This window comes from Corvus cornix, chromosome 1, assembly GCF_000738735.6.
Source record: "Corvus cornix cornix isolate S_Up_H32 chromosome 1, ASM73873v5, whole genome shotgun sequence".
Taxonomy (NCBI): Eukaryota; Metazoa; Chordata; class Aves; order Passeriformes; family Corvidae; genus Corvus; species Corvus cornix.
Window position 1 is genome coordinate 110,715,825 of NC_046332.1, and position 288,358 is coordinate 111,004,182.

The following is a 288,358-nucleotide window of genomic DNA, read 5'->3' on the forward strand; positions in this document are numbered from 1 at the left end:
TTTTGTCAGTACAGAAATGTACTGAAAAATGTGCTCAGGCACATTTTCAAAGTATTTCTACAGCTGGCTGGAATTTCTAAACACACAGCAGAATAGCTCTAGCCAAATAGTTGTATGGGTAGTAATCCTTGGCATGTTCTGCACATAAATACAGTCTTACCACATGTGACACACGTGCTGTCTGCCACCAAAGCAGATAAAACACTCCCCAGCATGGCTGGATTTCCTGTAAACTCATACTCACCTGAGGAATCCAGGACAGAAAAGCCCACCAGAAAACAACTGTTTTGACCATAGTCTTTGCTACAGTATTTAGATAATCTCAAGCATTTATTTTACAGAAGCTACTATGCGGTGCTGGTTTTGTGATGCACAATACAGAGTAAGGAATGAATGAGTATTAATTTGAACTGCTCATAACAGTTTTACTTACAACACACTGGAAGGTCTTAATCTCCCATGCTACACAGCAATTCCCCATAAAGCCCGGTTTTCTCTGCCTTATCAAGATCCTGGAGCCTAAAAATGTGTAAGGACCCCAAAAATACTTGCAACGTCACAGAATCACAGAATGGGTTAGGCTGGAAGAGACCACCATGGGTCATCTTGTCCCCCTTCCCTGCAGACACTGACAGACAGGGATGAGGTCTCCTCTCAGCCATGTCTCTTCTCGAGGCTGAACAGCCCCAGCTCCCTCCGCCTTTCCTCAGAGAGATGCTCCAGCCCCTTCATCATCTTTGCCACTCTCTGCTGAACCCACTCCAGGAGCTCCATGTCTCTCCTGTCCTGAGGAGCGCAGAACTGAGCACAGCACTCCCGGTGATCCTCACCGGGGCTGAGGAGCAGGATCACCTCCCTTGATTGTGACGATCATGGCATATTACAGGAATATGAAACATACACTGAACAACGTGCACCACCTGCCTGTTCCTGCCCGTTCCTATTACTGGCAGGGACAGCTGAAGTGAGATGAGCATGGCTGCGGCAGTCACTGCACGTGTTACTATGGATGTTCCCAACAAAATTTAAGGAGGAAACCACTGAAGGCAGAGGCAGGGGCATGGGCATGGTCAAGGAGGAAGACGAGGACGACGACGGGAACGAGGAGAAGCACTGCGCCAGCCCCTCACGGCCCCACACCCACAGACGCACAGAGGCCCTCGCCACACGGGTGCCGAGGGGGTGGAGCCGGCGCCTCGCACTCTGAATGGTGCATCCGGCTGTCAATCAAAGCTTCGCCCCGCCCCATCGATGCCGAACTGACTAGCATGGGCGGGGCAAAGACCGACGCTTGGCGCTCCGATTGGCTGAATCAGCTGTCAGTTGGCTCCGCCTCCTCGCCGCTCCCCTCCGGGTTTACAGAGCGGGGAGGAAAATGGTGCAGAGGCCTCCAGAGATCTGATTGGCCAAACGGGAACACCACTCAAATAAAGGCTCCGCCCCCGGCGGGACAGCTGACCGCTCAGCCCCGTGACAGGGACGGCGCTGCGCCGGCGATTGGTCAGCTCTGCCTAGTCCCGCCTACCTGCGCTGAATACCACCCGCCGATTGGCTGCGGCGGCTGTCCGTCAGCTGGTGGGCGGGGCGCTCAGGGTGTCTGTCCGGCGGCGCGGCCCGGCGGCGGCTCATGGCGGCCATGGCACGGCGCGGCGGGGCCTGCCGGGCCCTGGAGCTGGCGGCGCTGGTGGCAGCGGTCTGTGTCGCCGGTGAGTGAGCGGGGTCGGGCCGTCGCGGGGGAGCGCCGAGGGAACCGGGAAGAGCCGCCGGGCCGCTGCACGGGGAGATTGCGGGAGAGGGGCCGGGCCGCAGCGCTGGGGAGGGGGCCCGGTGAGGGGGGAAGGTGAGGGGGGCTGTCTTTGCCTCTGTGTGGCAGGTGCAGGACCGGCGGGGGGGGACCGGGGCCTGTCATTGTGCTGCAGCTCCCCGCCCCCACCTCCTCCCATCCACCTCCAGAGACGGTGCTCGAACCCTTTTATCCTGTCCCTTTCAATCCAAGGGCTGGTTTGTATTAAATTACAAATTTCTGTAATTTTATTGTTTAAATTCGTTATATAAAGTTATTTTTATAATTATATCATTAAATTATTATATAAATTTAGATAATATATTGTATACTTTCTATAATGCAGGGTAGGAATTTTTAAACTATTTCCTAGGCAATGAAGAGAATCTGTTGGTGTTCGCAACTTCAGATTCAGTTTTAATCATTGAAATCTTGAACAAGTGTAGTGAGGGAAATTTAATTGTAAGGGGTTAATTCTCTGATTTAACCCACCTGAGCAATCTTGCCCTAAGTAAGCTAGTTTGACCTAAATGACGTGTGACTGTGTTACAGCCTTGTGGAGAGCAGCATGTGAAATCCTCTGGATTTGTAGCCATTTTGTAAATTCTTAAAGAAGTTGGTCTGGAAACATGTCCGCCCTTCAAAAATGTGGGTTGATCCACCATTAAAATTGGTAGCAGGCCACCCAAGGAACGCATCAATTTAAATAAAAAAATGCTTGAATCTGCTCCATGTACCTTGGTTGGTTTGGCCTCTTTCCTTCCTTTTGTCCCCCCTCCCCAAGCTGCATCTCAGAACTTTGTCCTTTGGTGTGTTTATCATAACATAGCTCAGATTTACTGTCAACATTTGTATGCATGATCATGACCCAGGCTTTGAAACAGCATCTTCAAGGTCACATTAGTTAAAGTAATGTTAGGGAAGTTTTTAGCTGCCCAACACATCAGTTGACTGTTGCATTGTTTTTGTAAATAGCCTTTGGATTTGTAGATGCCCTGGAAAACTATTGTATATCACTGCTTGGATTGGTAACCAATTTTCAGTGATCATATGAATAATTGCTTTTATTTTCTTTAGACAGTTACTTTATTCATGTAATTTTGAAGTGTGCAGTCAGACTTGTATAATTAGAACTTGAACATAGAGGCCTGCAAATTTTTATTACTCTGATACTTGATTTTGTTGTATCAAATCAGTTTTCTAGTGGAAACCCACTCAGATTGTTCATTGGGGAGCATATGCCTGAAATTTTGCATTGTGCATGCTATTGTTTATATACACCAAAGAAGTTTTAAAATTTATTTATATAAATTTTGGTGTACACAGTTTTGCAGCTGTGCCTAAGTGACTTTTTTAAGATAGGAAGTCAGGTTGAAACAAGCCCTTCTCTCATTTCTGTGGAATCCTTTCTAACCTTATTGCACAGTAAATTACTGTCATCATAAAACAGTTCGGAAATATGCATTTAGTCAACTTTGCTACTCAAGGTAATGGGGAAAAGAGTGAAGGGGGATCCCAGATGAGTGAAAACCTGGCATGAGAAGTGTTGCAGATTGTGGCTCCACACAATCAGCTCAGGTACAGCGCTGCATCCAAGGAAGACAAACATCTCCCAGTGTCTTGAGGTGGAGGAGGCAGACCAGGGACACCAGAGCTGTTCTGCAGGAGCCAGGCTGTCCTGGCAGTGCCTGGTTTAAGCCAGCACTGACAAATTCCACTGGACTTCCTGGCTCTGGGCTCAGTGGCCCTGGCTGTTGCCTGCATGAACAGAGGTGTTGAGCCAAGCAGTCCTGGAAGCAGACAGAGCTGTGCTGGTGCATTGTGAGCTTAACAGGATTTTGGAGTCTGCCTGGCTCCACTGAGAGTTCACTTTACCTGGTTTGAGCTGTAACACTACTTGCAGCTTGTTACACTGTGTTGTGCTGTTGTTTGAATAATTGTCCTGCTTTTGTTAATAAGGATCTGTTCATTCTTAGACATTGATGTATAGAAACCTTATTTTGTATTCCAGAGCATTAAAATGATCTGTTCTCACTCCTGGCTTTGCATAAACTGATAGGCATGAGAGAGAGGAAGAAGGAATGAAGGCTCAAATATGCTCTTTTCCCATGTTATGTAAAGGAAAAGATTGCAGGAGCTCTGATAGCTTTCTATGTCTGTTTTTTAGGTGTATGTGGTGGTGAATTCAGTATCTTACGATCACCTCAGTCAGTTGTTTTCCGAGATGGAAGTTGGCCGATTCCTGGTGAGCGGATCCCGGATGTTGCTGCGTTGACCATGGGCTTTTCTGTTGAAGAAGTACGTTCCAGGTCTTGATTGTGAAACACCTCTAAAGCTACAGACTTGCTCACTCAACATGCAAATCTTCCTGTCATGTGCTGGAATATATAAAATATTGCCCTGTTTCTCTTGAGGAATGCATGACTTGTCAGAGGTGGTTTCCAAGATAGAGCCATGTGGGTCATATGAGTAGCCAGAGGCTGTGCTAGCTGGCTCATTTGAGTCACCAGCTGTAGAAGGAAGCCTGCAGAGACTTTCCAGTGCTGTTCCTCAGTTCTTCTGAGACCCAGCTGCATGCTGTATCCCCTCCATCCATGATCACAAACTGAGAATCTGTGGAACCACTGTCACTTCTTGCACACAAGCTCTCTGTAGGGCTCTGCTCCTGCGTACTCTGAAGATTGTGAGAAATAGCTTGTCAAGGCAGGCATTTTTTCAGGTCAGCAAGCCTGTCTGCTGAGCAGAGTTAGAACAAGTAGGTTGGTTACTTAGGAAGTAGTCCAAAACCGTGGAAACATGATTTGTGCTAGTGTGTCTCCGCAGTAGGTATTTGAATACAACTTTAGCAATGTTTCAAGTGGGGCACGTGAGCAGGAGCCCTTGTATTGATTCCATCTTGCCTACTGAATTTTTTTGCTGGGCTTCAGCAGGGATGAGTGGCTGTTGAAGCAGTAGATTAAAGTCTAATAGCCAGATATCTTTGGCAGTGTCTGTGTGCAGCCAGATACTGAAATCTGCAGGCTGAGGCATTCTCACAGTGCTGGTGAGGGCAGCCAGTTCTCATTTCTTCCATACATCAGCTAGGGAAGAGATCTGATAAGGCTGGTTTGAATGCAAGGCTGCTTAGCCTGTGTTTTGGAATTTGAAAATACCATGCTGTCAACTAATTCTGCTTTTTTGTAATCAAACTAGTAACAAACTTGTATGAGTAGTACGACTAAGGAGTAAATTTTGGTCATTTTAGCAAGAAAACCCAATGTATTGAATGGTATTGTGTGTGTTGCATATAAAGACACCCAGAAAAACAGTGGGGTTTGACCTGATCTGTCCATTTGGCATCCTGGTCATCCTGAGATATATCATAGTTATCATGGAAAAAAGTGTTTCAGTACTCACTCTGTGCCTTTGCCACAGCTTGGGATTCATTTGTTGTGATGAGTCTGGAGCATCCTTTAGAAATATTTCTCTATTAATATTAATTCAATCCTGGAAGCAGGCAGGGAAGGAAATGTTTGAATGATTATTCAGTTCAGCCCTGGAACTGAGAGTTACTGAAAGCTGTCCCTAAGGCAGAGATCAATGGCAGCTTCCAGCCCTGGTACGGAGAGTACTGCGGGGCCCAGGCACTCCTTCTGCAGCTCACCTCAAAGCTGTAGTCTAGGAACATAAACTAACATAAACTAACTAGTCCAGGAACATAAACAGTGCAGCAAGGCCGCTGTAGAGAATTTGGAATTCTTAATGCATTACATTGGGAATTCTCATAAAGTGTTATTCAATATTCCTCCCTTGGTAAAGGAAAACAAAACCAAACCCCATTTTTGTCCCTGATGATGCTTTAAAAGGTTTTTCCTTTGTTTCTGTGAGGTGATACAACTCATAATGTCAATGACATTTAATTCTAAAACACAATTAAATTGGCTTTCAAAAAAAAGGGGCAGTTACGTCATTTACACACATGGGGAAATCTGTTTGCCTCTATTCCAGACAGATGAATTTGTATTTTGTGCCTGAATAAACCTGTCAGGTAGCCACTGTGCTCTTACTCATTTGTAATTGTAGTAAGCTACTAAGAAATCTTTTTGTATTTCTGTGCAAATTTGTACATTTTAGTTTAGTTGCCCGTTGGTGTGATTGACACTTCCCTCTCTTCCCCTTCCTTTCCACCTCGTTTCTTTCTTGTACTGAGAATGTCAAGATGTTAGTGGGTTTTTTAAGTTCAGCTTTCACTTACTAAATACAGACTGAAGTATTTATAATTTAATTATGGGAAATAACTCTTTATGTATCCGTTATATATAATGTTTTCTTAGTAGACTTTGCTATGAAGTTACTGGCAGATTTTAAACTTAACTGTTCCTTCATGGTTGACTTGAGGTACTACTCAAGATGAAAGCAGTCTAGTATTAACTTACTTCCCCATGAAATTTCCAATAGGCTGTCCTGCACAGAGGCATTAACAGGATAAGTTGTTCTGCTGTAATAACTAATATTTATTAAAAACAAACAATAAGTTTGTTTTGCTGGGAAGAACTCTTCTCTTTGCCTGTGAAGTACAACTTATTTTGCTATTTTGTACTAGGACCTCCCCTGGCCTGGGCTGGCAGTGGGTGATCTGTTTCACCGACCACGAGCCACTGTACTGGTGACAGTGAAGGGTGTGGACAAGTTGCCTGTAAAAGGGTTTTCCTACCCCATTGAGAATGTGAGTATCCACATTTGGAACTGTCCTGCGGTTCCTGGGACTCCTGTGGTCTAATGACAAGTACATGGTTCTCTGCTGTAGCCCCTAATGTTCACTTATTTCCTATTTCACTTGAAGTTTGCATATCTCCTAAAATGATGGATCAGGTTGTGTAGATCAAATACGTAGTCAGGGTTCTGTACAAGGTAGGAGGCTTTTGAGATCACTTAGGGCTTCCTGTGTTGAGTTCAGTAACTTGTTTGACCAAAGCATGTTCTCCTTGAAAGACAGCTAATTTTAATGTTTGTACCAATCCACTTCTTCTCACGTTAACTTAATATTTCAAAATCAGAATTGTTGTGGTTTTTGCTTCAGCTGAGTATGTGATAACATTTTATATGGTGTTGATTTTTGGATGTACTGTATTGCCCTCTAAGTGGTCTTTTGAGTTTTCCTTAAGTACTTGACTGTGAAATACACCACTTAGAGACAATGTTCCATTATACTGTATCAAGAAGAAATCAACAGATGTTACATTTACCTGTCACTATCTGTCTTTGCTAAGGCTTCTCAGGCTTGTTACAGCAACACAGAATCCTTTAGGTTGTAAGGGAGCTCTGGAAATCGTCTCATCCAACACCCTGCTCAAGCAGGATTAGCCAGAGCAGGCTGACCAGCACTGTGTTCAGTCAGGATATGAGCATCTCCACAAATGGACCTCTGGGCAACCCCTCCATGACCTCTGGGCAACCCCTGCCACTGTTGGACTACCCTTGGAGCAAAAAACTTTGTTCTTGTGTTAAGTTAAAATTTCCTGGGTTTAAATTTTTGCCATTGCCTCTTCTGTCATAGGACACTTTAAGTAGAGAACGAAAATGTGCCATTCTGCTTCTTTTTCTGATAAAACCCACAAATAACTGTTTACAAACAGTTCTGTTAGCTTGCCAGTAATGGCACTATACTGTGCTAGCATTTCTTCTATTTTTAGTAGGTTTTTTTATATGTCTTTTTTTCGTTTCAGCAGTTTGTCTTTCTGCTGGTATATTTTCACCCATCAGTTTTCTGTGGTTCATAACTTTCCGTTTGCAGCGAGATTGCTTCCCCTTTTGCATTGCTTCTATATTTGTTGGTCTTGTTTTACTGATAAACAAGGCTATACTCTAAGTGTAAATAAGCCTCTTAATTCACAGTCATGGTCCCTTGGAGTTCTTAAGAATATGTTGTGTCTGCCACATACACAAATAAAATCTGTTCATAGATAACACAGGTGATGGGGGTTTTTGCACGTAGGTTCCTGTTATTTATTACCACTTTGGAAATGTGCATACCTTTTACTTTTCCAGACTTTTTTAGTTAAGATCAGTAGCCCCTGTTTAACCCAAAACTCAAACTAGACTTTGTCTTCCAGGCTGTTCCTTTCAGTCTGGACAGTGTTGCAAATGCCATCCATACTCTGTTCTCTGAGGAGACGCCGGTGGTGCTGCAGCTGGCCCCCAGTGAGGAAGTGAGTATTGCTTCACTCCCAGTTCCACATGTTCCAGATAGTGAAACCTCTTTCCACTTGTGTGGCTGGAGCAAACCCAGTTGATCCCGTGAAATTCTGGATTGGAGATTGCAAGCATGAGTGGTTATTAGTGTGTGACTGGAGAAACTGAGCAGGAGCCTCTGCTGTCAGTGACCAGTGGCTGTTCCTGCAGAGGGTGTACATGGTGGGCAAGGCCAATGCCGTGTTTGAGGATCTCTCTGTCACGCTGCGCCAGCTGCGGAACCGTCTCTTCCAGGACAACTCCATCCTCAGCTCCCTCCCTCTCAACTCCCTCAGCAGGAACAACGAGGTAAAAAATCATCCATCAGTGGGAACGTCTACAGGGTTTTTTTCTAATATTCTTAGTTAGCTTGTGCTTTTCTCATTTTCTCACTCTTTCTTCCCTTTTTCTTTGCCTAAGAGAGCCCACTCCTAATTTTTTCTAACTGAATTAATAGAGTTCAAACTGTTTTTTCTAAGTAACTTTATTGAAAGAATTCTTTTCTTCTAGCGTGTTCTGATGTTGTAGCAGACAACTGTTATAAAATACTGGCAACAAAACAAGGCTTCCCTAACTTGGGTTTCATCAAAGAAAATACCTGTCTCTTTCTGCCTCTTCCCCCAGGTTGACTTGCTTTTTCTGTCAGAACTTCAAGTCCTGCATGATATTGCAAGCCTGGTAAGGTTTTTTGAAACATTTTCCCCTGTCTTTTGTCACAAACTTCAGAGACCTTTAAAGGCAGAGAAGCCATAGCCAGGATGCTTGGCAATCAGTGATACATATTCTAGTGTGTCATCAGCTGGTTCCATCAGTTTAAATAATGCATTCTTTTTATATCAGCCCCATCACTGCAATTGTGAATGAGAACCTTAATAATTTATGGTTTTCTTTTGTATTGTGTTTGGTCAGAACGGGGAGATCTGAGCTGCTGTTTCTCCATAGCCAAAGACATGGGAAATACTCAGTGAAGAATTTGCTGGGGCTTTCTTTGTTGCCTTACTTGTGAAGTATAATGGTAGTTAAGAACATATTCTTTGCCCTGTCCACCATTTTACTTCAAAATATCGTTTTATCTGAAAAGACTGGAGTGACTTTTGTACCATGAATAGTGATGGTGATAGAAATGCTCCAGTGGTGGGGCGAGCTTTTAATTCTGAGGATCTTTTTACAAAGCTGATGTCTTTTTCCTGTGGTTTAGGGTTTGTTTTAGTGGGTTGGTGGTGCGTGGATCTTTGTTTCGTTTTGGTTTGTTTTTTTCTGTGAGTCCTTTAAGCTGCAGCCCTTAACTACTGAAGTAGGAGTCGTGGAAAAACTGAAAAATTCACATTAGGTGAAGGGCTAGTGGAGAGAAATGGGGCTCTTGAGAAAATGGGGTAGAACAACTTGGTTTTGTCTTGCAGGCTAGAAAGGCTGCAGGTTAAGTAGTTGGGAAGATGGTATTAAATTCCTTGTGTTCAGAGACTGTTGTCTTGTGCAGGCAAATATCAGTGCTGCATCTTCTCACCTGTAGAAATGCAAGAATGTCACTACTCTCCTTTGAGATATTTTGCATTGTATTGGTTGGATTTTCTGACAATTGGATGATATTCCTCAAATAAATTACTTTTGTACATGGGCAACAGCAAGGTAGAAGTTGCAACCTACTGAGCTTTGCAAGGGCCAGCTTCTGACAAGGAAATGCTGCTATCTTAAGTCTTATAGTTACGTGTTTTTGTTGTCTCTTGAGTGTTTTTTCATGGCAGTTACAGAAGAAGGATTCTGATGTCAATAAGTATGTTATTTCTTTTTAGTCCAGCTCTCTATTATGTGTATGTAACTTCATGTTAGGAACAGATGCTACGTACTGATCGTCTGCTTTCTTCTGTAGAATTAAAAAAAGAAACAGTTACAGACATCTTCTAAGTTGGCAAGAATTCCATTTCCTAATTAATATGGAACATGATGGTAGAAAGTGAGGCTGGATTAGTCCAAGTAAATTGATTTTTGTGCAATGTGTTTTTAAAGTAACCTGTATATGAATTAATTTCTTCCTGCCCTCAATGGTGTGCCAAAGCTGTCTCGACACAAGCACTTAGCCAAAGATCACTCTCCAGACCTGTATTCCCTGGAACTGTCTGGTTTGGAAGAGGTTGGAAAACGATATGGGGAAGACTCTCAGCAGTTCAAGGATGCCTCTCAAATTCTTGTAGACTCTTTGCAAAAGGTACATTTTCTACCTAATGAACAAAACTCACGGTACTACTAAGAAAATAATTTTTGTGTTAACTACAAAGGAGTGCGATATCACTTCATTAGTGATGGCTTGTCTCATGCTTGTTTTTGTTGTTGTTTGGTTTTTAAAATGCAGTTGTTTAGTTATAAAATTGAATGTTAAAATTTGCCTCTCTGGAAAGTGTTGGCATGGTTCTACAATGTGTTTAGATATTTTGCATGAAGGAGTAGAGGTGTATTGAAACCATGTATCAACATGATTTGATACATTTGTTTTTCTTAAACAAACACCTTGCCTTTGAACCCACCAGAATGTCTCACAAAAAGAGGCTCTTAGAAATACAGAAATATCTTTATCCCAGGGTGCAGTGGTTAGTTTACCTTTGCCCACAAAGCTATGTAAATTTAAATTTCTAAGACTTTAAAATAACTGCTGTTCATCCATCAGTGAGTGCAAGAAAGTAATTCTTCAGCAGGTCTTACATAATCATTATTTAAATTTTTATTAAGTTCGGTCACTTTTGAGAATTTGCAAAGCTTGATGAAAAAGTGCAAAAACATCAGTTTGTTAAGCCAAATACTTGTTTTCTCTAAGCACTGCTCTTTGGCCTCTTTGACCTTAAGTAGATATATTTAAATATTAGACATATTAGCATTTAGACCAGATTAAAACATTCAGATTCATAGATTCTTAATGGAAGTTTGAGAACCTAAATATTTTGTTGGAGCTGACAGACACGCAATTAGGAAATGATGTGGGGATGTGCCTTTTGTAAAAGGGATAAAAGAGTAAGTTTCAGCCCAGAAAGCAGGCATAAGCTACAGTCTGCTGAACAGTGATTGGGGGTTTGAAAGACCAGGTGAAAGTTGGCACTTTCTTAGTGAAATTCTAAAATAGTGTTAACTTTTGTAGCTTCTCATAATTAGTCTTGAAGCTGCCATCTTATGTTTTAGGACATCTTGTAAACAAAACTCTGCTTAATTCCTGGCTACAGTCTAGGCTTTTAATTAAACCACCTTTTCTTTTCCAGTTTGCAGATGAGATGTTTAATCTGTATGGTGGGAATGCAGTAGTAGAAGTGGTGGCTGTGAAGGAGTTTAACTCTCCCCTCTCAAGGAAGACTCGGTCCATTCTCCAGGCTTCACAGGTAGTAGAGCCACATTTTTCTACATCTCATTTATTAAACGTGATCCAAATTGTATCAGTTCACCTGAGTGTAACTTTTTTTTAAGTACTAGCATACTGATTATGACTTAGATGTGGGTGCAGCTTACTTACTTGTCTTGATCTTCACTTAATCATCCAGTAACTTCAGTTGAGGAGGGCTCTGGAGGTCATCCAGTCCAACCTACTGCTCAAAGCACGACTAATTTAGGAGCTAGATCAGGTTGCTCCAGCCAAGTTCTTGAAAAGTCCATCCCTGGAAGTCCCACAGCCTCTCTTGCTCCAAATCATTAACCACTTTCACGGTGAAAACTTTTCCCCTTATGCCTTGTTAGAATTTGCCTTTCTGTGTTACCTCCCAGAGCATGCAAGTCCTGCCTCCCAGCTGTGGGAATACATGTTTTCCTTGGCTTGCTGGCTGGACTCCAGACACAGTCCAGGGTGCAGTTGCCCTGTGTCATTCCAGAGGCACGCTGCTGGCTCCTATTCCCCTTGTCCACCAGGAGCTCCAGTCCCTCTCTGCAGCTGCCCAGCTGCTCAGTCCCCAGCCTGTGCTGTCACCAGGGTTGTTCTGCCCCAGGTTCAGCACTTTGAATTTCATTTTCCTGTCAACTTCTTCTTTTGGATTCCACTGATGCCACTCACGTAATCACTTCTTTGCAATCTGTGCCCTTGCATCAGATTTGTCTAGACAAAAATGCATCTTTCCTATTTAGGTTGCTCAGACTTTGGATGGACTCTAAATGTTTGGTGTGCAAGCTCACTTTAAAGTAATAAATATTTTCTTTATTGCAGCCTAAAAAAGAAAATCCATATAACCTTGCCTATCCATATAACTACGACTACTCTGTAATCTTCAACATTGTTCTGTGGATGATGATAGGGCTGGCTTTGGCTGTGATAGTTATCTCCTACAACCTCTGGAACATGGATCCTGGCTATGACAGCATTATTTATAGGATGACAAATCAGAAGATAAGAATGGATTGAACTGCACTGTATTTCAGCACAGGAAGATGATGAAGAGCAAGGTCTCCTTTAACCTGTGTGGAAAACAAATATTCTGACATGGTTAATTGTGGAAGTTTTTTAAAGGTGTATTTATTTCTAAGTATTTTTTCCCCCTCTCAAGACTATTTTAAATGTTAGTAGTAGCACCAGATGGGATTTAGAAGTTGAAATTTGCTTGCTTAAAAAAACCAAAGCAACACTCCCCGGAGTAATTGTTATTAAAGTGATATCATTCCATTTTTTTATCATGTAACATGAGTTTTTGAAATGCCCTGTACTGCCTGTGCCTGTGCAAACCAGATGAATTGAAATTACAATAGCAAGATGTTGTTTGAAACTTCTACACTGGAAGATTAAAAATTATAGCTAAATTGTTGTGTTGTATATTATGAACCAGCTGTATATGTTTGATGTAAATATTTATAATGGTTATATGTAACTTCAGAGAGGATAGTAAATATTCTTCAGTAAAATACTAAATATAGAAATACTTCTATCAGCCTAGGACTCTAGTAGCACAAATGGCATTTTGATCTCATGTTGATGGCTCAGAAGGATCCTTTGCCCAGAACTTTATTGATTGGGAGGTGAATAACTCTGGTGTGGCTGATCTGTGCAGCGCAGTCTGTAAATCCTGAAGTGGCCCCAGTCTGGACACGGTCTAATGTCACATACAGTTGAAAGTTCCTATTATGATGCTTCATATTCCTTCCATTTGTGTTGATGTTATTAGAAAAAAAAATCAGTTCTTTCTGATGATAAGAGTGGACCAACAATTGATTTAAGTATACCTGGATTATGGTTCTGCTTCACCCATTCAATAAAACAAAGAACAGTTGTTCTGGAATCAGTTCATTCCTTTGCAGACATAACTACTTCTGTTTAGGATTTGTTCAGCTGACCAGGGCAGGTGTGGCAGCATCTGATGTGTGACAGTGGCCCTAAGCCTGCAGCAGTTTAGTTTTCATTACCCTTCAAAAGAAAGATTGTCTTGTGTGGATTTTCCTAAACCAGATAGTGAGTGTAGTTGAAACAAGTGGTTGATCTCTGGCTCGGGTCTTTTTTAGAGCTACCTCCTTCTTAGAAACTCAATTGCTCTTGTGGTAAAAGATTTTCCAGACTACAGCAACATGAATGGAAACTACTTTTTTTATCATCGTGTCCTCTAATGTGCTTAACCTTCCCTACTGTTAGGAGATGATTGTTCCACTTCCAGAAAAGATGTTCTCCCTGAATTAGTCTAGTTTACTGGGAGTGTCTGAATTGGTGGCATTGAAGTTGTTCATGTCTTGGAGATCCTGGACAGTGATTCAGGCTGAATTGAGCAAATTGCATGTTTGCCTGAGTCCCAGAAATCCAGTTCACTATATGTTACAATGACTTGAAATTACTTCTAATGGCATTTAAAGTTAATCTGGATGATTGATCTCAGTAGATAGAAAGGAAGAGTTGCACTGGCAGTTCCTCTGACAGGAATGTAATTATTGAACATTCTGTAACACACCATGACAGAGTAGTCAAGGGAGGGCTCTCAGCTAGGTGTGAGAAGTAGGACACAGTGATTATGTCAATGATTATGATTAGATTTATTGCTAATACACTGTGTAAATATTGCCAGTGCAGTATCTAAATAAGAATTCTATCATCTGTAACAGTGGATTCAGAGGCTTGATCAGATTAGCAGTCCACTTCAGATACTGGTACAGTTTCACAGGAGCTAGTTGTTTAAAGGGACTGTGTAATTAATGGTAAGTATTTAACAGCTGTATTTTAGTCAGTCTGAAGTTGGCAGTGTAGAATTTGTTCAAATGCAGGACCTGCCATTGAGATAGTCTCTGCCTGTCAGCTCTCTCCCAGCTGCCGGTGTAGGCTCTAGTTTTACTCTTTAAAGCTGGTCTTAGAGTACTTTGAAGGGCGAATTGCAATTCCCACTCCTCCTGTTAGTACCACACTTGTTCCTTCTCATGGCTGTACTGGTACTAAAGATCTTTTGAGCACGGTCATGTGTGCTGTGTCTTAAATACCAAATGCTTTGTGCAGCACAGACTGCATTCGGAACCACTCCAGAGCCCCTGTACTTTAGTTTGAGTTAGGAAAGCCAGACACACTTTATTATACAACAATATTGGTCCATAACTGCTAATCAAACAGGCAACTACAACTCTGATCACTGAGCCAGGAATAGCCTTTTTATACTTAGAATTAAGTTAATTAGAATGAAAGCGCCATCAACACCACCAGCTCTGCTCTTGATTGTTCTCTTTAAATCACCCCAAGAATATAAATTGTAAAAAAGTTTATGTGATATGGCAGAATCACAGGTTTTGTGTACAGAGCTATGAGGAAAGCAGCAAAACTTTCAGGTGACGTTCTGTGAAGGAAGACAACAGTGAGAAGCCAAGGCAGGAAGGGGATGCACGGAAAATAACAGTTGGTATCCTGTGTGCTCAAAGTGAGAAGGGCAGGAGGGTTGTGTTGCAATATTTGGTAGCAAGCAGCTTTCACTGGGCTGGGATAGGCTCCACAGAGGGCTTAGGATGCAACTGCTGCAGGAGTAGTGATCTGATCGCCAAAGAGAGTTTTCCCTTGGGGAACTTGGCCTCTGGCACAAAGGGTGAGGTGTATTTGATTTTGTCTTCTTCAGACCTTGGTCTTATATTGCCCAGATTTGGCTTGGGGAAGACCTTAAATGTTCTCAAGAGGTGCTGATATCTCTGAAGAAGGAGGGAATTCTGAGTCAGAATTGAAGACTGAGCTTTGCTTTTGATACTTAGGTTGAAAAGAGAAAATAAGCCATAAATTAAAGGGTTCTTTTAAGAGTCAGAATACTGCTTTTCTCTAGGTAATGCTCTAAAGTCTAAAACTGGCAGAGGGAGGTATAATCAGCCTTCCTGCCTGCCTCAACTTTCCAGACTTCTCTGTGGCAGGAATGGCAACTTTCAGAGTTCTTGCAGCTGTAGCAACACACAGGCAAGGGAAGCCTAAAGCAGATCTGAAATGTGTAAATGTTACATCTAAAAAAAGGAAGTGGAAATGAAGAAACCACATTGAAATGCAAATGTTGAGCAACCTGGCAAGTGATTGCTGGGATTTATAGGTCACCCTTCACGGATCTAAGAAGCAGGATGCCAGAGTCTAGGTAAGGAGATAAGCATCTCTCTCAAAACAAAACAAAAACCCTCCAAAACAACGACATTTTGAATCCTATACTGACAATTTTTGGCTGTGGTGAAATTGGTGCTTTGAGCTAAAAGTCACAAATGTTCTCTAGAAATTTTTTCTTTTCTCTCGAGGGTTTGGGACTCTCCTGCACTTTTTATTTTCCCCTCTGCAGGCCCTGAACCATATTCTTAGGGATTTTCATCTTTGTAGAAGTGGAGAGAGCATTTCCACATAAGTATTGCAGGACAGAAAAGGAGCCAGATCAAAGAAGACAGAAGTGGAACTGTTGGATTTCAAATCTGTCAGAACAGAAGAAACTGGAAAAAATGGGGAACCCAGAATTTATTTCCTGTCCTGTTGTGCCACTAATGCAGGGCATTGCTGTGCAGGAACTGAACTGTAAAGGGCTCCTACAGCTCATGGTGTGAAATCATCACCCTGGTGCTTCTGCCCAGACTTGTGCAATGTGTCCTGCCTGCCCAGGGCTGAGGGACAGGGGACAGAAAGCCCAGGTGGCCACGTTCCTCTCAGATAAACAGAAACTGATGGATGGCACAAAGCCAAGCATCCGAACAGTCTGCTCCAGTGTGCTCTCCGACCTGAACTGCTGGAAAAGCAGCTGCTACAGATGGTGTCTGTGTGTGGCAGGCAGGAGATGGGGCTGTCTAAAACCAGGAAATGCACGGGACTTCCAGTGCTCTGGAAGTGTAGAGATTCTCCTGGATGTCGGTAACAATTATCAGGAATTATTTCCTAGAATAGATCAAAAAGGCATGTACTGCATCTGTACTCTGTAGTGGTCGAGGACAGCACCTAGAATATAACTCCCATCCTTAAACAGGGACTTGCCCTGCTAGTGTGCTTTCAGAGTTCAAGGAGATTCCTCTGTTGCTGAAGGATGGATTCACACTAAGGGACCCTGGCAATCAAATTTAGTATTGTTGATGTCACCCAACATCAACAAAAATACATAGCTCAGTTCTTGGCATGAATACACATCATAAAATGTTTAAAATATTTCATAAGGGGAACAAAATTGATGGTTGCACAAAATTACAAAGGCAGTAGAATTCCACTTAATTAGGCTCCAGTGTGTGAATTTGTGATGGCAAATTTACATGTCCTTATCTAGTGAGCATATGCTTTTCATTAGGCTGTGGGCATAGAAGCAGTGGCTGAGATAAATAAATTCACTGTATTTTAGCTGGTAGCTGATGGTCAGCACTGTAAAGTCATGGACTTCAGTGCTGTCAGTCTACTCACCTGATCAACCCCGTATTTTAAATACTTCTTTACAATGCCATGGTCCAAGTACCCATACAATTGATATAAAAAAAAGTCTGCTGCAATACCTGAGTGATCAGGTTTGGAACCCTGGAGAGCTAAATGGGAGCTCCAACCACACCCTATGGCAGGTGTTCAATCAAAATCTTGACTGTGCTACAGCATCAGCTTGGAAAGAAAAAACCAGCTCTCAACTATTTCTGTCCCTTTTAGTCTCTGCTGTAGCAAAAAAAAAAAAAAAAAAAGGAGAAAAAACCCCCGTAAAAACAGCTGTACCAATTATTTTACGTGGGCCCATCCCAGCTTTTCTGCAGGCTGGCAGAGCCAAGAGGAGGCAGCTACATTCTGCTACATGGCAGAGCTGCGAAGCCCAGAGCAGCTCTGACTCCTTTGGAGCCAGGTGAGCCTGAACCACCTCTGCCCCACTGGTGAAGGTGCAGTTCTGCCCTCTGGAAACCTCCAGAGAGCTGTGCCCTAGGTTGTGATGGATTCCTTGGGAGCAGGGAGGCTCTGCCCTATGGCTGAATGGGGTCATTTTCCCCAGGGAAGCCTGGTGGCATCCAATGGTAGCAGTTCTGGATAACCTGACAGGAAAACATGCTAGAAATAGGAAGTGCAATCAGCTGTCAATCATGCAGAGAAGCAGATGGGGTGAGGAGGCTTAACTGGAAAAAGCACAAACTAAGATAAGCTTTCTCTGTGTATGAAATAATTTTGATCTCCTTCCTGCCTGTTTGCATGCACACACACAGTGTTATGTTGGTCTTCACAAATGAAACCTTGGGAGTTGTTTTCTCCCCCAATTAAAAACAGTACTTTTAATAGAAAGTGAAATTATTTTTAAGTTCTTTCCATATTTTAAAGGGGATTTTATAAAAAATGTATGCTAAATAACTTGCAAAAATGAGGATTTGTAAACTCAGAAGATGAGTAGGAACACATCCACCTAAAAAAAGATGTCCAGGAAAAACATCTTCAGGAGAACTGTGCCCATACCACTATCATCCGACAGGCGATGCTGACCCGAAGCTGTCTTTGACGTGTGTTACTTCTGGAGAAAAAACAAAATAAGCCATCAAAAATAAGCACAAGTGAATTAGGAAAATAAGCAGGACACAAATAGCACTGTCCATAATGGCCCCAGTGCCACCCTGCACCACAGGGCTCACTTTCATTTTGCCTCTGTCCTTTAATTACCGTGTTTTATCCAAGGGAATGGAAGAGTCAGCACTAAAGGAGATACAGAGGGAGTCAGAGGGGCTGACTCCTCAAACTTTCCCAGGGCCCAAACAGCAGTGCAAAGCCTGAAACTTTAGGAAGTGGTTTCAGGGCAGTGCTCCCTCCAAGTCTGCCTCCCCAGCCATCCCAGGGCAGAGCTGGAGTCTCCTGTGCTACTGGCGAGGGGTAACTGCCAGGCAAACCATTCCATCCCGGGAACGTGCTCAGGAAAGCAGCCTCTTACATGTCACAACTGGAGTCATGATCTTGTCATGAGACCAGCTTCCTGCCCAGACTGGAGCAGCACAAACAACCAGTCTGCATTTTACTTCCTCCTCTGCTCCCTTTTTCCCTTTCTTTTTTTTTTTTTTTTAATTTTTTACTCTTTTTGTTTTGGTTTTGTTTCTTTGGTTTTTTTCCCGTTAACCCAGAGGTTCCCAGGAATTCACCAGCACAGGAATCACATTTATTTCTTCTTTCCACCCTGTGTTTGGCCACTTTTATGCCACAGACCTGGTTCTTTAAAAATTCTACAGCTGCTGAAATATTCAGATTGTTGGCAGTGGTGAAACAAGTCCTGCTTGCCACCATTTCCAGCACTGTGTAGGAATAATTGGTTACTGTAGCCTAAATTAACTATTTGGCAGAGGGGAAAAAAATCCAAAGAGCAGAAGTCTTTAAATACTGACAAATTCCTTTACGCATTTCCCTGTAACATGCAGCTTAATTTTAGCTGGAAAATAAACACATTTGAATTCTTAACTCCTTTTTTTTTTCTCCTTAAGCTCTTCCTCTCTGGTCTTAAAATTTGGCTTTGGTCATGTTTCTGTTTTCAAAGCATTGTAGCCTCTGCATTCCAGTCCTTCAAAAAGTTCTCTGTAATCTGCATCTCTTGCAAGCATTGGAGTAGCACAAATGGACAAGACTGTTCTGATGGAATTAAGTACGTAGGACATTACTCCTCAGGACATCCCTCCCTCAGGAGGACATGTGAATGAATTCTGCAGGGCTGGGCTGTTCCTGCACAGCTCAGGTGATCTTCATTTCATCAGCTTTAAGCTGCCCTCTGCCACTCCCTGAACCAGGCTGAGCCTGCATTGACAACGTGGGACACCCTGGCAAAGATTTGGGATGGGATGGAGACCGTTACATTTGTTTATTTGTTTGTTTGTTTGTTTGAATGCCTGTGCAATTCAGATGGGGAGGAAAATTTGGGAAAGCAAAGAGAATCAGAGTGAGATTTTGGTGTCTTTCCTTAAAAATGAAGGTATGGAAAGCACTGAAGGAAAACGATGATACAGGAAGGACCTTCTGGCTCCCTCTCAGTTGCAGGGAGGATGTCTCAGCACCAGGGTTGGGAGGGAGGCCATGGGGAAAGAGGGAAGAAGCAGCCAGGGACTGTCCCTCTCTCCAGCCCTCTGAAGGACACTGGGCACCTCTGGGCCAGTCCCTGCTGCCCTCCTCCCTCTGCTCCCTCCACTCTTCCTTAACTGTAAGATCAATCTTTGAAAGAGCTGTGGCTGCATGGATTCTGTTGTTGTTCTTTGTGCCAAAGAAAGAAGAAAAGTGCTTCTAAAATCACAAGAGCAGCTGCCTGACTCTGGTCCTAAGTCTGCCCAAAGGGACTGAAACAAGATGGGGAAAGGGCAGTTTTTTCCTTGGACTCTTACAAATATCACCTCATGCTCACAGATTTCCATGGCTGTCTTAATCTTTGTAGTGCACCACAAAGCCCAGAGCAGTGAGGATCTCCCAGAGCCTCCCTCCCTGGGGATACTGGGAGGACTTGGGAGTTTAGGGAAGAGCACATAATTAAGACAGAGCCTGCCAAGTTTATAAGCAGCATTTTGCAGCGGATTTGCCTGTAATGGATCTGAGTTTGGAGACACAGGAGGGCACTGCCAGTCCCACATTTCTCATGGGATGCCAAGCAGAACCCCTTGTTTTATTTTTCTTTTTATAGGTTGCATGAGCGGTGGCACCTTCTGCAATGCACACAGTGAATCTTGTGTCTCCCTCCCAAATCCCTTTGACCATGAGGAAGAAGAAACTCTCATTTCTGAGGAAGACAGCAGTTCACTGAGGTCTCCAATCCCCCAGGGAGAAGGGAAGAGCTGCAGCAGTGCCCATGCAGGGCCATGACCGTGCTGTGCTCAGCTCTGGCACTGCTGCCCACAAACACCCTGCACAGTGTGGGGCTGCACAGTGCTGGGTGATGTGAAAGCAAAGAGGACTCTCGGGAAATGCTCTGGTCAGGGTCACCTCTGTGACTTTCTGCTGATGTCAGTAGTCCTAAAAGTTAAAAGGATGGAGAGCTGCTGTGCTCCACCAAACTGGCCCAAAACCTTTCATCTGCCCACAAGCCAAGTGAATCTGCACAACAAAACCCACATGGCTGATGGGTCACCTCGGGCCTCAGCAAACGCTACCGTCACCACCATGCATGCCACTGGGGTTAGAAATAAATGGAACAACCTGGAATAATCCTCTCCCAGGATGCCCAGGATGTGCTATTTGCATGCTGCAAACAACAGTGTGTTTGAATAAAAGGTTGATTCCTTCAGCATTACCCCTGAAAATCTTCAGAAATCTTTCCCTGTTTGTGCAGCTGACTCTTGGGTAAGAGTTGCACATGGATGGTACCACGCTGTGCCAAGCTGTGCAGCGAGCAAGAGGCAGGAGGTGTGTAGGCAAACTCTGGGCTTTTTAAGGCACCCATCTGCAACTAAACAAAGCAGAAAAACAAATGCAAAAGTGTGTAGAGAAAAGCAACTTACAAACCTGATTCCAGGGCTACCAAGTGTGTTTTCAAATCTAAGATAAATTCAAGTTGACTGTGACCAGCTATGCATGGATCTGGGCACCTAGAGCATAGAAAAGAATTAAGTTATTTCTAAAGATCCCTGGTCCCTGTCTGTGAGATACCATGAAAGGAAAGGCATTATCCAGCTCAACAGTTCCTCCCAAGGTAAATTCCAGCCCACAGAAATGAAAAGGAATCTATTGTTTCCAAACATCCAGAGCTACCCTGAATGTGCATATTACACCTGTACATTCAGCATGGAGCTTTGTGAAAGGGAGGGACTGTGCCTGCACTGCAAAGTGAGAGGGACAGGACCCAGTCTGGGCCCTTGGGACACACATCCCTGACTGACTCACAGCCAAACACTTCCACACCCACCCCGAGCCGGTTCAGCTTGCAGGGATCTCACTGGAGCAGTCCCACATAACCCACACAGAGCCAGGGATCTTGCTCTCCTGCAGCTTCTGCACAGCAAGCCCGAGTCCCCCACCTGGCCCACTTTAGCAGAGGAAAACACACTCAAACAGAGCCCCCTTCAGAGACTCCTGCCAAGCAGAAAATTTAACAGTGGGACCAGTGCAGGTGCCAAGAGTCACCTGGCAAAGGCCAAGGTCTGAGTTTGGGTTCCCAGGCGACGCCTGCCTGGCTGCTGGAGCTCTGTGATGGAGAACACAAAGGGTGTTTCTCCATGGCAGCAGCTGCTGGGAGGGTGCTGCTGGGAAAGCCACTCAGCAGCTTCTGGTGTGGTGTCCTGACACCTTAACAGAGAGCTGAACTGGAAAACTTGAACTCTGAGTGCAGAGCAGGTGGAAAGGGTAGAGCTGGGTTCAAACACAGGTTAGGTCTCAGCTTGGAGCTGGCAGCTCTCCTGTGGGCACTGAGGTGAAAGCCAAGCAGGATTGAGCTGGGCTCAACCAGCTGCTTCAGTGTGGGGGGAGGATGTCTCAGTAGTATTTGAAGTTACACTTCAGTTCTCACACAGTACTGTCATCAAAATAGCTATTTTCACATAAAATCCCTAGGTAACAGTCAGCTTTGCAGGTTGTCCAAGCAGTTAAGGCATGCATCCATTTTTCCTTGTTTTTTCTTCAAGATCATTGGTGGCACATGTAAGCAAACACCTCTTTTCTTTGCCTTGTCCTTGTCCTCCTTTTGATGGGAGGACAGAGCACAGATGTAAATAAACAAGATGTATCTGTCCTGCTGGGTGATGTTTACACAGATCAGCAAGTCAAAGTGTTGGCTCTCATTTCACAGCACCAGTGTGTGATGATCCCAGTGTCAGGTTGTGGAGTAGCTTCTGTGGGGGCACATTCCCGGTGTACAACGTGGCTTTCCCAGCTGTGTGTGGAAACCATGACAAGTTCCTACAACATCTCAGGACTTCACAAGCAGAGGTCTCATAAGCATAAGGGGGAGAGGAGAGGCTGGAGGCAGCCCTGCAGAAAGGGACTGGGGGGGAGTCGTGTTGCTCCAGCAGCCGGGAGGGCAGAGCCCATCCCGGGGTGCACCAGACACGGCATGGCCAGGTGTCAGCAGGGATTATCCCACTGCACTCTCTGCTGGGCCCTTCCATTTAACACGGATGTTGAAATCCTTGAATGTGTCCAGAGGAGGGCAACAAAGTTGGTGAAAAGGCTGGAAGGAGCATCGTGCGAGGAGTGGTTGAGGACTCTGGGTTTGTCTCCTTTGGAGAAGAGGAGGCTGAGAGGCGACCTCATTGCTCCCTGCAGCTTCCTGAGGAGGGGAAGAGGAGAGGGAGGTGCTGAGCTCTTCTCCCTGGGATGCAGGGACAGGATGCATGGGAATGGTTCAAACCTGCATTGTCAGGAGACATTTTGACTGGACATTAGGAAGCATTTCTTTACTGAGAGGATGGTCAAACACTGGAATAGGCTTGCTGGAGAGGTGGTCGATGGCCCAAGCCTGTCAGTGTTTAAGAGGCATTTGGACTATGCCCTTAACAACGTGATTTAAATTTTGGTCAGCCCTGAATTGCTCAGGCAGTTGAACTAAGTGATCCTTGTAGGTCCTCTCCAACTGAAATAGTCCTATCCTATCCTCTGTAACCTCGAGCAGCAAGGTGGGAGCTCACGTGCAGAGCAGCACCAGAGGCACCACCACAGCTCCCAGCCCTGTGCCAGGCTGGCTCTGTCCCTGCTTTTTGGGATCGACATTGCAGAGATCTGTGCCAAAAGCACAGCAGGGCCCAGGCTGGCCTGCAGCCCCTCAGCCGCCCCCTCCCTCCTGCTGCAAAATCAGCTCCAAAGGACAGGAGTGCTTTTCTCTGTCTCTTTTAAATGCTGCTTTGCCAGCTTGCCAGCTGCTTTCAACACCGTACTCATCACGGAGGAAGCCTCAAAAATAAAGATGCAGAAAGGAGCGTGTGCTGCTGAGGGAGCAGCATCCAGGGCAGCAGACAGGGCCAGCAGCACCAGGAGGGCTCTGGGCAGGCTGCTGGGGGTTGGTCCTGGCCTGCGGGTCCCGGGGGGCTGCAGATGAGAGATGGGGGTTCCCTGCTCGCACACACCATGGCAATGTGGAGATTCGAGTGCTTCACGGCCGCGGGCAGATTTCCCGAGGGTAGGGTAGGACTGCTCGTTTGCTCTGGATCAGCTGCAGCGACGCTGAGAGGGATTAGACACCCATGAGGGAGGCACATCCCCAGGGGCGGCGGAGGAGAAGGAGGGGACCCCTTCTTGCCTGAATCCCCGGAGTCCTGGGAGCTGCCGGCCCTAACACAGGGCAGGGATGACAGCAAAACCCTTCCCACCCCGGAACATTCACACCCTCGTTTTTTGTAGTTTCTGACAAGCTCCCTCTTTAGCCGCTGCTCTCCAGGAGTCGCAGGTGAAACTCCCGGTGCTCCGGTAGCTGGAGCCTCCCAAAGGCACGGGGGGAGGTGGGGCATCACCGGAGCAGTAAAACCAGTCCATGACAGGGCTGAACACGATGCTTTCCCCGCTGTGGGACCCTATCCCGCATAGCAGGGACACGTTTTCCCAGCACTTGCTGATGCTGGTCGCTCCTGGCTGTGTGCAGCAGCTCTCCAGCCAAGTGCGAGGGAACAGCCCTGCCCCAGGGGCTCTGCCTCCACCGCCTCCGGAGGCCCCTCCGAACCTTTTCTAGGGCAGGAACTGAAGCTGCTCAGGCTGGAGCTGCCGGAGCCTCCCGCATCCGTGCTGCTCCGCACAGCGACCACCCAGCCTGGGCGCAGCCCTTCCCCGCTCCGCATCCCTTATCTCCCGGAGCAGCGGCCGGACGCTTCCTGCCGCTCCCTCCATGCGGGGTCATTTCCCAAAGAATTAATTACTGCTCTGGAGGAACGTGAGGAGCTGGGAGTACGCGGGGGAGCGTCATGCAGTGAGGGGTCAGCTCAGCACCTGCTTCCCGGACGTGCGATGCTCCCGGAGCCAAAGTTCAGCCTTAAAAACATTCTCCAAAATAATGATCCACCCGCTGAGCAGCGAACCCCCGGCGGCTGCTGGAGCACCTCCCGAAAAGCGTCGCATATTTGAAGTCAGCGTGATTTAACCTAAATGTGAAAGTCTCAATTACATCGCTATTATGGGGTTACACAGAGCCACAGCTCGGTAATTACAGCCTCGATGCTACATATGGTTAATACATTTCAGTTACACGTTAATTTATTGAAATACATTCTTACCTTAAAAAACCTCTGAAATTCTGTGGTAGATGGAAAATTTGGGCCAGGGAAACAACTATTACCACCTGAGCTGAAATGGCCAGTGTAGCACAACTTCTGAAGTGACACCTTTGACAGACTAATCATAAATCTGATTAACATGACCCAGATACTCTCCTAGTAGTCTGTTTCTCACACAGAAGATTTTGCTTTAGAATGCCTGCAAACCAGAGTAACTTTCTACTGACAGATGAAACTGAGCACATGCTTAAAGACAAACTGCAGCTCATAAAGAAAAACAGCTTCAGGTTTTATGGAGCTTTGTTTTGTCTCACCAGTTTATCATCAGAGCTTGTTTCCCTGCAGCCTTTGTAAACTCAGTTAAAACATCTGCAGACTCAAAGGCACCGGCAGAACACTCAAACGTGGAAAGATAACAAAGAATTAAAACTTAATTTCAAACCAAACACCCCCAGAACCTCACCTTGATTCTGCTCCTTGTCTGAATATTTGCAAGGCTCAAAAAAGCCTCTTCCCTGTTTTCTATCTTGAGGAAACCTTCAGCAGGATCAGCATTTGTTATCTGGAAAGCCACAGTCTATGGCTGCCATTGGGAACGGCTTTTTGGATACCTAAAACGTGTTCCCATCTGATGCTGGCTAACATTTCTAAGCCAGAGCTGTGCATCAGCTCAGAACAACTATTTTTCCTCTGTATAATTCAATTCCCTCATCCTTGTCCCACAGGTGGGTTGATCAGAAATTTAGAAACCTCCAGAAAACCTGCAGGATGTGGAGTCACAGAAGCATTTTCAGCAAAATAAATGGACAAAGAAATCTGCCATAAGGAAGAAATCTACAAATAGTCCCAATGCAGCAGGTGCTCACATCATCTGGCTGCCAGAAAAAGGGACTGAACACATGGAAAATGAAACTTAAAACTGAAGTTGTAAATACATATGAAAAAGAAAACTTAAAACTGTAGTTGTAAAGTCACAGTCATTGCTTTGAAAGGAACAAGTGTCTCTGGTGAGTGGGAAATGCTTCTTTTTACTAGCAGTGTTTTCCTTAAGAATTTAATTATTTAGGAGAAATGTTTAGAATGTGGTGTATGTTATGAGTGCTGTGTGTAATATAAAACAAAATTCAACCATCCCATCATCTGGGATTTGGAATGTCAGTCCATAACCATCTGTCAGTAGTTTCATGTTTTATTTTCTCTGACCTGTGGGAGGCCTCTCCCCTTCCTTTCACTTCTAAGTGCTGAAGCTCTGCCCTCACCACACTCCACATCTCCTGCCCCTTCCCACAAAGGGCAGCAGGTACTTCTCACATATCAGGAAGCTGATTTTAGGCATGGGAATGCTCCCACCTTGAAACCAGAGCAGTGACCAGTGCAACAGCCAGTCTTTTTCAGACATCCTTGTATCACCTCTCAATTTTAAAACATCGGTTTAGTTGTAAAACAGCAGAAATGTGGGCTCTTTCCAACTGAGCAGCAGCAGCAGCAGCATTTAAAAACTGCAGGTTTTCACTCCAGGGTATGGGTTTAGTTTTTCAGAAGGAGAAGCTGTATAACCATCTGTTAGATACACGTGGGTGAGAGCTGCAGTGATACAGAACCCACACTCAAACCACAGGTTCAAGGCTGAAATCTGAGGTGGGCACCAACCAAAAGGTGATCTCTAATGGCAAGAGCTTCAGAGAAAAGCACTGTGACAGTCATAAGGGCAATGGGCAGCCTTGAAGACAGGTTGGAATACATTCACTAAAAGATATTTAAAATTAGTTTCAAATGTCCTTCAGCTGAGCAGGGAGCTGCCAGAGCTCTGCAAAGAGAAGGAGGAAGCATAGCTGAAAATCACTATTGTAGGAAGTCTGGAAACCAACTTGAACTCTATAGAAATTTGAGAATACTGATCCAGGAGGACAAATGGGTAAATGACAGATAACTCCTAAGGATGAACATTTTATTCAATTACAAGAGCCTTCAGTCATTACTGACAAAGTTATCTACATACATCCAACTCAGGAAGTTAAATGTGAGGTTGTTTCTTTTTTGGACCAGCCTCTCCAATTTTGTGGTATGCAGGTCCAGCTCCTACCTTACCTGCCTCTACAACAAGACAAATCCGTAATAACAGACTCCATGACAGATGACAAAAGGTTCTTTCTTCCACTAAACTTTGCTTTTGGGACAGAAAAGATGTAGTTCCTGGTATAAGAAATGAAGAACCATTTTAAGTAAGTACTGGTTATGTTTACAACCAGGAAAATGAACAAACTCTGTTCTACTCTGGACAAATTGAATCCACAGGATAAATAAACAAAGGTTTGTTTGGGTTTTTAAGTTAGCAGCACGTGTGTGCATGTATAACCAAGATCACAAAAAGAGATAGTGCAGTAAGTGTGAACACAAGAGATCTGACCAGTGGCTACAGGGGAGAGGAATAACGTTTAAGATGATACAACATCCAGTACAAGATTTTTTAATCCAGTTTATTAAATATTGCTTTTTGGGGACATGTTTACAACAAGCCCAAATAAATTGTTTAAGGATTCAAAGCAGTCATATTAAAATACAGCTTCAATATAAAGTTTGTCACAGTTTTACAGTATTCAAAAATGACAGACCTGCCTTAAAAAAAGACTATTACACCAAAACATAAGAAAAACAGAAAAACAAACAAGTTTGGCATTTTCATAATCTTTATAGTATAAAACAGAATATTAAATCTATTACCAGCAAGCTGATACTTCAATCTATTACCTAGTCTGAAGTGTCTCCCATTAAAACACACTATACAACAGCACTATACAAAAGTTGTGGTGATACTCATGTGATGAAAGTGCATCCCTGAAAGTTTGCCAGTTTATAGTTAGCTCTTAGAAAAAAAGGTAAAATTAAAACGTCCTCTTTTAACCGAAGGCTTTATTTTAATTTTTTTTTTAAATTTTTTTTTTTTGCTGTTTTGTCTCACTTTCAGCCTTCTTTTAAAAGTGTCTAGGGACGCCCCCCAGGGGGCAGCGTAAGATTAACCATCAAATCACGAACGGCTGCAAATATTGTGCATTCACCTGGAACAGGGAAAAGAGACAGGTTAGCACCGCGCCCCGGACAGCCCTTCCTCGCTCTGGAGCAGGGAAAAGAGACAGGTTAGCCCCACACCCCACAGCCCTTCCTCACTGTGCCCCCCTGAGCCCCCCAGGGCAGAGCCGAGGGTGCAGACACGCGGCGGCCGAGACTCCCAAAACCCAGCGACCTCCAGGGACGTTGGGATTTGTGGGAGTTACCAGCTGAAGCAGCTCCAGCTTTCCCAGCAGGACTGCTCTTGTTGGTGATGGAATTGCAAGTAGCTCTTAATTTTTAATTGCTTTTGAATGTCAGATTGAATCTATGCTAGAATTGATTGCCCATGGACTGTGGTCCGAATTTTTTCAGTATGTTATTAATTAAGAGCACTACATCTTACAAAGAAAATAACCCAACTTCTTCAAGTTTTATTTCTATTGATTACAAGCAGAAACTAAAGATTTTGAAAGACTCAAAATGACTTCAAGTCTGAAACAGCTGATAGATGTTTTCTGTCCTAAGCTTAGTCTTGGAAACATTTCTAATTCCAAGACTGAGCAACAGTCAGGAATCTGTTTCTTTCAACCAAATTGCTCTGGCTCTACCCTTGACATCTAAACTGCAAAATAAAATACAGAGCAGGTGGACTTCTGTTTCCAACAGCTGAGATTCAATACTGAGAGGAAAAACCAGCCACAGCTACCTCAAGTTTTAAATACCAGCACTTGTTGACAAAACCACACATATTCTGAATAGCTTAAAGAAGTTAAAACCAGCAGAAGTGAAAGGGTTAAATAAGAACAACAAAAGATGAAGTAACAGGCAGCTGTGATTTTCATCTACTGTTTCCTGGTAAAGAGAATACAATTAATAGCCACTGTTGTAACCTGGTCATTGTGGGCTGAATTCTTCCTGCATATTTCACGGAATGTCAATTAGAAGATATTGCATTTTGCTGCTGAAGGAGCAACAGTGTGACCAAAGAGATAAGCACAGAGCCTGTTGGGATGCATTAATCTTAACTGCCAGACTAGGGATTCCCAAGATTATTTTGGGCAAGTCATTATCATATCAAAGCTACCAATCTGGGCTAAATACCATCCACTGCATCACTGAAAATCAGACACTGAAAAATGTTTAGTTGTGAAGTGCTTTAAGAATCATCATGAGTCCCTTGAGCTCCTCCCTAAGGATCACCTCCAGCATCCATAGGGACTTTAATTTCCTTACCAGATTTATGTCCACTACATACTGTAGGTTTTGGAATTACAGCTCAAGTTTAAACTTACTATTCCAGGGCATTGATTTCTTCTCAGTTCATACAAGTATTTCCCCAAAGTAAAGTATTTTCTCCCACTGAGGCATAGGTAAAGTGGTCTTAGAAAGACAATGTGTACTCACAATGAGTCAACATTTTACTGTTAAACACAGCAGAATGTGTTTGCCCACATATCTGAAAAGAAAACTCTTTCAAAAGAACTTACTTTTCAGGCACTACCATTTTATTAAGAGGAAAATTAAGCTGAATACAAAATACTTTCTCACAAAGAGAGAAAGGTAAAAAAGATACAGCCAGAACGAGGCAACACTAATTCCAGGTTACAACGACAGTGCCAGTAACATCATCTGTGCACGATGGGAGGCCCTGGTCCTTCCTGACTCAAACAGTGAAAAATTCCCTTAACCAGGCAGATTGCAGTTAGTGCAGCAGAGAGCTAACAGGCAGGAAAATCAGGAAAATCCTGGGTACAGCACAGGAGCAGCAGAAGAGAAAGGAGCATCAGACGAGAAAGGACACACATCTGGGATCTCCCATGTACTGCTGTTATAAGAGAAGTCTCCCAGCTATCTACTTTCATCTGTTGGCTCTCCTATCACCTTTCAATGGTGAAGAAAAGAAGGTATTCTTGTTCTCTTTGATCAGATATAATAATGTATGTTTTGACAATAAGAACAGAGGGAATTGCATTTCAAGTGTCTTCAGGAAGATCCTACTTTGGCTAGGTAGTGGTGGAAATAAATAAATTCATACAGACTCATTCTTTCTTTTGGAAATCAGAGGAAGGACTACTAGAAACTTCCTCTGCTCAGCCAGCTACATTCTCCTTTGCCTGGATAAGGTTCTGCTTGTGGCTCCAATGCTTTTCCTATGCTTTTTTTCTGCCTGTCTGTACTTTGCTCCCTGTATTGATTTGAAAACTGCTTCAAAACTTGCACGACAAACAAAAATTGTCCGTTCTGATCTATCTAGTGAACATCAGAAAACTTCTCACCTGGCATCACCAGAGCAGCTTTGACAGTTACTTGCTCTGCTGTGGTATTTTGTGGAGGGTTTACTTTAAAACACAACTCAGTGCAATAACAAACAGCAAAGCAAGAACCTACCCTTCCCCACACCAGAGGAACTCTGTGGGGAAGCACCTTCCAAAAGCAACACCTGAAGTTTAGTTAATGTATTTTGAAACAGAAGTGCTATACAAACAACAGCTCTCTGCCACATACAGAACTCCTACAGGGAACTCCACATGCCCTCAAGGCTATTTTCTCTCTATTTACCTACACTATTACTACATGTTAAACAAAAAATGCATATTAATTTAAATCCCATCACAAGTTTCAGAAATGTATGCATACCCACACCAATTTAAGGTAAACATTGCTCATGTTCTAGCAATTGAAATAATCCATCAAGCATAGTTAAAATTACTGCATAACAACAAGATGAATAATTATACAAAAGAGAAGTAAGAGTCAACCTCTGGATTCACAACTTCAATCTATTCACTGGGTTACTGGAAAAATTTTGTTCTTCGTCAGAACTGAAAGTTAAGCCATCTGTGTATTAGGACCCCAAACCACTGCTTATAGACAACATGCTGCCCAAAGAACCTGCTACTGTTCTTCAATGTTTTAGATACTAAAAAAATAACAAAAAAGGCATGACAAACAAGAGGGAAAGCAAAGCACAACGCTGCTCACGGTGCACTACCTACAGGCCAATGAACACTCAGAAAAACCTAGCTCAAACACTTCACAGCACGTCTGGTCGACAGAACTGTATGCACCTCTGCTAGTGGACACACTGACAAAGGAGTATACAACCACTGCAATTACTTTTTAATCATTCACAGCACGTGGACAAGTTCTGACAACTATTTTAACATCCCTTTATATTCTACTGCTAAGCTGAGTAACTTCATAATTAACCATGAAAACTGACACTTGGCCATAGTATATGTCTTGTGACTCATTCTGGGCCCATTTGTCAAAAAGTGTGACTCTTACTGAGCAGCAAGAGCTGGGCCAACAAGAGGTGGGTGCATCCTATCACTCGGGCAGAACAGCAAAACCCAGCCTGAATCATCAGTGCAACCTTCTGCTGTGTTGCCAGTACTTCCTATTAAGTTATGTATTGCCTGTCACATCAGGAGTTTGTAATCACTAAAGAAGTAAGATAGAAACCAAGAAGAATTCAGACTTAAGAGAGGTTTAGTGTTACACTGGAGATTTGTCACAGATGTCTGGGTGAAGAGAATATATCTACTGGACATGTACAGTACCTGGTCGTGGTGAATTCAGTTCAGCAAACCTCTTTAGAATATTGCTAACCATCATTGGAGCAGCAACAGAAGAGTTCTGCTGCCTGGGAATGTCAGCCTGTTGCGTTGTACCCGAAGCCATATCATAAATAATTGGGACAATAATACTAACAGCTTCCTGTGGGACTGTTGTTTTCTGTGTTAGCTGGAGCTGTGGGGGAAAAACCCAAAAACTGTGTTAAATTGAAGGATCTTGTACTTCAGTGCAACTTCTGACACAGTTAAACACTCCAGGCCTACACACAGCATGTACATCCACCCCCGTTTTCAGACATCAATTCTGTAACAGAGAAATTATCAATCAGGTGGAGACTGTTTTCTTCTCAAAAGCACCCCACAATAAGCACTGCCTCGGGCACAACACCGATGTAGATTTGTTCTGAACATCTCATCCCTGCTCTCCTCTCCCAGCACCACTAATGTGCACGTCACTCAGTCTAGGTGGTTAGTGCCTCAAACAACAAAACACCCACAAGTTGAGCACTTGAAGATGCAGCCCAGAGGGAGCTGAACTTCAGATATTGTCAACATCTCTCCAAGAACACAAAACACGAGGAGCTGCTGTGTTTTAGTAAGAAGGAGAGTAGGAATATGAACCAAACTTATTACAAGAGATCCACGCAAATCCAGGATTCCAAACAGTACAAAACTTTTAGCTATTACAGCTGTCAGGTACAGTGGCTTATGTTTTGCTACAAACCCGTGATCTCTGAGATATGCAGGGTTAGAATTTTAAAACAGATAGCTCTACTTACAAAAAACAACATTTTGGATTTCAGAACAACAGCAGGTGTTCCTGGAGGCGCAATTGGTGGAGCGCTGGGAGGGATTGTTAAACAAAACTGCACGTTCCATTTCAGCTGACTTGCCTGGTCAGGGAACTGTTCAGAGAGAGCAGCACAGAGAACAGCACAGGTCTTATGTCAGTGACATACACAGCTATGAAACAGGGAAGCATCACGAAGTAGAATGTGTCTCTTTACCTAAACCTGCAGATGTTGCCAGGTTTAGAGAAATACGAGTAACTCTGAAAGAACTGAGCACAACAATACAGTCAGAAAGACTGCAGCCAGCCTATGCATGTGCCTGTTGTGCAGTAACATGTATGCAGTTCTTTAAAATCATCAGTTTAAATGAGAAATTTTGGGAGTTTCCAGGAGAGCTGGTAGTAAACCAAAAACTTCTCCAGTAACATTAAATAACTTATGTATAGATTTAGAGTAATTTGTGTGTTTGTAGATAAAGATACAACAGCTTTTTTTCAAAAATATAATAACCAAAGTTGGGTGAACTAAATAAATAGAACAGTGGACTTACCAGCTCCAGTTTCATGATGTGCACGCAGTCCCTGAGGATGTGCGTGGGAGCCCCTAGTAACTTTGTGAAGGCTATCAGGGTGTTTGCTTTAAAAGGTGGTCCTGCAACCTAAAGAAAGACACTATTTAGTAGTGCCTATTTAGATAATAAATATATCATTTAATACGCAACCAGCATGCACAGCTGTCAATTTTATATTTTGCAGCTCTTACACAGCCAGCAGGACCACTCAAAACAACACCAGAGATTAAAAGCAATGCACAAAAATGTAAACATTCTTGATTTCAGTACATACCCTCGTTTCAAAGAACTTCTCCAAAACCTGTAACTCCTCTGATTTCCACTGTCCTGTATTTTCAGGTGTGACTTTCAGCTGCAAGGTCTGGTTGGTTTTGGGATTGAGAGCAACCCTGCATTTCAGTGCCTCTGTCTTAAACATAATGACACCTGGTTCATTCGAGTTTATTAACTGTAGCTGCATAAAAAGAAGATTCACAGTCAATTAGTCATTCATTAAATAGCATGAACACACAGACATACACACACACACACTCTCACTCCCTCCCCAAAGCATAGTGATCAACCTCTCTTTCCAGAAAGAAACACAAGATATTTTAATACAGGTGAAATTGCCTTGAGAATTAAGTTTATGCCAGATTTGGCTTCTTTCTCTGTCACTGAATCCACGCCACAGAAGTGAAGAGGCACATTTGTCTGTCCCAAGCCCTAAAGTAACATTCCTGACCTAGTAGTTACCATTAACTAGTAACTCACTTCTCTGGCAATCTTGCCAAGTAGTGGCATCCCCAGTAACCCCGTGGCTGTTCTAGTAAACTCCCAATGCACATGACAAACCCAAGGAACCCATGGCATCTTAAAGTCTGGTCCTAAACTTGCTATCTTAACAGTTACCAAATTTCACCTGACCAAACAGGTTTTCCACATCTAATTTGCATGGAAAGGAAGTGGAACTAAATGATTTCTCTAAATTTTGACACTTTAGGTGGCAAAAATCAGAAGTACAGCACAAGTCTAACAGCAAACAGTTATTTTATTTGAAGGATTTCAGTTTGTGCCTGACTTGAAAGACATGGAGCAGTCACATACCCACAGGCCCACTTAAATCATACCGTTTCCTGTTGTATGATCCTCTGAAGATGCCTCCTCATAATCACTGATCCGAGGAATCGCTCGAGAGGGGAGCACAGATAGCTGCCAGCCAGTCCTGGCACAAGCCCAGGGGTAGGAGAGGGCAAGAGCAGAATATTCAAGGCACTGTGGGTGAGGATTGTAGGAATGGATGCAGCCCAAGAGCGCTGAGGTAGTTTCCGAGGTGGAGGCATGCTTGTTGGCATGGCTTGGGAACCTGTGGGGACACAAGGACTTGCAGTAAGGGAGGATTTACACTGAAACAAGATATGTGTTCACTTTGTCACTGTTCATCAGTAAGTCCTCTGGGCCAAAGCTTAATCCTTCTTATTTAAGAATTTGCCTGCCTAGTGATAGGCATCAGACAGACAAAGAATTAGTTTTGACCCTGCACCCATGCAAAGAGTCTCAGTAACATTAAAACACCCCTCCCTTTTCCTCTTTCTGCAGCATGCCAGCAGACAGGAGGTTTGCACAACAAACTCAATGGGACGTAAAGATGGCTAAATCAGTCGTGCAAGAGCAGCATTACAAATCTATGATGTGAAAAGTTAGTATTTGGGTTGGCAAATGTGCCCATCATTGCTTTCACTCTGAAGACTTTTCTCTTAGTCACGGAGTTCAGTAGTTTCAGACTGATTTCTGCACTGCAACAAGAGTTATCATCAATCCTGCTGACATTTATGCTGTATGCTTTAGCTCATTTTTACCAATTTGTTACTGAAGATTTGAACTAGGACAGAATAAAGGCTTAATTTCCTTGGATATTTTACTGCACAAGGGCAGTAAGGACTGTTAGACCAACACAAGAACTACCAAAAGGAACACAACTGGAAATGTTAAACATGGGTGTTTCACAGTTATAACACTGATAAAGAAGCCTACTTGTTCCAGCTCGTGGGGAATGAGAGGCATCAGGGACAGGTGAATGAAGGGAAGGGTTGGCTGGTGACATTCCAGGCATCCGTGCTGCTGGTGATGGACCAGAGACCTGGGGAGATCCTGGCCAATTCCCTGCACGCTGACTGGGTGACATCATGGTATATGGTGAGCTTGGGTCTATGGTACCTACAGATGTTACAAGACCATTATTATTTCTTTAAAAAGTAAAAGGCTTTCTAATAGAGAAATCTAAAAGAGGCTTACCAAAATCTGTAAAGCATGAAAGTGCCTGCAAGCTTTTAGACTACTTTTTACAACCATATAAAACACACCAAGTGGGGGCAGAGAGGAAAAATCAAAATATGGATTTCAAGGGTTTCCAGGTTGTATTTTTAAAAAAGTAAAATTGAATGTTCAGAAAAATTGTCATATTCAACAAGTAACAGGTTCTAAACTAAAAGGAGCTCTTGCCTACAGATTTGGACTTCTACTCCTTAGCAAATGGAAGCCTCAGCCAGACAGTTCCTCATCTATTCAGTATCTTACAGTTTTCTCTGCAAAAGTATCTCTGCTGTACAGACTGATCAGAACGAGCTCCTTGAACCCTCTGTGGCACATCTCTCTCACTGCATTCATCTCAACAATCAAACTGATGTATGAAAATTACCATCTGAACTGTTCATTTGTTGTCATCTATACAACAGTTTCCAATACACTGTGATTACACAAAGGATTGTTTTGGCAGCTTTCCAAAAAAACCAACCGAATTAATAAAGGAAACAACCAAAAGGCATGTTGCTCACATACAGATATGTCAAACCAGCCAGACTTTGACAACATTTTCAAAGTGCAAGTATCTGAATTTCTAACCTGTACCTGCTATTTTTCCAGGAAATGTAAGCAGTGAAAATCCACTAACTAATCTAACAAAAGAAAATGCTCATTAAAAGCTGCAGCCACTGTTCTGCTACAAGACCACATTGAATTTCCCCACATTAGTAAGCAGAAAGGAGTGACTGAGAGTCAATTTTTAACATGTTAGGAACGCCTCAACATGCCATGCAGCTACTTTTGACTACTGTTAAGAGTTAATACTCACATATATGAAAACAGCTACTTGAGCCAATTGCAAAACATGAATTTTTCTCAGTTAACTTAGGTCTGCTCTGGAAGACTTAATTTCAAGAAGCAAATCTGACCTCCCTGTCCCTACATATACACCTGCCAGTAAAGAACTCACCATGTGGGCTGGCAAAGTTAGCTGTTTGTCCCATTGTGATTCCAAGAGAGGAAGGTGAAGGAGTTGGACCAAAGGATGCTGGTGATGGTGCTCTTAAAGCCCCGCTAGGTGAGCTTGCAGCATGCAAATTTCCTGATCAAAGACATCACATCACTTGACATACACAATTCTGTTCTAACTTTTTGTATCAACTGCTCCCTTCAGGGAAACAGCAAACAAGATTCAAGAGAATTTGTTTTTGCACTCGAAGGCTTTATTTCGTACATGCATGACTGTTATATTTTTCAGGTTGATTTGCGACACAAATGAAAAACTTCCCATGATATTTGGCTTGAAGAATGGCATTTCTCCCCTGCTCAGCCCTTCCCCAAATTTAAATATTTTCAGCTGTTGTTCTACAACAGCTAGGAGCAGAAAGCAGAGCTTTGGTGATGAAAAGCTTTTCTGAAGAACCAAGTATTGAAAATTACCAGGTTTTTGTCTTAGCAAGTTATAAACTGTAAGAATGAAAACAGTCCCAAATATTACATAGCTGAAGATGGCAGTTTTACTTAATGTTTTTTTTTTATCTTCAAAATGTACTTTCCAAAACACACATGGTAGGACTTTCTTTTTTTCTCCACAATGTAAGGTGCATTCTCTAGGCTAACCTGGGGCTAAACACACCTCAAATAATAGAAAAAACATGCATGCACAAAGACCTATTTTTCTAGGACAGGATCAGCTCCCAGCTTCCCAGCCATCCTACCTGGTGACTGCGTGTGCATCATGGACGGGGAGGGTGTCACTGTGTTGTGGTAGGAGGTGGGTGGTGAGGTGAGAGGATACGCTCCAGAGGCTCCTGCCTGTTTTGCAAACGGCTGAAATTGTCAACATAGGACAATGAAAATTTTTGATCATTTTGTACTAAAATAGAAGTTAAGTATGTGCAGAATACTAACAAGGGTTTGCTCTTACAGGTTCATCCACACAGTTGTTTGGTTTTCTATATTATTTTGTTCAGTGCTCACTGTTTTTTTCAGTTTCTTCTAAAGACATAATACCTCTGTACCTCACATCTTTTATCTGCCACCCTGTAACAGCAACACCTCCTGACTCTCCCTCCCATCTTTTATCTTTAACAGTTGTTTTCCCTCCCTCAGTCCTTTGCTTCTAGGCAGCAAGTCTCATGTGACCTTCCAAAGCTGCTGTTCATATGCTATGGGCTATTTACACTGGAATGAGAAATGGCAAAATAAATTAATACGTTTTGCCCGAAGGGGAATTCTGCAGCAGAGTGGGTTTATAGCCTCCTTTTCCATTTTGCTACTGCTAATCCCTTTAGAACATGAAGTTCTTAGAAATCCACTGTTGTGGAAGACAATAAACATTTATTTTGCCTGAAGGGTACCTGTTGTTGTGGTTGCTGCGGCGGCTGCTGGGGTTGGAGCTGTGATATCAAAGAATCCATCATGTCTCCTCCAATAGGAGAAGGTGGGTTATCATCTTCATTTACAGATCGTCTCCGTGCATCCTGATTGCTGTCAACAAACATGTTCAGGAATGTCTGTGGAAAAAGCAGTTTTGTTAGCAATTGGCCCATTTAAGTTTTACTACACAAAAGAAGGCAGTATTTGCTGAGCTGTAACACTACCTCTATCAGCTACAGCACACAGGTCTTGGGAACTAAATACTGGTGGACATTCATTAATTACAGTATAATTAGTCTGCAAAATATATCAATTCATAAACAGAGATACCTGGCTCTATAACAAGAAGTATCTCCAGTAAATTGAAATACCAACATTTTTCTTGTCTCCTTAAAGATAAGGAAAAGTCTACGTTTGGAAATACCTGTTCCAGAACAACTTATCAGTATCCAGAACCTACAGGGCTGCTGTACACCTACAACTGCCCTGTTTGGTTAAGAACATCTGGGTCACCTCCTCCACAGAACTCTCTTGTACCCAGAGGAGCCTGACAACTTTCTTGAATTAATTCCTCCTGTACCTTCCCATTTTCATTCTCTTCTACTACCTTACACTGGTATCTACAATCTCCTTCTTATTTCCATTAGTCTTTCATTTAGCATTTGTGAAAGAGGCAGATGTTCAGGATTAGTTAAATGCAATGCCAGAGAATCAATATCCAGCTGCAACTGTCAGAAAAACAAAAATTAGCAAATCAACTTGTTTCTCAAAGGATGCATTTTTCCAGTATTTCAGTGTAACTAGCACTGGTACAAGCTGCCCTCAGGTATTCTGTCAATGTGCACAGATTCACTTTTCAGGAAGAGTGAACCAGCACTGCATTTAGAACCAAAGCCATAGGCTCCTGCCACACACTGATGAGAACTATTTTAAAGGGAAGTTTCTATCTAGAATCATCTGACATGGAGCATTGTCCCACCTGCAACTTATGAGCACTGTACTGCCGCACAACACAGTTTGTGAGGAGCAGTTGCTGCTAATCCTGAAGCAGACATCTAGCCTAGTCACAAAGCTTCAGCAAGTTTCAACAAAAGGATGCCTGAATACACAGATAAGAAAAAAAACCCCCAGCACTTGATGTTACATTTTAAAAAGGAAATGTTTTAATTCAAACTAATTAACAGATCTACCGATAAATCAAAAACTTCCTTCTACGCTCAGAATTTTGGAAGGACCACAGCTCTCCACAAAGAAAGCCTTCACCAAGCTCTTCACATCAGATTCATACTCCCAAGTTAGAAGCTCATTTATTGTCAGCCTGCCAGAAAACATGGGGTGGTCACCTTTAGCCCAGGCGCGGGGTAGAAGCCCTCCACGATCTTGCTGTTGTCGAAGAGGCTGTAGGCGCCGTCGCGAATGGCCACCACGCCGCGGCTGCGGCAGTAGATGTCGATGCAGTACATGTTCCTGAAGGCCAGCCTGATGTGCGTGGGGGACTGGGGCAGGATGGAGAAGCACTGGTAGGCAGTGTTGGTGCGTTGGGTCAGTCCCAGCATGGGCACGGTTGGGAGTTTGTTGATGGCGTTTAATGGAGCCTGAGTGTCAAACAAAACCTGGGAGAGGGCGGATATTGAGAGGTCAGGTAGCTTATCCAAAAGGAAAGGTCAGGGAAAATGGGGAATAGCAGGGAAAATTAGATGCCTTCTGGCAATGAGATCCATAAACAACTGTAACACCCATGTAATTTTGAAGAGAACAGTTTAATCAGAATTCAGCTCCCAAGTGTCTTGCAATTTTCTTGAGAGAAGTTTTTTAGAACATTACCTGTAACAACTGCACCACATTTGGCGTTTTATTGAACATCTCCTGGAGCTGGTGCAGAATTGTGTTGTGACAGTTACTGCAACCTGAGTTCGGGCCAACAGTTCCCAGTGAAATGTGGAACTTCTGGAGGATGGAGTTCCACTGAATGCTGATCTGCAATGTCACAAACATAAAATGGTCTTGGAAGCTAGAACAAGTAGGTTGTAATAACAAGATTATAACAAGAGATTATAATAAGAAAGTTGGTCTGATTTAATTTTTTCCCCCATTTTTCATCAAACCTCAACAGATTCCTAATTCACCTTCCTCAAAAGCTGCTGAGGTTGTGAAGAAAAAAAAAAAGCACTGTCAGCTTTAACACCCACTTAGCTGCCTGGATTGTTGGCAACTACAGAACTGGGCAATTATATCAGCAAGTCAACGAAAAAGCAAAAGAGTCTTTTATGCCAAAGGTGAAAGGGAGAAAAGTAAACTCAAGAGATTCACACCGTGGAAAACTGATTAATGAGTTCTGGAGGTGGACTGGTTTTCTTAAGTTACATTACACAAAAATGAGAACTGGATATGTTAATATGTAAGGAAGTTAAATGCAAAATTCATACTGCTGCTGGGGCTACTTACATATATATAATATACATATGTATATATGTATACATATATATACACACACATATACTTCCCAATAAAAGGCACATAAAAATACTCTTAAAAATTCAGCTTAGAAAAATGAACACAAAAGCATTCCAGGAAGCAAATTTCAAGTGTATCAGCTACTTTGCATCAGTTGCACACAAAAACTATATTCTAAATCTGAAATAAAGATGCACTCACTTCCTCCTCTACCTTGCACTTAAGGCAAAGGTGTGAGCAAGTACTCAGTTATTTAAGTAATTAGTAAGTTGTAAATTCAAATACTACAGAGAAAGCTAGAGTTCTGAACAAGAAAACAACACTGCTACAAAATAATTAAGGATCACCCCATTCAAAAGCACAGCACTACATTTAAAACTTTGTTAAGAGTACTCTCTTTTAAGGCAGAATTAGGCACTCAGCTTAACACATATCCGTATATCCCAGTACAGCAGTGACCAGCAACAACACTTACACAAAGTTTTTCAGAAACATGCTGCTACACCAGCTTTCATCAGTTAGAAGCACACAACTGTCCTTCCCACAATATAAAACATCAAACAGAAATTGTCAAAAATTCTGAACTTCTAGGAACCCAGCAAATCAGCAATGCAGCACTCTCTGTCTTTTCTACATTCATCTATATTAATTCCACTAAAAAGAAAACTTCTGTAGTAAAATTCTGAGAAGTCTAAGTCTACCCATTCTGTTTTCAATCATACATTTAAAGTCCATTTAGGAGTTACTTACTGAGCTCCCCTTGGTAGTTCCATAACAAAGAATAAGTTTTCTGTAGTTGTAGATCCGAACTTCTGAAAAAATGTTTAAGTGGTTGGGGATGTCTGTGAAGAGGGGAGGGAAGAGAGTGAGAAAATCACAGTAATCTGTAAGCCCACCACTTTGACAAAAAGAAGGTGATTTCTGTACCTGGTAGGGATCGTGCAAACTCCAGGACACACTCGTACAGCCGAGCAATACTGTTCCAGTCATTAAGGAACATCTCGACCACCTTGCGACCTCCAACTGGTTCAGACAACTGGTTTTCATACGTCAGGTAAACGTGACGGGTTGGTCCTGCAGTGTGAGGAGATGGCAAATACTGATCAACCCAGTGGTTCCTGAGCTGTGGTTTACACACTATGAGTGAACTGTGGCAAGTGACCAGAAAGGACATTGAAGTAACAAAAATGCATCAACTCAGCAGTCAGAATTTTGATTAAAATTTGATTACTGTGGTTTATTAGCAATCTCAGGAGCAGACAGCTGTCCAGTTACACCAAGACATGAAAACTACTGCAATTGACAATGTAAACTACAAAGAAACAAAATTTACCAGTGTTCCTCAATGAAACTTGCCTTGCTCCCTGGATGAAGTGCTGTTCAGTGGGCAGTTTGCAAACACCAGCTCGGCCACCCACGTGCGATTATTTCTACCTTGTAGTCGGAAAGTGCAATCAAGAAGAGATCGGTCCAGAGCCTTCTGTGTTTCCTCGTTTACACCTTTACAGGGAGGAATTCTATACATGACAAAAAACAGAAGTGCCATTACACACAGTACAGTTCCACAAGTAACAACAGCGCCTTCTAATATTTCCTGAAGGACTCCCAAGTCTGGACATGAAAGAATGAACTAATCAACAGCAGAGGCAGCTGGACTGCACAGTGAGATAACCTATTCCTCCTCAAGGACTGTAGTAAGTGTGTCACAAAAGCACTCTGAGCTAAGATCAATTTTTATATGGATTCAACACCTGCAAATTACAGACTATTAAAGGATCTGCTGAATTGTCCTTATCTCCTGGTGAACTAAGAGCTCACCAATATAAAGCTCTTATACAGAGAAATAAGACAAAAAAGATGAGAATAAGGAAGTTCTGTGGCAATCTGAATTCATTTGCCTTCTAGAACAAGCTTGCTCTACATGCAATGAACAACCTGGCAGTTCCCTTAGTACTCACTAATTTATTCGTATCCCAATGTGTGAATCGAGCTCAAGGGACAGACTAAATAAAGTTTAAGTAAAAACATGCCAAACTCTTTTTCAAATTCCTTGAGGATCTAGCCAGAAATTTCCTGTTCCACCCTTAACTTCAGCTCACAAGTTCCCTGCTCATATGCAAAGTTAAAAAGGTAGGGCCTGATGCATTTAGAGACTGGTGCCTTTATGTCACTGTACATTTCTGCAGCATAAAAGGAGTTATGAAGGTTTTACTCTAGGACGTGTCTTTGGGGTTTGTCGTTTTTTGCTTTAAACTGATTTGTTGCAGGTCCAGTTAGTGGCTGGTTGTGGCTGGCATTTCTCAGGGTTAGCACAGAGGCCACCACTATTGGCCTCCTATTAACAATTTCAATATAACTATTTCAATAGCCTATATGTTACAAAAGAATAGAAAATTTGCAGATGATGCCAAACTGAAGGGAGCACTTAACATGCTGGAGGTCAGGGCTGCCCTTCAGAGAGATCACAGATGGCTGGAGAAATAAGTTAACAGGAACCTTATGAAGTTCCATGAAAACAATTGCAAAGTCCTGCACTTGGGCCTAAATAACCTATTAAATTACTGTATGATTCTCAGATATTTCCTCTACAATCTCTTTACCATGCAATTGTCTTTTCTGGGATTCCTGGCATTTTCCTCTGCAGTTTCACATAATTGTCAAATAGCATATGGAGTATGTAGGCCTCTGATCTGATCTAAAACTGCATGTTCATGAATCATCATCACATCTTCCTTAGCACTGCCTGGATTTAAGGATTGAGAACTGCCAAACTGCTTTCAGAGCCCCTTGGTTTAGGCTAATGAAGGAAGCAAATTGTAGTTGGCTCTTTGTCTACTCTTATTTTCCTCTTTCTCTAGCACTGCTTCACATACAAGTGCAAGATACACAATATAAACACCCCTCCAAAAAAAAGGAAAAATAACCCCAAAACAAAAATCTTACCCCGGTCCTGATATTCTTATTGTTACTCTCCAAACAAGCCTTTTTTTTCTCTCAAGTGTACGTACAATAATAAAACGAAAAATAGAGAATATCCACTTACTTTAATAAACGTATTGCATGGCTGAAACCATCTCCTTCTACTTGTACTCCCTGGTGAGGAATGTCCATATTGGATAACTAGGAATGAACAAGAAAAATGTTATTCTAAGCAAAAAAGTCAAGCAAAAAGCTTCAAACATTTTCAAGGACTTTTTTTTTCCCCTGAGGGTGACAGATGTTTCATGTCCTCAAGCACTGGAAAGCCAAAAAACGGTCTGCTCCAATCTGGTATAAAGTTGTCTCCCAACCCTTCCCACAAGTGCATCTTTCAACCTCATTTTCCCTTTTCCCTCAACTTTTCACGCTTTTTGCAGTGCTTGGTATTAAGAGAAGCAGCTCTAGCAAGACTAGAGCAACACAGTGTAGAAGATTGAGTCACCCAGGCTCAGCTGGCTGGGCAACTCCAGAGTGAGCACATGACCACAAGTTTGCCAAACACTCGCATCTAGACACCAGAATCAGAAGTAGGGGAGGGGAAGAAGGAAACAAAATATTTTTTAATACCTACCTCTACCCGAAGCCCTATAAATGGCATATTTGTATCACACATGGCTACAATATGAGCTAGCACTTTATTGAAGGCACACATTTCTCCCGACCGTTTTGGTTTCTTGGGTTCTATGGAACATGGATCTCCAGATAACTAGAATTTATAAAATAAAGACAAATGTACTTGCATATTTGGAGTAAACACTTCAAAGAGATGTCAGAGAATAATCTAATTCATCAAAGTGTTAAATGAATCACACCCTGAGCACAAACTCCTGAAAGGATCCACTTCAGGACAAAAGCAATTCAGTTGAAGACTGTCTTTAAAACAGTACTTGAATATCACTAAGGCACGTCAGCCTGGTCCCAAGAAGTAACTCTTATCAGCCCCTGCAAGTCTTTCAAAGTCTATACATGGTGCAAAGCGTATCTCACAGATACCAGCACCCTGCATATCCAATATATACACACTCCTCTGCACAGAGCTCTGCCTTGGCTCGGGAGAGCAGTGGAGAAGGCCTGGCATGCATTGAAGGACAACTGTTACAAAACAGTTTCCCAGCATCTCCCTAGGGAAGCAGTCCAGAGAACTCATACAAGTAAGATGCCAGCCATACAAACCCTGGAAACATGGCTACTAAAACTGGAATTGATGCTCAGAATCTGTGTTGAGCTTTCATGCACTGTAACCACCCCAATGGCTTTTGGAACATGTACCTTGCGCTTGACACCACTTTTCATTTGTTTGCCACTTTTTGTGTCCAATACCAACTCTTCAATGTTTGGTTTGAACTGCTGTAGTAAAAGTGCAGTGGCAGGGCTGTCATCTCCTTCAGCATAGCTCACAGACAGAAAATGGTACTTGTACTCTAGTTCTGTGGGGTTGCCAGGAACATCAAACATCTCTACAACCTATATGTAAACAAAACAACAAATTGAGAAGATTCTCAAGCTAAGATTAAGTCTAACTCATTTCCTATCCTCTCCCTTTCAAAGGACAAATATTAGTCTTTTCCAACATATTAATACTGTGGCTAGGAAAGGGATCCAAGAAGAGATGAAGACCAAACCTTTCAGGAAAACAGAGAATGGGAAGGTTGCTGAGTAATAAAGCTGTATGTACCCTCTCCTGTATGAGCCTGAGTGCTTAACAAACCCACAGGAGACGGGAGGGAGAGGAGAGAATCAAGCATTACATCAATCACCTGGTTCCTAATGTTAAGAGTTAACAGTACCACAAACTGCCTGGGATATCCATGACAGGGAGCAAAAGACAGAAGCATTTTTCAGTTACTTACAATGTAGTACTGGGGAAGGCGAGTGAGTTTGATGAACAGTTTGTGTTTGGAAAGGTTTCCCACTGGATGGCTGGCATAATTAGCTAGCTGAAGAGTTTCACTGCTCACTGTAGGCAGATGTTTTATAGACTGTTTGCAGCGCTGCTGTCCAAGCCAGAACCTTGCATGGAAATAAAGGTATTAGTACCCTGAGTCTGGTTTACAGGATTCTAATATACTGCTGTGTAGAGCATTAGTGTCAAATTAAGAGTCAGTCATATTCTAAGCCAACATCTATGACTGCAGCACAAGTTAAATAAAGAAAAATCACATAGAAAATTTCATTACTTTGTATTTCCTTATCACTATATTTACATCTTGTCTTCAGCTTAAGAGACGGGTGTTAATTCAAGAAGAAAAGCCCTGAAATTATTTGCTGAATAAATTTTTATATGCTACAATATGAAATTACAACATAAAACAAAGAAGGGAAACGTTAAAAAAACATGCAGATTGCAGTTATTTGACAATCTGGAATCTTCAATTACGTTTTGGTATAGAAAGGAAAATGTTTGTTCCCATATGCTGGTAAGCAATACAGTAAAAAGAGTCACTGAAGCTGGATGTCACTGTGGGTTATGTTATAAACAAACTCATTCACCTGAGTAAGTTTGGAGATGAAGAGCTACATGAGAGACACCAAATTTAGTTTCATGATTGGAATTAAACTTTGTCCTACTCCAATGGATTTTGGCCATAGTGGCAAGGCCAGGAAGACTAGCAAGGCTTGAAAGGGGCTCAGAAATGCATGGGTTGGGTATTTAGTCAAACTTCCACTGACAATAGAAGAGGAAAGTGTGGATGCTGAGCATCTCTCCATCACAACACACCATATTTATTCTCACAGATACATGTCAGATACAGCTGTCCTAAAAGACATTTTGTGGACTGCTGAGCTTCCTCAGAAACTGCAGCACTACCCAAGCCATTATCTCAAGTACATTATTTATAACAAAGGGAAGTTGATTAGTTTCTCCAGGGTGCCAGTGCTTCATGCATCATCAAGCTTCTTTTAGAAGCTGAACTCCTCAAACAGAGATTTCACCCTGCAATTAAGTCAGAGCACTGGGAATTTCCAAAACGACAGAGCAGGTGGAACTCAGTTCTCATGCAGATGCAAACTGTGTTTGTATTATTTGCTACAACCTCTTATGGAAGCCAAATGTATCTCATGCTTAAATCTCAGGGCTTTATGGAAGGAAGATTAGAGGCTTAAACCAGCAAGGGCTGAAGTGCTAGAAGATAAACACGTTTTAAATCATCCTAGGCCACTTCCTGGTTTTTCCCTCTGTATTGTGAGAAGGGAGGTAATTTTTGCTGAGAAACAAGCAGAGTTCAGCTGTAGAAACACTGGAATAAAGGATATAGAAGATGAACATGAACAGAAAATGAGACTCTCAGGAAGCAAGTGGTCTGCTATTGACTTCAAGTGAAAAGACTTCATGCAAAGTGTGCACATAGCAATGCATGAGGCTACATGTAAGGAGGAAAACTAAAGCAGGGCTATGGAACAAAGTCCAAATAAAACCAGACTTTCCTCGACTGCTTAGAGGAGATAACAAATACTCAAAGTTGCTTACAACAGTGAGAAAGTGTAACCCCTACTGTGGTAAAACATAAAGCCATGCAAGTGTGATCATCCACAATACAAATGTAGTAACTCATTCCATGCAAACTAAGTGAACTGTTCAAGTCACTTACTTGAGCTGCTGGAGCCAAGGAATGATTCGCTTCATATCATCATTAACAGATTTCTCTATGTCATCGAGTGTCAGTTGATCTGCAAGAACATCAGATGAGTAAATGGTCTTAGAACCAGTCCTTCAAACAAAACTTCAAACTTTCATTGAAAGTGTCTCATCTAATTAATCTCAGAATCATGGAACAGCCTGGGTTTGGGCTTCAAAGGGGACCTTCAAAGATCATCTGGTCCAGCCTTTTGTGGGAAAGGGAGCATAGATGAGACTATCTAATCCCCTGTCCAACAGCATCTTGAACATATCCAGTGGTGGAGACCCCATCAAAACTCTCAGGGGGTTGTGCTATGGATTGTTTGATTTCGAGATGAAACTTCCCCTAGTGCAACTTGTAATTGTTGCCCCTTGTTTTTTCCACATGGCTTACTGTGAAGAGAGAGATTAAGGTACCAACAGATGATACATAATGCTTGTAAGACCACAGCAGGATGTTATTAACCAAATAAACTAAAAGAACTTTCTTTCTTCTCTTAAGCCCTGTGAAACCTGAAGTTAAGACTTGAACAGTAGTAACTCCAGATGTATAAGGTCCCATAATATAATTCTCACTGAGGTCCATGTGAAATGACCTCATCCATTAACAGCACAAGCCACGAATCATGAGTCATAAAGAATATGCATTGCATTGACCCCAAAAATAATTACTCTGTTGCCCTCTTAAAATAATCTTAACTAAACTGTGGCACTTAAGCAAAAAGATCCTCTTTTCTATTCCTCAAACTCCAATAGCTAGATGAGGACCCAAGTGTGGGGATCATTTGCTCACAAAACTTTGCAGACCTGACAGAACTGCTCCCACAAAATCACCTCACAGCGCAGGATTCTTGCAAGGTATTAAATGCCTCCTGATTTTGTGCCTACTTACCAACACCATACAGCATCAGCTGGAACATTCCAGAGTGGAGATCAACAAATACATGCAGGCACTCTGATCGACCACATGGTTCCAAAATCGGAATTACAAGAGTTGGGAGAGCCGTCTCAATGAACGCTAAACAAAAAATGATGTTAATAATTTCATAAAAAGTCAAGCTTATATTAAAACTTACCCAATTATAATAAAAAACCTGTATGTTTTTAGAGAAACAAACCCTACTTGCACATTATTACAGTGTTAACATAAAGAGAAAACTGAACATAAGAATTTGTCTGTGAAAACAGTGACAAATCAATGAGAAAAGGCAGACCAAATTTGAAGATTCTTAATCCTTGAATATCTTTCAACTCACTGCTTCACAATTGTAAGATCGATCTAAATCCCAAAAGTTTCAACAGCAGTTTAAGGAAAATCTCATCCAAAACTAGTTCAAAACAGTGAAAGATTTGCTTTCAATTCTGAACAGAAACAAGTTTTACAGTAGGCAAATTTTAACCCTTCAACCCAGACTACAATGTTCTACCAGCTTCACCTCTTACGCTGCATTCAGATGTATGCGTATTTCACCATTCTCAATGCAGAATAAGTCAAAGCTAAGTTTTGTTAATTCTAAACACATTTCCCTTTTTTTTTTTTAAATTTAAATTAATGAAAACAAGAAACATTAAGAGAAAAGGAAACCCTTCCTAGACACAAAAGGAAATGAACTAGAAAAACTTCAGCAGAAAACACATACAGTTGTCATTAACATTGTAGCTCTTAAGAATGGCTTTCAGCTCCTGGAGTTTTTGATGAGATCTTGCATGGACACTGTCTATTAGGAGTTTTTCTATTGATAGGTGGTCAATCTGTGAAAAAGAAATGTACTCAAGTAAGCTCGTATTTGATGTGTAGGCTTTCTGCATTAGCACACTGAAACAAAGGTACTTAATAAAACAATCACTTCAGAAATAATTTTCTTAGAACTGTGGTGAGACACATAGACTATTAACTTGAGTATTTGGATCACTACAAAATACAACAAGCTACCATAAGATCCTGTGCAGCAGGCAGTGGGAGAGGTTTTAAGCTAAGATTAGAAGATGTAAAAGAAGTTTCACAAAGTATGCTGTTACCACCCCCTGTGCAGACCTACTTGTCCTGGATCAAGTTTGGTCCATTTTCAGCTTAGTGTTTTTTTTTTTTTTCCCCTCCATTGGTGAGTAGCTTAAGCTAAAGAAAGAAGACCCCAAAGAAAAAACACCCCAAAGCAACACTTCATTAGGATAGGGTTGCCTCTACACAAACATACATGCAGCTGTAACATGAAATCCAACAAGTTTAAGTCCTGCTAACAGGGTAACAAGGCAGTGACAGGCACTGAGTATGAGCAACCCTACTGAACCCAGAAGTATCTAGGGGCTTGCATCTACATTCTGTTGCACCGCCAGTGCTGAAGCTCATGCCACCACTTATATTCACTGTAACCTACTTGTGCAATCCAAATTAAAGCATTTGCATTTACATTCATTCACATTACACTCGCATAATTTACATACTTTGCATAAGCAAAGCTCCAGATTACTGCGAAAGCTTTTTTCTAGGTAACCACACAGTGCTTTGAATACTGTTTGAGCTGAAGTAAACTCAAATTTTATTCCAGCATAAGACATAAATGCAGAAGAGGTTCATACAGCACAGAATTATACTATATACAGTGCCTACCTCTGCATTCCAGAATGACCTTCCCCTAAAGACAAGCTTTCCAAGACAAGGCCTTAAAAACCAAGTCTTTACCCATCCACAAGAGCATTTCAACTCAGCAGCTGCAATGGGTTAAGTCTTCCTCTCTAAGAAGCGACTACATCCAATTTTCAGTAGGTTAATGCAAACAACGTTCTCAGACAAACATGTTTGTTTGTGCCACTGTTTTATACAGTACCTTAAACAAACAGAAACCCAGTGTGCCATCTACGTCATTACAGCTGAGATCATTATTCAAACACTAAAACAGCATTGTATTTACCACAGCTGATAATTTTTTTAAGCTCAGAGCAAGTCCTTATAAAGGGAGGTCAGCTTTAACTTTGATAAATCTCAAATTTACAGTGGCCTCATATCTTAACCTACAGGCTGCAGACTCGATTCAGTGATCTTAGACTGTGTCACCTCCAGTGGACCTTCAGCAGATGTTGTAGATAAAGAGCATTTGCTTGGATTTACACATAAATACAGCATCTTCACTAATTCAACTCTATATTTAGTAGCCTAAATATGCTAATTTAGGCTATTAAATAAGAAAATGTAGTATATATTTACTATCTTGATAATAGAATTTCTGCTCTAAAAGTAGAGTAGAAGGCTACCATGCTTCACTAGGTTTCCCACATCCCTCTGTAGCTGAAACATTGGTAGTTCTTATAATTCACCATGTAGACTTTTCTGTCAGCACTGGTAACATGATGGGCCAAGAGGCTGAAATACGAAGTATGTACAGGAGGTGAAGGCTACCATCAGTAGAAAGTTCTGTGATGCAGGTGAAAGACCTGAGCTGGAAAGCTTTTCCCTGTGGAAAAACTGTACTAGAAGTGTGAAGACTACACCATTCACTCCAGTTACTAACTCTCCTAAACCCAAACACTGAAAGAAATAATGACAAACAGATGTCCTGATATATTACAGCCACATTTGCTGAGGGACTTACAGAGGATTTATTACAATACCCAGAATGCAGTTTTTCTTAAATATCTTTAACCAAGATCTAGAATTATCACCAGTGAAGCATGATCCAAGTAGGAACTTGACTGTAGTTACTCATTTTGGATCATTGCAACAATCCCACCTTTAAAATACAGGAATTTGAACATTCAAATAGGCCACATGATATAATCTGGTTAGCAATAATGTAAAACTAAGCTTCACTTAACACTTGTAACAAGCAAACCACATGAGTTCTTCAGCACAAGATTTCCAAATCATAACGTCAGATTTTCTAAAGTGGATAGCACTGCTGGGTAGCCAACTCCAGTGACAAGGGGAAGCTGATTTTCGAGGAGCTCCAAGACAGGAAAGGGAAGAATGGTCTCTCTATTTCAAACCAAACCTTAATAATAACTGATATTTTGCTGTTATTTCCCCCAGCCTCAGCATTCTGTCTCACAAGTGGTATATAATGCACTGTGAAGTAGGTGCAATTTTTAAGATGAAGTCAAGGCCAATAATTTTTAAGAACAATTCGAGGTCCCCACATAAACACTACACAACCTAGAGTAACTACTCACTAGAAATCTTAGAAACAGCTCTTTAAAGAGAATCAAAGTGGAACAAACTGACAGTGTAAAGCACTTGAGTTTTCGATTTACAAAATCAGGTGCCTCCTGAAAAGCAAACCTTTACCTTCATGGCTCTTTCCATCAGTTTGGAATCACAGGATGGCAGTGGAGGCTCATGAGATATTTGTAAGGGTTTTGAGACATCAGTTTCATCAATTTTTATAGTGACCTTATGGACAGATGCAGTCCCCGTTTTCCTGCCAAGTACCTGTTGACTTAAAACAAATGGAATAATTAAATCATGCAACTGGAAGAACAGAAAATATATTTTTCAGTAGCTAAACCTTGATTCTGTGTGTTCTGGTTAAAAACACTGTGTCAGCTGAACTGAAAAAGGCATCTGTTTTAGATGACATTTTAAAGCAGAACTGTTGGTTAACTGTAACTACACGAATTTTAGATGACTGCAAATTCAACACAGTCAGAAGTGTACTTGGATTGCTTTTTAAAATGTTATCTAGTGCGAGTCAAGCAATAAATATAGTAAAAGTCTGACAGAGATCTAATTAATTTTTAGATATCTCTGTAAATGTAAACTAATTTATAACTGTATCCACTCCTCTTCTGTACATTAGAGTGCAACCCTTACTTCTTTACAAATCAAGCAACACATGTAGGTACTTAATTAAAGGAATTTAGGAGTCTCACATCAAAAAGAAAGTACAATTCTGAAAATTATGGCTCAAGCTTGGTAAATATAATCCCTCCTTTTATTTCATTTATTGTTTGTTAACAATCTTTTTGAAATGAACTTACTTCCAAACAGAGAGTGAGAGACACTTCCCTGCATGGTACCGCTCCACTTGCACAAGGTCGCCCCAGCGCTCTCGGATCAGCATTAGTGTTTGTGAATGCAAGACTTCCAGCTGAAGAGCCAGGCAGAAGGAGTCTAATGCATGGAGCTAAGAAAATGTAAGATGTCCAGACAGTCTGTACACTACATAAACCTGTTTCTGTACACTACATCAATCCATTTGTCACCTATGTCAGACAAGATGCTGTCTGAAAACACACTAATGTACTAATCCAGAGATAAACACATATAAACAGCACCAAATATTTCTCAAAGGGGTTTTTTTTGTGGTTTTCTAAACTCTAAACTAGGACAGGCTGTTAAACAAGAGTCACAACAGCCTTGTTTTACAGATTTCTAGTTGTCATCATCTTTAACTGAAAAGATGATTACTAACAAAGAAATTCCACTCTATAGTTACCACTAACCCCACCTCCCACCTTCACCCTAAAACAACATGACTCTTTTGCAGAAACAGTTTCACTGAAATCCATTTCACACTGTCGAGCAATCTGCCCTTTGCAAGTGGAAAATCACTGCACATCCTGCATCTCCTCTCATTATTCACACAGACACAATAGACTTAACACACCCTCATCAACAGCACTTTACTGCAGTTCTGGGTAGCAAGAACTGTCGGCTCCCAGAACTTCCAAGTCAGCTCTGTATTTCATCTCCAAAATTAGCTGCTGCTGCTGCACTGACTTACCACACAACCTGCTGCCTTGAATACCTCACCTTCACCTTTGCTGATTTAGTGTGTAGAATTAAATTTGACATGCAGGCACCTGAGAATTACTGCTTCCAAGGCCATCATTTACTTCAAGGCCACCATAACTTCAGGCCCAGACACTTCCCCCAAGCTTAACAGGGAATCCATCCTTCTTGACTTCCAGCTACTAAGAAGATTGAGGCTACATTAAACACCTCATTCAGAAGCCCCTTTCAGAAGGATACGCAAGCAGTTGTACATGTCCTGAAGTGGCTTTTCATCAGCAAACAGCCGGGACTGGACCAACTGATGGATGAAGTTGATCTGCATGCTGTGAACCAGGGCTCGACCATCTTTTGCAAATGAAAAGTAAGTCATATTAGACATCAGAAAACTAGGTATTTAAAATAATTCAGTAAATTAATAAATTAAAAATGAAAAAGATACAGCTGTACCGAGCAATTTCCATACCAGGTTTTATAACAAAACAACAAAATCCTTGGTTTACTCTGGAAATTTTAGTCATTCTACTAAAGTCACTGTATAGCATTGTTAAGGTATTAAAACCCTGTTAAGCAAGGTCAAAACAGGACAAGTATATATAACTTCATTCTCTTAAGTTGTTATATGCAGAAAACCCAGTATAAACAAGACTTATACAGCGTCAGAGATGAACATCATGTTAAAAACAAAGCGTAAAGGTTTAATTTTTTTCTTACCACCAGTTTCCTTGTCTTCAACCAAAATTTCCAGCTTGAGAAGGCGCCAAGGGATGTCAGGGTCATCACCCATCACTGTCAAGGTGGCCTCAAACTCACCCTCAACTCGGAACTTCACACGGCCATTGGCTAAGGAAGACAAGAATGTTTTATTTCACTCAGTCTCCTAAGATGCCTCAAAATAACAATGTGGTAGCTCCTGGCACTCAAAATGGATTGCTTCCCTACCATTTCTGCTCTGTTGCTTATGTTTCTGTGCAACTCTGAAGATTTTACAGTCTGCAACAGACCCAATGTCAATAAGCAGCACAGCCAGATGTACAAACTGTCCTGAAGTTAACTTGTTAAATCTGGTAACTTGTTAACACTTGTGCTTCTGTAATACAGAGTAACACTAAGCTGACTACCAGCCTGACAAACAAAACATCTGGCTGAAATATTCCTATTCTTTGCTACTATCAACAATGAATACTTTCAGCAATATTCAAATAACATTCAGAACATGGATCTCAGCCCAGGCTGAAATCCAGCCCTGAAAACACATCTCCCTGCAAAGGATTTATTTAATATTAGAATATTATAAATCCATTTTCATGTGAGGAAGATAATCTTCTGCAGAATTTATATATATACAACAAACAAAGCTTATGCACACTATTTATCTAATTGATATGTACATCCTCACACCTCTGTGAACACTGCTATCTGTTTCAAGAATTGGGAGCAAGGACTAAAACTATGCAAGCAAGGTCATAAAGGAATGAGAGGCAGAGCAAACAAGTAAGTACAAGTCCTTACTCTAACCTGCAGGTCAACCTTCTTCTCAATCATTTAACGAACTATGTCCTATGCCTTTACAATTAAAGACATATAGAAATATTCCTGCAAAAATTTTAACCTTTTAACTCAGGAAGTTTCATTTTCAAGAGCACCCCAGACATCCTCTTAAAACAAACCACACTCTAAAATAGAAAATAATAGTCACTGAAATGTTTAGCTAACCGAAAACTCTCAAGACTCAGACATACTATCCATATTATCCATATTACCCATATATCATTCATATGTACTTCCACTAGACAAAAATACCTCTAATACTGACACTGCAAGCACTCACACAGGGACTACAGAAAACCTGCACTGAGATTCTTTAGAAACATTTCTGATCTAGGTCTGTAGGGAATGGTTTACAAATGGCTAACCTTGTCTTGGTTAAAAGCATGGACTAGGTCCATTCCCACCCCATTCTCTGTGATTCTGCAATAACCTAGTCCAGTTTATAGCCATCTTTCCTCTTAAAAAAGGTTATTTTAATGTTTACCACTACTTGGGCTAAATGAAAACAGATCTCAAAACAGCTTAAGAGATCTGGCACTGCAGTGAGCCACTGAACAAAAGGCGTGCATAAATATGAACAAATTCTGTGCCTGAACATAAGTATCAAAACAGCTATAAAAAGCTACATTAGAGTGACTTGTTTAAACTCAAGTTCAAACAGTTTCTGCAGAAAGACCTAACAGCTTTACTAAGTTGCATTTTAAAAACAAATTAAGATGAAGTAGTCCAAAGACCATTTTGCAAAACATTTGCTAAAAGAGCAAGACACTGTCTAAAACCTTTTGGCACTACCTGCACAGGATTTCCTCTTGAAAGTCAATATTTCAGCAATATTATCAGTGCCCTCATTTTTCAAAGGGGGGAAAAAAACACATCTTTTAATGTCATACAGAGATAGGATCCTAGTCTTCATAGACGAAGCATCCTTAATGGTCTCAAGCTAACATTTAGTTTTGCTTTAGCATTAAAACAACAATTTTAAATCAGCCTGCAATAACATATCCTTCAAAAAGTAATCCCAGTTCTTACCAACTGTAAGATTTGCCAGCTGTGGAGGAAGATCCGTAGTCACGAGTCGATGCCGAAGAATCTGGTTTAGCTGATGAAGTGTGGTTTGCTTCTCACTCTTTGTTATTGGGTCAGGAGGGATTATTTTATCCTGTTACAATAAACACAAGCAAGTCTACGCATCTCAAACACTTTAAACAGGTTGACAGCAGCCATTGTGAAAACCAACCAGACCAGAAGTCTGAAAATATAAATACTACAGGTCACTGCCCAGTGAAGTTTTCTATCTCACACTGAGATTTGCTTTCCAGCTGATTACGTTTTACCCAAGACTGACCACTGAGAAAAATCACTAAATTTGACAGAACTAAATAAATGGAGGGAACGTTCTACTGGGAAAGCGTAACTTGTTCAAACAGGAAGTGTTCTGCATGAGAAACTGACACTGCAGAGACTTGGCTCTAGGCCTGTACTGAGCTACAGTTCCATCTGCACACAGACAATTAGTTTGATTACTGTGCATTTGATGCTGTACAGGGGATTCCCACACTCCCCAGACACAGCAGAGTTATTTACCCTAATGCAGGTGGGCAGCCGAGGGTAGGATCCAGTTGTCAGAACATCAATTGCATATGGGATGGCAAAGCTGGGCAGCCGAGCATGAACCAAAGCATCTCGAGCCAGCGATGCCAGACGATCAGCAGTGTCCACAAACAGGATGGCCTGCTGATCTAAGAAACTCGATATCATCTGTAAAGGACAAGGAGTAGGAAAAAAAGGCAATTTAAAAAAATGCACAAATCAATGGCCCTTTATAGTCAGTTTATCTGTCACTTCCAATTCAAGTACATTTACAAAACAAAGAAAGAATGAATATTCTGGCCACTTCTTACATTCACATGCAAGGACACCTAAAATCCACATGCCATTCCTGGTGCTGTGGGGGATCTGTGCAGCCTCACAGCTCTTTATCTGCTGATTGCTACTGGAATGCAACCATACTTGTTTGTAATCAGTAGGGGCTTGTTTTTCTGCAACATTCTGGACTTTATTCTTATTTATCCAAGATCAGGATGAAAGTGATAATAAGAACTAACACACTCAGATCACCATCTTCCCTGTCCTGTTATCTCAACCCAAAGCATTCCTGAAACTATGTGCAGACAAGCCTTTCATTTTATGTCACTGATGAGTTTTTGGGAACATGAACTGTTAAAAAACAAGATTATACAATCTCTAAACAGGAATATTTTTTTCAAATTTCTGTAGTAAAAAGAAGTCAGGGTGCAGCAATATCCCATATCCCTCAGAGACTGTTTCATGCCAGACTCTGTCTCTAACTTACCGCACACTTTTCCACCTTCCCAGCATTATTAGCCCACTTGACCAAGGCTAACAAACGAACAAACAGCTGACGAGTGCGACTTGCAAATTGCACTATCTCTATTTTCCTGCAAAAAAAAGTAAATGTACATTAAGCCAGTGCTCAGATATATAATAAAGCTGTAATTTAACTGTGTGCCAATTAAAAAAGAAAAAGAGCTGTAATGATAACTTCTAATTGTGTTAATACAGGCATAAGTAATATGTAGCTTGTTTGATTAAGAGCATGGGGGGGAAAAAAGCTCTGTTGTGAATACCTAACAATATACATGGATTCTAACAAATCATGACTGTCTGGGGAAACAAAAAGCATATTCATAGGAATTAATCACTGACTGTAAGAGAAACAATTCCATCATGAACTCAACTAAATTATCTTTACAGCTTTTACAGGATTTCCTCAAGGCTTAAGATTAAGTTTAAAGTAGGCAACACACCCAAGGATTACAGGACCTGACAGTAACATTACACTTACATTCACTATAAATAAACAGACAAACAAACAAACAAATAAGGTACTAAACAAAATACATTCTAGCTTTTTTACATCATCTTTACATAGTATGTTACAATATGGAAATAGGGGGGTGGTGGGGAAGACCACAAAAACCCCACCCTGTAACTTTCCTTTCCATTCCTGCCTTGCAAAGAAATGGAAATAAGGACTTACTGACTCCCAGTATTCCTCCCACCATTCTTTGTATTAGATAGTCAAAATGAAGGAGTATATGTCTGCATGTCTTCAGAGTTAATTTTTGTAAAAGAGAATGCAATACAGGCATAGGCAGATTTCCATGCTTTATTACAGATCTACACTGTAGATGCATCAGATGAGACACAAAGATCTACAGTGTAGATCTGTAATACCATACAATCTGAAATACCACTTCATCAACTGTTTATAGAGGTTTTCCTCCCTTTCTGTGGGTTCAATTTACTAATTTCACTACAGTTTTCTACTTAGTTTGGAAAAAACCCCAAACCTAAGCTGTTTTCCTAATAAGGTTTTCTAAAGTAACAGAAGCATTTGGACAAAAAGAACATTAATTAGTGCATAAGACACTGGCTTCTAACAAACAGAAGCTGCACCTCCTGATCCCAATCTGTAAAATACAAACTCATAACACAGAAAGAGCCTGATTCTGCTGAGAGTGTTGGTGTAATGAGGTTAACTTTTCTGGGCAAGTAAAGCATAATCTGCTTGTAGCAGATGAACATGTAAGGCCAGAAGCACAACTAATACCATCTGTTCCTGTTTCTTCCATTACATACTGTGAACCTCATCCAAGAACTTGGGCATTAGGCCAATAACTTCTCCGTGTTCTAGAGCAAATGTTTTGGAATGGCATTCAGCCTGATATTAAGATTTCAAGCGGTGGACAAGCTGCTGTACGTACACACTGCCCTAACAGTAACCACACTACAAAAACAAGATGTTGAGAATTTTGAAAGATTCAGAAAAACTTTATGAGATTTGAAAGATGGCTATAGTGAGACTTTAGAAAGCCAGCAATCTCTCAGACAAACTCCACATAGAAGTTGCTAAAATCCAGTAGTTATGTCAAACGTCTACGGTGAAAGCCGCATGATAGCAGGAAAAATTCAAATTGATGTTCTGTGACTAAAAATAAATTAAAAAACCAGCCCCCCAAAAGCACAACGATTTAATAATGAAAATGACTGACAAATCTAGACAGAGTATTCCAGTAACTATTCCATTAATACCACTTAAATGAAGTTAGAGAAGACTTGTTACTTCGATTTGACAGAACCCTGCTTCCAGAAGCACCACCATCATCCCTCAATGACAACTGCATTGGGAATCGACTTCTCTAATAAAACATAAAGGCCTTAAAATTTGCTGCATTGTCTTTCATTATAGGTACATGACCTTATTCTGGGCTACACAAAAATAAATATTCAACGAAGATGAAACTTCAGGAAAGAGTTTATTTACAAAACGAGAAACAAAAATTAAAAATCTTTCTAACAACCACGTTGCTCAGTGCATTTTTTACCCCTGGTCTTCACTGCTAAGTTTGGATCTCAGGTTTTGGGTTCTTCAGACTAATTAATGGCTGAGTCTGGGGGAGTGAAGCATTAGCTACAGTAGAATTAAATCAAGTTAAGGACCACTTCAGCAAGCTTGACATACAAAAGTGCATTGGAGTGGATGGGCTGCCTTTCAAGGATTCTGAGGGAGCTGATCCATGCCACTGTAAAGTTGCTCTCTACCATTTTCAAAACCCACAATGATGAAAGGTCTTGATGACAGCAAAAAGACAAACACCATGTCCTTCTTCAAGAAGGCAAAGGAGGAGCTAGGGACCTATAGGTCAGTTGGCCTAAGTTCAGTTAAGAAAAAAATTCACAGGACAAATCTTTCTTTAAGTTATGTCCAGATAAATACCAAGCAAGCATGAAATTAGCCTGGAAACTACCAGCAGAAATTTGCCAAGGGCAAACCACCTCTGATCAACAAATTGCCTTCCACAGGATGAACTGCTATGTGATCAAGGGGAGATCAGAAGATGGATTTACATTTGCAGGAAACATGTGACATACAAGGATGGGCTGAGGAAGCTGAGTTTGCTCCTGCTTAAGAAGAAAAGGCTGTGGCAAGATCCTACTGCTACCCTCAAATATCTAGAGGGTATTGTAGGGAAGATGGAACTGGACTCTTTTCAGAAGTGCAGAAGGCCAAGGTACAACAGCTACAAACTAAACCAGTGAAAAACTAGTTAGACATGAGGAAAACAAAGAAACACAGTGATGTGGTCAAAGACTGAAGTAGGTTACCCAGAAAAAGATAATGATACTGTGCAAAAACCAGTCTCCATTACCAAAAAGAAAGCCCCTGGATTTCCCCAGCAACTCAGCACAACTAATTTTACGCCACAGCACTAATGTTTTTTTTTAATCCAACCACTTTATTGTAAGAGTTATTTATTCCTACAATTGACAACTAATAAATGACCCTGAAAAAAAAGGCACTGTATTATACTACGATGCATAATTTCTCATCGGTTTTTCTTATCACACCATCTTTTAAATAGGCACTGTAGTACAGAACTTATATTTTATGTGAACTTTATTAGAGGATAACACCATCACATCTTCACCAAAGTATATATGCCATGTCACTAGGCTCTAGCTCCAAGAAACAGAGCTTGAAGCCCAACTACTGAAGCCACTACAGTCTCAAAGCTCAAGAAAATATGGATAATTAAGCTACATTCCTACAGATGAGCTCTTCCAAGAGCTGGAAAGCCACTTCACCAAGAGGAGTTGTAAGCCAAAGTTAACAAGGATATTGTTTTGGGGTAACTTTATGATGTTGTACCCCATATCGCTGTTCTATGCTCAGAAATTAATTTTTTGCCTTTTCTGTGCCTTTAAACTGAGCCTGAGAGGGGGGAGAGAAAAAAAAAAACCTCAGCAAAACTTTCAAAGCAGTTTACAGTTTGTTTTCAAGGACACAGAGACAGAGACGGTTCTCTGCGTCCAGCTGCGGCAGCAGAGCGAGAGCGGAGGGAAGCACCCGGCTTGCTTTCCAGCCAGCTTTCGGCCTTTTCCCCGGAGAGCTGGACTTTTGTTTTCCTGGGACTTCAACTTTTCCCTTCTTCTCTGCTGGACTGTTTCAACATCAGAATACATTGGGAGGGCTTTCCACTGAGGCCTTGGCCCTGGAGGTGGGCCCACCCTGTTCCAGCTCTGAGGAGGAGGGGAGAGGCTACCTATGGAAGGACTATGAAATTTTCCCAGGTTTTTCTCTCCACAGCGAGAGGTTCTATTATTATTTAGCATTATTACCCTTTTCCCGTGTGTTTGTTAAATAAATAGTTTTATCTCTTTCACTTTCCTTCGAGGAAAATTCATTTTTTCCCGAACCTGGTGGGGGAGGGCTGGTTGTAACCTGCCTTCTCTCAGAGGGTATTCTCCTCCAAATTTGTCCAAACCGGCACAGATGTGAACATTTAATTTCAAGACAATTTCAATCCAAGGACATTCTTTGTACATTGAAGGCTGTCTTATTTCATTTTCTCTGTAATCCATTAGGATTTAAGTTGCTGCCCCAGATCCACGTGCCTAACAAAGCCGAATCCAACTTTACCTAGAAATGCTAAGTATTGAGATGGGAAAAAAAACCCCCAATCAGTACAAGGGAGCTCTGGACCCAAGTCGGACATAATTTCCTCAGTAAATACTGTGATAATTAAAAACCCAAGCTAAACCAAATCAAAACCCACACTGTTTCTCTTAATAAAATACTATGCAGAAGGAAAAGGGGTACAGGTAATCATTCCAGGTTATGATTCCATGAAAATGGGATTAATTCCACATGTTATGAGAGTTTTGGAAGGTTTGAGATAACAATTAATGATCATCCTGGTACACAGAATTCTTTATTAAGATTCTTAGGAATATCATAGCTCCTATATCTCTCTCAAGACATTTGGGTCAATTAATACATCAACACAAAGGGAACAATATTCTGACAAGTTTCGTAACATTTATTAAGAGAAACAAAAAAGTAAATGGATTTTTTTCATCTCAGCAGGGTGCTGTTCTGGTCTCTTACATTTGCTCTCCATTAATTTCCACACTTCAAAACCAAATAGAACAGGAGCAGAAAACAGTGCCCAGGATAAGAAAGATCAGGTAAAATGGAAAAATGCAGAAAAGAAGTTTTTACCTTGCTGTCCTTGTTCTGAACAAAACATTACTTTATCACACTAACTAGAATCTCCAGTTCCCTTTCACATCAGCTTTACTGTCAATTCATTGCTTCAAGATTCATGAAGAGAAAAATCCCCTTAACAGAGTTCACCTACTGTAACAGCAACAAAAAAAAGCCCAAAACAACTGTAAACCCAGACACCAACAAAACCCAATATTGTCACTGACGCTGAGAAAAAACTTGAAAATATGTAGTGACAGCAAGACAGACAAAGCTTATTTTCTTTCATAAAATCTAAAATTACGTGAAAAAGATTTTATTTAAACAGCAGTATATTAATATTAACATCCTAAACAAGTTCCATATTTTAACATGTATTACAGATTTTCTTCTCATAACTCACCTTTCCATATCAGTCTTTCTTGGTAATCTATATGAAAGAAGAGGGGGAAAAAAAAATGTATTATATATTGTCCTATTACATTTCAGACAACTAGAAATTTAATTAGCAACCTTCAAGCACAGGAACTTCTACATAACTAGAAAGTATAGAAAAAATAGTACCATGGGTCACCTTTCACTACTCTGTACCAGGCAAACTGGAACTGGACAAATTAATTGAGAAGTTTGATGAAGGGTACTGAAATCAATTACTCTACACACGCCATAAACACAAAGGATGGACTTCTTGACTGATATTCTGGAAATTTTTTCAAAGCAAACTAAAACTTAAAATTCCTTGTCCTGTCCAGGCTTTGAATATTCTTTAACTCACGTCAGGCAAACTTCAATTTGCACCCTTACCAGACATGGTACTGTACAAGAGCTATACCTATTTCTTCCCATTTGTTCTGTACGTCGCTTCTTGAAACACACAGCTTCCCCACAAGAACCTCTACGGTTAAACAACGTTAAGAGGGAAACAGGTTTATTCAGAGTCCAAATGCTTTCTGGAAAGTTTTTCTTGGCCCAAAAACATTCCTTTGTTTTGCCACTTCAAACGCAACAACATCGGCATGGCAGATCATTAAGTAAACGTAAATAACTTATTTCCCCAAAATAATCAAACAGTATTTTTAAAACTACAGAGGCAAGTCAAGGAGTTGCAGCATCTGAAAACACCTCAGTTTCAGACATTCCAGCTTCACACATTTTGATATCAGTACCAGCACTACAGTTGGGGTTTTTTGGCAGTAACTTGGGGCCAAACTTAAGCATTTAAGCAGCCAATCGGCAGCTGCTTTCAGTTCTCACAATCATTTTCTCTGTTTATGACAGATCACTCAGCAGCTTTCGCTGTGCCCCTGGACACAGCCTGATGCAGAGACCAACCTGCCTGCACAGGCATCTCCCCGGACGGGAGAATGGGCAAGGGTACTTACAAGAGCAGGACAACGGGGAATGGGAAAGAGAGTAAGTTTAGATTAGGTATCAGGAAAAAATTCTTCCCTGTGAGGCTGGTGAGGCACTGGCACAGGTTGCCCAGAGAAGCTGTGGGTGCTGCATCCCTGGAAGCGTTCAAGCTCAGGTTGGATGGGACTCTGAGCAACCTGGTCTAGTGGAAGGTGGCCCCGTCCATGGCAGGGGGTTGGAACAAGATGATCTTTATGGTCCCCTCCAACCCAAACCATTTTATGAATGGAAAAGCGCAACCACGTCCCCCCACTCCAGCCCCGGATGAGCTCCGGGACAGATCCCTGGCGAGGCCTCCGCATCCTCCCGGGATGCTGCGAGGCGGCACCGCCAGCCGGGCACGGAGAGATCTGCGGCACTCACAGGTCGGCCAGCACGGTGAGCTCGGCGTAGGTGCGGTGCAGGAGGAACTCGATGAGGGTGCTGAGGCGGTAGCCGGGGCTGGCGGCGGCTGTCACGGCGCCGGGGGCCGGCGGGGCCGGGGCTGACGCGGGGCCGGCCGGCACCAGCTGGGCGCTCTCCAGCTGCACCGGCGCCATGGCGGCGGCGGCGCCTCGGCCCCGGGCAGGAGCCGCGCGGCAGCCCGGGAACGGCTCCCGGTGGCGCCGGCACCGTGCCCGGCTCGCCCCGCACGGAGGGAGCGGGGAAGGGGCGGCGGGAGCGGGGCGGCTCCGCAGCGCTCAGAGCCCGCCGGGCGCAGGGGCCGCCGCCATGATGGGGCACGGAACCGGAAGCGAACGGGGAACCTTTCCGGGAAGCGCGGGCGGGGCGGGGGCCGCGGGCGCACACGGGATACAGGGACACCCACGGGATACAGGGACACCCACAGGGACACCCACGGGACACAGGGGCACCCACAGGGACACCCACGGGATACAGGGACACCCACGGGATACAGGGACACCCACAGGGACACTCACAGGGACACCCACAGGGACACCCACGGGATACAGGGACACCCGCGGGACATAGGGACACCCACGGGATACAGGGACACCCACAGGGACACCCACGGGACACAGGGACACACACAGGGACACCCACAGGATACAGGGACACCCATGGGACACACACAGGGACACACACACGGGACAGGGGATGGAGCTGCCATTGTGCCACGGGACCGCTGGATCCCGCGATGGGTCAGGCTGGAAACGACCACAGCGCGCCATCTCGTCCCACCTCCCTGCTCAAGCAGGGCCATCCCAGAGCACATGGCACAGGATTGTGTCCAGACGGTTCTGGAATATCTCCAGTGAGGGGGGCTCTACAGCTTCTCTGGACAATCTGTCCCAGTGCTCGGTCTCTGCACAGGAAAGAAATTCTTCCTTGTGTCCAGGGCATCAGTTTCTGCCCCTTGCCTCCTGTCCCACTGCTGGGCACCATGGAGCAGAGCCTGGTCCATCCTGTGCCCCCTCCCTGCAGACATTGACAGACAGGGATAAGATGCCCTCTCAGCTGCCTCTTCTCGAGGTCGAACAGGCCCTTCCTCAGAGAGATGCTCCAATCCCTTCATCATCTTTGTCACCCTCCACTGAACCCACTCCAGGAGCTCCATGTCTCTCCTGTCCTGAGGAGCGCAGAACTGAGCACAGCACTCCCGGTGATCCTCACCAGGGCTGAGCAGAGGGGCAGAATCACATCCCTGCCCTTGTATCTGCCCATGTTACTGAAATCCAGGGTGAAATAGAACCAGGTTATGGACTTGGTGCCTCAAAAGAGCCTTTGATGCGGCTCTTGGGGCTGTCAAGGAACAGCGGACTCTGTTGGGCACCAGGCTGGCCAATCCCTTCCTAATGACTTGGTGGAGCATTCATGAGGGGTGTCGAGATGAGAAGCACTAGCGGAACATCCTCCTTCGAGGTCATTGCTAAAGTGAGAAAAAGGAGCCATGAGCAGCAGAGCATCCAGTGGGATCAGGTGATAAACAGAAGACATTGGGAACTTTTTCATATTTCTGTCTTACAGATCAACTGACACCCCTGAAGGGAGGGAGAGGGAAGGTCTGTAAACAGCTGAAGATTGATGTGTTGTGTACTGGTTACCAAAGGGGACTGTGTAAGGAAACTATAAATCCTGGGTGTTTTGTGTCATGATTCAGTCAAGTGTAAAATCATAAATTCTTGCTTTATGATTACAAAGAAATCCCCGCAATAAACACAATAAATACCCAAACTCCTCCAGGTTTAATAAAAAGAAGGAAAGGTCCTATTTGTTTTGTGTGAAGTGCAGTCTTTTGAAAACCTTTCCTCTTACTCATATCTTTCCAGCAAAGTTAAATATTAAAGGAAACATTTTTCAACCTGAGAAGTGTGTAATCAATTTATTAATAATAACAACAACAACCTGTCCAGGTAGGAAGGGCAGTATTGCTGCAGCTGTGAGCCAGGTTTGTGGGCTGCTTCAGTCACAGTAAGATGAGCCTTTGAGCTGGGGGTGGATTATGATTGTTGGCTGGGAAATTTTACTGCTAAAATCACTAAAATGTGTTTATACCTAACTTTTGGGGTTTTTTTAAGGTTGGTTGAGAGGGGTGTTTTTTTCCAATACAGATGAAAGAAGTATTTACTTTGTTCTGTTTATATACATTAATCTGTAAAAGATCTATAAAGGATAGAATGATAAATACTCTCTGGATCATATTGTGATATAAGTTATTGGCTTAATGTATTTGAAGTTCTTGTCTTCCCACTTTAAAGATGTTTTTTTCAAACTTACAAAAAATTTTTTTTCGCTCTGGATGCATGAATAAATGCAATGTGCTCATTTTATGGCCAGCTAGCTGCACTGTTGAAGAAAATACTGGCTTACATGCACAGGAACCTGATTAGGCTGTTTATAAGAACTATAACTTGGAAATACAGGATTTTAAATTGCTTTCCCCCCTTCTTCCCATCTCTTTTCTTCCGATTTAGTCCATAATAAAGTTCCCATTGATTACACTGGCACAAACTCAGACTTTGTTGATGAAAAAGCAGGTGGGAAATTCTGATGCAGTTTAACTTTGCCCTTTTTAGAATCCTTCCTCAGAAAAGCTCTGGCCTTGGTGAATTTTTCAGCATTGTTTGGGGGGGGTGGACATCCTCAGCTTGTCTGCCTTTCTCCGCTCCTCTTGGAGAGAAGGTAATCAGTGCTGTGGCACAGATTGTGCTGAGCTCTCCTCTCACATGGCTGCATAGGAAAGAAACTCTTGATACTGTTTTCAAAGAAAGGAGGAGCAGTTACAGAGAAATGTCAAAAGCTCAAGGCTTACGTTTGTGCGCCCACAGCAATTGTGCTGTTGGAAGACTTGGCAAGATCAGTTGTTTTAACAGAAAGCTGGAGATAAGCATTAGGAGTTCAAAAACAATTGACTGGCCTACGTGATAGTAGTGAAAAAGAAATATTTGAGTTTCCTTCTTCTTGTTGCCTTTCTGTGGTTGGCGGTGCTACCATTCTCTGACACAAGTACTTCTAGGAAGGATGAGCATTGTGCCTAAATTCAAAACCCCACCTTGAAGGAACTGGAAGTAGGTTCGAGAAATCTGTTGGGGTGGCAAAGGCAAAACTATGTGAGGGAGAAAGCTGGGTCAGTGGGGTTGCTGGAAAGAGTAACAGGACTTCTGGGGTAGAGAGGGCTCCCTGAAAAAGCTACTGTATTTTCAGTCGTGTTTATTCTCTTCATTCAGCAGGTTTCAATCTTCTGCCATTTAAACCTGGTGATAAATTTTCTTGTAGCAGTGGGAAGAGAACAGGCCTGGTAAGTGTCGTGCAAGCATTGGCTCTGACCACAGGCTTTCCTGCACACGGACAGTCCCTCACACAGACACTCAGTGTGGCACTGGGGCCCTGTCCAGCTGAGTGACCTGATGTGCAGGCATGGCTGGTCCATACTTAGCTTGGAATGGCTTGGGTTGGAAGGGACCTTAAAGATCATCCAGTTCCAAGGCCTCTGCCATGGGCAGGGACACCTTCCACTAGAGCAGGTTGCTCAGAGCTCAGTCCAGCTTGGTTTCGAATGCTTCCAGGGATGGGGCATCCACAGATTCTCTGGTCACCCTGTGCCAGTCCTCACAGCCTCACAGTAAAGTATCCATCTTTGGTCTGATGACCAGCTCTACCTGGCTCATCTTGTCATGGAGCATGGACAGGGCCTTAGAGCCATAGGAGAAGCAGGATGTGGTAGGGATACAGGGGATCGGGGCGATGGCCCAGCACTGCAGCCAGTCTCTGAATCAGCCTGGCCAGCTCCTGCTGTGAGCAGTGTGTGCCTCGCTGCATGACGTGAGCATGGTGAAGGGCCTTGAGGGGAAGCCATGTGAGGAGCAGCTGAGGGCACTTGGTCTGTTCAGCCTGGAGAAGAGGAGACTGAGGGAAGGCTTCACTGCAGTTACCACTTCCTGGTGAGGGGACGAGGAGAGGCAGGCACTGATCTCTTTTCTTTCATGACCAGTGACAGGACTTGAGGGAATGGCCTGAAGCTGTGTCAGGGGAGGTTTAGGTTGGATATCAGGAAAGCATTTTTCACCAAGAGACTGGTTGAGCACTGGAACAGGCTCCCCAGGGCAGTGGTCACAGCCCCAAGCCTGACAGAGCTCAAGAAGTGTTTGGACAATGCTCTCAGGCACAGGGTGTGACTCTTGCGGTGTCCGGTGCTGGGCTACGAGTTGGACTCAATGATCCTGATGGGTGTCTTCCAACTCAGCTTATTCTATGATTCCATGATTCCATGATTCCATGATTCTAGTCATTGCACCCCTCTGTATGTAAAAAGCCCTACTGGGGAGCCCAGAAGCCTGGCTTCAGGTAGGGATTTGTTGGTCAATCAAAACCTGTTGCTATTAACTGTGGAGCTGACAGGGTTATAGAGCTAATGGGAAGGAAGGACAGCAGGTGACTTTCTGTTTCCAGGAAAGTTAAACATTTACTGTTCCTTGGAACGCTGGGGCGAATGTTCAGTGGGAGGGAGGCAGACCATGTCATGCTCTCCAAGGCAGGCTCTGAGCTGTCCTGGGTTTGTGTCGCTCAGAGCTCGGTCATTCCATTTCTCTGTCAGGCTTTTTAATCAGAGAAATGTTTAATCACACAGGCACCTCCTGGACCTGACATTTAAGTATTTTTTTTAATAATAAAAAGTAATAGCATGCAAATATAGTGCAAAGATTTCTTGCTAATCATTTAATTCATACCGTGTTGCGATGTTTAGCAATATTATATCCAAATGCCTGTATAAATTATGAGTAATAAGGGTTTGATATCTTTCATTCTTCTCAGAACACGAGAGAATCCACTGTAGTGTGGGAGAGTCCCACATATAGTATCAGTAATTGGAGTGCTGCATATTATAAACTTATAGAGCTTACAATTCAATAAAAGCTAACATATGTATTTAAATTCTAAAGAGGTTCCATGTGTCACTATTAGATCAAACACATACCAATATCCAAAAAAGATTAGACTTTTCCACTGTAGCACTTGCATGAATATAAGACTTTTTCTATCATGTTATGCTGAAAGTCCAGTAGAAAAATATCAATGACCTTTTAATCACAAGTGATTTTATGTCCTGTATCATTATTATTTTTTTAATTAAAAGTACTTTTAAAATGAATGAATTTGTTGACAGTCCAGTACTTCAAGCTATAAACCACTGGTTTGTGAATTGTACAGGGCTTACTGCACCTAAAATAGAGCATTCTTTGCAAAATTGTGTGTGTGTGTTAGAGGAAGAGGGTTTGTAGCTGGTTACTGCACGTGCTTTGCTTTTTTTCTGTTTATTAAAAGGGTCACAAAGGGAACCAATTAAGAAAGAAAAAGTCTCCAATTTATAAGCTTTAAAATTATAATTTTAAGTCTCTTTTTTGATCTGCTTTGTCTGTGGGATTAAGTTTGACAACTATTTTTTTGAATGGTAGGAGACCTATAGTAACAGATTGAGAGTTCTCTGTCAGTCACTCTGGTTAGTGAGACAGAGAATCTCTTGTGTGGTGAATAGTAAAGTACACCCCAGTTCTAATTATGTGTTGTGAACAACTTAAGAAAAGCAACATTCTCCGAGTCATAAAATAGAATCTTTGATTTTTCTTGAATTTACAAAAGTCCCCTTTCTTATTATAAGGCAAAATGGATTATTTTTTTAATACTTAACATAGCTGTATTACTCTGAGCTTCTTTTGGGGCTTGTTTACTAACAATGTTGATATCCAGTGTAAATTTTAAATGGATTTATCTTTGTCAGACTGGAACTAAAGCCAGCTAAAGGCCTTGCTATCCTCAAAATAATAATGTATTTTCATTATTATTGCGATTAAGTTAATAACAACTCAATTTACTGTTTTAACCATAGAAGCTGCATTTTTTTCTGTGCGTAAAGAAATGCTTTGTTCACAAGTAATTCTGCAATGGGAGCAAAACAGTGACATCCTTTCTGGACCTCACATCTTTGAAAAGCTAACAAAGGAGAAAGAGCCCCTGATCTGGCAATCTGGCACATGGGGGTAAAGTGATGAATTGCACTGTTCAGTCATTGACTTGAACAACTTGACAATACCCTCCAAACCTTGTGATTTCTCCCTGTCTAACCATCCCTGGGTGTTACTCGGAATTTGAAAAAAAAATACATGTGTGCTGAAAAAATACAAAGCGAACCCTTATTTCAACATGAAAGCACTTTTGGCCAAAAGGATTTATCTGTGCAAACACCTAAAGAGATGGAGAGAATATCAGGGAAGTAGATGTGATTAGTCATACCCAGTGGGAGAAGGACTGCAGCTGTGAAGTATTCTGTCCTGACCTTAGAAGTAGACAGCTCGATTGTATTTAACGGCTGCTGGCTAATACATTCAGACAGTGCAAACTCTCACGCTCCTCTAAAGACAAAGGTGGGTACCAGAACATGCTTAATTGCAAACTCTTTGTAGATCTCAGCCGCGGTCACATTAGGTTTAAATGCTGACCCTCACTCTCAGAAGTAAGGACACACAGAATTGTGTCTGAGCTGCCATGCTCCACCCAGACTTTGGATGTGAAGGAAGTTTCTGGGCTAAGATGCTTTCCAAGAAACTTCTCTCTTGCACAGCTTCTGGATTGGTTTGTTTTTTTTTTTCCCCAGAAGGGATAAACCAACATTTTTTTGTAGCATTTAGTAACTTACCTAAACACTGCCTGTGTCACAAAGCTCCAAGATGCCAGCTCTGACAAAGGGGAATGCCAGAACAGGTTTGGCTCCAGGCTAAAGAGGTGATTGTGTGTTTAGCTGTGTGACTGCAAACTTGGTTGACTTAGTGAACTCCAGCAACTACTCACTGTCCCTTAAAATTGAAGAGTACCGTGAAAAAACAGACTCATACCTGTAGCGGTGCAGGAATACTGGTCCTCTAGTGGATTATAGGATATTTTGCTTATGGGCAAGAGGAGCAGGTTGCTCTCAGATGCTATAGGGGCTTCCATGCAGGCAGAAATTCTGGTCAATGCCAGTTTTGGAAGTTCAGAAAATGAAGGCTGAGGGTGGAATCACCTCTCTTCAAGGGTTGTAGTTCACCTGGAAGCACCAACCTCTTACACCTAACTAAATACAGCCTGTTGTGCCAGAGGGACATGAAATGCTTTGCGTGGGGCTGGGCAGCACCTGGCCAAGAGTTATTTAGAGAGTTCTGTGGGGCACAGACCACATCCTGAGGACTGCGTGTAGCCCACAATTCATGCAGCTTAAGCGTGGAAGATTCCCAGCCCTACTGATTGCAGAGGTAATTAATAGCCTGTGGCTTGTTGCAGTGCTGTGCAAAAAGCTAAAAATTGTCATCTTTCTGCACAGCTGTAGAATGCAGAAGACACAGTAGACTTTCAGTAAATCCTAGCAATATTTTATTTTCAATTGGGGTTCAGCCAGGAAAGTTGTAGCCCCTTCTGTCTTTTGTTTGGTTGGTTTATAGAAAATGATCTGATCCTGAAAGTGGGCACTTTTTGTGAAAATGTGCTTTCACCAGAAAGCACAGCACTGCCCAATGGCGCCGTAGTGCAAACAAAACAAATTGTGTGGGGAAATGACTGAGATTCACCTCAGAACGTCCCTTACTGGAACAGATTCCTTCAGGCTTGAGAGCAGGATTGGCAAAAGAGCAACAGCAAAGCGATCTCTCTCCCTCTAGTGCTTACAGACCCAGACTTCTCAGAGTATGACAGCTCAAAGGAAGACTGAGAGAGAGGAAAAAAAATTCTGTGTTTCTGCAATGCATTTAGAACAAGCAAAAGCGCATTCACAGCTAATTTTAAGCAGCCTTCAGAATGCAGTACAACACCTTATTAACTCACTTGTACCTAATCCTTGCATTCTGGTATTTTTAGAAGGCCTCATGCAATTCAGCAGTAGTTTCAGCCCATGCCTCCTTTGTAATGGATGACACCACTCTATTTCTCATTTTAATTTAGAATTGGCTTTCTGACAATAAGCCTTGCTCACATAACACATACTGATTTAACTAAATTAATTTAGAACTGGAATTAGATACACATGGACACTCTTCTTTCTCTCCCCCCTCTAAGGTGGCCTTCTTAATTTGGCTTAAGGGAGCCCTTTGTCTTAGTCTGGGTGGAACTGGTAAAGACCTCCCTCCACCACTTGCCTGTCTCATTTTCTGCAGCAGGAGGAGAGTTTGGTCTCATTTCCTATCGGAAACTGTAGGAGGCTAAAGTCACCTTTATAGACTAAGGGTGCTTTTCTTGGCCAGCTTTACAGTGCAAGAACCCCCACAAGCACTGGACTGCAGCAATTTGCATGCATGGATTTTGCGGCTTTTGAAGACAGTGCCTCTTCCTTTGGTGGCTTATTATTTTTTGATCGTGTGGGAACTCAGGGTACAGCTGTATCAAGTGTAAACAGTGCTATTTTGTCTGTGCCTGGTTTTATCCTGATCCAGTATCTCCCAGCCAGGAGGCTTAGGTTAGCTCTGGGCTGCCTCTAATGAGCTGCAAATGAAAACAAAGTCCTCTAGCCCATGGTTTCTCTCTGTTATGTATTATCTAATCAGGGCTCTCTGGAACAGGCCTTTGGAAACCTGTTCCCTGCACAAGCACATGAACTAGACTTATCAGTAGTTTGTGTTAAGGCTGCTGTGGAGCAGAGAGAAATACAGAGCGGATTTTTTTTTCCATAAATGTATAATATGTTTTCTTTAAAAGATGTACACAAAAAATCCTCCTTTTCTTTAGCATCTTGTAGAGCACTAGACAGAGGTACAGTACATAAAATACCAGTACATCAAGAGACAAGAACTGAACATTTTCTGGAATAAAACAAGGAATGGAAACTCAAACCAGTTCCTGTTCCTTTGACTTGCTAGAATGGAGATAAAACCCTTGAATTTCTGGGGATGGGTTTGCATTCATGGGAAAGCTGCTGAAAATCAGTGAAATAAATACATAAAAGCTGATTATTCTGCACCTTTCTATGCATAGATCCTTTCATACTGTACAAATAGTGTCCTTCTGCAGTGTGGCTTAATCTGTTTTGTGGAAGGCAAAAAGAGACCACGTAGTCCTGGAGTGCAAAATGTCTGCTGCCAGAATAGCTGGTCAGACCCTTTTCTCCATGCAAAGTTCTATCTTAATTGCAGTTAATCCAGTCAGAAAAGAGCAACAAATCTCTATGCACAAGAGGTATTTATCTGTCTAAAACGTGACAGGAAAACAATGAAGATTTCCCCAGAGAGTGCTGAGTCTGAACTCCTGTCTGGAACTGTTCCTTCATTTCACCCCAAAGTTTCTCTGTTGAAGAGGTTCCCAACTTAGGTTTGTATCGTATCCCTTCCTTGTTTGTAACATTACATTGCATGAGGAAATTGTGTCCAGGGCTTCACTGTGCTGGCAAATTGTATCCTCACGTCTTGGAGAGGGATGAGAAAGGACAAGTGGATGACACGGCAGGTGTTTATCAGCTCTGAGTATTTTACATGGGAGGACTCGGACTCTTCTCATGCTCTGAGCTTCTGGGTGCCCGAAGTGGCAGATGTGACTGGAGCCCCTGTGCACATCCACACACACAGCCAGTGGAGGTGTCCGTCTGTGTTCACAGCACAGAGCAGCAGGGAGGGCTCAACGTGACCAGGGCTTTAATCTCTCCTGTGATAAGAGCCATAAATCACAATATTCAGAACATGCAGGAGAAGTAGCAAAGAGCACTGAAGATGGGGGATGTCATCCTCCCTGCCCACGTGAAGTAGAAAAGCCTGTCTTGTAGCCCATAATAATTTCACTCATTAATCTGTTTAGTCCTTCCCTTCAGAGCACTGTTTCATTTTCAAACACAAAAACTTTTGAACTGTTTGTTTAAAATGTTTAATTCCCCTAAGCAGAGCAACCTGCAAATTGTATTTCTCCCGTCTTGACTCCAGTATCTCAATATGTCAGAAGACTTTCCCGACTCTTATTTTTTTTAAGGAGTCACCTGAGCCACCTTTGTCTCAGTGACTGATAATCTTCTACAGCCTAAAAATAACTGTTCTTAAAATGGGTCCATCTCTGAACAGTTGTGGTTTCCTTAGTGTAGGTGGTGTTGCAACAGGAAACCAACTTGCTACAGAACCAGAGTCACTATTTACACTAGTCCTGGACCATGGGTAGAAATTTTAACTCAAAAAAAAAAAAAAAAAAAAAAAAGAAAGAAGCTAGAGAAATGAAGAAACTGTAGGATGCCAGATTAGTTTTGAATTGAGGCAGGAGAAATGCAATCATGACTTGTCATGACTGATAGGAATGAAAGCTAACTAGGATACTGGTTAGACTACTGGGGGATTCTGATTCAAGGAGTCTTACAAAAAGACTCCTTAAAATAAGACTTACAAACAGATTATTGCCAGGGCAGGCACCTACCACTTTAATATCTATAGTTCCAACTGGATTTGTCTGCATGTGTTCTGAATGTAAAAAGTGATAATGAAGATAGGAAATGAAAATATTTCTCCTTAACCCATGAAGAGAGGCTGAGAGCCTTGTTGAAATAAAATATCTTCCACAGATTTTGCAATCAGAATAGAGATTACATTTTGAGGGCCTTGAAGGTCTCCACGTGATATGTAACCCTTTGGAGTGCACACTCTGCCTGTGCTTCCATCACAGCCTGAGCAGGAAAGTCTGGGGCAGAGCACATAACACCATGGGAGAAGCAGAAGTGACAAAAGCATTGCCAGAACATTGCTAGGAGAATGCTGAGATGCCACATGTGCATTCAAAAATTACTTTTCTGAAAACAGAGAGGACACCTTTCTGTAATTGCTGGTTTGGTGCTCATGTCCACAGATCAAAAGAAAAGGAGCTCTCCTCCTGTTAGGTAAGGACTACTAATCCAAAGTGAAGGACATAGGGAGAAGTCCTCTTTGTTTTGGAAGAACAATAGGAGTTGGTTGTGCTCATTAACTAAAAAGTCTTGCTTTGGTATATTTTTTTTCCTTTGTGTAATCAGTGCTTTACAGATTTATGGAACATGAGATTATTTTCTTTGACCTCCAATATATCACAGAACCTTCAGTTTCACTGAACTAACCGTGTTGCTGAGCATAACAGGTTATGAACCTTGTGCTTGGCACAGTGTATCGTGAAGAAAGTTCCCAGTCTTGGTCTGAAGGTATCAAAAAATGGAGCAGCCAAGGTTTCATTTCACTGTCACAGTTTGACTTTCACAGTTTGACAACTGTGCTGCTCTTAGCTCCCCTTATGTGCTTCTCCACTAGACTCCATAACAGGGCAGGTTATAGTTGATACCTAATGGTTTTCAGTGTTTCATGTATTTGTGAAACATCTGAGAGACAGAATTTCTTAGCAGTGTAGAGATGCTGTGCTTGAAGGGAGGCTCTATAACACTCTCAGGCTATGAATTGTGGTAGAACATGCCAGCTGAGCATAGAAGGGAAAGAAAATGAAATATAAATTCATTACTGCAGAGCCAGAACAGCAAGGATAAATTCTGTCTGTTTCCAGGCATCTACTTTTATATTCTCAACTAAGGATACCATTAGTGGAGACAAACTGAGCTCTTTTGATCACTTTCTGCTGTGAAAAGGGTCAATACTCCTTGCTCTTCACACTCCCTCCTACATGATCCTGATTCACCCTTGGGCTGACTTTCATATTCACTGAGCTGAGGCAGCTCATTAACCCCTCAGAAAACTGTCTTTTTTTTTTTTTTACTTCTCTGGATTTATTTTCTGTCAGTTCAATGAGCTGAATCAGCTCAGCGAAGGGTCAGGTAAGTGTCAAAAGTAAGGAAGCATGGGTGGGAAACAGGTGGAATTAGGGAAAGGAAGAGGAAAAAGACAGGAAAAAGCACGCAAGGTGAAGGGACAAGACTGCTTCTTTCAGTGACAGAAAGCCTTAAAATCAACTTATCATGTCTGCTTATATCCTTGAGAAGGTGATTTCCCCGGAGTTCCTGTGGGTTCAGTGTAGAAAAGGGAGTTTCTTTAGAGGGTGGCTAAAAAGGAAATAAAGGGAAGTAATCTAGTTTAGACACATAGGTTAGGCAATGTAAATAGGCCTGTTCTTAACTGCAAAGACCCCTGTGATTAAAGCTTCAGAACCCAGTTAATGACTAAGTGCCAGGAAAACCAAAACAATGGTCTCTAAATGCAGAAGTAGCCTTCAGAGAACTCCAAAAGCCCTCAAGTGCAATCAGAAAGACCATGCAAGCCCAGGGAGCAGGGCATGAGCACCAGGTGAATTGGCTGTGTGAAGTCAGTGTCAAGGAAAGGCTGGTGAAGCTGATGTCACTTGGAATTTGCTCGGGCTCTGCCTGAGGAGAAAATCAGGAACAGTCCTCTAGTGTACATCTTGTTTTCAGCAGAGTTCCCCCTGCCATTCCCTGCGTGCCACCAGCTCTCTCCTTAACTTTGTTTCTGTCTTGCTCTTTTTTCCCTTCCACCATTATTTGTAAAACTACAACTTAAAATGACCTACATAAATAAGTAAATTGAATGAATAAATCATGAGGGAGAGAATGAATGTGTGAGTGTGTAGGTGGATGACACAGAGAACCAGGCTGGTGGGAGCAGCAGGAGCTATCAGTTCATTTACTGTCAGCAGCGGAGCCCCAGGGAGGGTAAGGACATTAGGTGCCTGATTGTGCAAGGTGCCGAGTGCCTTCATCTTCCATCATTTTCGGAGATAATCAAAAGCGTTTCCAGACCTTGCCAGTAGAGGCTTCAAGGAAGGAAGAAGACAGAAGATTAAACCTGTGATTTTTATCCTTTGTTTTTCCAGTTTTCATATCCCTAAGGATTTTTTCCCCCATAATTAATCTTTTCATAATTACCTTTCATGGAGCCTTATAAAACAATCAATGGACCCTCAATGGCCTGTGCAACTGAGTTTCTGGCTTTCAGATAATGTGACGCAGGAGAAACTTCACTCTTGCAAGAGCAAGTCTGGAAGTGTAATTTCAGAGTTTATAGTGGTTGCATCATCTCAGGTATGACCTTTCCTCCATGGAAGACACTCGCTGAGCCACTGGCCCCTTGCCACATCACTGAACCCTGGGACTTTTCTGTGTGGGAGCATGAGGTGAACTCTACAGTTGAGGTAGGATTTTGATGCTCTTTTGAAATTTGCCACATCTCCCCCCAGAGATGAAACGTGCCCATTATGCTGACAGCTGTGCTCTTCAGGATGAGGCATATACAGCTGGAATTCAGCTGATTGCAGAAAGGCGTATGAATTATTAAATGGACAAATTTTGACCAAAAAAAAAAAAAAAAGGTGGTTTAATTATCAGTGGTGTTTACAGTAAGTCCTTAGTGCTCCTGACCTTGAAGCAATCCTCCCTTTTTGTTTTCAAAGTAGTTCAAACCTTTGTGTGATATGTCCAGAGGATAAAGTTGTGTTATTTTATGAGGTAGATTGAGCAGTTTTTCAAAGAATGCTTGGAAATGTGTGTCCATACTTGTGGGTTTTGTGTATGTACAGTTTCATCTCACCTTTTCTAAAAACGTGGCTCTTTAGCACTCATCACAGGAGTCTAGGTATCCCTATATAAATTGTAAGTAGCTGGATTAGAACTACAGAAATTGTCTTGAATTTCCGTTCAAAATGTGTGGCTTGTTCCTGTTCTCTCCTAAAAGTTTGCCCTGGCACAAACTTTGACCATTGGAGGTGTTTGGGAGATCCAAATGACACACAGTGCAGCCAGCCCTTAGGTACATTATGCACTCCCCTGAAGAGCACTGGAAAGGAAAATAGGATTTTTCAAATTTTTTTCAGTATTCAGGGCAGCAGCAGAATTGAGAATAGGATACAGAGGATGAGGTATTGTTGGTTGCTGTGCTTTTGAGAAGATGTGATGTTGTGAGTGGATTTTCTCTTTAAACTTGGCAATCGTACATGCAGGACTAGGGAATTACAATAACAAAGTTCGGAATTCATAAATACACTTATAGCTCTGGTCGAGTGCAAATCCCTCAGGTGGTGAGGAAGGGGCACAGTGTGCCTATCAGTCACAGGTAGAACAGTCTCCACAGATTGCTCTACAGAGATTGCTCATAATCAACCATTTATTCAGCTGCAAGATGCTGTTCACATATAAAGTAGGCCAGGATGTCACCTGACTGTGGTTGACAGCCAGTCCACTGACTGAGTCTAGAGCTTATTGCATATGTGTGAGTCCAAGGTTACCTAAGTTAACTCAAGCAGAAGGAGAAAATTAAAAGGAATATTTGGGCAGTTGCACCAGAAAACTCATTATCATGAATCTGGGAACATCCAGAGTGACTTGTGAACATCCCTGCCAAGTCAAATGTTATTGTCCCCCATTCCTGCAGAAAATACTGCTCTCTGTAGGACCTGGTGGGTCAACATCACCGGCAAACTGCATGAGCTTCCTTTGTGCCAGGGCTGTGCAGGAGCATGGCCAGCCCTTCCAAGTGGCTTCAAGCCTGTGACTGTGGGCCATGGCCGGGACTGATGCAGGAGCTGTGCTCCTTGTTGCCCTGGAAATGCCACCACCTTTCTGGATCCTTCCTTGCTTTGGATGTCTTCTGTCCCTCCTCACAGCATAAAGTCTTGAAGCAACAGATGAGGAAGGGAGTCACGGCCATAGGCTGGTGTGGGCAGCCAGACAAGTGCTGCCCTGTTAGAGACTCTGCGCCTTATCTTCTGTTTGATCTCTTTTTCAGGTGGCTGAAAACAATAGAAATTAAGAGGTATTTACATGATGCAGAAGCCTCCATTCCATCTTCAGAGGGAACTGAACATACAAGTACACAAGGCCTCAGTGACAGTCAGTGGGCTGGGTCCTATAGAATGGAAGGTGGAAGACAAAACACCATGCTTGGTGGGATTTCCAGGAGGATTTCGTTACTTAAGGTTCACACTGATTTAAGAGCAGGTGCCTAACTGCATAAGCACATTTATAAACCTATCAAGTGTGCATTTGTATGCATAGGTGTCTAAATATTTACTTTTGTGTGGCACTTAGTAAGTCTGAAATCAGTTTTTCTGTCCAGCTCCAGTGCAGAAGCCTGTACAGTCATGCAAACATGGCCCTGCCTCTCAGCAGGGGATACTAAGTCTGGACCAACTGGGTCTAACTCAGACATTTGTCTTCTCAACCAGAACTGCACTTGGATGCTTTTAAAATTGCTCCCTTATTCAGCTAGAGCAAAAGAAGTGGTGTTAGCTCACCACTCTGTCAGTGCCCTCCACCCCTTTGGGTAAGGATTGTCCCTGTTGAAGACAGCATCCATGGGAAACTACAGAGGTGGCTGCTCTCCACTCTTTTCCAGGTATACCATTGTCAACTTCCTTGTATATTTCTCAACATTTGAATCTAAAAAAGCTATTAAAAATCTTAAAAGGATCAGAGCTAACATTTATTTGCTATTTACACACCTATTCCAAGTCAAATAACTCACAGTGCTTCATCCACCTTGCCTGATAATCAGGACAGCATATGGAATAATGTGTGCTTCTCCCTTTCGCTTCCACTCTCTCCATCACTGCTGCAATCCAGTACCCAGAGCACTGTCCTGAATACAGATTTTCTTCTTCCTGCTCTGCTTATTTCCTTTAAGGCATTTTTTCCCCTCTTGTGGATTGACAGACTTATCAACACCAGCTATGATTCATTTAATATGTCTAACATAAGCCAAACAGGATCCTGCCCTGTTGCTCCATATTCTTTTCTCAGAAAGAAATGGTTTTAGCTGCAATTATTTGCATTGTCTGCTTCAATGTTTAGCAAATGCAATAGTTTGGTAGTCAGGTGTTGCTGTAACCTATTCTGAATGTTAAGTCTGTAAGCCAATTCTGCAGCTGTGTGCTTGGATTTTTGTTTTGTTTTTCTTCCTGGCTGTGATGAGACAATATCCCCAGGAAGGAGGGACACAGCAGCACCTCGGGCTGGATGTTGCACTCCCAGTCTCTCTGTTGGAGATGTGAAGGGGGATCCACATGCAGCCGGCCTGCAGAATTAATCCCAGATGCCAAATGTGGAGATCAGAATCACGCGGCAAGGCTTTGAATTTTTCATTTTTCATTCATTAAAAGGCAGTCAAAAAGGAAAAAAGCTTCATTCTCATCCTCCTAAGTGCAGTCACACTCACTCATATGCACACATACACGGTTGCCTTTCTAGTTAATACCAAGGGATGTAATGCCGCAGTAAACAGAGAACTGTACTAAATTACCTTGGATTATGGAGTATATTTTCATGGATCCAATTGCAAAAGCATCATGGCTATTTTTTTTTTTTTTGAGGTTTTAGTATCTTGCAAAAATATCTCTTTTTTTTTTTCTCTCTGTCCAATTTAAAATCTCCTCTGGCATTAGGCAAAATGTTTCTCTTATTAGTCCCCATTGGCATAGTCCTGGTTTGCTGCAGATTCTCAGCTGGGTGTCCTGACTTTCCCCCTGAACATCATCATGCCCTCTTATTCTGGATGTGCTTATCTACCTGTAGGAATTCTCTCCTAGGCTACCACACCCTTACTGAGGGTATGACTCGAGGAGCAGCTATCCATGGGCAGCAGCATGCACAGGCACTCAGAGTCATCCCTTTAATCTGAGGTTACAGGCCACTTTCAAGTGCTGCTGGACAGAGTGCAGGCGAGACTGTCAGAGGTGCCAGCTGAATGCAGAGCAGTCACACAGATATCACCTCTTGGTGATAACAGCAGAAGAAAAAAATGCTTTTATTCACTGTAAAGAACATGGCAAGGCATGCCCAACTCACTCACGGTCCTGGAATCAAATGGAGAAACAGAAGGACTTGCATCTCTCTCTCCTTGTTTATAAACCTGTCTGTAACACACTCCAGGGCTCCATGCTCCATTTCTGATAGATGTGCAAAAGCCTGCAGAGGGTAACTTTGTCCGGCTTCCAAGCTAACACAGAGCCATATCTGGGACATCTTGGGGGTTATGCTCTTGATAGTGGCACATCAAAATATGTGACATCAGAGGATTTCCTGCCTGCAGCTTCCCAGAATTCCTGACAGGCTTTAATGGAAGATTGTACCTTTTTACAGAGTGTGTCACTGATAGAGAGCGATGATGCTGTCACTCTTAGGGAAGTGACGGTGTTCCTGCTTCAACAACATGTTCACCTTGGTGTATGTGTTCTGATTTAAGTTTATAAAACCATCTTAAAGAAATTCTCTCAGTGTATAACTGATACTGGAACATCAAGGACACAATCATCATTCTGCTCATGTGGAAGGGAAATGTTAAAAAATAACCCTTCAGCCCATTCCTAGTATTTTCTATTTATTATTCACCAAATGTACACATTTTTAATTGTGATACTTGCCTAAGATTTTTCTGAAGTGTTGGGTTTTGGGGTTTTTCTCCATTAGCCCTCTCTCTGCCATCAGGCAAATGACTTGGGAAAGTCCCCACAAGTCCCTTGGGAGCACTCCTTGAGCGTTTGGAGTTACAGAGCAGCATTCACCTTTGGCAAGAGCTGTCTTTATCTTCAGGACAGCATGGGAAAGTGCATACAGGGCATTCTACTCCTTGCAGGCAGATATTTGTCCCTGTAAAAAAACGTCCTCATGGCACAGGAAATCTGTCCCAGGAATCTTAGAACAGGCAAGTCCTTGAGCTATAGACTTCTAGAAACAGGGAAATGAGGGAATATATACTTGCCTTCTACTTCTAAACTCTTCTAGGCATTCTGGTTTTTCCATTATGGGATAGAGAGTTGTTGAGCTAGATAGACTACTGGTCTAACTGAGTGGGATATTTGTTATTAGAAGTGGTGGTATTTGTTATTTTGGGATATTTTTATTAGAAGTGGTTAATGCTTGAAAGAGCCAGGTGGTCAGAAAACCATTTTTCATGCATTTTTTGCATCTCCATTGGCTTCAGCCACAATGATGGGTCCCAGGTCAGAATCAAGCCAGTGGCTGAGAAGCGTTTTTTCAGTACAAGCAAGAATTTTCTGTTCTGTTCAAGTTGGTTGGGTCCACTGAATAGCCTCTGTAATCTATTTCAGCACTAAGAAGCAAGTATAAGGCACATATTGGGGATGACATGTTCTGTCATGGTCACAGGGCAGCAGATGGAAATGAAAATTGGTGAAATAAACAGTTAGGAGAAGGTGCTTGTCATATAACAAACAGAAGTGACTCATGCAATGCCCCCTTCCCCCTCCAGTCATTACATGAATCACCTCACCTGTGTCCAAGGAAAGGTCAAACCAATTTCTCAGTTCTTGGAAGGGTTTTCAATTTAAAAGTACTGCAGGATCATGACATTATTTAGTATGAAGAGTTGTATGAGCTCTTACTCAGTTTTAGCATGGGGTTACAGTACAATTCTATTAGAACTGTCTCGATTACACTGTGTGATAAACACACATCTTGACTAGCTCTCACTGCCAATGCAAATTTTCCTTTTCCAAACTCCTTTGGTGCTCTCTCTTGCTCTTCCTTGTTATTTTTAATTGTTTGGCTTAGAAATAAAGAGTGAGGAGATGGAGGAAACTACACTTTTGCTGGAGGAAGAAGCATAGCCTCATTTTAAGAGGGTGAGAATTTGGGATTAACAAAGAATTACTCTTTGTGGTTTCAACTGCAAACCCATCCCAGTTAGGCTAAGGGGGACATTCACTTTCTTTTTGCTTCTCCCTCACATTTGGGCTCTACTGCCCTCTTCCCTGTATTATTCAGAACCTAAAGGGAGAATAAGTGCTGCTCTGGAAAATTTTGACTTGTCAGAAGTGACGCAGTGTTGGTAGCAGGAAGGGTTCTTTCATCCCATGGCCTGGCTTTTCCATGACTCTCCTCCTGCTCCCAGCCCCATTTGTTTCCATATTACATGCTTGTTACCAGGAAGAGTACAGGAAGAAATTAATCCTAGTATGGATTTCTTTCAAGGCACATTTCTCTCATTCCCATTGTGGCTTGATCTTCTGTTAACTGTCATAAGAAAAAATCAGGCAGCTTGACATTTTTATTGTGTTCTCCACACAACAGGGTGGGTTAAATACAGATTCCCATATGTAATTTGCCCAGCTAACTTATGTGGAAAATACCTGCTCTCTTGCCCTAGCTTGGATTTGAGTTTTACTGAGTTTCCTCAGCATAAAAACAAACCTCATTTCCAAATGAAGATGTGCTTTTTCTCCTTCTGAAGTAGTTTGTCTTCCTACATAGATGTAATATGAAGGAACATATATATCCTTCTTCTGTTTCATTTTCCTCTTTTCAATTGTATGCTCAAAAAGTAGGGGGTGAATGGAAAGGAGATGTCCTTGCAAATCTGGTCACTGCCATTACCAAACCTATCAAATGAATTATGGGGAAGCAAACCTTTTAAAATAAGATGTTTAAAGTCTGTACCTAGGATCATGTTTGACTTTTATAACAAAATCCACCTATTTCTGTCTGCATCTCATGCAAGACTGCGCCCATCCTGGAAAAATCAATTGAAGGGTTTCTGTATTATGAAACATAGGCACTTCTTTTTTAATTATTGCACTCAGCTTAAGGCTATGCTCCTCTGTGGCTGGCTAACCTGGATCTGTTATAACTCCATTACAACTCAAAATTCAACAGCATTAGCAGTTTTCATCACACTGAATTGTTACTGGAATTGCTTGTGCTGAGTCTGAATCCAAATATAATGAAAGCAACTAAAATGTAGCTCTTCCTATTGATTATTTAGCCTGAATACAAATTAATAAGGACGCAATCCTCCATGTTTATGTTTTTAAAGAATTTATTTGCTTGTTTGGTAGGAGCCAGAAAGTGAGTTGAGGTGAATGAAGTGGAAAGAGCAGTTTTGCTCAGTGAACTATAGGCTTGAGATTGAACAAAATCAGTTCAAAACAAAAGACAGTTTTACCAGAGAGGGTTTGCAGATGCCCATCAAAATGTCTGTACACAGACTGGCCCTGCAGCATGGGAGCACCAGAACGCACTGCCACAGGGGAGATCTGTGTGGGTATTTATACCATGCTCATTGCCATGGTAACAGAAAGTCTTATGAAATGCAGACATTACATACAGAGGTGTTTGTGCTTTCCTGCCTCTCTCACACTCACTCTTTCCTTTCCCCCAACCCTGGGGCTTTTATGGATGCTTTTATAGCAAGGAGGCCCAGTGTCAGCCAACAACTTGCATGGACTCCCCAAACCTTGGGATCCCTGGGCTAGACTGGTCCAGTGCCTCCTGGAGTGTGCCTTCAGCATTGGCTCCTCCAGTCCTGCACTGATCCACCAGTCACAGGTGCTCCCAAGCCCCTCAAGTGTGCCTGGCCACTTCAGGGAGTGGTGGGGGGGAAGTCCTTCAGCAATATCTGAAGGTCGTAGCTGTGGAAAAGGATTCCCAAGGCTTAACTCACAACATGCCTCCTGCCTCCCCAGGGATGCAGGGAATGGCAGCCATGGGGTGGGAGGTCCTGAGCTCAGAGTTTGGTGGTGGGCTGTCTGCCAGGAGCTGAGAGTGGTTTCCAAGCTCTGGACCAGCACCCACTGTGGATCCCCTGTTACTTACACAAAACACTTTCTCTTTAAGCAGCCACATGCCAGGATCATTCAAGATGGGAGCTCTTCCTCCTGTGGCCACATCTGGCACTGACTGTGTGAATTTTAGGTAGGTAGCAATCATGCTTTTGCACCTCCATACCTCACTGGCATGTTGTGCCACTTTTTTTCATCAATATCACTGTAATGTGCCTGGAAGCTTATCAAATGAAACGAGTAGCAATCAAAGTATCCTAGCTGACTTCAAAAATAAATTAGTCTTCTTCTGCTTCTGTCTATAAAAGAGATCTACCCTAAGAGCTGGGTAATTGGTAAGCTCTGGCCCTCTTAAGCCCACATCTATATAATTTGCAAAGCTGGGTTTAACACGATGCTTCAAGTTAATATGCTGACACAATATGATTTTCTAAAGAAAAAGGCTGACTACAGGTCTTCAGAAATTCTTAAAAATGTTCTGCTTAGTCTTATGGCAGTCTGTCATACTAGCCAAGAAAAATGCAAGACCAGGTTTTGGGTGTTTTTGAGCAGTTAAGAGTCAGGAGTACTGTGGAAGGAAAGGGAAGTTACCTCTTGCTTCCTGTGAACATCTTCTCCATGCTATAAAATATTGCTCACTCTCCTTAGCCAGATGAAGAATTTATAAATGGCAGGGAAATCAAGAATCCAGGAGACTCTGGAAGTGGGAATTTTGACATCTAAAGCAAATGAAACGGTGCATTTGAATTACAGTACATTATTGTTTTTATGAATTTGTTAGTCTTTTGATTTAGAAATGGTTGTATTGTTAACATAGTACTTCCTTTGCTGTAGCTACACACTTAAGTAGGCATGATACAACATCCAAAATTGCTACCTAGAGATACGGTATTTTGTACACAGTATGATTTCTAATTGCTTGAATAATACTACACAATGGAATAGTTTTTTACTCAGTGAGAGCTGTTTCTCACTGCTTGAGATATAATAACCTCTTGGGAAGTCATGGAGCTGCAAACTGTAATGATCTATGTAGAGCATTTTTGCTCAGTCTCTATTCTTAAAAATGCTCAGCATTCACTAAAAAATGAATCAGGAGAAACTGGTAAAATAAGTTGCAGAAACAGAATGAGATGGCTCTTCAGAATTATATATAGAAGGCTTTTTAAACGCCCACATCCCCTATATTAAAAACAGTGATTCAGAAAATCAGCCAGTGGATTCCTGAACCAAAGTATTGTGTGAGATTTTTGCAGTCCACGTTTAAAGAGATGCATTGTTTACAAGAATGAAATGGGTATTACAAGGCACTTTTGCAGTACAGCTGTCTTGTAGTGTAGTCTCTTTACTTGGATGAGATGATGCTAATTTTAATTTACCAGTTTAATTTGCTATATTCATCTATGCATTTATAAAAACAAATTTTCTTCTCAGAAATATGTATGAAACAAGTCAGCCAGAAATGTACATGGTAATATTAAATAGTCAAAACAGAGTGAGCCTGAAAAGAGTAGCAAAGTCACATATCTGATGCCTACAGCAAAGAACTGGAGTTGGGAAGATATTGTGGTTAAACCTACCTGCAAGTCAAGTATCTGCCATCCAAATCCAGAATCCCCTTTTTGAAAGGATGAAAGGGGCTGACTGCAGCCCAAACTCCCTGCATCACTCTTCCAATCCTCCTTAAAGGTGAGGGACCACTGGAAATATTTTGGTTTGTCAGTCAAACCACAGTGGGAAATGTTAGTTAAACTCCCTGTCACAAGATGTGGAATTGAGATGAAGGGGAGGTTCCCAAAATGATGCCACCTACTCCCCTGGCATGGGATGTCCCAAGGCTGGGGAGGTGCCTTGGGACCTCAGTGCCAGGGACTCAGCTGGCATCAGGACCTGGTACAGGGGCAGCAGCTGCCCTGGACCCACCTCCTAGCAAGGTTTAGGATGCAGTCCAGAATAGGAGCTGTAACGTTATTTAGAAAGCTGCACCTTTTCTTACAAAGGCATTCTCACTTCTTACCAAGCAGTGAGATAGATCAGAGTAAGAAGTCTCCTGCTGCAATACATGGAAAACCATAATGGACAGGAGCCTCATCAGGGGAGACCCACAGACCCAGGCCAGGAGCTGGGCTGCAGCTGCTGTTTGCACAAGGAGCAAGGGAATTGCGTGTTCTTTCCCTTTCCTTCCTCCTCATTCACGGCAGGCTGAGAGCTGCTGGTCCAGTACAAGCAACCTCGATGGTCGCTCTGCAGGTTCTGTAGGCACTCCCATAGACTGGAAGCTAAGGCAGTGCTGAATGCAAGCTGATACATTGTGAATGGTCATGTGCCCTGAAACAATTTTATATTGGTGTGTATTGATGAGCCTACATCTATTTTGTCATGAAGTTCTTAGTGTTACTGACCCACCTGCCTGGGAGTGTGAGCCCAGACTGCAAAACCCCGAGCAGACTGACAGCTGGGCACCAAGGGTGGGGACTCTGCTTTCCCAGATGGAGAAGCTGCTGTGCAAGCGCTGCCAGCCCTGACAGCAGCTGCCCAGGGGGAGGCGAGAATTCCCCAGATGGACGGCTCCTTGCTCAAACCCTGCTCAAAAAACACCAAAGAGAGGAACTACCTACTGCAGAAACCCTCCTCCCCCACCGGAGAAAACAGCCTATGACCTTCTTGAATGCCCTTGCCCAGCTGAGTGTTTGATTTTTGTGCTGAATTTTATTCTAAACTCAGTATGGAGCAGCACTGATGGTGGCTGTGCTTGTTATATAGGCATGTGAGTAGACTGAAAGCTGAGTAATAATTCTAAAAAAGATACACCCTAAGGACTTTTTAGGCTTTAGGGGTACCTAGTGGGACTGAAGAACTGTAGCTATATATTTCCTTCCTGCCCCCTCTGCTAGAAGAGCACTGGAGGAATTTTCTAAAATATCAGTCAGCGTTTCACCCACTGCCATCTATGATCTTTTTCTGGACAGAATAAATAGTGGGAAGGGCTTTTTCGGATGGAAATTAAGAGTAGCTCTAGTACTTCAGAGAAACAACAAGCCTTTGCTTCCTTTCCAGTGTTAGCAAGGAAGAGAGGTCTGCTGTACAGCGTATGACATAAGTAAAAGTAGCTGTCATATAGGATAAAAGTTAAGAATAAGGTACATATTCACAATACCTCTGTGTGCTTTTTCAGACAAGAAATCAGTGCTGTGCCATCTTCTGCACTGATGTGGAGATCAGGCTTTGCTGGACACTGATACAAAGGGAGAAACTGTAGCACAACGGCAATTACTGGCAGAGTTCCCATGGACGTTAAGGAAAGGCAGGACTCACACCGAAGGAATTTGAAGCAGTCAGTTTCATTTCGAGTGTGGCCTCTTGTGGGCTATTTCTCCGCTGCTTTTCAAAACTAAGCTGGTGATTGCAGAAAGGATTGTCCTGCATGCCTTCATTCCAGAGGAATTTATTCCAGAATAAAGCCACCCCACCAGGCATTAGCAAGACAAGGCTTCCTGCTCAGTCCCCTTCTAGCCTGTCGGGCCTGTGCTGGAGCAGCCTGCTTTTAAAGGAAGTGGGAGACCCAGCCAGGGATTGACTTCTGCAAGGAACTGCCAGCAAATGGAACAGCAGCTCAGCCAGCATGGCCCTGTGAAAGCAGCTCAGGTAGGATTTGAGGTGGTCATCTGTGTATGAGCAGTCCAGGGCAATTTCAGGAAGCAATGGGCTAAGTCCACACTGGTGACAAAGACAATGAGACAAAGATGGGGAGTTTTATTCTGTTGCTGTCACTTGGGGAATTAGAGCCCTCAGAGGTGGCACCAGGAAGAAATGAAGCATCAGCCCTCAAAGAAGGCTGTGTTTGAGACAAAGGAGAGTCCCCTAATAAATCTCTCACTGTCTCTCTCAGATTGCGACAGCCTGTCACAAGTCTGCAACACTTTTCTCTAGAACTCCACACAACCCAGAGCTGGAAAAACAGCACTTCCACAAAATGCACGAGTTCCTGCAAGTGACAGTTGCCTGATCCATCCTACGGGGAACACACCGGAGGGATCCCGCTGTGTGGGATTTGTGGGAAGGGTTGCCTTGAACACTGGGCTCTGGCTGTGGGAGCTGCCCGGTGTGGGCCATTGTGCGGGGTTGTATAATCCGAATGAAAGACCTTATTGTGATGGGTGCTGCTTATGGCATAGGAAATTGTTGTGAGATTTTCAGGCTGAAGTCTCCTGTTAACACTATCCCAGCACTGTGCTGTTTGGGCAGAGATTGTGCTGTGCTCCCTTAAAGAGCTTTTGGAAGACAGTCCAAGTGAAAGATGAAAAGGAAATGCTGGAAAGGAAAAAAGAAAAGATACCAGCATGTGGGTTGCAAAAGTAGAGGTATGCTGGAAACCCCACCATCTTCTACTCTAGCCTTTCTACAGAGAAGCATTACATCCATTGAGCATAGCATTTTTCTTCCTTCTTATCCAGCAATTTTGCATTTAATGGTAAGTGCCTGAAGAATATTAATGCATATTTAAACTAGGAAAAAACCACATAGTTGATAAAGCCCAGTGTGGACAGACTGGAGCATTAGAGAAGAACCCAGGAGACTAAACATAAAAGATCAAGACCTGAATAGGACTAAAAATGGTTTAAACCTATATCTGGACTACCAAAATATCAACTGTCACGTTAGATCACTTTTCAGATATTTGGAAGCAATACAAAGTTTCCTCTGTTAGTTAATTACTCCCTTAACTGTCCACTACAGAGTTTCTTTCATTTCCTCTCCCAAACATCTGGCAGTAGATACTGCAGAAGCCCACAGTCAGCAGGATACGCAAGCAGGGGCCTAACTTTAGTTCATGAGTCATCCCCGTGGCTCCAGTGGGACAGTTCAGGTGGTTAAAGTTAAGCATGTACTTAAGTACTTTGCAGAAATGAAATGGATCTGTGCCAGAGGGAGGTTGCTGCCTAGGTGGGAACGGGTCGTTTGCGTGTCCTTAACCATTTATGAAAGGGATTCGTATAAAACATAGCGAAAAGAGACCCCTCTGCTGCGAGAGCAATGATTCCTGATTTTTAAAAATGGACCCCTGACAACCTTTACAGTCTCTCTCAGCCCCCTTGTTATTTGAAGCTGGTAGTTGGAAATGCTTTGATCAGGTTCAGCAGAGCAGGAAGTGATTGCTCACCCTCACCTTACCCCGCTCAGTGAGCCTGCAGGGCATGGAAAGACAACCCCTGCTCCAGACACAGGATACCTGCTTTGTTACAAATGTTCTGCTTTTCTGGTAGCCACAGTTCAGCTGACGACCTAGAGCTGTGTTTGCAGGCAAAAATGTCACTCTGTGGAGTCACCATCCACAAGCAGAGGCACAGAACCAGAGCACTTCCTCTCCCCCATTCAAATGTTTGGTGGAGCTTAAGAAATCCTGATTTTTTAAAATTCCATTGGGAGCTCTTTTATCCAGGCCATGGTGAGCACATTCTCTGGAGCCCTGATCACCACAAGGCCTGCAATTAATTCTGCTCAGGCTGCAGTCCTGTCTCCACCACACCCCGAGTATTTGCCTTCCTCTGGCTCCAGTGCCACAAACCTGACCACAGGTGGTGGGTTGGGTGGGCTTTGGGCTTCAGGCTTCGTGGAAGTAGAGTTCATGCAGAATACAAGACTTGTATTATTGCACCTATACAGGAGCTGTATGATGCTTCCAAATAATCCCTTTAATAAAATCAGATAGTGATTTGTTTCAAAACTCTGTAAGGTTTCAAAACTCTGTAAGAGTATCTGTGTCACCAGTAATTCCTTTTTTTCTGAACATAAAACATGAAAATCAACTTTTGCCAAATAGAGAGCAATTTTTCCTAAGCCCTAATATCTGCGTAGTATTTCTCCTTGCACATTTTTCCCAACCTGTCAGAATCGTAAGACTGAAAATTATAAAGCAAACAGCTTTGCTAGAAAATGTCAGGCAGCCACATATTTTTCAGAAGAACAGAGTCTACTTTATGCTGGGTAGCATTGTTTGAAATTGAGTTTTCAAGGTGCACAATTTTTCATTTCCAAGTCAAGGCTAATGGAAAAATTTCACTTCCAAAGGTAAGATATGGAGCAACTGAAAACAGGGATTTAGAAAAGAACTGCCATCTCAGCAATCATTTTGAACGTTAGGATCATTTGACATTTTAAAACTGGTGGCGGTGATTCACTTATCAGAGGGACTTAACTAGGATTTGTGTATATGTCTTTCAAATACTAAGTGTAAATCATCAGTCTTCCGTGACTCTGTTTTCTCCTTTGCAGGGTCTCTCTAAGCTCTCAGAGTTTCTCTCATCCTTTGAATCATCATGTGAAATGGACTTTAATATTTACTCCCCATCCAGCACTGAGTAAACTTTTCCTTCCTTCAGTAGTTTTAGTCTGTGCCTACGAAGCGTGGAGGCAACTTCCTGGGATGGAGGAACCGAGCTCACCATGTGAAGGAGTCTCTACTCCTACTTGCCTCAGAGGCTGAGGTCATGCACATGAAAGGCAGACTGTTGCAAATGAGTTAAGAAAATGAGCATGAAGGTCAGTAACAGCATTAGAGAAAACTACAGAAGAAAGTTTTGGGTTGACATCTTTAAGAGAAGTCAACTCAGAGGACTTTTTTTTTTCATACAGTGCATGGGAAGGTTGCTTTGGCCAGATCCTGGGGAACAGATGCAGGGGAGCATTGTCACACACTAATGCCCTCCTGCTGCTAAGCAAATATCATGGCCTTTATTTAAATACATATGCATGATAAATCTTTGGTAAACATGAAAACTACCAACAGTTTCATTGAAATTAAGAATATCTGAGTGTTTCTCCATTGCAAGAAATTTTTAGTGCAGCAGCACTGCTCTACTTGAAGAGCCTTTTCCAGTCCTGCCACACAATGAATTCCCACCTTCCATTGAAACTCCTGCTAGAAAAGACTGAATTGCAGCCTGCTGTCCTGGGCTAGGGTGCTATCTGATTTAATTTCAAAGCAGGCAGAGGAAAAAATATGGGAGAGGAGCAGCATTGAAAGAGCACATGGAAATGACCTACCATGGCAAAGGAGAAGAGTGGAATCAAGAAACAAGGCCATTTTCTCCACAGGATCATCCTCTGCACCATTTAAATACACAGGCATTCCTTGCAGACATGCTTCCTGCTTGTTTTGACTACAGGAAATAAGGCAGCAGGGAATACAAAAGTGTCAGGCAAAAGGACCTTTGTCAAATTACAGCTTGTACAGCTGTCCCTGGAGCAAGAGTAGGCTGCCCAAAGAAGACTACAGAGGAGAAAAAGTTAGTATAGTAGAAGAAATTCTTCTTTCTGCTCCTAGCATATCGTTTCCCTTCCCATACCTTTCCCCAGACTCTTCTGTCCTGCTTTCATTCCTTAGAGTAACCTAAAAAAAGTTCTGGTAGCTTGACACTAATCTTGTCACCATTTCTTGTGCAACTGAGTAAAGAGTACAGCCTGAGCAAGAAAGCTGAGCATCGTACAGCAGAGTTTGGAATTAGCCTTGTACATCCTGGATTTCCCCTCTTGTCCCCAGCTTGTGCTCATTCAGGTGCTTCATACTGAATTTATCTATAGCTTGGTCTCACATGCTGCTGCCAATGAGCTTTTCTTTTAGCAGTCATTTATCTATGATCCAACAGGCTCACAGACTTCATAAAACTTCTTTTAAAAAGCATTTTACTTTGCATTATCCAGTGATTGTTTAATAGCAGCCAAGATGTATTCTCTTGAAATGCATACCTGAGCTTGCACATCTATTGTATCTGCCACTTACAGATTCACAACAGTCTGCTGGATTACTGGTCCCTAAAGATGGAGTTTATCACTCCAAACACTTGAAAATGCTTCTAGAGAGCAAAGGCTTTTATCCAGGCCAATTACTTACCTAATGCAAAATTTTCTGAGGATCACTTTTATTTAGAGGTCAAGAAAAGAAAACTCGCTCAAAAAATTACTCTTAAATTGCCTCGTGTGAAAGGAATGCAAGTGTTTGATGCAGTAGTCATATTAATGGGCTTGGTAACTCTGTCTGGAACAGGAAAGGAATATAAACAAATTATTTCTTACAGTGTGGTTTGCTCTGTCTGAGAGGAAGTGAAACTGCAATGACACCATTTAACCCTTGCAGGACCAGGTATTAGCAGCCTGGTTTAAATGACAGCATTGTTTTGCATGTTTTCTCATTGAGGCAAAGGGATGAGCCCTCTCCTTAAAGAGAAGGGAGCTGTCAGTGTATGCCTACCTCTTTTCAAAGATGTTACAGGAGGGCATGTTTTTTACAAAACCAAGTAAATGTTGTTATTCAATGGCCAGCTGTGACCCCTCATTTAAATAAAACAGCAAATGAAGCAAAAATTTAAGGAGGGAGAAGAACTTGTTGTTAAACATCTATTTTACACTTCCATTAACATCTCAGACATATTAAGAGTAAATGTTATTTGAATAGATGCACGCTGTTTCATAAGATAATGCAAGGGAAGTTAAGCAATCTGTGATGAAGTATGACTCGATGAGGAGTGTTTATCCCATTAATATGCTAAATAGCCCATCACCAGTAGCCCCAAAATGTGTGAGTTGAAATCAGAAGCCAGAACCTTTTGCTGAAAGAAATAAAATGTGCAGACATCAAGGTCAAGCACGACAGGTACCACTTCTGCTGCACAAAAGTCCAACCTGTGCACTCTGTGGACAAAACGTCCCTGCTGCAGGTAAATGCACAAACCTTTGTGTCTCTCTGCCGCAGCAGAGATCCAGCCCCGGGAGGGAAGGAGTGCTGCCAGTGTTGCCAGCGTGACTGCACAAGGGGTTTCTTCTGGCAGCAGAGAGGCAGCTCTGCCTCTTTATACCCCCAGGAGATGGAGGTGTGCTGGCAGTTCCTCACAGCTGGCAAAACTCTGTAACAGCAGCCTGGGCTCCCACACTGAACAGTACAGTCTATTTCTGAGCAATTATTGCCTTGAGGGTTTACACAGCCCTAAATATAGATTGATGTTCAGGAGAAAAATCGAGTTACATCTACCTTTGGCTTTAGAGGGAGCCAAATAACATTTTGCTAAACAAAAGAATACATCTGAAGATGCTAATGGCAAAAGAAAGCAAAACAACCTTCATTACAGGTGTCAAGGCTTAGCTGCAAAGGGGCAGCTGTGTTGTCAGCATCACACTGCATAGAAATATCTGCCCCAGTCCAAAACAAAGCTGAATTTGTGGCAGTTTTCTTCTTCTTTCAACAGCTTTTTGGTTTTCAGAGAATGGAATGCAGTTCCTTCTTTCATCACTACCATATTTCTGTAATTCTTATCTGACATCCCTGGCTGTGTTTGACAAGAACTCAGGTGCTGTCTGTCCAGCACACAGAGGCCTCAGCTCTTCAGGGCCACTCCTGCAGCTAATGGGACTCACCTGGTAATTGAACACTTCCTTTAAGGCTGCAGGGAATACCAGCCTTGGATGGGAAGGCCATTGCTCTAACAGTGTGACAAAATGGAGCAGTGCCAGAAGGCCATGTCGCCTGTCCCATGTGCTCACAGCGCCTGGCTCTGCGCTGGTGTAACTCCAGGTGTGGTTTGACATTACAGCAAAAAGCCTGTCTAACCACTTGCTGTAGCTGAAAACTCCCCCTCTGCTGTGCCCAGCACCTGTTTCCACCCTTCCTCCTCTTCATCCTCCTCCCTGCTGGCACTGGGAATTCTCCTGGGAGCCAGTTAAACTCACCCTTCAGAAGAAGGCATTTTCTTTCTCTCCTTTTGTCTCCCTGGTCTGGCTCACAGCAGTATCTAAGGAGCGCTGGTGGGGAGGGCAGGAAGGCACAGATGAGGCCATAAGGATGGAAAAGGACAGGGACTGTCCTGGCTGAACCTCCGGGGAGAGGTTTTCTGTCAAGGCTCAATACCTTCCGGTTGAAGCTTCCTCAGGACAAGTTACCGTACCTTGGGTGATAAGAAGTAACATGTTCAGTTACTTTATATTTACCTCGAACTTCTGCTTCTCAGCCTCCTAAAACGAGAGCATTTCATTTGAGATGCTGCTTGTTCTTGTGCTAGATGTGCTTCCATCAAGCATGGGGAGCCTTCTTCTCTAAGGCAGAGATAACAGGTAGAGTTCAAAACCCTGAGACTGTTACCTGCTCATCTACTGCCTCTTCTGCTTCAGAGCTTGCACTGGCAGGAGACAGGGCCTTCAAACCTTGCCTAGGCCGTCACCTCGAAGTCCACCTGCCTCCAAAATGGCAATACAGTAGAGTCAGCAGGTGAGCCATGAAGCAGCAGTGATCACCAGAACTTTCTTCAACCAAAATGGGTTGTGGTTTTCTGAGTGCCCTTAACACTAATTTATGAATCCATAACCTTTTCACGTAACTGTCTCTTTACTACCATTTCTTCATTCTTGGCATTATAAAAGGAGATTAGTTTGATTATTTCTTGTAATTTGAAATGGTTACCAGTCTGTGGCCTCTTTTCATCTCCTGTTTCTTGTTTCTCCAACAATGGACCAGCACAGTAGCTGGTGAGAAAACTACATTAAAGAGCCTGAGCTTAGTTAAGTCAAGCCTAAGTCATAACCCAAGGATCTCAAACAAGGCTTCAACAAAAAGGCAAGTGTGGGAACAAAGACTGTGCTGAATTAGAAAAGCTTCTTTTGTCATGGTCATTTTCATGACCACCAGGATTTCTCTGCCCTGATCCAAAAAGACCAACACAAGGCCAGGGCTGGGTCCTTTTTCTTGCTAAATGAGATGTTCCCATTTATCTCGCAGCTACAGATATGATAAAGCCAGTTTGAAAGAGTTTTAACCAAAGTCATTTGCCAGTTCTTGGTTCTCTGGCAGCCCTGAGGAAAAGAGCACCTGTCCCTGCTCTGCTTCCCTGGAGCTGCTCTCTGCAGTGGTGGGGAGGCCCTCACAAATCTCATCTCCCTCTGGAAGATGAGATGATCTAGGTCCTGCCCCTCATCCCAGGAGGCTCCTCTCAGGTCCCTTGTTGCCTGGCAGCAGCTTCTGATCACTCCTGAGCAACACATCCACATCCTTCTCAGGAGCAGTTGCCATCCTCAAATCCTCCAGGCTGTCCTGATTTTCCTATACCACTTATTAATGTTTATAATTGCAAAATAATTGGGCCTGCTGAGTTTGTAATGAAGGCACATTTTTAAATGCTGTAATCAAAGAACTTTCAATTGGATTAAGACTTTAGTGCCCTAGTGGTTTAATTACAGGCCCAGGTAAGCAAATAAGCTTTAGGTTTACTCCCATCTTTCAGATAGGCCACAGCAAAGTCTTTGTGCCCACTTGTTATCACTGAATGTCTGACAATAATTGAGGGTTGAACCCCAGTGGCCAGGACTCCTACGTGGCATCCCAGGCAGTGAGAGTCAGCCCCAGACAGGCTCAGCTCCCAGCATGAGGCACCACTAGATATACTTAGTCAACATGACAAATGCCAGTGGAGAATTCCTTAGGAGGAGGCATCATGTGAAATAAAAGGTTGATCTGAAGGGTGTACAGCTTGACAAATGCTGCAAGTCAGCACAGCCACTGAAAGGTGGTACCCTCCTCTCCCCTGGCTCCCAGCCATCATTCTCAGCCATGCTGCCTGCTCCCCTCTCTGGCAAAATAGGTTCTATATCCACATGGCAAAGTAGTGTCAGGAGGCTGATACAGTTAAAGGCAACCCTTTCTTCCTTCCTTTTTTCGCCTCAAGGAACTGCACAAATATTTACAATAGCATGGTGAAACAGGGAGCCCAGGGACAGGGACAAGATGCTGGTGGTGAGAGGAACCACTTAAGAGTGATGGGAGCATCAGAATCTGTCTGTTTAAATGTTGGTCACATTAAATCCTAAGGAGAAAGGTGAGAATGACTAAGTTTAAAGGTGGTTATTAAGCTTGAGGCCTATAAAGACAAATAATTATTTCTACGCTGGACCTCTAAAAAGGGCAATGTATTTCAACAGCATTAGAAAATGTGGTCTATCAAACAGGCTTCAAACAGTCCCTGGTGACAAACCTCCTAATCTGGGGCACGGTGAGACGTTGCGCTACAAAGAAGGTCTGAGCAATAAGCAAAACACATTGGGACTTCAGTTTCAGTTCTGCTTTGGCTCATTTGCAGCCCAGTCCTTTTCTAGTTGCAGTCTTTGAACTTCTCCCAAGCACACTCAGGGACTGGTTGGTAGGCAGGATGTGCTGCAGCTGCCAGAGAGATTAATTGGAAGAGAAGTGTAGATCAACACCATCAGCTGCACACACACACACGTATCAATTTAACTACTCCAATTTAGAAAAGATTGAGATAAATTGGTACAATCTTCTTTCTGGACAAGGTTAGAATGTAGATGCTTTCAGCTTGTCAGGTGCAAAACCAGACAAGCTGCAGCACCACCAGGAAAGGGAAAATACGTCTGTGGGTCTATACCAGTTATAAAAGTGTTATAACCAAATAGGTATAAAAATAGGTAGGGGCTGCCTGTATTTTTGCAAAAATTACATCTACGTACATCATACGAAGTTTAATTGTAGTTGATAGCATTTTTCTTGTGGCCAAGTGGTTGTTTTATTTTACTGTGAGCTGTTTTTTCCTCATCTCTCTGGGATGTGTCTGCTTTGATCCCTATTGAAACCACTAAAAACCTGTGAATTATTTTGGGATTACCAGGAGTTTACATTACATGATAAACCTCAATGCAAAAAGAATTTAACAAATGTTAATCTGTAGTCACTGAACTTTGATTGTTATGTAATTCCCAAGGTTTCTTGGACATCTATATTATATATACTTGGTTTGGAGGTAAGAGGTACAGACAGAAATTTATTATTTCAAAGAGAAAAAAACCAACAAATTTCCTTGACTAGGCTGAAGCATGCATGAAAGTATCTAAATGCAATTTATCTTCATTAGAAAGACTCAGCATTGAGACATGGGTTCTCTGCTGCTGGTCATACAGGTATTATTCCAGCTCCATTTTCAGATATTGATAATAATGATACTAAATTATATTTTATAATTATAACCATTATATTGTGCTTGTACAAATTTTATTTAACAGGTTAAAATTATAATCTAATCTTAGTAGCAAATCATCATATTTGGTCTATCTTTGAAGGGGGCAAATGGAATAAAAGCTAAAAAGTGGGAGATTCGCTTGTCCAAAGGTAAATGTGTGGCCTTTTCAGAGAGAGGCCCTTTGGCTGCCTTTAGGCAGCACAGAGGTGGGTGCTGTGGGAATGATTGCCCTTAGTCTAGAGCAGCCCAAACAAACCTATTTTGCCACTTTTTACACTCCTAAATGTACACAGGGACACCACCCGGTGTTTTATTTACCCAGTAAATTTGAGCAGACATCAGACATTTGTCTTTCCAAGAAGAGAAAAAAACCAGAGTTTTGTCAAATGTGACTAAAAAGGGGGAATTATGAGGGAAACAGCTGCTCTGCCTGACCTCTGTAAGTGCTGCACAGGATCCATGAACACATTTAGGGGGAAAGGGAAAAGCAGCATTTGCTAAATTGATTTATTTGTGTTAGCTATGCCATATAAGCATCCCAGCAGTTATTCCCAGATTATTTCTCTTAACAGAGCGATGAGAGCTGCACCTCCCCTATGGTCCTGAACCACACCCATCACCTTCATCCAGGTGCCCCTGAGGGGATGTGGGGATGTTTCAACTCCCTCTACAGCTGCTGAAGGGTAAGTTTAAATAAACTGTGTGCTTCGTCAGCACTAAATCCTCCTGCTCCGAGATGCTTGCAGACAAAATGAAGTGGGTTTTTCATGAAGTTAATGTCACTTTAAGGATTCATGTAAATCCTTCATGGGTTTTGCTTTCATTTTCAGTATGACTGAATTTTATGGTATAATCATATCAACTCTTCTACTTTAAATTCAGTCTTTCACCAGGGGATGGTTTCTACCACTTTGCCCATAGTCAGTAAAAGCAAGGTTTTGCCCTCTGAGCTGCACAAAAAATGGCTAAAACACTTTACAAACTCTGTTTTCCTTTTCACAATATTTAGTTCCTCAGACAATAAGCAAATATATCACTCTTCTAGAGAGGAGTTTCATTTCCTTCTTATGTACATTACCTCAAGAATGATTAAACTTTGGGCTTAGTTTGCAACATGCAATTTCTGCTTCATCCAGCAGCTCTTGGCAGGTTGTTTTTGGGATTATGTGGCACAGAGTCAGTGCTGGCAGCACTGTCCATCCGTGAGGATGCCCCTGCCACATCCCATGGGGTGTGAGGAAGAAATGGCCTCCTTTGCCCTTCTCAGAAGGCTGTGGCAGGAAAGAGGGAGCAGGAAAGAGCTGTGGCAGGAAAGAGCCCCCCCGCTTTGGAAGAGCAAACAAGACATCAGCTGCTCCCTGAGGTCTCCCTGGGAAACGCACAGCTCATAGGAGCTCTGGATCTTGTGGTTCCTCTCCATGAATGTTGCCTAAAAATAGAGCTGAAATGTGACTGTTCAAGATACAGCCTTGTGGTAAACAAGGAAATTGAGCACATAGCCATGAAAGTTTTGCTTATTTTTCTATCGTGGTCTGTAAACTGTTAAAACTGTAGCTTTTTATTCTAGGGTCAACTGCCAATAAGCTTAAGAAAACCTTCTGTTGTTCCACTGGTCCAGCTTGGTGCAGATCTCAGGGACTCCTTGCACGTTTCCAAGCTTTTTTCCAGTAGGCACTTTGATTCAGTAAGCTTACAATGCAAATAAATGTTATTTGTAGACATATGCCAAGTAGTATAGACATTTACATTACGACTGCCTGAAACTGTCCATTATTCAGTTGCCTATTACTTGGGTAGACATTATCCAGAGTTTACATCAGACTGAAAGTAGAAGCCATTTGCATGTGCATGCTGGACTCGTTCAGAGCCGCAGGGAGCATCACACACTGGCCTTGCCACAGTGAACTGAGCCTCTCAGGGAAGACACAGACAAAATTGATGATACCTTTCCAGGCTTGCTTTGCCAAATACAGCCATGATTCTGAAATTACCAAGCTCTGGAGCATCCTGAGGGATCCTTTAGCTGAGATGGCATAACCTGGGTTGTTTCCATGCATGCCCATGGCTTTGCTTCCACACCTCAAGCTTTCCCAAGATATTTTGGAGAAAGGCTGCTTGGGGGGCGCACTGCTGTTCAAGGCAGATTCTGGAGGGTCTGGCAGTAAGGAATCTAGAAAGCCTAATGATCAACCTCCCTCCTTTCCCAGCTTCCTCTGGAGGTGCACAGCTCTGTGTTTCTCAGGATGCAGGAGTGGGAGGAGGGGTGAGACAGGGATGTGTGAGACAGCTGAACCCAGCTATGAAAAAAGCTGCTGCCCTCCCTTGTTTGGAGATGTACACAAGCTGAACTTGCAGCCTTGCTTTAATGATGACTCCATATCCACTGTAAGCTGCCTTCCCACTTATCCACTATATACTCTGGAAGTAGAATAGGCTCAAATGCAGTTATTTCATCACTCTTTATATCTGCTGTACACTCCCCCTTAGGCTCTACTTCTTGGGAGCTGGGATGCTTTATTTCACTCTATGTGGTCCTTAACCCCACAACTCACCTGGGCTCTGCCAAGCTCATGCAGGCAGATGATTAGGAGGCCATGCAGAGGTTCTCAAGAGTGCATGGAATAAAGGCTCCAGAAACCTCATTTTTGTCGCACCACTACAGTTGTTCACCATTATTGTGCCAGAAATGGCACCTCAGACTATTGACAGGACAAACTGTCAGCACTGTTAGAGGAGTAAATATGCTGGGCAGCAATGCTGCAAGGTAGAAGCCATAAACTGGGCTGCTTTCCTGCTCTAACACCAAAGCATCACAGACAGCCCAGAAAAGACAGAAAGAGGACAAAACCAAGAGCATGGAGACTTGAGCAATGAGGATTCAGCAATGTCTAGGTTAAAGGCTTGTAAAAGGTCACATAAGCCTTTAGAGACCAACTTGCACAAGTTTTTAGGGGGTCTGCATCCCATGTCTTGCTGTCCTGCCTCCTCTCAGCATGCCTGACATGTTTCCCATCTTTGTTCCCTCACCACCCCTCCCCTTACGGATATTTATCACTAGCCTAGTTCCTTCCCTAAAGAAGGGGTTAATTTCCTAAATCCTTCCATCATGCTCTTGGCTTCATCTGGTTTCTCCCACATTCTTGCTGTATCTCCTTCCAGCTTGGGAAGATGATGCCTGCACATTTGTCATGCAGCAGGAATGTCATCCAGTCCATGAATGTAGCCAGGAGGGCAACTTTTGTGGGTTTTTTCCCCTGCAACTGACTGACCCTTCCTGTCACCAATTTCTCATGCTTTCATCTAGCTCTAAAAAATCCTGTTTGAGTGTTACAATAGGGCACCACACCAGTCTGAGATGCTTCTTCTTTTCCTTTCAGAAATTTTATGGGTATTTTTCTTTAGTGTCTCACCTGGAAAAGGATCAAGGAACATAACCTAGAAATAAAGCCAAGCTAGCTACCACCCTAAACCTATGATATGGACAGCCAGCTTTACTTTACATTTTTTAAAACCATGGTGCTGAGTGCTGTAATGTTTACAGATGTATTTTTGTTAAATTTACACCTACAGTTTTTGTGCAGTCAATCTCAGAATGACAAACACAGGCCTACTAAAAAGTCAGCTGAGAACTGCACAGAGGAACCAGGCTGGGATGGAGAGGATTTTGTTGTTGTTGCTGTTGTTAAGGATGGCATGAACGAGGGGAAGCAATGAATGCATTGTCTTTCATTGCCTTGGCAGGATAAGAGCTCTGGAGGAGCCCAGGCATGCCCAGTCCAGCAGAAGAGAAAAAAAGAGGGCTGCATATAACATTCTCTCCAGCATACAAAAGAGGAACAGAGGCTCTAAGAAGATGCCACAGGGAAGGCAGAAGTAAACACAGAGACAGCTGGAGAGTTCCTGGAACAGGGGAGGAGTGGGAAGGCGTGAGGCTGGGAATTGACTGAATCCTCTGTGCAGTCACTCTGGTCTCAGCTTCTCCTCTCTTCTCCCTGGGGTGGACAGCAGGAAACTGGGTTATGCTCCCTCAACTTCTGGCTGCATGTGCACATGCCCAAGTAGAGACTGCAGCTAGACCAGGCAGAGAACATATGGGATGATACAATGTGGATAAATGGAAATTTTGCCCATTTTAAACTGGCAGGACAGAAGACAAGGTAGGAGCATGCAATGGGGTTAGATGTACTCCTGACTCTATAAAATACATATGTCTTAAATGCCTCAGACCTAAAAACACAGCATTCTGAAAGCAAACGATCCCTTGTCCTCTTAAACAGGCACACCTTTCCAGCACTGTCCCTCCCTTGGCACAGGGGGACAGAAGGACATCAGGAACTAAAGGTCCAGGGCAGCTGGAGTGAAGAAAGGGAAACTAAAGAGAGAAAAGGCATCTCCCAGTGAGCCACACGGAACAGAGGCAGAAGGGTGCAAGGGAAGGGGCAAGGAGGAGAACGGGAGATAAAGTTATGATGAATGGTGTGGCATTGTGTTATTGAAGGTCAGAGAAGAAAAGGACAAATGCAAAGAGAAGCCAGCAGGACTGGAGGAAGGGGAGAATATGCAGGAAGAATTGGGCAATGAGATCTCCTTGGAAAGATGAGTGGTGTTGGGGTAGTGGCTTTCACAGCCCTCTGAGAGGGATTTACAGCTCCATGACTTGCACTCTCATCCAGCAGCTGATGCTGCCTTGGATGTACAAACCTTTGTGTCCTGAGTAGTGACTATTTCTTCTAGGCGTCAAAGAAGCTCAGAAGTTCTTGCTGGTCATGCTGAGGAGTTTGGCACTGGCAGGAGCTGCTGTCATGTGCATTTATAAAGGTCCCCACCCACAGCAGTACCCAAACACGCCAGGGGCTCCACTGAGCTGAGGCAGCCAGGTGCACACCTGCCTATGGTGTGTGATGTTCACTGCTAACAATTCTGTAGCTCATTTGAGACAGCCCCTGCCCATTCTGCTGTACACTGTGTACTGAGGAGAAAGCTCCCAGCACACCCATTTAATTCACATTTGTAACGGGAGATTGTAATTTTCAAATATTTATCAAGAACTATCAAGAGCCATGCCAGAAATTATTTGTACATAAGAAGCACTTATAAAGTGCAGGAGAATGCTTGGAAAAGCTGAGGTTTAGATTGCAAATACTGTGGTATCATGACAGCTTTTCACTGAGAGTTGCAGCATGTGCGTTTGCACTTCTATTATAAAACCTTATTCAGCTGCTGAAGGGGCTAAAGCCATTCTTAGGTTCTCTAAAAGATCTTTTTAATTCTCAGCTCTCCCAGTGGGAGGCTGGAGGCCAGCTATTCTTTCCACTTGAAGAGTAGGTACCTACAATTCTTGACAAGCAAAGTTCTTTGTAGGCAGACAAAAGTAGGCTAAAAGCAAAGATGCCTGTTAGGAGTATTTCACTACATACAGAAACTGAGAATTGTTGGTTCTTATCCCAACTTGTCACCCCTTTTTTACAATATTCTGAAGATGGTTATTCTTGAAGAAAAGACCTTTTTCATAAGCAAAAAAGTCATACTTATATTGCTCAGAACAGAGAATATTAAATATCACTAATAAAATTATTCAGCAAAAGCCCAATAATGTGTTTAAGTGCTCACCTATGAAAATTTAAAATATTCATTCATTTATGTGTCAGTGGATGAAAAGTAGATCCTCTAGAACAAGTTATAAAAATCTTTCCCCTGCTTTTTGTCAGTCATGTTCTCAGAAATGTCCTGGACGTGGCTGATGGATGTGATGGGCAGCGTGATCCTGATGCAGAACCCAAACCTTTGTCCTCCAGATTGTACCCAAGAATTCACATCTGACAGATCAAAGCAGATGAACTCCTGAAGAGCCAGTGACTTAGCTCAGCCATCATTGCAGTGCTGAGCTTCCTACAAAAACTTCTGAAATGTCCAGCCTCCAAACAGAAAAAAAATATTCAATAAAGCATCTGAAAACTGCCATTCTAAGTCTCTAATACAAGCACTACTCACCTCTAAATACATCTGATTTTGTTTTTGTAGGCAGTTTGTTCCTCGGTGCCTAATTTCTCTCAGGAGACTTAGTTGCCTAAATCAATATTTACTGCAATGATTCAGTAAAACTGCTAAATAAGACATGTTACAGAAACACATAATCTTAATACTTTATTTTAAAAAACATCAATTCTAAGAACTGGGATGCATGAAATGTAAGCCTGGAATTATCCACACTAATTTTTGTTCACTAGATAAAGTTTACTTCCATAAACAAATGCCTGTAAAGCAAGACACTATTTTTATCATCCCTTTAAATCATGTTAGATTAACAGATTAGGAATCATGCACCACTTGTCAGATAATAATATGGAGTTTAGGTTAGAATAAAAAGAGGAGTAATAGCACCAACCTTATCCACATGATATATTCCTTATGCCACCAGCTCTCCACTACCTAGGACAGCCTGAGCCCGACACTATAGACAGGAAAACCCAGTGGCAGAACTATTGCAGACTCAAGAGTCACTCTGGCATCCCTGTAGCACATTCCAGTTTTTGCAAATGCTCATGAGTTGAGCTGGCTCCTCACAGATAAGATATGAAAACAGTGACACAGTCTACTCATGGCTGAATAATCTTCCCACAGGCTTTGGGGACTGAACAATCTTAGCAGTCAGACTCTCAGAAATGCAATTTGCTAAGTCTTAGACAATGTTCTTGATATGGTATCCTCCTTGTTAACACAGAAGAAAGAAATGAACCCTTTCTTTTCTAGTATTTTTTCTTTATTTTGCTGCTTTTCCCAATGAAACATTTTAAACCAGCCTTTAAGGATGAGAAACAGCTTCATGTATAGAACAGCCTTCCTAGAGGCAATTAATGAATCCAGAGAGTGATTTTTTTAAAAAATTGTAACTATTATTTGAGTTTGATTTCATGATCTGTCTGTTGTACATATGTTGAAGAAAATCTGAATTTTTGTTTAAACTGGATTGCACTCCTAACACAGCATAAAATATTAAAGATTTATATTTTCATAATACTATTCCCCTTTCCAAGCCAGATCCCACCTGTCAAGACAACTTCTTAGATCTTTCAAATGTTCACCCCCTTTCAAACCACGATTCTTAGAGACTGCTAGTCCTGCTCCAGCATGCAGAGGCAATGAGCTGCTGTCTTCTTGTTGTAGCGTGCAGTTTGTGCAATAACTGGGGGAATTAAGGCAATTTGATTTCCTGTGTGTTTGTGTCCTCCTCTCTCACTGAGATAAACTCAAGCAGGTTGTCCCCTGGTTTACACATCCTCTCCTAAAGAGACTCCCCAGGGACTGCCAGCTGGGCACTGGGACTGGTGGTGCCTCAAGCCTGGTGTGGTGACAACTTGCTCCTGCCTCCCAGCAGGATGCTGAGCTGGACACTCTCTTCTACCCAGTTATTCGTACCTGCAGGAGCAAGGGATCTTCCTGATCCCAAAATACAAGACACCCCTAACTGTCTTGAAGTGCTCCTTTTCACATAATAAAGTAACACCTTAATGAAAGTCTTAATTACTCATGCTTTTCTTTCATCTTTTCCTATGTTAGTAAGAGTCAATGAAATTTTAGAACAAATTACTTCTTTTTTGTTTGTTTGTTTGTTCTTCAGTTCCTCCCTAGTACCAAACATTTTGATCTTCTATGTTTTAAGAGATGCAATTTTATCGTCTGCAAATCCATCACATTATGCTTTTTTAATGCTTTCGTTAATAAAATAAAATAAAATAAAATTAAATTAAATTAAACAAAATAAAATAAAATACATTTCCTTTTATGATCTTGGAATGAATTCTCCAGGACAAAGAAAAATGAAACAAACCTTCTTGCTGGTTGCATTAGAGAGATTTACTGTTTGCATTTGTTACTTATTTCTCCTGCATTATCTCAGTTCTTATTGGGAATATGAACTTTTTTCGTGTTACATACTGTTCTTATAAGTTTTACCGTTGACAAAAATACAGCAGGAGTGAAGCTGGTGGTTTTAAGCAAACCCCTTTGTTTTACTTTCACTCTTAAGCAGAAATAGCTCTTTAAAGCAGTAAGTTTCATTTTAAAGAGACACTCTTTATGTGAGGAGTTCCAGTTGGTGATACACTTCTGACTATTGCATACCTTGCCTAGTAATCTATGCAGAAAATCATAAAGGTGTAACATTCCACAGAGGAGGAGCTTTTACTTGGAAAGATGGACAGACCTGTCCATCCTTGCCTTCAAACCATTCTCCAGTCCCACCAAGTGTGTGAGCAGAACAAAACTCAGTCTAAAGTAAACCAATCACGTCTAGACTGAACCCAGTCAAACAATGTGAAACTCAGCAACTCTTGCCCATCACCACAGCAGAGGAAATACCAACTACAGCAGAACAATCCTGGATCCTATCCCTGAGTGTCCAAGAACGTGATATGCTTCCTCCAGTGCATGACTGCAAGAAAGTTAAGTAAATAACCATTGTGACTCAGGAAGAATTCACACAAAATGCCCATAGGGGAAGACACCTACTTGGCAGTCAGTGGCTGTTTCTCAAAAGGGTCATTTCATCCTAATCCTCAGTCTGGACCCTGAGGGGAAACCTTCTGAGGATGAGCCTAGTAACTATGGCCTCATCTATACTCTGCACAATCCCAGAAATGAGGCTTGACAGAGACATATTTTTGACATTTTATAAACTCTCTTGTCCACTGCTAATTTCTCCCTGCTGTGCAGGTTATAGAGTACAAGTCTCTCTCTTTTACTGCCCCAGGAGGAAGTAAGGCTGACATTTCTCCTCCTCTCATGTATCCTCCTCTCTCCTGCAGTGAGGAGCCCCATTCTCCACAGGGACCCATCACCTGCACTATTAAGCAGCACAACTAACCCAAATAATCAAATTGGTACATACCCAGCTAAGCTCTGAGCCATCATCCCCCATTCATCTTTATCTTACTGACTCAGAGAATCATGGAATAGTTTGTGTTGGAAGGAGTCTTTAAAGATCATCCAGTCCAACCCACAGATCTTTGAAATCTCTTGCTTTTTATTTCAGAACAATGGCTTTGTGTGTCTGAGATCATCTCTCAATTCTTCAACTATGAGAGCATGTTAGAAAATTATTCCCTCTTCCTACAAGCCTCATAGCTGCAGCAAAATAATCCACACTATCTGATGTTCCAAAATCAATATATCTATGCCTTGTTAAGGTGCTAGAAAAGCCGTACTAAATTTTATAGTTATTTCTTAGGTTTTAATTAAGCATGAACAATTTGTCCATCTCTTAACAATACATTGCATACACATGTATGACAGGGAGGGACTGAAGGCTGTGTGGTTTTTTTCACATTTATTCCTGTGTGAACAGCTGTGTAGTTGTACCACTGCATTAAATACTTCTATATATTTATTTAATACTTCTAATAAAATTGACACTGATAGCTCATATTTTGATTACCATAGGATAGGTCTTTTAACTGTAATTTGCCTGTGTTGAATACATAACCCATTTTTGCTGTACAAAACCCCCAGAATTTACAGATTATTTCATCTTGCAGTGCTAGGGATCTCTGTGAAGTTAAAGTTCTCTGCATACATGGAAGGAATGGCAAGTCAAAGCTAATTAATGCAATGAGAATCTGGGAGAAGTTGCTTCCTGTCTTTGAAATTTTCTACATCTTGGGTGAGCTGATCAGGCAGTGAGTGCTTTGTGACAAGCTGCAATGCGGATGATACACTTTCATTTGCAATGTGTTTTAAATGATATTTCCACACTAAGATGCAGTTGTTCCCTAAGTGAGTGTGTGGTGTTTACTTAGGCAAGAATAATACTCTTTTTTTTGCGTGTGTACAAGACTGTTGGCTTTAAAATTTTGCATTCACAGAAGCTGAGTAATGCACTTAATGGTAAGTAATTTCTTTCCCTTTACTGTCCAGTAGGGTTTAGTGAGAGAAACTTCCTTAAGAGATGTGTCAGAACAGAGGAAAATATGCTGGTGTATTACAGCTATGTGGGAAACAGTTATGTAGGTAATTGTAATATTTATTAAGCTTCAGATTTTATATAAGCTACAACTTTTATCTTGAATTTTTCTTTAATCAGATAAAGAAATAAGGGACTTAGCAAGAATAACAGAGCTTTCTAGCATGTTCAAAATTCAGCATGTTTTGTCCTGATGTATGAAATTGGAGATATTCCAAACAATATTCATTGAAAACCAGCAACTTTTTCTTACTTCAAATTTTTGTATCCAGCCAATATGAGTGTAAATATCATTAATCAGAAATTTAGATGGTCTTTCCTGAACACAAGAAAGGGAAATGAGGAAGGCAACAATGCATTTCTTCCTGTTTCTCTGCTTCTGTTGCCATCTCTCTGTATAACATGAAGACAACATGAAGTCTGTAAATGTGCTCCAAGTTAACTTCAGTAGTGTTAAAATACCAATCTTCAACTTCTCATCTCTCTTTTTGGTCTTTAACTATGAGATTAAATAGTGAGGAAACAATATTCCTTCCAAAAAATAAAGAACAGAGCTTGAGAAAACTCTCAAAACCCCTTTTCCAGAGGGTTTTGAATTAATCAGGTGCTTATCCCAGATAGTAAGATAGACTGACATGACTTAAAATACTTGATACTAAATTTTGCCATTGAGGGCATCTGTATAACTTTGAAAGATTATCTTTGCACACTATTAAAGATATGCAAAAACTGATCAACCACATGTAGAAATTGAAAAAAACCCCAGGTATGATCTTGATGAATTCCTCATATGTATGAGACTGAGCCAGTCTGTAATTTATTTGTTCTTGCAAGCACCATCAGCATCTAAATTCAGCACTCTTAGGGCAACTCCAAGATCTACACCTGAAAAATATGTGCAGTGTAGTAAGTCCCACATTCCCTGAGTCCACTTGAAAATTTTAAAGCAATTCTTTGAAGAATAAATTTGTGTGGCTCCAAAGAAAAATTTGGACACAAAATTTTCAATCGACACATCAAGCAATGGTTGTCTTGTAATTTCTACTCCCTGATAAAATGAATTAAGCCTTTCAAGGAGGGAAATGAGCAATAGTGAAGTCGAGCAGTGAGGATCTTCATGCGCAGGACAGACTTGGAAGATCAGCCAGAAGAACAGCTGACCAAAGCTGGAATCACAAAAATGTCCACGAACACTAAGCAAAGGGCATAAATGTGGTTCAATCAAACAGCTGCTTGCTATTAGAATGAGGCTTTTCAAGTACTATGTAGGTAATACTTGGACACTGTAGCCCATTGTTTAGGATAAGTTAAAGAAACCATTCCTGGAAAGAATTGTTTGTGGTCGGACTCCCATTATCGCATCTCCTTTCCCACCCCATTTTTCTCTCTCATTGGCTGCTGTGGCACCTCATCTATGTCTGGTAAAACAGATAAATGGTTGTCATCAAGCCACTACGTGCAGCACCCATTGTATCTGCTCCCTGAGCACTTCAGATGCTCTGGGCAGCACGTTTCTCTTCCTGTGGCCCAGGCAGTTTGTGACCCACTTGCTGTCTCTGTGCTGCTTGAGGGAAACTGTGGTGGGTTGACCCTGGCTGGGTGCCAGGTGCCCACCAAAGCCACTCTGTCACTCCCCTCCTCAGCTGGATGGGGGAGAGAAAATACACCAGAAGGTTCATGTGTGAGATGAGGACAGGGAGAGATCAGTCACCAATTACTGTCACAGACAAAACAGGCTCAACTTCAGGAAATTACTTTAATTTATCACCAATCAAATCAGGGTAGGGTAATGAGAAATAAACCCAAATAAAAAGCATTTTTCCCCACCCCTCCCTTCTTCCTGGGCTCAGCTTCACTCCTGATCTTCTCTACCTCCTCCCCTAAGCAGCGCAGAGGGACGGGAAATGGGGACTGTGGTCAGTTCACTGCAGATTGTCTCTACCACTTCTTTCTCCTCAGGGGGAGGACTTCCCAAACTCTTCCCTGCTCCAACACGGGTTCTTCCTGTGCAGTTCTTCATGAACTGCTCTGGTGTGGGACCCTCCCTCAGGGTGCAGTCCTCTGGGAACAGACTGCTCCAACTTGGGTCCCCCATGGGGTCACAAGTCCTGCCAGCAAACCTGCTCCAGCATGGACTCCCCTCTCCATGGGGCCACAGCTCCTGCCAGGAGCCTGCTCCAGTGCAGCTTCCTATGGGGTCCCAGCCTCCTCTGGGTATCCACCTGCTCCAACATGGGGTCCTCCATGAGCTGCAGGTGATCTCTGTATCCCTGTGCCCTCCATGCAGGGGAATCTCCCTGTGCCCTCTCCATGGCTGCAGGGGAATCTCGGGTCCAGCACCTGGAGCAGCTCCTGCCCTTCCATCTTCACTGACCTTGGTGTCTGCAGTGCCGTTGCTCTCACATATCCTCACTCCTCTCTTTGGCTGCTGTTGAACAACAGGTTTTTCTCCCTTTCTTAAGTTATCCCAGAGGTGCTCCCATCATCGCTGATGGGCTCAGCCCTGGCCAGCTGCTCTGTCTCGGAGCTGGCTGGTGTTGGCTCCATAGGACACAGGGGAAGCTTCCATCAGCTCCTCACAGAAGCCACCCCTGTAGCCCCTCAGTACCAAACCTGGCCACACAAACCCAACACAGGGTTCCTGCTGGCTAAGTGAGCCATTGCTCATCTTGCTTGCAGCTGCAAACTCACTTCTGGGCAGACACCCCACTTGATGAGAACCCAAATTTCATATCACCTGACACAGCCAGGCTGAGAGTTATGTAGCCGTTCACTTTTTCTCTGCAGCTACTGAAGAAAGAAAAGCATCTCTGGAGGGCAAAGGTGGAATAGGGCAAGCTGTGCTCAGGGAATGCTGCCTTTTGCCCTGGTCTGCCCAGGGATGCCAGGGAGCCACGTCTGACACGGTGCCCCATTTGTAGGTGGTTACAAACCAGCAAGATGCATCCAGCTGAAATGAGTATTATTTAACATGTTAGGAGCCTCACTCTCCTTTGAAATAGAGACAGACTTATGATGGATTTAGCTCACTAAGTAGAGGCTAGAGCTGTGCAGTTGGACACAGTCTTTCAGCCATATGGTTTTGATACTCGTAACATTCCTCAAATTAAGGTTCAAGGAAAACTTCAAAGTCTACTATTACTTGGTGAAATTAATACTATTAGTGGCATTGATCTGTGGACTTCAGTTGGATTCTCCACCTGAGAAGAATAAGGAATTAGTCTTTTGTAATGATGTATAGTCACAAATTAAAATCCTTAAGAGCTGCTGGCAATTTGGTCCATCTTATTCAGGGGGGGAAAAAAAAAAAAGAAGAGCACAAAATATGGATGACTTCAGATTTTTTCTGTCATTTCAGAAAATAAAGGAATAATTACCTTGTCTCTGGGAAGTTAAAGCACATTATTTTGTCCATTTTTGTTTTATTTTATATTTTTGTTAAAGATGTTAAGATTTTCTGTTATAGATTTAAAAAACCAGAAGTACGTCTAACCATGCCTTACTACATGTGCATGCAAAAGTACAAACACAAGGAAAAAGCAAATAATTAAAGGAACGTTATGATATGAAATTTGATTCTCATTTTAACCTAGGAAATAACCAGCAATAAGTTTAAAAGCAGAACAACTCCAGAATTATAGCAGTTTAGACTTCAAAAAGAAAATTAACTTGTAGATATCAGATTTGTCCATTTGGTCCCAATTTGTAACTGAGAGCAGTGCAAACTACAGCAGTAGTGACAAGTCAATTGGACTTCTAAAGAGTGTTTTGCTTCTTATTCAAAGACAGTCAAACCACAGAAATAAACCACTGTTTACAGCATAAACTTCAGCTTTTGTCTGTTGATGTTATTTCCACATATTTAGATTCTGAATTATATTTACCTTCTCAAAATAACGGGATAGAAAAAAATAAATGGAAAAGAACTAGTGTGCTGAGAAAAAGCAGATTGCCTCTGGATGATAAAGGATCTACTTAAATATTGTTTCAGTAGACCAACTGATATGTCTAGTAAAAACAGACAAGCTTTGATGCATACAAGCCTGTTTTCAGATCTAATAAAAGATATTGCCCCTCTTTACAAGTTCTGGCTTGCTTACTGCCTTATACCATTCCGGCTACAAAGACAGAGCTATTGCTCAAACATTATTACTACTGTGAACCTTCCAGCTGAAATAACACTACTGCAGCAAAAGTCCTACTATGAGTTACTTCACATTTATCCAATGTACTTTAATGTAATCTCCCAGAAAGGCTACAGGGCTACATAAAATACAGCATGGCATGCAGTTAATTTGCATTGTGTTCTGAAGTGACCTGTCACAAAGAGATAATGGAATAGCAGTAGCAGTTATCAAAATTCAGTCTTTACAAATCATCCATGTAAACTGACATTTGCTTACTGTACCCCTTCAACAAATGAGAAATAATGGGGTTTTTTTTGACAATGGGAATTGTTCTTGCAGGTGACTGGCAATAAAATATAGATAGTTGAGAAAAACTTCTGAACAAAGAAAAAAAGGGAAGAACGGAGTGAAAACCCATCACTAAAGGTTCCGAAATCCTACTAGTCTGCATGCTACTCTATGAAATCCCTCTTTAGACTGAAAAAAGAAAATCTTTAGTCACATGAAAGAAAAAAACCCTGGCTTTACAAAATTGCAAACTTCCTTTCTGTAAATATTTTTAGATTTAAGCCTTTCTCAGAAGCTATTTTTAAAGCTCAGATAAAACCATTGATACAAGATCTGAAATGGATCTCTGTTTTAGTTTAAATCATGTTAGCATGTTTGTTTCAAATTTGTAGTTTACTCTTAAATAATGCTTTCCTATTGTTCCTGATCACACCTTTTTTTTTCTTTTTCCATTCCAAAAGTGTAGTGATAACCCTTCTATCAGACTACCCTGTTTTGAAGTTTTGAAACTTCTCATGGTTTCTTAACGACACTGGTTTCACGTGATCCCATTGCCTGCCTGTGCCTCTGCCTATCGCTTGCCCTTGATCCTTTCAGCCAATCTCAGTAAACCCTGAATGAGGAAAAAGGGCTTTCAAAGAGATACTAACTCCTACACAATTTTAGGAAGACTGCTAGCAAGAGGAGGAAGAAATGCCAAAGAAATACCCACTGTTGGAAAGGGAAGTACAACTCAGTTATTATTCCTCCTGCTTGCTATTAGCTAATTAAGATCCTGACTAGCCCAGCATATTCAACATAAACCAGGCACTCCAGCACATGAGAGATGTAATTCAGGGTTGAAGGAAGATCAGGGTTGGAAGGGTGTAGGATGCTCAGCCTTGGGAAAACCAGCTGCTGCTGTTCTGCTGTGCCCATAGCAACGCTCGTGTTTACAAACCCTACTGAGGAGAAAATGGCCATCGTATAACGTGTGATGGATGGGGTTTGTGCACAACAGGCTCCCTCAAATCCCTACCCATACAATGACAAACACTCTGTGTGCAGAGAGGCATGCAGAAAAACTGAGGAAATTGCAGTAGTTCACAAATCTACAGAATTTCTTGCTTTTTTTTTGGACAATGTCCTCATCTAGCATATTTAGGAACAACATTGACAAGTTTTAAGAACAGTTTCCCTTCTTCCCTCACTCTACTCTTAAGGCTGGAAGGAAGTCAAACTTCTTCAAGGTTCATGTGGATGAAGAGGACCATATGGTTGTCAAATCAATTTTTTGAACTCTGTCCAAGTCCTACAAGACGGATGCTTTTCACATGGACACCACATGGTTTATCTGAGGACAGTTCAGCTAGGAATGAACTAGACAGGAAAAATATTTTGAATTTCTCCCTCTCCAAAAGATAGACGAGATACTCTTTTAGGCCTGTAAACAGACTTTTTGACAAATGGTCTCTGCAACATCTTCTGGCCATTTGGTAGGCACAGTGAGAATTTCTATTTGTGCTGTTCATTTAACCCATATGTGCACAACTAAATGAATAACATGAAAATGCCACACCATGATTCTCTTATCACAAGAATTGCTCTTAATCAGATACCATCCTTTCCTCAATGTGAGAGACCACGGGTCCACACAAAATCTTTTTCTTATAAAATTTCTGTGATTTCTACCTAAGCAACCATTCTCTTGTACCTGTAAGTATGGAGCACAAACTTACAGAGATTTAACTGCTTCTATGAGTCTTTCAAGAGTGACATTATGCCCACTCCAACATCACTGTTAATATCTCTTACAGTCAGAAAACAGAAGTTGGAAGATGGAAAGTTACCACTATGAAGAGGAGTCTTACACTGATGTGAGGAATGGTAATTAAAGCAGTCACCTCAGGAGAAACTAAAATGAAATGTTTGTACTTGACCTTTATTTGCAGCAGAAAAGAGATAGAGCATCACTCCAGAAGAGTATCTGTAACTTTTTGGTATGTCATTATCATGGGAATTTTTCCCCTAATTTTAAATGTTAATTTATATGTAGGGTAAGTACTGCCACACAACCTGTTGTTTCCTGAGCGTTGGTGGACAGTGTGTGATGCAGCATCCAAGGGGCTGAACCAGGAGAAAAAAAATGATCTTTTGTGGGGCTGTGGAAAAATTCTGCTTTCTCTCACCTGTTATTCCTCCTTTTGCTACCCCACTGCAAAGCTCCACAGCTTTACTCTGCATCAGCAGCATTATAAGTTTCATTTTTGTCTACTCATAGAGCAGTGCAGCATCAACCAGAGTTTAAGAACTGGGGATAAACACACCCATTAACAGAAATTTTCTAAATTCTGAGTAATTCCCTCACCAGAATGTTTTGTTTTTCATTTTCAGCTAGTTCACCACTGGTTTCACTTTTTGTTTAATGGGCTGGCTGCAGTGCTGGAGCAGGGAAGCCTGCAGGGAAATGTTTCCCTTCCCCACATTTTCACACTGAATTAAAGATGTCAGAAAAGCATTTCTAATCGTACCAACAATTTCTAGTCATACCAACAGATGTGTACAGCGGGGAATTAACCAGAATTCTGTCACAGTTCTCTGTGTGGATGCTTACTTTGGAGCACTTAGTGAGATTTGTGAATGCTTACTGACTTCTGTCTCCATCTCAGGGGTGTTCTTTAATCAGCAATTTATCTCACTTGTATCCTTGTTTCCACAGCTGCTGCACAAAGACAAACCAGTAACGTTTACTTGCAGTGTTGGGGTGTGTGAACCTTTTCAGGCAGAAGAGTGTAGCACAAGGTGAGCCACAGCAATGCCCCCTCAGAACAGCAGAAGCCTGAGCAAGGAGGGGCTGGCATGGATTCTTGTTTGGGGGAGCAGGAAGAATTCCCCAGCCAGAAGTCAGTGTGCAATTCGCTGGTTCAGGAACCACACAGCGCCATTGCAGACCCAGTATCTTCTTTTATTTGGTGCCATAAATAGCTGTGTGCTTCAGCCTATTGTGACCTTTGATTAGCATGGCTTCAAGCAACTGCTGGTCTGTCGAGGCACTCCAGAATACACCCTTAAACCAGGCAGGAGGTCAAATATAAACACCATTAGTTTTGAGTTTTTTTCCCATGCAAATGCAAAATTCCTCTAGTATTGCTGTGCTCCTGCAAAATGTACATAAAGTAGAATCTAAAAACCTGAAAAATACCACCAAAGGTCCCAGGGAGTTGAAGGTGAATCGGTTCTTCACCTGTTCCAAGCCAAAGGTTTCAATTAAAATAACCAAAACTTCCACTCTTTCTCTTGGCTGAAGGAATGCTTCTTCACAAGAGGGAATACTTGCCACAAGTTGTACCACCATTGTTTCCACAACTATTGTTCAGATCTTTTTCTTGTTGTTGTTGTAGACTGTTACGTGCACTGACAGTCAATTTCTTGGTGGACAGTTGCCCACATTATAAAAATCCACTGATGTGTTACTCTTGGGCTCTGCCAAAAAAAGCCACGGTAGCTAGAAGGAACACAGTATTTGGCCTGTCATTAAAACAAAGGTCTACTTAACAATAAGAAGAAATGACCATCAACAAACACAGCAGCTTATTTTTAAAGATAAGTAAGTGTCAAAATATAGACAACTACAATTGTTTGAGGGGTCCGTAGGTTATCATAAACAGTGAAGGGCTTGAGGGAGAATACTGTGGTGGGGCAAGGGAAGGTAAAAGCATTATAGGTGCAGTAATTTAAAATGCTTTCCCTGGTAAACCAACTGGATAAATGGGAAATAGGAGGAAAAGCTGAAAGTAGTTGATAAGGGACAAAAAAGGAAGCCACAATAACATGCCCAGAAGCATGAAAATCAGGGAGATGAAAGGGCTGTTTTGATATGATTACATGTATTTCTAACCCAAACACGAAAGGCTTACACTTGCAGACTTTCACCATGGTTATGGCTTGTTTTTATTGTTGACGAAAATGCACATAAAGCTATTCCTTCAGTAAACAAACTGTTGCATTTGTACAGTGATGAAGCAGCTGCATCCCTTGTTTTGTTTACTGAGTGGCTAACACAGAAAAGTACTTCAGATTTCCTTCCCAAATAATACCATCTAATGATCAGCAAAAAAAATTAGTAACTCTGCTAAATTAGGAAATATCAGAAGTTATCACCACTTGGTTTTGAGCTCTAGCTTTTTACTGAAAAACACCCACCCAGTTCCAATGTTGTTCCAACTCCTGCAATGAGCAATCGTTCTTTTAGTCTTTTGTCGCTGCATGGTCCAAAAGATAAAACATCTTGCACAAGAGTTATGGTTGCTGGCTTGAGCCTCTTGAGCAAATTTCAACCCATGGAGCCTAAATTCCTCCTGTGTTTTCAGCTCAGTACCGTATCTTTCACTTCCTTCTCCAAAATTCTTGAATGATGTTGTTAAAATAATACTTTGACCTTGGAATACGGACTAACAAAACTTTAAACACCACTTCAGGTACTCCTGAAGTCCGAGTTCCCCATATCTGCCAAACTTCTGTCCTTCCACAACTTCTGTCCCTCCACAACTTCTGTCCCTCCACAACGCATCCTTCCCCGTTTTTTCAGGTTTTAAATCCAGGTTTAAACTCCTCCGAGTCACTACACAAAGCACGTACATAGACTGGGGTTCTACTGATCTCACGCTGTGCCCAAGTAAATGCAGATGCGTCAAAAAAAGGAAAAAGAACCAAAGAACCACAGAATACTGAGAGTTGGAAGGGACCCATCGAGATCATCGCGTCCAGCTCCTGGCTCTGCGCAGGGCACGCCAGGAGTCACCGCACGTGCCTGAGCGCCTTGTCCAAACGCATCCCCAGCTCCGCCAGGCTCCGTGCTGTGACCGCTGCCCTGGGCAGCCTGTAAGAGGAACAAAAGCTCCGTTTGGCTTCTAAAAAGCGCCGGTGTCCCCGAACCGGGCGCCAGTTCTGCTGGCGGTGAGGGACGGAGCCGCCGCTGCCCGCACCCCCGGGGTCCCATCCCGCTCCCGTCCCGGTCCCATCCCGCTCCCGTCCCCAGCGCGGCGGGAGGCGGCCTCGCTGACGTCATCATCGTCACCGCCCTGACGTCATCATCCGGGCCCCCGCGCGCGCCCGGCGGCGCGGGCCACAATGGAGAGCGCGCGCGCGCCCGCCCAACCGACGCGAAACAGGCCCCGCGCGCGCCCGCGCGCCGCCGGCCGTGTGTGTGTCTGTGCGTGTGTGTCCCCCCACAGTCCTTGTCCATCCCCTCACCGCCGCCCCCGCCCCGCACACCGACACACAGGGGAGCCGGCCGTGAGCGGCAGCCCCGGGCGGGCACACGGGCAGCGCGTCACCGCCGCGCTCGGGTGGCCGAACCGCCGCCGCCGCCGCGCTGGGCCGGGCGCGGAAGGCGCTGCCGGCGCCGCCATCTTGCCCACGGGGCCCCGCCAGACGCGGCTGCGCCGCCGCCGCCGGGAGCGCGAGGAGCCGCCGCCGCAGCCTCCCTCCGCGCTGCCTTCCCCGCACCGCCGAGCCCTGAGCGCGGAGCTCCCGCCGCCCGGCCCGGCCCGGCCACCCCCGCCCGGCCGAGCCCCGGGCGCGCGTCCGCCCACCCCCCCCCCCCCGCGTGCGCCCGGTGCCCGGACGGGGCGGAGCGGAGCGCGCAGGCCCCGGCCCAGCCCCAGCCCGAGCCCAGGCAGGGCCGCCGCCGCCGCCGCCGGGCAGCAGCTGGTGACGCAGGAAAAACGCCCCAGAGAGAGAGAAGCGCTCAGGGCCGGCACCCGGAGCGCGGGCAGCGGCGCTGGATTTGCCCTCCCGCTTCCCGCCGCAGCGCAACCGAGTGGGAACCGGGGAAAGCGGAGCCGCCCCCTCAGAGCCGCGGCCTGGCATGAGACCGTGCCCCGCCGGCCGCCGGGCATGAGGCAGCGCCCAGGAGGGCTCTGGGCCGCCGCAGCAGCCGCCGCGGGACGAGGGGAAGCGGTGCGGGGGTGAGTGCGGAGCGGTGCCCGGGCGGGGCCGGGCAGCTGTTTGCGCTCCCCGGGGATGGGGCTCCGCGGGCCGGGGCGCGGCGGGGGGGAAGGACGGAGCTCCCCGGGACCCGCGGGGCGTAAGGCGGCGGCAGCGCCTCCCTCGCAGCCCCGGCGTGTCGGCCCTGCACCGCCGTGTTTTGGAGGGCGAGGGAAAATGGCTGACGGCTCCTCATCCCTGGCTGCCGGCGGGGGGGAGCGCCCGGCGCCCTCGGGGGGCTCTGGCCGCCCCGCCGGGGCCCCTCTGGCCGGCCCCCCCCGGTGAGGAGGGCCCGGTGCGTCCCCACAGCGCTGCACCGGCATCGCCTCCCCTGGTTCTCGCTTCCCTCCTGCCCGAACGCCATTACTGAGGTGGAGTGATTGGGGCCGCGTAGGCCCGGGCGACGCCTGGAAATCAGGCCCTGCCGAGGCGCTTTCCCGACGGTCTCAATGAAATCCACCAGCACCAGCTCGTTCACGCCTGCTGTAAACACTGTTAACACGTAGGCCACTCCTCTGGCCTCGGCTTCCAGCGGCCCGGCTTCCATGTACGAAAAACGTTCGTGGCTTTTTCATCTAATTCCTCTAGTTCACCGCGCTGCTTCTCCTCGGAGTTGTGTCTTAGGGCTTGTCTGTAGCGATTTATTTTAGGCAGTACAGCCCTCTCCCCTTGCCCGACGTGTGCGGCAGGGGTAGTTGCGTGTAGTTTGGCCGTAGATACTCTCTGTTATTGTCTTCGAGAAAACGGGATTTCAGCAGTTGGATGGGTTGTTGGGGTTTTTGTGTGTTAGTTACCACCGTGTTAACATGTGCCGTCCCACTTCGTGCAGCTTTGTTTGTATACAGTGGGAGTAGCTTTTGAAAATTATTTGTTTTGTTAAGTGATTTTTTTTTTTTTCTTGTAGAAGCATCCAAAAATGTTGGGGTAGTTTTTAAGATGCCATATTTCATTTTCAGGTTTCTCTTTCAGAAGTCCAGTTAAGTATTTTGAAGATTTGCAGTAGCTTGCAACTGTACAGGAAAAAAAGAACCTTTCAGAAAAGAGTTGTTCTAATTAAATGTTCAAGGGACTCCCAGACTCACTGCAGACATATTGTGTCTGTCTCAGCTGTCTTCATGTTATCAGTACAACTCGGTTTATACTCACAGTTCTGCAGTTGTGTTCATATAACTGGACGTTTGTATCAATCCAAAGACCCTCTGAAGTCGCAGGCTCAAAGCCAGCACAAGGCCTGCTTTTGCTGACCTACTTGCAGAACTGGGGCCTGTATTTTTATAAAAAGTTGTTGAATTGGGATACTATTATGCATTCTTCAGTATACTTGTGGCAACACTTGCTATGACAGGCAGACCACGTAACCTGTGTTTTTCAGCAGCTTCTCAGATGAATGATAAATGGGTGGTAAAATTGTTACGTTTAGGAAGGGCTATTGATGGGTGTTTGGGGGGTTGACCTTTATTGATTGTGAAATTGAAACAGTGTGCCTAGTAAGAAAGACTTAGCGGTGACTGAAAGCTGTAGGCAGCTAACTATTATTCATATTATACTTGGAATTTTTTTTTTCATATTTTACTTGAGAAATTGTCAGGCCTCCCCACTGAAAATGTTGCTGATCAAGTTGCATATTTATTTCAGCAAAACCCAAGTCATACATGAGGGAGTTGGGGGGTATTTTTGTTTTGTTTTCTAAAATAATGCTTTTGATTCTTGGAGTTGAAGTAATGTTTATTCTTTAAACCAGCAAACTACAGTAGCTAATACCAAGAACATGTATTGATTATTCTGTTGCAATACCCTGGGCAACAGTGATGCTTAATGATAGCTGTGTACAGAACCCAAAAACATAATCATAAAGCTGCAGTGGAAGAAACTCAAATTATCAGCATGTTTTTGGGGAGGGAATTAGCCAGAAATAAATGTAAGATTGTACCATAGTAACTTTTCCCTCTCCAGTGGGTCTTGTACTTTACTTTTGTGTAGTTTGTCTTCAGGATGTTACGTTTGGGAAGCTTTTGTCTTAATCTTGCCTGGCTGCTGCTTCATGTCTTGCAGAATTTGCCCTTGTGGCAATTCCTCTGCCCATGGAATTGACAGGAAGACTACATCTGGAGGTGGTAATCAATAAAGACAGTGGTAGCAAAACTGTTTTCTGTCTCTGTGGAACACTGTCACCCTTACATAAACGTTCATATTCCCCACATTGTGGTGCATTTGTACTCAGAAACAGACCAGTGCAACTACTCTGTGTTCTAAAGGCACATGTTTATGTTTGTGCGTTTTATTAATATTATGAAATTCATAGTTGAGACACTCAAAATAAACTAAAATAGTGATTAGTGTCTGTTTTGTAAAATTAAATAGACTTCTAAGAAATAAAGGTACCTTTAATACCTTTGTTCCAAGACATCTTATATTTGAAATTAAAATTAGTTTAGGACCTTCCAGTATGAATACAGTCTTGGGTAGGAATGGATAGGAATTAATTTATTTATTATTTTGAACAATTCATTTTTAAATGGCTTTGAAGTTCTGTTTCTGTCAGGCGTGTATTGAAAGTATATTAAATTCCATGGAAAGTATTTCTGCCCTTCCTGTTCTGTTTTAGACAAGTTCAGAACTTATTTCAGATATTTTAATGGAAAGTACTTTTGTGTTGGGCAATACTCTGAGTGTAGAGATATATCTATATATATATGTATATAAATATATATGTACATGCGTGTGTATGTATTTACTCACTTTTTTTTTTTTAAGAAATACTGTTTTATCTATTCTAAGAGATCAACAGTAAGTATATTTTGAAAACATTTGGATCAGGATAGCCTCATTTGTGAAGTAGATGAATTAAAGGCATCCCTTACTGTTTTTGACTTAAATCAGGATTTTTTTGAAGACAGTCCTAACCCTTCAAAACCCCTGAAGCTGTGGCACTTACTTTAATTCCTTCTCTTATAATCACAAGAGCCTTGCTTATCCAGCACTTGCAGAGACCACTGTGAAGTGGTTATCTGAAGATGTAAGAAGCTTCGCTGGATTTTTCGTTCCTTTGAAAAGTTGTAAATGTGAAGGCTTTTGTGTCCTGTAGACGGTTGTTTCCTGGATGGTAGCATTAATCGTAATCTGAACATGTGGACATGGTTTCTCTTGTGCAGGTATCTTAAGTTTTTCTTACATGGATGTGTCTTCCCTTCAACCTCTGTGTAGCTGCACCCAGTTTTATTATCTGGATCACCCCTGTTTAAAATCAGAATTCTAAATTTAAAGCTGTACTTCAAGGTGTGTTTTGGGAACACAGCTTGGTAATGTCTGTCTTGCATTGTAGTCCTTGTCTTTTGCAAAGGTGGCAATGTTGTGTGCTGTTCCTGTAGACTTGTCTTATATCACGCATGATATCTGTGATCTGTAAACACACAACATTATTTTTTACATTACTAAACGTTGTTCTGGTATTCCATAGCAGAGGTGAAGGAGGGAAAGGTCTTCTATAAGCATGTACTTGCATGCAGTGAGACTTGAATTTTTGTACCTGGGAAGTTTGAGCTACTTCAGATTCACGTGTTAGAAAAACACAGTGACTTTTTACCATGTATTAAATCTAGGTTTTGTTCTGTTACTAATGTAGGAATGTCTGAAAGTTCTCCCACTGTTATTATGAAACTGTAATTCATTTTAAGTTCCCTTTTTAGAACAGTTATGTTGTATTGGCTGGCTCTCGTATGCTTCAGGCTAGAACATGACTTGAGAATGGTTAACAGAGGTTTCTCCTGCCCTTGGTGATTTAGATATTTGGTTAGAGTCTTCAGTAGATAGGCAGGGCAGAAAGCTGTTCTGTCATGACTTTGCACCCTCAAAATGTCAACTGCTGCCTTTCTGATACATTACAGTGTCCACCTGAGCCCATCAGTGCATTGAGCACATTCTGTAGATCTGGGTTGGTAAAGTAATTTAAAATGAGGTGTTGGTAACCTTACAGGAGAGCTGTTAATAACTGTCTGCACTGTAGAGGATAGGAGGAAAGTAAATAAGGTCTTAGAGTAGCCAGTTGTGACTTAATATGAAATCTTCTTGCTTCTCTTTTGGTTTTTGTGTTTTTTTTCTTAAGGGAGCTTGACAGCACAACCAATTTCTTTTGCATTTTCTGTTGTGAATTTTCTAGTATTGGCTTTGTTTTATAAGAAGCCATTAGCTATTCATTTTATTTGAGAGTTGAATTCAGTCTGCTTATTATCAAGGCTTTTTGTTTGCCAGTTGTTGATGTGTTTTCAAATAAAAATTATAATGCTGGGGATGAAAACCACTGGGACACAGGTATGTTCCCAAGCTTGCTTTTTAAAAGAACATTGTTGATGTATAGTTTTCTTAAAGGATTAGTTATTATTCACTATGAGAATGATTACTTGCTTTTGGTTAACCTTGTATTAGTACACACAAGAAAAAAAAAGAGATGCATGAAATGAGATCCATGGCATGTTGGTTTAAGATCTAGGTGTATTTTGAACGCTGCTGTTATCAACTCTTTTTCATGAAGTCAAATTGAAGACTGTTTTAGAAGTAATGGATAACTATCAGAAATGTAACTGTGGGAAGCTTTTATTTGTAGCATCCTTGATCTACTTACAAAATCACTATGTAACCCTGTTTAGTAATTTGGTTTTCCTTACACATGTAGCTGCCAACAGAAAAATACGATTTTCTTGCATGTAGGTCCTTGCATGAACATCTCAGCAAATCTTACTGTTTGGTAGTTAGCATTTAGCTGTGGATTCAGTCAGAAGAGGGGAATTCCACATTGCATCATTCCTTAGATATGTGCTTTTTTTCCAAATTCCGTTTTTAAGCTGAGACTCAAGACTGTGTTGAAGGCAAGACATCCTTGTTACATGAGTTTCCTCATGTCCTCTCTGCTATAAATTGCAAAAGACTTTTTTTTTAACAGAAGTGTTCAAATGACTGCTTCAAAGTAATGAAAAGTGTGCAGAGAGAATTTCAGGGCTGTCTTTTCATTAAGCTTTCATGTAAAATACCCAAAACTCAAGTAATAGAAAATTGTCCCTAGAAGACCCTTTAAGACAAGAGCACTTTTTTGTAACAATTGAATGGCAACACGGAATGACAGAAAAACATATGTTCCAAATTCCATAGAGTTCAATCCTTAAGTCATTTAATTGCTGCTTAACCTTTTCTCGAGCTTCAGCAGGACTGGGTATGGGAGGAGGAAAAGGTTTGATTTTGTGTTAGGGTGGTCTTAGCTGTAACAACATGATATGGTGAAAGAAGGAAAAAAAGATTGTTTAGAAGTGCATTGAGTAAGAAAAATGAGCAGTGATGTGCATCAATTATGATCTCTCTGTTACCAGAGAGGCTTTTTTGGTTGGAGGGGAGTGTGCTTGGTGACACTGTGGTGTGGGATAGTGGGGACAGGCCCATGTTGGCTGTGGGTGGAACTTCAGTTTTCTTGTCCAGAAATAAATTTGACAGTGAGGGGAGGAAAAGTCTCTTTTTTAATATAAGATGAGAATGAACATTGTTGTCAAAACATACTGGCATCTTGGTAAATGAGCCTTGAGTCATCTGTGGTTTTTGTTTTTCTGTTGTTTTAGCAATAGAATACTTCAGTGTGTTTTTTAGTAAATTTCAACAGGACAAGTCCATGAATTTGAAAGTTAAATAAGAAAGATGTATCCATTTAACTTAATTTTTAGGTGAATAGGTTGGTGAAAGACTACAATTTTGATAAACTAAAACCTTAAACTATAGTTTAAACTAAATTTTAGACTTTGTAGATCTCTGATTTAGAAATAGAATGTTAATTGTTTGATGATTTCTGATGTTTCCTTTTAATGTGTTTTCCTGAATCCTTTAGCTGTGAGGATTCTTCTTTTTTTTTTTTTTTTTTAATCTTCAATTGTGACAAATTCTCTGGAGCTTGAAGATATAACTCAAGTGGCTGGTTCTACAGTTTCAGGCTCCAGTTTTGCACAGCCCTCCATATGTCTTGACCTGTCTTTCAGACAGTGTTTTATTAGCCACAGTGGGACCTTAAAATCCCATGTGCTTTTCCTTGAATGCTTATAATGGTGGGTGTGCACACACTCATGCAATGGGACTTTTTCTAGGATGATGTACTGACTTTTTTCCCTAGGTGAAGTGGTAATGTCAGATCTGTAAAGTGCCTGATAGCTCTCTTGCTGTGTTGGGATGTCTTCACGATAGTTTTGGTAATTAGGCTGTAGCACAACCTGAAAATGCTTCCAGTTTGTGTTCTTGTAGCAGTTCAGCCAGGTTGCTGTGGGTGACAGTTTGTTACATGTCTAGTGAAGGTGTAGCTGAAAATGTTAATTCCCTTTGTGCCATTTGGGAAGCCATTATTTTTTTTCTCTTTCCTTCCATGTATAGGAGTGGAAAAATGAGGGGGTTTTTTTGCTTGGTTTTTTGAATATGGGGATGGATGCAGCAAGGTGAGTTCAGTGGTACTGAAACCTTGCTATAACCTAATGTGTTTTCAGCCATGAAAAAACCCCAATCAGTCCCAGCCTCTGGTTAGCAGGTGTCTGACTGGAATTTTCTACGTACCTGCACCACTCTGAGATTTTTGACTAGATGAAGGAAGGTTTGGTAATTCATCCTGTCATGAATGTTCCTTTTATTTTCTATCACTTTCCAGATAATGATATGAATATTTAGGACCAGCAGAACTCTGGATATGCTGATCCTAAATATTGCCTGGAGGCAGCTGGAGGAGGATAGTGGTTAGTTTAGTTTCATTGCTGGCAACTAGGGGCTGATACAAGAGTTTAATTGGAGGTTCCAGTGCACTGTGTTGGTTGATCCTTACATGGTACTTCAGAAGATCATCTTTTTCTGAAGTTGAAATTGTACCTCTACTCAATGCATTGTTTGTTTATATGTGTCACACTTACTCAGGTACAAGTATCACACTGAAGGCTGAGGTGTTGTGCAGGTTATGGGCTTTATCTAGGCCAGCAGTGAATAACAGTTGAGAGCAGAGAATCAAAATCTCTCCTGCTTCATGCTTTCAAGTATGTGCGTACACCGTGCTACACCTGAAATACAGTTTGAGGATTTGGCTGTGTTGATGAGTCATTGCAGTTCTTTGTGGGTGTGAAAATACAATAAATAAGTAGTAGGTCACACTTAAAATGAAGACTAACCCTTTAGTTCTACTTTAAGTTAGCCTGACAGCAAAATTTGCTTTAAATGTGAGTTTATCATCGTGTGTCATTTAAGTTCTGAATTGCAGCTGTCCACTAGAATTCTTTATTCCATGTGTTTGACATAATCATTTTCTCTAGTGTGTTTGATCAATTTAAATTCTTGTCTTAGAACTTCGTTCCAGAAATAGAGGGGAGGGGGAGAAGCCTGAGCAACCATGTTGACATTTAAACAGTTCAGTTGTAACAATTTTCCTTTGATAGGAATTGTGAAGACATTACTTTGGGGATACATTTCTGTAGGTATAAAAAACTTTGCCTCTTACACAGGCTGTGGAAGTGTTTGTTTTCTCTTAAGATACTTTCATGATTTTTGTGGTGATTTCCTCATAATAAAAAAAATTTGTTAACATTTTTGTAGTTTGCTCCTACTTGCCTGCTTGATTACGTGTTAGTAATCTGCTTTCAAGGAGAGTTGTCTTGTCTGTACTGAATAGCTGATGTTCTGTTTCCCCAGACTTGGTGATGCTGGGTGTATACTTTGGAGACACTTTCTCAGCTAGAAACAACTTTACAAACAACAGCTTGTCACAGGGTGCATGTAATCAGTTGGGTTTTTTCTTTGCCTTGCTGCATTTGTAGATATGAGATTGATGTTTGAGGTGCCTTGTTCTGGCGCAGATTCTTGATAAATGGAAGTGAAAAGTTTGTTTTTTCCATATTATTTCATCAAGACATGGGATTTGTATTTCAGGGTGGATTTCTCAACAGAACCAAAAGCTTATTTTTAAAAGTGCTCTATTATTAGTTTTTTAGTCAAATTGTCAGATGGCTCAGTGAAGTTGCTTTAAAATTGTGTGTGGTTAAAAACAAATGATGTAAAGAGCCTTGAGAAAAGATTGAGGATCATGGTCTGTTATATTTTACCATTTAGGGTTATGGTAATGGATCCTGTGATCCAACCTGGCATCGAAAACTTCCAAGAATGCGACATCCACAACCCTGGGCAACCTGTTGGAGTGTTTCACCACCTTAACAGTAAAGATTTTTTTCCTAACAGCTCATCTAAACCTGTCCTCTTTCAGCTTAAAGCCATTCCCCCTTGTCCTGTCTCTACATGCCCTTGTCATAAGTCCCTCTCCAGCTTTTTTCTAAGTCCCCTTTATGTATGGGAAGGTGCTCTAAGGTCTGCCTAGAGCCTTCTCTCCTCTGGGCTGAACAACCCCAGTTCTCTCAGCCTGTCTTCATGGCAGAGTTCCTCTGGCCCTCTGGTCCTTTTCCTGATCTCCTCTGGACCTGCTCCAGCAGGTCCATATCTTTCTTGTGCTGAGGACCCCAGGGCTGGACACAGCACTGTGGGTAGGATGTCACCAGAGCAGAGCAGGCGAACAGAATCCCCTCCTTCACCTGCTGCCCACACAGCTTTGAATGCAGCCCACGACATGTTTGGCGCTCTGGGCTGTGAGTGCACATTGCCTGGGTCATGTTGAGCTTCTTGTCCCCCAACACACCCAACTCCTTGTCCTCAGAGCTGCTCATTTCATCCTTCACCTGGCCTGTTCTTGTGTTTGGGATTGCTCTGAACCATGTGTAGGACCTTGCGCTAGGTCTTGAACTTCAGGTTCCTCTGAGTTTACATAAACATGGAAAATGGAGAAAGTGGAGAATGAAGCTTGTCATTAAACTAGTGTTTCCCCCACACCCCCCATTTAATTAGGAACTATTACTCCCATTGGATCCTTGACTCATTCAGTCAGATAGATTGGATTGTCATTCAGTATTTTATCCTTGGAATTCTTTCTGTAAATGCATGTGTGACATCAGTCTAAATACTGAGTAGAATTATTCCTCTGTTAATACGCTTGATAGGTTCTTTAGGTTCTTTCCATTCTCATCCTGTACGTTACCCAAACATAATCAAAAAGCTTGCGTTGTCTTTTGTGTTGTTGATGAAGAACTGAGACATAGAGGCTGTAAACTTCAAACCTACCTCGTGTCATAACTTTTCAGTGGGTTTTTGTTAGATAGTCAGGTGTTACACAGTTTTGTTGGCTTAAGTTGCTGTTGTACGTCCTCACTCTTCCTCAGTTTTCTCTTTCTCTCAATACCCAGAAGAATGAGAGGAGGATGAAAAGGTTAATCTGAAGAAGACCTGTGTGTTTTCCAGCAATGTTTATGAACAAGACACAGAATTAACTTTTTGGTAGGTCTATATAGCTGCCTTGTAAGCCAGAGATTTCCCTTTTATTTCTGGAGTTATATTTCTTTCCTTATAAAACTTAATTTAACTTCTGTGACAAATAAGGAACGGACAATTTTTCTTCCTGGTGCCTCAGTTGATTACTGTTTACCCAGGGGACTCAGTTTGATGGAAATGAAATTACAGTGGAAACCAGATTACTCTGAAAATTCCAATTAGGTAGGAGAAAAATGACAAATTGAGCCCTTGACAAATACAGAGAGTGTGTTGTGTCTGTCTCTCATGCAGACTCAAAATTTTGTTAAATGAAAACTTGTGAAAAAGTCACAAGATGCTGACTGTCACAGTGCATGCAGTTATTGTATTCAGCTACTCATGCTCTGTCATCTCTACCTCCATTTTTTTTAACCTGAGTTTCCAGGTAATGTTTGAATTGTAGAGTTTTGCTTACAGTTTTATAACTCTGGCCTTTTTTTTTTTTTTTTCAGTCATCAGAAGTAAAATTTTTGCCACCTTTCTGTGTTTTGCAACTTCTGTATTAGTTGCTGTAGCTTTAAGTTGTCTGCTTGTAGTGAGATTATTCAAAGTATTACTGCCAAATAATTTTCCTGACTCATTGCGATCTGCTGAGTATTTCACTGGCTTTATCATAATTTCCAGGACAGTTTGTTGTCTTCACTTTCTGAGACTTCTTGCACTTGGCATTATTTGCTGTGGCTGCTTAATATTTCTTTCATGACTGAACTTGTGCTGTTGGTGAACTGACATTCCTGGCATTTATCATCTACTAAAAAGCTTTTTCTGTGTGCGTTTTCCTGTGATATCCATTATGCTTGGGAAAAATTTTGGTCTTTCTGACTTTGCTATGTTGTAAAGATTCATTTGTGCTATAATGTATGTGAACCTTGGTTATATATTAGTTAAATATGTGCTAATTGTAATGATCTGTATTATTTGCTTCCCTTTCCCTGCTCTTCTAGGGTGTATTTCATGCGAGATTTGCAGTGATGCTGAAAGAGTTGGTTCTATTCATGGTTATGTGTTCTTCCTGTTTCTCCTGTCATTGTTAGTGTTCATATGGCATGTGATGCAGCTGAAAACTAAAATGATTTTATTCCTCCAGTTACTTTTCAGCCAGATTGGCTTCTTGGTCTGGCTGGTGATGTGGTGATGCAAGGGCTAATTCCATAGTGGCGAAAAAGTGGTTAGGGATGGAAGCCAGCAGGATCACCATCCTTCCCTTCTTGTCCAGTGGAGAGTTCCCTGATTTTGAGCTAAGGCTTGTCCACATGCAGAAGTACAGTGAGACTTACTTTCTAAATGTATCAGGCTACAATACTTGTACTGGTGGATGAGATTGCTGTTTCACACTGAGATTCCAACAATAGAAGCAGTAGAGATACACACACACACACTGTGGTGGCAAAACCACCTTATTAGAGTTCTGTCACTCTCACGTGGTGCTGATTTAAGCACTATTCCTGAGAAGAACAGGTCCAATGTTCATCTTGTGTCTTCTGGCCTGTTAGTAGGTTCAGCTGAGAAGTGGGATCTTTGTTGTCTGTTTTGTGACTGAAGGGAGGGCTCTTTAGCAAGGGGGCTTATGGGTTTGGCAGTTTATGGGATTATTTCAGTGCAGGGAGAACAGCAGTAGTGTGTGTTGTGGATTTTTTTATTTTGTGTATGGTGGGTTGTGGTTTTTTTGAATGACTTTCTGGTTTTCAGATAGCTGCAACAGAGTTCTTAAACCCATCCTCAGTCCTTAGGATGTGGTAGTAGTCGATTGTTTCCTCCTGCGTTTCTCGGTAAAGAAGGTTATGACGTGCCTTTTGATAGGCTTTATGGATCCAGGAGTAGTGTGTTTCTGGTACAGTGGTGGCACTTCTTGGTTCTGTGGGGGGGAGTGGATATAGTGGAAATAATTCTTCTGTTTCCAGCCCTGCTTTGTTCTTAGTGTACTTTCTAGGGGCTTCTTGTTCCTTTCCAACCTCCTCTGCTATTTATCTTTTTGCTTTTATATTAAACCTCAGCCTTCATTGAGTTGGCAGAATGAACATAAAGACAAAAGACAAAACTTCTGTTCTGTTGCCACTTCTTGCTTCCCTGTAGAGAGACCAAGATTTTTAAGGGGAGTTGTTACACAAGTTCTCTGGAGCAGGTAGCTAGTTTTCAGGGATTTCTGGAGCAGTCTGCTTAGGAGGATGGGCTTGTATGAATTGGGTTGGAATGGAGCATGTTTAAGGCAGACAATATTAAAAGAAATTAGCTATCATCTTGTAGCACCTCTAGGGAGCTTGTGCAAGCTTGATTTTTCAGACAAGTATCTTCTTACTGAAATGGTTGTAAGGCAGCAGAAAATGTCAAAATGTTTACTTGCAGTTATCTGGCATGGAACAGTACAAAATCGCCAGCCTGAGTAGGCAGTTGATATGTTGAAACTAGTTGGAAGTTTGGCTGAGTTTGTTAAACAGTTGTGAAGGAGCTTATTGAAACATGAATTTTAATGCTGGTATCACTTTCTTCTGTATTAGAGACATTTAAATGACACTTGACAATGTTGATGGTAGAGTTTGGGTTCCTGTGCTTAGTTTGTGCTGATTGAACATTACATGAAAAGCAGAGCTAAAAAAAAAAGTGAAATTAAAATTAGTACAGTAATGGGAATGCTTGCATTTCAAAATATCTAGGTATTTCACAAAGTCATTTTTGTCACGATTCAAGAATGTAATCTGCTTCCAGCTTAATATCTGTTACGTGCTGTATCGTGCTTTAATTATTTACAATTAACAAGCAGGAAGTTGGGTTGGTTTTATACTTTGTGTGAAAATTTCCATAATGTGTTGATAATGCCACAGAATATTAGACATAAAGACAACTACTAATTAATAATTAATTTTCTTTAGTGCAGTGTTTAGCATAGTTTAGAGAAGCCATTAAGTTTTTGATAGGGAACATGAAGGGAGCCAGAGGGGCTGAGCCTGATTTTTGCAGGCCAGTTTTAAACTCCACTTTTCTACTGGAATCCTTACAGTCCAGTTGCAGTATTGCCTTCAGGTGCTGCACGTTACAGTGACACATCAGGGGCGTGTAGGTAACATGTAAAAATAACGTTGTAGTAACATCCGTAATTCACTGGCTGAATGACTTTAGCTAACATTTCAAATATTTATAGTCCTGAGTTTTGCAAAGCCTTAAGTGCAGTATATATACTATAAATAAGGCCATGTTTTAAAGCTGCAAGTGGGGCAAATCTGCAAGATGCCATTATCCTTCCTTTCAGGTACTTGAGAAAGAATGAAGGTAGCAAAAGCCATTCAGCACTTACCAGTGGCCTGGTAGAATGCATGAACCTCATCAGAAATCACAGAAGCCACAATGTGTTTGTGTATCTCAGGAAGAAACCAAGGCTAGGGATGCCACTGAACATCAGTGAGGATTTGGACCTCAGTATGGTTCGGCACCATCTTCCAAGGATAAAATGTTGAAGGGTTATTCCCTTCTTTCCCGTTGGTTCCTCTCCTTCCTTCCATAGGAAGAATTGAAGTTGTGAACAGTATCAAATGGCTCTAGTACCTCAGAGGGAGTGTTTTGATTTAAACTTTCCTAGTTAACTTTTTTAGATTTTTGTCTGCACTTAGTATTATCTGTAATCCTGAGGCAGTTGGACGAGATGATCATTGGAGGTCCCTTGCAGATGAACAAAATAATTCTATTCCTCAATATTCCTGTAATTGGAGGAGGAAGAAGATATCTCATAGTTTTAGCTTCATCAGTCCTGCCTATGAAATTGTGTTTAAAAAAACCCTGAGCTTTCTTCCTGAGGCCTGCAGCAAAAGAAGAAAACAACATCTAAGGAAATTTCAGAGGTTTATCTTCTGTTTATCCTCTGCTAGAGTTAGGGTACAAAAGTTCTTAACAGTTACTAAGGGTTTGAGCCCCACTCATGAAAAGAAGTGAGTTACTCTGTGGATGTTTTTTGGAATTTACAAAACCCATATTCTTTAGTTAAAAGTAGGACCTGACTTAGACATTGTAGACTCTAATGCAACCTAAAATAACAATAAAACCTTCCTGCATAAATTGCAGAACTGAAGTTTGGGATGTGTGCTATCAGTGGCTTCACCACTACTCTCACAATATTTCATACAAACCTCAACATTTTTACCAAGTTAAAGGTCCAAGGATTTGATCATGAAGAAAGGAGCCTTGAACACTGGTGCCGTTGCCCAGGGTTGGGCATTTACAACCTCCCTGGGCAACGTGTTCCAGTGTCTCACCATCCTCAAATTAAAAAATTTTCCCTAATATTTAACCTGAATTTCCCCTCTTTCAGTTCGTGCCTATTGCTCCTTTTCCTGTCACTAGCATTCCTGTTGAAGAGTTGCTCTCCAGTTTCCCTTCCCTGCAAGCCCCCTTCAGATACGGAAAGTTGCTGTGAGGTCTCCACTCAACCTTCTGTTCTCCAGGCCGAACAGCCCCAACTTTCTCAGCCTGTCTTCATTAGGGAGATGCTCCAATGCTCTTACCAGCTTTGTGGCCTCCTCTGGACTTGCTCCAACAGTTCCATACCCTTGTATCGGGGACACCAGAACTGTACACAGCACTCCCAAGTGGGGTCTCACCAGAGCAGAGTAGAGGAGGAGAATCAAAAGATGTTAGAGACTACCTGAATTTCTGTACTGCATTTTAACATGCTTGTCTGATTAAATTTACAGAAAAAAAAATAAAGGTTTAAAAAAATGAATCTTTAGTGAGCGAAACCAGAATTATTAACATGATTTTAACAAGTAGGAACATATTCCTAGCCAAACCCTTCACCTAGCAATTCACAATTTCATACTATTAATATATTACCAATTACACAGATAAACCCATAAAATTACTAATAAATCTTGCACATGGCACCCAAACTAATGGGGTGACAGTGAGAACACATCACAGAGTAACGTGGGGTATCTGGTAAGCTTGGCACAACAAAATGTGCGCTAACACAGCCAAGTGTCAGGTCATTTACCTAGAAAAAGGGGCATACTGAAAACTTTGTATATATTGGTGAACATGACAAAAAGCACAGTTACTTTACAAAAGCAACTGCCAGTGAACACCACAATTGTATGTTTGCAGCAAGAGTAACTCTCAGCACTTCTGTCTTTGTAATAGAAACATACCATTTTGGTCACAGAACTGATAAGAAACTTGTGAATTACAGACTTTTACATCTAGAAAAAAAGTAAGTAGCCAAAAAGTTAACCCTCCTCACAAATTAGCTACCCCAGTGAGATGAGAACGCAGTGGGATGAATCAAATATCTGAGCCCATTATAGAACATGAGAGACCACCCATTTCCAAGGCAGCCTCACTGTTCTGGGGTTTGCAACTATTTGTCTACTCCCTTGCAGTTAGGGAATAAAGATGTCCTTTTAAAGATTGCTGTTTCTATTCTCTTTGACTTTTGGGCTTGTCAAACAAGAAAAAGAACTGAGAAATCAGCAGACAGCAACACAATCTGTACTTTTAACTGGCACTTTTTCTTTCAAAAAAATCAGAACTGCCAGTCAGGCACACAAACAAAATCAGGAAGAGCAGGGAGAACCTACCTTTTCCTCCAGCTTTTTAGAAGAGGTACACCATTTCCTAGACATGACATAGTATCTCCTCCTTAGTTCTGAAGCCCCAAATTATAAATACAGTAAGGCATTATTTCGTGCTAGGAGCTTTTAAGCTGTAGACTTCAAGAACAGAACCAATACATCTAAAATGTGTGTTTTGCAGGTCTTTTAGCTTGTGATGCAATAAAACATTTCTCGACTGCTTGAATTAGCGCACAGAGTAAGAAAAGCAGCTGATACCACTACCACCTATATATATAGATACACTTTCAATTAAAAGTAGTGTACATACAGAGAAACCATCTTTAAACATAACTCCTAAAGCACAAATGATAAAGAGTAACATACTCAGTAAAAGTGTTCTGTGTACCAAGTGAAAAGGGAGGATGCTGAATGCATTCCCAGAACACTGGGAATGTTTTGTGCACAAGTGTATTGGATGGTGAACTTCGCACCACAGCTTGCAGAGGTGTAATTTGGATGAATTTTGAATTGGATGAATTGGATGAAGTAAGGTAGTTCTTTGATGTAAAGTGTTTCCTTTCTTATTTAAGTCTTTCGGGAAGTTATTCCATGTGGAAACATCTCTGCTGTGAGGACACACTGAGAGGGTTGGGGCTGTTCAGCCTGAAGAAGAGAAGGCTCTAGGGAGACCATAGAACCCCTTCTAGTATTGAGAGGGAGCTTGCAGGAAAGCTGGAGGGGGACTTACAGCAAGGGCATGTAGTGATAGGACAAGGAGAATGGCTTTAAACTGAGAGTAGGCTTAGATTAGATGTTAGGAAGAAATGATTTCCTGTCGTGAAGCACTGGCACAGGCTGCCCAGAGAAGTTGTGGATGCCCCATCTCTGGAAGTGTTCAAGGCCAGGTTGGATCAAAGGAGCAAGCTGGTCTAGTGGAAGGTGTCCCTTCTATGGCAGGGGGTTGGAACTGGACGATCACTGCGGTCCGTTCCAACCCAAACCATTTTGAGATGCTATAAAACAAGAAGTTAGTATGTTTTGAGATGTCAGTTTTGTTGCCTTGATGTGCAGAGCCAAATACTGTTGTAAGCCTTGGCTTGAATACAGTTTGTTCTGATCATAATTTCTTGGGCTCCCAGTTTGGAAGTTCACTTTCTATGCTCTTACTCTTGCTTAAACTCATGTGAGTGCTGCATGTAGGAGCATGTTGTACGAGGTGAAGTTGGGTACTGTTAAGTAGATGTTGAGACTAAGCTTAGTCTCAACACCAAGTTTTGAAATTAAGAAGAAAAGAATCCTCAAAGAACTGAAGTATGTTTCAGAGCAATCTCCCTTTATTTTGTTATATGAATTTGAGGGCAAATAGAATTATATGTTTACATAGATGTTCTCAGTGTTCCAGAAACTTTTGCTCCCAGTTGTCTTAATTTCAGGTATATGATGTAGAACGATGACTGAAAAAAGTTACTTGAAGTAACATATTCTTCAGAGAGAATAGTTTTAGTTTGTAACCATTACAGTTACTCAAATTCTGTCTTGTACTGTGATGTTAAGACATTTCTTGCTTTGAACTAATGTTGGAACCTGATGCAGTTGACTAAGTCTCATATACACTCATTTGTTTAGGAGGAGAAGGAATTCAAAGGGTTTTTTTTTTTTGTAATATGTGCTATTTGAGATAACATTTTCTGATTGCTGCTTATCAGGTATTTTTTAAATGTTGAAAGATACTTCTTGCTCTATTGAATAGTAGCTTAATGACAGGTTTTGCATTAATCATTGAATGCATGTCACTCTCAGTGCATGTCAGTGTTAATGAGCAAAATGCTGCGACCTCCAGTTCTCTATTCTGATTATGTTAATAATTTCCTCCTTTCTGAAAGATACAAGGCACAGGGAGGAAAGAAAATGGAAAATGTGTGGGGGTGTGTATAGATTGTAACTACTGAATTAGGTCAGTGTTACAGATTTGGGGGAGGTGTTTCTAGTTGAGAAATCCTTCTGGTTGAAATAAAGGAATGGGGTAGAAGTCTAGAATTTTTAAACTAGAATCATATCATAATCCTTGTGATGATTCAGTACTTACTGAGGTTTTAAGAATGCAGTTCCTAGAATCCTGTATGAAACAAATCAGTGATACCTTTCATCCCCAAATTTGTATTGCTGCTGTTAAGCCTTTTTGCAGTACAGCGCTTGTGATGAAGGAGCAGCACATCTGTGAGCTCCCATTTCATGGGAACATCATTCTGTAAATAAATTGCTTTATGGTTGTTACAAAGCTCTGTTGTTACATGTTAAGCAGACTCTTAACTCTGGCATTCATTGTTACGACATGGCAAAGTAGATTTTGTGACATATGTTGTCACTTGTATATAACCAGAATACTTTAGTTAAAGGAAAAATAGGTCTGTCCCCCTAGATAGGGCTTAAGTAATGCTCATGAATAATAAAGTGTATTTTGAGGTCTGCCTCGTGTCATCTGGCACCTTGCATTTGCTTTTTGCTGAGACTCTGTATTATAAGTAACTAATTTAGGGAAAAGGGCTGTATGTATTGGGGTATTTCAGTTACTTTTGAAGAGGAGACTTGGAGAAACTCAAATGAAGGCCGTTCGAGAAGTCAGCTGTATTAGAAAATTGTGTTTGTTCCTTTATCATTATATGGTAACATGCCTTTGTGTTTGCTGTGACATGTTATCCTGTAACAGACTATTGTGTACATATTTGCTTCTTACTTACCACTTATCTAGGAACCTACCTCTTGAGTTTTTTCCCCCCTGACTTTTGAAAAGGTTCTTGATTTCTCCCCAAAACAAAATTAACCTATTCTGCCACATAGGCATGAGGTTGCAGACTGTGGAAGCTGAGGTGAGGTTCAGGTGTGCAGCTGTAATGGGTGGTTGAGCCTGGAAGCAGAGACCGCTCCCTCCTGGAGGCCAGTGCCGTGCCTGGTGTCCTCCATCTGGGCAGCTGGGGCTCTGTTGGAGTGCTGCTCCCACTGGATGGTGCCTTCTAAAGGGGGCCATATGGAGTCAAAAAGTCTATAGTTGCCTTTTTCTGGTGCTGCTGAAATTCCAAGGAGTCAGGTGGAGCAAAAGCTGGCTTTCACGTACAATTTGTTGGTGGATCGGGGTGACGTAAGGAGAGGGCAAAAACATGGCAAATAGGAATTTTTTCAGTTGGCATCAAAAGCAAATATTAGTGGGATTCATTTGATTCAGTCTTCATAGCCTCATACACTGCTTGATTAGCAGTCACTTAACAGGGATCTATCTGCACCTTGACCCTGTGTCCATTCAAAGCTTTGGATAAAGGTGATAATTTTTTTTAATGTGGCTTGCTCCTGGGATGGGGCAACCCTGGATGTATGGACAGACTGGGGAATGAGGTGCTGGAAGGCAGTGCTGCAGAAAGGGACCTGGGAGTCCTGGTCAATGGTGTGATTCCTGGGGATGGTTCTGTGCAGGGCCAGGAGTGGAACTTGATGATCCTTGTGGGGCCCTTCCAGTTCAGCGTATTTTGTGATAGTGTGCTGAATCCAAAATCAGAAATAGTAGAAATGAGATGTATATAAAAACTAACATAGAGTATCCATTAGAATTCAGCTGGATACACGTAATTTGAATTGTTTATATTGGGCTGTCTGTACACTTAAAACCAATTATGTCACTGCATCAGTTTACATTTGTTTATAAATTATCAAATTAATTATAAATAGGTATAAAGGCTATTCTTGAGCTGAGCCAAACTGTGCCTTGGTGCATTGTAACTCTAAAAAATTGAAATTGAATAGTCTGAATTAAAGAAGTGATGGGAATTCAAAATTTCATGGTTAATTAGTTCTAGAGAGACTAAAGCAGTGGTGTGTTCTCCGTGGGCTTGCAGTTTGCTGTTTTCTCTGAAACATAAATGGTAAATGAATGACTGAAAACAGGACTGGTAAACCACTTCCTTCTAATACTGTTTAAATTGCATGAATTGGATAATGATTGCATTTACAAAAGTATGTTTGTATATTCTGTAATTAAAAGGAAAATACCTGAACAAGAATATCCCTGCAACTGAGAACATGCAGATACTACAAGAAGCAGTCAGATGATGTATTGGAGATGGAGTGTTTTTAGTTAGATGCAGCATAACTTGAAGTTACTATTGTCTGTCTGAGGACATCACACAGATTTGGAGGGAGAGGCGATGAACTCACTTAAGAAGTTTGCCTTGTCTAATGCACATGGCTAAGACAAGTGAAACTGTGGAAGCCCTGCCATACGCTTTCCTGGGAATGTAATTTAAGTAATATGCATAGAGAATCATGATTAGACTCTTAAGCAAACAATCCCTAAATAAGAGGAAGAAAAAACCAGGTTAGTCCTTCATGTAAATGTTTTGTATTTACTAGTATCTACAAAATTCATAATATTTTTCTTAGATTTTGTTTCATTTTGTGAATTTGCAAGATTTTGAGTAGGTTGGTTATTTCAGTATTAGCTTTCTTGTATCTCCTGGTTAAATCGTGTTACTTGCCTTGAGCAGAATGGAATTTACAAGAATGCTTTGCCCACATCCTTCAGCTAAGCACAGAAACAAAATCTGAGGGTAAATTCACACTAATGTCAGTCACTGTGATAGGAGAGCTGCAGTTTGTCCTGGCTTCCTGGCTGGCATTAGGGTGATACTCTCTGGCCTTGCAGTGCTCCTCTTCAGATAATTAAAGAAACTGAAAAATAATCAGTCTTTGTACATTTGGTGGGGTTTTGTTGTTGTTTCCTTTGGTACTCTGAACCAGCTCACTTCATGATAAGTCAGCCCAAAGCATTAGAGTACGGAAGAGATGAGATCAAGCAGCTTGTCCTTGGTGTCAGCTACTGTGGAACTGCAGCTGCTGGTGGACACTTCTGCCTGCAGTTTAAGCCAGCCTGGACCAGGATTGCTGTTGAAATGAGCTGTTTTACCCCTTTCCTGCTTCTATGCTACCTTACTCCTTGTGCCAGCACAAGTTTTTTATGTGGCTGTTTCGTGAACCAGCCCTGTTAAGGAAGAATAGTGGCGATTAGAGAAGGTTTATTGTGGTGGTGATGGTGGTTGGCTTAGGGCTGCAGAAGAGTGCCGTGTACGTTGGCAGCAGTTTGATTTCACTGGTACCTCGGAATCTCCATCAGGTAGTGCAGGGGAACTGACTGCATTGAACTGCAGTAGACTGCAGTGTGTGTATGTGTATATGTATGTGGCAGGAAACTTACTCTTGCTAGTACTTTCTACTTAGTGATCTTTATAAACATCAGTAGAAAACAAATACTCTGCAGGGCATTTTAAAAACCCACAAATTAAATACCAAATATATTAATTTTAAAAATTGCATTTCAAAAATCAATGTCTTCCTAAAGAAAGTTTTGAGTTGGTAATGCATTTTTTCTGGACTTAGGCTTACTAAGCCCTATGAATATGAATTATGAAAGCTACAGATGGATTGCAGTTGAGTGTTTTGAAACAATACAGTTTTATTCAAAAGTGAACATTATTTTAGTGACATTATTAAAGATCTCCAAGTTTGTTGGTGCTGTTAATATTGGAGACTGGGCAGAGGAGTTGGAGTGTATTCAGTCAATTTTTATTGTATATGTAATGCTGTGCAAATTCACACAATATAAGAAAAGATTTTAAAGTGTCTGGGAGAAAGATAACAGCATTGAAACTTAACTTGAGATGAGACATCATAATAAAACACTTAGGAATATGCATAGTGTTACAACAGAGATTTCACTCCAGTTGTTAACTTGAGGTTTTGGTGATTGGATCAGGAACACAGCACTGCCAAATGCATCTTGCTGGAAGCTCATACAGCTCTTTCTATCACCTTACTTGTCTTTTTAACTTTCTGAGAACTGTTTTTCTTTTATGTGGTGCTTGGAAGTCTGAGTTGCTCTGGGAAATTACGTTTCAGCTTCTGTGGTTATACAATGCTTGGTGGTATTGAGTGGAATTGCTGTTTTAACTTAATGCAACTGTTTTTGTCTGTATATGATACAGTGAAGTTGAAACACAGTGAATATTGAACTGTTGGTATACCATTACAATTTCAACAAATCTGATGTCACAATTTTCTTCATATAATCTGCTAAACCACTTATTGGGGGTGGGATCGGCTTCATAGTGGGGCCAAAAGGCCAGTGGACCCTGGCTTTCATAGGCACGTGCTGGATAAAGGGAATACAGATCAAATTCCCTGGGTGAATACTGATGTGCTAATAGTTTGGCTGCAGGGTCTCTGTTAGCCTCAGCTGAGATAGAATCAGTCTCTTAATTCTGTCTGACATCTGCAGTTAAGACAGTGTCAGGTGGAGAGTATTGGAAAAGATTACAAATTTGGCTTTTTAGGCTCTTAATCAGGTCATTACTACATAGACCTTGAGCAGCACCATGAATTCAGATGGAGAATTTACTGTGGCAATTCAGACACAAAAGAGTCAGAGTAAACCGCTGCATGCATTTATTCTGAACACAGAGTAAATAGCCACCCATTTTGGATGTGTGTCAGTTTCTCAATGGTATAAAGATGATTATAAGTGTAATTTTTATTTAGAACATTAAAATCATGGTAAATATTTCAAATGTGACATGGTCAATTGTATTCAATAAAATGAAACACTAAGTATAATATAGAAGATTCTCTGTAGCAGTGTATTTGTTTCTGTAATGTTCTTTTCCCAGTGTGGATTGTGTTTCCATGCATGTATTAATACAGGATACTGTCCTTTTATTCCCCTCCAGGTTATGCAATGGTCTCTGCAAGATGTTATGTTCTTGAGTTGGAGCTTTTTAAGGCAAGCATATGCTGGTACTTCAACTCTACTAAGTGGACTATAATTTCTTCTCTTACATCAACTACATAAGCAGACAAAATTGCAAAGATCTGCCCTGTGTCGAGTATGACAGCCACGACTCGTGGCTCTCCGGTAGGAGGGAATGATAGCCAGGGCCAGGCTCCTGATGGACAGTCCCAGCCTCCCCTCCAGCAGAATCAGGTATGGTATTAACAATCAGTTCATCTAAAAATAAAGGAATTTGTTCTGTAGAAGTAGTGTTCCTGAATTATTTGAATTTGTGTATTTGTGGAGATCTCTAGTTAAGTTAGACATTTTTGTGTGTGTGTCTGGAAGTACAACAATATTTTGAGGGTTGAAGGCAATGCTATTGGCAAAGTAAATGTGGTTGGAGAGCACTGCATAGCAAAAAATGCTCCCTTTTCAGGCAGTGGCATAATTCTTTCAAGCATACCTATTTTGGATAAGAAGCCTTCTTGGAATAATACCAGAAGCTTCCTCAAAACCACATTGTAGACTTACCTGCCACAGATCGGTAAAATTGTGCTACATCTCTGAGTTCGGTTTCTGCTCAGTTCTGCAAAAGCACTTCTTGGATAAAACAGCTTACCCAGGTATCAGCTCTTTCAGAGCAGCTGTGTCTGGGTCTCCGTTCATTGTACTAGACTTCCTGAACAGCTTCACATGTTTCTTGCTTTCAGAAGACAAGCAAAAGCTTTCATATACTACATCACGGTGTAATGATTCTTTTTTGTTGGGGGGAAAAAATACCAGAGAAAATGCTTTTAAACAATACCATTTAAAGTCAAAACCATTTAAGAGAAGAGCCACACTTGGTCATTTAATTCAGTATGAAGATGGCACTTTTTTAATACTAGAAGGTTTAGTGATTGCTGCTTCCTGTGAATGAGCTGTACTTTGAAATGTGTGGTGGGCTGACCCTGAACTGCCAAGGAAGTCTCCACTGTCGCTGACTCCCATTGCGTCAGTGGGATGGGGAAGAGAATTGGAAGAAAAAAGTGAGAAGCTGTTTGGGCTGAGATAAATGCAGTTTAATAAATGAAGGGGTAGGGGGAAACAAGTGATGCAAGTGCCATCACTCACTACCAGCTGATGGATGCCCAACTACTTCCCAAGCAACAGCTGCCTTGGGAAAAATACCCCCGTTGTTTTATTGCCAAGTGTGATGCTCTGTGGCATGGAGTATCTTTTGGGTCATTTCAGGTCAGCTCTCCCGGCTGTGTCCCCTCCCAGCCTCTTGCCCTATTAACTGCTGGGGGCAAAGTGAGAATCACAGGATGGGTAAGGTTCTAAGGGACAGCTGGTGGTCATCTAATGCAGTTTCCCTGCTCAAGCAGGGTTCCCTAGACCACCTTAATGAGGATTGTGACCAGACAATCTCCAGGGAAGGAGACTCCGCAATCTCTCAGGGCAATCAGTTCCAGTGCTTAATCAGCCTCACTGTTAAGTTCTTCCTCATGTTCAAGTGGAACTTCTGTGTTTCAGTTTTTGCTCGTTGTCTCTTGCCTGTTGCTGGGCATCACCAGGCAGAGCCTGGTCCATCCTCTGACACCTTCCTGCAGATATTGATGAGGTCCTCTCTAAGCCATCTCCAGGTTAAACAGGCCCAGCTCCCTCAGCCTTTCCTCAGTGAGATGCTCCAGTTTCTTCATCATCTTTGCCACTCTCTGCTGGACCTGCTCCAGGAGTTCCATGTCTCTCCTGTACTTATGAGCCCCAAACTGGACACAGCACTCCAGGTGATCCTCACCAGCGCTGAGCAGAGCAGCAGGATCACGTCCCTGACCTGCTGGCAGTGCTCTTCCTAATGCACCCCAGGATCCCATTGGCTGCCTTGGCCACAGGGACACGGTGCTGGCTCAGGGACAGCTCATTGTCCACCAGGACCCCCAGGTCCTTCTCCCCAGAGGTGTTTCCCAGCAGGTCAGCCCCAGCCCATCGTGGTGCCTGGGGTTGTTTTTCCCCATGCAGGACCCTGCATTTGCCTTTGCTGGATTTCAGGAGGTTCTCTGCCCATCTCTCCATCCTGTCGAGGTCCTGAAGGGCTGCACGGCTCTCTGGGGTGTTGGCCCCTCCTCCCAGCCTTGTGTTACCAGACAACTCGCTGAGGAGGCATCTGCCCCTCACCCAGGTCATTGATGAATAAGGTAAACACTGCTGGGCCCAGTGTTGAACCTTGGGGGACAGCACTGGTGACAGGCCTCCAGCTGGACCCTGTGCCACTGATTACCAACCTCTGAGATCTGCCATTCAGCCAGTTCTCAATCCACCTCGCTGTCCACTCATCCCATCCACACCTCCTGAGTTTGTGAATGAGGATGCTGTGAGAGAGTGTCAGAGCCCTGCTGAAATCAAGGCAGACAACATCCCCTGCTCTCCCCTCATCCATCCAGGTAGTTCTTTCGGACTACTGAACTTGTTTCATCGTAGAAGGTAATCAGGGTGGCCAAGCATGACTTACCTTCAGTGAATCCATGCTGACCTCTCCTGATCATCATGTTGTCTTCCATGTGAGTGGAGGTGACCTCCAGAGTGAGTTGTTCTATCACCTTTCCAGGGGTTGAAGTGAGGCTGACTGTCCAGTAGTTCTCTGGGTCCTCCTTTTGCCCTTATTGAAGACTGGGGTGACATTTGCTTTCTTCCAGCCCTCAGGCACCTCTCCTGCCTCACTATGGTTCCAGCACTTCTCTCAGCACTTGTGGGTGCATCCCGCCAGGGCCTGTGGATATGAAGTTTAATTACATGGTCTCTACCCAGTCTTCCCAACCAAAAGAAACTTCCTTCCTCTAGATCTCCTCCCCAGTCTCTTGGCTGAAGCAGCAACAGGACCACATTTTCCCATGCATTTATTTTGGTTGTGATGTATTTGAAGAAGCCCTTGTTGTTAGCCTTGACATCCTTAGCCAGGTTTAATTCCAGGTGAGCCTTGGCCTTCCTCACTGCATTTCTTCATACTCTGACAACATCCCAGGTGGCTTTTCCTTGCTTCCAGCTCATGGTATCTCCTGCCTATGTCTGAGTTTTGACAGGAGTTACCAAAGAGAAAAACAGGCCTTGAATCTGTGCCTGTTAACCAACAGACAAAACACTGCTGTGTTACCAGTGCTGTTTTGGTCACAAATCCAAAACCCAGCACCCTACAGGCTGCTGTGAAGAAAATAACACTCCTTGCCAAGCAGATTTGGTACAACAGGTGAAAAACGTTCTTGAGGTTTTGTCTTCCTAAGTCTTGCTCTTCCAATTTGAGCCATTATTATTGTCAGTTCGTACTATTTCTGTATATGAATAATAAGTGGCATCTGAAAAATGTGTTGTGTTTTGCATGGCCCATCAAAATGGATTTAAGAATCATGTTCTTCAAGGTTGATTAGTAGATGGTTATAGTAGTAGGTCACTCATTTTTAACAAACTCTTTAAGAAAATGTTTTCCATGATTGTTTTCTTCTGTGCTTTTGTTGAAAACTATGTCTCTAATAATCAACTTCTCTGGACAAGATTTGTAAAAACTGGAGCTTCAGTGTATTTTTTTCACAGTCTGGAAACATGGTCTGCCGACAGTAGAAGCTATTACCAAAAAAACCCCACTTCCCTCGCTGGGAAAGTAGCTTGATTTTTAAACTGCCAACATAGAAAGAATGTAGCACATTTTATGCTCTGGTTTTTGTTAATAAATCTGAAATCAAATTATTTTATATTGATATGTACTTGAGATGATTCTTTGGCATACATTAGGAAGGAAAAATGCCAAAACAAGTGGCACACAAGTACAGGCAGTATTTAAAGTATTTTCCATCCCAATTTTAGACTTCTTCACCTGATTCTTCCAATGAGAACTCCCCAGCTACCCCGCCTGATGAGCAGGGCCAAGCTGATGCTCCACCCCAGCTTGAAGATGAGGAGCCTGCATTTCCACACACAGACCTGGCAAAGTTGGATGACATGATCAACAGGTATTTTCACACTTTTGACAAGGTGTAGATGATTTGTGCAAACATCTTGATAGTGGAATCAGAATTTTTGTATCTTTGTTTCACTGGACTTCTTGAAATGCTTTTTTTGTTGGGTTAAAGTTGTAAGGAGAAAGAGGCTTCAAGCAGAATGAGTTTTTGTTTGGGTTGGTCAGTGTAATGCTCATCAGGGCATTTAAAAATCTGTTTCCTGAGCCTATATTAAAAGCATTACAATGGGGCAAGAGTTCTTGATTTTTCAGAAGCACAACTGAAATTGGGTTTGTTTGTTTCTGAATATAGGCCTCGATGGGTTGTTCCTGTATTGCCGAAGGGGGAATTAGAAGTTCTTCTAGAAGCTGCTATTGACCTAAGTAAAAAAGGTAAGCTGGAAGACATTTCATTATTGGATTGGTGTGTAATACTTTTTCGTCTTCTTTAGAATCCCTGGTGAAGGCTTAAAAATTGTTAATAATTTCTGTTATAGCCCTGGTTTTGAAGATTGTGTCAGAGTGCTATGCCAAATCTTCACAGATAAGAACCTTAAAAAAGCCATTAATGTAGTTAGAAATAGGTGCCTTAGCCCGAGTAGGGAAGTCGAATAAGCTCACAGACATAAAAATCCTGTCATTCCTGTCATACCTGTTTTCTGTATTCACTTTGATATCAGACCTAGTGGGTTTGGTCTTTATAGCAGATGCTAAAACTCAAAGAATTCTATTTGTTTTTAACTAAGTTTCTAGTCTAGTTTTCAAATGTCTTGCCATAAATTTTTCTTCAGATTTGCACACATATACTTCTAAGAGTATCAGAGAAAAGTTAGCATTTTAAGCAGCATGGCTTAGACTAATAGTCCTACCAGTGCTTGCTGTGTCTGACTTGGGAGTAGGAGGGTTCCCTATCAGGACTGTGTATGTGTTTGTTGATTTGTACTGGTCAGATTGACAAGTTTGTCATCTGTTCTGGAAAGTTCTGTTCTCCTGGGAGGTTCCTTGTGCTTGAGTAATAGCGGAAGTTACATCAAAATAATTTTTTTGGATATCTGCACTTACGAGCTCGTTGTGTTTCAAATACAGTGTCATACAAAGTGCCTGCTCTTTCTTCTGCATAGGTGCTGGCCCAGGACAATTTCATTTCCATGTTAATAAATGTTATTCTTAGGCAGCTTTAAGACTAAAAAGATGATTGTGGTCCTGATATTCTGGGTTATCTTGATTGTTAAGTGTTTTTTGCTTTGGAGCACTCTGTGGAGAACCAAAAGTTAGGGTGCATCCTTGTGATCTGGCATAGGATAATGATATATTGTTGCCAACACGGATTTATCAGCTGGAGTTGTGCTTGGAATTGGTGGCTTTGTGTGTAGCTTGGTCTGGCAGGAATCCTCAGGCAAGTGTAGGATGTTGAAGGGATCACATCTGTTCCGAAGCAAAAAAAAAAGCCAGCTTTTCAAAAGAAAATGTAGCCACCTTTGTGCCTGCATTGTTGGAACGGTGCAGTAAAAAGGAATTATCTGCTTGTGATTTGTGAGAGATGAGATGTATGTTCTGCCAGCTGTTAAGTCATCTTTAAAAAACCCCAAAAAACCCAAAACCTAAAAGCTGTCAATGCAGTGAAGTAATAAGAGCAGAATGAGATTTTTAGCTACTCCTGACATCAATGTACTTCCCCAAAGCATCAGGCTTAGTTGAAAGTTCCCCCCCCCAAAAGCTTATTTTTCCTCTTGAAGTTGTGAAAAACAGTGGAAATGTATTTGTATGCTTTTGCACTTTGATTTTTAAGTTGGTGGTGTGCAATTCTGAAAAGTATTTCTGCATTGCTACTTAATTATGTTTCCTCCTACCCTCTAGATGAATTCCCATGTGTGTATGCAAGGATTATTGAATAAGGAGAAAACAAGGAAAGCTCTTATAAGTAGTTGTTTAATGTGTTACCTTTACAGCTACATCCTAGTTTTCGGGGGTCTTTTTGCAACTTGAAGTTACATGATGGCTACCATGGTTCCTTTTAAATAACTTCCAGTTCCCAGGGAATATGATAGGGTGTAACTTGGTGTAACTGACACTGTTTTGGTAGATCAGAGCTTGGCAGACACTGTTTGAGAGTGGGGTATATATAGAGAAGTAATAGAAATGGTTCTGTTGTGTACATTTCTTAATAGATTAAACTGTGCTCCATTATGTCAGTAACATCCAGAATTGGACTCCTTGCTACCTGTCTATGGGAATTTTTCATATTCTGACAAGATCTGTTTCCAAAAGGAGGAACTGAAAGGATAAATTGAAAAATAACCAGCTTTTGAATTGCATAAACTCTGTATTTCTCACTGTATCTTATTTAAATTGTGAAGCAACAAAACCTAGAAAGACCCCACTACATGTTTTTGTCAAGCACCATTTTCTTGTGATGAGGGCTCTTAAATAGCTTTTATTCCTGACATGGCCAATGGCCATCAGCATTCTGGAGTGACTGCAGGGTAATGGCTTCTTTGTGACCCTCGCTATAAAATAAGAGTGGTATTTGCATCATCTTTAAATCTCTTCAGGGACTAAAATTGAAAGGGACATAACTGAACTAATTGAAGGTACATATGAGAACGAAGTGTCAGCATTACCACCTTCAAGTGAAAGGAGCAAATTTGACAGAGTAGTGTGAATCCTGTTAGACTGTGACTTGCATTATTCCTGGCAGATGCATTCATTTATGGAAAATTCTCTTTTTATGTGTAGGCATCGATCCATTATTCTTTGTTAAACAATGAGCCATGCAACTATCAACAGATAGTCTGGAGTTACTTGCTAATAGAAGAAAACCTATTTGAAAAATAGCATTTAATAGGTAGACTGATGTTTATCTTCACAATAATTCTTTAATACTTATGGAGTATTTTCAGTAATGAGATTTGCTCCAGAAATAAATGTCATAGTGAATTGGATGCTATAAATTTAAAAGATAAAAAAATGGTTTATTTTAGGGTTTTGGTTTTTTATAGGCAAGAATATTCTCCAGTCTTTATTTCAAAAGGATTTTATTGCTCCTAATATTTACACTTAGTTTTTAATATGCTGCCAGAACTTTCCAATGTGACACACACAAGCAAGATACAAGGCAACTTTGGAATTTATACCTTACTTAAACTGAAATGAGATTTCACTACACAATATAAACCTTCAGACTCGATCCCAAATCTGTGTTTTTGATGAATTGCACAGAGTGGGAAAGAGAGGTAGGCCCTAGTGACAAAAAAAATTAAATTTGTATGTGCATGGGCACATATGCATCCAAAAGTTAGGCAGCCCAGTAATGGGAGTTGTTTCCAGTACCCTCAAAGACCATTCCATTTCTCTCAAGATGATTTGTCTGCATTTCTGTGGGACCACTACTGAGTTGCTTACTGAAGCTGTATCTTCTGCATTTTTTTGAAATGGTTATTTTTACCCCCTTCACTCAGTGGTTTTGCTGTTAGCAAGTAGATAAGAGAGAACATAAAGAAGAATGGAAGATAAAGATTGTATTTATTGTTATTTTTGCTAGTGTATCTATCAAAGCCTGTTGTAAACATGGGGGGAAAAATGCAATCCAGATCACACATTTTTAAAAACAATTCAAAAATTGTATAAAGGAGTGTAATTTTTTGAGATGGCTTTACTAGAATATTAATCCATCAAGTTTTTTGTCCATTTAAGCTTATGTAAGTTTGTTTTCATCCAAGACTTGTTTAAAATCAATTCTGAAACTTTAAACAAAATACCTTTGAAGTCCAAATGTTGTGATTTAACCCCAGCCAGCAACTAAGGACCACACAGCTCAGTGCCCCTCTGCTGGGATGGGGGAGAGAATCAGAAGGGCATAAGTTAAAAAACTCGTGGGTTGGGATAAAGACAGTTGAACAGGTAAAGCAAAAGCCTTGTGTGCCAGCAGAGCAAACCAAGGAATTCATGCACCACTTCCCATGGGTAGGCAGGTGTTCAGCCATCCCCAGGACAGCAGGGCTCCATCACATGGTGGCTTGGGGAGACAAACAACTTCACTTCAAATATCTCCCTCTTCCTTCTTTCCCCAGCTCTATAGGCTGATCATGACACCATATGGTCTGGGATACCCCTGTGGTTCTTTGGGCTCAGCTATCCTGACTGTATCCCCTCCCAAATCGTTGTGCACCCCCAGCTTACTTCCTGGCAGGGTGGTGTGAGAAGCAGGAAAACCTCGGATCTGTAAGCGCTGCTCAGCAGTAAAAAAAAACCATCCCTGTGTTAACCAACACTGTTTCCAGCCCAAATCAAAACACAGCCCTGTGTGAGCTACTGAGAAGAAACCAACACCAGCACACCAAATCTGCTTTCAGCATTTAAAATGTTCATGTAACAACTAATGAAATTCCATATCTAATACTTTGTTGTTCTTTCTTATTTTAAATAGGCCTTGATGTCAAAAGTGAAGCATGCCAGCGATTTTTTCGAGATGGGTTAACAATATCCTTCACAAAAATCCTTACAGACGAGGCAGTGAGCGGCTGGAAGTTTGAGATTCATGTGAGTTTTTGAAGTTGTGTTTCTGAAGAGCATAGTTATTTAAATAAGGAAGGAGTCTGCCTTTGTGATTAGGGGGAGACTGTAAAAGCTGGATCTAATCTTTGAAACTCAGTAGTGAGCTGTGAGAAAACTCTTGTATACATGGATCTGGATGGGCAGTGGGGAAACACCTTTCTGTCATTTTTTCGCTTTATTGCCTGCAGTGTTTTAGAAGGAAATAGAACATGAGAGATGATTTGAGGAGGACTGGAACCATGTATGTTCTGAGTCTGTCCCCTGCCACGTTCTTACTTGTTTGTTTTCTTTCTTAACAGAGATGTATTATTAACAACACTCATCGACTAGTGGAACTCTGTGTGGCCAAGCTGTCCCAAGATTGGTTTCCCCTTCTTGAACTTCTTGCCATGGCCTTAAATCCTCACTGCAAATTCCATCTATACAATGGTACTCGTCCCTCAGAAACAGTTCCTGCAGGAGTCCAGCTCGCTGAAGATGAGCTTTATGCCCGTCCTCCTGACCCACGATCACCAAAGGTATGAAAACCTTTTCAGACCAGTGTATTTTATTCTGTGCAGTGTTACATAATGACACAGGAGCTGTAGAGAAGTGTTTTTAGAGCATGGAGAAAAAGCCCTCTTCATTCTCTCTATCACTAAGGTGTTCTGCTGCTTATGACTCCTGATTAGAGACTCCTGCTTAGACTCCTGATTTCCCCTGGCTTAGAAGGGGAAATGTACATTTCCCTTTCTAACTCTTCCTGTCTTTGGTCCACTATCAGACTGTGTCATGTGTTTCTGTGGTAAGCTGGCACAACTCTGTTGGAATGCCATTCCTACTGTGTTAATTGGCTTGCTTGCATTTGCCAGTTGATGGATTTACCTTCTCACTTAACATGATTTTGTAGGCAACACATTTTGAGGAGGGGATTATGTGATAAAGTAGGAATTTTCTCTTCCTTACAGTTTCCAATGGTTGAAGAGATGTTTTTAATTGGACATGAGATACTACTGTCAGTGTGGTTTTTTTGGTGGGTTTGGTTTGGTTCTGGGGGGATGTTGAAGGTTTGGTTTTTTGTTTGTTTGGGGTTTTTTGTTGTTTGTTTTTGTTGTTGTGGTTTCTTGGGCTTTTGGTTTTGTTGTTGTTTTATTTTTTTAACTGGAAGTGAAGATTAGTAATCCATTCTGGTTCTTGAGTCTGAAGTTTTCAGAATTGATCTCCAAATAGTATTGATAAGACTTCAGGAGCTAACTGAATTATATATATACATATTTTCATTTTTTTAAGTTTTCTTTTTCTTTAGTAGAACTGCTGACTATTGACTTAAAAGAACTAAAGATAAAAAAAGGACTCCCCTTGCATTGCTAGTTGTGTTTAGAAGAATGTTACTTTGCATTCTTAATGCTTTTGTATTTGGCATTATTGCATCCAGAGCAAAGAAAAAAATACCAGAATTGTCAGACTTTCTGTAATAATATAGCAGCCAAAGCTGGACCTAAATTATAGTCAATTTTATTCCTATATATTTGATAAATTTCTTTGAGTAGCTCATATACAGCACCGGCTCTTTGACATGATAACAGAAGAGATCTTGTTGCCTGTTTCTGAGTATTTCCTTAAAACTGAGTATGTAAGCTATTGTGTAAAGACTTTTTAAAAGCAAATTTTGTTATTAACAGGTACTTGAAAATATTTCTAGATGGTACATTGTAAATATCAGAAAATAACTTTGCTTTATTGCAGGGTTGGCTAGTAGACCTTATCAACAAGTTTGGCACATTAAATGGATTTCAGATCTTGCATGATCGATTCATGAGTGGATCAGCATTGAATGTTCAGATCATAGCAGCTCTCATCAAGTAAGTTTTTTTTCTAAATAATGATTTATGCATTTGGAAAAGTTGGACTCAGTATAAAATACTATGTTAGCACAAAGCTTGGACTGTCATTGAAGCACTTCCTTTCACTGAATCTCTTAGCTGGTTGTGTCTGCCTTCACCATTTCATGTGCTTCTAAGTAGATATGAGTTTCTTGAATTAATTACACCTTATTATATGCATGTCTACTGATTATGACACTTTCCCTTTTTTCTTTCTTTTTTAGGCCATTTGGACAATGTTTTGAATTTTTAACATTACATACAGTGAAGAAATACTTCCTTCCAATTATAGAAATGGTTCCACAGTTTTTAGAAAATTTAACAGATGATGAACTGAAAAAAGAAGCAAAGAATGAAGCCAAAAATGATGCTCTGTCAATGATAATCAAATCTCTAAAGAACTTAGCTTCAAGAGTTCCAGGACAAGAAGAAACTGTAAAAAATTTAGAAATATTTAGGTTAAAAATGATACTTAGGTAAGATGCTACTCCTAATATAATATGCCACTGGTGACATTTTTTTCCACACTTCTTACATTCAGTTTTTCTCACAGGTTGTTACAAATTTCCTCTTTCAATGGTAAAATGAATGCACTAAATGAAGTTAACAAAGTAATATCCAGTGTGTCATACTACACTCATCGACATGGTAATCCTGAAGAGGAAGAGTGGCTCACAGCTGAAAGAATGGCAGTAAGTGCTCCTTTTCAGTGAAGTTCATTGCATAGATTTTGTTTCTCCTTAGTACTCTAACTGGAGAAGTAGCTCTATATTGTGGATCCAGCACACACTGTTTATTTTCATATAGTGTTAGAAACATTAGGTATCATGTAGTGGTAATAAGGCATTTTAATAGTAGCCTTTCTGTGAAAAAATGCTGTATTTGTGTCAAAGCTGCTGTTGAGAATTACTTTTCAGTGCTGCTAAAAACATGACTCAAAAATGGATCCTTGAATAGTGTGGGTTTTATGTGGTGATTTAAAAAACCCAGAGAAACCTAGATAAAACAAGTCTGATTCATTTGCAACTTCAGTGCAACAGTAACTAGAAATTTAATGGTCATTTAAATAAGGATTTAGTCTGGCTTTTGCGCTTCAGCTTTTTCTTACGAGAGTTCTAAGTGTCCACTCTGCTTCTCACATTTCAGAAACTGAAAGCTTTGGTACAGAAAGTTCTAGATAGCACATTTTTGTTTTAATATTTTTGTATTTTGAATACTGTTTCTTGAATGTATGTATAGGGAACTATGAAAATGAGCAATTATAAAATTAAAATAATAACTATTTTCTCTTAATCTTTGTGAAATCTAGTTGTGTTAAGTGATTTTTACATTGTTCTGCCCTATCTTTCTGACTGGCCACCTGTTGTGAAGTTTGTAATACAAAAGGACATCTGACAAGAAAGAATAACCGCAGTTTTGACTTTTTAAAGCAATAGGAGGAAATAGGTCTCTTTTTTACATGTTCCCTACAGTTTGGCATCTCATACAAGACCTGTGTTTTTAGTTGAAAACTTCTAGATTTCATTATTTCACGAGACCAGCTTGAATATTGTAAGTCTAATCAAGGACATAGTTGGAAATTATGATGCTGTGGATGTTTGTTTTCTCTTTTAGTGCTCAGAGCACATCCTGCTTTGCTTCACTTGGAACAAAGCGGTCTGACCGTGTCTGTGACACCACTGAGAAAATTGCATCTCCTTAAATATGGCTTGAATATTTGCCTCTGATTCAGTTAGAAGCATTTCAAAACCCCTATAAGTGGCAGTACTTAAATAATCTAATCTTCTTTATATTTTAGTCCTTTCTTAGGTCCTTTTTATGGGATATGCAGTAGGTGTACCAGCAAAGTTAGAATTGTCTTAAACAACTTGGTTTTGATACTTAATGACTGTGAATTGGAAGATCAAAATTTTGTTTCTTGAATAGAAGAGTTAACTCTTCTTCACACTGACTTCTTATGTTTGAAATTGTTTGAAAATTTTTATGCTCTGAGTTCATGATTTTAATATGCCTGAAAAAAAATTCCCCCTAAGATATTACAGTGAAGAGGATTCCAGTAATAATCCAATAATATATTGGATTATTTTAAATGGTGATTTTTTTTTTTGAGAGGAAATTAAAGTTAGAGATAAAAACCTTCCTCTTGTGCTTCATCTTTTTTCATCTGTAACAGGTTAGATTTTTGTTTTGTAGTTTAAATATTAATGATGGCGCCTGAATAATTTGAGATGGCACTACTTTCTTTTTATATTCAGGAATGGATCCAGCAGAACAACATTTTATCAATTGTATTAAGAGATAGTCTTCATCAACCTCAATATGTAGAAAAACTAGAGAAAATCCTCCGGTTTGTCATCAAAGAGAAAGCTCTCACTTTGCAGGATCTTGACAACATTTGGGCTGCACAGGTAAATAATTCAGCTGCTTTTCTGCTGCTGCACAGGAGGCATCTCCTTGTATGTCATGTTTAGAAGAGAGCCTGGGCTGCTTCTGCTCTGTGTTAGACAAAGCTAAAGAAAAAATTTAGATTAAATGGTGCTCTTTTTTGGGGTCCTGGAGCTCAAAATTGTCATCTCAAATGTCTCCAGTGGAAGCTACATGTATATGTAAAGCCTAAGGGAACAGTTGAGAACACGGTGCAGAGATGATAATTTTTAAGTATTAAGGGACCTTCAACATTGAGCAAAGACATGATATGTGATAGCATAGTGTTTTAAAATGCATTAAGAAATACGTGTTGGTAGTCTCTGAGCTCCCCACAGTTGTGTAAGTTTTTCCTGGGCAGAGTGTGATTAGTAAGACTTATAATAATGGCTGTTCCAGAAGTTGTTTAACTGCAAGTTCTTTCCTTTGTGTTGCAATAATTACATTTGAAAAATTACAAATTATGCAATATTGACTTTTTTACTTACATGACTGGAGGGGCTGGGCTTCCTAGTTGGGGGCTGCATGAGTTTAACACACAGAATGGGCAGCTGGAGAGACGAAATCATTAAGAATTACTGAGTATATAGCAAATAAAAAAGAATTAGGATAGAAACGTAAGTAATGGGTAGTGCAACTCTGATTGTACAAGTCCTGAGGCCAGTCTTTCAAGTGTGGGAAGGCTAACTTCCCAAGGCAGGGAGGGAGGGCTGTACGGGTTTGGTCAGGCATAGAGTTTAATTTCTTCATAGTAGCTTCTGTAGTAACTATGTTATCTCACCCCATGGGTTTTCTCACTTTTTCCGGCCTGACTCTCTTCCCCCATCCCACTGTGGCGTGGAGAAGTGAGTGAGCAGCTCTGTGGTGCTCAGTTGCCAGCTGGGTTATAGCAGGGCAAGGGCTAATAGGGGTTTGGGTGACACAGTTTACATGTGTTCATGCTGTTCTGAGACTGTAACAGTTTTGCTTAAGTGCACTTATCTTCAGGTTACATTTAAAACACTGGGGACTGCAGGTGATGTAGGGGAGGGTTGACTTGAGATCTCTGGTGTTGTAAATAACTTTATCATGCCCAGACTTCAATTCCAGCGTGGCAGTAACTGCACAGACTGAAAATCAATACAGTTTTTTCTTATTATCCCAAAGTCCTGTTAAGAAAATTTCATCATGTAGCACAGCAATACACTTAAATACTACTTGAATTAAGGTCTGGAATCATACTGTTGGTTTTCAGCTTGTGGTCTGTAGATCTTTCCAGACTGCAAGATACCTGAGGGGGGGGGGGGGGGGGAAGATCTTGAGAGGTCAGTTTGCTGTTAGTAGGCTTATTTGACCTATTTCAGAGCCTCACTTTTAATAGGAGGATAAAAAAATCTGAAATTTGGGGGAAAAAAGTATTCCAAGCAATTACCTTGCTCCTAGTGCTTGGAAATAGGATATATGGATAAGCTAGAGTAAGTCAAACTTTCTACCCTTCCAGAAAAATGTGAATATGTGATGCAACCCTTAAAAAATGGGTCCACCCCAACAGTTGAAAAAAAAAATTAGGCATAAATAGGAGTAATTTCAGAAGAAATGTTCCATGTTCTTAAATACCCAACTTGCTCTGCTCACTTCTTAAGCTTTCAAGTAGGTGGCTACTGCACTGCTCCTGCTGTAGTTTTGTCCTGTACTTTTTTTGTGTGAAAGTAACTTACTCAGGTAGATGGTTTCACTGTGGCTTTAACCATGGGACTATAATGGACTAAAAATTGAAAAAACCAAAATCTGCTAATACAGAATGATTTTCACCTACTTCACTACTCCCTGTGTATAGTAGTTTTTAGAAGTTCTTATTAAATGACTGCTCCTAAGAGCAGCTGGGGCATGAAATTCAGTAGTGAGGAGTTGATTTACTGTGTAGTTTTATATAACAGGCTATTTTAGCTCAGCCTCAGTGCAGCAGTGGGGAGGTTTTGCTTTCAGGCTCGAGCACTTGTGTTTCTGCCTGGGTTTAGAGGGTGAGCATGCACCTAAGACTCTTAGTATTACTAAAGGTAATGTAATCATTCTGCTTTTGCCTTTAGAAGATGACCTAAGTTTTAATTTTCTGAAGTGTTTTCATGTCTTACAAAGCCAGTGCTCACAATTTAGGGGTGTATTTGATTCAAAGAATAATGTTGGAAGTCTCTAAATGCAAGCATTAAGTTGCAGCCTCTGGAGTTGCAGGGAAAGATCCAGCTGTACAAGACACAAAATGGCAGAGGTTGAGGTCTCATGACTTATGTTCTGGGGTATTTAATTGGTACTTTACAGGCATTTCCCTGTTTCCACACAGCAAGCTGGCAGGTCACACACCAGGTTCCTTACCTCCTCCCACTGTCTGGTTCTGCTTCCCCAGACTCTTCAGTGCTTAAGGGCTTCCCTATATCTGTTAAAAACCTCCCAAACCAAGGTTGTTATATACTTTATTCTTGCTCTTCTTGCTCTCCCCAGGAGCTGGCCATACTTCTCCTTTTATTTGTTATATTATAGATACTCTTTCTGCCCTGCATGCTCTCAGTTTTTCTTTCTATCCAGGAAATGGTCTGGTAAGAGGAAAAAAATTACATTATGTTTTCCAAAGTCAAGTGGAAAAGGGGTTTAGTAATTCCTCCTCTTGCAATCTGACCCATAATGTGAAAACAAACATTACTACTTAAAATGACTTTTTTTTAAACAAAAATTTATGGCACCCTATAAAGAATTTAAGGCACAGCATGTAACAAAGCTATTAGTCTGATTTTGGTTTTTAGTTTTGGTTTTAAATTACTTATGGAAGTTTTTAGTAGGAATTGAATTTCAAAAGTGCTTATACATGTATTTTTAATAGTATACAAGATTAATTACATCAGAATATGTATTCTAGGTATATGTTTTGCTTTTTTTGTTCCTCACTTAGAGAAAAGTTTTCTGCAGTAAATCAGCTATTGATTTGCATAGTCCCAATTTTTTGGTTTTGAGTGCAGATGTAAAGTACAGGATGTGTTTTCCAGCCTGGGCAGAAAATTTTCTTCAAGCTCAGAGTTAAATGGAACTAACTTTTCCTCCCTTATTGTCTTCCTCCCTAAATGTCAAAATTGGGATGTACACAAACTCTCAGTTAAAACTGTGTCTAATATAAAACTCAGCATCTTGTTCTTAGTTGTTTCATTGGTGGGTTTGTAAGTTTAAAAGCTGCTGGACTTCAAAACGTTGTCTGGTAACAAGTTGTTTGTAATAGAAGGCTTTAGTTGTCTGTGAATCCACTAACACAAAGGAAGTACTTCAGCCTGAGAAATTGTGGAAATACTAAAAATTGGTTTACACCTTAAAACACCTCAGTGAAATTCAGAAGTGGATTTTGAGTAATTTCTTATTAAAAAAACCCCAAACCATAAAAACCCACACGAAACATTAAAATACCAGTTTGTAAGTTACAATATCCTTTTAGATTTTATTGTCAGGTATCCCAGCTTGATTTTGTAGCAGGAACAAAAAAATAAATATTTTGATGCTGCAGTATTTATGTTCTAAATAAATACTTGTGTGCTGACACACACAAAGCACACTTAAATACTTACACTTAAAAAGATAATCTAAATATTTTGAATTTCCAGTGAAGTATTCAGTGTGCTGTGCTGCTCCCACAGCATCAGATTTTCAGCTGGCCACCTCTAACAGTCTTCCTGTAAAAATGATGTAGAATGTCTTGCTGCTTGACTTAATATGAATTGTTGTTGGATTCTTATTTTTTCTTCCTGACAGGCAGGAAAACATGAAGCCATTGTAAAAAATGTACATGATCTCCTCGCAAAATTAGCTTGGGATTTCTCTCCTGAACAGCTTGATCACCTGTTTGATTGTTTTAAGGTAATTATGTGTTTTGACTGTATTCAGGAAATGGGCTGTGAGGAAGTGTGTAAATCTGTGGCTTTTTCAGTCTTACTTTCTACTTCTTTTAGATTTGCTCAGTTTCTCTGTGTTAAAAGACTTCTTAATGTGTAGCAGCAGTCTGTAATACTTAGTTCTAGAAAGGCTGTTCTTTAATGAGCGCTCCTTGCGAGATTTTCTGTTTACTTTCTGTCTAAAACAAGGGCTGCTTAAGTTTGTTTAGTAGTAGACAGTTTTGTTTTCTGGTTTGAACACTTCAGGATAATGCAGGTCTGTTGAAGCCTGTAGTATTAAAGTTACATTTAGCAATGCCAGGAATATAGAATTTTCCAAATAAAATAAGTTATTTATCTTAAATACCTTTTTGTGTTTGTTCCAAATTAAGAAGTGTTGGTGATTTAGTAAATTATGTTTTTTCTCCTGGCACTAGAGTAGGTTTTGTCAGGTTTACTGGGCAGTGCTACTTTTGATGTTTTAAGTAGAGGAGATCAAGGACTTCCGTTCCCTGCTCCCCCAACTTCCTCTTTATCATGTAATAACTTCTCTCTGTTTAGCTTACATATGAAATGAAACAGTCTCAGGAAGATAAAGTTGAATGTTTATAAACACAGAGTGATTTGTTTGAAATGACAAAACAACTAGTTTCTGAAAGTTTATGTTACTCACTGGCTTTTATGTATAGCATTTAACATTTGCAGCTTCCAATAGTGGTGCTCTCCGGCTTGTTTCACTGTTTCACTTTTAGGACATGGTCTGCTCTACTAGAAAATGCAAGCCAGCTTTGTAGACTCTTGTTTTCTTTTTCTAGATAAATGCATTATAGTCATATTTTGGTTTACATGCAACTTGTGCTTTGTTTTGTGTGGTCCTGCAGTTTGGTGAACGTGGGTCTAACGTTCTGTAGTTCAGATACTGAGCGTAGTGCTCATAAATTCTGTGTTTAAACTGCTGTGTCTGACCTTGAGAGTTGAATATGAAGTGATGTTATCTTGAATATATATTTCCTATATTGCTATATAGGAAAAGGTTAATTTAATGCAGGTGACTTGTTTCAGTCAGATTCAGAGGCATGAGTGATACTAAAGTTTTATTTACGTAGTGGTTATAAGTTACTTAAGAAATAATTTTAAGTGTAAGCACCAGAGTTTTGTGAAAGCATTTGAAAGAAACAGCTGAGTCCAGTCTGATTGTTGGTGAAATTGTCAGTGGTAATAATGTTAACTCTTACAAGCCCGTCTGTGATCCTTAAAACAAAGAGCCATCTTTTTTAAGCCTCAAGTTGAATAAGCTGTAGTTGTAAATACTAGAAGAGCTCTTCAGTTGTGTCTGGCTTATGTATTGCTCTAATTTGCTCTTTATTATTAATGACAGGAATTAATGTGGAAGTTCTTTATGTAGTTGCATCACTTCATTGTTGCATTGTTTGTTAACAGTGCAGGTTATGTGTGGAATTTTTAAAAAAAGACTTCTATAATATTTTTTAAAATATTGTTGTAGGCAAGTTGGACGAATGCAAGCAAGAAACAGCGTGAGAAACTGCTTGAGTTAATTCGTCGCCTTGCAGAGGATGACAAGGATGGTGTGATGGCACACAAAGTGCTGAATCTTCTATGGAATTTGGCTCACAGTGATGATGTGCCAGTTGATATCATGGACCAGGCTCTTAGTGCCCATATTAAAATCTTAGATTACAGCTGTTCACAGGTGAGTAATCCAGTATGAAATCAGTCACTGAGTTTCCTTCCATTCCCCACGAAAACTTCAAGGTATTGGGTAATTTAACAAAAGTGTTACTTACATAAATTTGTATGGTTCTACCAACATCCTGGTACTTTTGAAATGTTACAGGACACAGTGACATACTGTAACTAGCACACCGGAAGAATTGGAAAAGAACCCTACCAAAATAAATAGGGAGAAAGGAAAAGCAGCGCCTCCCGCCCTTTGCTTTTTCCCAAACTCAATCATGTTAGTTTGTTTCAGTGGGTTTTGTTGAGTTTTTTTGTGCCAGTAAGTCCTTATCTATCTTGTACAATTTTAGAAAGGACCTAGCAAGATCCTTTTCAGATATTGGACTCTCCTTCCCCACCCAAACTTCTGTGGAAGGCTGCCAGAGTAGTAATTTGTTACGGTATGAAATGAATCCATTTTCCATCTTGTTAAGTCAAGAAACAGTTTCTCATTGTTTCTTGATATTTTATAACAGAGAATAGAAATAAATGAAAGAAGAGAGAGCAAATTATTTAAACACTTCTTAAATAAGTACTGAGTGCTTGAGTGCAGGGAGTTTTTAACACCCTGGTAGCTTCTTTCAGCATGTAGTGCTGCTGCTCAGATGCTTGTTATGCTTTTATGCTTCAGAACTCAGGTGATCCAGTATTTGTTTGACTTTGTATGTTCTGTGTTGGAAACAAAGAAAGGGAATTCTGATAGCACTGCAGTATACTTGATTTTGATTATAAACTGCTGTTCTTTAAGGATCGAGATACACAAAAGATCCAGTGGATAGATCGTTTTATAGAAGAACTTCGCACAAATGACAAATGGGTCATTCCTGCACTGAAACAAATTAGAGAAATTTGCAGTTTGTTTGGTGAAGCACCACAGAACTTGAGGTAAGAATGGAATTCAGATAAAATTTTGTCTGTTAAAAGTTGGATGGGTTGGAATGATGCAAATGTAAGTTTTTTTTTTACAAGAGGTCAGGAAACTCTAGGTAAAATCGTAACCTGCGTTGGAAGATGTTCTTTAGTTTCTTTTAGTGTGTTTAAATGATCTCCAAAAATTCAGACACCTAAGTTCAGTAAGAGAGTGTTAACTACTTCTTTGAACATGCTTTTAATAATTTTTATAACAGTAGTCTAGTAGAAAATCTGAGTTTCTTTTTCAGTTATTCATGGACTTCCCTGCCTAACAGTGGAATTAGCTTACAAAGCATAAATATGTTTTACGTGCATATATGGCTGTATGCATGCACGTATGCACACAAACACACCCACCCATCCTTGTTCTTTGATGATAAATTCTTGCAGGTCATCTAGTTCATATGCTTGAAATCAAAGGTGACTTTATAGTCTGGGAGAATTTCTCTAGTGATTTTCTCTCCTGAACGGAATAGATTAGAAGTGTGTGGAATTTCTTTTATTGGGGTGAAGGGTTTTGTTTGTTTTGTGGGGGGTTCATTTGATGTTTGTTTTTAAAAGGAAGAAATAATGAGAAGTCATTATCAGTTTGGACTTGTTAAAGTATACATGATTATTTTAATTATTTTAAATGTCTTCTTAGTAAGAAATAGCTGAGACTGAGCCCCTAACAGTATTTGTATCCATGTCAGAATTTTTACAAACTCCTGAAAAATATTGTTGGCTTATCAGTGTTGCACAATTGCTTTGTTTTAATTCTTGTAAGCAGATAAAGTATTCAAATCAGTGTTGCTGTTACAGTCAGCTCACAAGAAGGATCAAATCAGGGAAAGCTGAGGAAAAGAAGCCACAGTTTGCACAACACTGTCTTCTTACTGATACCATTTTCAGGAGCTGTGATAAAACATTCCTGGCTTTTGGAGTTTCCTTTATTCATTTAGTTTGCAACATACTTCTCAAAATTTCAGTATATTTTAATCCTTTACAGTTTTACATTAATGATTGATTGAGGTTTATCCAAAAAGGTCACAAAGTTACTTGCTAATTCGCAGAAAAATCTGGTTTCTGTGTCTTGGAATCCTTAACCTTTTTCATGCTGTAAGATCCAGGTAAATCAAGCTACCTGGTTATTCAAGTTGAATGCTTTTAGCACAGTGCCTTAACAAAGATGCTTTGCTTTAAGTAATTACTGAAGCAGAGCTCATTCAAGGCACTGATTTAGGTTTCTGCTCTGAAGTAATCTTGGGAGGAACCAAACTTCTTTTGATTGTGGAAGTGTAGGTTTCCCATATGGTCTGTATACAGTTAGATGGCTTGAATGTCTCTCCTCTTTTTTTGTCTGACCATCTCTTCTTCAGATTTCAGGGCAGTCTGCATTGCAGTATGTAATAGCACCTCATTTTTTATGCAGAATTTGAAAACAAGTATGGCAGGAAAGTAAACTTGGAATTGGAAGTTTTAATCAAGTAACTTAAAAAGACTTCCTCCTGTGGAGAACCCTTTGTTAGCAAGATAACTGTTGAGGGAGTTGTTTTAGTCAGGTGGTATTACTGCCCAGGTGACTGGGAAACCTGCTGAGTGAAAACGTAATTTTGAAATTAGTGACTTTCCAGTCTCTGAATTTTCTCATAACTCTTAATATTGATACAATTTGGAAACTGCAATGCATGCATACAATACCTCTTACTGTCAGCTTACCTTATCTGACTAAAAACTTTAATTTCTACCATCCTTCTAGAATTTGGAGTGAAAATAGGTCCAAACTGATGTTTGTGACAATTGCCTCAAAAACATGTCACAGAGCACATATTCTTTACTCTACTCTTCTGAGGTGGGTCAGCTGATTGGCACTGGCAATGGAAAGTTCAGTCCAGATCAGCAAACGCTGCTGATTCTTGGCAAAAATATGTATAAATTATCTTCTGCCATTGGCACTGTAGAAATTCTTTTGAGGGGGAGGTTTTAATTGTTGCTAGTTATTCATGCAGTTGAACAAAGTGATGAATTGGTTATACAATTGCTGTGGCAAAATTTAGCTCCCTGACCACAAAGAAATGCTACATGTCAGGAACTTCAGCCTAACCAGAATTGCAACAGACAATAATATCTATGTAAGTACGAGGACTCTTATGGGTGCAAGGATGGTTATTAATACTTAGGAATAGTCAACTTCATTACTCAAAATACTGACCTTTAGTTTACAGATAATGAATCATCTTAATTCTGTCTATGTTGGATGGTAGAGCCTCCTGTAGACCAATATCAAATGCTTAAGTTTGGCCTGTACCTACCTGAGTAGGACAAGATCAGTCTCTTAAATTACTTGCCCAGAAAAATTAACTGATCACTGAGAGTTCAGGGGTTTCATTAGTGCTTTAAGGCAACAACGATGCTTCAAGTTGCTTTTTAGCTGAAGTAGTAGAATTTGTGGGGATTGGTTGCTGCGATTTGGATTGTTAATCCAAATAATCTGCACTCTTTTAGTGGTACATAGCATTTATTCAGGTAGCACAACTGTCATCTTCAAAAGCTGAGTTACATGTGTAGTATTATATTGGGTGAGTTATATGTGCAGATAAATAATTCTTTTTAATCCATTTAAATTGTTTGGAATTTTGCCTTTGCCAGTTTACCAGTATTTTTCTAACAAATAAGCATTCTAGCTATGTCCTTTTTCATAATCCAGAATACTTTGTTATCCCTTTCAAAATGCTATTTTTTCTTTTTATACATTGACTTTTGGTATCCGTTTAGAATAAACACAATGAAAATATGAGTTTTGGTGTTAACTTAATTTTTCAAGCTCCTCAGTTGCTGCACATTAGTGAGTGTCTAATAACCAATGTGTAATAATTTTAACAGTTAAATGATTGTGTCCCAATGGCAACATCATATTAGTCTAACCTTAGATGCTTAAAGAAAATTTCAGTTTCATGTAGACTTTGCCTTAATACTAGAAAACATCAGATCAGCTTTTTTTTCCTGTGCTTAAAGACAATCATTTTGCCTTTAAGCCCATCCTAGCAGTGGATCAAAACAACATCGGAAGCGTTGCTCACGATCACTGTTATAACTCATAGCTCATAACTCTAGTTATTTCAATTATTAAGCTTTTAGAAGTCGTTGCTAACCAAGGTGAATCTGTGTGCAAATGTACTGTTTGTGCACATGATTGAGAAAGGAGAGAAGTAAAAAATACCTAGCACAAAACATTGTAGCCTTCTGCTGATAAAGCTTTGGTTTTGCTGTACTGTGTGAGATTGATACAAATGCATAATATTGTGAATATAAATACATGCTCCAGTGTCTTTGATTCCACAAAACACTCCATCTTGGTTCTGTTTGTGCCTTTAGTTGTTTGATAATACGTATTTCCCAAATAATCAGTGTTCTTATTTACCGTTACCCTTTGTGAATGCAGTTCTCTGTCTACAGGTAACATCTCGGGTAGCCGCTAAAATAGACATCCAGTCTTTTGCTAGATTTGCTGCAGTTTTATTCTGAGTAAGGAGGTTGGTGGAGATGGAATGAAACATAATTAGAAAGTTTCTTAAAGTGAAAACAGAGAATGTTCTGAATATATGAAGTCCTATATGTTTTCTTTTTTCATGCTTCCATCCATTTTGTTTTCTCTCTGACAAATGTCTGGGTATTTGGGTGTTTTTAACACTATTTGTGTTTGAAGTGCCCCTTTCAGACCATTTTAGAAAATTCTGCATGTTATGAAATTTAATCTTCTGAAACCCACAGTGCTTAGCAGGCCAAATTCTGTTGGTTGCAGATAACAAAGTTATTGCAGAGTGTTGATGGGTTCTGTCTTTTAAACCCAGATGGACACTGATCTTTGGCCAATGAATCAATTTATCTGTTGCTGTTACATCTACAGTGAAATGAGGTTATCAGCTGCAGATCACTGTCAGCTGATGCTGGAACTGGGATTTCTTGCCTTCCCCACTGTTCTCTAAAGCTGTGGCAGTGCTGCGGAGTGCTGTAGGCCATGTGGTATGGAGTCCCTGCTTCCCAGGAAGGATGGGAATTCCTGCTTGTAATCCATTCAGCTAATTCTGAGGTCTACTTTTTTAAGTATTGGAGGAAAGGAGAACAATCCTGAAATTAAATTTTTCTTTCTTTAGGGCAGGCTATGGGATCAGCTGAGTGGCAATGAGGAATGCTGCTCTTCCCCCTGACACCCACTTGTTTTCTTTTTTTCTCACTTTACCATAGAAGAGCAGCACTTGTTTGCCTGGTTTATGCAGTCAAGATCATTGCTCTGATCCACAGCTACAGCAGTTGAGACATTTTGAGAGTGTTCTGCAGAGGTGATAAGTCCCCAAGCTCTAGAATTTGATAGTGTTCTTGGCATGTGGGTCTTGGACACAAGTTCTGTGTTTTCTTTTGCAGTTTACTTTTGTCATCTGAATATTTCTAGTGTTGTTTAAGAGCAGCATTTTTGGTCGGGTCTTGATAATAACTTAGTCTGATTATTTATTTGTGATATTTCCTTTCTTGAACTTCTCTGGGGTTTTTTAGGTTGTATGCTGTGTGTAACAGCTTTTTTTGCTTGTACCAACATTTTTTCACATAGTTATTGTTAGAAAAAAATCAATTCTGTTTTTAGTTTTTTTAAGTACTGAAATAATTAGTGTGATTATTGGCTAGTGTACTTTCACTATGGTCTTGAGTTTTACTTGGTGTTTTAATGTTAAATATAGAAAAGAATATCAGATGGCTGTGGAAGAAACCACGGTTATGTGTATTGTAGTTACACTGTAGTTGAGGGTCTCTACTGTTCATTTTGGGCAGGTATTTATTTGTCTTCTGTCTTGCTGCAGATACTCTCCCTCCAGCACACTGAGCTGCTCACATTGCTTTGATGTTTTCCATACATATTGTAACTGTGTAATCCTCATAAATTAGCTGCTTTTAGTAACTGGTAGGAACTGTTGATATGTCAGAAGATAGAAAAATATTGTCAGAAACTTAATCTGTGTTCTGTTCGAGATGTTGTAGGAAAATTTGGATCTTGCATCAAAGATGGGTTTCTGAAATTGATTTCTGAGCTATTTGGTGCAGAGCTTCTTTCTTTTCCTCTAACACTTTTATTTTAATTTCAGTCAAACTCAGCGAAGTCCCCACGTGTTTTACCGACATGACTTAATCAATCAACTTCAGCACAATCACGCCCTAGTTACACTGGTTGCAGAAAACCTCTCTGCCTATATGGAAAGCATGAGGCAGTATGCTAAAGGTGAGTTTTAACATCAAAGTTGCTTCATAGAGTGTATGAGAACTCCAGTCAAAAATGGAGCTAGAAGCAAATTTCCATAATAAAATAACTATTAAGTTTATTTGTTTAATTTTCAAGCATCTGTGGGGTTAATAGCCTTTGTGGTGACTGATTGGGTAAGAAAAGCTTAAAATACTTATTTTTTCTTTTTTATAATTGAAAATGTGTGTTTTGCAGCAGAATATGAGAACATGGCAGCCATTGTTTATCTGTGGATTGATAAAAATTATCTTGCCCTACTTAGACTAGGGTAGTTATTTCTGTGGAGAGTCCTGGTAGTAAAACTTCTAGTTTTGAATTTTGAAGGCTTTTTAGAGAAGTTTTTTTATCACCTCAGTTTGCAGCCAGTATTTGGAATTTGTCAGGGAGAAGGACTTCAAACCACAGGGATACCATTTCTTTTTCCCATGTGACTCCCACTTCTGTTCAGGCTTTCTCACTGCGTTTGTTATTAGCAAAACTTGGGCAGCACATTGTGTTAGTATTTTTATATGTTTAGGCTAAATCCAGCCCTTTGCTGATGACTTTACCCTCTCACTCTGGATTAACTTTAAACTACTGGGATAGAAACATGGTAAGTGAAGGAGAATGCTGGACCATCCTTACACTGGACCACAGTTCTTTAAATACAAAATTTAGCCTACAGAAGTGAAAGGAGGAGATTGACACACCTGCTTTCCCACCACTGACTTTACTGACTGGAACTAGGGACTGTTCTACCCTGGCCTCATAACAGCCTGCCAACCTCTCTGTTGCATCTCAAAAATGACACTGTGTTCTGGAGGGATTCAATGTAGGTCGCTCAGAGAGAGCAGGATATTTGCATGTTGGAAAGCTTGTATCGGCCAGTGCATGGGAAAGTTGCCTTTTGGAATTTGTGTGTGTTGGAGTATTAAATATATGTATTCTACATAAAAGATATCCAAAATACGTCCTTGAGGACTCGTGTGAATAGTGCTGCTCTGTGAAGATGGTCATTTCAGCAAGGTGTAGGTCAGTGACAATATTCAGTTAAATTCAGATACTGCAGCTGTATTTCTCTGTTCAGGAATACATGGTGGGGGGTTACCCGAATGTAAGTTCCTTAACTAGTGATAGTGTTGCACTAATTAATGTTAAAATAATACCAAATTGTTGGTCTGTTCTCAAACTATACTGTCTTAGGCTTTGTCTTCACTGAAAGATGGAATAGAACAAGTCTTACGTCATGTAACTTCTGTAATCTCTTGGAGTGCTCTTTAAGTTTGCTAAAATGATGCAGAAATGAAATTTTAATTGTACTGAACATTACTTTTTAACTATATTGATGGTGTATAATCTATGATTCTATTCTTCTTTCTCTCGGGCTTTGGCCAGCTGTGAAATCTGGGGTTTGACCTCAGGGTTAGGAAGGAAACAGAATCAACAGCTGTATTCTAATGCAATGCTGTCTTAGCATGCACATACTATCAGTATAGGAACTGTTTGTCCTTAATTTTGATTATTTTTTGACTCTCAAGCCAAAAGGTCGTTTTTGAAAACATTGTTTACCTATCAAATTGTTGAGGGCAGAAGAATTAGGCTGATGTCTTGAATGATTCTTTTCTTTTGCCAAAAACCCACATCCCATTGCCCTGCCCCTCCCCAACTCTAGTAACTCAGTTAAGCATTAATACAAACATCTTCAGTGCAAAGGAGTTACAAGTGTGTAAAGGGTTTTAAATTTAATCTAATTACAAAGCAATTAAATTGCTCTTTCTTCATATGAAGCTACTGCAGAACTTCTCATTTGTATCAGAGTACAAAAACAGATTAATAATAGTGTGGGGTTTTTTATTAGGTGCTTTATTACATTATTAAGGGCAACCAGGAAATATTCCTCATGTTCCAGATATTGTGCTAAGACTATAATCCACAGTTCTTATGCACCAGCTCTTTAATTTTCAGTTTTATATACTAAATAGAGCAGAACATAGGGTGCTGTGAAATTTTGTCTTCTATGCCTTCATGGAGGGGGAGAAAATATGCCAAGGGGCCATATAAGTGAAAGGGGATAAATGAAAGGAGAAGAAAGAAGATTATGCATGTGAGGACAGAAAGATCTGGAAGCTGTAGAATTAAGCTTGGCTGGAGAAGGTGAATGAGACAGAGGGAGAAATTTCAAGGCAAATATCCAAACAGCACAGGTCAAACAAATGCCATAGAAATAAAAAATCCTGTTATCCACAGATATTCTTGGCAGTTAACCTTGCAATTACGATGTAATTTGGGTATTTTTAAATTATTATTGAATTTGCCATATTTTTGTTTCCCTTGAAGTCTTCCCTAGTTGCGTTCAGTGATGGAGAGCAGTGTTCCTATTCTCCTGCATTACTGCATTACTCACTAATGCATAGTGTTTTCTGGGATACTCCCCTTTATATATTTGCCTTCTTGAGGTTGAAGAGAAGCCTAATCGATGTTTCTGAATTTTTTCCCATGCTCTATGATTTGGCCTTCTACTAAACTCATCCTTTCCTCCAGCTCTGCAAAATCCTCCATGACATGAGACAACTGCTCTTGCATTTTGTAGTTCTGAAGGAGGTCACAGTTTCATATTTTTGATGATTTATCAAAGACCATTTGAAAATTTTAAAAGATTGCTATCAATTCTTCTTTATCTTCTGTTTTTCTGAAGCCTTAAAAAATCCAAAGTGTTAATGAAATGTAGTTATTTGTAGAAATAGTGCCATATAATAGTCTATGTGTGTTTATCACTAATTATACTTATATGTTCAACCAGTTGTTCTCTGCTCCAGTATGTAAAAAGAATTTTTAAGGAGGTCATGCTTTGACTTGATGTGGGATGCACAGAGTAGAAAATAAATCTGGGAAATGTAGAAAGAATGTGATCTAGAAAATATTTAGGAAAGTGGAATTTTTCTGGAGTTCAGAGTTTTTCAGATTTCTGAAGTACATCCACACTGCCTTTGTGCAGCTGCCTGGCTTTGAATACTTGAGTTCGCCTGTCATTGCCTCTATTGATGTTGTGTCTGTGAATTAAACTCCAGTCAGGAAGAAAAAGCAGAGATGGTCCCCACAGTGAAAATAAATGAACACCACCACCTCCCCCTCAACAAATCAAAATCAAACAAAAAACCCACCCAGAACACCCAACACTTCAAGTTTTATTTTCTCTGCAATATGCTTATCTACCCTAATTGGTATTTTCTGCTGGAGCCACAGCATATTTTACTGGTTTTCTACTTCTAATTCTTAAAGAATTTTTGTTCAGATACTTTTATATTATTTCTTCAGATTTTTTTTTCACATTTCTCCTTTCGCTAATTGCCCATTTACGATTACTTCATGAAGGTTATAATTCAAAATTTTTAAGGATTTCTGATGAACATAATGTCTCCAGTTTTGCAGACATCAGTTAACTACTGGTCTGCTGTTTCCCCTGTTACTTGATTTTTAAGTTAATGTACCTTTTACACTTGGATATAGAGAGCAGGATTTATGACAATTATTTTTCTCTTTATTTTGAAACACTGATGCACTTTTATGTTCCCCTCTCCCTGATGTAATAGGGGGTACTGATTTTCAGCTCTGAAGATAGATTTTAGTATTAGTCCTGTCATGAGATAGTCTACCATGGCTGGGTCACCTTAGTTAAAGGCAATCTGTATGCCTTTGCAAATTAGAAATACAGCATTAATTAGTTCATAATGGAACTGTCATAATGAATATGTGTGATGATGAAATACTGCTAGTACAGATGAAGGTAATGCAAGTGCAGATCTAGATTGTATCTTTTTAATTAAATCTAAACAACAAAACAGCCAACCAAACCCCAAGCAAAACCACGTTCCTATAAACAAAATTGCCGGTTTTTAAGAAAATACTGAGATTTGACAAAATGCAGGTAAAAGTTTGACTTCTTGCCTTGCTTTCAAGTTACTTCTTCCATTTCAAGCTTTTCACTATTACAGGCATTTGGGGCTTATATTTGGAAACTTGCAGTATATAAAGTTGTCTTATACTTTCTTGATCTGAGTGTTGTTGTGTACATAACTGTGTATAAAGGTGGTAGGGAAATGGAGTCATGATTTCCTCTGGAGAGGAAAAAAGCCTAAAAAATAGAAAAACGAAATTCGGGAAAAGATGCTGTGTGACAAAACTGAAGCATCGTCAGCAAAAAGCACTGGATAATTGAGTTATATGCGTGGTATGCTTCTGTTTTCAACTGACTTCTGACTTTGAACTGACGACTTGAAATTAAGAAAAATTGATTTGATTTAGTAGAGTGCAGGTTCTTAATTGTTCAGTAACACTTTGATTATACTGAACAATAAGCACATGTATCTGCACATAATTGTTTGTTGATTTGATTATAGACCTCAGTAGTCTTTGCCTATGCTCAGCTTAGGAGGAGGCATTAACTGGTAGCTGACTCATATACCTCACTGAAAATGTACTGGGTTTGGATTATATTCAGAGTAACAAGTCTTCAAGTACATCCTGTCTTCTGGAGTTAGCATCACTTTTCTGAATGTCTTGTCTAATAAAACTTTTGATTTGCAGAGCATGGTGAATATGATCCTCAAACTGTGAGACCAGGAAGCCGATACAGTCACGTGCAGGAAGTACAGGAGCGACTTAACTTCTTACGGTGAGTTTGAGCTTGAACATCGTTTAACTTCTGTAAGAATACTTCTCATACTTTTTAAAACAAGAAACCCTTTGCATTTCTTTCTCTTCTATAGCTGTAATTTGTTTTGTTAACTCTTCCAAAACTCAGATGCAAATACACACTGAATGTTTTTGTTCTGGTTTGGTTTTTTTTCTGGAGGGCTTTTACGCTACTGTTGGAATATTCAAAAAAAGTTTATTAGGGCCTTTGGAATTCAAGGTTCTGATTCTGCACTTAGATTTGTATGGCTTTTTTCCTCTCTGTGTGCAGAGCCCTACTGACTTGAATACAGTGTGCACTGGATACAGTTACATTCCTATTTGGGTAACTTAGTTTAAAATTTAAAGTATTTCAAGTGGGGATGTGGCCATGTGTCCTTGCTTGTATCACACCAGATTTAAATCCATGATCAGAAACTGACATATACTTTTGTCAGTCACTGACGTTTTGTTGGCAGCAACTGAGCCCTAGAAAGAAAGTGCAATAAAAAAATTATTTGGATTATTTTGGCCAGCTCCTGTTTGAATAAAGTAAGAAAACAAAGGATCTCTGCTCAGCATAGAGCTGCAGAATGTTGGTGCTTTTTAGGATAAGTCTCAGCTTTTTCCTGCTTGGTTTTAACCTTTTTTTAGAGGAGTAAAAATACTTGAACCATCAAGTTCTGAACTATTTTTTCCTTGTTTGCTAAGGGAGATGTTATTTTACTTTTTAAAATTTAACAAGAATTTTCATTAATTAAACTAAAGTGTTAACTGTTTAATGAAATTACACAATACATACGGATAGCACACTTAATTTAGCACTCCTGCATGTTAAGAATTGTAACTTCTTTAGACTTAAGTTCACTATTTGTTAATGTACAGAAATTCATGAAGTCCCACAGATGTCTAATGTAGAATATGTATGTAGCAATTTCTGAAAAGCAGTGCCATAACTTAGTCCCTGATTTCTTTCACATAAAAAACATTTGGAATCAGAAAAATTATTTTAAAGAACTTTGATTATCATTTGTTCCTCCTGAAACATTCTTAGTGTTAGCTCTCAGAATTGAAGTTCTTAATAATTGTTTCATAATAATTGAACACAAATGAAAAACGTGCTTAAATAAAAGGAAAAATTTCCAGTTCATTGACTTCTGCTTCTGGCTGTGCTCCATGGCATTGATACCTTTTTTGCAATTTTGCTAAAGCAAGTGCTAAACCATAGTGAATGATTGCAAAATTAATTTATTCTCATATGTTGTCACTTGACTTTTAAACTAAATAGTTTGCACTAGGAAATGTACATTTCTTTGTATATAAAATGTAAACAATGCTTGGTAGTTTTGTATAAGGCACTTTTTTACTGAATTGTGTTCTTTTTTTGTTTAGAATACAAGTTCTTGATCCATTCAAACTTACTAAGAAATCATGGTGCTAATTATGAGTGGACTGATGATATAAATAAAGTTTTCATACTTATGATATATACATGTATAATGTGCATATCCACCTTTGTGCCTGTACTTTTTACTGAATTGTAACTCTGGATTTCTATTAGACAGTGCTGTTAATTGTCTCTTTGTTTTGCTCAAGATTTTTATTGAAGGATGGTCAGCTGTGGCTCTGTGCCCCTCAGGCGAAGCAAATATGGAAGTGTTTAGCTGAAAATGCGGTTTATCTTTGTGATCGCGAAGCCTGTTTTAAATGGTATTCCAAACTAATGGGGGATGAACCAGACTTAGACCCTGACATTAATAAGGACTTCTTTGAAAATAATGTGCTTCAGCTGGATCCTTCCCTATTAACAGAAAATGGAATGAAATGTTTTGAACGTTTCTTCAAAGCTGTGAACTGTCGAGAAGGAAAGCTAGTAGCAAAGAGACGAGCCTATATGATGGATGATCTGGAATTAATAGGACTAGACTACCTTTGGAGGGTGAGTTAATTGAAGGAAGCATCTGAAAGGTTAACTGCTAAGTCTGTTTTTAGGAATGTGTAATTTATTAGTAATGGACTGAAATTACAAAAATCTACTGCTTCAAACTAAATGCATGGCTTTTGATTCCACTGTCTTCCCAGCAAGTGTGCAAGTTGGTAACTTTGCAGACTGATGTTTAACGGAAAGTTATTTGAAACATAAGTATTATTTATGTATGCACATGAAATTAAAAATTTGCCTTTACTGTTGAAGAAGAAAAGGTCCTTCCAGGTGAATTATCTGTAGATTTATCTTTTTGTCCACACGCACATTATAATTAAACTTTGTTTCATGCACTTCATAAGATATTTCAGGGCATTCCTTCCAATGTGGTAAACTGGAGTGATTCTAGATCAGACCAAGTGATTGCTGGTCTGATTCTTCTTCTTATAACCACAACCTTTTGGCTAAACATGGTGGTTTTCTAGGATCTGTGGATTCCATATAACCACCGATTCTTTATATATAAAATCTTCCTTTTCAGTCGGAAGGTTGAAGCTTTCTGAAGTTTGCCAGATCTATTGGTGAAAAACATCAGTATCTAAACTGTAGCTTAATTTTTTCAGACCTTTTCTAGTTCTCAAGAGGTGCATTAAGCCCACAGTGGTGCACTGTGACATGATTATAATGGCTGTGTGTTTGTAAAATGTATAGAGCAGCAGTCTTCAGTAATTTTGGTTGTGGCTTGTTGAAGGGTTAGGTATTTTAATCCTGGTGATAATAGTTAAAACCAAAGTAGACCCTAGTTTTTATACAAATAAGTTCACACAGTGTTGTGAACAGAGTCCCTGCAGAATGTTAGCATGTTCTAGTTTTGGGAATCAACTTACTCTAATCAGCATGACAAAACTCAGGAAGCTTCAGCTCAGTACCCTGCAAGGGTTGTCTGTAAAACCTGCTGTCAGACCTGGTGACTAGTAATTAAAATTTAGATTCTCAGATTAGAAGCAGAATTCATTTGCTTGTCTCCCTTCCACCTCTTCACAGCCATTTAAATACTTGAAAATTCTGTCTGGTGATGCAAATTGTTGAAGCATCTGAAGAAGTTGTTTTCTTACTCTCTGAAACAAGAGAAAATTTGGAATATTATGTGAACATGAATATATAAAAACTACTCTTACTATTTATAAAACATCTTTTTTGCCAATTCTGAACTTCAAAATTAGTTAATTTTTGCTCATTTAATCACCTTAAGTGTAAGTTGTATTGATTCTATTTTGTTACTAAGCATTTTAGTCCCTTTTACCTCATAAGATAATTAGACATACTATTGTGTTGAGATACTTATGTAGTAGTTTTGGTTTTCATTTTTATACCAGCAAGTTTTAAGATAAGCTAATGCTTTTTTTTAAATTTTGCTAGGTTGTGATTCAGGGAAATGATGACATTGCAAACAGAGCAATAGACCTTCTTAAGGAGATCTATACTAATCTTGGCCCAAGGTTACAAGTTAATCAGGTAAGAAAAAGCAACAAGAAATCTGGAATATAATAGAAAAATAGTCTTAAAAATCAGTTTGGTGATATTTTTATCATTGAAAGATTTGAAAACAGAAAATAGTTTCCATGTTTTGGAGGGTGAGTACAGCCATCAGATTCTGGGCAGATGCAGAACTAAAGTTTTTTCTCATATTTGCAGCCTGAACTCTCATTAATTTTTCATAGTAAGTTCATCTGCTGTATTTGCTCTTTCTGCTCAGAAAACAGTTAATGCCATGTGAGGAAAGCCATTTGTTGCACTTTGAATTGTGGCACTTACTCATACTGGTATGTTCAGTGGCCGGGTCTGTGGGGTGTTGTCACAAGCTAACATCATCTCTTTTTTCTGTCGTGTCCCTTAAAAAGGGTCACTGAGTTTCCATGTAATGGTCAAGCTGAAGTCTTAGCAAATCAGATGTTATCTCCCTGCATTAATATTTGCTGGTAGCTGTGGTTCAGTGGACAGAGAAGAGATACTGGGTTTCTGTAAGGTATGGGGAAGGGATGTCATCCACAGGGTCCTTGACAGGCTGAGAAGTGGGCCCTTGAGAACCTTGTGAAGTTCAACAAAGCCCAGTGCAAGGTCCTGCAGCTGGGTTGGGACAATCCCTGGCACAAATACAGGCTGGGAAATTAACAGATTGAGAGCAGCCCTGCAGAGAAAGACTTAAGGTTATTGGTTGACATGAAGCCCAACATGCACTACTGGCAGCCCAGAAAGCCACCTGTTTCCTGGGCTCCATCAGCAGCGTGGACAGCAGGTCCAGGAAGGGGATTCTGCCCCTCTTCCCTGCTCTGGTGAGACCCCACCTGCAGTGCTGCATCCAACTTTGGGGTCCCCAACACAGGAAGGATATGGACCTACTGGAGCGAGTCCAGAGGAGGCCATGAAAATAATCAAGAGGCTGAAGCACTTCTGCTGTGTAGACATGGAGAAGACTTTGAGAAGACCATAGAGCAGTCTTCCAGTACTTAAAGGGGGCTGCAAGAAAGCTGGAGAGGGACTTTTGGCAAAGGCATGTAGTGACAGGACAAGGGGAAAGCTTTAAACTGAAAGAGGGTAGATTTCAATTGGGTATTAGGAAGAAATTATTCCTATGAGGGTGTTGTGTCACTGGCGCAGGTTGCCAGAGAAGCTGTGGATGTCCCACCGCTGGAAGTGTTCAAGGCCAGGTTGGATGGGACTCTGAGCAGCCTGGTCTAGTGGAAGGTGTCCTTGCCCATGGCATGGAGGTTGGAACTGGATGATCTTTAAGGCCCCTTCCAACCCAAACCATTCTGTAATTATGTGACTGCACAAATTTAGTGGAGGAATATTGTCCTTTGGACGATCTCCAGTTGATAACTTGCCAGATGTATTTCTTAAAATTCCGATATTCTACTTGTCTTCAAAAACACTTTCCTAATCTTCAGAGCTGCCAGCCTGCCAGATCCAGCACAGCTGCTCTAGGTGGTGAATTTACAGCCATTCAAGCTGTATCTTACTGCAGTGGCAGATGGCTGGAGGCTTCTGTCTTGCTGTAGGTCTGGGCTTACTAAGCACACTTCGATCTGTCCATCTGCCCATGCTTAGCTGTGACACTTGCAGAAGTGTTGGATTTACAGGCACACAAGAATTCTTTAACATAGTCTGAGAAAAAGAGAAAGTGAAAGTCCAGTTTAGTGTTCTCTGTCCAAACTTCCTCTTTTTCCATTTACTTACAATATGGTTACAGCTGCTGATGTGAGATTGAAGTGCACACTAAATTACAACTATTTATTGGTAGGAGTTGCTGGAATAAAACAGCTTTATTGAGCTTTTTTTAACTTACCTATTTTGGTTTGGGGATTTTTTTTTCTTCTACCATTCAGTTATCCTTCTGAAAAACTGGATTTTAATATGTCTTGTAATTGCACCACTTTCTTAATGTAATTAGGTAGTGATTCATGAAGACTTCATTCAGTCCTGTTTCGATCGTCTAAAAGCCTCCTATGATACTTTATGTGTGTTGGATGGAGATAAAGACAGTATCAATTGTGCAAGACAAGAAGCAATAAGGATGGTGAGAGTGTTGACTGTTTTAAGAGAGTATATAAATGAATGTGACAGTGATTACCACGAAGAGAGAACTATTCTACCTATGTCAAGGTATGTGTGGAAAAGCAGTATTGTGATTTTGATTTCTGTTAAACTAAAGTAGTATTAGTATCCTCGGGATTTTTACATTCTAAACGGTTTCTATGCAGGAAATGGTTTCACTGTGTTTCAGAATTCCATTTTCTTTGCTAATATGTGAAACCCTATTTTAAAAAAAAATATTTTGAAAGATCAGGCAAATACAGGTATAGGGACAGCAGACCTAGGAATAAACTTGGTGTTTTTTTCTATAACAAGCACAACGTACCTTGAGGTTCAATTGTTTTGGATATAGTTCTTTATCTCAGATAATTACTTAAAAGCAGTACTGTTCTTTACATTAGCGTGGGCAAAACTTTTTTGTTTTTCATGGTCTTACTATACAAAAACATGTTGTAAATGTATATATTCACCTTCCAGAATTGTTTACAGAGATCATAATCATACTTTGCAAGATTAAATTTTTAATTATCTCTAAGTGAAATATTCTGTAAGTTCCTCATAATAAAGTGAAGAAGAGAACTATGCTTTGAAATATATTTATTTTCTGTATACCTTCACTACTCTTATACTTGTCCTTGAGTGAAAACTTAAATCCTATCTCTCTCTATGGATTTATGATGCAGCTAACATATTTTTAAACATGGTGGATGTTTCTCGTCCACTTATTTTAAATGCACTTTTTGTCAAAAAAATTTAAGCAATTGTGGGTTTTTTATGGTGTGTCAGTAATTTGCAGTGTTCCTACAGCTTTTTTTATTGTATATATTGATTGATTAGTCCTAATGAAGTTCTCTTGTTGATTGTGGGTACATCTTTTTTTATATGGGCTGCTTATTTGATTAGACTAATCTTTCACAGGCCTTGTTAGCAAGGAGCTTTATGAGGAGTTTTTGCCTTTTGTTGCATGGGATTAGTTTGTTGGGCTTATCTGGGCACATCTTTCCTAATGAGCTTCCTGCCATTGTGGGGAGTGTGATCACTGCTAATGTGAAACCGTTTCTTCCTTTTTTGACCACTTAAAAATTTTTTTTAAAGGGTTGTGATTTTAAAACCTGGAATTCTGATATAAAACTCGTAACAGCTTTTGACAGAGGGTATTAAGGCTCGGTGACCTGATGGCTTTTCCTGATTTTGGTGTATTTAAAGCTGAGTTGCTTTGCTAAAAGAGCAAAGCATTGCCAGTCTGATTAAGCTTTGTGTGCACATTTTTATCAGGAAGTTACAAGACAGAGAAAAGATCTAAAATTTTATAAGAGTTCCTAAGCAGACTGTAAATTTGACGATATGAGTAATGCATTTGTTCTGAGTGTGGCTTCTTGAAAGATTCTATGGATATCGTTGCCATAGTTGCTGGAGCTTTCACAAATCTTAACACTGGAAAATACCATGTAAAGATTTGATGTTGAAATACCTGCAACAAAAATTGCAGCAGGGAAAAGAATTTATTTCATGAGGCCAAAAGTAACTTTTGCTGGTTTGTTTATTTTCAGAGCTTTCCGTGGTAAACATATCACACTTGTAGTTCGTTTTCCAAACCAAGGCCGGCAGGTGGAAGATTTGGATATTTGGTCTCACACAAACGACACAATTGGCCAAGTGCGGCGTTGCATCCTCAATCGCATTAAAGCCAACAGTGCACACACAAAAGTAGAGCTGTTCATTGGGGGTGAGCTGGTAGACCCTGCAGATGACAGAAAATTAATTGGGCAGCTGAATCTCAAAGATAAAACGGTAAGTGTTGCAGGCTGGGTATTTACGTCAATTCAGATACTGTTTCCTTTTTGTAAATGCTTGAAAAATACCATGCATGGGATCATTTATTTTTATGAAATAGTTCCATTTTTCCTCCTTATATTATGCCATTAACATTGTATCAGATGCTTATTTGGTAAAGAATCTTAATTTTTGCAGAGTATTAAAACTATGATTGTGTTTTTCAGCTAATTACAGCTAAGCTTACACAGATAAATTCTAATATGCCCTCAAGTCCAGATAGTTCTTCTGACTCTTCAACTGGTTCTCCGGGCAACCATGGCAATCACTATAGTGATGGTCCAAATCCAGAAGTTGAAAGCTGTTTGCCTGGAGTGGTAAGCATTTTCTGAAATTAACAGTTCAAGCATGTTTTTTCTTACACTTTGTATTTGGCTGACAATTTTTATGGTTTTTTTAAATTTGCTTATTTTAAGATCATGTCACTGCATCCTCGATACATCTCTTTTCTTTGGCAAGTTGCAGACTTGGGCAGTAGTCTAAATATGCCACCTCTTAGAGATGGAGCTCGTGTTCTTATGAAGCTCATGCCACCAGGTAAAACTTTATCCTGTTCTTTATCTTGTAATATCCTGTATAATAATTTCTCACCTGATATATAAAAATGAAGATAGGGGAGTATTTTCTACTTTATGGTAATTTATTGGTACTGTAATTCATTACTGTTATCCTGATTAGGACTGTAAAAGATTTCCCAAGTAATTATTTCTTGTCTGCTCTATAAAGTTGCGTAGTTTGCAGTTGGTACCGGGGTTCAGTGCCACAGTGCAGTGAAAATGGGGAGAAGCATTGTATTTTAAAGTGGTTTTGTAGCACTGCTTTAATGGGATCAGTTTTGACGGTAGTAGTCATTGCAGAACACTTCATAGTCGATTTTGTCTGTAACTTTTTGCAACTATTCTGATACACTTAAAATTTTTCAGATATATAATTGTAAATAGTACTGACTTGTGGTGGAGTAGTTTTGCTGCAAAATGCTTATAAGTTGTGTTTTTATTGCAGATAACACTACAGTCGAGAAACTAAGAGCAATTTGTTTAGATCATGCAAAGCTTGGGGAAAGCAGCCTTAGTCCATCCCTAGATTCTCTATTCTTTGGTCCTTCTGCCTCACAAGTGCTGTACCTAACAGAGGTTTGTGATGCTTTGCCTGTTCTTTAAAAATCGTCAGTTCTCTCTGTGGCAATCCTCTCTGTAACATTATGGAAGCCTAAGATCAAATTCTGGTTTGAAATGAACAATTGAAAATACTTAACAATTTACTGGAATAAACATATGTATGGCCAGTGCTGTCAAAGCATTGCATATGTAGTATTGCTACAAATTCTCGTGTTTAGTCATCTATATCCAAGTTGGTGCATTTCCATTAGTTAACTCTGTATTTTGTTCTACAGGTAGTTTATGCCTTGTTAATGCCTGCCAGTGCACCTCTGGGAGAAGATGCCAGTGATTTCCAATACAACTTCTTGAAAAGTGGTGGTTTGCCTCTTGTGTTGAGCATGCTGACCAGAAATAACTTCCTGCCAAATGCAGATATGGAAACTCGAAGGGGTGCCTACCTTAATGCTCTAAAAATAGCCAAATTATTGCTAACAGCAATTGGATATGGCCATGTTCGAGCTGTGGCAGAAGCTTGTCAGCCAGTTGTGGAAGGCACAAGTACAATTTCACCGGTAATATAAGTCTTCCTTGCAGCAAATAGCAATGTGCTCCGTGTTTTATAATGTGTGCAGTAACATCTCTTTACTTTTCATTGACAGTCTATTCTTTGAGTGCGTTGCATGTCAAGAACTCAAAGTACTTTCAGATAATGTTGTCTTGCAATTCTAAAAAAGAGATCAACTTACTAAACAAAGCCTATTTCTTGGTGACTGTAAAACGTTAGGTGTGAGATGTACTTGCTCTGTATATGATTTTCAATGGTTTGCATGATTGTTAGTACAGGTAACTTCTCATTTTTAATTATATTTATCCTTTTGGACGAAATGTCCAGCACACAGCAGGATAAACGCATCATGTGGTGGGTGAGCAGCTGGTTCACAGGTCAGGCACAAGGGGTTATAGTGAAGGGCAGGGAGGCCCTGAAGAGAAACCTCAACAAATGAGAGGATTGGGCAATTACCAACCATACGAGGTTCAACAAGGGCTAGTGCCAGATTCTGCACCTGGGATGGGGCAACCCTGGATATGTGGACAGACTGAGGAATTCGGTGCTGGAAAACAGTGACACAGAAAGGGACCTGGGTGTCCTGCTTGATGCCCAGTTGAATATGAGTCAGCAGTGCCCTGGCAGCCAGGAGGGATATCCGTGTCCTGAGGGACATCAGGCACAGCATCGCCAGCTGGGCAAGGGAGGGGATTGTCCTGCTCTGCTCTGCTGTGCTCTGTACTGGGGGGGGGGCTCACCTCGAGTGCTGGGGGCAGTTTTGAACACCACAATATAAGAAAGATATGAAGCTCTTAGAGAGCATGTAAGGGAGGGCAACGAAGATGGTGAAGGGCCTTGAGGGGAAGCTGTGTGAGGACCAGCTGAGGGCTCTTGGTGTGTTCAGCCTGGAGGAGGCTGAGGGGAGACCTCACTGCAGTTAACAATTTCCTGGTGAGGGGAAGAGGAAGGGCAGGCACTGATCTCTTCTCTGTGGTGACAGTGACAGGACCCAAGGGAATGGCCTGAGGTTGTGTCGGGGGAGGTTAGAAAAAAGTTCTTCCCCCAGAGGGTTGCTGGACATGGAACAGGCTCCCCAGGGCAGTGGTCACAGCACCAGGAAGTGTTTGGACAATACTCTCAGGCACATGGTGTGACTCCTGGGGATGGTTCTGTGCAGGGCCTGGAGTTGGACTGGATGATCCTTGTGAGTCCCTTCCAGCTCAGCATATTCTGTGATAAATGTGAATCCCCCATTTGTGAGTTTCCATCCCAAGTAGTTTCTTGATCTATCAACCTGTACTCAATAATACACAGAGTGCCCCACTTCAGAGCCCTTTGTTCCACAATATTGACTAAGATCCATCTCTGAAACAGAGAAGTACATTCCCCTTAAACATCAAAAATAAATACCTGTGCTGGTTAGCTGCATCTATTGGAAGATATATAATTAATTCTTTTTCAAGTAAATCATAACTCTTAATGATTACAAAGAAGTGAAGATCCCTTTTTATGTCTCATGTTACAGTATAATAGGAGTATATTAAGGCAGACATGTTTGCCACCCTGTATTTCATCTATTTTAAATGAATAAATTTTACTGCCCTGCTTTCTTACAACACTTACGTAAAGTGCATCAGACATGACATCACTTGAGTCTTGAAGTATTGTTTGAAACAGACTTAGGCTGACCTCTTCAGAAGAGGCAACATTTGTCCACAATTGCTGACTTTCACTATTTAGAATTGCAAACATCTGATTTAATAATAACGGATTTGTTGGAAAAAACATGGTTATTCTTGTTGTCACCATCATCCTCTTTGAAGGACTTCAGTATTTTTTATTCCTCTGGGATGCAGGTGAGATTTGTTAAAACCTTTCATTTCTCTCACCTAAAGCATAAGCCCCAAAGCGTAACTTTCTCTCTTGGCTTTCCATCAGTATTTAAGAAGAGGAGGCAGCCAAGGTTATGTGTCTGTATCTTTCAGTTATTGGTCTTTTGCTGTCAGTAATACCTTTAAAATTTTTACTTTCTTCCTTGTTTTCATAGAAGGTTTAATTAATAATGTTGTTAAATACAGTGTTATGGTACACAGAACCTGATTTGCCTCATATATTGCTGTCGATCAGCTCCAGTAGCGTCCAATAGCTGATTGACTGTGGAAGCTCTGTTAGTTTTTAGTGGAGCTTCTGTAACTTTGCTCCCTGATGTTGGGGTCCCTCCCCCGCCGTGTAGCCCTGGGAGAGGGGCCCTGAGGGCACAGACACGGGGTTTCCCTGTCCCTGCTCAGCCTCGTTCCCACTGGTTGGTTTGTGTTCCCTGCGCGGGCAGAAGGACCCTTGGTCCCGTGACTGGAACAGTTCCTGGGCAGAGCCCCGGCCATGCGGCTGGAGAAATAAACATCTCTGAAACATCTAGCAAGAATCTGTCTGTCCATATATATTTCCTTTCCACGGGACTCCTGGTTTGATATATGCGTGTTGCAGGATCCCCACTGCAACACCCTGAATCAAGTGTCATAGTGAAGCTGACAAAACAAGGGATGTGCCCAGCACCAGACCTTACACAGCAACCTCACAGTGTCTTTTGGGCAGCATTTGAGATGGGCTTTTTGAATGAACTGGTACAGGAAAATGAAGAAACTCTTTTGTTTTAACTTGAAACCACAGCAAACCATCTTTTGTTTGTCTGTGACAAGGAAACAACCATTTCAGATTTGAACTGTCAAAACTACGAAGCTCTGGCAGACTAAGGAGAGAGGGATCTATGCTCAAACCAATACAGAAAAGATAAAAACTTGTCTTGCTGTTTCTGTTTTGAAACTGTTATCGAAAACAGGAGGGATAATTCCGAACAGAATTCTTCAAGAGTAAACTAACTCAAATGCTTAAAATGTACTTCAGTATAATAAAAACTTCAGCCGTGTTCTGTCTGGACACTATTGTCTAATCCAGAGGGAGGCCCAGTGTATTGCCAAACCCTTTCTTTCCCACATCAACTGAAAGGGAAGGAGGCATTGTAACAGAAAAAAATTCTGTTTACTTGAAATAATCTGATCAATAAACAGGCCCCCAGACCTAATAAGTTTGGTGCAAGTGCCTTTCCTCTTAACTGCTTGTACTCTGTGATCCTACACTGCAGCATAGTGTCTTCAGATGTGGTGGTATCTGTTTGAAAATGAGAAGGTTTATTTCTGTTGGCATTTGCACTAAGTAGTTTTCCTTCCAGCATCTTACCTACTTCTACCAAATCTTTCCTAGCTACTTTAGATCTTCATATCTTCTTGCTTTTTTTTCTCATGTAAAAGTAAGTATGAGAAATACTTTCTTCCAGATAAACCAGGCTACGCATGACCAGGCAGTGGTGCTACAAAATGCCCTACAAAACATTCCTAATCCAACTTCAGAATGCATGCTGAGAAATGTAGCAATACGTCTTGCACAGCAAATATCTGATGAGGTTGGTGAATTCCTTTCTGTATCACCTTTTTTTCCTTATAGCATCTTTTCTATATTTTTAATCCTTAAATTTAATGCTCTGTAAGACATGGATTTTTCCTTTTAAAATGTCGTGAAATGTTTTAGGTAATCTTCATATGAAAGAGAAAAGTCTCAAATCATTGCCAGTGTATCTTTATATATTGAAGGTACATTAATGATTCAAATGAAAACCTCAGTAAGGCTAAAGAATGTGCTTTGCAAACGTAGTGGTCTTATCTGTGTGGTGTGGCCAAAGCTCATTTGGATCTGGAATCATGAGTCGTGTTAGTGAACACATTAGTGAATTCGGCTGAATGCAGCAGGAGCTAAAATCACAACTGCTTGAACTTCCTCTTCCATGTGCATCAGGATCCCTCAGTTTCCAGAGTGGGAGCCATAAATACAGGTTTTCTGTACCATATAGCATATCTGCAAAACTATCTCCAAAATGTTTCTGAGGTGTCTAGATAGAAGATATTATTGTATTATCATCCTGGTGTTGACAAGTGCACTGTCTCTTGAGAACCAAGGGCAATGTCTAAAGAAAGCACAATGTGCTGCACTGCAGGACTGAGCCATCTGCCTTCTGTCAGTGGTGGTTTTGCATCCATAGGTGTAAAATTGAACTCTGATTTAATTAAATTTCTTCCATAGAAGAAATGTCTTTTGAGGTGAGATGTGAGGAAAGGTTTTTGAATTCTGCCTTTGTCTTTCTTAGAGGCCTGCTAATAAATACATACTATTTTTCTTTCACCAAGCACATCAAAGCAAACAAAATCTGAATGTCTTTAACAATATTGCTGTGGAAGTTTTGTCTGTAGTTTTCTGAAATTATGAATACTGCTGTAGATCTAAATTTCTTACATATTGTAGTTTGCCTTTGAAAGGTTTTTTTTTTTTTCCTTTTCATGTTTTGATGGTCAAAAACACTTTTCAACAGATCTCACAATTTTAAAAAAATTACTCTGACATAGTTTCCATAAGCCAGAGAGAAGACTTTAGCACAGAGAGGAATCTTACACCTTTTTAAAAAATGTTGGTACTTAAAGTTTGAAACTACAATGAGATAAAAAAAAAACCATTATTTTTCTTGTGGCACTGTTGCTGTAAGGTTGCTTTGCTTGTAATAAAGATAAAATGTCTTTTATTTTTCTTCCAACTACTGTTGAAGTCCATATCAGTACAAGAATGCACATTGTTCAGGTTTCCTGATGCAGATACCTCACTGGCTCAGCTTCTTAAAGTCCCGTTTTTTTATTGTCTGAACTTTAGAAAAATGAAACTTGAAATCCTTGGGAACTGTCTGCCATCTGCTTTTAGAGATTGCCTATTTTTTGGACATTCTATTTTGAATATAGACTTCAGATAAGTTTTGTATTTTTTTTGAAAGTTGATGTGAACTATAAAGAATAGCAGGTGTACTATGTTTTGTAATGTGTGTTTATCAGTAGAAACCATTGGATGTTAACTCAGACCATGCACAAAACACTGAAGAGGGACTCTGCATTCATAAGATACATGAGCTGTGTTCTTACTCATGTTCAAACCTCTGTATCTTGGACATGAAGCAATCCCTTTATATAATGGTCACATACTTGATAAGCATCCGTTTGTCAAGCTGGCTATCAGCTAGCACAGCATGGGGAGAAACCCTAAAATAAGTTCAACTTTTTACATTGCTTAGGAGGCTGGCTGCCTTCCAGATGAATGCTTGGCGGTTTCTTGGGTTTTTTTCCTAAATAAAGAAAGTTTAGCATTGAAGTTGGTAGTTTCTGCTAAGCCTTAGAATCAGAGTTTACATTGCTTAAGAGGCTGGCTGCCTTCCAGATGAATGCTTCGCAGTTTCTTGGTTTTTTTCCTAAATAAAGAAGGTTTTAGCATGAAGTTGGTAGTTTCTGCTAAGCCTTAGAATCAGAGTTGCATACATCCTACTTTAAAAAACGAGATTTTACATGAGTGAAGTATAATTACTCTTCAAGATATGTCACCTGTTTTCTATTTAAGGAAAAATTCTTTGTTTTAACATTTTAAATCCTAAATTTTATATGAAATACATTTGTGGGAAATTAGAATCCATTGTAGTGTTATTTGCAGCTGCATTTTAATGTTGCTTTAGTTAATTTCTCTTTTTTTTTCAGGCTTCAAAATACATCCCTGACATCTGTGTTATCAGGGCAGTACAAAAAATTGTTTGGGCATCAGGTTGTGGGTCAGTTCAGCTGGTTTTCAGCTCAAATGAGGAAATTAGTAAAATCTATGAAAAGGTAAGAATTCCTGAACAACTACTTTCCTTGTATAACTGTTTGTTTGTGTACCAAAGGGAATGTTGACCTGGTCAGGCTTACAGTGTGATGAGCTTTTAGGTGGATACAGTGATGTATTTCAGAATCTAGTACATGTCATTTTCATAACACAGCTTAATTTTCTATTCCAAATTCCTTTTCTCGGTAACTGTTGAATTGTGACTTGAATCTGGTGTCAGTTCAAAAATGCACCAGTTCTGTAACTGCTGTAACATGTTTTCAGCCCAGTTAGTTCTGCATTTAAATAAGGAATAAGCATTTCCTGCAATGCTAATTTGTCCAGTCTTTAAACTTAAAAGGTCTGTTCTACAGAAGTGATTCAAGGCATATGTGCAGTCTAGAATGAGAAAGAAGAGCAAAGTGATGTGAGAAGCATTGGAAAAAAACCATATAATTGCTAGTTCTGTATAGCTTTTTTTCTTTTAATAATGGTTTCACATGTGGTTTACACAAATAGTTTGGAGTTGGGAGTTTTATATCAGTACATTATCACACACCTTGTGTTTAAGTAGTGTTGCTTACAGTTACAGGAAATAATAATCTGTATTTTGACAGTGATTTTAAAAAAGCATCTTCCTTTTTTTGTCTTACAAAATCAGGTTTAGTACTCATCAATACTTGCCTGACAGAAAAAAGGAAAAGGAATATGTAGGGAGGCTTAATTCTTGGTGTATTCGCTGTTGTGCTTGAATGATCAATTGAAAGGATATTTACTTCAGCAAAATGCAACACCTCTCCATTAGCTTTCATAGTGTTTTAATGGCATCTGCTTCTATTGCTGTGAGCATGACTTCTTCATGAAATAAAGTTGGGATTGGGGGTTTTTTTAGCTGATACTTGCATATAAAACATGGTTTAGTTCATGTGACAGTCCAGGCACACAAAGATAAGTGCTTGTATCTATACATAGGATGCTTTAAGAGCAGTAGTGCACTAGAGAAAATATACCTAAAAGAGAGCATGCCTAAATGTACTTTTTAAACTTTTTTCTGGGTAATAATTGTACATCTTAGTTCTGTAAAAATACTTTAAAATAATTGGAGTTTTAAAAAAGATGAAATTTAAGCTGTGCATTATCAGTCATCCTTCAAAGAATTCTGTGGGTTTTTTGTTGTTTTTCTTTTTATTCTTACTGACACCTGTATGGACATTTGTAATAAATGGCAGGTGCATTTGGTTTATACTGTGCAAAAGGAAAATAAAATTTGAAGGGGAAAAATTGGAAATTCAAAAGAGGAAGGAATTGCAGAAATAAGCAGGGAAAATAAAGTACTCTTTGTTAATATAACATTAAAAGAGAGGAAAGTATCCTAGAAATAGAGGAATATCGTGGAAGAAAAGACACAGTTTAAGAGAACTGTATCTGGTTATAGATGAGAGGAAATAATTTTATGATGGCTTTATAAAGATTAAATATAATGATGTACAGACCCCCCAGCTCTGGGTGCCTGAGTGCAGGGAAGTACTTCATTGAGTATAAAATGTACTTTGCCTTTCTCCTGGATCCCTGCAGCTGGGCAGAAATAACTTCCCTTTCTAACCAGGGCTTCAGTGCAGAGCAGGTGCAGTTCTGGACTTGTTGAAGGCATTCTGCATTTACTTTCTGATCTTGAGTTGTGTCAGAACTGCCACATCCTCCTGCTGCAGTGCAGTGACTGCCTCTGATTTTTCAGTTGTTGTGCATGGACAAAATAGTGTTTGTTGCCAGAGTGAGGCATATTTTGGCCTGTTGACAATTAATTCTCTCCTCTGCGTTGTAATCCCTTCTTTCTGCCTAATTAATCTTGATACCTTTCCACATATAAAACAAATATTAAATGCCTCTAGTTAATGTTGCAAACCTGCACTCATGATTTATAAATGATGAATTGAGACCTGCTCGCATTCAGTTTCTTCAGAACTTCATGAAGGTAATTACTTCTAGATGGAGGAGAGGGCTTGCCTCTCCTTTTATTTTGAAAAAATGTACCAAAATCAACTCAATTGATTCAGGTGTTTAGTTGAAGAAGTAACCTAAGCACCAATTAGCAGTAATATTATTTTCTGTTTCAAAAATCACCACAGCAGCTGTGTTTAAAACTTAAACAGCTCTTTCATGTTTCTGAAAAATAGCAAAGTGATTAATAAATTCTAGCAGTATTAAAAAGCTTTTTGGTCAAATAAATTGTGAGTGTCAAAGCCTTGTAAAACTGGATTGATGAATTATACAGCACTGTGCCTTTCTCTGTTTGAGTAGTAAGAGTTTTCCAAGCTTTAAACTCCATGTTTTGACTAGTAAAGAAAAACAAAAAAAAATCCCAAACAAAAAAAACCCCAGATGCAAACCAAGAAAAAACTCCCAACAGTACTAACTGATGTAATTGTTGCCTATAAGCTTCCTATTTAACTTCTGTCTCCGTAAGTTCACGCTTGGAATCCTGCTTTGAGAAGCACAGTTCTGGAAGTTCGAGTCATCCCACATAGTGCTTTGGCTTGGATCTGAGTGGAGTGCGTAAATACTTGGCACTGATAATCACTTAGTATCACTAAGTCACTAATCACAAAGCTGTGGTTTGTGTTTGTTTTTAGCGATATACCTTGGAGCCAGTTGGGTTTCTTGGGATTGTTTGCTGTACCCACTTTGTGCGCTCTTGTTTGTTTTCACAGACAAATGCAGGAAATGAACCAGACATGGAAGATGAACAAGTTTGCTGTGAAGCACTGGAGGTGATGACCCTGTGTTTTGCTTTGATTCCAACGGCACTGGATGCACTCAGTAAAGAGAAGGCATGGCAGACGTTTATCATTGATTTACTATTGCACTGTCACAGCAAGTAAGTTTTGGTGTTGTTTTTTTATTTTCTTTTTTGTATCACATCTATTATTTGACAATTCAAAATGAGTATAAAGCCTAAATGCAGAGCAGTGGCTTCAGCCCGTCTGAAGTTGTCACGTGAAGCATTGGGGTGGATGTTTTCAGAAACCATCCAGGTGGAAAGTTGTTATATGTTATTAAACTTGGTTGCCAGTGCTTTATCTGTGACTAAAGAGTTAATTTTAATTTACTGTTGTTTCATGAATATTCCAACTTTTCATTGCGAGAGATCAGAAATTAGTAGTTGTCTTCAGCCTTTTGGTACGTTTTAAAGGGATTCAGAATGTGGTGCTCTCAGATGAATGTGGTCAGAATTTGAGCACTGTGTTTTGGAGTTTTTGACTTTTCTAGATAAACAGGTTGAAAAGTCTTACATTTAGGAATATTTGCCATACCGAAAGCATCAATGGTATCGTCAGAGCATCTCGTTACGGTGAACTCTTTGCACACACTGGTGAAACTGTGGAAGGTTACCAGAAATACCTCAAGCTTTATTAGTTTGCAGCCTGTGGAATAGGGTATTGAATTTTCAGTTTCACTAAAGCTTGCTTGTATCACGCATTGTATGGAAAAATAATTTAGATTGTCAGTACAAGAAACTAGCTCTGAGCTCTTTTCTCTCACATGCCTGTAAAACTTGTGATATGTATGATAATGTCACTTAGAATGGTGCAGCTGTTCATTGTTACATGATAGAATAGCATAAACATAAGTAGAAACAGAAGACTGCTTTGTAAATGAAGATGGTGAAGTTGAACTAAGGTGCTAAAAAGTTCCTCTTCTGGATTAATGTGGAAACAAATCAGTGTTTGTAATGCAGAGAAGGTTTAGCAAATACCAGACAGAACTGAATATCCTTCCATGACAATTGTTCTCTAATCTCCTACATTCAATCAGAGAACAATGTGAGCAAAAATATGCATGTGAGAAAATATTTTTGGTGCACCATAAAAGACAAGGAAGATGATCAAGTTCAGATCTCACAAATAGGATCTTTCTAGAAAAGATCAGATGGATTGTTTGTTTTTCAGAGTTTGAGATTGGGACTTCTGTTCCTCAGAGCATAACCATGCTACCTCTAAATTGAGAAACAGAATGCAAAATTAATACTAAATGCTAGGGCAGTTTTTTTCCCCTCCAAGATAATTGATTTTGTAGTGGTGTCCCCTGAGTGCAAGATAATTGATTTTGTAGTGGTGTCTCCTTAGTTAAGAGGAGATAGCTGAACAGCTAATCCTAAATAATCGTGGAACCCAGAAGTAGTTTGCTGATTTCTGCAAAGTGTTTGGTGGCCACATGTATGTGGCCCAAATAAATAAAAATTTTTGTGCTGGTGTAAAGCAATGGCACTTATACCCACTGAAGAGACTGTTGTCTGTTAACTATACAGAAGCCTGTGTCCTGGAGCACTCAATAGGGCAGGATTCAGGTTGGCAGCTCTAAGGGAGGTGCTTGACCTCCAGCTGTTCCACCTGCTGAGTGCAAGTTCATCATGCAGCTCATGTCCTGTGTGCCAGCTCTGTGCTGTCATCATGTGTCTAAAACAGCACAAGATGCCTGTGCTTAGGCAGCTGCATCCCTCTCATGATTCCTTAAGAGCTCTTAGATTGTTACAGCTTCACAAAAATGTAATACTTGTGTTCAAACATTGCATGCTCCTCAGAAACATAACAGTGTAAGGCATGTGTTCGCTTGGTTACATTTCTCACATTAGGAAAATATCACCTGTATCTATTTCATTCTGCCTTTAAATGCACAGACTTGAGGAGTGTCTGTGTGATGTGTCCCAAGCATCTGATGGATTGTATCTTAAAATAACTTTCTGTGAGATGTTCTACAAAAATGTCAGCTCAGCAGTCAGACCCCATAAAATGTCAATTATTGTTAAGAACAAAACAGACCAGCCCCGCCGCACGGTCTGCTGCAACTCAGAGCAGAGTAGGAGAACTTGGAAAGATCAGAGAAGGGTGACAAGGGAGATCAAAGCTCTGCAATGACTTCCATCTGAGGAACAGCTGAATAGCTGGGGGCACTTCATATTGGAGGAGAGATGAATGGTGGGAGGAGAATACCACAGAGACCCTTAAAATCAGAAGTAGCAAAGGGAGAACAAAGGAAGAACTGTGTTTCTTTGTGTAAGACCTTCTTGAACATAACACTTAAGCAGTGCAACCCTTCAGTTTGGAAATGGTTTGAGGGGTTCTTTTGTGAACTTGTCCAGTGAGGGCTATGAAATACTGCTCTTGGTAGTCTTCCTGAACCACAGATTGTTAGAAGCTGAGAGAACATTCTGGAGAAGTGTCACTGCATGATTCCTTCTTCTTGTGCACTTTCCTTTGTGCATGGTAGCAGAGATGGGGTGCTCAGCCAGGTGCATCTTTGCTCTGACCTCAAGGTCATCCTTATGTGGCTTTGAAACCACAGTTAACCACACATGAAAAAACTCTGAAAGGAATAGGATTCTTTGGTGTGCTTTCCACCCTGACTCCATGGACACAAAACAAAGACAACCACACCAAGCAGACTCTGCAAAACTCAGTTTTTCATATGCTGAGATACTTTGATAAAATCGTTCATTCAGCATTCATTTGTAGTCTCTTCCCACACAAACAGAGTTGTTCCTAACAGTTTTTACAAGGCATACTGCTCAGACAATCCTACTACTTAAAAGAACAGGATTTGGGATTTGCCTTAAGTTTTTTTTTTTACTGAACCTTATCCATTCCCGCATTGCTCCAGTGATTAGATTAGATTCTGAGGTGGAAAATTTCCTTTAATTATAGCCACTTGAATTTTCAGGAGGGTCATCATCTCTCACATCTTACTAATGATAAATTTTGATCACTTCAAAGATACTCAGCAAACTGCTGCAGCGACACATAAAAGCAGTTTTACTGGAATAGTTCTGGTTTGTCTTACCAGGTACAACTGGTGCTTGATTAGAAAAAAAAAAATGATTTGGGATTGCAAATGGTTGTGTTATGCAATATTTGCTGGCAGTTGCGAAGGTGTAGTGGTGTTAGGTGTTTCTAAGTTTCTTTTTCTTTAAATATTTGATTTGTGGAACAGGTTTTGTAATATAATTAATGCATCTGAAATTTCACTGCAAGGAGAAACAATATGATGGGTAGTGAATAATTAAACTATTCTCGTTTCTTACATTACTTTCAGTTTTAGAAAATGGCATTAAGCAGATAAACACAAATTTAATTAATGTCCTGTTTGGATAGGGAGATTGAATTTAATGTTTCTATTAAATTATTTCCAGAACCGTTCGTCAGATGGCACAGGAGCAATTCTTTTTAATGGCTACCAGGTGTTGCATGGGACAGAGACCTCTCCTTTTCTTCATTACCCTGCTGTTTACTGTTCTAGGGGTAAGTTTTCAGAGATAAAGTCTTCAATATGGGAGTGTCTGTAAAAAGTAATAGGGCAAAATACCTGCAAGAAAAGACGAATTGCTGTTAACAACAGTCACTAAAATATAGATTCCTTCTGACCTACAGGCAAGCAGCACAGATGATTTCCATTTGAGCTAGATCAGGGGAAGAGGGACTCTCTTGTATTTTCTGATAAGAACATGAGCAAGAGGCTTTAATGTCTGCATTTGATCTTTGGTGATTGCTAACCTTTAAGTAAAAACATTAGCAGCTTAGAGTGATACCTACAGTTAGTGCCTTCTTCTACTGGTCCTGCCAGGGCTTTTCAGTTCCCCATGCTCATGCCTCTCTTGAATGTTTGATTGTAAGTTTTGATTTGGTTTTCTTTCTCCTATTCAGGTATAGAAATTGCTACTAAAATAGTTGAGAAGCCATTCATTAACAGCTAAATACTATTGTAAACTTCTAAAAGGTTAAAAATCACCTTACACTTGTTTTCTTTTATGTTTATTGCCAGATTTAGGGGAAATATGTTGGTGTTGCACTGTAAGTAGAAGCGTGTATAAATTCTCATTTGCTTTTGGTTTACACAGAGCACTGCAAGAGAGAGAGCTAAGCATTCTGGAGACTACTTCACCCTCTTAAGACATCTTCTTAACTATGCTTACAACAGTAATATTAATGTACCCAATGCTGAAGTTCTTCTCAATAATGAAATTGACTGGCTTAAGAGGATTAGGGTAAGTTTTAGGATCAGTTTATTCCTGATAATTAGGTTTTTGCTGCTTTATTGTAAAGTACAGTTCTGAGCTTGGTAAATATTTGCTGTTTGGAGTATCCTAACTTTCTCTTAAATGGCAGGATGAAGTAAAAAGAACAGGGGAGACAGGTGTTGAAGAAACTATCTTAGAGGGTCACCTTGGAGTAACAAAAGAGTTGTTAGCATTCCAGACACCTGAGAAGAAATACCATATTGGTTGTGAAAAAGGAGGTGCTAATCTCATTAAAGTAAGTTCAAGTTTTTTGACCTATGGAGGGGAATTTTTGTCTTTGTGAGGTTATAGGGGTTTTTTTGGGGGGTGGATGTTTGGGGGGTTTTTGTTGTTCGTTTTTACCTGTAAATAAGTCAAAAGAAGCTTCACATCTTGTGGTCTGTATCCATAAAAATACTTTTAATTGGAGTTTAATGTTTTCTTCAAAAATAATTTTTTAAATTCCATGTTTCATTCATGAAGTGTATTTAACGTTCTCATTTTACTGTATTCCAGTATTTGACAAACATCACACAGAGATAGTGAGCTAGATACAGGGTAGTCCTGTACAGGACTGCTTTCCTTCATTACCCCTGTAATGTCTTTCCCGCACACGTTCTTAATTAGTGCTGTTAATGCTTAGGGCAGGTTTGAACAAATGCATCACATCTGAGCATCTCTTTAATCAGACTTGTTTTGTTTGTACTTCTGATATTATAGAACAGGAGTGTTGGTTTTTCAGCACTAATTGATAAAGACCTTTGTAGATAATACTGGTTTTGCAAAAGAAATTTTTTATCAATCAAGAAGAGTACAGATTTATTTTTAACTTTAAGTGGGGAGGTGGTTTGCAGGGAACCACTTTAGAATGGAGTTCTTCTGTTCTAAATTTAAAAGCTCATTGTGGTGTTGGTCTCAATTTTTACTCTTACTTTGTTTTTAAGTACCCCTCTGGTTCTCAGACATTCATTTATGTAATAGCCCTTACTCTGTTGTAAAATAATTTCCATGGTAACAGGTGATTTATTGTCTTTTTTTTTCAGGAGTTGATAGATGATTTCATCTTTCCAGCATCCAATGTTTATCTACAATACATGAGAAATGGAGAATTGCCTGCTGAGCAGGCCATACCAGTCTGTAGTTCACCAGCTACTATTAATGCTGGCTTTGAGCTCCTAGTTGCACTAGCAGTTGGATGTGTGCGAAATCTCAAACAGATAGTAGACACGTTGACTGAAATGTATTACATAGGTACAGCAATCACTAGTATGTAATACTTTTAATTATCTATTTTCTACTCTTTAATGTATATGTCATGTATAGGTTTTGTTTATATTATCCAGTGAACCAAATGCTGGGTTTTTTAGTTCATGGTTTGTTTGTGGCTGCTTTTAATGTTGGAAAATCAGGCTGTCAGAATCTAGAAGAGTTTGCCAGTGTAGCCTTTGTTTTTCTTTATGCAGTGAATGTACCGACTTGCATTCCAAGGCACCATCCAAATTCCAGCCCCAGTCAATTGCACAGCCTGACCCTTCCTATCTCAGTCTCTGACTACTCCCCTTTGTCCATACCAGCTCCCAGGAACCTCATTCTATCTGTATCTTCTACTTCTGTCTCATCATTTCAGGCTCTTCCTAACCAATCCCAGAGCCTCACCAGGTATCTTCAGCTTAGTTTTAGTGCCAGTCTCTTGATTGCTCACCTGATTTGTCATCATTGTCCACACACAGGCACAGGTCCACTGTTCTGTTTCTCTTTTTAGTTCTGAACTCATTCTCTGCTTGTCATAGTCCTTTTTCAGGCTCCATTTTGGCCTTGTCTCTGCACAGCTCTGCACTGAAAGAACTTTCTCCCTCTCAGTGGAGGAAGATTGTAGTGATTGCAGTCTGTTAGTGCTTCAAAACCCAATAGTCAAGTGAAACTTGGGCTAATTTTCAAAAGGATGGCAAAAGGCTCACCTTTAGCATAGATTGTTGTTATCACTAAAATCTTGTAAGACTTTTTTAAAAATGAACAAGCAGGAGCATATTTTCTCCAGCTCTATATGGTATAGCAAAAATGTTTTGCTGTAATACTAGCAGGGAAAGGGAAAACAGAAAAAAACCACCACCAACAACCAAACAAAATCCAAACACCATCAAACCAAAAAAACCCAAGCTCATATGGTGAGAAAGGCAGGGAGAGTTGGAGTTGTTCAGCCTGGAGAAGAGAAGCCTCTGGGGGTACCTTATTGTGACCTTCATTACTTAAACATGGCTTATAAAAAAGATGGAGGAAAACTTTTGTACCAGGGTCTGTAGTTATAGAGGACAAGAGGCAATGATTTTAAACTGAGAGTAGATTTAGACTGGACACAAGGAAGAAGTTCTTCACTATGAGAATGCTGAACAGGTTGCCCCATTGTGGATTCCCCGTCCCTGGAAGTGTTCAAGGCCAGGTTGGATGGGGCCCTGAGCAGTCTGGTCTAGTGGAAGATGTCCTGACCCATGGGAGGGGGTTGGACTGGATGATCTTTAAAGGTCCTTCCAACCCAAACCATTGTGTGATTTAACAGAAGGTTTAAACTCATAGCATTTACCAAAACCATAAGCAATTAAAAATAGTATCCCAAGGTGGGAGTTGTCCACTACCTCTCCAAATGGCAGTGCTACTTGCTTGAATGGTGCTATCAATGAGTTGTTTGAGGTTTTTCAATCTTCTTCTGTTTGGTTCCATCACAGATGAATAAATTAAAAGGATAGCTTTATGGTTTTCCCCTCTGCCTCATCCTTTCTTCTTCACTTTTTTTCTACTGGGAAGTAGTGTATTTCTTATCACCTCACATTTAGAAGGATTTCATGGCATTTCGTTCCACTCAAGTATTTGATAAGCACAGTAGAACACCAGATCTCTGTGGTATGTCAGACAGAAGAGAGAACACATGTGTGAACTGTGCATGCTCTGTGATTCATATACCAAGTCTGCTTGTAAATATGCATGCTCTCTTATATCAGAACTTTTTGTGTTAAAACTGCAGAACAGCAGCTTAGCATAGGAAACCTGTGATTGTAAATGTTCTTGAAGAGATGTCAGGAAACCTGAGAGAGAAGACTCAGGAGGAAAAAATATATATCAAGTTATATAGATAGCATTTGCTAAAATTGTTTCCCATCCTGGCAAGTAGAAGTGGGGCTTAAGTGAAATAATGTAAATTTTTTAAGGATTATAAATTTTTGAGGGTATTATAATTTTTGAAAGGCTTATAAAGTGGTTATATATTCTGTATTCATTCAGCTGAATTGTTCAGCTAAGAAACTTGCTGGTATTGAGGAAAGACTTCTGTTTCACATATAAATAGACTAAATTTTTGTCTGGCCACCTCTTTAGTTATGCAGTAGAAGAAAATGTTACAACATTAAGACTACAGATAGAACTGTCCTTCATAGAAGTTGGGTTAATTTTAGCAATTAAGTTTTCTGATGGAACATTGTTTTTTATTAAACTGCAGTGTGATACAGACTAATAATAATTTTATGCAACTGCCCTTTGTACTGTATGAATGTCCTCTTTATTTTGTAACAAAACAGTTCTTTGACCACATTCTGCTGTTTTCTCTTAGCCTGTGAAGCGCTCACAGAATGGGAATATCTGCCACCTGTTGGGCCTCGACCGCCAAAGGGATTTGTGGGACTGAAAAATGCTGGTGCCACTTGTTACATGAATTCTGTCATTCAGCAGCTGTACATGATTCCAGCCATCAGGAATGGGATTCTTGCAATTGAAGGCACGGGCAGTGATGTAGATGATGATATGTCTGGGGATGAAAAGCAGGACAACGAGGTAAATTTAATTAGATAGAATTACCTAATCTTTAAATTGTAATTTTTTTTTTTTATGAAAAGGTCATAATAAATTTCTGTTGCCAATCAATTACTTTGATTTCCACTGATATCCATGGGGAAAATAGGATAATCTTTCATACTTGAATAGGTTCACTGTCAGAGGGGCACTTGAGAAGATCCAGGTGGCAGTGTTTCCAGAATTCCTCCTTGTGGTTTTGTACTGGAGAGCACTGCACCTTATTTCTGCCACCACGACTCTGTTAATGCAAACAAAGACAGTATTTGGGTTTTCAGCTGAGAGTGTGAAACGCCTTAGATTGTCAAATTAAACAAAGGATGCAACTATGGGACAGCTACATATGAAAGTGAATTGCACAAATTTTCTTCCGCTTTTCAGAGCAATGTTGACCCACGAGATGATGTGTTTGGTTATCCACATCAGTATGAAGACAAACCAGCACTGAGCAAAACTGAAGACAGAAAAGAGTACAATATTGGTGTTTTGAGGCATCTCCAAGTAATTTTTGGTCATTTAGCAGCTTCCAGGCTACAGTACTATGTACCAAGAGGATTTTGGAAACAGTTTAGGTAAGTAGAAAATGGAGAATTGATGTTTGTTCACTGGACCACTAAGTACAACAAAACTAATCATAGTAGAATGGCAATGATGTAAAGTGTAAATTAGCAGAAGCTGTGCAACTTTATATGCTTTTTCACCATTCTGTAGAAGTCTATTAATACATTTAGGTTTACAGCAGGATGGTTATTTTGAATTTTAGCAGTTTTTGATAGTGAAACACTGAATTAAGTATGAAGTTATACACAAGACCATGTTTTTATACTTACCAGATAAGTGTCGGGGAAAGAACAACAGGGCGCATAGTACATCAAAAACGAGTAGTTTGGCTCTTTAAGGAGGAGGGATTAGTAGCTTGAATAATTTTTTTTTTTCTAAAAGAAACTATTGGTGAACAAAACAAAAAATATTTGACGAAATGTGCTTTCATTTTCAGACTTTGGGGTGAACCTGTAAATCTACGTGAACAACACGATGCTTTAGAATTTTTTAATTCCTTGGTGGACAGCTTAGATGAAGCTTTAAAAGCTTTGGGCCATCCAGCAATGTTAAGTAAAGTTTTAGGAGGGTCCTTTGCTGATCAGAAGATTTGTCAAGGATGCCCACATCGGTAAGTGTTGAAGATTTTAATCCTTTTTACAGAAAAACAACCCGTGTTTGTATCCCTATAAAAGTAATTAGAGTCAAAGAGTGGGTTTTTTAAGCGAATAGATTTTGCTACCTTATTTTTTTCTGCAGATGAACATTCGTTTGTCTACAGGCACTTAATCATTATTGCTTCTACTTACAGATTGTATGTGAAGCATTGTGTATTGATCAAGGCAGGAAAGAAAAAGCTTTTTCATGTTAAAAGTGAAAACAATTATAGGGGCCAAATGCAATGTAGAAAATTTTAATACCTGGCCAAAAATTGTTTCTGTCTTTGGTTTTCCATAGTGTGTGTTTAGAGCTGAGCCAAGTAGGAATCTTGAGTTCCAGTGAGTAAAACTGTTCATACTCACTATGAACATACTCACATACTCACTTACTTAACCTCTAATTAAGGACAGTGGTATAGGAGGTTCATCTTTGTCTTAAGGTTCCTGCTGTATTTGTAGTTAGCTTTAAATGTGAATACTGAAACTCAGCTTTGTAGAAGGTGTGTAAGAAACCACCCATGCCAAATCAGACTGCAGGTCTGTAGCTCACTGTTTTGATGATGGTTGTTAATGAAGGAATAGAACTAGGCATTGTAAAGTTGTAATTCCCTAGACTTTTTAATCTATCTCTCTTTTTGAGATGGATGGTTAAAATTGCATGCAAAATTCAGGATGGCCTAATGATCAACTTATGCTTTTTTACATCTGGCTTTGTTTTATTATTGTATTTAATTTCTGTCACTATCAGTTGGCCTTCCTACTGTTCAGATCATGCGTGATTCTTTAACAATACAGATCTCTGTATGTTGCCATTGCAAATACTCTTTATTTTGAAAGCTGACCATTTCCTTTAGCCTTCAGTTAGCAATTAAAAGACAGGGAAAAATGATACAAAAGGATTTTATTGAGGTAATCTTTCAACTTCAATTGAGCTAATGTATGAATAAGAAGAATTTGTAAAGTGAACATCTTAAGTTTTGTGGGTTACAATGAGTGACTAGAAGTGCGTTGGAATACTGCAAGGTAAAATGATAGCACTGATTTTACTTTATATGCAATGGGTAATTAAATGGCAGATGCAGAGGAGAAGCAACATGAATTACCATTCATTCCTGATATTATGTACTATCCTGAAGTATTTTCTGTGTTTTTGGAGCTCTACTGGATTTGCGTAGTTGTGCTTATTAATAAAAATGTTACCCTGATTGTAGTTTAGGGAGGAGAAAACTCATGGTAACTAAACTGTGGATTTGTATATGGCAAATTAACAGCCTTTCTATATTTTATAAGTTATTTAATGGATGAATGAATATTGCTGTTGGTTGAAGTGTTTCTAAATATTTATTTATTCAGTCTTTGAAGGCTTGATTGCATATCAGGAAAGCAAGCCCTTCAGGGTTACACTGGAATAGATGCAGCTTTTTAAATTTATTCATCACTTCTTTATCTTTAAAAACAAAAAGTTGTTTCCAGGATGTATCAACTGGTTGTCTCTCAAGCATTGCTGGTTCATTGCTAGAGATTTGTTTGTGGATTATATTTAGAACACAGTGTGAAAGCCAGTCATAAACATGCAAAAAGATTTTATAAAGATGGCGGTTCAGAGATTTTTACATAGAAAATAAAAAGACTTTTTTTTTGGTTTTTTGCTGAATTGGCATCTGTTTTGAACTGTTGTCTTTAGGTGTGATACAGTATTTGTGTTTATCAGTCTAATTCCTGACCATAAAAATGTGGTGTGCAGCTACTGTAATGTAACTGTAGGAAAACTGCAATAAAAAAGAGTTCAGTTCTTGTACTGCTTACGCACTGTAGCACCTGTAAAACATAAGCAGTTGAACACGTTCCTACCTTTCTCATACATTTACCTATTCATTCCTAGGTATGAATGTGAGGAATCCTTCACAACTCTGAATGTAGATATAAGGAATCACCAAAACCTTCTCGATTCTTTGGAACAGTATGTCAAAGGAGATTTATTGGAAGGTGCAAATGCATATCATTGTGAAAAATGCAACAAAAAGGTAATGCTTCCTTATATATTAAATTTGTGTGCAACTGTGATGTTACAGCTGTACTATGTTCAGCCTTAGTTCATGTTCAGGGAAGAAAAGTCATCTTTTCATTACTCAGTTTGGTATTTGGTGAGAGTAAATGAATGGAAATTTGAGAGCTGGTAACTGTTCACGTCCTTTTTTAGGTGGACACAGTGAAACGCTTGTTGATTAAGAAGTTGCCTCCAGTTCTTGCAATCCAGTTGAAACGATTTGATTATGACTGGGAAAGGGAATGTGCAATCAAATTCAATGATTATTTTGAATTTCCACGAGAACTGGACATGGAACCTTACACGGTGGCAGGTGTAGCAAAATTGGAAGGGGATGATGTGAATCCTGAAAATCAGATAATACAAAATGAGCAGTCAGAAAATGAACACTCTGGGAGCACAAAGTACAGACTTGTGGGTGTACTTGTGCACAGCGGCCAGGCCAGCGGTGGACATTACTACTCTTACATTATCCAGAGGAATGGTGGAGACGGTGAGAAGAATCGGTGGTACAAATTTGATGATGGAGATGTGACAGAGTGTAAAATGGATGATGATGAAGAAATGAAAAACCAGTGTTTTGGGGGAGAGTACATGGGCGAAGTGTTTGACCACATGATGAAGCGAATGTCCTACAGGCGCCAGAAGAGGTGGTGGAATGCTTACATTCTTTTTTATGAACGCATGGACACGATAGACAAAGACAATGAACTAATAAAATATATTTCAGAAATCGCTATCACCACTAAACCCCACCAGATTAAAATGCCCTCAGCCATTGAGCGAAGCGTGCGGAAGCAGAACGTGCAGTTCATGCACAATCGGATGCAGTACAGCCTGGAATATTTCCAGTTCATAAAGAAGTTGCTTACTTGTAATAGTGTCTACCTAAATCCTCCTCCAGGTTAGTATGGTAGTGTGATAATTATGGATTCATTTCTTGCAAGAAGAATTTTGGTTTGTGTGGCCGAGGATTTATCTAGCCAGTGAAAATTTGGTGTGTCCTGCTTTGAATACTCTTATCCTTGTGGACTTTTGCAGTTGGACACCTGCTGTTCAGTTGTTCATCAGTGATGAACTTGCCAGCATATTTAGCACAAAGTACTTTGATAAACTATCAGCTATTACTCAGTTGCTGTACTAAATCAAGTTAAAATGCTCAAGTTTGAGGGCTGTTTTGTTGAAAACAGTTCTCAAAGGTGAGATGCTGAATTTGTAAAAGTCAGACATATGTTAGCCTCCAGGTACCTGTATTAAAGCTTACATTTTCAAATGATACATTATAGAAGCTAGAGGCTATTTTGATCCAGTTTCTTCTAAAATTGGGACACCATGTCAGACAAAACAGTAATCTGAAATCAGTTAAATTATTAAAAGTTGCTTTTACTTTGTCTACATGTGAGTATTCTGATTTTTCTTTAGGACAAGATCATCTGTTGCCTGAAGCAGAAGAAATAACTATGATTAGTATTCAGCTTGCTGCTAGATTTCTCTTCACCACAGGATTTCATACAAAGAAAATAGTCCGTGGCCCTGCTAGTGATTGGTATTTTGTCTTTTAACAATAATTACAATTTTGGAAGTTTGATGTCTCTTGAAAGATCCCATTTAGATACATGGTGAAGGTGCTCATGAAAAGGGGGAAAATTTGAGTAGAAGATACTGGGAAGAATTTGAGCCTTAAAATATCCTGCTGATCTGAACAGCTTCAAATTTAATCTTCCAACAGAGCTTAAATGTGTCTTTTTGTCTGTCTTTTAAAAAGAATGAAAGAATGGAAGCTGTCACTAGCACAGAACTAACAGGTTATGTTTTCTGACAAATTCAGAATGGTTTTTACATTGTTTGAATCGTTCTTAACAAATCTCTTTACAGCCCATTGTTGCAGCGTATATTTGTATTCTGTTTGTGAAACATGTATATAGTGTCTGAGACACTGTTGGCAGGGTATTTTATGTACATTGCTACAGGGCCTGTAATTCAAATCCACACTGTGACAAACAGTCCTATCTTAAGGACCTTAAGCTGGGTTATTTTCTGCTGGGGAAAGGAGTGTGCCTTACTACTGGTCAAATTGGAGAGAAAATCTAGTATTCATGGCTGGTAGTTTACCAGCTAGTTACTAGTAAGTAGTTGTGTAATACATGGCAAATTTGTACCCCCAGTAGCAACTTCCAGAGTAGATTAAGTTACTCCTTTTATTTTAAGAGATCAAAAAGAGTTGAGATATTCCTGCTGGAAGGACAGAGTAATGCAAGACCCTCTCTGAAACATATTTTAGTCTTTGGGTATTGGTTTTTCATTTTATGGGGTTTTTTAAGATCTGTGAATGGGACTATAAATTCTTGTTAGGTTACATATTTAATTATGTGCTGTATACACAGCTTATGAAATCCACCTGTGTTCTCTGCTGCTCACCCTCTTCCCCAGTTGCAGTACAGAGAGAATGGTGGCTGCAAAATAGGACCTGCTTTGAGGAGTAGTTTAGGGGGTGTAATGCCGTCTTAATTCTTACAGGTGATAGAAGTAAAATGCTACAGTTAAGTGTTAGGTTTTTAATTAAGGGTTATCTTCCATTTGTGATTGCTCATAAGAGTATCACTATAAGAACTACAAATTATCTGATCAGAATCATTTTGTGAACAAAAATGTTTGCGGATCACCTGTAACACATACTTTCTTCAAACTCTGCAAAAGAACATGTCTGCCAGAATTCACTAATGTCTGCATTTGGTCATAATGGTGTCATCTCCTGTTTCAGGTATGATGCCCTGTGCATCCTGCTCCGTCACAGCAAGAATGTACGCTTTTGGTTTGCACACAACGTCCTTTTTAATGTTTCAAACCGCTTCTCTGAGTATCTCCTGGAATGCCCCAGTGCAGAAGTGAGGGGTGCATTTGCAAAACTTATAGTATTTATTGCACATTTTTCATTGCAAGATGGACCATGTCAATCACCTTTTGCCTCTCCTGGACCTTCCAGTCAGGTATTTAATTTTCTAACAAAAAGCTTTTGAAACTTACTCTTTCTTCATCATAAGCATTTAGTGTAAAGTAAGCTCTGGAGTAGATGCATCAGTGTTGGCTGGAAAGCTGTACAGCCCATTTTGCACTACAAAGCAGAATATAACTCAACCAGTTAGTGAGAGAGTTGCTGTCAGAGGGCTTCAGTTTCCCCTCATTTGTAAATCTCTGTGAAGGCTCAGTGGGAGCTTTGAGTAGGGAGTGTGAAACCTGCAAAATAAAACCAGTGGCTATTTTAGTGAAGTAATGTGTAGGGAAGTGAACCCTTGTTTTTATTTAGAACTTCAAAACAAACAAACAAGCCCCCACAAACAGGCTGACGCTAACCTGAAAATCTGCAGGAGTTCAGTAAGTTTTAATCCCATGTATCTTGCAACAGTGAAATTGTCAAAAATTGTAACTTGGTGTAGGAGTAGACAGTGAATTGCCTGATTTTACACACCTAGAACTGACAAAAAAAAAGCCTATATGTTACTGTAATACTTGTGATAACAATGGCTTTGTTTGGACTCTATTAAAAAAGGTAACCTTTTCGAGCCTTTGCTTTGTCATGTTTTTAATGTCTGCAGTGAGGCACTTTTTGCTTACATGGTTTCACTCACCTTCTCAGAATGTTTCCATTACAGTGTCTGGCAAAAGAATTTGTGTAAAATTAAAGTTAACACAGGCTTAGGAAGTGTTTTGTATCACAAGGTATTTGAGATACACCTGTAGAGGTAATTTGGTTTTCTTAGTCTATGAAGTTAACAATGGAATTGCATGTGTGTTTCTTGAGTATTTAGACCTGTCTGCTATTGGGAAAAAAAAGCCCAGTTAGAAGTTTCTATAGCTGCCTAATTTCTTGGATTTACATGGTATTGAGTGATGGGAGTCTTACTCCCTGTCTGTCTTTTTCTCTGTGTGAGACACAGAAGACTAACCAGCTGCTGGTGCTTCAGAGCTTGTATGAATCCCATACCTTTTAACCAGTTCTGTTCTCTATCATAGTAAAAAGTATAAACTAAATAAAGATATGATAGGTTCAGTCACTAACAGTAGAATTTTTTTCTTTCTGTAGGCTTACGATAACTTAAGTTTAAGTGATCACTTACTGAGGGCGGTACTAAATCTTCTAAGAAGGGAAGTATCCGAACACGGGCGCCACTTGCAGCAGTATTTCAATCTGTTTGTGATGTATGCCAATCTAGGTAAGCAAATTGCTTTAACTGATGAAACTATAATAAACTGAGGCTTTATTAATGATCCAGTTGCAGAGGTAACAGCAGGAGAATCCAGTTTTCCATCCTTAGGCAGATTGTTATCATTACATGTCATATAAATGCTCCCTAGCATCTGTGTTCCTCCTCTTTGGAGTTTGGGGCTTCAGTCTCCCTTTCATCCTTGGAAGATAAACATGAGAAGCTTGAAGCAGTAAGACAGTGTCCTGCTGATAGAGGGTGGGGGTGAAATTTTGTAAAATATTTAACCATTGCTGTTTATCAGCTCATGCAGGAAGTAGACAATTTTAAAGGAATTTAATTTCCTGTCTCTAAAATTAATCTAGACAATTGTGTTAATTTAATTACACCTGTAATGTCTGCTGCTTTCATATACTTTGCCTACCAAAGTATTATCTGTCTGGCAGGTTTCTGCCATGACCCCCAGAGTAGAATTAATGTTATTGCAGAAAAGAGAGATGCAATTCTTCTGCTCCAACTTCTCTTTTCTTCTTCATTAGCTTTTCATAGTCAGTGCAGTTCAGGCCTCTGAGTAGGAGAGCACTCAGAGACTAGATAGGAAAATACAATTTTATTTGTGGGTCTGATCATTGTCACAATCTACCCTGCAGAGATAAACCTGGAAATACTAATACAGTAAGCTGTTGTCCTTGTCTTACTACTGTTACCTGAAGGCTTCTGTATGGATGTAGAGTTCATTCATCAAAAACCACAATAGCATCATTCCTGCATTCTGTGAAAAAGATTAAATTGTCTGACATTTTGAGAAATCAAATAGTAAACTGTTCACATCAAAGCAAGTGAGAGATCAGTTCTACACAGGATGCCACTACAAAACTATCTAGCATAATCAGAAAAAATGCCATAAAAAAGGCACTTACACTTCTTCTTATCAGAAAGATGGAAGGTAAGGTCCAGTTGTGTTTCAGAATAAGAAAAGACTTGGAAATATATGAAAAATTATTACTTTTAACCAAAATAAGAAACACAATGCAAGAAGGGATATAGTGAATTTCCTGGTAAGTACTTGTGTATTATGTGCAAGGTATTCTTGCAGTAAAACCAGGTGTAGGTTTGGATTTTTTGGTTGGTTGGGATTTTGGAGGTTTTCTTACTGATTTTGTAATGTAATTTGCATTTATTACATTGTATGCCACAGTTAGAAATGTCTTAAGTTTGTAATTGATGTATCTAGGACATGATAGAAAAATAACAAAATACACTGGGGGGTGGGGGGGTGTTTTTCCTATCCTGGGCCTCACAACAAAAGGATTAATTCATTGTCCAAGAGACTTCTCTGAGGCTTTGCTATTAACACAGATGTTACTTGTGGGTTGCTTAAGTGCTAATGAGCACTGTGAAGAAAAGAAACTGTAGTAATATACAACTCCCCTTCAGTGTGATTTTTCAGCTGTATATAGTTTTGTTGTGCATCTTTATTGATTTGGTTATTTTTCCCCAGAAAGTATAAATGAGGCTTTAATAGAACTAAAAAGTTGCAAGTCATGTAAACTCTTGTTATTTTTCTTTTAAAAAAGTCTAAAAATAATGTATTTTCAGTGCCAGAAACAAGATTTTTTTTTTTCCCCTCCCTGCCCCATATAGGTGTAGCAGAGAAGACACAACTTCTGAAACTAAATGTTCCTGCAACCTTCATGCTGGTGGCTCTGGATGAAGGTCCAGGCCCTCCAATTAAATACCAGTATGCTGAGCTGGGGAAGCTGTACACTGTTGTGTCACAACTGATCCGCTGTTGCAATGTCTCATCACGGATGCAGTCTTCTATCAATGGTACAGTAAATTTTAAGTTTGCTTTAGATCCATTGACTATATCAGTAAACGTCTTTTTGTGCATGTTTAGCAATTATTTATAAAGTGGATTAGCTGGAAAAATGTTTTGCTTTTATGTGTAGCAGTATCTTTCATTTAAAGACACAAATCTGTTTGCCAGAAGCAAAACTGATCTGTTACACTAAAAAAGACCAAGACAGAAATCTGTTCTGTATTTTATGCTGCTTGGCTTATTCCTTAAAAATACTGGGAAATATTTTGTGAAGTAGGAGGTTGCTCATTACAAAGTAGTAATGCTTTTAGAATAGTTTAAGCCCATTATAAAGAGTTGTCCAAAGATGTTTTTATCCTGAGTAGGCGATAAAAAAATAGACTACAGAAATAATATGTACAGGAAAACCACCATAGCAGGTTTTGAGATAACTAATAGTGCTTACCACTGAAGAGATGTTGCATTGTTTCAGGTAGCTCTTGATTATGATTTGGTGCTCATTTAAACTCAAGACAGCAAACAGAAGCCAGCGCTTCAATTTATAAAAGATAAAGAATCAGCTGGAAATTGATTAACCAGAGTGTAAAGCATTAACATTTCCAGTAGCTGAATAGAGTGGAGTTATTTTTGAGAAATGGTGACAGAATATTGGGCCATGTGGACTTTATAGCCTGTATCTGTACACGTTCCGCTAAGCATATTTTAGAAAACCTAATTAGAAATCTGTAGAGAAGCTATTTAATGGCAAACTCATTACAGCTTGATGTGTCAGGCTATAAAGTCAATAGGCTAGACTATGCTATAGTGAGATTAATGAACTGAAGATTTTACTGTTCTGTAATAAGCTTCAGAATCATGTGGCAGTTTTGCTTGGGGTTTTTTCCAGTGCATTACTTGAAGCTTAAACTGAAAAGATATTCTACCTGTGAAAAATAGTTGTATATTCACTGTAGTCATAATATTGTACTAAAAAAGATTACTTTTATGAACTTTACTTTGACTACTAATTATGATTAGTGTTTGCATAATAAAGTTATTTTTTGCTTCAGCTTACTAAGCTGGAAAAGTTCTCCCTTGGACTTCTGGGCATCTTCAAACAATAACTCAAAACACTGCTAAATTTAGAAACATCAAGAGCAAATCAGCATTCTTTCACTACACAAAATGAAGCTGACTAAAAAGATATATTAATTACAAAAGTGTATTTATTCTCTGCATTCCAGAGATGCAGATGGGACCGTTTTAACATAGATATTCCTCTGAACACTTTGCATTGTCTTGTGAAGTAAACAGACACTTAAAATATGACTTGGGCTGTGTTACACAAGCAGTGAAATAGATAAATTTGGGAGATAAGAGGATTTCTCTGAGGAATCTCAGTGATTTCTCCGCTTGCATATGAACATGTCTCCAGCTGTTCTGCTTTGATTGTCACTGCATAATCTTATCAGAGAGGGAGAAGTAGCTCTCTCAGGTAGCAAGTGTCAAGCTTCACAAACATAAAAATCAGTTATTTCATACCATTTTTTTTTCAAAGAAAGTCAGCTGTTAAGGGAGTGTTTGTGTTTTTTCTCCACCTATGTTTTTTGATAAGTTACACCAGTTTGTATTTTGAAGTGTCTACACTAAAAGTACTTCAGCACTTTTTAATCTCTAACAACTGTTTGTTCCAGGTAATCCCCCACTTGCCAACCCTTACGGTGATCCTAATTTATCTCAGCCTATAATGGCACTTCAGCAGAACGTAGCAGACATTCTGTTTGTGAGAACTAGTTATGTAAAGAAAATTATTGAAGATTGCAGCAACTCTGAGGAGACCATCAAGTTGCTTCGTTTCTGCTGTTGGGAGAATCCTCAATTCTCTTCCACAGTCCTCAGTGAGCTACTTTGGCAGGTAAAAGTAAAAAGCTACGAGAAAGATGGGATTAAAAATGTGTATGATTCTGCATTTATATGTAAGAATGTTGTATTAAATACTGCACAGGTGCTTGATATATAAACTTTCCTCGAGATGGCATCCTCTGTCAGTCTTTACAGTCTTGGGTCTGTGCATCACATTGGAGTACTGCAGGAAGTGCTTTATGAGTTTAGGGAAGCAATCAACCTTTAACAAGTCAGGAATGATGTGTTAAGTGTGGAGAGTAGACCGAGGTGGTGGTTGTGTATTTCAACAGCATCTGTTAAAGCTTTCTGTCATTATCCATAAAAGAGATTCGTAGATGGCATGGGAAGTTGAAATAATTTCCTAAAAACTCCCTTGTATTTATGTCAAGTATGTTCGTAAGGTTCTTTTTACAAGTCTGCAGAACATATTTGGCTTCAGACCCAGCAAATAATCTTTGATACTGTCTTATAGTTCCATTGTAATCTCTGTAAGGTCAGTTACACTTTTCCACTGCAAATAAAATTTTTTACTTCTGTTAGCCCATCTTTATATTTGCACATTTATTTTCATGTAACATCAGATTTTTCTATGTCCCTTTGTTTGACACTTGAAAGGATCATAAAAATCACTTTACTGATATTTTGCTAGCCATGTATTTTACATTTTAGAATAACCTTTGAAGATAACCTGTGAACACTGCCTAAAAGCAATACCAGTGCATAATGCCATTTTGTAATTTTGCTTTTCTGAAGGTATTTTTTAAGGTACTTTATTCAGCATGTCGTGCTTGGGGCTTCAGATGTGGGGCTTCCCTGTGTCACAAAGTCATAAAGAAACATTTTGGCTTTTACATAACCTACTATATTTCAAAACAAAACAAAACTGCAACCCGCAAAATTCCTGACACAACCAACACTTTCTAGAAAATAAGTATTGTAGCTTGAAATATCCTTTGAATTAGAGTAGACTTCAAATGAATTGTGTACTTGTATTTCACTGTGTAAGCTGCATGCCTCAAGGAATGCTTTCTTATGTTTTCTGCATTTTCACTTTTTAGGTTGCATATTCATATACATACGAGCTTCGACCTTATTTGGATCTGCTTCTGCAAATCCTGTTAATTGAGGACTCCTGGCAAACGCACAGGTCAGTATTTACGTGTCTTTTTATAGTTCAATATTGTTCTGTGCAGATTGTTTTTCCAGTGGTTCTGTTGCTAATCCTTTCAACTGATCCTTTGATCTTTACATAGGTTTGTTTTAAATAGGTATTAAATCAAAATTCACATATAAAGCATTTTTTCATGGTTTTATCTGAAGTTCTGAGATAAGTACAATTTTTCACCTTCCTTACTATTGAGAAATTCGTTAAAAAGCCAGGACTTCTCACATACAAGAGAATGTGCTGTTTAGGTTAACCTCAGTGGTCTCCCTGTGAGATGCTCAGATTGATTCTTAGAAACATCCCCTTCAGGTGGGTCAGTGGCAGCCTGGGCTTGCTCAGGAGCACATCAGTTGCAGGAGTGGTACCAAGACATGCATAAAGTGTGGCAGAAAAGTATATTTCACACATAAGTATTCTCTGTATGATCACATTTCAAGAGAATTGTAACTTCAGCATATTACACATTAGTTCAGCTTAAAACCTAATTTTTGTATGTCTACAAAATAAAGCTTTTGAAAGTTATCAATTTTTCAGAAGTTTATTATAGAAGTAGTAGGTGAGATAACACAAATGTCACCAATATGCTACCTGTCAGTGTTCCAGAATGTCACTGTTTCATAATAAGCAGTTATAGGTAGTATGGCATTTACTGAATCATTTCCAACTGTGTCTCATAGGACATTTCAAATACTTTAAGTGAGAGCACACTTGTTGGGTATGTGCAGTCCTGTCCTTAGCTGTGGAAGCAGGCTGCTCTTTTAGGATGTTACCAATTGCCTGGCCTTATTTTAGGAGGGACTCAAAGGAGATGGTGGTCTGGCTTAACCACACTCCAAAACATGGTGACTGAGTTGTAGGGATTTCTTAATTTTCTTTATGGGAATTGCTATGCATAAATAATGCAGTTATCTTATATTTTCTTCTGCATAAACAAATAATTCCATAAAATAAGTCCACAGAATGTTGGAGGATGGGCATAGTTTAATAGAAATGAAGTAAAATAATGGATTTTTAGGGTTGAACTGCAGGTGAGAAATCATGGAAGTGGTTGTTGGGGGTAATGCTCTCTTTGTAATAACAGGGTATGAAGGAGGTGGAATGTTGTGATATGGCTTCCCTGGAGAAGTACATCACTCCATGTTCCATTGCCGTGTCAGGAGTAGCACTGCTGTATGGAATTGTGTTAGGCTTCTGCAGAGGGTATTAAATGGCCAGCTCCAGTCATCCGCTGACTTCTTGCTGCCACTTCTGGCTGTAGCTTGAAGTACTTGTCTCTGCCCTGTTCTTGGTTTTGCTGTGATCATCAGAGAGTTTTAATGATCTTTGTCTTTAAAAAACAAACAAACAAAACCCCACCAAACAGTGGAATTGTCCATGGTAAATGGTGTCCCATAACTCCTGGGAAACAAGCCTGATCTCACCTTGGGCAGTGTGCATCCCTTGGGGCAACTTGTCTTCTGGTACTGCAGGATCACTGCTGCTGGCCCTTGGCTTCAGACCCACTCTCTTAAACTTCTCTTGATTGGACAAATTCAAGTGCCAAGTTTGGATGGTACAAGTACCATTAAATTAAATTAACTGAAGTAAAGCTCATCACTGCTTTACAGATGGAGCCTGGGCTGACTGCTGCCAGGGCTATGAGGAAAGAGGGCAGTTACTTTCCCTGTCATGAGTGTAGCTCTTTGAGACATCAGTATAATTTCTGTGCCCCCTCTGACTTTTTCTCAAAGCCAAAAGTATGTCAGTTCTGGGTTTTTGCACAGTTTCAGGGTAGTAATTAATTCCTCTGTCCTGTTCAAGAGCAGAAAGCACAGAAACTGGGCTTAGTTGTAGGGAATGCCCAACTAACTCCCTTATCCCCATGCACAAGTATGTACCATTCATTCCCCTTCAGAGGAGCTGCCTGTAAAGGGTGTCTTTGAGAAGCATAACCGAGTGTAAGTAATCATTCTGTTGTGGATTTAAGTGTTCCAATTCTGTAAGGACCTACTGGGTTAACAGGGCTGGTCTGTAAATGCAGTAGATACTTCAGTAATAAAAATGAAACTGTTAAAGTTGATTACTGTGACTAGAATTAATCATACTTGCATTTTTTATATATCTTGTTCAGTTATATTTTTAGCATGTTTGGTAATATTTGAACTAAGTTATATATATGTGACATGCCAGGTTAATTTTCTGATTTTAAAAAAACATCTTGAGTAGCACCAGAAGTCAGAACATCAACTGTCCCTTTTATAATTACATTGTATATAGAGCCTTAATTCAATCCTAAAACTCTTTAACACTTAAAGTTTTGTCGTTGTTTTGGTTTGTTTTTTTCTAGGATTCACAATGCACTTAAGGGAATCCCGGATGACAGGGATGGACTCTTCGACACCATTCAGCGCTCGAAGAATCATTATCAGAAAAGAGCTTACCAGTGTATAAAGTGCATGGTAGCTCTCTTCAGCAACTGCCCTGTAGCTTACCAGATCCTTCAGGTGATACATTTTATTCTGTTTCTTGCTGCTTTTCTCCCAGTTCTATGTTTAAAAAAAACCAAAACCAAACCCCACCATTCTATAGTTTTTAACACCTTGATTAAATTACACCTTCCAGGTACAACTCATTTGAACCTCCTGTATCAAAAGGTCATTATATGGGATTGAAAGTAGTTTGGTTAAATTCACACTCATTTGCAGCTGTGATGCAGCTGCAACTCTGCAGACTTCATTTCAAATTCAAAGTTTTCTTTGGGGAAAAAAGAAACAGCAGTTCTTTTAAACAGCAGCTGATAGGTTGGTGGTCTTTTCTCTGACAGCTGATGTATAGGAAAGGAAAAATACTTCTGTTTTCAACAATAGAGGAAATAACTGTGAATTGTTCATATTCCATCTGCAGAGCAATGGCGATTTGAAGAGAAAATGGACCTGGGCAGTGGAATGGCTTGGAGACGAGCTGGAGCGTAGACCATACACTGGCAATCCCCAATACACCTACAATAATTGGTCTCCACCAATACAGAGCAATGAGACATCAAATGGCTACTTCCTAGAGAGGTCACACAGTGCTAGAATGACTCTTGCAAAGGCTTGTGAACTCTGCCCAGAGGAGGTAAAGAATTAATTTGACTTTCAATTTAAAAATTGAGTCAAGTGCTCCTGTAAATAATTAGCCTTAGCAACAGTCTCCACTCATTAAAGAGATAAAACATTTCATAAGTATTTCATAAATATGGATTTATATTTTTATTTTTCAGTTTTTATTACTGTTCCCATAGGCATCTGTCACTTACAGAATTAGCAGTATAGAATTGAAATTGACCCTTTAAAGTAGATTGAACGGGTGTATATTTCCAGTAACACGTTGATAGAGGAAATTTTTATTCAGTACAATACAAGCTGTAGGTGACAGAGTGGGGTGGATTTTTTCTCTAAATGTCTAAAACATGACTGGCATGTCTGAAACAATCACTTCCACATAGGATTGGTTCTGGCTAGAGTAATTGTAATATGTTTTACCAAAGTAGATTAAATGGGTTTTTTCAAACTTTAGGAACCAGATGATCCTGATGCCCCAGATGAACATGAGTCTTCTCCACCTGAAGATGCCCCTCTGTATCCCCATTCACCTGGTTCCCAGTATCAACAGGTAAAAGCTCTGAGTTAAACTATTTATTCAGAGTTTCAGGTTTGCTTTTTCTAGCATTTATGGTGACCTAAATTATAGCATTTAGCCAGAAGCATGTTATTGTCAAATACCATATTTGGAGGAATAAAGGTACACCTCCATTTCACCAGGAGCAGTTTCACCATCAGAGCTTCAGGTGAGAATTTTAACAGATTAGGGATTAATCATCCACAGAAAGAGCAGAGAGATTGATGCTATCACAGCCTAGTGCATACTGAATTGGATTCTGTTGTATCTACTGGTATTGATAATATTTTGTGAGTTGCTTTCTTGTTTTCAAGTATAAGATCAAGTCTCAAGGCCTGAATTTGGATAACTGGAAGGCTTTTGGAAAAAAGCAGATGGCTTTGTTGCCATGTAACTCGTGCTATAAACACTGATGTCTAAGTCTTAAGTACATATGAAATCCAGATTGGGTTTTTTTATGTTAAATGGCTGTTTTGTTAATGCTTTCTAGTGGAAAGCCAGATCTGGAAGAAATCATAACTAGGATCTTCTTATTGAATTGACTAAATTATTAGATCCCTCACTTAGTTGCCATTTTTTGTTCCAATTCATTTTGTATATTCCAAATCTGCTAATTTAATTTCCTTTCCTGCCCAAATCCATTTTCCCCTCCATCTTGCTTTCCTTACTTGATGTTATCAGCAGAGCAGTTGGTAAGTCATGCAGATTTTCCCACGCCTTCCTGAACTCCCGAGCTCAGACACATTCCGTAACCTCACCATTGCCTTTGTCATGTGTTCACTTTCCTGCAAGAGATGGCATTTCTCACTAACACACACACAATGCTCATACTCTTAGTTTCTCCACAAATTCTGCAAAAAAGTGGATAAATGAGGTGTTTTCGTTTTGCCAGATCTGTGTGTGACTTTTTTAATTGGGGCAGAGCATTTGCAGAAAACTGCTGGTCTAGATTTCATTCAGTTCTGTAACAGTGAGGATTCCCCTTTAAAAATTAAAGTATGCTGCATAAACACACGTTTGCTTTTTCCATTGTTTTAGGGAAAAAAATCAAGCTGGTTGAATCTGTTAATAAAATGTGTGCACGGTTTAATGTGACAGCACATAGGCAACTTCTCTTGGTCTCCTTTTTTCCTTTCTTGCTACTTTTGCTTTGCATGTAACTGTGATTCAAAAGATGAGACTACTGTTTCAACTGATCCTTTTATCTTTACAAGTTGAAAGTTCGTTTCCCTTGTGCGTAAATTGGCAAAGTAAGTGAAAGGTGTGAATCAGAGAACCAGCTGGGATGTGTGTTTATAGGGATGTAGGTACATGAGAAGTTGGTGTCCTTGAGGATACTTTGCAGTGGTCTGAGTGGAAAGGGGGAAAGCAGGAAGTCAGGAGGCAGCCCACAGGTTTAAATCCCTTTGAAATGTGTGTGCTTTGTTGCAGAATAACCACGTGCATGGACAGCCATATACGGGCCCGGCAGCACATCATATGAACAACCCTCAGCGAACTGGCCAACGAGCACAAGAAAACTACGAAGGCAGTGAAGAAGTTTCCCCGCCTCAGACAAAAGATTAGTGAAATGCACATAATCAATTAACTTGCTCCATCAAGACTGTGCACCCAGGCCTTACAGTCCAACCTTTCTCTGTGTCTGGCTAATATTTAAAACTAGAAAAACTATTCCTAATCAACATGGAGTGGAGAGTCTATTCACTGTCTTATCTGCAGAAAATTGCTGTCAATATATAACCCGCCTGCAGTGGAAAGTGTATAGTGTTTTGTAATAAATGGCCTGATGCTAATGTGTAAATGGCAAAGGTGTATATAGTATATTAATGTTTGACTGTTAATTCTTGAGCAAGAAGCATTTTTTTGTCTTGATGAGACTCACAGATCTACAAAAACAAAAAAATAATTTCTTGATATATCTGCTGCGCTCTGCAACCAGTGTTGCCTGCCTCATGGCAGTTGGATCAACTCCTTTACGAAAAAGCCTATCCATGTCAACCACAAAAATAGTTTCATGTTAATTCTTTGCCACTGGAGTCGATTTTACTATGAGCAACATAATGGCTGGTAACCTTTTAATTATTTGGTTGATGTGGAAAATTGGTGATGTAACATTGTTTCTAGATCTTTTTTCATTGCCTTTTTCATTCTGGTATTAGGTTAATCACTTTGAAGCTATAGTTATGCTGTAACATTTAGCATGGCTTCACACCAAGTTAGTGTAGCCAATGAGGGGAAAAAAAAATAAAAACAAACATGACAGCAGTTGTCCCAATGTGACAACTGTATTGCTCAGAACTTTTTCTTCTTACACCTAGACTATAAAATGGGGAGGGAAAATGTGACAAACAAGTGGTTTTCAGTTTCACATATGTTCCTCACATCTGATGTTTGACAGTTCTCTCTCTGGGTGGGATAAAGAACACTTAGTTTTCAGTAATAGGAATTTAAAAGATTTAAAACAAATATGCAAAAATTTGCTATGCCAGGATGCCTGGAGCATAATAGACTGTATTTGGTGTGCTTGTTTTGTTTCTTTGGTAGAGCTTATTAGATAAACTTCTAACACTTTCCTTCTACTGCATCCCAGTGAAGTGGAAGTCAACAAAATCACAGAGTACTTGTGAGTGCCACTGCACCAAGTTAACTTGCTGGTTTTCTGCTCGTTCACAGTTCTACTTGAAAGCGAGAATTGTCTTAGCTCTTTATCCATTATACAGAAAATCTTAACATTAGAAGCAGGGTTTAAATATAAAAGAAACTACTGGTTAGTCAAATACAATTCTGAGGTATCTCTATTCCAGAATAAACATTTGTTTAAAGACTTAAAGAAACACATCAGTAAATACTGTATTTAAATGAAAATTGGTAACTTGAATGTGTGTAATTTTTTTGGAACCTGTCTAAAAACCAAATACCCCTGCAAAACAGATACAGCCCACCCTATACTATTTAAATATTTTGCTGTTTTATTTTATAGAAATTATTTTGCTGAATTCACAAATAGAATTTGATTTAAGAAGAATGTTTTGTCCTGTGGTGTGTGTTGTTTTTTGGGGTTTTGTTTTTTAATGGACTGCACAGGAAGGTGAATTCTGTGCAGTGGCACTATGCTGAATTCTGGAACAACAGTCACATTGAGATTCTGTGCACAAAAAAAAAAAATTGGCCCTTAAGAATAAAATAATCAGGACAATTACACTGTAAAAGTTTCTTAATGTGATTTATCTTGTACTTTTTGTATGTTTTTATATATACATATATATATTTAAGAGCACAAGCTTGATGGTGTTTTTTACAAATGAGTTGATAGAAACAAAGCTGCTTATCAAATTAAAGGTCTGTAGTTTTGAAATGAACAATGGAAAATTCAGTTCAAGTGCATTCTTAGGCATTTAGTGTAACAAGGGAGGGACACAGAAGATTTTTGAATATGCTGTGTAGCAATGATCACTTTTATGCTTCCATGTTTTTCCTAGTGCTCAAGTTAATTCAGATTTTTTTCATAGTTTTTTAGTAATACCATTTTACCTGGATTTAGTAAATTTGGATAATGTGTTCCCATTTATGTTTGGGGATGCTTGTTGGAGGTTTTAACTAAAAAAATTCTACCCTGAGTTCTCAAGTTGAAATATTTATTTGGACCAGTAATTGTTACAAGCTATCTCAGAGGCAATTACTACGTATTTTGTACTATATAGGTAAAATATATAATGTGCTAGTTCAGCCTTGCCAAATGTGTTTGCTTTTAATAGTGCAATGATTGTAGAGACATGTCAAACCTGTGACACTTTAACCTGTGGCTTTCTCCAGCCATACCCACCCCTGCCCCAGAACTGGGAATGGCTGCAGTGGCAGTTGTTTTCCAGGCCGCAAATTGAGGATATTGTGCATCTTTGTGACATGAAGAAGGATAAACCCATATTGTTTGCTGCAGCTGTTGCTTTTTAAACAGGTAGCTCCAGTGTAAGGTGCAATGTTTTCTTCACTCTGGGCAAAACCATTTTGAATTGTACTTCTTAACAAATATTGTACAAGCAAAAAGTTTGATATGCACGTTTCTGTCGCAGCATTTTGGCAGGTGACTTTCAGGCGATGCACCTGGCAATACCTCGTTGGTGATGGCACACTTTAAAGCAGTAGCCCTCAAAGTGCCTAAAGATTTAATTCCCCCATCACTGATTTCAGTCCTGTTTTCTGTTTAGAACAGTTTCTAAGGAATCTCTGGTCTTCCATAAAATGAGCCAATAAATAGTAAAGCAATTCCTCATGTTCCTGGCGATGTAACGTGGAATACATAGAAACTGAAAATCCATAGGTGATGTTGAGTCGGGGTTAGCGTGTAGTTTGACCTTGGGGGAAATCCATAACCTTACTGAGCAGAATTTCTCCCTCTTGTGCATTTGGATTGTGGTTGTTTAGTGACTAAAATAAGCTTTTAACACTTGCTACTGTCAGTGTTAAAAATAGTACAGCCATATATGAAAAGACTTCAGTCACTGTTTGTGTATCAGTAAATGTACTATGTTTTGGTCACAGAGTTGGTCACCTGCACCTGTGTTACCCCTTTGACAAGAAGGAGATGGCTCAGGGTTCAGTCATAGCTTGTTTATCCTGCAGGACCTGAACTTGTGGGGATGGACAAGCAGAACAGGACTCTGCTTGACTCGGAATTTTTCACATTATTTTCCCTGCTGACTACCAGCTCTGAAAATTTGAGTTCTCTGTTTTTCAAGTTTGCGTATCTTGCTGAAATCGAGCCAGAAAGAAATTAAATTCCCCAATGACTTTTTTTTCTTCTGAGTGAAACTTTAGACAACATGAGAGATTTGTGTTATCGTATTTGCTGTTAAGCCTTCTCAGCCACTCTGTTGTGCCTAGCTTGTGTGTTTTAGCATATGTATCATGAAAAAGCACTTATGGTTCCAAAACTTCCTGTATATTTCCTGAGATCCAGGAGAGAATGAGATTAGCCATTCTGCCAAAGCTAAAATGGGCAAAAATTGGCTGCTGTAGCAATTTACTTCATTTTTGGTTTCAATAAATTTTGTCTACCTCTTAAGTCTTTTGCCAGAAATGAATAGGCTGATAAACTGTGTCAGGGCAAAGTGGCTCCATGTTTTTGTTGGCATGAGTTCCAGTTACTGGGCATTGCAGGGAAGCTTTCAGTGCAATGGATTTAACTAAAAATGAAAGCTAAAGACTGACTTTATGAGTTAGAGGAAGAAGTGGCATGTTAGGAAATTTGCAGAGTAACCAATTAAGCGTTTAAATGTCTTAGTTAAACCTGGTTAGCCCACACTTTCAAATCCACATTGAAAGCAAATTCTTCTCCCCTGTGATGAAAGGCACACCTTATTTTTTGGTAGGGTTAGATGCTGATGCTAACCTCACATTTCTTAGGGCAGGTGTGGGAGTTTCCCCATTTGTGGCTCTGCTCCAGCACAGCATAATCAGGACAAACAGTAGTTTTGGCTCCCTGTCTTTCCATGCTCTCCATCATGTTCATGACACCACTTTCTCACAGCCATGAGGTCTTGGGAATAAAGTCTGCACCTGCCTTGCCTAGAGCCAGGCAAAAGAGGCGTTCTGGGAGCAGTAGGAAGTGTCTTGTACAAACTCTGTGCTGCACATTGGTGCTGCAGTGGCAGAAAGCCAAGTGAAAGGATCCCAGCTGCTTCCTGCGGCAGGATTCCTGCTCCTCTTGCAGGTGGTCTGAGGAACATGACACCAAACCACTCTTAGAACTCAGTGCATTTTCTCCGGGCTGGCAGCTGGGATCAGAGTAATCTCTGTGTGCCCTCTGTGCCATTCCAGGGTGTCCCTGTCCCTGCCTTCCAGTGGTCTTTGGGGATTGCCGTGTCAGCACAGTCACTTGGCTGAGACTTGCCCTCCATTCCAGACTGGAGGAAGGGCTTTAACCCAACCCGAGCACTGTCACTTTTCACACTGTGGAACTTCCTACGGTTCGTACCGTAAATTTCCTTTTATTTCTACGGTATAAAAGTCTGCCCTGGGCTGTTTTAAAGTGTCCAGTAACCATACCTGTGTCTTTTTTTACAAGAGCAAGTACACAGCCCCACCCCTGCAGTGTCTGTTAGGGTCGGCTGTCCCTGGAAGCGTGTTGACAGAGATTCCAGCCATTAAATTCAGACATCCTCATCCTGCGCTCTGATTTTCTAATGCAAGTTGTGGTGGGTCCATGGATTTTGGCAGCATTTGCACGAGTTCAGTTGATTTCAGCACTGTAAGAGTGGAAGTTGGTGATGTGTGGTGGGGATCAAGCCAGCTCAGTCAGCAGGTGGCACAGAAGACAGCTCTTGTTTGCAGACAAATCAAAACAAGCACGGGGGAACCAGATTCTGAAGGAGGAAAACACTCCTGAATAAGGGCTAACTTCTCACCAGATTTTTAAATACCCAACTCTGTATTTTTTAGCTTTAGAACTTCCTGAAGCCACTTTTTGATAATAAAACGGACCTACAGGCTGTTTCCTTGGAAGAATTTAATATAGCCTTAAATCACATCAGCACAATTCTGAAATGACAGGGTCATTGTTCACTGGTCAAAATAATGTGCAAAAAATGTCTTCTACTAGTTTTTAACCATGAGAAAACCTTGACTAATGAAAACAAGAGGAAAAAGGTTCTATGACTTCACCCACAATCTGACCATAGAAAAACATCCAGTGCAGGAAAATAAGATCATCCCCTTCTCTGTTTCTGTAGTATTTAAAATGTCTGATAATTTTCTTTCTTAATTTGCCACTGCTATTCCAGGGAGTTGGTGTATTTTGCCCAAAGTGGTGTGAGCTGCACAGTCTGCAGCTTCCGTGTGGGTTTGCAGTGACGTCCCCTTTAGTCTGTACCAGAGCAAAATCCTTAAATGTTTGTTTTTCCCCCATAAGCCATTCCCCAATCCACATTTCTGTTGTGGTGATGTGCTGTTCATGTTTTCAAACAATGCCCAGGGCTGGATGAATGCTTTCCAAGTGTGGTTTCACCTGAGCCATTAAGTGAGCAGTTCTGTTCCTTTGCTGTAGTGATACCTCTGTAGGTGCAGCTTTTAAAGGTATTGGCCTTTTTTTGTAGCTTTATTTATTGAAATGCTGCTCAGTTCTTGTCCCTCACTCTTAAATTCCTGTCCATCATTTCTTGTGATTCTTTCTTACAGAGTTTTTCACTCTGGATTGCAAGGATCATTTTTATAGTGAATATTTTTGTATTTTCTTGGAATCAAATCCCTTCACTTTCCATGATGGTTGTTTACCTCCTGTTTTTACCTACACCTGCCGTCTTGCTGTTTGCTACTGCAAGAAAACCCCCCAAAAAACCCCATGTTTGCCAGGCAGCCTGGAGCTTTTCACAGTGCAGTAGCAGCAGCCACAGCCTTGACCGGGTGGGCTTCGTCATCTCTTAAATCTTCTCATCATTTACATGGGATAGGAGAGTTTTGTGCTACTGATGGCAGTCTGGAATTCTAATAGCTTGTAGATTATTGGGTTTCATTGGTTGCTTGTTGTTTGGGGTATTTTTTCCCTTCATTTTCTATCTTGAACCATTATTCTACAGGTGAATAAAAACAGTAGGTTTTGCTGGAATCTACTCTGGAAAAGAAGGCTGATTGAAAACTTGGACACTTAATATACTTGATTGTATTTAAATATCTGGTAGGTGCTTTAAAGTCCTTGAAAGATCTTCTGGAAGGAAATTCCAAAGCTTAGAAATGTGAAGATTAGTTCTTAGGACTTACTGATAACTCACCAATTTTATCTGCCTGCCCTGTGAGTGACTAAGGACTGGTGAAATAGCAGAAATGAGAATATTTTGCTGAAGGGAGAGGTCATGCTGTGTGAAATCCCTGGGGAACTGGAAATGGGCTTTGCCTGGCCCCACACACCCCTCTGGCAGCAGCTCGTGAGCCTTCCCGGTGTGACCTGTCCTGACCCACAGGGGCCTCCCTGGGCACCAGGAACTGTTCCGAGCAGGAACTTCAGACTAAGTAGCATGTAAAGCATTTTCTATTCCTCTTCTTCTCTAAGATCTGTACCGAGTCTAATCCTCTGAGCAAATACAGACAGGGAGTGGGCTGAGCGAGGGCCTTCGCAAGCTGCTTCTGTGAATACTTTCTACCTCTTGTCGTTCATTGCCGGCGGCTCCGCCGGGAGCGGCTCCGGCCGTGTGAGAGCTGCCCTGGGCCAGGCCGAGGTGCACAAATTCCTGGTGGGGCTGTTTGCTGGGCAGGCGTGGGCAGTCCCCGCCTCCCTGGGGATAAATGGAAGCGTTCGAGGTACCTATGTTTGCATCCAAGTGAAGGAACTGGCGTTTCTCAGGTGGCTCCGCGAGGACTCACAAACACTTTCTCAGCCTCTCGTGCTGCCTCCTGCGTGAAGCAGCATCAAATCCTCTCACAATTAATGTTCAAATAACGCAGCAACCGCAGGAAGGGACTTGGTTTTCCAGCTGTGTCAGTGAGGGTTTAGAAAGGGAGAGATGTGGGAATGTGAAAAGCCAGGATTCTGCAGATCAACCCAGGTGTTTATCTAGAACAAAGAAATGTTACTGATTGCTACTGTGGTTGTGTGTAAGACTGAAATGATGAAAGAGAACTGTAACCCTCCCACTCCGAGTCTGAGAGAGACCTGGCATTGGCTTTCTGAACACTTCTGCAACCTGAACCAAAAACCTGCTGTGGGAATGTAGACTTACCATAGAGCTGTGGAAGAAAACTTCAATCGTGTCACTTCTCTCGGTCTTCAGAGCAGTCAACATGGTTTTGATGTAGGTTTTAGATTATGTATATATAACTCTGATTGAAGTACCAACAGCAAACCATAAATAAAATGTGGACTTAATTGAAGAACGGGCTAGTGGAGGCCTCTTGTGTTGAATTTATTAAAATACAATATAATGAAGTTGTTGGAGGAGACTCGTTCTGGTGAAGACAGGGAAATAAAGCTGGGGCATCCTCCAGTTGAGCCAGGTTTGCTGCTGCCTTTGCACCTCCTGTAGCACCCACAGAGCAGCTGCAGTGGCTGGAAACGGGCTGGGACTGCTCCTGGCATCACCTCGTGCCTGTGAGGGCCAGAGGCTCTGGGAGTGGCAGCTGCCTCTCGGAGCGAGTGGCTGCCTGCTCCAGGGACAGGTGTCCTGTCACATTCCAGGCCAAGAGGAGCTGCTGCAGCTGTTGGGAAGCTGCTGTGACCCCTGTGCCTGCCACGTGCCCCTTGCTTTGCTCTGCCACAGCAAGGCCCATCACCCAAAGGAATGTGAGGTGGGTGTAATGGAGAGCTGCTGGAAACCTCTGGTTCCCCAAATTTGCTCTTGAAGATACACAAATGAAAGTGGAAAACAGTGGCAAATTGCTGGGAATTTGTGATACTAACATTGAATTTAAAAAAATTTTAGAAGACATCATGGAAGCAGGTGACACAAGAGGTTCCACCTTGGCATGAGGAAGAACTTCTTTACAGTGAAGGTGGCAGAGCTCTGGAACAGCTGCCCAGGGAGGGTGTGGAGTCTCCCTCTCTGGAGACATTCCAAACCCACCTGGACGTGTCCTTGTGTCACTGCTCCAGGTGACCCTGCCTTGGCAGGGGGTTGGACTGGGTGATCTCCAGAGGTCCCTCCAACCCAGACAATTCTGTAGCACCTGAGTTTATCCTTGGTCAGTTCAGTTGATGTCGCCCATCTGAGTGGACATGAGTGTGAATTCTCTGGACATCGACATGTTGGCAAAACATGAGACTTCAGGATACACTTTGGATGTATCCCAGCAGATCATTGCCAGGTGGGGGGGTGCTGTAAACTGGGAGAAGAAAGCTTTCGAAGAAGACAGCAAAAATGTAAAACAACTCCCACGAATGTTTCTGTTCTCACATTTCTGAGAATTTGTTAATGCCACAGGACAAAAAAAGCCATTTTTTAATATAACTTCTGTGGAGGCTGTAATGGTTTATTGATCACCCAACTCCCTGAAACCTTTTAGAATTTGAGCTCCTATGGTTTTTACATTAGCTGAAAATACAGCCCAAAGCATTTCCCTTGGATTTGATAGATACTTACCTGGTAACTTCAGCATAACAGCCAGGATCATTTTCTTGCTCCTGGAGTTTATTTCCCTCTCATCTTTTTGTGGAAACTCCCCAGAGGGGTTTGCTCTGGCCTCTTTCAACCTCACACTGTTTCCTTGCATCTCCCTCTGCAGTTCCTCCCTGCCTGCTCCGGTGTGTAGCACGTTGTGGATCCTCCTGCTCCCCCGTTCTGCTTTCTCAAGGCTGGGCAGTCAGGATGGGAGATGGAGCCCTGGGAAGCCCTGGGGCAGTGACCCCTCTGGGTGAAGTCCTGCTTCTCCTGTGGCTGGCTCAGTGCAAGGTTGAATTGTTTGGTCCGTGCAGCAGCTACGGAGGTGCTGCAAGGGGATAGTGATGTTAATGAGGGCTCTGTTACTGTGAAGGAATTTGTGATGCCTGTCGATGTTTATGTAGCACTTGGTGCTCCTCAACACACCCTTTAAAAAGTATAAAGAAAATGCTGTTTGGTCTTTCAGTAGATGGAAATTTGAAGCCCTTCTAAAGGAAGACTTTAGTGCTTCTCTGGTACGTATATATTTTTTTAATTTATTTTTTTCTTTTAGCAAAAAAAGGCTTATACTGGAAATAACCTGTGAGAATTCTGCAGGAACACTTAACACCTTTCTTTAAAAGAGTTTGCTTCATTTCAAGATTTCTGACGTCCTTGTAACTGTGCTAATCTTTATGTGAGGGGATTTAATAACAATAATGATAATTATCATAATTATTATAATTATTATTATATTACTAACAAGCATGGCTGTAGCTTTTTAAGTTTGACTGTATCTATAGTATCTCATGTCTTCTGTGCAGTATTAAGCTTGGGAACTGAGATGCTCCTCCATGAAGTGAAGCATCCTGGATATGAGCCATATAAGCAAATCAACTGGGTATTCTGTCATGCTGCTAAAACAGTCAGTTTGAGCAGGAGGTTGCTGATTATGATACACAATTAAAGCATAATTACAACACATTACATAATTACTCCCACAGCAGGGTGGTTGGAACTAGATGATCTTTAAGGTCCCTTCAACCCCAAACCATTTTATGCTTCCATACAATGAGTTGTGGGGCAGCAGAAGTGCAAGGCCACAGAAGGAACCCCGTGCTTTCTATTGAATGTGGTTTGCTTCATTTACATTTGTGCTTTTGTGTTGGAGCTGCCTCAGTCGAGCCAGGACACTCGCCCACCTCACAGCCAGGTTTGTGCTTTCCTGTGGTCAGCAGCCCCTCAGCTCCTGCTCCTCTGCAGTGTCCCTGTCCTGTTTAATTTCTGATTTCTCAGTGCAGATTCAGAGGGAGCCTCTGCCCTGCTCAGCTGAACCTCCTGCTTGATGCTTGGCCCACACAGAGGACAGGGACTGGCTTAACTTCAGCCCCATTTTTGTTTTCTGTTCACTGCTTTCACAGAGCCTCCCAGCCTGAAGTTAAGCTTGTTAGGAACAACACTTGTATATTTTTATGGGAATTTTTTTTTATTCTTATTGCATTGTTAGTTGTCTTAACTTCCCCTGTCAGGTGAACTGCTGGAGTTCACCTCTATTCTACAGCTTAAATTAGACCTTCGGTTTGGAAAATGTATTTCAGTTTACTTAAATTTTTCATTCAAGGTTGGTTTCTTTAGAGCCTCTCATTTTTATTCGCTTTATCTTACTCCCTCTTCCCTCATATTTTTCACAGATTTTTAGCACTGGAGGTGTTGGGGCTGGAGGAGCATTTTGCCCCTGGAGAATGTTTGTCTTGTGGTCATTTGCCAGTATCACTGTGGCTTTTTAAGTTCCGTGTTCATGTTGGTAACAGGAGACTGTACTGGAACAGTAATTGCAACTGGAGTTTGGTGAAGGGAGAAGAATCTTTGAAAGCTTCATACTACTGTGTGAATTTAGAGACTTCTGGCATTGCATTCTGTATGTTTGCATTAAATGTGTTTGTAGCTGCATTAAGCACTGTAATATGGCATTTATTTATTTGCAGTAATTTGTATTAATTATTCCCTACTCACAGGCTTGGTGCACTGACCCTGTGACTGTGAACACCTGTGGGCACTGTCAGCACCTGGAACAGCAGCAGAGGCAGCCAAGGGTCAGTAACCATCTCCCCCTTCCTGAGAAAACAGATGGGGTCAACAGACCCAAACATGGTTGGAAACTGTCAGAGACTGAAATACGTGACAGAAACCATCTTTTTTAGGTGCAAACTGTTGTGGAACGTCAGCTGCTCTTCTGAGGGTGTTTGGGAGGAGTGTTACACTTTGGTCCCTGTCAGGAGAGCACAGAAGAGCTTCTGACCTCATGGCAAAAACAGATGTGAACTTCAGAATTTGCTGGAATTCGAGCAATAGGAACAGAAGCAAAACTTGCCACTGCTTTGCTTTGTGTCTCCCCAATGGGATCTGATGCCTTTCCTCAAGGTGTGATTTGGGTTTCTTAAAGCACCTTTCCCTCCCCACACACACACAGCGAGCTGCAGTACTGGTTTTGTGGGTGGGTGTAGAAACAACTTTTCCTGCTTTGCATTCCACTGGATTCCCATCAATGGAAGTCATACCCATCCATGGAAGTCTGGCCCTTGGCACAGACTCCTCCAGCACAGCCAGAGCTGCTGCAGATCCACAGGAGCCCTGGCTTTGCAAGTGCTCAAATGCAAAGCTGAGCCCCATCTGCTTTCATTGATTTTTCCCTCCAAAGGCCAGTTCAGAAAAGCTGTAAAGAAAGCCATTTTCCACTAAACCCCATGACTTTGCTCTCATCCCTCTACAAAATGTTGGCTTTTCACAGGACAGCTGGTTCCTATGAGAACACAGCTTCCTAGTGGACATGAGTGCTGCTGCCCACGTTACTGCAGCACCCTGGAATATCCCATCATGACCAACGTACAAAGCAGAGATTTTTGAAGCTGCTTGCCCTTCCATAACACAGATGAGTAGAGGGGGCAGTCTGTGTGATACCTCAAATTTCTGAGGCACCTTTCATTTGGTTGGAACCTGACACTTCCAAAAGGAAGCCCAAACCCTGCAGTGAGAGCAGCTGAAATACTTAAGTTCTACAACTTTCAAGCTTATCCCCCAAAAGATAAAAATGGAAAACCACTGTTAGAGGTTATGAACTTAGAAAACAGAGCATCCTTTCAGCCTGATTCCCAAATTAACCAGGTGACCAAGGGATTCCTTGATAGGTTTATCCTGCTTTGTCAGGCCTCAGCTTCCACACAACCAGGCCAACATGAACACCACACCAGGGCACAAGAGCAGCCACACCAGTGTTACCCCAGCCTGCAGGAAGGACCAGCTTACAGACTGCGAGTGCTGGCTCAGAGGATCCCTGCTCTTCAAGGCAAGGGGAAAAAATCCCGATCTCCACTCACAACTTCCTGTGTTGAACATTATCCCAGTTTTCTCCCCACTGCAGCGGCAGATACCACGACCTTCACACGAGCTCTGTTGTACAAATTTATTGTGTGGCGCCCAGGGTGGGAGCTCAGTTCTCCTTCTCCTGCACAGTCTTTGTGCCCCGCAGCCGCCCTGTGCGGCGCGCGGCGATGAGCCCGACCTTGCGTCCCGCGGGAGCGTCCCTGCGGATGGTCGAGGGCTTCCCGATGTGCTGGTGGTTGCCTCCTCCGAAGGGATGCTCCACAGGCTGGGCAGGAGGAAAGCAAGACAGCAATGTAACCACAGGAACTGATACTCAACAGAGTAAACTGATTTGCGAGGAAAAATGAGTAACTGCTTCACTTTTTACGTGGTGCAGCAACTATCAAGTGCTGCTAATTTACCCTGTGACTGCACATTTATCTGGGAAGGTTTCCTCCCAGATATGTGCCACACTTGTCCCCATATCCCACAAATCCTTTCTGAACTGTCAGAAGGGACAGGGGTGACCCCAATCACAAAGAGACTCACGTTCATGGCCACACCACGGACACGTGGCCAGCAGTTCCTCTTGGCCTTGTACTTGTGGTAGGCACGGCCGGCCTTCAGGATGGGCTTGTCAATACGGCCTCCACCAGCCACGATTCCTGCAGGGAATGGCAGGAATGGTGACACCCAAACAGAGCACAGGAGTACAAAGGAAAGCCAACACCAACAGTGAGACCAGAGCTGAGCTACAGCCTTCCTTTCGATCCACACACACAGGATTGAGCTTAACACTTTCTCAAGCGCTGCCAGTTTTACTACTACAATTACCTGGGTAATATCAGATTTTTCAACTGAAGTATGAATTGAAAGAGCTCACAGGAGTGTGAAGAACTTTGAGGACCTACTTGCTTCATGATTTACCGAGTGAACTTTACTGGAATAACACACCAGATTACTCACTTTGGTGTCCTCCATGCAGAGGCAGGTGAGTGTCACCAGCAGCCACCTCAGCTGCCAGTCAGGTGCACAACAAACCTGGTACAGCCTCTGCTTCTTGGCAGTGGCTTTGTCATTCCCTGTCAGACCTCCCCACCCACCTGACACCACCACCAGGCTCCCTCAGTGTACTGAAGGCAGGAAATCAAAATGGCATTTTCCATGTTACGTCCTTCTCCAAGGACTGCAGATTTTACAGGCTGAGCAATTCCACTACAGCCTGAGGACAAGGAGCATCTACTTTTCTGTCCTCTCACTAGGTCAAATCACCTCCAAACTTAGGTTATCAACACCTAAAAGTAATGCAGGTGGGAAATACAAGTCAGGCACCTGAGCACAGACTGTCCTGGTGTGTAACCCCAAGGCCAGCCTGCACATGACACTACTTTCAAGATGGTTTATTAAAACTGGGGCCCTGTTTGGAAAATTCAGTGACAAGTCCACAGTGATTGCTGCTTACCCACAACAGCCCTGTTTGCAGAAGAAATGACTTTCTTGGAGCCGGAAGGCAGCTTCACTCTGGTTTTCTTGGTTTCGGGGTTGTGGGAGATGACGGTGGCGTAGTTCCCAGAGGCACGCGCCAGCTTCCCGCGGTCACCAGGCTTCTCCTCCAGGCAGCACACGATGGTGCCCTCGGGCATGGTGCCCACGGGCAGGACATTCCCAATGTTCAGCTGAGCTGCAAAGAGCAAGGAGAGCAGCCACAGCTTCACTCGGGCCCTGGGCCGGGGTTACAGCCCTACTGAACCTGGGACAGCGGCACCACAGACCCTGTGGCAGCAGGGTCCTGCAGTCCAGCACCCCAAACTCCAGGTGCTGGGACACCCAGTGCCCTGCCCCTGCCCCAGCCCAGCCCAGCCCCACCTTTCTTGCCGCAGTACACGAACTGCCCGGTGTGGATGCCCTCGGCGGCGATGAACAGCTCCGTGCGCTTCTTGAAGCGGTACGGGTCACGGAAGGCGATCTTGGCCAGCGGGGCGCCCCGGCCGGGGTCGTGGATGATGTCCTGCGGGAATGCAGAGCTGCTTTAGGGCGGGACACAGCCTCTGCCAGGGGTTCTGCAGGAATCCAAGAGCTAGGAGAACTGGGGATGGTTACTCTGGGCTGATTCTCACCAGGACACTTCTCAGGGGGATCTGGGTTTCCCCCAGCGTGAACGAGCTGAAGATTCCCATTTGTAAGAATACAAGCTCCTACCTACATCACATCCCATCAGGGAACAAAGTCTTCCCTGTGAGGGTGGTGAGGCACTGGCACAGGTTACCCAGAGAAGCTGTGGAAGCCCCGTCCCTGGAAGTGTTCACAGCCAGGCTGAACAGGGCTTTGAGCAACCTGGTCACATGGAAGGTGTTGAACTGCATGAGCTTTAAGGTCCCTTCCAACCCAAATCAATCACTGATGACAAAATAATGCCTGGTTAAGTGTGCTGCTTGTAGCTAATCCTGTCTGAACAGTCTCACTCCTGACATTCTGCAGGTATCCATGTCTCCATTCAAAGGAATCCTCTTTCACTTTCCCAACCACCTTTGGGCAGAGACAGAGCTGGGCACAGGCAGTGACTTCTCTGTGTGTTTCCTCGGGATTGAGGCATTTCTAACCTTCTGAAATCAGGTACAACAAAGTTACAGAAGCCCCTACATAAGGAACACAGACTTGTTGTTTCTTTTACACTTGGAGAAACATGTCCATTCTGTTCCTGAAGCACTCTGAGACTAAAATACCCAACTGTGTATTTACAGACTACAGACAAGTGACTGTGACACATCTCTAAGATCTGTCTATTTTCTAGGACAGCTCATAAGCTGTTGGTGTCCACTGCTTATGTTTTTCAACCCTGTTGGCCAAATCCCCTATGTATTACCCAAGTTCAAGTCAAACCTTGCTACCTACCTTTTATCATCAACTCAGCTATGGTGAGGGTGAAGAAAATCCTCTCTACAATGTGAACATGACCACGCTGTAAAATGCTGAAGGGCTGCTCCGAGCATCCAACCACTGGCACTGTTTGCATTCTGAAGTCCCTGACACCCAAAAAAGTACCTGCAGCACCCCTGAACCACCGTATCACACCCCAAATGCAGGAACTGCCTTGCCCCCACTGCTCAAGACTAAAATGATGGCTATCACTTGGCATTTTCAAAGATATGATTTTTTTTTTTTTAATATGCACTCAACTACATGGGAAACTGCCCAGCCACGTTTCCCCAAGTACAGGGAATTCTTAGGCAACATAAAACCAGGCTGGTACGGCTACACTTAGCAGAGCTCCACCAGAAAATCCAACTGCTAGCTAAAGGTGCCCTCTCTGTTGAGGTGTTCTCACAAACCTGAAGAAGTTTAACTTTCCAAGGGATATGATTTATTTAAGAGCAGAGAAACCCAAATAAGGAACAGACGAGATAAGGGACAGCCGAAGGGCTTTGGGCACTGCTGGCAGCCCAGGAGGAGCCCAGGAGGGTCGGGAACCCCGGGGACGAGGTGCCGAACGTCCCCCCCGAGCAAGCACCCGGAGCCGCCCGTACCTTGACGATGCCCTTGATGTACCCGTGCCGCTCGGCGAAGTCCACGGCGCGGAGCTTGGCCGGGCCCTTCCTGTGCTTCACGTGGGCGCGGAACACGGAGCCCGCGCCTTTCCTCTGCCCGCGGATGACGCGACCCATGGCGCCCTGCGGGGACACGGGGACGGCTCAGCGACACCGGGGACACGCTCAGCGACAGCCGCGGCACCCCGGCCCTGCCCCGTCCCCGCCCTGCCCCTTCCCGAGGCCGCCGGGGCGCGGATGGCGGCGGATCGGGATCGGGATCGGGACCGCGGCCTCCCCGCTCCTACCTCGCTCCGGCCTGCCCCGGAAAGAAGGAAGCGCTGACGTCACCGGCGCGCCGAGGCTCTTCCGGCACAGTGACGTCACGCGGGAAGGGGCGGGGCCCCGCGGTGCCCGCCCATCTCCTTCGGCCCCGGCCCGGGACACCGGGAGAGCCCCGGGATACCGGGAGTGCCCCGGGAATGCGGGAGAGCCCCGGGGCTGCGGGGGCACGGCCGGGAACGGGGGCAGAGGGGCAGCGTTCACAGCCAGGTTCCTGGGAGCTGGTATGGACAAGGGGGAGTAGTCAGAGATTGGGATAGGAAGGGTCAGGCTGTGCAAGTGACTGGGGCTGGAATTCGGATGGTGCCTTGGAATGCAAGTCGGTACATTCACTGCATAAAGAAAAACAAACAAAGGCTGCGCTGGCGAGCTTTTCTAGATTCTGACAGCCTGATTTTCCAACATTAAAAGCAGCGACAAACAAACCCCAGCCTGAAACACCCAGCATCTGGTTCAAGGGATAATAGAAACAAAACCTATACATTTTAGATAGATAGATAGATAGATAGATAGATGTGTAGAAAATAGATAATTATAAATATTACATAGTAGTGATTGCTGTCTCCGTGGCCGCGTGATCCCACGAGAAACCCCGCGGGGAACGGGGCTGTTTTACCCTCGCCCCAGACCCGCAGGTCCCGGTCCAGGCGGGAGCCGGGGCAGTGCCCGTCCCTGGGCAGTGCTGGCAGTGCCCGTCCCTGGACAGTGCCCGTCCCGGGCAGTGCCCCCCCGGTATCCCAGGACTGCTTCTCTGTGTCTCCAAACGCTGCTTGACACACTCCGAGGGGCCAGGGAGGAAGTGGGGCAGAGAGGGGCTCCGAGTTCACGGCTCTGCTTCTCCGGGGCTTTCTTTGCACAATCACAGATTGGATTATGCTGGGAAAAGACCTCTGAGATCATCGAGTCCATCTTATGACCAAACACCACTGTGTCAACCAGACCTTGGCACTGAGTGCCATGTCCAGGCTTTCCTTAAACACCTCCAGGGACGGTGACTGCACCACCTCCCTGGGCATCCCATTCCAATATCTAATCATGCCTTCTGTGAAGAAATCCTTCCTAATGTCCAACCTAAACCTCTCCTGGAGCAGCTTTATGTCCTGTCCTCCTGTCACTGGTTACCTGGGAGAAGAGACAAACCCCCACCTGACTATGTCCTCCTGTCAGGGAGTTGTGGAGAGCAGTAAGGTCACCCCTGAGCCTCCTTTTCTCCAGGCTAAACCCCCCAACTCCCTCAGCCTCTCCTCACAGGACTCGTGCTCCAGACCCTTCCCCAGCTCTGCTGCCCTTCTCTGGGCTCAGTCCTGCCCCTCAGTGTCCCTCCTGAATTGAGAGGCCCAGAACTGGACACAGCACTCAAGGTGAGTGTGGTCTCACCACTGCCCAGTACAGGGGGAGAGGCATTTATTTTAAACCCCCTGGGGACTGACAGCCTGTTGTTTTGGGATCTCACATAAACAACCAGAGACCCTGAGCCAAAAACTGCCATGCCAAATCCCTTCCTAATTAGCTGGACCAAAGATGCAGTTTGCAGGGTAAGGCTCCAGCCATCACAGATACAGCTGGATCTGTAATAATCGGACTGTATTGTGCAGTTTAAGAGCTGTAATTTTTGGGTGAAGAAGTAACTGAAGATAAAACCCCTGCAGTTGCTTTAAGCTGCATTTACCAGATTTTAATCAATATTAATTAGGGCATAATTGAGAAATACAGCAAAGCAGAGGTAATCGTCTCAGTGTTCCTAATCAACTTGCACTACACCCTGGAAGGGGAAATGAAAAGTGCCTTAACTTCTTTAACAGTGCACCAGGTTTTCTGCATCAGAGGCCACTCTTCCAGAACAGGTCACTGCTGATGACCCAATTCACTGAAGATGGACTATTTAACTTTATTTGACTCACTGGAAATGAGGAAAAGTTCATCAGACCCACACATGCCATTGCTCCTCACCTTCAGCTGAAGGACCTACGCATCCACCATGTCTTGGTAGATGAGCTTTCCCACCACAGCCTTCCCAGGACTAGTGGAATTCACCCTCTGGTAAGATGCAACAACCCTTGATGCCAAGGGCTCTGAGCCGGGATCCTTGTCGGATTCAGCCCGCACAGGTAAAGGGATTAGCACGACCAGGAGTCCACCCTGCCCATCTGCTGGAGGTCACCGTCCCTCACACACACAGTGTGACAGCTGCTCAGCCTGGGCCCCACGTGACAGCTCAGTGCAGGGTGGCAAACTGCCACTTACTTTGGTTTACACTGAGTTTATGTTCACACCGAGTGGGAACATCTCAAGACTTTGATTTATGGTTCCTGTGGCAGCAGGAGTCTGGTTAGTTTTTGCTACTAAATCTGTCAAGAGACAGATCTCTAAGGAACTACCTGAATTTCCAAATAATGCCCATAAACCCAGCAAATTACATTGGTAATTTCATGTTCTTTCATGTTCTTAGTAAGGACTTAGGAATCAATTCATAAGAAGTAGTTGTGTAGTGATTTCCTACACTCACTGGTTTTATTATCCTGTATCAACTATACTTTGTTTTCATTTTATTGTTATTTAATTCATGGTGCAGTCTTCACACTGCTGTCATCATCTGTGAAGCTGCAGCCTCTTGGTTCTGTCATAGGCTTGGCCAGCTGCCTCCCTGCCCAGGTACTGCTGCAACACAGCAGGGTAAGGCTGGAACTGGGATCATCCTTGGCTGTTCATCCCTGTCAGTTTTTTGGGTGTCCTAAATATGGTTAGAAATGTCTGTTCCATAAGGGTGTGAAGAGTTCTGAGTTCACCATCACCACATCAGAGGCTGTTTCAGCCTTTCCTCCCAGCAGTGCTGAGTGGTTGTCACCTATTTGTGTCACCACAGGCTGTGTTTATGCACACCTCAGGATCAGAGCATGCTGCTGCCCAGGGCTCCAGTGCTGGTATCATCCCAGCTGACTCTTAAGTATTTTTCCATCAGAGAAAACCAGGAGGAGGCTGGGAATAGTATGCATCTAGGTCTCTATGCACTCAAGGTTCCTTAGGGTGCGCACATGGATGCAAAACCCTGAAAGCCTCCAAGTATTCTAGACTTGATGGCATTTAGAAATCAGAGAAGACATGCAAATAGGTAACAGAACTTCATTAATGATGATGTAATTTTATAATTGATTTCTTCTTTTTTAAGAGACAACATTAGTTAACATTTTCATAACAACACTGTATTACCTGGCCCATCCAAGCACAGAGTGAGCTCAAAATAAGGTTAATTATTTACTTTAGCTGTGCCTTCAAAATTCATGGATCCAAAGAAATGCAAGCAAGTGGTTTACATTGGATGGCAATTTAAAAATACTGCCCAGGTTTGTCAGAACAGTGTGGCTGTGGGTTGTGCCCTAAGAATCTCAGTGACAAGGAAATACAAGTGTTGAACACTACCAGTGGCCTTTAGTCTCTTAAACATTGAGGAGTGGAGGTGGTGCTGTGGTTTGAAAAGAGGCTGTCATTCCCTGGGCTGATGTTGTCTCCCACATCTGATCTGTGGGATATTTCTCAGTGTGAGGAGGAGGTGGCAGTGCCAGAGCAGGACAAGTCCATGCTGGGTGAGCCATGGGGTACTGATGGCAGAACAAAAGCATCTCCCAGCAACACAGGTATTTCCTGGCACTGCCTACCATCTGCACTGCTGTGCAGCAGCTGCTCTCGTGCAGCTTTGAGCCCTGAGATTTTTGCCTTCAGGACGTCCTCTCTCACAGTTGTATCCTGCTTTTGGCAGAAATAGAGTTAATTTTCTTCCCAGTAGCTGGTATAGTGCTGTGTTTTGGATTCAGTATGAGAACAACTTTGACAGCAACAACTAAAAGATCAGTGTGTTAAGTAGTGCTTACTCTAAATCCAGGACTTTTCAGTGCCTCATGCTTGGCCAGTGAGGAGCTGTGAGGGAGCATGGCCAGGACAGCTGATCCAAGCTGGCCAAAGGGATATTCCATACCATAGAGTGTCATTCCCAGTATATGAACTGGGGGGAGCTGGCCAGGAGGGGCCGACCACTGCTCAGGGACAGGCTGGGCAGCCGTCAGCAGGTGGTGAGCTGTACTGTCACTTGTCTGTCGTGGGGTTTACTTCTATCTCTTTTTCCTATCATTATGATTATTATTACAATTATTATTTACTTTATTTCAACAATGGAACTGTTCTTATCTCAACCCATGAGTTTTACCTTTTTTCAATTCCCCTCCCCATCCCACAGAAGCGGGAGGTGGGCGAGTGAGCAAGCAGCTGCAGGTACTTAGTTGCCATCTGGGATTAAACAACAAGAAGCTGCTTTGCTGTAAGACATTACAGCTGTTACCAGTCTCGCTGCCTCTCTGCCAGGAGTTACAGCCTGTGAGAAGAGGAGCAGAGGCAGGGCCACTGTGCTGGAATTCTCTGGCCAAAGCCTATTTTTCTACCAGTACTCAGGCTGCACTGGAGCTGGGGGAATTTGCTTATTTCTCTGAGGGTTCTCCAAGCCTGGAGCAAGCACAGGATTGTCTGGATAACCCAGACACATCCTGCACGTGTGCACAGATCAGGGGTCTGGGGCTCTCAGGAAGCCTTGGCCTCACATGCCTCCCAGGCACAGGGATCCGGATGGAAGTCTGATGGTGCTAGGCAAAATAGGGTGTGCTTCCAAAGCATGGCTGCAGCACATCACAGCCTGAGATTTTGGCAGCAGCTTCGTCCTTTGGCTGCTTCAACTACAACACTGAGCTGAGCTGGCTGAGTCATGGCCCCACATCCTGATTCCAGGGCATCAACACTCAGCAGCGGGGAGGCACCCGCACTGCTGGGCAAGGCCAGGTCTTCTATCTCCACAGCTACTTCCATGGGACTGTGGCTGCTGGAGCCCATCCTCACACATCTCCCCTGGCTGGCAAATTTGCTGGGATAATAGAGAAAGGATAAAAACTACTCCCCCGATTCTGGAAGGGCTTTGGCAGAGCCGTGAGTGCACTGCTGCAAATGCACGGTGGGAACAAGTCAAGGGTGTGTTGCCTTAATTAATCCTTTCGTGACAGTCACAAGCTAATTTGCTGAAGGTTAATTGCACTGTAAATAGCAAAAGGGGTGGTGTTCTGCTTGCAACAGATGGCAGCCACCAAGAAATTTTGATGAGACTGCTGTTTGGAAAGGGGGAAGAAACAGCAAGGTTTCTCCAGGACCCTGCCTTGAGAGGGAACTGAGAAGGGAAGCCCTTACCTCTGTGCATCTTTTGAAAGGGAAGGAAATAAAGGATGGCTATAAGAGTCATACGAATGTTTTCTCTCTGGGAATGGTATGCTACAAAAAAAATAATCCTGACCTCCTTTAGATGGGCACTTACCCCTGTTTATGGTCTTACTGACCTCTCAGGGGCTTTGCCTGGGATTAGGAACTGACATGTGGACTCCAGCCAAGCTGCAGCATCAGAGTTCCAGTCTGCAAAAATAACACACCTGCTAATCCCAGCAAACACCCTCGGGGAGATCCTATTACTGCTGCTCCAGAGCAGGGCACAGGGGAGTCACCTGCTGCCACTGAGGCAAGGGAAGGGCCATACACAGGAGCTACTGTACAGACTGCTAAAGGGGCAAAGCCTCGTCTCCTGCTCTGCATCCGGAAAAACTCCTTGGACTCCAAGGAAAGGTCCTGGGCCTGCAGCATCCTGTATCTAAAAGCAAAGGAGCCCTTTGTGAGGATGCCCTCGCAGCAGCCCCCCCATACCACCCTCAGCATCTTGGCAGGGCAAAGGCCACTTGTCTGCATTTGACACTCCTGGCTTTCCAGAGAGAAAAATTCCTCTCCAGAGACACCACAGGCCTCCATTCCGCTGACTGCTCCCAAAATAAATACCTTTGCTCTCTCCAGAGGAGAGGAATTTCTCCTGAAAGGATCAGCTTCTGTTTGCTGCCTTGAAATAAACAGTTTCCTTTGACTGTACAAGTTCCCTAGCCTGTCTCATTCCTAAACCCCAGAGGGAGTTCCAGGGAAATTACTTGAGCTTTCCCTTCTGCTCTTGCATGAAGCACATGAGGTCCCTGACCACGACAACCACTCCATCATAATTGCAGCTCTTCTTGAAACCTTCCCTGTAAATACAGCACGGGGTGACCTGGAAGGAAACCATGCTCTTTACAGGGTTTCCTCTGCTTGCAGATCGTAATTTGCAAGGCAAGAATTTAGGCAGAAGAGCCTTGCCAAGTCCCCAGTCTGCACGCTCAGGTTGTGTTCACTGTTGAGTTATTGTTTTCATGCATCTGCACAGGAGAAAGAGCCGGCACCCCCTGCCTTTGGTAATACCCCCGGAATTCCCTGGGCTTGCAGAGGTGTGGCAAAGACATTGCCCGGGGGCACAAGGGACCCCGGCTGTGCCAGGGCAGGATTTATCACAGAAGCACGGGATAAAATCGGAACAGTGTGCAGAGGGAAAAAGCCAATTAGGTGGCTCTGCCTTCGCCCCTGCAAGGGAGCTGCCTCCTGCGCAGCCCAGGCTCTCCAGCAGGGAATGGCTTCGCAGGCGTTTCCTGTTATTCGCCGGCTAATGACAGTCTGGGTTCCTCGGGAGAGGGGAGACCCGGAGCCGCAGAGGTGGAAAATCCCAATCAAAACAAAGCAATTTGCACTTCACAGACGGGTATAGCACTGCTCATTAATTAGGTTCTGGTGACCTCTAGAGGCCCTGAGCCCAAAGCACCTGATTTCTGCGGATCTTTCCTGAAACAATGAGCACGAGAATTCTGCTTTATTTTAGTTTCAAACCAAGATTCATTTTAGCCTTAGCGAGCAAGGCACTGAGGAACAGTAATTGATTATTATTCTTTTCTTGTTATTCTTTTCCTCCCACTAAACGTGGTAATAATAATTCCCTGTGCGCAGCAACCTCAAAGCCTGCACAGTAACTGTGGTAGGTATTCACATTTTAAAAGAAATTTGCTTTGTGCATCGTCAGTAAGAGAGGAACTACTTCTTTCCCTTATCTCAAACGATATATTATTCTAATCACTGATCCTGGAAAAACTGCCCACCTCTCTGGTGAGATAATCCCGTTGCTTACAAGTATCTAAATTGTGTGGGTTTAAGATCCAGGTGTTAGGGGTGACTTAAAGAGTCTTTGCAGAACACAGCCTTTGTGCACGGGTCCTTGCAAGGCAGAGCTCAAACCCTGTGCTGGTCGTCTCAGAGTATGATCTTTTCTGAAAAATTATTCTCAGCTGCAAACAGGGAAAAAAATAACAATCCACCAGATTCAGGGCCAAGCAACACTATATGTAGGAAAATTACCTTCTGCCTGTATTGTAAAACAACAATAAAATTGCCTGCAGGGAAGAGTGATGCAAGAAAATGGGTAAGAAAATAAGTGGTTTTTTACTTATACATCTGGATCAGCTTATTTTTTTCTTAATGAAATAAACAACAGGGGCAGCTGATGGAGAAGGGGAGAAATCCACTGAGCCAATTTTCTGTCCTCTTGAACAGCTGAGATACAAGATTGAAACCATACCAAGGAACTAAGAGAACTGGAAGGAGAGATGGAAGAGAAGTGAGACCCTGGCCAGAGAGGCATTGGGGAGTTAACTGAGAGAAGGCTAAAAGCCATGGAGAAGCTTAGCAAGAAACAGATAGAAAAGCTGGAGGAGGTGAAACGTATCTGCAGCAACGCACAGCTCATAAAACTCTTTAGCAAACTTGCAGGGATGTGTGGGAGACCTCCTAAAGATTCTAATTTAGGAGCACCCAGCTGTACTTCCAGATTTAGTTATTAGTTGCTTTTCCTACGCAACACCCCCCCAAAAAAACCAAAAAGTTTTTCTCTTCGCATTTCCTAATGGACCTCCTACCAACACTTTAATGGCAACATTTGTTTGGTGACAACATTACTGGAGGCTACAGCCAGGGCAGTTTGTGCATCCATCTTAGAAACCAAACACAATAGCACAGGATTCTCTCTTGCTTCATAGATGTGACCCACAGAAGAGGGAAAAAGTATATGTTTTGCTATTATTTTGTTGTTGTTGTTTTTTTCTCATGGCATAATGATGGATAAGCTTTTCAAAAAAAAAGAAAATTTAATTATTTTCTTTGGGGGTGTTTTCTTTTTCATATTCCCTTGCTTTGTTCTTCTCCTTTGCTGTGAAGGCAATAGAGCTAAAGGGATTTCATGCCTCAAAACAGAAAGGAATCCTGAGCTACTGAGGGGAATTAAAAATGGAGGAAGGGAGAAAGGTTTAAAAAAGGATTTTAAAAGAATTTTTATTCAGACTGTGTAAAAACTCTTCTGAGATTGATTGAATCAAAACTCCTGTGAAACACATGGGAGAAAAGCTCAATTTGTTAAAGATCTGCATTCTCCTCTATCTTCTAAGTGCAGCCTACAAAACTAGTTTGATTTTGTTGGTCCTCTGAGAAGTCCTTCAGCAAGAGAAGGCTGGGGGGTGGGGAACCTCTCTTTTTTGATATTTGTGAGATAAAAAGAAACCCAAGCTCTAAGGCCACTTGCATAAGCTTTGTAAAGCTCTCTGAATTAAAAAAGAAAAAGCATTTCTTTTGTAGTTACCAAGAAATGCCGGCACCATATAGTGCACAAGCATGTTTAATTTACACGGGTTTGTTGGCTGGATACTTTTGATCAATAGTATCACAGTGCTAATCAGAAAATGACAGGTACTTTTCATGTGGACTTTTTCTGAGTAAAACTTTTGAACTTTTCTAATCTCTTAACTGAAAATGAGGACAAAATACTGCTCCTGCCTTGTCTCCAAATACTGGTTTTCCTTCCTTTTTTCAGAGATAAGAGAAAGAATAAAAGGAAAGAGGTGAGAAAGAAAACAAACATAAAATGGGAAAATAGAGAAGTAAAATTCCTCCTCCCTCCAAGTAACTGTCAGGGCTTCTTTCATTTAATATGCCATTACATTTAGGATTTCCATTTCCAAATGGGAAAAAAATGCGACTGACTCCAAATACAAGAACAATGCTTGGGGGCAGGCCTAAAGTGAGCAATAAATCAGAGCAGAAAATGTTTTGCTTGGGGAACACATCACGATTAGATCATAAATAATCCTCTTTTCTTCTATATGCAACATAAAATGAACACAGCTACGAGCACAGGCACATGCTGGTGCACAGACACGTTTGTTTGTGCACACACAGAGGACTCGGCCCCGTTTCCCCAGGGCAGTTCTGTGACAGCATGAGAGGTGAAGGGTTATGGCAGGGGGGTCGATTAAATGGTGTCAGCTGAAAACCTCATTAAATCAGAGCAGCAGAGCCAGGCATGCAGGGAGCATGTCACCAGGAGGAAGCAACCCCTGGGCCAGCAGGAAACTCTGTGTATCAGTCCCTGCAATAAAATACTGCTTATTTCTTAGTACTCATGGCAGTCACAAAATACTTGTTTCTCTGTGGCAGGATCACACAATGGAGGGTGGCCTTAAACTGGAGCTGTGCTGAGAGAGAGGCTTGCCAGGGTATGTGTCTTCCCAATTCCCAACCCAGTCTCAAGTATAAGGTTTATTTTCTCCATTTTGGGCCCTGGTGCTGGCCTTGCAGTTTGCCCTCCCAATATGCATGGTGGTACTAATTGTTATTATTGTTATTATGCCTTGTCCATCTGAACATTTCCTTAGTAATTTTTAGCGCCAGAAATGAAAGGGTTTTTTTCCCTTAAAGACTCCTGAGGAAAGGTAGCTTCAGTGTCTCCAGGGATGCTTCTAAAATTCAGCGAAGGTGGACCTGGGGTGACACACACAAGTGGGAGCAATGCTGGGACAACTGCTTTCCTACCAGTCCTGAGGAACTTTCCAAGATTAAAACAACTCAATTCAAAGCAAGTCTGAGGAATTTAGAGGGATCCTGTGTGGGCCAAAGCTCTTTTGCAGGGAAAAAAGCAAATCCATCTACCTTCCAGCAGAACTTGCTGGGATCTGTGTGGCAATTTCCTTCCTCTTAGATCTTCCAGTTAATTTTTCCATGACAGGGATAATCCAAGCTAATCACTTCCATTTGACCCAGTTTAATCACCACCTTCCCAAAATGGAGTTAATAGGCGCTTAATGCTAAACAAGTGAGGAGGATGGTTCATGAAAGAACTTGGAAAATCATTCTACTGTTCCTAACACATTCCCTTTTTTTTTTGTTTTAATACGTTACCCAGAGTTGGTAACTTCTGAGGCCTAAACCACAATACATCTTGAGCTCACGAAGCTAAAAATACTGACTCACCAATCACAGCATACTAATGAATCCTCCACAGGAAAATGAATCTGTCATTTCCCTTCCCACAGGAACACTCACAAGTGGTTAAATCTCTAAAGATTCTGGACAGCCTCCCCGCCTGTGCCATTGTACACTGAGCTCTTGATTCAGGTACTGGAGGCACATACCTCCTTTCTTTCAAGAATTAGTTTTTTGGCGTATTATTCCACGTCTGTCATTCTGCAGCAGCACTAATTTTAATTTTGCTTTGAAAGTATGACAGCATTCATAGAGTCTCTGCTTTTGAGACGGTTCTGGTTTTATTCCTTTAGATGCATGTCAGGGAGCAGTGGGAGCAGGGTATTCTGCACGGCAGATGGGCAGTGCCCTTCCTGCCACAGTCCAGAGCCAGGCATGGCACTCCCAGGCCAGCAGGTGCTGGGATGGGGGTCCCAGATTGGGCTCCTAAGGGCTATTATGCACTCAGGTCCCTGGAAAATCCCAGCAGGACAGCAGTGTTGTCCTAATTAATGCTGAAAACTGCTTTTAGGTGTAGACTATTCTATGTTCTCACAAATTCACTTTTGTCATGTCCTCTTGAAATCTCCTGTAAGCAGATTTTCTCATCCCTTCCATTGCTGCTTATTTTTTATTTAATTGCTTGTTTGGTTAGAGTTCAAATATGGATCTTTGAAATTGTCTTCACTGCCTGGAAAAATCTCACCTCCAATGGTTGGGGCCCTGGTGGACTTATACAGCAACAATCTCAATTGGCTGTAGTCTTCTCATCTCTCACTGATGACACCTTCACCCTCTCTGCCTTCAACACCAAGCTCACCTGCTGTTCTTCCACTGGGTAAAGGACCTTGGGATCATCTGCAAGAGTGCATTTGCTCTGTCCAGCCTTGAAATGGGTATCTGCAGTGAGTGAGATCTGGTGTTCACACAGACATCCAACCAGGAGGACTTCCCTCATGCCCCAGCCAGAGGCAGGAATCACACAAGTGCTGGCAGTCTTCAGTCTTCCTATTGAGTAATTCCTGGCTTCCTGCTACTGAAAACATGTCATTCATGGCAATGTGGTGGTTTAAGGCAGAGTCTCAAATAGCAGATGTTTATCTTATCACTCCAAGACCTCTTGTGTAATACTCCTGTCTTCCCCCAGGCCAGTGAGAGTGAGGATGAAGGCTTCAGGGGCAGCTCCGGGACTTGTGCTGGCAGTGCATTCTTGCTGGGGGCCCATTGTCAAGGGATGGGAAACAGTGGAGTTGCAGGCTCTGACTGATGTCTATCCTGAAAAATGATTATTTAATAAACAAACAAACAAACAAACAAGGCATGATATCCCTGCGAGCATTGTTAGCAGGGAAGTGGGTTGCTTGCAGAGCCTCACTGCCATCTAGCATGTGAGGTTGGTCTATATTTAGTCCTTTGAAACATTCTAGATAAGAATTCTCTTGATGTGAACTGAAACCTTTGACCACCACAAAATACACAGCAAGGCTCCATGTCCCCGCTTCCTCCCTGTTGCTGCAATACAGCCCTCATACTTTGTGATTGAATCATCAGGTTCCCAGTGCTAACACCCAGTCTCCAGCAGCATTACCACACAGGAGGGAAACAGAACACGTGTTGGTTAAAACCTGACAAAGCAACACTTGGATTTAGGTCATGCACAGCAAACAGGAGTTACTTGTGCGCTGTACCTGGCTCCCGTTCAAACCCAGAGCGTGATGAATTCACACCAGCCCAGACATGCAAAGCAGCATCTACCTTTCCCCTTTCCACAGAGATTTCTGCTCAGACAGTACCTTCAGCTCCTCATGGCTGTGCCCCCACAGCTACCCCACCAAGGCTGCCTGGCTGCTGCACTCTGGTGAGCAGGCACACTTGTGCTGCTGGCACAAGCTGCAGAATTCACTGCTCTGCAGCCTGCAGCCCCTCACTCGGCCATCTGCCCTCGGCTCTGCCACAGCTGTGGCACAAAGCAGGCAGCAGACAGTGCTCCAGCTCCAGCTGCACATCCCAAACTGCCCAGATTGTCCAGCTTGGCCTCCTGCACGACTGTGACCAAGAATGCCTCTGCTGGACCTCACCCCTTCTGATGGACTATCAGGACTCAGAGCATTCAGCTTTCATTTGAAGATGCTTAATTCACCTTTCACCCTGACGGCCTTTTAGACTTTGTTTCTCACCTCACTGTTCCTTTGTCCCTTCCCATTTTCCCCTGGCTGCTGTCAGTTCCGGGTGGTAGAAGCAGACTTTAATTTCTATTCCAGAATTGGCAGAGGCTTTTAACCCTGGATTTGCAGAGGCTTCAGTTTCTAGTACCTTCACTCCTTGTTCACTGGTTGTTGGAGTTGAATTTTGTCCTTTCTTGTCTTTTGGCCCACCTCAAGGCCCCTTAGTGCAGCTTACTTAGCATTAATGAAGTTATGAAGAAATAGTATCAATCTTTCAATTAATATAAGTGTTATTATTCCACAATAAATGAATGGTTACACATTTATAGGGATTATATTTACTTATATTTTATATTCAAAATAGAGAATTACACATATCACACATAATATATGATGAATTTAGCCATAAAGGATTTCTTGGCTTTGCCGATTCCTGATGGAAAAGAGATTAAATCAGGCTGAGACTGTAGTAACCTCACCTACAAATTTAAGACTGACTTGATGGTAGGAGATTATATAGATACTGGTTTTTATGGGATCACTTGGGATTAGGTAGCATCTTGAAAATATTGTCAGGCTGTACCAGAAACCAATTTAGCACAGCTCTATTTGTTCTTCAGCTCTTACTCAAAGTTTAACTTGTATACACCTCAATCTTGAAATGGTTTTAAATGTTTCTTTTATAAACATACGAGAGCGAGGCACAGTCAGCCGCACAATGACTTCTCTGAGACACGTCCTGACTGCTGGGACTCCTGAGCAGCTTCCAGGCTGTTCTGAAGGGAAACACACAGCTCCTCTCTACAGCACACGTCCCCCCTTGGCCACTCCACCTGTGTGGTCTGGAAGGCCAAGATCACAGAATGCAATGGCTCTGGTCTTCCCAATTTTTCCCTGCTCAGTGCTTTAAAACAGTTAAATAGTGTGAGTTTCCTTCACATTCCTAATTCTATGTTGGTTCTCATATGCTTGGGCATCTCCTTCTTAGCAGCCAGAGTAAGTTCCCAGCCCTGGCATTTCCAGTGCATGTCTGGAATTCTGTAATGGAGCCGTGAATTTGGACCCTAATGGTGCTTGTATGCTGCAATTGTTGATTTGGAATCACTTCTTGCCTTTTCTCCCTAAATTGTGTATTTGGATAAAAATTAAGAATCCTGGTGGATATTTTCAGTGCAGGTTCCAGGGACTTTGGCTTTTCCTTACATGTTTAGATGGGGGACTCGGAGTTCTTCATTAGGCAGTGCATTGTTTGTACGGTCGCCATACATTAAAGGAGCTGGAATAACACTGGCGCAATATCCAGTTTCACCCAAATGAGGTTGTTGAGCAGGATCCAAAAGGCAAACACAGTATTTAAACAGAAACAAAGCCTTCGATTTATTTCATTATTTACTAAGTGCTGCCATGGTGCTCAGTGCTACATAAACATCCCGTGCCCTGGGTTATTAATACTACCAGGCACAAGCAGGTTCAAGGCTCAAAACACCTTACATGAAATATTCCCAGGACAAGAGCTTTAAGGACAGGTTAAAAGGACAAGGTATCCGTAGAGGAATCCTGTTAATGAAATTTCAGGCTTCAAAAACAGCTGTGTTTTCCAATAAGAAAAAATTCACATTTGAGGACGCAGCTCTCCACCCATCCTGTATAACTACCCCTCACTGACTATTGCTGTAACACAGTTCTGCCCTGTTGAGTGTGTGAGTGATGCCAGTCTGGCCTTTTCTTTGCGTGATAAGGAACATCCACCCCTCCAACAAATATGGAGAACTAGTAGGAGATCAGATTTTGGGGCTTACACTGCATAATGATCCCATAATTAGGGAGAATTAGAAGGTTTTGTTCTTCAGACTGCACAGCTCTGGAAATGCTGGGGAGTCACTGCAGGGTCCCCAACATGTGTCACCAGTGGGTGGGCAGTAAAATGGAAAACGTTATTCTGGAGGAAAGAAAGGACTGTTAAAGCATATGCCTTTAACTCTCATAGAAGGACTAAAGGAGACAAGCTATTTAGAGGCACCCCTCAGAAGAAGAAGGAGTATTTTACTTAAAGATAACCTAAATGCATTTTAAATTCTTGTGAAAGGCTGGGAAAATTTTTCTTAAACATATCAGGTTGAAATAACCCCAGAGGCATACAATTCCTTGACAAAAACATCAATGAGTATTAAGAAAATTGTGTTGCATGCTTAGGTCAGTGAAGATTACATCTTATGTAGGGCCACTTAAAAGACAGAGCTCTCACAAGAATTACAAATTATTCGGGGCTCATGAAAATCATCCTGGTTTTAATTACGACTTTAAAGACAAATCCATAAAGTTCTAAGTTCTGCTGGCATGGGAAGCAATCATTATAAATCTGGATAAGGGATCACACAGAAATTGTAAGTAATGACTGTGAGAGATTTCAGTACTAGCTATTTTTGTCTTTAGAAATGTTTTTCATTTCAGAAAGTCATTAGCACTTGTGCTCAGCCAAAACTTGCTCATAAGACTAAGCAGGATTTCTTAACATAAACTGTCCTTAAAAGGACACTGTCAGCTTCCAACTAGTCAGGCTTTGAGAAGAATTTTAAAGATGTTTCAGTACATGAATCCCTGGGGTGATGCCTGTTCTTTTAGCACAGTATTTTACCTTTTTTTTTTTTTTTTCCTGGTGCTTTACCTTGCCCTTTTGCAGCATCAAAGTCACCACATAAGTTCAGGGAACCAGAAAATACGGAGGTGAAACTGAGAGCCTGGAAAGCACTGTAAAAGCTGAAAACAAACCAGAGGAGCTAAACAAAGAACTGAAGAGATGTATCTCCTTTTATTAATTTTCAGTTCCAGATATTGTTTGGAAAAGAGACAGAAAAATGTCAGGTAGTGATGTCCCTGTATTTTAAAGTTTAATTACAGACAATAATGCAATAAAAAAGTGGAAAGATGGACAAAATTTAAATTCTCTTCTGATATTAAGATGACTTTGAAAAAAATATTTTTAAAAAGATAAAAATTCAGCCAAAGGAAGAGTTCAGCATATGGCAGAATAGTCATAGAATAGAGTTCCTCTATCCTGGCACTTTAAACCAGAAGTTTGTATGTAAATCATGATCCAATGTCATGATGGAGGTGACAGTTCAGTGGGTACTGAGGAGCAAACTGGGAGAGAAGTCCCTCAGATCATCAGGTAAGAGTTCTACAACTCTTTAATGCATTATTTTATTATATTACATTTGTGTCAGAAGCCCTATCCTGCCAGTGGGATTTGTATAGCTGGGCCCTTCCTCTTGCTGGGACCCTAAATGACAGCAACAAGAATCTTTCAGTAAGGCTGGCACTACGAGGCTGGGACCTGAGCTGGAGGAACAAGGAGGAGTTGAACAGGATGGAAAGTTCTCTAAAGCTAAAGCTCTAGAGTTTAAACCACACTGCTTCTGCCAGGTTTATCTCAGTACTACTCATATAATTAGTACCACTCATGAAAAAACCCTCTTGACTTTCTGATTCTAGCTATACTGTCATTTGGCCTGGAGTGTGACAAGGATAACTCTGTGTTTATGCAGCTTTTGGTCATGACTTCTTGGGAAGTTATTTGCAAGGATGGAAAAGCCCTAACTCTTCCTGCTTGTTGGAATAGTCTAGATGCCAGAAATTTTGTGACTGATTAGACAGAAACTTGTACAACTGGACCTGTACAGTAAGAAGCATCAACTATTACCATGTTCTGATAAATGGGAATTCACACCATTAAAATACCAGCCAAGAATCAGTTCCTATGAGAGTGGAAGGCAAAGCTGGGTGAAGAGGTAGAACTGCTGACAGTGGGATGGATACATCTGCCACATAATCCTTTCCTTTCTCCTGACCCCTTTTTAGCAACTCCCCTGTCAGATTTCAAACACTGTTGCCCCTCTGAAATGAACCTGGATCCAACTGAAACCTTTGTTTGGGCTTTTCTTACCTTCTGCATTGGCTTGAGAAGGGCTGCAAGGAGAACCCTAAGAAACAGCCACAGTGAGCCTTGCCCAGTCAGCACCAGCTTTACTTCAGATGAAGAAGTTTGGAGCTGGTAATCCACATCATCCATGCAAAATGAATTAATGCATAAATGAGCATGCATATGAGCCTATCATTATAGGCTCCTACCACGTAACTTCAGCTGCTGTTGAACAACCAGCAGGCAAAAGCCCCGTTGGAGGTGCTGTGTCTCCTGTTGACTCAGCAGGATGACAAATCTCCTCACTGGTGCCTACAGCCAGCCTGGCCATGCTCCCCCTCCCACTGTGCCAATCCCTCCCTAGGCAGTTTTCCATATACAGCAGGCAACTCACATGCTACATACACATCACTCCTGGTGTCTGCTGCTATCCCAGAGATAATTGCAAAATAGTTATTTGGAATGGCAGAGCTTCTTAAAGAGACAGCCTGTTAAATCTTGGGATACAACCTTCTTTCTCCTTTGCTTCCTTCTTTCCATTTTTCTTCTCAGCTGCTCTTGTTGTCCAGCATTTGGCACTGCTGTAAAAGTTCTGCCAGAGGGTTTAAAAAAATAAGATAAGCCTCCACTGTGTTTCATATAGGGTCCATTCATGAAGACCAGAACTCTCTATCCTGCAACAGCAAAGAGTTAATATCCCTGAGATATTCTACTGTTCTACATCTGTAAAAAAGAAGGCAAAGCAAACCTAAAAGAATTCAGTATGGAAAACATATTCCAGCTTCAATGACACACTGGGGTTTTGTTTAGGTTTCTTTATTACGATGAGTCACAATATGTAAACTTCACATGCAGTTACTGAAGTCATGTGTCTGCCTTATTTTAGCTTCGAAAACAGCAGCAATGCCAACATCCTTTGCTGCCTTTGAGATTTGACAAGTCCTGAAAACCAACAATGTTATGGTCCCTTCGTAAGCACTGAGTTGCTTTGTCTAGAAAATAAAGGGGATGATTCTCCAGGCGAGCCTTCTCCACTTCAGGCGTTCCTTTTAAGACCCTGGAGTTGGTAATGCTGGCTGGACTCTGCTGCTGTCAGCAATGGAGGGTTCCCTGTTTGGGGTGCTCTGACAAAAGGATGTCTCATTCTCTGTCTCTCCTGCCTCAAGAAGAAGTGAGCCACACACAGGTGAAATCAGCAGTGCTCCTAGTGCTGGAAGTTCCAGTGCTACATTCATTGCCAGAGTTGTTCCAATCAGAAGTCCAGTTAGGGTGAGTGGAGTCCAAAACCAACTCCCCACCCCTCTCCTCACCTTTCAGCTAGGCCCTGCAGAAGGCTTAAACTAAGCAGAGATTTCCACTGTTCCCATTCCCCAGGTGAGTCTCGTGCAGTGCAGCTCTCCAGTCCCGTTCACAGGGAGCCAGCAGATTCCCCTGGCTCAGTGAGTGCAGTGCCCGTTCTCGCAGGTATAAAAGGGCAGCATGCAGTCATCTATATAAAGAATGTTCTTCAGATGGGTTATGTATAAACTGCCTGATGGCAAGAGTATCAAATGAAGGTCGAACATCAGAGACCTTTAGGCTATTACGAAATATGACTCATGGATTAGTTAACTGCCTGTCAGATTTTCCATTATGAAATTTAACCAAAGCCCATATCTGCACAGCAGCAACACCTGTAGAAGTGCAAACAAACAAGTGGTTATATATACACTTGAACTGAAATGGGTCAGCAGATGTGCTATGGCACTGAGAGAACCTTTTTCCTTATTAATGAACTATTAGCTAAGGAAGAAAAATGAGAGAAGGGGAGAAAATGCTGTGGGAGTAAAAAATATTGTTTTGAAGTTCATATTTGTCAAAGAATCTGCAAGATAAATCTTTACAGTTCAACTGTATCAGATGAATCAACATTGAAATTCCCCTCTGCAGAGTATCATTATTTTAGCCATGATGGGTATCTGTGCTTCCTAATCCAAGCATTTGCTTTTCCAATTCCACATGGTGGCATGAGCGGAAGTGAAAAAGCAACTATTCCTGTTCTGGAAAATGACTATTTAGACACTAAACTAAAAAAGAAGGATTTAATACATTTTATTTCTGAAAATCAGTGAAAAGATTTAGCCATTTGGTGAAAGACTCTCATAGTTCTCTCACCTGGCTGTTTGGAGGTGGCTGTAAATTCAGAAAGGCAGAAGATGTGCTCTGAAGGTTCACCACAGGAAGTGAGGCTTTTCACCTGTGTGTCACTGGTTTGACTCCACAGGTGAGACTCAGCTCACCTAATTTTAGATGTCTACAGTGTCTATCAATACATTTGAGCCTGTTGCCCTGTAGGCAATTTAAAAGTATGTCTTATCTGATATTTTTTAAATATCTACCTCAGGATGGGATGATTCATGACCTAAGAGTGACTTGTTCTCTGCTGTGGCTGTATCAGGGGCCTGAGGTGACTGGCTTGGCTGGAGAGCCTTCCATGTGGCCACAGATGAACCCTGCCTCAATGCTCTGCCCCCACAAGGCTGGTAATTTATGTGAAATGAGCTAGTTAACACTGCTCCTTGCTATTGCACTGGTTTGTCCATATCACAGAGCCACCACCACATCTGGCACAAATGAATGCCAGCAGGCTGAAATAGCCTAGAGGCTACTGATTAAAGAGGAAACCTGAACCACATAGATGGATTTCATAATTACATCCTATTCTTGCCTCTAGAGATGTTCCAGATCACAAGTTAGGTATGGAGTTCTCACTTCTCCTACCACTGTGGCATCTAATCTGTGAAGTCTCCATTTCCATGCCTGTCAGTCCAGCTCATTTCATAAACACTACATTCATTTAAACGTTAACCTGCTGCTCTACAAGAAGTTCAGAAGACATAAACTGTAAGGCACAATGAAAAACAATTCAGTCTCAAGAAGCAAAGTCTGAGGAGGGGCAAAATAGCAGCACATAAATATATAAAAAGCAACTGCAAAGAGGAAGGAAATAAACTACTCTTCCTGTTTACTATGGAGACTTAAGTTACTCCACAGTGAGGTGACACACAACAAGCTGTGCAGCCACACAGCAGCATTGTTGCAGCTTTTAGACCAGGAGCTGTTGTCTCACAGACAGGCAGCAGCAGCTCCTACCTCACTGCAGGCACTGAGCTGCCTGTCTTGGAAAGGGGTGGGAGGGTTACAGCTCCACCGTGTTCGTGGGAGTCTGAAAGGAGCCGGGAGCCCTTGGCTCACTAAGCAGCTTTTCAGCCTCAGCATGAGGCAGGGGTTCCTTCCTCACAGCTCAGGAGCAGTGGCTGTGGTAATGTGACAGCATCCTGGGTCCCTGCCCCTTAGGAGAAGCCAGTCAGGGTTGGGAGCCCTCCCCCAGTTTGGGGATGCAGTTGGTGTTCTGGAGATCCAGTCTGATGAGCATCCACCCAGAGTGGATGGCTATATTTAGTCTTAAGGCAGTGTGATGGATTAGATGTCTCCAAAACCCTTTATCTTTAATGATTTAAGTGGAAAGGTTGCAATATGCACACTGAAGCCTGAGCTAAGCCTCTTACAATGGAGCGGGCCAGAGCTCCAGCTGTGCTGACCAAAGCCAGAAAGAGGGACAGGGTGGCCTTTGAAGAACCCAACTAGAAAAAGAGAATCTTTTCTCCTGACAGTAAATTTTCTATGGTTCTTTCTCTGCTGCCACCTGAAAGATTATGCTTCTGGTGCTCCTATTTACTATTCCTTGTTCCTCTGTAGGAAATACTGCTCCAACATGGTATAAACAAGGTAGAAAACATTACGAGACGTGGGGATGAGGGGGGAAAGGGAAGAAAGTGATTTAGTTCAAAATAAAAACTGAAACCAAACAGGTCTCACTCAGCCATATTCATATTCTCACACTCATAAGAGCAGCTGCCAGGCACCAGGGCAGCATATTTAAGCCATCTATCAAAAAGTCCAGGCAACATGAAGTTTGTGCTCAGGTAATAGGTGCAGGATCTGTGTGATGCCATAGAGAACACAAAGGGATGCCAGCTCTGAAGTCCTGGGTTATTCTCGAATTGGGGACTATGCACAGGGTTTGGGTGTCTTTTTGTATCTCTTTGAAACTGTCATTATCTCCACCTGCATCAGCTCTGGCAGTCATCAGAACTCATCACGTTTTCTCCAGGTCTGAGTGCCCTGAGAGACAGCAGGTCAATGCCCTGGGGTCTCAATGACCTACTAACCTGCTGACATTAACTCAGGCCATCAACCTTTGTATTACAAGTCCCTACACTGCTCCCATTCTCTTTGCTGGTGATCTTTCCCCTGCCAAGTGACAAAATCAACACAGAATCAACACTACAGCAACAGTGAGAGAAATAGGAAGGTGGACCTTCTTCCCCCTTTCTCCTGAAGACCAGTGTTGGATTTGATTCATAGGATTTGGCCATTTAGTTCCTGGCAGGGCTGTGGGGAGCTGGGGGTGTCCTCAGGACCCTGACAATCCCACAGGCATTTTTGAGCTGTCAGAGTCACCCTCTCACTTAATAAGGAGAAACACTGCACATTCCTCAGATGGCTGAGGCCACTCTCTTAACCCAAGCACTCCTGACAGCTGCACCACGTTGCACAACCACCATCTGCAAAGGTCAGATCTTGCCAGGTGCTCACAGCTGAAGTCAAACCCCTGCACACCAGAAGGGAGAGCATTGGCAAGTGGTACTTGCTCAGTGACCCTTTGGAGGGCTTTCAAAGAAGACTCTAATATTACATTTATGTTACATAAGATAAAAGTTACACTTGGTATTTAGAAATGGTAATTAGAAAAGGCATACAGAAACCAAAATGAGAAACATTAGTGCCTTCTTCAAAGTATAATTCTGATGCTGATTAATATAGGAGCCATCTTGACTAGGTGCCTATTTTGATTTAGGCAATTATAAGCTTAGCAGTTCAAACCAGTTGGCAATAAGAATGTGAATCCAAGATTTACTGACGTGCCTATTTCCTTTCTTTTTGCTGCAGTAAGTCTCTCTTCTTTTGTCTTCATCTTCTGTTCATTTAGGCTTGCCTACAAGAGAAAGGCACACTCACGGAATTACAATATGCTTGTAAACCAATAGTTAACTCCAGGCATTCATTCAAAGAGGGGCAGTAGATGGATATTCATGACTTTGCCCTATTGAACAACATCATACTGTATTTTTTTTTGGCAAAGGGCTCAATTTTTAATACCTGCATGAACAGAGTGGAAGGCAATACCTTGCACAGAGGCAGCAGTCCCTGCTTCTGTCCTGTGAGTGCTGTGGATTGGGCTGTCCAGGTAGGAAAAAGGCTGCAGTGGGCAAGAGCTGCTCCACAGCCCGAGCCAGGGCAGCGACAGCAGCAGTCAGCTGGTGTTGTGCTACCTCTGTCCAGCAGATTGTGGCTCCTGCAGAGGTCAGGACCATGCTCCCAGCCTTTCTTCCCATGAGTAGGTTACAGTCTGCAGAAGGAGCTGCTGGACTGTCTTCGTTCTGGTGTAGGAAAACTTACTGCTTTGCAAGTTCTTCCTGTTCCTAATTGACCTGATTTAACCTGAAATAAACCATTTGTATTCCTGCAGAGGACTATCAGGGAGTCCACATGGCTTTTGCCCAGGTTTAACATCATTTCTTTAAAGCAAACTGCAAATTAATAGTAGTGTAACTTTCCTGTGCAGGCAAGCCCTTAATCTAATTGGAACATGGAAAACAGCATTTGGGAAGACAAAGCAGTGCATAAACTTGGGGAGTGAGAGAGAGAGAGAGAGGCAATATAATTTGGAATACAGTGGGGATGATGGAGAAATCTGAATGCAGAGAGAAAAAAATGATTAAGGTTTTAAAAATACAAGGTAGCAAGGAATCTAGGGATATGAAAAAATAGAGCCCAACTCAGAAATTTTCAATATTCAGAGAATTGCCACATTCTCTCCATTCATTCTTCTACTTGGGACAACAACCCTTGTAATTTTAGTCAAAAACCACTCTCCCTTCCACCCCCTAAAACTTTGAGCCCACATTCATGGACTCATTCTTTCCCGTGTCTGATCCACACAGACAGAAGAAATAAGAACAAAACTATGCTTGTACTTCCTCAGTTCCCACAGAAGCCTGTGATTATTTGATTTTGTCACTAAACCATTAGAGAAAATAAAAATAGGAATTCATTAAAGAAAGAAAAAACAAAGAGAGAGAGAGAGAGAGAGAAGCCTTTGAGTGCTGCCTCAGATAAGGACTAGTATATGTCTGAAGTGACTAAATCTCTTCTGTGTATCCCTGTTCTAGAGTCACAGCTTATAAAACTTCCCGATTCTGTCTCCCCTTTCAGCTAAGAATCTCTGCTTTCTGCAAACAGTCTTTTGCGGTTTTTCAGGACAAGATGAGAATTTCTTTGAAGCTTGAAAAAAACCTCCAGGCATCTCTTCAGAGAACACCATGAATCTGCTCTTCACCAAGCCCTCTCCAATCAGCTGTGTGCATTCTATCTATACCAGTCTGGGAACATGGAGAGACAAGGGAAGGGGAGCCAGCAAGGCTTGGGTGGCAACACGCTGGCCAAAGCACAGAGCAGCTCTTAATCAGACAGCCTTTTAATTCTTCACGTGAGTTAAAGGCATTATGTACTAAGATTGAGAACAGAGGTGTACTCAGCAAAGGCAGTGAGAGAATGAAGTGTTGCAGCATAGGGGAGTATTTTGTAAATATTCTGTCAAATGCTATCCAGGCACAGTTTAATAATCACTGGCAATACTAGTGAGAGAAACCCCTGTCTTCAGTGCAGTGGCTCTGCCCTGCACACTGAGTTAGGGCACATGTGTGGTGGGAAATGTTCACTAAATTGAAGAAAAACATTGACTACAACCCAGTATCCCACAGGCATTTATCTGGGCAGAGAGCTGATGCAGGCAGGGTTTTTTCTACCCCTACAGAGTTATTTTAAATTCAGATCAGTTCCTTCATTGACTGCACAGGCTGGCATCACTAACAGCTATGCACTGGTCCAAAGAGTTTTGTAACTGCTGCTGTAGGGAAATGCAGACTTTCTAGAGAAGGGTTCACCAACAGTAACATCAGTGGTGGCATGTGGCTCTTCTTTCCATGTTATTCCTCCAAACAAGTAAGATCCTGCCTTTTGATGCCTAAAAATGTCCACAGAAATGTGGAAATTATGCTGTTAAAGACCAATCTCTGATACTCACTGTTGACTAAAGACTGTTTCCAAATCCCTTTGCTAATTTGTGGCTGGACAACATTAAATTTATATTTTGATTGCCCTGCCATCTTACAGTATGAAAGACTCACAGAAATATGGTATGGGGTCCTAGCCTCATAGGCAACTGTGTAGAACAAGAAACAAGACTTCAGTACTGCAACTTGAGAATTACATCCATGGTAGGATTTATTTTTTATCACACTCTGGATGTCTGAGCTGCTTTACCATTGATAAAACACCTCCTTTCCTTAGAAGTGAGTCCATAGTTGTGTACAATGAGAAATCTGCTTGTTAAGATGGTCAGTAGCATATGACCTGTTGATAGTTTCAAAACAGAAAAGGCAACTTGTGTACACAAGGTCAGTGTCTGCCAGCATTGGGTAAAAACACTACAGAAGTCAGACACAACTTCATAAACACACTGACTTCACAACACACATACATGGCTTGGTGGAAGTGGGTGATATTGGCTTCCTAGGAGGGCAACCTCCTCAAGACTCAGCTGCATTTCTGGCTGTTTTGGGGCTATCAGTGTAGCCTTTCAGAACACCTCCCAGATGGGGCTTTGCAGGTGAAGGAATACCAAACCTGGGAATTTGCTAGAATTAAAGAACTGAGTGTCCAAGCGCCCGGCAGTGTCAGGTGTTGAGGAGTTTTGGTTGAGCCCATTGGCAAAAACTTGCTGAGTTTAAAGTGAGCAGGGTTTTTGAGGACTCTGGTGTTGACTCAAGTGCTCATGAGCTGCTCAGCTTCCTCCAGGGAATTGCGTCTGAGTCAGCTGTGGGAGAACTAAAAGTGAAACTGAGAATAGTCCTGCCTAGCGCAGATGGCAACTCAGAGGGAAAACTGACTTCCCCAGGAATTGACTTCCCTGACTGCAGGATCAGGGTTTAAATTGCTGTGATACTCCTAAAACTTGCACATGATTAATTAATTGTGAGTTAACTTGTGAATGATTAATTAATGTAATTTTCTAGTGCATATGAATTATCACAAGCAACGCCCTTGTTTGTAAAACGCTGCAGACATTGCAGGGATGTAAACTCGGAAGTATCTCTAGGCTCGGTTGGGAGCGATTCAAAACACTGCAGAATTGTTTAGAATTTAGAATTGTCTGCGAAGTTGTAAGAAGAAAAGGAATTAAAAGTATTATTTGAAACTTGCTTTCAAAAAATCCGAAGTTTGGGCCTACATCCAGTAACAGCTTCTTAAAAAATACAGAAACTTTTTCTTTTAACTGTCTGGCAGGCTCAACAAAGACACCTGCAAGTTTTTAAATTATAAATAGGTGCACCTGGGGAAGAAATACAAGCACAAATCTTTAACTCTGGAGCTGTAGCTGGCTGGAGAAGTATTATGGAAGGTGAAAGCAGAGGACTGGTAAATGTTTTGAGACCAGAGCATCACAGAATTGACTAGTTTGTCTGTGAGGAGTATGTGTTGCTCATTCAAGGACACGTTTGTGGATGTTTAAATCTTGTAGGGCTTAATTTTTGCCATGGGAGGACCTTGGTTCTAGAGCTCCAATTTTAAGGGCAGGAAAAACCTAGGCAGAGATGGGCTGTTTAATGTGTGAGTACTGTGGAAAAGTTCTGTCTTGTTTTTAAATCCAATGGTGAATCATCTTTCTGGAGAATGGATCTTCCTTGTGGTTTTCTTCTTGGAAGAGGCAGGAGCCTGAGGAAGAGGGAAATGGAGGAATAATTGCTGTGTGGGTCAAGAACCCAATGTCCTTTTCCCTGTGACTTCACAGCCCCAGCCGTGTCCTGATCCCGTAAGCACATTCGTCAGTACTTTTACTGACCCAAATTCGAGGAAGCAGCTTTAGTATTCTCTGTGTCAGCAGGCTGAGATACAAGGGAATGGGGTTATTTATATATATTTTTATAATGACAGATAGTTCAATGCTTACTACTTGACTGATGCTTACAGGCTAAAAGTCCTGCTGAATCCAAGGTGGGGCTATTTGTGGATGTAAAGAGATCGACGGCAAAACTGACACTACAGAGAAAATAGTGGAAGTCCTTTGGCACGTCAGTATGTTTGATGGCTAAGGATCTTAGAGAAAGAGCTGATGAATATGTGCAGTGACTAGTGCAGCCCACCAGCACTGCTCAGGGGTAAGCGCCTCACAGCCAAGTGCCGCTGGGTAGTGGCACAGGGAATGGTCTGAGCCCTGCAGAGCCGCAGGTTGGCATGTCCGGGCCTGCGCTAGAGGCAGTTATGGCAGGGAGGCCGGTGTGTTCTGGGGGCAGCAGCCCCTCCTCCCCTCAGCGCCGCGCCGCCATTACGCGCTGCGCCACTGCCCGCCGAGGGGGGAGCGACAAGATGGCGGCACCGCCCGCCCACGTGACCCAGGCCCCGCCTCCTTCTAGCGGCGTCTCGGCCGCGCGCGCGCGGGACGCTCTCGCGAGGGCGGCGAACAAAAGGAGAGCGCGGCGCAGCCTGTGTGCTGTGGCGGGGGGTCGTGATCTCGCGAGAACTCGGGGCCGCTCTCGTCCCGAGCAGAGCCGGGCGGGAGCGGGGGGAGGGGAAACCTCGCGGTACCGCCGGAGACTCCGCGCGGGCCCGGCGCTCCAAAGTCTCGCGACACCTCCGGGAGCGCTTCCCTCATCGGCTGCTGAGCTGCGCGGAGTTCTCGCGATAGCGCCGGGAAAGGAGGGCGGGGGGGCGGTCGCGTGCGCGCTGAGGTCAGCGCGCGCTGCCGGGCGCGCGGGGGGCGGGGCCTATATAAAGGACGGGCCCGCGGCGGGGGGGGCTCAGTCAGGGCAGCGATTCGTGGCGGAACCAGCGGCACCCACAGCAGCGACCTCCCGGCCCAGCGGATCCCCATTTCTCGAGGCGGAGCGGGACGAGCCCGAGACCTATCTCTCGTTATGAGTCATGTGGCGGTGGAAAATGCCCTCAGTCTAGACCAGCAGGTGAGGGACGAGAAGCGGAAAGGCCGCTCCGTTACCCGGAGGAGGCGCGCGGCGGAGGCTCTTGGGGCAGGGAGGGCGGGAGGGATGGTTGGGAATTGTCGCGTGGGGCTTCGCTTCTCGCTTCCCGGCGATTGTGTCGCAGTTCCCCCCGCGGTAACCCCCACCTCCCCCCTACGCGGCCTGTTGAAGCGCACTCGGTCGTTGCGCAGTTAACGCCGTGCGGCGGCCCCGCGCCGCGCCGGGCCCCCTCCGTGGGGGTGCGTTGTCCCCGCGGCCGGGGCGGCGTTGCGGGGCCGCCGGTGCCGCCCGGCCCGGCCCCGGCCCCGCTCAGGCCCCGCGGCCCCCGCGCCGCGCTCGGACCCGCTTTGTGTGGGAGCGCCGGGAGCGGCAGCGGCCCCCGGTGGCCGCAGCGGGAACTGTGGCGGGAGCTGGGGGTGGGGGGGGAAGGAGGAGGAGGAGGAGGAAGGGGCGGTCAATGGCCGCCATTGTGCGGGGCGGGGGAAGGGGACACACACACACGACACGGCGCTTTGTGTGACGCCCCTTCCCTGGGGAGGCGGTGCTGGTGGCCGCCTTTGTTCGGGCTCCGGTGCTGCCGGGCTCCGGTGACGCAGTTGGGCCTGGATTCGTGTTGGTCCGCACCATTTATTTTCTTCCTTTTCATTCCTGCATCCTCCCCCGCCTCCCTCCCCGCGCTGGGCGGGATCGGTGGTTATCTAACTCTCGGGGAAGGCGGCGGGGGCAGGAAGAGCCCCATCTGCTGCAGCGGGACCGTGGCCGGGCAGCCCTCGCCCTCGGCCGCTCCGGCGAAGTAGGTCATGGAGACGGTCCTTCCCTCTCCCTTCTCCCCCGCCACCCCCCCGCGCCACACGTGACGGGCGCCGGCAGCCGGATTAGCTGCTCCTGCTGCGCCGGGAATCCAGCCCGCAGTGCCGCACTGAGATGGCGCCGGGGCTGCGCCACCGATGCCCGAGGCAGCGCCTGGGAAGTGTTGCCCCCACCGTGGGGATCCACTGCGAGAAGATTCATCTCTCGCTTCTTGTTACTTGTGGAGAGCCGCCTTGACCTAGTAGAGAGCCTTTGTTTTTGTTGGCTACTAAAATAAGAACCATTCTTGAGCCCTGCGTTGATGCTTCGATCAACTGAAGAGATGACATTTTAAGTGGTAGCTTTAAAGAGGATGGTATGAGGTCAGCCGTGGGAAAATTCTTAAAGAATTGAATGTCTTTAAGTGGCAGCACAGGCAGCTGAGCGCAGAAAAGGACAGTGCATTGGGGTCTTTGTTTTGGATTAATTCAGGTCATGTTGGAAGACATTTCCGTGCAGTATATTACATAAAACTGATTTGTATTTAAGCATGCCTTATTTTTCCGATACAAGTTTGTAATCCGGCCATGCAGGCAAACAACTGTGATAAGTTGGTTCTTAAGCCTTATCGATTTCCCACTGCTTTCTGCTGAAATGAGTTCATATTGTGTTTCACTTAAAAGCTGTGAGCGACACAGCAGCACTGCGTGAACTAAACATCTTTTGGAAGACTTTACTGGGAGACTGAGGGCTATAGACGTTTTTGAAAAACAAACAAAAAAGTCGTATTTCCTGAAGTAATTATCAGAAGACATCGCCTAATATTTTGTGAGCAGTAATGGCCTCAAACGTGAAGACTAATGTCTTAGTAGTGTTAATGCAGTTAGTAAATATCTCAAGTCTCTGCAAGCAAAGTGCTCAGCTTAAATTGTATAACTTGTGCTGAAGTCTCTGTAGCAAAAAAAAATTACCACTGACCCAGAGCCGGATGCATTTTAGCACATTGAAATTCAGTCTATTTAAAACGGTTCTTCAACCTGCATGTAGTGCGAAGCAGAAGTCTGTGGTAGTGATTTGGTGGGTGTGAGATACTCTGCTGGCCTTGCTGCCCGTGTGGGTGCGTGTTTATTGGTGGGTATAAAAACATTGGAGATGATACAACGTGAGTAAGAATAGGAGACCTAGCTTGGCACGATGTAAAAAAATTTTTTTGCTGCAGTAGCTTGTTAGAACATTCTTTGTTTCTGATGAATGAAAAGGGGTTTTTGTATCTTTGCATAAATTCATGGTAAAACATGTTGATACTTGATTTTTTTCTTCTAGTTTTCTGGTCTAGACTTGAATTCTTCAGACTCTCAGAGTGAAGGAAGCTCTACAAGCAGTAAGTACATGCAAATTCTCAAGCTTACAAACACACAGTTTTAGAAATTGGGGGTTTGCAGCTGTGAAAAGCAATTTCTAAAGCCAAAATATACTGAGGCTGATGAGGAAATAGAGGAGGTTGCCAGTTAAGCTTCCTTTGAAAATACTGTGAGCTTTAGATAGAACTACTTAATTTTGCAGTGGTACTGTATGTGTGTACATTTCTGAAGCACTTAATTAGCTTGAGAGAACTTAGTGTTCCAGTTCTGTCCTAGATTTTCAGTTGCCTCTCATCTGAGGCCACTGGTTTAGTAGTAATGTGGTGATTTGTCTTCCTAAAACATCCAGGTAGAGTGGTAATGTTAACTCTTCTGATCTCAATTCATTGGATAGAAAGTGATATGCAAGGTTTAAGTATGTTAAGAGGGGGGAATCTTCCTGGAATTCCCATTCAGCTTGTGGCTGGTATGTTCTCATTCACTTGGCTTTAGCAGACAGATGTTTCTGGATTGTAAATGAGGAATGCTATTCAGAGGCAATTAGGTGTGGCTTCTGGTTTGATCAAAGCTGAATGGATGGGGATGGGTGAATTTAAGGGGGGGGAGAAGTGCTGGTAGTAATACTGTGAGTGCCAGTACTTGAATGTCACAGTAAATATCTTGAGCTGCTCAAGTATCTGGCACCAGCTTAACCCTTAATGGGTTCTAAGAAGACAGGCTTTTGTCATGGACACTGAAACACCCATAAATGGGTGGGTGATTCGGTCAGAGGAACACAAGACATCTGTGCCTTAAACCAGCTGCCTAAAAGGGTATGCAAGAACTTTAATCTTCAACTGAGTGTGCTAGCAAGTGCTGTATTAAAGGATTCTTGTTTAAAAATGCTGCAAGAGGCCTTAAAGCTTGAGGGAGACGTTTTTAGTAAGCAGAAGCTGTTGCTAATGAGATGAACATTTCAAGATGTGCTGACACCACGGGCCTGTAACACTACCTTTCTTTTGTCCTTTAGAAGGCCGATACATTCCTCCTCACTTGCGGAACAGGGAAGCTTCAAAACAGGGTATGTATCCCAAACACAGTGGCAACACTTAACGGGTTCTTGAATCTCTAGGAGCAGACTGCAGAGGCTCTGACAGTACTGCTGAAGGCTATTACACAGACTCCTTGAGTGTCCCGTGCAAAACATGGCAACTTCATCTTCTGCTTTTAATGCACTGTTCTAGATCCCTTCACCAACTTATATCCGAAGCTCAAGTTCAGTATCCAACTGACAAAATACCTTCTATGTCTCTGTAACAATTAACTGTGGCTGAAGCAGGATGGTCTCCCATCTTAACTTGCTGTGTGATCTTGAGTGTTGGTCTGAATGGATTTCGTGGGTACTAGTTTTTCTGCGAGGGACTCTGATGTGAAACTTGGAGCAATCAGTTGTTTAGTACGAACAAATGGCACAGTTTCACTTTTTAAATGCATATTTTACACAAATAGATGTTGTCCTTGTTCAGCTTCCTGCAGTTTTATGGAAATCCCTGGGAGTACTTGGAGAAGGAAATGCAGGCTGTTGGTGAAGCAAAGATGAAGTACATGACCTATTTTGGTCACGTATTTACACAGGGGTTTTCGCTGAGAAATGGCCCTTCCATCTTCCATTTGAATATCTAAACAGAACATAATCCAGAAGAAAAGTTTCTTGGAACACTTCAGCGAAGTAAATCATGACCTTGCTGTGTAGGATCCCAAGGGGGCAGGTGCTGCAGCACAGTGTTGTCATGTCTGGTGACTTGGGTGGATATGAGAGAAACATTTCCCCTAACACCTATTGAAATATACCAGAATGCAGCAGCTAAAACACTTCCTGCAGTGCTACAATATAAAGAATTGGAGTTTTGTGGCATGGGAGAACTTGGATCTCATCTGTTTATAAAGCAGTAAACTTCCACAGATTCTTTTCAATACTGCAGGAGGATGATGACTTGTATTATGAGTGGGTGGGAGGGCAATACTGAAATAAATGCTAATGTATCTGAGTGCTTCTGGAGCTATGTCACTTTAAATCTGACTAGATGAAAAATGCTATATTCTAGTCTTAAGCCATTTGAAAAAGGATCAGTCTGGTTTTTGCCTTGCCTTTGTATGTGTCCAAGCTAGTGAGTTTGCTGGGTGTTCAGGATTTGGTTGTTTTTTTTTTTTTTTTAATTATATAAAAGAAGTATGGTCTGAAGCACCAAGTGATGAACAGCATGGTACCAGAGGTGAATGTTTTTGCAAAAGGGGAGGGATTGGTTGGCAGCCAGTTCAGTGCTCTTGTTCCCAGTCACACTGACCTCGAATATGAGCAGTCTTACAAGAAACTGACTTGCTAAATCTCAGGAATGTGCAGGTTTCTCAAAAGCAGGAAACAGCTTTAAGGTGGTTGTGAACTTTGCTGTTCATAGATTTCTTCTCCTTGTGTGGTGTTTTGTGGATAATAGATGCAGTAACCTCGAGTTCTGTTATGACCTATTATGTATAGGACTGTCACTGTACTTCCTGGTGTGCTAGATCAGAGTTCAGACATGGCAGTGTAGGTGTGATTACGTGAGGCTCTTCTGGGGACTTAAACTTCACCTTGCAAAAAGGTGAATAGGTCATGAGACTGTAATCTGATGTGTGGCTTGTTCATTTAGTAGAACTTTGGCTGCCAATTTTCCTTGGTAAACCTAATGTTCAAAACCTGCCTTTAAATCTGGTTGAATGCTGTACCCCTGGCCTCATCCTGGTTTCCTGTGACAAGGTTCATAATTGCTGAATGGAAAAGCTCCAGTTCCAGTTCAGGACCCTGCTGGAAGCAAAAGGGCGTCATGAGTTTGGGCTTGTAAAACTGAGCGACCTTGTAGGATGATTCAAAGTCTCTTCTACAGTTGTACTTTGATTTAAGTGATGTTTACGTCTGTTTGCACTAAATCAGTGATTTCTTTGGCTGCATTGAAACTGTTCTGAAATTTGGCTGCTCTTTGGAATTTTTAACAACAGATTTTTGAAAGCTTAGACATGGGGGAGCAACCTTGGGTGGTAGTGTTTGACCACACAACAAACTCTTGATGCAGCCTTACAAGTGTAGTGACCTGATTAAAAAAACCCTTCCATTTACCTCCAGATCTGTCCCACTGATACTAATCAGTTTGCTTTGTAAATGGGTGTTGCAGTGGGGATCCTGCAACATGCATATATCAAACCAGGAGTCCCGTGGAAAGGAAATATATATGGACAGACAGATTCTTGCTAGCTGTTTCAGAGATGTTTATTTCTCCAGCCGCATGGCCGGAGCTCTGCCCAGGAACTGTTCCAGTCACGGGACCAAGGGTCCTTCTGCCCGCGCAGGGAACACAAACCAACCCATGGGAACGAGGCTGAGCAGGGGCAGGGAAACCCCGTGTCTGTGCCCTCAGGGCCCCTCTCCCAGGGCTACATGGCAGGGGAGGGACCCCAACAAATGGGGGAGTAAGGCAGTACAGAATTGCAGGAAATAACAGCAGGCATAAAAATAATGTCCTTGTGTTACTTAATGGCAGTTCTGTTTCTCAGCTGTGGGAGCTCAGTATGCAGGGCTGTCAGCCTGAACTGTCCTGCTTCCATGACCTCTAAAGCTTGTTGTCATGTAAGTTTCTTGTTAAACTTCCTGGAAGCAGCTCCTTGATACTTAAAACGCAACCTGATCTATAGTAGATCAAAAAGTAAATACTAAGAACTGACTTTAAAGGTCTTATCCATACTAAAGGAATCTGTGATTCTATTGCTCCCATCTTTAAAAAATGGATTATTGCTGCTGCATGTGGCAGGTTTTCAAGTGAGCTGGCAGTGATTTGTGTTAGTGTTACAAAGTATGAATTAAAACACTGGTTGAGGGAGGTGCATTGACAGCTGTAATGCTGTTCATAGGTGTAAGAACTACAGAACTGTTCTGGAAGTTGATTGGCTTAGTGAATTCTTATCCATGCAGTGAGAAAGACATGCTGGATGGAATCTCTGCAAGTTTTTACTTGAAAAAAACCAAAAGCTGTGACATTTTAAGGAATTTCCTGGTAGTCCTTGCACAGTCTTGTAATCATTCTCTTCACTTAAAAGAAGTTGATCCTGTGGGCTGTTACGGGTTTTCTTAGGGCATTTACTTCAGTTTTAATTTGCCATTTGGTGTCTGAAATCCCAGCTATTAATGCTAGTCATTTACATAGAATTGACTTGTATGGCCTGGACCTGTGTTCTGTTCTGATCCACAATTAAAGTCAGAGCAGGAATGCCAGGCTGGAAGGTGAATTGGTGAAGCAGGATGTGTACTCCTCTATTTGGTGTCAAAGTTGCTGTGCCATCTTAAAATTATATCTTAAAAAATTAAGCTGGTACCAGCTTCAGAAATGAATGCAGTAATGAGCTTGGTGAATAAGGTTACTATGTAGGCTATTTGGAGTACAAAATTGTGACTCTTTGACCTTCTCAAGCTTGGTAGAAGATCCGAAGTATAGTGTCAGCTCAGGTTTTTCACTATTAAGAAACTCCATCTGTATCCCTGAAGATGGCTCTGTCAGTACCACTGCTGCTAGATCTCTTGGCAGGATGACATATCCCAATAGTTGTAGTGTGGCCTGAAAGTTACTCCTAACAAAATCTGTATTTAGATGTCTTTTAAAGAAGCTAAAATAACTTTCTCGAAGTTAGTATCTTTAAAGTTGCTTCTTAAAGTACTTTGGAGGTCTCGAAGTACGTTCCTTTATCTTGTGTGCTGAAAAACTTCATTGATGGATTATTTTTGCTGTCTGTTTCAGTTAAACAGACAAAGGAGTTACAGTTATCACACTAGTTTTTAAAGTTCCCTTATGACCAGTACATTTCTGGATTTTGGGTAATAGAATTTCTTAATGAAAAAAATCAGAGGCAAGGTGAATAGCACTCTTTTAGAGAACATCTAAAAAGGTAGGGTAATTCTGGTAGCAAAGCCTTTTTCAGAAACTCGGCCTAGAACAGCCCCTTTCTTTGGAATGAGTTTGTTTGGTGGTTGCTTTTATTGTCTGATGAATAGTTCTTGACTGGTTTTGTGCTATGGAGCTGGCAAAGCATGCTCACAAGAGTGACATAATTTGTTTATCTGTTCCAGTATTTAACTTATTCTCTGCTGGAATCCCATAGCTGAGATTGAAAATGTTACACAAACTTGGAAGAGGTTGAACCTCTGAAATACAGTTCGTAATTTCTTAGTCCAGTACCAGAGCAGTGTTTAATGATTCTCGTTTCTGCTACCTCACAGGCCCTGGTAGCAGAATAAAAGTGAGGTTTTTTTACTCAGTGGTATTGGCAAGCTGAGGTACTTTGTGTTTGTTTGAGTTAACATATGTAAGTAGGCACTTACTGTAGGCAGGGGTAAAAGTGCTGTTGAAAAACTCAGTGTGGTTAATTTGTTGTGAAGACTTGCATATACCTTATTTGTGTATGGTACTGTTAGTTTGTTTAGTCTGTGTAGATCACACTGCTTTGTGTACTTGCTGTATGATAAAATTTTTTATCTTCTGTTTGGATTTCTGATACCATTTATTGATCTCTGAGAGACCTTGTTAACCTCCAAAAATTAAATGTGTAGTCAGGGATTTGTATTGGAGAGATAACGTAGATGAGGCTTGGCAAGACTTAGCATCTTAATGTTTCTTCTGATACCCATCTTTCCAGGGTAGGCAGTTGAAATACTTGCACTATAAGGCAAGTGCATTTTTTTAGACAAATCCCCAAACATGCTTGCACATGGAAGGAGGAACTTTAGTTCTGATAGGTGGTGAGAAATGTTCAGTCCCTTGTTGAGTAAGTCTTCATTCATTCACCTTCATGCATTTTTCGTTCATGAAGGAATTCAGTCCCATAGACCTTCCAGTGAAGACTTCCTGGACAGAACTTGTTTTTTCTTGTAAAAGCCTGGATTGTGTAATGTATGGCTGAAATCCCTTTCTCTGCTAGGTTTCGATAGTGGTGGCTGGAGTTCCAGAAGAGACAAGGATGCTTACAGCAGCTTCGGTGCGCGGTCCGACCGCGACGCTAAATCCAGCTTCTTCGACCGTGGAACCGGATCGAGAGGAGGGAGGCAAGTACTTGTTTGTCTGGGTGGTGCACATGAAGTCTGCCTCAGCTCTAGCATTGCGCTTGTAATCTTGATGGTAAAATTAGAGTTCCAGGTGTGAACAACATGAGGTAGGAGGAGTCTTGGAGGGCAGGAGAGAGGGAGAGAACCTTGCCTTTAAAGCTCCATGATTTCAAGGATGGGCAACTTGCATGTGTTAAAAAGTGTGCACTGTAGTCTGCCACCAGCCAGTCACTGCAGCTGTAGTGATGGGCTGACTTCAGCATTCACCAGAGAAGTGCTAGGTGGGTGGCTACTTCCAGGAGAACCACGAAGAGCTGTTGGGAGCACACAAAATACATCAAAATTGATTTTTTTATTTCAATTTTTTTTTCTTGTTTAAAAAGTGTAGTTAATAAAACTGGGTGAGACTCTTGCAGGTTCTCTGCCTTCCTTACTTGATCAGTCTTACACACATCATGCGTTGTATGCACAAGTGTGGTGAGAGTGACCTTTACCGACTAGTAAAGCTGACCTAGTCCTGTATCCAGACTTTTCTCAAATATGATTTACCAGGCCAAAAACTAAGCAGTTGAGGTAAGGACTTCTTCCACCTTCTTTCCAAGTCAGTAATACAGGTGAGCTCCCTCTTTATGAAATAATTATGTGACATAATGGAGGTATTTGGTCACACGTGCGGTGGGGGAATAAAGGAACAAATTGGAGCGCTGGAGGGTTTTGTCTGGATGTGGGAGACCTGTGTAGAATGAGGCAGAGGAAGGGGTGGGGGGCATACTAAATAATGCTGCTTAGGAGGTTTAAACAGAGCTCACTACAAAGAAATGGCAAAGACTGAGCAACTTGGATTGCAGCTCCACTGGCAGATGACTGTTATGCTTAATCAAATAAAACTGGTGATACAAAGTTCACTGTGCTAAGCTAAACTGAGCTCTGAAATCATGACAAACTCTCCTGTCTGACACAGAAAAATGTGACCTGGTCTGGTGGCCAGGACTAATTTCTGTTCTTACATCAAGAAGCAAGTGTAGATAACCTGCTGGTTTTGAATTGTTCCACAGTTGTGTATGTAATACACAGAGCATACGCTGCTGCGTTGTTACAGCTTTGATTCTGCACGTCAGAACCCCCTGTTGCCTGGGAAGGGTGGTCTGATTCTCTTGCTGTATTTAGATACGAAGAGCGTGGCAGAGGAGGGGACTATGACCGGAGTGGTTTCGGCAGATTTGACCGTGGTGGGAACAGCCGCTGGTGTGACAAATCAGATGAGGATGACTGGTCAAAGCCTCTCCCCCCCAGTGAACGCCTGGAACAGTGAGTCATGGGATAGTATCGATTCATGGGGGAGGGTCATTTGATAATTTTTGTGAGTAAAAATATTTTTATCTTCTGCTTTTAGGGAACTTTTTTCAGGAAGCAATACTGGCATTAACTTTGAGAAATATGATGATATTCCTGTTGAAGCAACAGGCAGCAACTGTCCTCCACATATTGAAAGTGTAAGTTTTTTTTAAAAATCTATTTTGCTATGCATCTGATAGTGGCTGTTCTGTATGTGAAACTTGATGTCTTGCTGTCTGGAGTGTAGGGAAGAAAGGAAACAGTCTTCCTACAGCTAAGCTGTTTTGCTGAGGGGGTTTGTATATGATGAACTAAGACAGGGAAGAAATTCTGTAAGCTTTTTCAATGAACACTCATCGCTTACTTTTTAACTGTAACTTGTCCTTAAACAGTGAACCTGTGAAGAAATGCTTTGAAGGTGCTGATCTGGGAGCAACTGCTGAAGCATAGGCAATGTTAGGCTAAGCATAGTGTGTGTGCTAGTGTAGTCTGCACTACAGGCTTGGCTGGCTTTGTAAGAATGGCTTACAAGACTGGATTAAGTATCTGTGTGACTCTGTAAACTCCTTAGGCTAGTTCTATATGAAGAGCTGAAACAAGATCTGCTTTATAAGTGACTTGTTAAACTGAATGTTGTGTTACATGGTGGTTGAAGGGGAGGATTCTGATCTTATTTCTTTTAAATATCTTATAGTTCAGTGATGTCGACATGGGAGAAATTATAATGGGAAACATTGAACTCACACGCTACACCCGTCCTACTCCAGTACAGAAACATGCAATACCTATTATTAAAGAAAAGAGAGACTTAATGGCCTGTGCTCAGACAGGTAAGTTAGTAACTCTTTGCTGCTTAGTCTCAGTAGAAGTGGGGTCTTAAATTACTGCAAGTAAGAGGTCTGTACAGTAGTAGAACCTCTTGTGCAAAGTGAAATAGTTGCAGTGTTAGAAGCTAATTAGCTTTAGTCTTGCATCTGCTTTAGATGTGACTAACTAGATTTATGGTGTTTGTCCCAAGAGACACGTTCATGTCTTTAACCACATTCCCTTCAGGATTTTGAGGTGCTGAGAGTGCTTCAGTGCCACAAGTAGCATCCATATACCAGTGCAGGTGTTACTGGGAATGTGCTGATACAGGATTAGTGTGTAGTTGATAGCAACTCTTAGTAATACTGACTTGTGTTCTACTAGGGTCTGGGAAAACGGCTGCATTTCTTCTGCCGATACTGAGCCAGATATATGCAGATGGCCCTGGTGATGCCTTGAGAGCAATGAAGGCAAGTATTCAGATACCCAGTCCTGGAAAACGATGACCAATGTCATGGGTTTGGGGTTTTTTCCTTCCCCACATGAGCTGATGTCTGCTGCTGAACACAATAGGTGGTTTTAAATGTCATCATTTTGGGTATGAAAGGCAAGTGTCTGAACTTCTAGAAGGCTTCAGGTGTTTCCCTTAAAAAATCCAGGCCGTGGATTAGATTTTTCCGTACCTGAGGAGTTGTATGCATAACTGTTTGGTTTTTTTAATGAGTGGTTTTGTTGTTGCGTAAGCTTAAAAGACACTTCCCTTGCTACAAAAAGTAGTCACACATCTATGTTGTAGGAGTTTCAGAACAGGAAGTAACTGGTTCTATGGCTGTTACTTCTCCACTGCTGAGGTTTGGGATCGCAATGCTTGTTGTAGAAACCAGGATTGTGCAGCTGTTGGCCATAGTAAGCCATGGCTGAACCTTGGGTACTGTAATAGGGCTGTCTTCAGAGACACTGCTCAAGCTGGCTCTCAACCATGCTTTGTCTTCCTTGTTAAGACAAACATGGTGACCTGTCTTAAACATTGCCTATAGTACCTTTTGTCTTTCCTCTTGTGTTTCGGATGCTCATGCCAAGGTTTTTTTTTTTTTCCCTTCAGGAGAATGGGAGGTATGGGCGCCGTAAGCAATATCCAATCTCACTGGTCTTGGCTCCCACTAGAGAACTGGCTGTGCAGATCTATGAGGAAGCCAGAAAGGTATATCTAACAGTTTATTATTATAACATCGCTCAAGTAGAATTTTCCTTGGTGCTGACTTACTCTGTTTACAGTTTGCATACCGCTCCAGAGTTCGCCCCTGTGTTGTATATGGTGGTGCAGACATTGGCCAGCAGATCCGTGACTTAGAACGTGGATGTCACTTGCTTGTAGCAACTCCAGGACGACTGGTTGATATGATGGAGAGGGGAAAGATTGGACTGGATTTCTGCAAGTATGTAAAGTGCTGCTTGTCTGTGTTCAAATGACTTACAGCGGGATGTAGTTAAGGAGCTGAGGTTGTAGCTTTTGGACTGTCTAAACATCTGGATGAGAACTTATAACCCAGTGCAGGCACTAGAGCACAGCTTACAGAAAAATGTTCTGAAGAAGGTTTTTTACTACTGTTTAGGTACTTAGTCCTTGATGAAGCTGACAGAATGCTTGACATGGGGTTTGAACCTCAAATTCGTCGAATTGTTGAACAAGATACTATGCCACCAAAAGGGGTTCGTCACACCATGATGTTCAGTGCTACTTTCCCCAAGGAAATCCAGGTACTTTACAAGAGTTTAAATACTTGAAAAGCTCATAAGGCCAAAGAAATTTTATCTTGGGAAGAAGGAAAAATATATGATCTGATTTTGAATTTTTTTTTTTTTTTTTTTTTTTTTTTTTTTTTTTTTTTTTTGCCTCCCCTTTTTAGATGCTTGCTCGTGACTTCCTTGATGAATACATCTTTCTGGCTGTTGGCAGAGTAGGTTCTACGTCTGAGAACATTACACAGAAAGTAGTGTGGGTGGAAGAGCCAGACAAACGATCGTTCCTGCTTGACCTGCTAAATGCCACAGGTAAAGAAGAGCTGCAGATAAGCAAATGAGGCAAAATTCAGAATAGGCAAATCTAATGACTCAAGCAATAAGAACTTCTATTGATTAGGTGAATGAAAGGGTATTTTGTTAACATGCAGTGAATGTATTGCACTGGCTAAATGCCAGTATCAAGTTAATGTAAGCACGTCTGTTAATAAAAAACAGAGGGGGAGGGAGGCCTCCAGTGATGTTACTTGAGAATAAATGGGCAGAGAATTGAAGCTGCCTGTTTCCAGGGGGTGGAGCCCGTATTTGTCTGTGCAGCTTTTCTTCTGCTAACCTGGGCTTTAATTCTTACTAGGTAAAGATTCCTTGACTTTGGTGTTCGTGGAAACTAAAAAAGGGGCAGATGCTCTCGAAGACTTCCTGTACCATGAAGGCTATGCCTGTACAAGTATCCACGGAGATCGCTCCCAGAGGGACAGAGAGGAAGCACTGCACCAGTTCCGCTCTGGCAAGAGCCCCATTCTTGTTGCCACAGCAGTAAGTGAAATCTGTAAAACTCGAGCATGTGAGCCTATTTCTTGGCCTGTGGAGTTTTACTAAGATTTGATTTAATCCTTTAACCACTAGGTAGCAGCAAGAGGACTGGATATCTCAAACGTAAAGCATGTCATAAACTTTGACTTACCAAGTGACATTGAGGAGTACGTACATCGTATTGGTCGTACGGGCCGTGTAGGAAACCTCGGTAAGTATGACCTAGGGTTTTCACAGACAGCACTTCATACCTAAGTTGACAGGTGCAGTCATATTGGCTGAGTAATACATTTCAAATAAGTACTTGAGAGAAGCCTGTGAGCTGCTTTCTGTGACCAAAAGCTGGTCACTGCTGTCTAGCCACTGTGGAAAGAAGCTGCCGGTTCCTTTGGGTAATGTTCTTAGTGCCATTAAAAGGCTCACTTGCCACCTGTAAGCCTGGTGTCTTCTGTGTCAGTAAACATGGATTTGTGGCCAGCTGTGGTGGAGTAATGGTCTCCAACAGCTTTCTCTTAAATAAGTTGTAGTGTTCTCAGGATTGGCTGTAAGGAACTGGAGTGCGGAATGGGTTTAAGTGCTGTAGTGTACTTGGATTGTGTGTAGCTAAAACTGAGTATCTGCTTCAGGTCTTGCCACTTCATTCTTCAATGAGAGGAACATAAACATCACAAAAGACTTGCTTGATCTCCTTGTGGAGGCTAAGCAAGAAGTACCATCTTGGCTGGAGAACATGGCTTATGAACAGCATCACAAAGGAGGAGGCAGCCGTGGGCGATCTAAGAGGTAAGAGGCACTGCTTTGGCTAGAGGTGTAAATTCAGTCCATTGAGACAGTTCTGTGACTTGTTATCTGTTGGAAAATACAGTTAGAGGAGGATGAGTGCGGCATAAACTGAGTTTGGTGGGTTCAAAGGTGACAGCTGGATGTCTGTCTGGTCTTGTTTTATCTATTCATAAGTCAGTTAACACATAAGATCTCTTTCCTCTCAAGCAACTACATGCAGCTGAGGTAGAATGATGTTAGCAAAAACCATTTAAGAACTGTAAAAGCAGCTATAAAACACAGAAATGCATACCTACCTTCCTGTGCCAAAAATGTACCTTAAGCCTCTATTTTGATGTTTAGAAGAAGGTAATGCAATGCCTCCTGACAAAGAGAGAAGAGAGAATGCAGGTGTGAGGCCACTTGTAAAACAATTCTGTGGTAGAATCCTAAAACACTGTAATAGAAACCTTTGTTTACTGGCTTACCAGGGGTAGGATGACAGAACCCTTCCTCTTAAAGTAGTTAACATGATCCAAACACGCTGGGTTTGGTGTGAGTTTTTTGTTATCTTAGCAGCATGCTTGTAAAATACTCACTTGTACAGCATGAGAGAAGGTCATAAATGCATCAGTTAAACAGTAAGGGTTGGAAATCTTGTGGAGGCAGAGATTTCACTGAATCAAATCTTTCCAGGTAGCCTTGGGATGCTTATAAAGTGTGCTGACCTAAGTGCTGGCTGTTGGCCAGCCAGAGTCCAAGTACGTGAACCTCAATGTGTGCAGTGCTTAAAATGCTGCTTGCTTCACTCCAGTGTTTGTGTCTTGCCTTCTGCAGCAGTCGGTTCAGTGGAGGCTTCGGTGCCAGGGATTACCGGACGAGCAGCGGCTTCGGCAGCAGCAGCTCCAGCAGCAGCCGGTCGACCAGCAGCCGCAGCGGCGGGAGCGGCAGCAGAGGCTTCGGAGGTGAGAGGGGCTGGCCAGGCACTGCTGCCAAGCACAAAACCACACCTAAAATGCTTGCTGGGGTAAAACTTGATGTAATGTTTAAATATGAGATCATCTGGTGTTTGTCGTGCAAAGTCTCAGTATCCTGCTTGGATCTAGGCCAGTGCAAGTTACCTGACTGATGGTTTGACATGACCTACCTTTCCAGTATTAGTTTAATGTGCATTTGACAGTTCTGCTGGGTGGGGTTCTTCAATAGACAACAGATACCTGGGCTATTTGGTTGTTGTGAAGCTGCAAGTCTTTAGAGTTAATTAAGCATCACTTTCTCTTGCCTTTCATAGGTGGTGGTTATGGAGGCTTCTACAACAGTGATGGATATGGAGGAAACTATAACTCCCAGGGGGTGGACTGGTGGGGCAACTGATCTGCTTGCAGCAGATACCCCACCAAACAAGCTAATATGGAAACCACATGTAACTTAGCCAGACTATACCTTGTGTAGCTTCAAGAACTCGCAGTACATTACCAGCTGTGATTCTCCACTGAAATTTTTTTTAAGGGAGCTCAAGGTCACAAGATGGAAATAAAGGAACAAGTAGCCCTATCTCGAAGGTGGTTTTGAAGACTCTTATTGCTGTAGTCAGGATTAACTCCCCTCCCACCCATCCCCACCCAGAAACTGCATTTATAATTTTGTGACTGAGGATCATTTGTTTGTTAATGTACTGTGCCTTTAACTTTAGACAACTTTTATTTTGATGTCCTGTTGGCTCAGTAATGCTCAAGATATCAATTGTTTTGACAAAATAAAAATTACTGAACTTGGGCTAAAATCAAACCTTGGCACACAGGTGTGATACAACTTAAACAGGAATCACTGATTCATCCATAATATTACAAAGAAAAACTTATGCGGTAGCCTGCATTAGGGCTTTTGGTATCTGCAGATTTGAAAAATAAAACATCTTGAAGCATATCAATGCAATTAGTTTCTAATGTGGCAAAACTGTACTAAGTTAAAGTTCTGATTTGCTCACTCTATCCTGGATAGGTACTTAGAACCTGATAGCCTTTAATAAGCCATTCCAGTCATGATGAGATGATGTATGGATACATGCATACATTAAAAGCACTGTTTTTGAAGTTAATGCAAGTAAATACAGCAATTCCTTTTTCAATATAATAGGCAGATCATTAATGTGAGCTAGCCAAATGTGGGCAGAACATTACAGGGAACGTTTAAAGGTCTGATAACTTGAAATAGTTTTTAGGAGAATTCATCTATTTAGACTTTTTAAAAATGCCTGCCATATGAAATTGAAATGGTAGAATGGCTGACCATGGCAGTGATTGGTCCTCCCTAAGGGCCTGACTGAATTTTTGGTCTAATAACGCATGCTAGTGTTGATGTTTTTTGGTCAAGAGGGTATGAACAGGAAGAATTATGCAGCAGGCTTTATTTTAATGCAGATTCACATTACTCTGTTCAAGCTGCGTGGAGATGTTAAACTGGCTTACTGTAGACTTTGTAAAATGGCTCCAGAAGAGTAACAAACAAACCTGAGATCACAGAGGTTGGAAATGTACATAAACTGCACAAGGTTTCAATTCTGCTATTAAAGTGCAGTTTTAGTCAGTTTTAGTTGCATAGGTTTCCATTGTATTTATAGTCTGTTATGCTAAATCTGGCCAAAGATAAGTATTGTCCACCAGAAAAATGCCTCTGCCACTTGGAATTTCTGTGCTAACTTTGCGGCCAGAGCATTTAACAACTAATCTACAGTGGCATAGGAAAATGGCAAAAATCTCCTAAAGTGCAATAGAATTTTTCAAGTGTATTGTGCCTTGTTCTAAAACTTTTATTAAGTAGGTGCACTTGACAGTATTGAGGTCATTTGTTATGGTGCTATTTCAAGTCTAGGTTTAGGCCCTTGTACATTTTGCCCATAACTTTTTACAAAATACTTCTTTTATTGCACATTCAGAGAATTTTATATATGTCTTGTGTGCGTGTCCTTAACTTCCAATCTTATTTTGTCTCTTGGAGATTGAACGCAGCTTGTTTAAGGAGAAGGAAATAGATTCTAAAACTTATTTGGGACCATGGGAATGATAGCTGGGAAGAAAACTATTTGCACACGACAGATTTCTAGATACTTTTTGCTGCTAGTTTTGTGTAATATTTATTGAACATTTTTGACAAATATTTATTTTTGTAAGCCTAAAAGTGATTCTTTGAAAGTTTAAAGAAACTTGACCAAAAGACAGTACAAAAACACTGGCACTTGAATGTTGAATGTCACCGTATGCGTGAAATTATATATTTCGGGGTAGTGTGAGCTTTTAATGTTTAAGTCATATTAAACTCTTAAGTCAAATTAAGCAGACCCGGCATTGGCAGTATAGCCATAACTTTCTGATAGTAAAACAAAAATTGGCAACTTAAAATTAAACATGCCAAGGTTTTGATACACTTGTCTTAAGATATTTATGAAACACTTCTAAACACTGATGTGAAGTGTCCAGATTCTCAGATGTTTGTTGCGTGAGTTTTGTTTAGTTGTGTGTTTTTTTTTTTTCAGTGAATGTCTGGCACATTGCAATCCTCAAACATGTGGTTATCTTTGTTGTATTGGCATAATCAGTGACTTGTGCATTTTAGCAAGTTTTATCAGCCAGCAATATTTTCAGTTCAGATAACAAGGATTCAAACCAATATGCAAGAATGGATTTAAACTTGCTGAATGTGAAAATTCAACTTCAAGTCACTGTAGGTTTAGAATTGCTTATTGTATTAGTTTAGATGCTAGCACTGCATGTGCTGTGCATATTCTTGATTTTATTAAAATAAAAAAGTTGAACTGCACAGTCTATTCATTTGTGAAGCGTCACTCCTGGTTTATGAGCTCTGTAGCCCCAGCAGTCTCATTCACGTGCAGCTCTGGAAGCAGGTGACTCTAGTGTGGCACATGTCAGTGTGGTGACACATGGCAGCCAGGCTCAGGGCTGTAGCTGAAAGAACCTAAAATGGCCTGTGCCCCACAGTGCGGGGTTACTGTGCAAGTGTCCTAGAGGTGGTGCCAGCAAAGCTGAGGTGGGACAGACGAGGAGAAAACCACCTTGGTTGGTTCATTAGGGGAACCAAGTTTGGCTGTAACAACCTAATTAAGCCTTCTGACTGTAGGCTTAATTCCTCAGCCCCTGATTGCTAAGGATTTCATCTCACAGTTGTCCCTCTGAATTTCACAGGAGTGCCTTGTAGAGAGCTTCAAGTTTTGACATCATACCTGTTTGTTGTTGCTAGGTATTGAAAAGCTGAAGGGAGGTGAAGTATTGGAATATCCAAGGGAACAGAGTAGAAGGACTAGATTCAGGTGTTTCCCGTTACTTTAAAGTGAGATAAAATTGCTTCATTTGAGAGAAGGTGATTCAGAGAGAGCCTGGGTTTTGAGTTCAGTGCTGAAATAACTGTAGAAACTTGTGATTTCCTGGTGAGTAAGGAAGAGGGTGGGGAGAAAAAAGTAATGCCTGGGACCCTCTGATCCCTAAAAGTGTGATGCAGGTGAATGGCGTGGGGTAAAGACTGGTAAAGGTGTGATGTGCACCTGCAATCCTGGATCCATACAGGAAATCTGCACCACCAAACCAGTACTGTGTATGGGCCTTGGAGGGCAATAGAAAGGAGGAATGACCATGATAGATTGCCAGAGCATTTGCCTTGAGCACACTAACTGGACCACACTAAATTTACCTGCTTTAGACTTGCATTAATTATCAACCTCATCATGCAGGGCTTTGTGTGTCATGCAATGTCCCTGGATGTGCAACGTGCACTTCAGTATCTTCCAAAGGCAGTTTTACCTCCCCTATGTATCTGCAGAAATGCTAGGAGATGGATATGCCAAGGGAAGTGTTCACTGTGGAGCTGGCCTGTGGGATCTGGAACTCCAACTTGGAGTGTAAGGTTTGCACTTGGTGCATTAGCTTAGGTTTGTCCCTGGCAGAGTGCAGGAGTGGCAGAGGAGTCTTTGGCAGCCAAACCCACCCGAGCACAGGGCTGTGAGCAACACTCTGCACTGGGGCTTGCGAAGGTGGTGGAAGGGTTAATGTAAGGCAGTATTGGGCACAAAGTGAATGAAAAAGGAGGAAGTCTGGTCCTCGGGAAGATTGTTCCTACAGGCTGGAGGAAGCCATTTACCTCTGGAGATGGAAGTTGGGCTAGGGAAATGGCAGGGAGGAGGAGCCTTGGGACACCAGAGGGACTGGGGTAAGAGAAGCACAGAGCGTGTTCCCATAGAGGTGGAAGTTTGTATTTCAGTAGTTCTTGGCATACTGGGCAGCCCACAGTAAATGAGAAAAGACTTGGGAAGAGGTGGAAAAGGCATCCTAAATTGTAAAGAAAAGGGCTGTGAAGTTAAATGGTAAAAGTTATTCTTGATTTGTCTTTGTGAAGCTTTGTTGTGTGAGGCTTTCAAAACGTGCAGTAAAGTCAGTCTTTGGGCAATAAATGTTTGCATATGCCAACAGTGGCAGAGGTTATGGCAGGAAGGTTGTAGTAAAGTCTGCTCTTGGTTTGCCAATGAGGTCATTGTGACCTGTGCAGATAAGCAGAGGTCTTGAAACAGCATCTGTTTTACTGGGATGACAGGGGTGGGAGTGACTTGGATTGATGTCTTAGTGTGGAGTTCTTCATAAGAAGTGGACAGAGCCATGGCATTACCAGAGAGCCTTGGTTACTGTTTGGTGCAAGGATTGAGTACAGGAAAGGCAGCTTGTACAAGCAGGATGCTGCTGAGGCTGTGGCAGCCGAAAGTTGCCCTATAAACCTCGTTAAAGCTGTGTGTCTGTAGCTTTCTGAGTTCCTGAATCCTCATCCAGTGCAGTGCTCGCTATTGCTCATATTGATCAATGTGTTCATGAAAACAGCCTGCAGTCAGTTATGACAGGCCATACTGAGTTACAAATCCTAGGCGTTAGTGCTTGTTCTTAGGTGGAGGGGAGCAAAGGACGAGTCTGGAGTTTCGCTCCTGCTGTGCTGTGAGCTCTGCCACTTCAGTGAACCTGGCTGGAGCTGTTGCACCAGCACTCAAACCAACCCCACAGATCGTAAATGGATCATTTCTGAGGGGAAGATTGCCAAGGCTGTTGAGGTGACAGTTTCATGCTGCATTTTCTATCTTGCTTACCACTTTGTGTCAGAAAACAGCAGTACAGATCCCGTCTGGTTCTGTCAACCCCTTGGTTGGTGGCCTTGTGCATAACACTGCTCATGGGTAGATGTTGTGTAAGGAGTCCCAGGAAGTGGGAAGTGGTTTGTGTAATTATCCTGTGCTCACAGAAAGATGACACTTAACAAGCTGAAGTCACCTGCTGGTGGTTAATGAGGCAGGCCTGGAGCAGAGCCAAGACTAGGAAAAGTGTAAGTGGTGGGAGGGCCTTTGCTGATGTACCATGAGGAGTTCCTGTACTGCTGTCCTTAACTCTTTCCTGGGATTATTTAGGGAAGGTCTGGAAAAGCTGTCAGTGCTATGGATCTACAAGTCTGGGCTGTCCATTTAGGATAAGGAAATTCTGCTGTATATTTAGTAATTATAGGGGCACTGCATCTCCTCAGAGAGTTTTTGTAAACAGTTGAAATTCTGCTCTAAACTGCATCCTGCCAAGGGTAGGGTTTGCTGTTTGTCCTGCCACTTCAGGGAAAATTCACTATCATCTGATTTGTGTGCAAAAAATACTGCTGCTAAAGGAATTGCATGGTTCAAATAAACATTCAGTGTGTTCAGAGCACAGATTACACAACGCTGAGCCTGATTAATGATCTGTGCAGGTTTCAGTACAGTGGCAGCATCAAATTATGTATTTGGTGTGACGAAAGCTTTGTTCCCACTGGCCTTTCATGCAAACTAGAGTTTGTCATCAAGGGTCATAGGACTACAGGCTTAGCAGGAAAGGTGAAGTCTGGAGCAGGTGTTGGCAGTCCCTCCTTAGATATTCAGTGCAGAAAATGCAACTGTTGCTTCAAGGAGGGCCCTGATTACCAGGGTTTTTCAGTGGCTAAAGAGTTTGTCTAATCTCCTTCAGTTGATGACTCATTGGGAAAGAAGTAGTAGTGATAAATTTGAAAAGGAAGCAGAATAAAAGGTTTGGCAAAGATACAGAGCATCTGCTCCCAGCTGTGCTGCTGCTCTGGGTTACCTGGGGTCAGTCACATCCTCATGCTGCAACTGCTCTCTTTTGTTTCTTGTTCATCCTGTCAGTGTAAAGACATCAACTTTTTCAATCAGCAGTTGCAGCACCAGTATCTAGTCTCATCTGTCATCTCACCTGGGACTTCTAGGTTCTACTTGAAACCAGTAATTTGCAGGTAGATTCAGCTTAAAAAATGACAGCCGAGTAAGAGCATGAGATACCTTGGCATATTCTTTGATTATTCTACTATAACGAGAGAGAAACAAGATTTCTGATAGCATTTCTCAAATATTTACCCTTGTTCTTTCTAACCCAACTTCTGTTGTTTTTTGGGTTTTTTTTTGGTACACACTTGTTTCTTCTTGCAGTCAAAACAAGCATTGCTTCTGATGGCACTCGAGATCTCAGAGGCTCATGTGACTGAAAGTGTTTCTTGTGCAGCAGGGGAAACAATTGCTCAGGGTTATTTACAAAGAAGGAACAGCCAGAAATTAAGTGGACTGGGAATCTTAATGGAAGCTGTTTGTTAAATACCACTTGTGTACTGAGCTTAGTCAGAGATTAGATGCAGGTTAAGGGAAGTGTTCTCTGAAGAAATATAAAAACATTGGAGAGCTGAGAACTGGCTTGTGGAAACAGTCCCACGTTGCTGATCTTTTCCAGCTCTCTCCGTTTATGCATGAAGAAGATATGCCCGGGACTCTCTGGGTGAAAAGACTGTATTTAATTATGTTATTTAAGTTGTGAGTCTACAAACATAGCGGGATCATGTACTTGAAAGCTTGCCTGAATTTTCTAGCTATATCACTGGTCCAAGAAAGGATGCATCCTCTTCTCACAGCTCCTTAAACAGCTGAGAAATCTGGTAATTAGGCTCCTGTTAAATCACAGTGTGCTTTATGAAAAATTCTTCCAGGGACTCAAGAACTTGCCTATTTTATGTGGATAAATTAAAACGATGGGCTTATTGCAACCACTGGTGCTTCTGCAGAACTTCTCAGGAGTAAATCTCAGCAAAGTTTTAAGCAGGAAGTCAGCCTTGCCAGGAAATGGGGAGACAGAGCAGCCAAGCAAGAGGCCGGTGGCCAAGTTAGAGTGGAAGCCCAGCTCTCCTCTGAGTGAGTGACCCCGTGTTGGCTCTGGCAGCACAAACATCAGCTTCCTCTCATGATGACCTGGGGATCTGGGAGTGGCTGAGGCTCCTGGTCGTAGCATGGGAACTGCCACAAAGCCTGTGGCCACTGCCCTTGCCTTGAGACTCATTATCCTTCAGTAGGAAGTCCCGGGAATCAGAGTTCCCCAGGCAGGATGAGCCTTGTGGTGGTCACCAGAGTTTTAGGAGGTTTTCTGCTACTGCTCTTTGGTCTTTGGTTTAGCACCAGAGTGATTTACCTTTGCTTCACTTGCTGTAAAACTCTGTGAGGTCTTAACTCTGAGGTTCTTAAAGGAGTTAATTGTGACTTTGAAATGCCCTTGACAGGAGCCCCGCAGAGACTCGAGTCTGTGAGAGCATCCCCAAAACTCGTAGCAAATAGAGTTGAACCTTGCAGTGCCCTGCTGAATTTTCTGGCCTGGGCTGTGCTGTAGGGTTATGAATGTCTTAACAGGCTGTAAGCCTCAGGACATCTCTGGCTGTTGATGTATGCTCAAAGAATGTCTGCCTGATAACAGCTGTCATGTCTCTAGGGCTTTGTTAACTCAGTGGAGACTCGCTCTGGGATGCACCAGCGGTCAAATCATGCTTTTCAGTTTGGATACTGGAGTCTGCCTCCCATGTGAGGAAAGGGCTGTACTACTCTGACCTGTGCTTTTAATATTATGGGCACAGCTTTTGGTTTTGAAGTCCAATCATCTTTCTTAACTGAAGCCCACATGGACAGGCTGTAGACACCGCATATAGGTTCATCCCTACTTCAGTTTCAGTTCTTGTGCTGAAGGCATTGGATGGGAGGTGGAATGGAAACCTCTGAGAGCAGTTTAGGTTAAGACTTACCAAGAATTACATGAATTAATTATAAATTAGGTTTAGGGACAAGAAATGTGTTTCCACATGAATGGTTCAATTGCAAACCCAGAGTCTTTTTTTGTGGTGCAGTCAACCTTGGCTGTTGGAGTGGTTTTCTGTTTGCAGTCACCAGATTCTCTGATTAGAGATTGCTGCTGTGCTGGGTTTTACATCCATCAGTGTGTAGGCAGGGTGTTACATTGCCAGCCATGGAGCTGGGGACCACCAGCCATTCACTGCTGTGTGTTTGTGCTACTTGTCCCACTGGCTTGAAACCATTCTGTTTTCCTTCTGTCTTCCCTGACTCTCTCCACTAAGCCCACAAACTTACACTTTCCTCTGAGTCTCAAAGACCTGCCCTCATCCTTCTGAACCAGGTAACCCTTCCTTTTTTCGCAAACTCCGTCCACCATCTGGAACCTCTGCTTGGTTTGGGTAATTTCAGAGATCCCCCTGCTTTCTCAAAAGTCAGGAATTTTTCATACTGTTGTTTCCCTCGATGTTCCTGCTCCCACAGGCCTACTTCTAGGGTCTGTTCTAGAGTTTGCAGGGCTGCTTAGGCAGCATCTGATAAGTAATAGCTGCAGAAATATGGCTGTGCAAGGCTTTTCTCAGCAGAATTGTTACTGTAGGTTATTTAAACATAGCTCTGCTGGGTCATTGAAATCTTTCAGCCCAGAGCAGTAGCTGGCAGAACTGTAAATGGATATGGCTGTCAAATTTGCATGTAGTTCTCAAAAACTGCTTTATGAACTAATTGGTATTTGAAGTCTCATCAGTTCAGGAGAAGATACAGCTGCATAGGTTTTTTTGCTATTATTTTATCAATAGCATAAAAATAACAAGAATGCAGTGACTGATAAACCTCCAAAAGGAGGAAAAGGCTACTTTATATTTACATTTTATATTTAATTTTGTTTACCAGAGCATGCTGTGTTATTAAAATTAGACCTGGATGAAATGTTTTTCCTTTTCCATGGAATCTTTCAACTTCAAAATTAAAATTTTTCCTCCCTGCCAATACAGATCAAAATAGCATGTCTTTGATGTAACACAAAGTCTGGGTTGTTTGATTGCTTTGGGCTTTGTTAAACTGCTTCCTTTATTAAAAATTGCAGGAAAATGATTTTAGTTTCTAAATCCAATTCTCAAAACATACTCTTTTAAAGAATTGGTATTTTGACAATTCTGAATCAGTTTTCACAATGGCCCCGCCTTAACAATGTTTTCTGAAGTATCAGCATTTTCTACCAGTTTTGTTGAACAGCTGCTGTCCAGCTCTGTGGTCACTTCATACCAGTGTGTGACACCATTTTCTTTGTCACAGCATGACTCAACTTCTGTAGTGCCTGTCACCCGTTCAGCCTTGGGTGCTGCAGGTTCAGGGCTCCTGTGTGGGTGCCACCTGACAAGAAAAACCTTATTTTAGCTGCTTCACTCCATTGAGCAGCAGGGACACCTGTTTTGTCTTTCTATTCACTGTACTATTTTATATTTTCATTTTACAGAGTTAGCACCAATTTACAGAAGTACAGCCTCAGCAGCCTAAGTATTCAGTATGTGGATTGTAAAATATATCTGATTTATAGCCCCATCCTGGTGTCAGAAATGTAGAGAAATTGCCTATTGGATTTTCAAGAGCAAAAGTGGATCTTTAAGCTTTGGGTTAATTTGTCTCCTTCTGTGCACTGTGCAAGGCTGATTCTGCTGAGGCCAACACTGGTGTTACATCATCTCAATTAATGCTCTTGAAAAGCACTTTTCCAAGCTCAGAAGAGACAGTTGCAGTATTTCCAAAGCATCCTGGCTCTTGCTATACCTTCACCACTGTATTCTTGAAGGGAGTTTCCTGCAGATGCTGAGTGGGAGGAAATCTCGGCAGCACAACTCTGCCAACACCCTGCCCCACAGCCCAGCATGGGCAGAACGGGATGAGAAGGGCGCTGCCAAGGGTGGGCACAAGGGGGACTTTCATTAGGGAGAGTGGGGCAGGAGAGGCTTTCAGCAGCCAGGCAAAGGCATCAGTGTCAAACTCGGGGATTTTGTTGGTTTTCACACAACAAAAAGTTTCCCATTCCCTCAGTGCTACAGAGTGATGCTGTTTGCACATGAAGCAACAATTGCAAAGAGTTATGTGAACAGCTCTGCACGTCATTTCATGCAATAAAGAACCCTGTTAATGCCCCGTGTGGGCACTGGGCTTTGGCTACCAATGGGCCCGGCTTTCTCCCCCAGAAAAGGAAGATCACAGAATCTTTGTGTCCAGGAGGTCGAGACCTTCTCACCTGGCTTGTGGCAGAATTACAAAGCCCAGTGAATAACATTGCCATGTTGCCCCTCAATACCAAGTGAGCATTGCATGAAGGCACCCCGTAATGTGACCCATGGGGGCCTGGGATCAGCCTTCACATCCCTGTGGGAACAGCTACGAGACCTTTTCCCCCACCCCAGCTTCCCAGTGAAGGGTGAATGCAAGCTGCCCTTCTCCTCCTGCTGCCTCCTCTCCTGAGGATGTCAAAGTCACCAGGAGGAGAAAGCCCCTTCCATGTTCCATTGTGTCTGCAGCCCACAACATCCATTCAAAACTAAGTACTTTCTGAAAACCATGCTGGATGACTCTTGTTATCAGGAGGATGTTTGTGCTGAAGGGAGGAAATTGTATTTGGATAGTAAATAAAAGTCTCAGAATTTTTGATTTCTGTCCCATTCCTTTTCAGTAGGTTCTGCTTTGGTTTTCAGAGTGCCACCTTCTCACCTTAATGCTCTTTGTGTTCTCCTTTCTCTTCAGCATTTCTCTGCCTGCTCTGTTTCTTTTCTGTTTCTTTCCTTGTGTCTGTCTGTACCTGTGGCAGCTCCAGCCAAAGACCCTCACCACATCATTTTTCCCAGTCCATGTGCTAAAACTACCCTTGATTAAGTTATGAAGGCTGCTCATGAAATGTCATTGTAAGATCTTGTTCCACTTGGGTTTTGGCCCATTCAGAGCTTTGCCTTAAAGGGCAGGAACACCTTTTCCTTGCTGGAAATTGGAATTCCAGACCACTGCACAGTGTGCCATAGATCACAGAGAGGAATTCCCGAGGCTCCCAGGGTGCTGTTTCTGCTGTGCCTCCCAAGGGAGCTGTGTAGGTGACATGTGACAAGTGGGACCATGAAAACCTCATGAGGTTCAGCAAGGCCAAGTGCCAAGTTCTGCAGCTGGGTTGAATCCCTGAGTCCTGGATTCATCTGGCTCTTGCTGTACCTTCACCACTGTTTTCTTGAAAGGAAGGTCTCCTGCTGATGCTGAGTGGGAAGAAATTTTGCAGCTCTCACCACTCCTGATGTGGTGTTCCTGGTGGGCAGCTGAGGACGATCCTTCCTCTGCTGTGTCATGGCACTTGTCTGAAGGAAGGGACTTTCTCAAGCCTTGAAGGCAGCAGGTGCTCAGTCATGGGGTTGGTTCTGGCTGCTCTAAATGAGGTTTGCAGTGGATCTGACACCAGCTGGGGAGAGGCAGCTCAGCCTTGCTGTGGAAATTGCAGCGTAGGCTTTGCCCTCTGACGTCAAAAGCAGAGTGGGAATGAGTTCAAAGCTTTGGATCTTCCTGCTTACAGTCACGGGACAGATCCCAGTCTGTGTTCCGATCCGTGTACCGTGGGGGGCTGGCTGAAAGCAGCGGGGACGTTCCTGGGGGAGGGAGGAGGGATGGCAGCTGTGTGTGCTGGCGCTGGTGCAGGCTGGCTGCTGACGCTTGCAGGCTGGCAGGAGGATGTGCTTGATCAGCTTTGTGGGTAGAGAAAATGTCCTGAATCAGTTCGTGCTGGCAAGAGACGAAGTGAGAAAAATACTGAGACTGAAGTGGTGGAAGTGAGTCTCTCCCTGGATTTCTGTGCAGAGCATTCCAGAGTCCCCCCTGCTCACAAGGTACATACCACCTTTTTCTTTTGAACATCACTGAATTGATCCTCTCAATACAGAAATTATCTGTTTCCTTCTCATTGTGGGGGTTATTTAGCCATTCAATTTGTGAGTGGCTGGTGTTATCCTTTATTCCCATTATCCCCCCTGAAGTTCAAATTTGTGTTTGCTCGGGTTGGGAGATGAGGAAAACCTTGTGGCTCTGGGGTGACACCTCCCACCCGGCCTGATTTAACCTGGGGTGCTGCTCTCAGAATTAGTCTGGAGTGGGTTGTACTTCTCCTTTTCTTCCAGCAGAAAGTTCCCACTATGGTTCTGCTAGAATCACTAAGAAGTCCTTGCAGTTCTGGCCTGGAATAGTGCTGGGCATGGGAGAACAAGCAAAGCAGCAGCTAAAATGAATGTGTTGATGGGTTTGATTTCTGTTGTTCCTGTACATTGTGTCACCAGTGACTTTCAGAGCACATTTTCAAGTATGCTGGGAATCTTACCTGTAGGGAAATATTACAGTGTTAATAAAGGAGCAGGCAGGAAAGAAGCATGTTCAGGTTCTTGCAGATCAAACGGGGAAAGAAGCAGCTAGGGAGTGAGGAAATAGTGATTTCAGTACAGTAGAGAAGGATGTCAGGCTTGGCAGGGTGATTGGTGAGGAGCAAGAATGGAGTGCATTAGTGTCAGGACATTCCTTCCCATGTCGCCTCAAGTCTCCATGGCCCAGCTGGTGCAGGATGCATGTTTGCATTGTGAAGTGCCAGTAAACCAGGCTAGAGAGGAGCCAGGCTTCTCCTAGCTGACTTAGTGTAAAACTGTCCTTTACACTAAAAATCCCAGAGACAGTGCTCAAGCCTTTCATGTGGCTAGAAATTTATTAAATTTCCAACACAGTATAGCCAATAGTGAGCTTAATTTATGCTTCAATTTTTAACATTAATCTTTAATTTAGCCCAGTGCCTCTTCATCTAGCTCAGAGCTCAGCATCTCCTGACTGCTGTTTTGATCAAAGGTGCGATTCTTCAAGGGCTGTAGCCCCTCACACTCTGCAGTCACACACAGCAGATGGTTACCCAGGGGAGCAGAGACAGACCTGTCTGCTCAGATTGCTCAGTCTGTTCAAAATTGACAACTTGTGGATGGGAGAGTGGATGTTCTATTAGTTTTGGAGCTGGGCTCTTAAACAGTGCTGGAGTCCTTCCTTTTTAACTGAGGATAATTCAGTTTGAATTGGACAAGGATCTTGCACATTCAAATACAACCTTCCACTCTTCCCTTCCAGCTTATCTGTTTTGGTGCACAGTCATGTCACGTGTATTGCAGCTGCTGATGTGCTCCCATGTGTTCCAATGGACTGAAGCAATTTCAGGAGAAATCTCAGGCCCCAGACCACACAGGGGTGCAAGGCAGAGGACTGCCCGGGTCCCAGGCTCCAAACTTCTTCCATCTGTTTCATTGTCTCTCACTTACCTTGTTCCCAGGTGCTTTGGTTTTAACACCACAGAACTCCTTCATAACTCTTTCTTGGACTGTCTTTTTATGCCTCCTCCCACTTGGTCAGCTATGAGATATGTCTCTTTTCCATTATTTACCTCCTTTGCCCAAATGGGATCATAGAAAGGTTAGGGTTGGATGGGACCCTAAAGATCACTCAGTTCCAACCTCCCTGCCGTGGGCCAGGAACCTTTCACTAGACCAGGTTGCTCAGAGCCCCATCCAGCCTGGCCTTGAGCACTGCCAGGGGTAGGAAGTGCACCTCTCTGGGATCATCCCTCTGGAGGGTGACCGTGTACCTGCCAGCCACTCCTTGCAATGGACACATGGGATAGCAGGAAACCTGGGGAAACTTGTAGGGAAACCAGAACACAGTTCCAGGACATCTGTGTGATGCCACGAAGATTTTTTGCCTTTTCTTTTATACCCCTGTTATAACTTGTTTACAACTTCTGTATTCCTAGTGCTTTTTGCCTACATTCTTGGACTTGTTTGTCAAGCTGAGAGACTCAACATTTTAGAAGCTTCGTAGTTAGGGATCAGTGTGCCCCAGACCCCAAGGTCCTCTCCAGAACACATTCTGTAAACCAAGATAGAACCATCCAGGGGAAGGTTCCTTGGGGGGGGGGGGGGGGGGGGGGGGGCTCACTTGAGCCTCTCACTGGGGGAATCTTTGATAGATGTGCTAATTAGTAAAACCTATAATATAGACCAGATCTTTTGCGGGGTGCATTTCAGTGCACATGACCTGGACGTGTGCACCTAAGGATCCTTAAAGTAAATACCAAGGTAAAATCCCTTTTCCCCTTCTAACTGTGTATGACTCTTGATTTTAAGACCAGGAAAAGGCATCATGTGATGTCCTGCAGCTTTTGGCTCTATGTTTGTAGAGCATCTAGGGAAGTGGCATCTTCTCTGAATTGCTGTGCAAATCCATAGGATGAGTCATGGGAGCAGGGAGGTTTAACTCTGTAATTCAGACAGTGATGCTAATGAGAGCTTCTTAGAGAGGTCATTTCATAGTGACATTTCTTAGGTCGTCTTCTCTTCTAGTCTCCCCAGTGTGTCACCTGTGAGCTGTGAGAGTGTGGCTGGCAAACTGTAATCAGATGTTACAGGCCTCAGCTGGTGAGATTCCTGTCTGGGGGAATAAACAAGCAGTGTTTTATGCTTTGCTGTAGGAAATTCAGGGATTAGCTAAGGCTGGATTTTAAACCTCCTCCATAAACAGACTCCAGCTGCAGCCGTCCTGGGATCTGAACCCTCTTGCTCCAAGCTGCAGTGCCAAATTAGAAACAGGCTTTTTCCTGGGCAGGCTTTGTCCTGAGACGATCTCTCGGTTTGTGAATGTGTTCTGACTTGGCAAAAACCCAGTTGTTTAAAATAGTCATTGAGCCAGCTGTGAACCTGCACATACCCATGGTGCAATGAGTGACCAGAGGAGCCACCAGTGGCCTCTGCAGAGTCACAGCCAGTGCTAGTGTCAGCGCTCACATCTCCAGCCCAGGCCATTCAGGAACACCTTGCCCCTCATCTGTCACAGCTGAGAGAGGGAGGTGCAGCTTCTTCCAGGAGATGAAAGACAAAAAGCAAAGGAAATAAAATCCATCAGCAGCCTGGAAATGCCTTGCAGTGTTTGCATTGCAGTCTTCTATGTGCAAGGCTAAAATAGGACACATCTATATCTAGCTTAATAGGGGCAGAGTCCTCCAGTGACCTTCCTAGACTGTAAACCTCAGACTGGATCATGGTGTCTATTCACAGGTATAGAATCAAATGTTTGGGCCAAAAGGCTTGTTGCCAATTTGCTGTGCAGGCCATTTGATTAAATCTCAATATATGACTTTCCCTTTGATGGAAGAGAAAGGCCAGCCCTTACAACAAACCCCATGTATTGTATTTATGGCAGCACAAGTTAGGCAGACAAATGACAGTATTGGGAGGAAACTTCTGTAAGCTGCTTAGTGGCTACAATAGCCAGTGCTGAATTACATATATCATTTGTCCAAGTGGAGTCTCTGCTGTGCCCCCCTTTACCTCATACACAGTACTACAGATACTGTGCCAGGATGGCTGGGTGCTAATGATGCCCCTTCTCTTATTTAGCAATGACTATCTGCAACTTTCACTTGTCCTTTCATGTCAGTCCCAGGTGAAAGCACTGAATTTTCCAGGCTTATCAGTGGATTAAAGCTGGCAAAAAAGTGAAAAAACCCAATCATTTCTTCTTAGCTAGCTTATGATAGATAAAGGACCTCTGAAGTATTTCTATTTCTCCCCAAGTAGGGAACATCAAATAGACTGTTTCCTGCTTTTCCTCTCAGAAGAATATGGCATGGGAGGTCTCAGAAGTATAAAATTGTTTTTACTTAATCAAAAAGACAAGAGTCTTGGAGCCTTAATAGAGATATATTTTCTTCTCAACACTTCTCAAATGTTTGAGCTACATCAGATTTAATGATACAGGAGTTTTAAAGAGGCTGAATAAATCACTACTTTTGCTTTTCCTCAAGTGACATGCTAGTGATAAAGCTTCTGTTAGAGACCTGGTAGACCTTTCAGGAAAAAAGCAGCATTAAACCCAGACTGAATTTACTGTGTTTAAAACACAGCAGTGGAAAAACATGCCTCAATTACATAAATGTTACTGTTCAGCACAAAAATGTCAAATGTGCATGAGGTTCTTGGAGACCTTGGTTATATTCAGTAAAATATATTCAGTTACTAGTGGTAACTTGGAAGACACTTAGGAGCAGGGAAGAGAATGAGGGATCACTAAACAGAAAGCTGACAAGGGGTGCAGCTGTGCAAGCATGGCTTGGCTGGCTGGAGCATTAAGGCTCTGGTAGGTCACAGCACAATTTGTTCTTTCTGATTTACGAGTCCCACACTTTGAGTGTGTCCTGCCTTTGCTGTGTTAATAGCTTCAAGTGCCCAAGAGGGTGTGCATATCTTATCAGGCATCAGTGTATCACGAGTGTCAATCATCAGCACTCTGTGCACACACTGCTGCATTCTCACCTGCTCAAAAAGGCTTTTGCTTTGTAAAATGCAGAGCCAGGGCTGTGTCACTGCCTTCTGAACTGGACCCTAAAGAGAGTAGTTAGTAACTAGAAGGGACACAAGAGGGTCTCACTTGCTGTGTGCAGTTAGATCAAGCTTGTGGTGGATTGCCACGTGAACATTGCACCCTGTATTTCCAGCACAGCTCAGCTCAGGTGCTGCTAAGCCATGGAGAAGGAAAATAAATAAAGCAATATGCTTGCATGTACTGCAAATACATCACATCCCATTTATTGCATGCAACTCCTCCCACCCTATTAATAAAACGTCCCTAAGGTTTCAAAGTGGAAAACTCAGCAGCTGCTGATGCAAAATGACAAGAGCAGAGTGATGGTGCTTTATACCATGCACAGATCAGGTCTGGAAGCTTTATTTACGTGCCACAAAGCTGTTTGCACAAGGCCTTACCCACTGTGGCGCATGAGAAATCTGGTGGTGAAACAATTCAGTTGTGGTACAAAATTAAAAAGCCTTCTGAAGACTTAAGGCATTAAGTGCTCTTTGTGTGCTGCTGTATTACATTTGTAAAATACCCAAGCCTGGCTCTAATGGGCTGTAAACGAACTCTTGGTGAAAAATATATCAAAATAAAACTACAGGCAGCCTAGGAGAATGCCTTCCAAGTTCCTCATAAAGACTTCATACCAATTAGCAAAGCCAGTCCCAGAGAGCACATAACAGGCTTTTTACACTGGGCCTTGCAGATGCTGGGATGTTACTTTATTTTTTACAATACCAGTATTTACACCAACTACGGGCTTTAGTGAAAAGAAATGCAAGATTTTCTGTGAGAGCAAGGAAACGGTATCATTTACAAGGGAAGGTAAACAAAATTGCTACTACCAAGAAAATGGGAAGTCAGAGCTGTGTGGGCTGAATTCTGTCCTTATTTGGCTTTGGGGAATTATGTGATTTTATTCTATGACTCAGAGTTGTTTTTACAGCATTTGCGTCACCCAGAGAAGTCGAATCTGCATAAGACCCAGCATGTTCCAGGAGGGAATATTTTGTTCTGTAATGTGAACTGGCTAGTGGGCACTGACAGATTTCATGTTTTGCTTTATTATTATTATTATTATTATTATTGTTGTTGTTGTTGTTGTTGTTGTTTTTGTTATTCAGGCATATACTGCAAGATATCTCAGAGCTATCAGTTTGTGTTAATGCAGCAAGTATATGCAGTATCAGGGAAAATCCTAATACTTGGAGAATCATTTTACAAATCAGCAGCAGTGAATTCCATTTGCTTTCAGTTTGCCTCCACTGACCTCTGCCCACATGTGGAAAAACACAGCCTGTCTATGACGTGGATAATGTAACTTCCCTGCTTGGTTCCACATGGATCTCTTACCATATTATTTCACTTGCTGAGCCTCACCCATTATAGGTGCCACAAATTAGTCACTGCCCTGAAGTGTAAATGCTTGTGTTTTTCCATCCAGGAGGGTGGTTAGAGAATTTGGCACGTAATGCTGCAGGGAGTTGGCAGAACTGAAAGTAGGTGAGCTCAGACACAGGTCTGAAGAATGCAGCAAATCCAAGCAAATCCAAATTTAGGGCTCTGGAGGCTGGATCACAAGTGCTGCAGCCCTGTGATACAAAGTGCTGATCCGATACTGGCTCACTCTGCTTGTTCAGATGTGTTCGAGTGTTTCTGAGAAGTTATTTTTGTGCTGGCAGGCTTTGTGAGAGATCAGGTGGTGTCTGCCCATGCGGCTCTGCCTTTCTGCAAGGCTGGAGATCATTTCTCTTCCTGCAGCTGGCACAGAGCTGTCATTAAAAGTATGACACTGACATAAACACTGCTCTGGCTAATTAGACAGCAGTGAGGTTGTAAGCCCGTACCCATGGGCATCTTGGCAGCTGTGGAGGAGCCTCAACCTCCCATCCATTGCTCAGGACCAAGGAACAGCTTGGGCTTAGCTGAAATCCAAAGCAAAAGAGTTTGTTTTCTTGTTCCCAAGGGCGGGACACTCACCTTTCACCCCCCTCTTTGCTGGAGGGCGCTGGCACTGGACTTTGACTCCAGTTCACTGTGTTGCTGGTTTGCACCAAGCTTGTGCACGAGGGTGCGTCGTGCTCCTGAGAGCCATTTCTGTAAAGCAGACTTCCTTCTCTCTCACCTACTAATTTTTAAAATATTTTTTTTTAAGCAGTGTTTTGCTAGTGGTCTGCTTTTGACTTTTGCTTTTTGGTTGCTCAGGTTTTGTCAGACAAAAGGGTGAGGCTCATCAAGCTGCAAGCATCTCTGCAGCCTGGGAGAGGGAGCACTGCAGTAATCTCTTGCTCTCTGTCTCTCCCCTTCTGTCCAGAGGAGAAGAAAATGAAGCCTGACATGATTATCAGATATCTCATTAACTGAATCCCATCAGAAGTGGTCACCCCACAAATTCTTGGTGATTTAATTCCCCCATTTAATTAATTCCTCCCCTAGAAATTATTAGCTCACTTTAGAGACAAATTACCTGTTAATTTTCTATCTGATAATTAGTGCTCTCCTAGGCCCTAGTTAAGCTTTCTTGCCTTGTGTCAGATTTGATCAAAAGCAGACACCTGAGCCTTTTGATTTGTGTTTCTGTTAATGTTAATATTTCCCCTTTTATGTGTGGAACACAGGCTAAGGCAGGGGTCTGACAATGCCCACGGGACCTCCTGGAGAGATGGTTTCCTCCCCACTTCTGCTGGGGACTTTGCATGTGCCTGGGAGAGACAAAAGACGAAAAACCCACCCCAAAAATAACTACAGTGCAAGACTGTGACCTTTGCAGCTTCAGCTCTGCTGGTGCCCGAAGTCGCTGAGCGTTGATTTTTTATCTGCCTGAGTGTGGGGCACGGAGCCAGGGGCAGTGGCCTCCAGAGGAGCTGCAACGTGAGGGCCACGTGCGAGGGCTTTCACGGTGGATGGGGGAATTTTCTTGGGCTCTGGTCTCTGCTCCTGAGGCTGCTGCTGTATTTTATCTACAGATTTGTTCATTGCAAAGTGCAGAAGCTGCCCAGGAAACAGAAGGCGATGCTTCCCCCCCCAACCCCCCCGGAAGTGTTTGCAAATCCCATCTCCTCTTTCACTTTGTGTTTCTGCCAGAAGCTGCTGGCATTATTTATTCATTTTGCTGCACAGTGTCATGGTTTCAACAGGAGGGGGGGATAGTCCCCTTTTGATCCGTGCTGGCCCATAGCTTCTGTTGGTGGGGCACTTCTTTAGGGGAGGTGGTGTGGTGGGTTTGGCTCTCCTGAAGCTTGGGGCTGCTGCTCTTGGGGGCTGCTGCTCTTGGGGGCTGCGGCTCATGAGGCAAGCACTGAAAAAGCTGCTGGTTGTCCATCCTGTGGTGGACATCGCTGATGTTAAGGGTTTGCTGTGCTGCACAGTTTGTCCTTGCATGCTCCCAGGGCAGTGGTGGAAAGGCTCGGTTCAGGCTGGCGTGGGACAGAGCTCAGAGCACCTGCTGGGGAGTCTGCAGGGCTGGGCTCCCTGCAGGAAATCAGGGCTGTGAGCAGTGTCCCAGCGACACCTGACTGAGCCTGCTTGGACTGGGCTGGTTGGTCATGCACAGGCACGATGGACGAAAGGCAAACACCCAGCAGACTTTGTCATGGAAAGGTGATAGGCACGTTCCAGGCTTGAATAAATGTTTAGATCTCCTTCAGGTGCTGCCTAGGTCTCACAAAACACTTCTGATCAAACATTCAGGCCCAGAGTCTCAGCAGTGTTTCTGCATCCGTGCTGCTGACATTCCCTGGCATGCACTTAATCCTCTTTAGGTCTCTCAAGTGTGAACAGAACCACCCAAACACAGGTGCTGCTGCCTGGCACAGCCCCAGAGCTGCAGGGGTGGGTCTCAGGCAAGGTGTGTCCAGATCTGGGCTTTGCTGGCACAAGCCAACCTCTCTGTACCGTGTCAGTACCCTGGCTGCTCCTCCTGTTCCCCAGGGGATGCTGCTGCCCACCGAGTTGTGAGGGCCCTGTGTGTGCTCCTCTTCTCCACAGCCTGAGCTGAGGCTGATGCTGTAGCCCTTCAGCTGGGGACTCTCAAGCAATACACAGCCAGCTTGTAGCACCGGTAGGATTCCCCAGACTCGACGGGATGCTCTGTCAAGGCACCCACTGAGCATCTACCCCAGATAATAGTCTGAGAGCGTCCCAGCTTGGTGCTTTCATTCATTGCTTCCACAGTCTGCTCTTTATTTTACGAATTTTAAACTGCACCAGTTGCAGCCCCAAGCAGTGAGGTTTCCCTATCAAAGCGAAGCATTTCTGTGACACTGGTGAGTCCATTGCTCTGGTGAGAGAGAGACTGTAGAGGCTGTCACCAAGTGCACCTGAGTGGCTGCTGTGAATACTCAGAATGCCAAGGAGGGACAGGATGTTTTGGATGCCCCAGAGGTGCTGCCCTATGTGGCTGAGCTCCTCCTTCCCCCTCCCACAACTCTCATGTACCAAACGTGTCTCCCCTGCACAGCCCAGTAAGTGTCAGAGAAGTGTGAAAGTGCTGCTGAAATAAAAGGGAAATAGTAACCAT

The 288,358-nt window shown here is 41.9% G+C and overlaps 5 protein-coding genes and 1 long non-coding RNA gene across 10 annotated transcripts; 4 read left to right on the top strand and 2 right to left on the bottom strand.

Moving 5' to 3' along the window:
• The first annotated feature begins 1,600 nt into the window (after positions 1–1,600).
• ATP6AP2 (ATPase H+ transporting accessory protein 2) lies at positions 1,601–13,227 on the top strand. Its single transcript, XM_010394564.2, has 9 exons — positions 1,601–1,706; positions 3,951–4,081; positions 6,366–6,488; positions 7,876–7,971; positions 8,165–8,302; positions 8,618–8,671; positions 10,047–10,196; positions 11,236–11,352; positions 12,165–13,227. Exons 1-9 carry the CDS (start codon positions 1,628–1,630, stop codon positions 12,357–12,359), a joined length of 1,083 nt encoding a protein of 360 aa, XP_010392866.1. The 5' UTR covers positions 1,601–1,627; the 3' UTR covers positions 12,360–13,227.
• Positions 13,228–26,970: 13,743 nt separating this feature from the next.
• Positions 26,971–62,528, bottom strand: MED14 (mediator complex subunit 14). Of its 2 annotated transcripts, XM_039552265.1 has the most exons (31): positions 62,338–62,528; positions 60,965–60,991; positions 55,843–55,948; positions 55,074–55,247; positions 54,519–54,648; positions 52,653–52,781; positions 52,179–52,286; positions 51,185–51,317; positions 50,493–50,643; positions 47,854–47,965; positions 47,106–47,231; positions 46,185–46,263; positions 44,445–44,604; positions 43,864–44,058; positions 43,166–43,300; positions 42,659–42,735; positions 40,972–41,132; positions 40,543–40,689; positions 40,366–40,457; positions 38,986–39,138; positions 38,505–38,774; positions 37,143–37,298; positions 36,501–36,612; positions 35,753–35,884; positions 34,516–34,698; positions 33,612–33,847; positions 32,777–32,956; positions 32,482–32,589; positions 31,920–32,045; positions 31,126–31,315; positions 26,971–27,570 (listed from the first exon to the last, which is right to left on the bottom strand). In XM_039552265.1, exons 1-31 carry the CDS (start codon positions 62,511–62,513, stop codon positions 27,497–27,499), a joined length of 4,338 nt encoding a protein of 1,445 aa, XP_039408199.1. In that variant the 5' UTR covers positions 62,514–62,528; the 3' UTR covers positions 26,971–27,496. The 2 variants fall into 2 exon arrangements, with proteins under 2 accessions (XP_039408199.1, XP_039408210.1); XM_039552276.1 differs by lacking the exon at positions 34,516–34,698.
• A 23,782-nt stretch (positions 62,529–86,310) lies between these two features.
• LOC109143894 lies at positions 86,311–103,578 on the top strand. The gene is made up of 3 exons (XR_002044290.3): positions 86,311–86,541; positions 96,476–96,586; positions 101,612–103,578. It is a non-coding gene; the product is annotated as an uncharacterized LOC109143894 (long non-coding RNA).
• Positions 103,579–115,904: 12,326 nt separating this feature from the next.
• USP9X (ubiquitin specific peptidase 9 X-linked) lies at positions 115,905–217,676 on the top strand. Of its 4 annotated transcripts, none has more exons than XM_039552306.1 (46): positions 115,905–116,224; positions 137,956–138,209; positions 141,834–141,979; positions 142,280–142,359; positions 146,393–146,505; positions 146,820–147,038; positions 148,246–148,361; positions 148,607–148,858; positions 148,936–149,074; positions 150,638–150,790; positions 154,572–154,676; positions 156,195–156,401; positions 157,176–157,312; positions 162,454–162,587; positions 167,172–167,259; positions 168,855–169,197; positions 170,602–170,697; positions 172,634–172,845; positions 174,327–174,567; positions 174,777–174,926; positions 175,026–175,146; positions 175,612–175,742; positions 176,003–176,281; positions 179,588–179,713; positions 181,872–181,997; positions 184,683–184,849; positions 188,159–188,267; positions 188,864–189,010; positions 189,132–189,278; positions 190,066–190,288; positions 192,621–192,841; positions 193,241–193,431; positions 193,857–194,030; positions 195,941–196,082; positions 196,259–197,009; positions 197,528–197,651; positions 198,867–199,092; positions 200,187–200,316; positions 201,952–202,137; positions 203,803–204,023; positions 205,072–205,160; positions 207,505–207,661; positions 208,062–208,274; positions 208,716–208,811; positions 209,499–209,509; positions 210,249–210,336. In XM_039552306.1, coding segments are annotated over exons 2-46 (7,536 nt in total). In that variant the 5' UTR covers positions 115,905–116,224; positions 137,956–138,113; the 3' UTR covers positions 210,250–210,336. The 4 variants fall into 4 exon arrangements, with proteins under 4 accessions (XP_039408240.1, XP_039408249.1, XP_039408234.1 ...); XM_039552315.1 differs by having other exon boundaries at positions 209,502–209,509; XM_039552300.1 differs by lacking the exon at positions 209,499–209,509 and having other exon boundaries at positions 210,249–217,676.
• A 4,648-nt stretch (positions 217,677–222,324) lies between these two features.
• Positions 222,325–226,160, bottom strand: RPL8 (ribosomal protein L8). Its single transcript, XM_039552320.1, has 6 exons — positions 226,071–226,160; positions 225,763–225,906; positions 224,105–224,246; positions 223,701–223,919; positions 222,788–222,903; positions 222,325–222,524 (listed from the first exon to the last, which is right to left on the bottom strand). Exons 2-6 carry the CDS (start codon positions 225,898–225,900, stop codon positions 222,366–222,368), a joined length of 774 nt encoding a protein of 257 aa, XP_039408254.1. The 5' UTR covers positions 225,901–225,906; positions 226,071–226,160; the 3' UTR covers positions 222,325–222,365.
• A 26,193-nt stretch (positions 226,161–252,353) lies between these two features.
• On the top strand, positions 252,354–270,072 carry DDX3X (DEAD-box helicase 3 X-linked). Its single transcript, XM_039552331.1, has 17 exons — positions 252,354–252,524; positions 254,655–254,712; positions 255,702–255,752; positions 260,669–260,792; positions 261,960–262,100; positions 262,186–262,285; positions 262,822–262,957; positions 263,319–263,404; positions 264,037–264,135; positions 264,210–264,370; positions 264,548–264,692; positions 264,842–264,986; positions 265,309–265,490; positions 265,581–265,698; positions 266,114–266,270; positions 267,087–267,214; positions 267,541–270,072. The coding sequence occupies exons 1-17, from the start codon at positions 252,480–252,482 to the stop codon at positions 267,621–267,623; spliced, it is 1,959 nt and encodes a 652-aa protein (XP_039408265.1). The 5' UTR covers positions 252,354–252,479; the 3' UTR covers positions 267,624–270,072.
• Positions 270,073–288,358: the final 18,286 nt, after the last annotated feature.

What these genes read in the sequence shown, in the direction of transcription:
- ATP6AP2 (XM_010394564.2), top strand. Translation starts at nt 1,628, where the DNA reads ATGGCGGCCATGGCACGGCGCGGCGGGGCCTGCCGGGCCCTGGAGCTG. An exon ending in TGGGCTTTTCTGTTGAAGAA is followed by an intron (nt 4,082 to 6,365) that starts GTACGTTCCAGG and finishes ATTTTGTACTAG; the next exon opens with GACCTCCCCTGGCCTGGGCT. An exon ending in CCCTCAGCAGGAACAACGAG is followed by an intron (nt 8,303 to 8,617) that starts GTAAAAAATCAT and finishes CTCTTCCCCCAG; the next exon opens with GTTGACTTGCTTTTTCTGTC.
- MED14 (XM_039552265.1), bottom strand. Translation starts at nt 62,513, where the DNA reads ATGGCGCCGGTGCAGCTGGAGAGCGCCCAGCTGGTGCCGGCCGGCCCC. An exon ending in CCTTGGCTCCAGCAGCTCAA is followed by an intron (nt 44,605 to 46,184) that starts GTAAGTGACTTG and finishes TTTCCATGCAAG; the next exon opens with GTTCTGGCTTGGACAGCAGC. An exon ending in ATGTGGTGCAGTTGTTACAG is followed by an intron (nt 38,775 to 38,985) that starts GTAATGTTCTAA and finishes GCCCTCTCCCAG; the next exon opens with GTTTTGTTTGACACTCAGGC.
- USP9X (XM_039552300.1), top strand. Translation starts at nt 138,114, where the DNA reads ATGACAGCCACGACTCGTGGCTCTCCGGTAGGAGGGAATGATAGCCAG. An exon ending in AGGTTAAAAATGATACTTAG is followed by an intron (nt 148,859 to 148,935) that starts GTAAGATGCTAC and finishes TTTTTCTCACAG; the next exon opens with GTTGTTACAAATTTCCTCTT. An exon ending in TATGAAGCTCATGCCACCAG is followed by an intron (nt 175,147 to 175,611) that starts GTAAAACTTTAT and finishes TTTTTATTGCAG; the next exon opens with ATAACACTACAGTCGAGAAA.
- RPL8 (XM_039552320.1), bottom strand. Translation starts at nt 225,900, where the DNA reads ATGGGTCGCGTCATCCGCGGGCAGAGGAAAGGCGCGGGCTCCGTGTTC. An exon ending in ACATCAAGGGCATCGTCAAG is followed by an intron (nt 224,247 to 225,762) that starts GTACGGGCGGCT and finishes GCATTCCCGCAG; the next exon opens with GACATCATCCACGACCCCGG. An exon ending in TGCAAACAGGGCTGTTGTGG is followed by an intron (nt 222,904 to 223,700) that starts GTAAGCAGCAAT and finishes CATTCCCTGCAG; the next exon opens with GAATCGTGGCTGGTGGAGGC.
- DDX3X (XM_039552331.1), top strand. Translation starts at nt 252,480, where the DNA reads ATGAGTCATGTGGCGGTGGAAAATGCCCTCAGTCTAGACCAGCAG. An exon ending in TGAAGGAAGCTCTACAAGCA is followed by an intron (nt 254,713 to 255,701) that starts GTAAGTACATGC and finishes TTTGTCCTTTAG; the next exon opens with AAGGCCGATACATTCCTCCT. An exon ending in AGCCGTGGGCGATCTAAGAG is followed by an intron (nt 266,271 to 267,086) that starts GTAAGAGGCACT and finishes TGCCTTCTGCAG; the next exon opens with CAGTCGGTTCAGTGGAGGCT.